This window comes from Lycium barbarum, chromosome 7, assembly GCF_019175385.1.
Source record: "Lycium barbarum isolate Lr01 chromosome 7, ASM1917538v2, whole genome shotgun sequence".
NCBI lineage: Eukaryota > Viridiplantae > Streptophyta > Magnoliopsida > Solanales > Solanaceae > Lycium > Lycium barbarum.
The window spans coordinates 130,520,796-130,734,508 of record NC_083343.1 but is presented as its reverse complement, the minus strand read 5'-3'; the positions used below and the strand labels follow the sequence as shown (position 1 = coordinate 130,734,508).

Here is a 213,713-nt window from a genome sequence, read left to right as displayed (position 1 = left end):
GGTTCCTCCTACTCTCTAGAAACAAAGAAGCATCTCCGATATCTAAATGAACTCTTAGGAGCAATATGACTTAACTAGAGAGTATGACCTTGCTGTTATATATGTGCTCTCAAAGTACTTTTTTTTTCCTATTCTGCCTTTGTGTTGCTGGTTACTTTTGCTTGTAATATACTTCTTTCTAAGATTCCCTAACGAGTTTTGGAAATATGCAGAAACGAGCCATTCACGCGGAGCAAGAAGCTAGTGAGGCATATAGACAGATTGAGAAATTGAAGAATAAACATGGGGAGATCAACAGTTTGAACCATTTACTGGAAGAACCCCGTCTACCTAAAGATAAAACAGAACCCATAAATGATAATCCCGAGACAGGTGATGAGCGTTGGAGAGAAGAATTCGCGCCATTCTACGGCACCAAAGAGGAGGACCAACCAAAATTTGGAGAACTGTCTTGGTTCTCTGGTTATGACAGGTCGAACGTATAGAATGTGGAAGCTTGTTATAGATTGTTGTTGTATGTATTCATAATAGTGTCATATATAATTTGAAAAGCTGTTGCATTTTCTTCAAATTCAACGATAGTTATTGTTTAAACCAATTGTGAAAATAACAACTTGAATCTAGCAAGCTGTCGTATCCAATTTCCCTCATTTCTTCAGATGTATGAAGTAAATGATGTTTTCTATTCTTTTCCCTCAGTCAAGCCTTCTGTCCATGGAATTGCAGATGCTCTTTGCTTTCAATTTTAAACAATTTGTTGAAATTGTATTTGGAGGATTCGTACTTTGTGTCCACACATGGTGTGTCAACTAAAGTGAACAGTTTGTATGCCTTATCTATAAAATCAAGAATAAAACAACTTTTCAGTGTTTCTTTTACATTAGATCAAAAAATGTTATGTAAATATTTTTGTTGAGGCCATAATTTGCACAAGGTTAAGAGCAATATGTTGATTTAGCTGGGGAAAGAAGATCCCATCTCTGATGATAATATTACTTTTTTTTTTTTTTTTTTTTTTTTTTAAATTTGACTGAATGCATTATTTGGATAGGGTGGGACATAATGCAGCAGAGACAAGAAATTGTGGAAAGATCCCAAGAATGAACATTGATGTTATACTATCTTAGATTATTCATTTGCTTGTTTTGGATGTCAAGTGGATTGGGGGCAATCTTCAAGTGGCTAAGACTGGTACATTTCTGGAAACAATGCTTATTCAGAGGCGGATCTAGGATTTAAGGTTATTGATTCCTACAATAATCTCGAGTTAATATACAATAATTATTGAGTTTACAGTCAAATATTTATAGATATTTAGTGAATTTTTTACTACATATACAAGGTTTGGGCAAAAGTTACTGGATCCTCGTGAACCCGTACGCTCTGAATCCACGACTGTGCTTACTTATATCTGCCGACAGTGTAATGAATTTTATACATTGTCAGTGCAATTTAACTTGCCGTAAAAGATTATATGCCTTGTTTTTCATGTTACTATTTCACGTATTATGGATAGTTATTGTAATTGTCTATTAGATGACTTGATCAACTGTCATCGTACACAAGTTAAGCTCGTTTATGTATTATGTGTAACTGTATTTATCTTGTATTAGTTGTATTAGTTTATTACTAGTGGCACTCTGGTAATTAGTGAGTCAAAATTTGTTAGATAGTCAAAGTTAGTTAAGTTGGTTGAGTCAAGGTAGTTGGATTAGTTGGTTACTCATCTTAGCTAGGAAGATATTTTCTAGATTGTGTGTATATATATCATTGTATTGGTAATTGCACATAGCTTTTGATTCTAAGGAATGAAATGTTCACATTTCACAAATTCTCATTTTCCATTACTGCATTCTTCTTTCTTCTTCTTAGTTTCGAGCTCCAAGTAGGTCCCAAGCAGAAACAGATCTAGAATTTGAAGGTGGCAGGTGCCACAATTTTTTTTCAATGTACATCTTGTTAGAAACGTTCATTTGGGTCGGGTCCATCTCTTTTGAGTTTATTCGGGTTAACTTAACAAGCCTTTTTTTATTGTCAAATTTGAAAATTACATCTCAAAAATCAAGAAACGAACATAATTAGCATCTTAAACAAGGAATCACACCCATTAACAGCAGAAGTAAAATTAACATTTTTGCCAAGGAATTTACATTTTTTATGTATATTAAAAAATGAACTTGCACAAGCAAAATAACATCTTCAATAAGGGAATTACACCAATAAAATAAGAAAAAAAAACTCTTAATAGGTAAATTACACCTCATAAGTAAATCTAGAATTAGATAACTACAAGTTCTCAAAAATAAATCAAAAAATTTCATGTTTTTTCTAAGCAATGCTTATGAAATTTTCCTCACAATTTAAGTAGTAAAGTGATTTAAATTGAATTTAACAATTATAGAAAAACACGAGTATTTATAATACACTCCCTCTGTCTATATTTATTTATCCACTACACTAAAATACATGTCTACTTTTACATGTAAGTTGTATAGTTTGATAATTTACCATTTTTATACCTATTTTACTCTTATTATTAAGTACTCAAATTCATATCTCATTTTATTTATTGCTTATTAAGAGTGTCCCAAGTCAAATATAGACAAGTAAACATGGACGGAGAGAGTAATCAGCAAAAGAAATTATAAAAAGATTGACTTTTGATCTCAATCCAAAATTCTCATTAAGACCCAAGTTTTTCGATTTAAATACTCACAGATTTGGGATTAAGAAAAATGCTTAATTTAAGGGATTTTGAAGTTTCTGTTTTGTGCGTTCTCGCTAGAGATCACAGATAAAATAATAGAATAGAGAAAAGATAATATAAATAATAAAAAGACAAATAGAAAATTGGGAGAGCCGAAAAGGGAGTCCGAAAAATGTTCAAAATAGATTCAACTGTGTCTACTAGCCATGACACCTTTGTCTAATTTGTGACTGGGGGTGGTAGGATTAAATATTTAATCTAGTTTAAGCAAATTGCAACATAGATATATAAAAAATTTATCAATTTAGAAAGTGTCATGCCACTCCCACCCTGAAGGGTGGATCCGCCCCTAATTTTAACTAATCAACTATTAACTTCCTTTCTTCATCTTAAGTAAGAATTTCAAGCTTTCAAAATAAAAAAAAACTACAATGTGTATATGAAAGAGATAATGGTGAAAAAAAACACCTGAAGTATCATTTCTTTGTGACTTTCTTACATGAATTATCAAGTGTTTGCATCTTCTATCTAAATTATCACCAACTATGTATCCAAACACAGCTCGATTAGTTACTGATAGTGCGTGGTGTACACTCTTTTTTTGTTTAAAAATGATGCCAAATGACATTCCACGTGGATAATTAAAGAAACTAATTGAATTTTCTTTTAGAAAATAAGAGATAATGGTCAAAAACACACCCGAAGTATTATTTTTTTGCGAGTTTCCAGCCCCACTAGATACTAGTCGAGGTGTATTTTGATAAATCATTGGTGATGATTCAGGTAGGAAACATAAACACCTGAAAGTTCAGATAGGAAACTCACAAAAAAGTGATGTTTCGAATGTGTTTTTGACCGTTATCTCTATATAAAAATTTAAAACGTTTATTTGCGCAAGAAAATAAAACAAAATTGAAAGACCAGACAGGCGAAGGCGGACGGGTTCTCTCCCCAATTTCCTGGAATTGCAAAGCTTTAAAGGAAAACCTTTCATTTCTTCCTTTTTACTTTACTTTTTCGATTCCACTCTTTAATTTCTCAAAAATGGTGGAGTAAGGTACGACATTATTGATAACAAGAAAGAAGATGATACGAAGTTGCCCATAAGTTGCATTGGCAATTGGCTAGCAATGCTGAAGACAAAAGGTTAAATTTTCACTCTTTATTACTGTATGTTTTAATAATACATCAATTTTGTTGAATTTTCTTCTTTTTCACACACTGTTCATTCACCCTTTCTTTTTTGTTTCACTCTTTATTACTTTACTCTTTAACTAGTGAATTTATCCGCGCTTCGGGCGGTTATAAAAGATCTCATTATATACATACATATATATATATATATATATATATATATATATATATATATATATAAAGTGATGTTTTTCTAAAATTCAAAAAGAAAAAGAACAAAAAATGTGTTCACCTTATTTTTATGTTCTTTCCGTTCTCTCAAACCATGTCTGTTTTCCAAAAAAAAAAAAAAAAAAAAGTAGAAAGATGAAGGAGAAAAATTCATTCAATGAATAACCTGGGAGCCCTCTACTTGTCCCAAATTGTCATCTTGGTGTTCCTACTTACAAGTTTGCCAACCAAATCCTTCTACCTGTAAAACACAGCATTTTAAATCTTTTTTTTGACCGGATCATGATGCGTGTAATACAACCACGTACACGTCATTTCCACGTCATTGTAAAATGCCACATACAAATTCCAAATAAAAATAAAAATGAAAAAAACCAAACCATCATCTTCCTCACCATTTTTGCTCAAGATTTTCCAACCAAACTTAATCAAATCTCCAGCAAAACACTTGAAGTTTTACTTATAACCTCCAGACAACTTTATCAATAAACCCCAATAACAATTTGGAGCTAACAACCAAAAATTCGACAAACCCATTTGTGACTTTTTCAAGATTTGTCTCAAGAACCGATTTGTTTTTCTTCTTTTTTGAGCAAAAGTCATGGGCTCAAGGCTGGCAGTAATGAAATTAATGCTAACAAATCCAAGATACCATTTATTCTCTTTAATCTGCAGTGAAATTTGTGAGTATTATTAATTTGTTTACATTCAAATCTCTTTGTAGATGTTGCTCATCGTTTTCATCTTGTTTACTGGAAACCTTGTCAGATCAGGAGCAAATTTGATGGTTCAGGGTTATTGATTGGTTTGAGTGAACATAGAAAGAAAATAAAGCATATGACCTCAATTCCATTTCTTCGACTTCTATTATCCCAAAAAAAATTATGACCCAAACTGTTTCTCTACCAACCAAAAAACTTCAAAGAATTAATCAACCAAGCCCTTTGAAGAAGAAGCAAGGCAGCAACTGAAAAATAAAATAATTAATGATGACTAAATTTGGACAGAAAAATCTGAGGAGAGAAAAGGAAAGTCAAGAAAAAATGAGGAAGAACATAAATGTCAAAATATGCCAAAAATTGACCATTGGTGCCTTCTCAGAAGGCTTCACGCTCCTTAAATGCGTGTGAGACACGCACTTGTGTAAAAAATGCCACATAGGATGATAAGGATTTAAAATGCTTAGTTTTGATACGTAAAGAGGTCCAGTTGATAAACATGTAACTACAAATACCGAGATGACCAAAAATGTCCCAGATTATTTCACCTTCTTTATATCCTCTGCATATGATATTCATAATTTAGTCTAGTAGTTGCTTTGACACAAGTACAACAATGAAGCTAATTAAGATACTTTCTCAGATATGTCTAAATTTCTTTATATTTGCAACTACATAAAAGACTGAATGGCAAATTCTTGCTTTAATTCTCTCCCCAATTCCTTTTAATTCCCTTTTCATTTGTTTTCTTCTATCTTTTCACACTTTAATTTCTAACAAATGATGGAAAAAGTTAGGGTACCATGTTGATGACAAAAAGGAAAATGATACAAAGTTTTCATTTATTCAAAGGTAAAATACTATGATTAATTTAATATGGAGTGGAACTTGTGGTGATAAGGGTAGGCAGGGGAGTTAAGTTGGGTAGGATGGCCAGGGGGTATGTTTGGTGGTGCGGGTAAGGATTTTTTTTTTTCTCTTTTTATTTATAAAAGTAAAATAAAGTATATGAAATACAAAATTAAGAGAAGAGGGGTGGGCTGGGGAAGGATAAGAATTTTTTAATATTTTTTATATATTATTTAATAAAAGTAAAATAAAATATTAGTATCATATATAAACAAGGATTGCAAAAATTTGTCCTCCTCACTGGGACTGTATAAGAATTTTTATTTCTTACACGTGGCTGTAATTAGGCTATTGACTGTGTTGCCCTCAATTCATTTTCGGAAGAGCCCTACCGCTCACCTTACAATTGGTATGTTGAGTCACTTTTTTAAGAGTCCTCTTTTTTTCCAGTGGGTCCCGTGATCCAATTCTACTTTTACACATTATTTATTACCATTGCTTTCCATCTAATAGCCTTGTATATTTTTGTAAATAAGGTCATCTTTACACGTCTTTCTATAAGAAGGCTTAACTGGCATTTTCCATTGTAAGAAATCACATGCTATCAGACGGATTGGTCTTTTAAGGCCCTTTTAACTGTAGAGGCTATCCAGCAATGCAAAAGGGTCAAAAATATCCCTCTAATTTGAAAAAAAAAATATTTTTCGAACTTATTTTAAAAAAAAAATATACTTTTCATCATTAAAGTTTTTTAAATATATCCCTGTCTTGATAGAAATTATCCTCAAAATAAAAACAAATCATTTTTAAACCCACTCTATCATTTAAACCCGATTCAACTAAATAGTAACCCATAAGATCCTTTTATTCTCCCACTTAAGGGTTATTATTCAGTTGGGTAGGATTTAAATGATGAAACGAGTTTAAAAAAAGAGTTCGGGTTATTTTGGGGGATAATTTTCGTCAAGACAGGGGTATATTTAAAAGTTTTAAGGATGAAAGGGGTATTTTTGACCCAAAATAAGTTCGGAGGATGTTTTTAGCCTTTTTTTCAAAGTAGAGGGGTATTTTTGACCCTTTTCCCTTAAATTTTTTATTCCTAAAGCATTCTTGATCTGAATATAGGAGTAACATACTTTGTAAACGACGATTTTAGAATATATCTGAAAGCTTAAAAGCGATTCTAATCCTTCAAAAATTTGCTACATTTTTATTTTTCATCTACTTCAGCATAAATTTACTTGGGAGTGTGTGCTATTTTTATTTTTTATATCTAATTCAAAATAAATAATTTTTCTATATAACTAAAAATATAGTAGTAGTTTTTCTTCTTCAAATTTATCCTTATTCAGGTAAGTGAATTTTTACATAATTAAGAACACATATTACATTGATATTATTTTATTAAGAATATTTTAGGGAAAACACTTCTTACATTTAGGGTGAGTGATTTCTTAAGGTATATGCCCAAGCTAAAAGCACCTATAATATCGACCGAAGGAGTACCTTTTACATTATGTTGTCTTTATACCTTAATTTAGATAACTTTTGGAGCAACATCTCTTTTTTAACTAAAGTATTTGTTAGGGCTTACTTTACATAAAAAAAACATGGCACATGTCATATGTTTCTCTCCATATTCTTCTCTATATTTGATTTAAACATCCAAAAGTTTGCTTCTTTACATTAAATTAAGGAAAAATAAGAAAAGAATTATCTGTTAACATGTAATTTTGGAAGGAAAAAGAAAACTTCGAATAAGAACAATTTAATTTCATTGACTTTTTAATATATTTTGTTGAGATTTAATTTAAAAAAATATCTACAAAAGTATCTCACAATACCAAGGCTCTTTATCTTTATTTATATGTGAACTTTTTTTATTTCATGATACAACAATTTGAATAGTGAAATATAAAAATAAGTTAGCTAATGTGGAGTCAATTCATAGAAACAAGCGAAAAGTTCAATTTGAATTATCGGAGACTATATTCTCAAAAAATAGAAATTAGGAGAGCTTTAATTTGTTTGACTCTTTTAAGTCTAATATATAAACTAAGAAAAGATTTCCCTTTAATTTTCAAATACATTTTTGTATTTTAAAATTTTAGAAATTTTAAAAAAATGTCGAACTGATGTTATAAAAACAGAGAAGTAAGGGCAGAAAAAATTTAAAAATATCTACAAATATAATTTCTAATGTTGATTTGGGCCCGGGCTAAGCACGGGCCAAACACGCTAGTTTGAAATAGAAAATTTGGGGGAAGTTGGGGGTGACATGGAGTGGGTATGTGGGGGTGGAATTGGGATGTGTTGATGTGTTTTTATTGAATTCGAAAACTATTTTTTATCTTATTTTTATGGAAAGTATTTTCCGTAGAAAAATATTTGTCAAGACATTTAATGCAACCAAACAAGAAATAATAGAAAACTTTTTCCATCATACCAAACACACCCTAGATTTCTCCCAAATTTCTTGGAATTGCGAAGTGGATTTCCCCTGGTTTTTTTTCCTTTAATAATAGAAATGAGTGAAAGGATAACGAAATATGATATTTTTCAGGGAGGGAAATTCTTTCAATCCTTCCTTTGTTTTAAAGCAAGGTCATTAGGTGTCATCCCACCTCATTAGGTGTCATCCCACTGACTATTATTTATTAATAAAGTGAAAAAAAGGTCTAATACCTAAAGTGAAACGCATACGAATAAAGAAAAAAGAAAAAGAATAGCCTAGAACTAGAAGCATTAAAATTGGGAAAGTGTACTCCTCTCTTCACGAATTTCATCTCCACTTCCGGGTAAATGTTGGCTAAGATTCCCCTGAAATTTCTTCGTCTTTTCCAACTTTAGCTTTTCCTCCTTTTTGACCAATGGCTTAATTTATGAAAATAATGGAAAAGGTAGCGTACATTGACTAGGAATAGTGAAAAAAGGTAAAGTTTTACTCTATTAAGCACCACAACAACCCAATTATCTCAGTTTTCTCACCATAGACAAAGCTAAGAATTTGGTTGTTAGTCTTTAACAATATTCTTCAACAATGTCTCATGATTCTTTTTTCAAAGTTTGCAAGTATGATGTCTTTTTGAGTTTTAGAGGTGAAGATACACGTAGAATTACTGTGAGTCATCTTTATAATGCTCTGGAACAAAGAGGAATTCACACTTTCAAAGATAATGAGCGGTTAGAAACGGGAAAATTAATTTCTAGTGAACTTTTAAAAGCCATAGAGGAGGCTAGATTTGCGGTCGTGATATTTTCCAATAAATATGCATCCTCCAGGTGTTGCTTAGAGGAGCTTGCACACATCATAAAGTGCAAAAATGAATTGGAGCAGATTGTGATTCCAGTCTTCTATGATGTTAGTCCATTAAAATCCCTCTTTCACTAAATCCTTTTTCAATGAATTGGAGCAGATTGTGATTCCAGTCTTCTATGATGTTAGTCCATCAAATGTGCGCCATCAAAATCCCTCTTTCACTAAATCCTTTTCCAAGCACGAGAAAAAGTACAAAAATGATTTGGAGAAGGTTCAAAGATGGAGGGATGCATTTGTGGAGGCAGGGAAAATATCAGGATATCATTTAAAAAAATTCAAGTAAGCGTTTTTTTTTCCCGAGTTTCTCGTTGTCAAAAGGAAAAAGGACCAAATTTTTAGCTACAACTCCACACATTCACTCCCTCTGTCTCAATTCACGTGATACACTTTCCTTTTTAGTTTGTACAAAAAAGAATGATACATTTCTATATTTAAAAATATTATAACTTAAAGCTTTCATTTTTTGTCCTTAATAAAGTAATTTACAGCCACACAAATAACTATAATTTGTTTTAAACCAAAAGTTTAAAAAATCTTCATTTCTTTCTTAAACTCCGTGTCTAGTCAAATTATATCACATAAATTGCGACGGAGGGAGCATCATCTATACTTTTACTAAAAAGGGAAACATAGACGTATAAAAAAGCGAAATAGAGACGTATATGGTAGTTAGTTAACTTATAATTGTAATTTACATCAATGGATAGATCTTAAGTATGTGCTTGTTTGATGATGTAATTAGATTTAAAAATGTAATTTTGTATAATTCATAATAGTTGATTTAAAAAAAAAAAAACTACCTTTGTGTCATTATTATGTGTTTGTTTTAGACATTAGATTGTGACAACTCTGCCTTTTATTTTCTGTTTAATTGACTCTAAGTTTCTTTTCACTGTACTTAGGGATGAGGCAGATTGCATCAAGAAGCTAGTTGATGACATATTTACTAAGTCAACAACAACAACAACAACAACCACCTAGTGAAATCCCACCACGTGGGGTCTGGGGAGGGTAGAGTGTACGCAGACCTTACTCCTACCAAGGTAGGACGGCTGTTTCCGAAAGACCCTCGGCTCAATAAAAAACATAAAAAGAGGTCAGATAAGGCTAAGAGATTCAAAGCGATATGGAGATGAAGTAACGCAAGCGACACAAATAACATAGAATGATCAAAGCATAGGAAATAACAAATAATAGCATAAATCAGAGCACAAGAAATTATACTACGATAATGTGACTACTAATAAGACATGATAATGAGACTATCTACTAGCTTTCTACCCTAATGTGGGTCCTCCAAACCCTCCTATCTAAGGTCATGTCCTCGGTAAGCTATAACTGCGCCATGTCGTGTCTAATTACCTCTCCCCAATACTTCTTTGGCCTACCCGTACCTCGTCTGAAACCATCCATGGCCAACCTCTCATACCTCCGTACTGCGGCATCCGTGTCTCTCCTCTTCACATGCCCAAACCATTTCAATCTTGATTCTCGCATCTTGTCTTCCACCGAGGCCACTCCCACCTTGTCCTAAATATCCTCATTCCTAATCCTGTCACTCTTGGTGTGGCCACACATCCATCTCAACATTCTCATCACAGCAACTTTTATCTTTTGAACGTGAGAAATCTTAACTGGCCAATACTTCGCCCCATACAACATAGTCGTTCTAACCACCACTTTGTAGAACTTGCCCTTAAGTTGTGGTGGAACCTTCTTGTCACATAGCACTCCGGAAGCAAGCCTTCATTTCATCCACCCTGCCCCAATACGATGTGTGACATCATTATCAATCTCCCCACTGCCTTGCATAATAGACCCAAGATACTTGAAACTACTTTTCTTCTGGATGGCTTAGGTACCAAGCCTCACTTCCAAGCCAGCCTCCTGAGGTGCTTCACTAAACTTACACTCTAAGTACTCTATCTTGGTCCTACTCAGCTTAAACCCTTGAGACTCCAGAGTTTGTCTCCAATCCTCCAGCTTAGCATTAACTCCGCTACGAGTCTCGTCGATCAGGACTATGTCATCCGCGAAAATCATACACCATGGCACCTCACCTTGAATTTGCCGCATCAATCCATCCATCACCGAGGCAAATAAAAACGGACTAAGAGCTGATCCTTGATGCAACCCCATCACAACTGGAAAGTGCTCTGAGTCTCCTCCTACTATCCTTACCCTGGTTTTGGCTCCCTCATACATGTCCTTGATCACCCTAATGTACGCCACAGGTACACCTTTAGCCTCCAAGCATCTCCATAGGATCTCTCTTGGAACTTTGTCGTAAGCCTTTTCTAGGTCGATGAATACCATGTGTAAGTCCCTCTTCCTCTCCCTATACTGCTTCACCAGTATCCTCACAAGATGGATGGCTTCTGTAGTTGAGCGTCCCGACATGAATCCGAACTGATTCTCTGAAATAGACACGCCTTTCCTCACCCTCATCTTCACCACCCTTTCCCACACTTTCATAGTATGACTTAGCAGCTTGATACCTCTATAGTTGTTGCAACTCTGGATATCTCCCTTGTTCTTGTATAGAGGGACCATTACACTCGACCTCCTTTCTTCAGGAATCATTGCCATCTTAAAGATGACATTAAACAACCTAGTCAGCCACTCCAAACCTGCCGAGCCCGTACTCTTCCAAAATTCCCCAGGCATCTCATCAAGTCCGGTCGCTCTTCCCCTACGCATCCTACGAACAACACCCTTAACCTCCTCAACCTTAATACTCCTGCAATACCCAAAATCGTGACGCCTTCCTGTATGTTCTAAATCTCCTAACACAATGTTTCTGTCCCCTTCTTTATTTAAGAGTTTGGAGAAGTATGACTGCCATCTCCGTCTAATGAGAGTCTCCTCTACCAATACTTTGCCATGCTCATCCTTGATGCACTTCACTTGAACCACATCACGTGCCTTTCTCTCCCTCGCCTTGGCTAGCTTGAACAATTTCTGATCCCCTCCTTTCTCTTCTAGTTCAGCATAAAGGCGTTCAAAAGCTGCCGTTTTTGCCGTCGAAACCGCCAACTTCGTCTCCTTCCTCGCCATCTTATAAAGTTCCCTATTCGTCCACTGCTCCACCTCATCCTTGCTTTCTATCAACTTCGCATACGCCACCTTCACTTGAACTTCTCCATTCCACCACCAGTCCCCTCGATGCTGGCCACGACTACCTGTCGAGACCCTCAACACTTCCCTTGCTACCGCCCTAATGCAACTAGTCGTCCTATACCACATAATTGTCGCATCCCCACTACTAACCCAAGCCCACATAACCTTCAATTTCTCTCCCATCTCCACGGCACTAGTCGTGGTCAAACTCCCCCATTTGATCCTAGGTCGGTCATCCACGCCCCTCTTCTTCCTCGTCATCTTGATCCCTAAATCCATCACCAAGAGCTTATGTCTGGTTGTAAGATAGTCGCTCGGAATGACCTTACAGTCTTTGCACAGACCTTTATCGTCCTTCCTAAGGAGTAAAAAGTCTATTTGGGTCTTAGCCACTGAACTACGGAAGGTTACCAAGTGCTCCTCTTCTTTGGGAAACTCGAATTGGATATCACCAACCCGGAAGCTCTTGCAAAATCCAAAAGTGAGACTCCTCCTCCATTCCTGTCCCCGAAGCCAAAGCCTCCATGCACATCATCATAACCTCTCGAAATAGGCCCGATGTGCCCATTGAAATCACTTCCCACGAATAACTTCTCAGTAAGCGGTATGCCTCCCACTAATTCGTCCAAATCCTCCCAAAAACGCCTCTTCTCCTCCTCGCCTAAGCTCGCTTGTGGCGCATATGCACTAATAATGTTCAAAGTGAGCCCTTCAACGACCACTTTAATCGACATCATCCTATCAGTAGATCTCCTAACCTCTACCACCTGGTCCTTTAAATCACTATCTACTAAAATGTCACCCCATTTCTATACTTCGACCTACCAGAGAACCACAGCTTATACCCGTCTACCTCTTTAGCTGTAGGTCCTACCCATTTAGTCTCTTGGACACAAGCTATATTAATATTTCTCTTCTTAAGAATCTTAACTAGCTCTATGGACTTCCCCGTTAACGTCCCAATGTTCCAAGACCCTACTCTCAACCTAAAGGCTCCTTTAACTCACTTACCCCTCCTAACCCTCGCCCCCGTCCCCGAACGAGAACATGACCCTAGTCTATCATCACTAACCAAAGCCACGAAAATAAGTATGAACTAATAAATTATTCAAAGGTCTAAAGTCAGCAAAATATAACTACAAGTGTATGGACAAATAATGGATATGGCAACCGGAGGTACCAACTCCAGTTGAACTGAACCTGGTTGTCGCCGGAGAACACTGTTCACGGTCAAGTTACTGTTCACTGCTGGAAAAATGTTCACAAATACCTGAAAGGGAGAAGAGAATGGGGGGAAAAAGAAGAAAAGAAAAATAAAAGAAAAAGGGAAAAAGGAGAGAGAAAGAGAGGGCTGGCCGGAAAAAGTCAACGGAAAAGTCGCCGACGATGGCGCAGCGGCGTACTGGCAGCGCCAGAAGCAGATTAAAAAAGGGAAAAAAAGGAGAAGAGAAGAAGAAGAGGAGAAGAAGAAAAGGAAAGAGAGAAGAAAAGTAAATCTAGCCGGAAAAGTGACCGGCGTTACCTGGTCGCCGGTATCACCTGAACAGTGGTGACATATGGTCGCCGGACGGAGTGGCGGGTGGGCAGATCTGGGAGAGAGCAGAGGAGAGATAAAGAGCAGAGGGGAGAGAAAGAGACTTCAAATTATTTCACATTTCCCCGAAAGCTTAGTGGGTATGAAATCTCAGGTTGAGAAAGTAACCTCATTATTAGATATGAAATCAAATGATGTTCGCTCTATCGGGATTTGGGGTATGGGCGACATAGGCAAGACAGAAATTGCAAGAGTTCTATATCAAAGATACCGTCATCGATTTGAAGCCGCTTGTTTTATTGGTGTTGGAACGTTGTATCAAACAAATGGACTAACATGGCTTGTACAAGTCGTCATTTGCAAGCTCTTGGGTAAAAATATGACTCTAAATAGCGATCACGAAGGGGTGATTATTTTAAAGAATATGCTTCGCAGGAAGAAAGTTCTGTTAATTCTCGATGATGTAAACCATCGAGAACAACTGGAATTTTTGGTTGGTGGGACAGAGTGGTTTGGTAGGGGTAGCAAAATTATTTTAACAGCAAGAGACAAGCAGTTGTTGATCAGTCATGTTGGGGATAACATGTATGAAGTCCAACTATTATCTGAGAATGAAGCTCTTGAATTGTTCAGTAGACATGCATTTAGAGAAAAATCACCATTGAAAGATTTTATGGAACTTTCCAAACAAGTGGTGGAATATGCTGGTGGACTCCCTTTAGCTCTTAAAATTTTAGGTTCTTCTGTTTACAAACGAGACAAAATGCAGTGGAGAGACATAATTAATCGTCTGAAGAGAATCCCTCACAATGATATTCTAGGAAAGCTGAGGCTTAATTTTGATGGTCTGGACAAAGATGGGAAGGAAATATTTCTAGATATTGCATTTCTAGATATTACGAGCATGGGTAAATATAATAATAAATCTTTTGTAGAAGAGTACTAAAGAGTCATGGTTTTCAACTGATAGGAATAGATTACCTTATCGAAAAATCTTTGTTATCAATCGACATATGTAATACAATCGTGATGCATAATTTGATAAGAGATATGGGTGAAAATATCATACGGGAGGAGTACAGTAACAACATAATATGGCTTCCTGAGGAGGTTCGTGACCTTTTAACGGAATGTTGGTAAGCAATATTTAACGTAATTATTAATTTCATAAGCTCTTAGTTCTGTAATTTTTTTTTTGTTTCATTTTTATTCCTTAGCAATTAAATATATTTTTCATTCTTTACAGCTAACAGAAAATGTGGAAAGCCTATGTATCCCAACAGTTTACAATTTTGAAAATGATCCTGTCAATTATAACAATATTTTTCAAGAGGATGGAAAGCTTACAAGTACTCGTAATTCGTAAAGGAACCTGTGATATCACGCATCTTCCTTCCAGCTTGCGGTTTATTGAGTGGGATGGTTATCCTTCAATTTCGTTGCTAAAGCTGTCTTGTCGAATTTTGGCCAATATCAAAGGTATACTTGTGCACTCTCTCTCTCTCTCCAATACAACAAAATTCTAGTTTTTTTTTCTTGTTTGCAAGTCTTAATTCACATGAATTAATCACTCCACGATCGAAATCCTACACAAAATAAGTGCTTTGATAAACACAATTAACATAAAAAAATTTAACTTAGTAATCACACCCTTGAAAAGTAAACGTATCATCTTTCCCTCTCTCCAGCAGCTCGTACTTCTTAAACGTATCATCTTTCCCTCTCTCCAGCAGCTCGTACTTCTTTCTTTTCCCAATTAAATCTTCAAAATATTAAGGTGTAATGGAAGTAATCACTCCATTTGTTTATTATGCAAGGTTATTGACATTTTTACCCTATCGAAATTGTAATCTCTCCCTTTCTCTCAATCAACTTTGTTTTCCCAATTAAATCTTCAAAATATGTAGGTGGAATCGAACTAAGTAGACATTCACAAACTAATATAAAGTACTTTATCACAGAGAATAGTAAAGAAATAGTTTTTATGTGAAATATTTTTAATTTTTGGATTTTAAATTTTGCAAAAAATTAGATATCAACTGAAATTTGTTGTGAAGTCCTATTACAAAATAATGAAGTAATAATTCCGAGCAAATTGTTAGTATAGTATAATTGTATAATTACTGCTTGCTATTATATCTACCTAATAAGAACTTGCAAGCCCTAGAGGGCTCCATCACAACATAAGCCCTATAAATATTTAATTTTTGGAAAAGGATAAAAAATGCTCCTAACCTATTGAATTTGGCTCAAGAACACACTCCTTCCACCTATTGGACCAATTGATACTATTTCAAATATTCGAAAAAAAGAGGTTTTATACTTTTGAATCCATTGTATTAATTCGATAACCTGCTCATATGCTCCTTTAATAGAACACTCGACATGATTTACTTTCTTTTTGTTAGCTTAACAGTAATGTAAACACGTTCATATAAAACACTAATGTAATACCCGCAGATAGTAAGCCTGTCGGGTGACATATATTAAATCATTTACATCTCATAATAAATAGTCAGTGTATCTACAGCACTGTGTTTAACATCTATCCAATGTTGGGTAAGAATAATTTTGAAGGTACTATTGGTTTACATCTATCTAATGAATGGACAGTGTTGCACTACAACACATGTCAACTAACAACGTGAATTTCTTTCTTCCGTTTCTACTATGTTTCAGACATTAGCTAAAAGACCAATATTATCCGAATTCATTACCGTAAACAAAAAACCCAAATCAGAAATAGGATTTTCTCGATGATTTTACAAGAAATTTAATTGAATAACAACTAATTACTGTAAGAATTAACAATAGATAAATTGTGGGTCGGAAATTGGATTTTCTTTGATAATTAATCAACCATTAGTTTTAGGTCTTTAAGCCAAAAAAATTATATTAAGGGCATTTTTATTTTCATTGTCAAATTAAAAGAGCAGAAATATATATTTAGATTTTAAGATAATTATGTCTTTCCAAAACAATAGCTACATCCAACGGTTCTGAAAACAAACTTTTCCGTCAATTCTGTTATAACCTTCTCTTATCTTCTCTTTAGTTTTTCCCCGCAAAATTGAATCGTATATTACTTGTATTCCGGAGAATCATTATGTTTTATGTTTTGTTCTTTGTATGAAAGCAGTATATGGGCAACTTGAAGCATTTGGACCTAAGCTACAACCATGGGTTAACAAAAAACCCTAATTTTGGTGGTATGCCAAACTTGGAGACACTATATTTACGGGCGTGTGAGAATTTGGAAGATGTCCATCCCTCTCTTGGACATTTCAGAATGCTAACGAAATTGAATTTGAGTGGTTGTTGCAAACTTAAGAAGCCTCCAGAATTGGTGGGTTTTTCTCATCTTTATTTTTTACCCACAAAATAGAATCGCATATTTCATAAAAACATTATGTTTCATATTTTGTATTTTTATGGAAACAGAGATTGGGCAATTTGAAGCTTTTGAATCTAATCTTGTGCAATGGGTTAACAGAAACCCCTAATTTTGGTGATATGCCAAACTTGGAGACACTAATTTTATGGATGTGTAGGAATTCGAAAAAGGTCCATCCCTCTCTTGGACATTGCAGAATGCTTACGGAATTGAATTTGAGTGGTTGTTGCACACTTAAGAAGCTTCCAGAATTGGTGGGTTGCTCTCATCTTTATTTTTTACCCACAAAACAGAATCGTATATTTCATAAAAACATTATGTTTCATATTTTGTATTTTTGTGGAAACAGAGATTGAGCAATTTGAAGCGTTTGGATCTAAGCTGGTGCAGTGGGTTAACAGAAACCCTTAATTTTGGTGATATGCCAAACTTGGAGACACTTATGGAAGTGTGACAATTTGGAAGAGGTCCATCCTTTTCTTGGATATTGCAGAATGCTTACGAAATTGAATTTGAGTGGTTGTTGCAAACTTAAGAAGCTTTCAGAATTGGTGGTTTCTCTCATCTTTATTTTTGAGCCACAAAATAGAATTGCATATTTCATAGAAACATTATGGTTTATATTTTGTATTTTTATGGATACAGAGATTGAGCAATTTGAAGCATTTGGGTCTAAGCGGGTGTGGTGGGTTAACAGAAACCCCTAATTTTTGTGATATGCCAAACTTGGAGACACTAATTTTATGGAAGTGTGAGTATTTGGAAGAGGTCCATCCTTCTCTTGTCATTGCAGAATGCTTATGAAATTGAATTTGAGTGGTTGTTACAAACTTAAGAAACTTCCAAAATTTGTGGGTTTCTCTCATCTTTATTTTTTACCCATAAAATAGAATCGCATATTTCATAAAAACATTATGTTTCATATTTTGTATTTTTATGGAAACAGAGATTGAGCAATTTGAAGCGTTTAGATTTAAGCTGGTGCAGTGGGTTAACAGAAACCCCTAATTTTGGTGATATGCCAAATTTGAAGACACTAATTTTATGGAAGTGTGAGAATTTGGAAGAGCCCCAGACCCCACGATGTGGGATTTCACTGGGTTGTTGTTGTGAGAATTTGGAAGAGGTCCATCCTACTCTTGGACATTACAGAATGCTTACGAAATTGAATTTTAGTGGTTGTTACAAACTTAAGAAGCTTCCAGAATTGGTGGGTTTCTCTCATCTTTATTTTTTACCCACAAAACAGAATCACATATTGCATAAAAACATTATGTTTCATATTTTGTATTTTTATGGAAACAGAGATTGAGCAATTTGAAGCGTTTGGATCTAAGTCGGTGCAGTGGGTTAACAGAAACCCCTAATGTTGGTGATATGCCAAACTTGGAGACACTAATTTTATAGTGGTGTGAGAATTTGGAAGAGGTCCATCCTTCTCTTGGACATTGCAGAATGCTTACGAAATTGAATTTGAGTGGTTGTTACAAACTTAAGAAGCTTCCAGAATTGGTGGATTTCTCTCATCTTTGTTTTTTACCCACAAAATAGAATTGTATATTTCATAAAAACATTATGTTTCATATTTTGTATTTTTATGGAAACAAAGATTGAGCAATTTGAAGCGTTTGGATCTAAGCTGGTGCAGTGGGTTAACAGAAACCCCTAATTTTGGTGATATGCCAAACTTGGATTTTAGAGGGGTGTGAGAATTTGGAAGAGGTCCATCCTTCTCTTGGACAGTGTAGAATGTTTCCGCAATTGCATTTGAGTGATTGTTGGAAACTTAAGAAGCCTCCAGAATTGGTGGGTTTCTCTCATCTTTATTTTTTACCCACAAAATAGAATCGCATATTTCATAAAAAAAATTATGTTTCATATTTTGTATTTTTATGGAAACAGAGATTGAGCAATTTGAAGATTTTGGATCTAAGCTGGTGCAGTGGGTTAACAGAAACCCCTAATTTTGGTGATATGCCAAACTTGGAGACACTAATTTTAGAAGGGTGTGAGAATTTGGAAGAGGTCCGTCCTTCTCTTGGACATTGTAGAATGCTTACAGAATTGAAACTGAGTGGTTGTTGCAAACTTAGGAAGCCTCCAGAATTGGTGGGTTTCTCTCATCTTTATTTTTTACCCAACAAATAGAATCGCATATTTCATAAAAACATTATGTTTCATATTTTGTATTTTTATGGAAACAAAGATTGAGCAATTTGAAGCATTTGTATCTAAGGGGGTGCGGTGAGTTAACAGAAACCCCCTAATTTTGGTGATATGCCAAACTTGGAGACACTAATTTTAGAGAGGTATGAGAATTTGGAAGAGGTCTTTCCTTCTCTTGGACATTGCAAAATGCTTACTTATGTGAATTTGTGTGATTGTCGCAAACTTAAGAAGCTTTCAGAATTGGTGGGTTTTCTTATCTTTATTTTCTACCCACAAAATAGGATTTCATATTTCATAGAAACATTATATTTCATATTTTGGATTTTTATGGAAACAGAGATTGAGCAATTTGAAGCGTTTGGATATAAGATGGTACAGTGGGTTAACAAAAACCCCTAATTTTGGTGATATGCCAAACTTGGAGACACTAAATTTATGGAGGTGTTCGAATTTGGAAGAGGTCCATCCCTCTCTTGGGCATTGCCGAATGCTTACAAAATTGAATTTGCGTGATTGTGGCAAACTTAAGAAGCTTCCAGAATTGGTGGATTTTCTTATCGTTATTTTTTACCCACAAAATAGAATTGCATATTTCGTAGAAACATTATATTTTATATTTTTATGGAAGCAGGGATTGAGCAATTTGAAGTTTTTGGATCTAAGTTGGTGCAGTGGGTTAACAGAAAATCCTAATTTTGGTGATATGCCAAACTTGGAGACACTAATTTTATGGAAGTGTGAGAATTTGGAAGAGGTCCATCCCTCTCTTGGACATTGCCGAATGCTTACAAAATTGAATTTGCGTGATTGTGGCAAACTTAAGAAGCTTCCAGAATTGGTGGGTTTTCTTATCTTTATTTTTGAGCCACAAAATAGAATTGCATATTTCATAGAAACATTATGGTTTATATTTTGTATTTTTATGAATACAAAGATTGAGCAATTTGAAGCATTTGGATGTAAGCGGGTGCGGTGGGTTAACATAAACCTCTAATTTTGGTGATATGCCAAACTTGGAGACACTAATTTAAAGTGGTCGAAGAATTTGGAAGAGGTCCATCCCTCTCTTTGACATTGCAGAATGCTTAGAGAATTAGATTTGTGTGATTGTCACAAACTTAAGAAGCTTCCAGAATTGGTGGGCTTCTCTTATCTTTGTTATTTATCCACAAAATAGGATTGCATATTTCATAGAAACATTATGTTTTATATTTTGTATTTTTATGGAAACAGAGATTGAGCAATTTGAAGCATTTGTATCTAAGCGGGTGCATGTGAGTTAACAGAAACCCCCTAATTTTGGTGATATGCCAAACTTGGATACACTAATTTTAGAGGGGTGTGAGAATTTGGAAGCGGTCCTTCCTTCTCTTGGACATTGCAGAATGCTTACTACTTTGAATTTGGATGATCGCCTAAAATTAGATACGTTTTTAAAATCCAATGAAGATATGCATAGCTTAAAGGGACTGACCATAAAATCTACTGGGATAAGAGAACTGCCTTCATCCATTGGGAATTTGAGCGGCCTCACTGAGCTCAATCTGAAAGGTTGTGAAGATCTCGTAAGTCTACCAAATAACCTCTGTAATTTGAAGAATCTTCATCGTGTTTTTCTTCGTGGCTGCAAAAAGCTAGCGAAGCTTCCAGAAAACATTGGTGATCTACAAGAGTTAAAGACACTTGATGCAAGAGAAACTGCAATCTCTCAATCACCTCCGTCCATCACCAAGCTTGGCAAACTTAGGTATCTCAATATTTTGAGTGGACTTCCTGAGGATTTAGGATCTTTACAATCTTTGAAAAGTTTGGATGTTAGTGGAAGCAATATTTCTTGTTTACCCCAAAGCATCAAAGAACTCTTAGGGCTTGAAACCTTGAACGTTCAATACTATCAGACTCTTAATGAGTTGCCAGAAGAGCTACCCGCAAATTTAGAGAAACTATGTGCAGATTATCATTTAGCCTTGAAAAGCATCAGAGATCTAGTAATTAAGTGTCTTAAGTTGCGTTTTCTCTCCATATTATGGTGTGGTCATGAAAAAACCGAATACAGATCTGTCTCAAGTGAACAAGTTAATGTGTGGAAGTTCTCACTGTTGACACACCCAATTTTGTCCCTCCTTTATTTAATTTTATTTACTCGGGCTTCTAAATTTATAGACGAAATAAATACTTTATTTTCACTATTTTATTTTTTATTGCTACTACTATTAGTATCGCTACTTTTATTTTCAACATTACGAGCATTATTTTATCACAAATTTTAAATGGTTCGTCATTGTTTCATTGTCGGGTTTGGACTCGTTAAATTAATTACAAGACAATACTTTCTAAAATCCTTATTTTTCTACATATTAATTATTAATTATCTTCACGTAGTATATTGTACTAGTTATTAAATTAGAAACCCAAAGATAATTAATATAGATGAGGAATTTTAACCAAATAAATCTCCCAAATTCATCAAGCCCATTATTTCACTTATCTGGTTAAAACCATCCCACTTTTAATTCGTCCAGCCCAACCTAAATTACCCGACCCGTCCCAATTGTTTTATTCCCTAAAAAAACCTAACCCCTTCTCCTTCATTCTTTTACCCTAATCCATACCCCTCTCTCCTATTTCTCACCCCCGCCGTCCCTCACCCTCTCTCTCCCTTTCTTCTACGCTCTCCTCCACTCACCACTGTCCCCCACACCTCTGTCTCCTCCATCCCTCTCTGTCCCCCCGCTCCTCTCTCTCCTCACTCTATAAAAGGAGAAGGACTCAACGTTTTTTAGGGGGACAACAGAATTTGTTACAATTATATGCTGGATTACATGATTGTTATGAAGATGCTGATGAGGATGATAGATAGTAGTTCCAGGAGAAGAAGCTAACTGAAGTGCCAGCTGGATTCGAGCTGTCCAGAAGTTAGTTATGATTTAAAAGTTAGTTAGCAGTTTCAAATGTTAGTTACAGTTGTTATAAATGTTAGTTACAGTTGTTATATTGTTTTGTGTAGCTAATGACAGCTGTAATCTTGTAGATTAGATGTTAATCACTCATATAAGTGATCTATAAATACTTGTAACAAGATACAACTCATCGGTCATGAATATACAAGATTAACTCTTTCTCTCTCTATATTTCTATCTTAGCTCTCTCTCGGATTATTCCCTGAATTGCTAGTTACAATTCGTCGACTAGAACCCTAGAATGCCTATCCCTGTTGTTGATATCCATTTATCAGTCCATAAACAATCGATATACACTGATATACAGTGAATATACATCAAATATACATCAGAATTACTCAACATTTTTAGACAAGTTTTACTTAGCATTTTTCAGGGAACGATTATTCAGCGTTTCCCAGAGCTTACTCTCACATTTCATACACTTTTGATCAATCATCATCTGTTCTTGAACATTTACTCGACATAAAATTTCTGGTCTCGTTTCGATCTAAGATTCGGATCTGTTCGTGGTTCGAGTGTAGATTCGAGGCCTCGACGCCCCCAGTTCACTACACTCGAAGAAGGTAAACGATCCTTCTTCAATTGGTTTAATGTTAGTCTAATAATTAACAAGTGTTTATGTGGTCATACATGCTTTGTTGCCTCAGTTGGTTAATTTTAGCTCAGTAGCCTAGCAGCATTATGTACATTCCTGTTTTCTAGTTAATTTAGTTTCGGTTAGTAGCTAAAATATTTAAAGGTTCATGTCTCATTTTGGCCTAGTTTCCAGTTTAGAAATTGACAGAATCTATCTGTTTACATCTTAATTTTAGTTTAGTTTAATTTCAATTTTTGTTAGTAAGACAGTATATTCTTCAATCAAACTCACATGATTCAATTCGCATAACTTGATATCTATGTATATGTGTGATCATTGCTTTGTGGTTTACCCAACTCTGTTTACTTCCCTGCCCTTCCAAGGTGCTTGAAACCTTTGGAATTTGTCGCGGCATTGGAAATAGGATGGTGGTGACCCCTTAGTTTTCTTCACTTTTGTTGTCATATTTTGCACTAAAACTGCTGTTTATTATATTTACTGCTGTATTTTGAGGATTAGTTGCTGTGTGTTCAAGGCTCAAGCTGTGTAGTTGCTATCTTGATCAGATCTATCGTGTTACTGCCTATTCCTTTTGTGATTCCTACATTGCAAGTGTACCATGTTTGGATTATGTATATATATCCCTACAAGTGTGATAACATGAACAATGAGATTCTCAACTTGTTTTTCAAACCAGTAGATGTTTACTTGTGGATTTTGGGATAAATTCAAGTCTGTTGATAAATAATTTAAAAGCAAAAACTTGTTTGAATATAGATGAGAAGATTATGTCCTACTCTTGTTTTGAATTAACTTGAAGAGATTAATGCGCTTAGTTCTTTTCTTCAATTGAATCCTACAGCAATTACTTTTAATTATGGAAATCTGATCAGCTGATATGTGTAATTTTACCATATATCCATTTGCCTTGCCGGATATTATCAATGGATATTTGATCTGTTATTTGCAATTTAGCTTTGCACTGATAGGAAGAAACAGATTATAAAAAAAAATAGAATTTCTAGGAGCCATTTCATATATGGATTTTGTTAACCCTGTTTGTATTCCCCATATCATGTTGTCTAAGTTGGAAATGACCTGTTGAGACCTCTTCCCTGTTTTAATCAGCTGCTGCTCGTAGGTTTTTAAAAAAAATAATTCTAAAGCCTATATCTCTTTAACTGCCATTGGATTGATTGGTGTAGAGGGTTTAACATTTATTCTCGTAGTTCTAGTGTTGTCCATGAAATTAGTTTGGGTTTAGCTGCTGTATTATTAGTAAATTGGGTTGTTAGTTTAGTAATTTCCTTTGATCTCAATACATTTTTATTATGCTTTCATTTTTATGCGTTTTCCGTTTAGGGTAAATTAGTCCAGTTAAAACTTTGTTTGAGATTAGAAAAAGCGATCATCAGCTGTATGTAAAATCTCTCTTTGGTTTGTTCAAAACTTGATAGAAATGTAATATATAATTAAGTTTCCTGAGTTGTGTGATGCTTGATTTTTCTTTAACTCAGTTTCATGGGTAAAGCACCTTTCTAAATAAGTATAAGTCCCTGTGTAGATGAATGTTTGGTTTGGTTATTGAGATACCAAGATAACTATGGTAAGAGGTTATCATTTGGGCTGTCTGCCATTATGTGTTCAATTGCCTTGTCATATGTATTTGATGTGGATTTTCATACTTAGTTGACATTCTAAAAAAACTATTACATGATAATTCGTTTGATTCATGCCTTGATGAGTGATCTACAAGATCTAGCAGTTGTGTTGATTGGTAGCATTTAAGTCTGCTTGCTAGTTGGATATATGTTCATCTCACCTTTCTTTGTTGCTAATCTGGAGAATGTTCTCATGAATATTGCTGAGTATATGCTGGACTTCTATGTGTGGTTATCGCACACACACAAGGCACTGGTTCTGGTACTTGTTTAATCCGAAATGAGACTGCGGAGTTTTTTTTTATCTTTACTGTGCAGCAGTTTATTAGATTATTGTGTTTGGTTTCTATTTGAGTACAATAAGACACTAGAGTTGATGATAAAATAGTTAACTTCTCTGCTGGGTTAGTTGATAATCTGTGCGCTAATGGATTCGAGCAGCTCTATAAAGCATGTTATATTTCTGCATCCATTCAACGTTATATGCTAAGTATAATTGTATCAATTATGTATGTGACTGGTATACTTTAGCCCACACATTTAAGGGGAGGTTAGATTGGTCATTATGGATTAAGCTTGAGCCCTCCCCGGTGTTAGCCATGTCTGGGATTCATGAAATCCCTTGGAACTTGTGCAACATCGGGAAGACGAGGGAGAAAGCTTTACAATATTTACCTTTTATACCTCTTTATGAATGCGTATACATGAGATATACTTGAATATACACATTATAATACATAATCTACTAATTTGTTGTGTGTATATTTTACGTGTTCAATCTTATTCATCGACTATATACTAATCCTTTTCTTTTCATTTTTTTTGCATGACATCTCGCATACGAGTCCAAGCGACTCGTCATCTTCTCCCGCATTTCGGCGTTGGGCCAAAAGCCCAACACAACTCCTCTCGAGTCAGCCCCATACAGTAGCAGCCAATCCGCAGCCAAACAGGAAAATAAAAAATCTGGGCCGAAGCCCAATAGGCGTAACAACAGCAGCAACACATATAAATTGTTACTGGGCCGAAGCCCAGTTGCAAACAGATCACAGCAGTCCAAATGGACCAAGCCCATTTACATTATTTCTACCCCTCTATTTTTATTTTTGTGTGTATTTAACGTGTATTGTATGACTAACATTTTTGTTTGCTAATTTAGATAAACCTCAGTGACATTAAGGGTTTTAGTTTAGTAATGGGTAGTTAATTCCACTAATTACATTCATTTCTATTTATATTCTAAACTATTTATAATATCTATAATATTTATTTGAGTAATTGATTTTCAAATAGTATGCCTACATATTTTTGGGTTAAAGGAATAACTTTTCATTCTTACCATCTTAGGAATTTTAAAACGTCACTAACACAAAATATGAATCCGATTATATTTTATAAACATTTTCAAGATTTACCCACCATATTCATCATATTTAAGAATATAAGTCTAGGCATTTCTACACCACCATATTCATATAACATCATTTTTATCTAAAGATCACATTTGTCAAATCATCTTTTAAAAGGCTATTATTCATAGGCAAATTACCTTATTTTCTACAAATCTTATTCTTGAATAACATTACTATATTTTTCATTTAAGGCCTAAGCAATATTTTTGAGTCTCATTTAACATTTAGAATCTTCTTTTACGCAAATTATTATGTTTTCTACAAGTATTATTTTAAACAACACTATTACACTTTCGTTTAAAACCTTAATAACATTTATAAGTCGTGTTTTCAAAATAACATTAGAAGTACTCTTTTATACAAATTATTATTTTCTACAAGTCCTATTTCAAATAACATTCTTACATGGCTATTTACCACTTTAGTTATATTTACAAAGCTATGTTCTTTTCTATAATACTATATTTACACTTAGCCTAACTAATCGTAAGTCCGGTCGGTTAACCATTGTTAATGGATCTTAAAGGGTGCCTAATATCTTCCCTTTAGACTAATTGAACCCTTACCTAGAATCTTAATCTTAAGTTTCGCAGACCTTAAACAGAGTTAACTTTAAACATAACTTTAATAAACTTTAGGTGTCCTAATTCACCATAAATAATTAGGTGGCGACTCCTTAAAATAAATAAAAAATAGGAATCATCAATATATTGTACTCTAATTTAACCTGATTAAAATGGAGTACGACACTCACAACATTTAAGTAGGATATGCATCCAGGTTTTTATCTCTCCCTCACATATATGAATGTTGAATATTCTTGTCAAATCTATTTCTATTAATAATGATTTATGTTGCAGTGTGACTATCACCAAAGGGATTATTTTCTCATTTGTTTTCCCGAAGTGAGAATTCCAGAATTGTTCAATTATCAGTTTATAAATCAAATTGTGATCTTAATTGATCTGAACCCATCTTGGTATACTGATAAATTCATGGGGTTTTCGATATGTTGTGGTCCTAATAGTGAGTATTGGAATTTAGTAGCTACATTGGTTTGCAAATCTGACCCTGAAAGAAAACTTTCCTTGAAGTATTGGATCCGAAATTATTGTACCGCGGATCCTGTCATGTGTTTCGTCTACATACCATTTGAAACATTGTGGCATGCTTCTGACAATAAAACCCAAATGATTATTACCTGTTTGAGGTATTTTCAGTGTACGGACAGGGAGCATATTGGGGAATTCGCCTGGAGTATGACAATAAAGATACTGCAGCGACAACTGAAATTGGCTGCTTTATGGTGCTTGAGCAACCAGACCCATCACTCAATTCTAGCTCGCGGGTGTATGCTGAGCATAACATTGCAACAGACAGGGGACTGCATTTGGGCAATGAGAACAAAGATGTAGAGGTGGATCAAACAGCAATGGTAGTTCAAAAGGAACATGAATCTCAGAATGTTGAGCTGACTAGAGTTTGTGATAGCCCATCAAGGAAAATGGGCGATGCTTCAAGAAAGAGAAAAAGAAAAAGAAAGAGAAAGAGAAAGAGAAATAGAAACAAACAGAAAGATAGCAGGGACAGATGAGACTACCTGCTCTTATTTCACCAACAAGCACACATGATTTTGATTGGATCTTGAAAAACCTCTTCCTTTGCTAGCAAAAACATGTCACTGAAAGGAGAAAATCGAGGTTAGCCTTGAAAATATCTGGAGAATTCTAGTGTTCATACGTATTTTTACCATTAATTTCATGTTTCTTTGATGTAGGAAGCATCTATCCAATCAGATATTCAAAACAAACAAGATTTAATGATCAAAGCCAAGTGTGTGGAGCTATGTAAGTAAGCATTTGTTGACAAGAGCGGAATGGAATCCTTTTGCCATTAAAAGTTTGGTTACTCCATTATTTTCATTTTCTTTTTACCATTTTGTCGAGAAAGGTGCCTGATTTTGCTATGGTCGTTATTCATTTTTTTTTGGGTCGCTTTAGGCCTCTCCAGTGTCTCTTTCAGTATAGCTAAACACAAGGTACCCGGTGATATCATTCTCAGGTAACGGGGCAGTTCTACTTGTTTTAATTTTTCCCCTTGGATGTTGTAGTAGTATGGACGCTGGAAATTGTTTTAAAATGATAGCCTATACTATTATAGACAAATATGTGGTTTTTATCTTTAGATTCGTGTTATGTGTCTCGAGTATACTTGATCGCATGAAATATTTTTTTGTTGCTGCAGATGGCTATTCCATTTATGGTCTAAGTACCATTGTTTGTCCTACTGCAAAGGTATCTTTAAGCAACTGGTTCCCCCATCAGAATTTCCAAAGTCAAAATGAAATTTATTCCTAGTAATTTGGAAATGAATTTTAACCTTTAAGTACAGCTGCTTATCCTGCTGCAAAGTCCCAAACTCTTTTCAGTTCCGCGCGAGGAGATGTAGTAACATACTGAAATTGGCTGCTCCACGGTATTTGAGCAACTAGAGCCATCATGCACTTCTAGTTCGCAGGTGTCTGCTGAGCATAATTGCAACATACAAGGACTACATTGGGGCTACGAGAATGAAGATTTAGAGGTGGATCAAGCAGCAATGGTTTTGTTTTGCATCAAGTATCAGGTTTGTCCTCCTTGATTGAATTTGATATTCGTAATTGCAATATATTGGATGGGCTTCCTGAGGAACTTGAATCTTGGCACTCCTTTCTATATGCATATTATCATTTAACCAAGCTGAAGTATGCCAGAGATGGATTTTTCATCGATTTGGCGATTAGATTAATGCACATGTCTCATAAATTTCCTATGCTAGCTTCAATATTGAGTTCTCTCTCTTTCACCTTTTAGCCGTCTGGGCTCCTGGAGGGAAAAAAAAAAGAGAAAGTGAATATTTTAGATGATAAAAGCAATGGTCTGGGGTGGCTGCTTGAAATAAACGGTTATTTTTGTGTCCTGATCCTAATATATACCATGTGAAGTGCGTGATTGCTCAGATATTTGATGCCTTAATTATCTGATATATATATATATATATATATATATATATATATATATATAATATCTTATCGATGTCACATCATTTGCCATTTTCCTTGACTTACACATCAGAGTGCCACATCTTTGTTGAAATAAATAAAGTTACTGTCATTATGTTGGATGCAAAATTAGTAGTGAACCACGTTAGTATAACAACTAATATCCAAATTTTATTGGTTCTAGATTATCCAAGAAGTTAGAATTGGTGCACCGGCACTATTGGTTCTATATTCTCTTTTTTGAGTCACAATCGTTATTGCTTAACTTTTGACTTGGTTGCGCTTTTTGTTGAGGTGCTGTTGTTGCCTATTGTTTTGGTCTACTGTTGGCTTGATTGCAGTTTTCCTTCGCGCTTGAGTTTTTTTTTTTTTTTTTTTGGTATTTCTTTCATCTTGCTTGAATTTGTATTTTCTCTGCTGATTTGGGATTTTTCAGTGTATTTGGTGTTTCTCTGTGTATCCTTTGTTATTTCATGCCTTTCACCCTAAAGAAAGTGATGAAATCAGTGGAGGAAAGTGATAATAAAATAGAAACATGTAAACAAATCCATAAACAAGTGAGAGTGTAACGAACATACTGGAAACTGGAAAGGGTATAGGATTAAATCGATATACTTACTTTATTTTCAAACCTAAAAGCTTATTACTCGGTCAATTATTAGTTGGAAAATGATATCCAACTACTTCATACATTCTTAGAAATTTTTAATATGAATTAAGCTCTTCAATTGTATAGCTAGCTTGTGTATCATTTGCCAGGTTTAGTACTCAAATAAATTTTACTCAAATAAATTTCTTTAGTTCTCATGTATTTTCCTTGTTTGATTAGTTGCTATATTTAATTTAACATGCCTGAAGAATATGACGAAGGAAAGAGATTAAGCTGTTAAATGACACGTTTATTAGATATGACTTCACATCTGGAAATTCTGAAGCCTGAAAGGAAAAAGCCATAGAAGCGTGCCAATGGGATATTCTGGATTCTACTTCTTAGCCTTTGATTGTATGTAGCAGATCATGTCTTCCAGGTTCTGAAATTGTTTTCCCTCCTTGTTGCAGCTTTCATTTTATATCTTTAATGTGATGGAATGAAGATAATTGGCACAACAAATATATATGACCCTTCAGTAGAGAAAGTGGTGCACTATGGTTAGCCGCTCCTTTTATCTCTATTTTTAAATACTAGAATTGAATCTTGTCTCAACAAGGAGACATCCTTATTATCTTTTTCATTTTGCCATTCAGACGGTCAATTCAGAAAATCTGCAATTGCTAAGTTTGTTCCTGCCTACAAGCTTCCTTTACTGACAGCTTTTACTAAAGAAGCACCAGATTACATAGTGTAATTTGTGGGATGATGCCTAGGGTATTCGAGTACGTGTTTTCAAGTACAGTTCAACTGAAAATTTGGCGGCTAGTCTTCAGCGGGGACTTGAAATTATTACTCATCGACAAAGTACATCTTTGAGGCGCTCCTCTGTCAGATTTTCTTGCAAGCAGGCTGATATTAGTGCAATTATACCAGTTGCTAAAGTTGATGTTGGAGTTCAAACTGTTACAAAAGATGATGAATCATTTGAAAGAGGTTCAATGTTTTTGTGCAGTAAATGTAAAGCCAGAAATTCGCTACAAAAGCTTAAAGACGCCGATGATGGTTCAAATTTGCAGTTGGTACCTGTAATGTGGATTACAGTAGGTATCTGAAACTGGATCACAGTCCTGTGAGAACTTACAGATTCAAGTACCTAAAGCATGTTTGAAGCTTTTTGAAATGGAGATTTTGGTTCTCTTAGTCTTGCATGATTCTTATGCGTGTAATAATCATCTTAACTCTTTACAGGCAGTAGAAAATGTCTTGGCTGGAGCTATACGGAGAGAGATGGCACTTGAAGATATATGTTCCAAGCAAACTTCTGAAATCACGCAACTCAACCGTTTGGTATGTATCAAATTGTTCAAAACCTGCCAATTTTCATTATTTCCTCATCTCTTTGACCTGCTTTGCAACCAATGGCAGATCCAGCAATACAAACATGAACGAGAATGCAATGCTATAATTAGCCAAACACGTGAAGATAAGATCATTCGCCTTGAGAGTTATATGGATGGAATTTTACCAAAGGAGGAGTTCATGGAGGATGAGTTTTTGGCACTGATTCATGAGCAGGAGGCATGCATTTGTCCTTAAATTTGTCTTCTGCAATATTTTTGTTTCCCCTAAACATGTTGCATTTGTCATTTGCTTGCAGCTTCTGAAGGCAAAGTATGAGAATCATCCTGAAGTTCTAAGTGACAGACTTGCACTAAGAATAGTTCAAGAGCAACTGGAGCGGTATCGTTACTTCTTTGACTTAGGTGAGAGGGATGTGTTGCTGGAGGAGATTCAGGATTTGAGGAGCGAGCTACATTTTTATCTGGACTCTTCACCAAAGTCATCCAGGAAAGGAAATTCTCTTCTACAATTAACATATCCATGTGAGCCCAGTGTGCCTCTAGCTTTATCCACAATTGAAGAGTCAAATGAGGAGAGTTCTGAACAAAGATTTGAAAGGGAGAGAATTCAGTGGACTGAAACATAGAGTAAGTGGATTTATCTCGTAGAAGAGTTGAGGTTAGACCTACAAAGTACCCGCACCTTGTCTGAAAAACGAAGACAAGAACTAGATTTGGAAAAGAAATGCTCGGAAGAGCTGAAAGAAGCAATGCAGAGGGCAATGCAGGGCCATGCACGAATGATTGAACAGTGTGCTGAACTTGAAGAAAGACATATTCAACTGCTTGCAAGGCACGGGAAGGTCCAAGTTGGTATAGAGGATGCTAAAAAAGCAGCCACAAAAGCAGGAGTAGGAGGTGCTGAATCTAAATTCATAAATGCTCTTGCTGCAGAAATTTCAGCTCTGAGAGTGGAGAGGGAAAAGGAAAGGCACTATTTTAGGGATGAAAACAAGGAGCTTCAGAACCAACTCAGGGATACTGCTGAAGCTGTACAAGCAGCTGGTGAATTACTTGCACGGCTTAAAGAAGCAGAAGAAGATATTGCAGCTGCAGAGGTGAGTTTTGAATCCATTGTTTTCTTTCTACTATTTATTCCATCAGTGCATATATTGTTGTTATTGCAGCAGTTGAATAGTCTTATAGTCAGCTAGACACAAGTAACTCTTCTTTGTGTCGGCGACCACTTCCTTTACATCTCTTCGCAGCAGCCCTCTTCTAAACCCACACGCTGTCTCTATCTCTCTCCGTTTTTAGTAATTTTTTCGTTGGTTTAACATGAGATTCTGAACAATGACTATTCAGCTATTCAGTGTTTAACTGACGGACTTGATACCCATATTCTGGTTCCTCATTAAATAAAAAAGAAGTTCGAGGAAATGCTTTAGTTGAAAAGTTACCGGGAAAATAGATGTAATACTGGTTGGTAGAGACGTGCGCGCTTGAATGATTAATATCTTTTACATGGTAAAATAAATTCCATTAATATTCTAAGGGAGACCATTGCATATAAACTGTAAGTTTACACATATAGATTAAGGTTCCTCCTACTCTCTAGAAACAAAGAAGCATCTCCGATATCTAAATGAACTCTTAGGAGCAATATGACTTAACTAGGAAGTATGACCTTGCTGTTATATATGTGCTCTCTCTTATTCTGTCTTTGTGTTGCTGGTTACTTTTGCTTGTAATAGACTTTGTATACGGCAAAAACCGGATATATGCAAGACCGGTGAGACCGGGGACCGGAGATAAGAAGAAACAGGCATGATCACCAAGTCTTCCCTTAGAACTGGTGATATTGCACCGGCTGCGGTTGACCTGAGAAAAGTGAAGCAAATCTGTTTGGTCCGGTGAAACTCCGCATCACAGCCAGTCCGGTTTCAGCATGACTGAGTTGATCGTGGCCGTTGGTCAGGTTTCAGCATGACCGAGTTGATCGTGACCGTTAGTCCGGTTAATCAGTTACAAAATCGCCACGCGTCAGCATCGTTCTGTCACATTGTATCGACGACCGTACGACCCAACCTTATCCTTTTAGGGTTTACTTTATTCTGAAAAAGGCTTTATGTTGTATGCAAGGTCCATAAGGCAAAACTATAAATATGAGGCATTTCCCTACTTTTAAGGGTTAGCTTTTAGAGATCTAGAACATTGTAATAAAAAATATCTATATTGAAGCTCTCTCATTTGGTTCGGAAAAGTGGTTTTGTGTGTTTGTTCATCCAATATAGTTGGCCTAACCAATAAGTACCTATGTCTTTGTTCAGATCATTAATACGTATATCCACATATCCTAAGCTATATTACGCAAATCCACAAATATTTCTTATAAATCCAAAATAGATTAAAGTTCTTCCACATATCTTATATCTCACTTATAAATTTAATTGATTACCTAAATTCGGGGTAAACAGTTTGGCGCCCACCGTGGGGCTAGGATAATAGTGGTCTCTTAATCTTGGCTTCTATCTCTTACCCGTTGAAATTAAAAAATCTTTTGTTCATCTCTATGAAAATGGACCAAATGGCAAGTAGTAGACAATCTGGTCACGTCAACAACAATGAGATTGTGGCCGAAAACGAGAACATGGGTTACGGGGCTTACCAACAGATCCCATCGACCCCACTTTCGTTGATTTGAGGGAGGGCCTCAACCGGCAGAACACCGTGAACCAGGAGAATGTCGCCCAACCGGCCACGGATCTCTTAAATACTCACAATTTAATTACTTTGTCCCAGGCGCAAGGCCGGAAGTACCGCAAACCTCGGATGAGATTAACTTACGTTTAATTTTGAAATGTTGCAGGAATAGAGAGCTGCAATTGCCGAACAAGGAGTCGCAATAGCCCAGTTGCAAAGCAAAAATGATGAAACGGCCCCAGAGAGGACGAAAAGTGTTGCCGAACCCATAAGGGACGAAATATAGATGGTCGAGAGTAATGGATCCGGAGCTGGTTCATCCACCGAAGTTATGAGAATGCTCGAAACTTTGGCGAAGCATGTAGACTCAACTAAGAAGAGAATGAAAATATATAACTCTCGGGTGGACCAGATCCCGGGGGCTCCGCCTATTCTGAAAGGACCAGATTTGAAGAGGTAAATCCAAAGGCCTTTTCCTCCGAGTGTGGCTCCGAAATTAATCCCGAAGAGGTTCAAAATGCTGGATATCCAGAAATATGATGGCACAACGGACCCGCAGGAACACGTGACTTCATACACCTGTGCCATAAAAGGCAATGACGTCGAAGAGGATGAAATTGAATTCGTGTTGTTGAAAAAGTTCGGGGAAACTCTGTCGAAGGGAGAATTGACTTGGTATGATCACCTGCCCGAGCATTCAATCACTTCTTTCGAAATGCTCGCGGATGCGTTCATAAAAGCTCATGCCGGTGCCAAAAAGGTGCAGGCCCGAAAGACGGATATTTTTTGCATTGCCCAAAGGGACGATGAATTACTACGAGAGTTTATCAACCAATTCCAAAGGGAACAGATGGAACTCCCTCCGGTTCCGGAGGAATGGGCTGCACAAACTTTCACCAAAGGGCTTAATCCTCGGAGCTCGACAACCTCGTTCAAACTAAAAGAAAACTTGCTGGCTTGCTGGAATACGAGGCTGTGACCTGGGTTGACGTTCATAACAGGTATGAATCAAAGATCCGGGTAGATGATGACCAGCTTAAGCTCCTCCCGGGACCTGTAAATATGAGCAAAAGCTCTGAGAGATCGAGAAAAAATTACGAGCCGGAGTCAAGGCCATCAAGGGAAAGGTACAGGTCGTACTCTCATTCAGAAAAGCCAAGCTGCAGGTTAAAAATATCGAGGGTTGGTCCCAGCTAATTCTCCGATCGGGATGTTAAACGGACCGAGCGGCCATCGAACAATCGAGGTATGTCATTTAGAAGTGATGTTGGGAGCTCGGCTACCAACAGAGACCTACCGAGGATATCGGAGTACAACTTTAACATTAATACCTCAGATCTCGTCTCGGTCATAGGCCGCATCGCAGAAGCAAGATGGCCGAGACCATTAAGATCAGATCCCGGTCAGCGGGACCCGAACGTAATATGTGAATACCAGAGAACCCATGGGCACATAACTAAAGACTGTCGCCAATTGAGAGAGGAGGTGGCCCGGTTACTGAAAAATGGTCACCTTCGAGAGTTCCTGAGTGAACGAGCTAAAAGCCATTACAAGGAACGGGAATCTCATAAACGGGCTGAACCAGTGGAACCTCAGCATATAATCAACATGATTATCGGGGATACTGATGCTCCTCAAGGGTCGGTGATGAAACGGACAAAGGTTTCCATTGTTCGTGAGAAGCGTATGCGGGATTATGTATCCGAGGGTTCCATCTATTTCAACAATGAGGATGCAGAAGGCATCATTCAACCGCACAATGATGCATTGGTAATCTCTATTTTTATTTTTAAATCGCAAGTTAAACATATTTTGATTGACCCAGGTAGCTCGGCCAACATCATCCGATGGAGAGTGATTGAACAGTTAAGGCTACTCGACTAGATCGTACCGGTAGCCCGCAGTGGGTTCAATATGGCAAGTGAAACCACGAAGGGAGAGATTTCTTTGCCGATCAACATTGACGGCACCATTTAGCAAACGGTGTTCTATGTAATCGAAGAGGATATGAAGTATAATGCATTACTGGGTAGACTGTGGATACATAGCATGAGGGTCGTGCCATCGACATTGCATTAGCTGCTGAAATTCCTGACCCCGGAAGAGATAAAAACCATCCGAGGAGAACAGCTCGCCGCAAGGGAGATGTTCGCGGTCGAAGACACATCACCCCTTCCCAAAAAATCGGACTCGGATGAACTAGTCGGTGGCAAGGACTCTAAATAGCAACTAAAGTACATGTGTTCGACAACGGAGCAGAATGGGTTGGACCCAGGGCATGAAGAGGATGATTTCCGTGTACCCAGATCGTTCGTCTTGCCGGATGACTCGGATGCAACCAAGTCTACAGTAGAGGAGTTGGAGCAAGTCATCTTGTTCGAATGTCTGCCGGATAGAAAGGTATACCTGGGCACGGGGTTAACCTCGGAGCTCAGGAACAAGTTAATTAAATTTCTTCAAGCTAATGTTGATTGTTTCGCATGGTCCCATATAGATATGACAGGTGTATCACTAGGAGTGACGACTCACAAGCTCAGCCTCGATGGGAGGTTTCCCCCGGTGAAGCAGAAGAGAAGGCCCATGGCAGAGGCAAAACATGCCTTCATGATGGATGAGGTAATAAAGCTTTTGAAAATAGGCTCAATCCGGGAGGTAAAGTACCTGGACTGTCTAGCTAACGTAGTAGTGGTGTCGAAAAAAGGTAATAAATTTCGAATGTGCGTTGATTATAAGGATCTAAACAAAGCATGCCCGAAGGATTCATTTCCTATGCCTCATATCAATAGAATGATCGATGCGACGGCCGGGCATGAGATGTTAAATTTTCTCGATGCTTACTCCGAATATAACCAAATCCAGATGAACCCGGAGGATCAAGAGAAAACATCCTTTATTACCCGGTATGGGACTTATTGTTACAATGTCATGCCCTTCGGGTTAAAAAATGCCGGTGAAACTTATCAACGCCTAGTTAATGGAATGTTCGAAGAACAAATAGGGAAAACAATAGAGGTTTATATTGACGACATGGTGGTCAAGTCCCTGGAAACAGAGGACCATTTAAAGCATTTTCAGGAAACCTTCGATGTATGAAAAATGAGCTTTCGATGTCCGGTCTGGCAAATTTTTGGGTTTCATGGTGTCAAACCGGGGGATTGAAATCAACCTGAACAAGATCAAAGCCATCTAGGATATTGAGGTGGTGAATAACGTTAAAGGAGTACAGAGGCTCACCGGAAGGATAACGGCGCAGAGTTTTTTCATATCAAGGTCTTCGGATAAAAGTCACTGTTTTTTCTCCTTACTAAGGAAGAAGAATGACTTCGTCTGGACACCGAAGTGCCAAAGAGTTTTGCAAGAATTGAAAAGGTACTTGTCCAGCCCGCCACTACTGCACACACCGAAAGCGGACGAGCAACTCTTTCTCTACCTTGTCGTATCCAAGGTAGCGGTAAGTGGTGTTTTGGTCTGAGAAGAATTAGGTACGTAATTCCCTATATATTATGTGAGTAGAACTTTAGGGGATGCGGAGACCCGTTATCCCCACCTAGAAAAGTTGGCACTGGCATTGGTAAGTGCTTCTAGAAAGCTCAAACCTTACTTTCAAAGCCATCTGATATGTGTAGTGACTACTTATCCTCTAAAGAACATTATACATAAACTGAAATTGTTGGGTAGACTGGCCAAATGGGCCGTAGAGATTAGCGGATATGACATCGAATATAAACCCCGGACGACCATTAAGTCCCGAATCTTAGCCGATCTTGTGGCATATTTTGCCCCGGCTATGGTCCCCGAGGTTGAGAAAGAACTTCTGCTAACCTCGGGAAAGGCTTCGGGTATTTGGTCGTTACATACGGATGGGGCCTCGAACCTCAAATGTTCCGGGATAGGAATCGTCCTTAAAACACCTGTCGGGGATACCATTCGACAGTCGATTAGAACTATTAAATTGACTAACAATGAAGCCGAGTATGAGGCTATGATTGTAGGTTTGGAATTAGCTCGGAGTATAGGGGCTGAAATAATCGAAGCAAAATGCGATTCTTTCTTGGTCGTTAACCAAGTAAATGGCGTCTTCGAGGTCAAGGATGAACGGATGCAAAGGTATCTGGAAAAAACCCAAGTGATACTACACCGGTTTAAAGAGTGGACCATGCAGCATATACCTCGGGAGCAGAACTGCGAAGCTGATGCATTGTCCAACTTGGGATCTTCGGTCGAAGGGGAAGCAATCAACCTCGTCACTATGGTGCACTTGATGAATTCGTTGATAGAAAACGGGCATGCTGAAATAAACACGATGGGTCTGACTTGGGATTGGCGCAACAAGTGCATCGACTAATTGCAAGATGGAAAGCTCCCGGGTGACGCAAAAGAATCACGGTCACTAAGGAAAAAAGCAGCGCGGTTCTGCTTAGTAGACGACCAATTGTATCGACGGTCTTTCTTCGAACCCCTGGCCAAGTGTTTGGGTTCCGGAGAAACCGAGTATGTGATGAGAGAAGTCCACGAGGAGACTTGCGGTAATCACTCCGATGCGGAAGCCTTAATCCAAACAATTATCAGAGCCGGTTATTACTGGAACCGGATGGAGAAAGATTCGAAGAATTTTGTCCGGAAATGTGATGGGTGTCAAAGACATGCCCCGATGATTCATCAGCCCGGAGAGTTGCTGCACTCGGTGATATCACCTTGGCCCTTCATGAAGTGAGGAATGGACATTGTTGGTCCATTGCCATGGGCACCAGGTAAGGCCCGTTTTATTTTGTTTATGACTGACTATTTCTCCAAATGGGTTGAAGCACAAGCCTCTGAAATGATTAGAGAAAAGAAGGTTATTAACTTCATATGGGACCACATTATTTGTCGTTTCGGCATCCCGGCCTAGATAACTTGTGATAACGGTCCTCAATTCATTAGCGACAAAGTCAATGATTTCCTCGAAGGGTTGAAGATCAAGAAAATCGTGTCAACTCCATATCACCCGAGTGTGAACGGACAGGCCGAATCCACGAATAAAGCAATAATTCAAAATTTAAGGAAAAGACTTGAAACATCAAAGCATCACTGGAGGGAAGTACTACCGGAGGTATTGTGGGCTTATAGAACCACATCGAAATCAAGCACGAGAGAAACACCTTTCTCGTTGGTCTACGAGGCTGAAACCCTCATCCCCGTAGAAGTTGGCGAACCGATTCTCCGATTTAGGTACACCATTGAGGAGTCAAATGAGGAGGCCATGGCCGTAAAACTCGATCTCATGGATGAACTTCGCGAAAACACGTTGGTCCATATTGCAGCTCAGAAGCAGAGAATGGAAAGGTACTACAACCGGAGGGCCAAATTTCGACATTTTCAAGTTGGAGACTTGGTGCTTCGGAAAGTTACCTTGAACACCAAGAATCCCAACGATGAAAAACTGGGTCCGAACTGGGAAGGGTCGTACAAGATAACCGAGGTAACAGGCAAAGGGTCGTATCAGCTGGAATCCATGGAGGGGAAATGGTTGCGTACTAATTGGAATGAGACTCATTTGAAGAGATACTACTGTTAAGGTATGGACACTTGTGTTTATTTTTAAACTTCTCTTTTTTGCAGAAAGTCGAGTATCGGATGGAGTTAGGTGCTAGGTTTGAAAACACATGTTGCACTCTTTTCCTTAGTGCGATTTTGTCCCAAAATGAGTTTTCCGATAAGGTTTTTAATGAGGCAACAAGTACAATATGTTACTTGATAAAAACGAGGACAAGCGCCCGGAAACTCGGAGCCGCACCCTACAAATGGGGACTTGATAGTACTGTTGACACCCAATTTTGTCCCGCCCCTCTTCCAAAATACCTATTGTCACACCCCTTTTTAACCCGGGAGTTAAAGTAGAAGTACGACATATTGGAGATTCCTATTTTTTGTCGGTTTGTTAAGGAGTCGCCACCTAATTATTTACGGTGAATTAGGACACCTAAAGTTTATTAAAGTTATATTTAAAGTTAGCTCTGTTTAGGTCTGCGAAACTTAAGATTCTAGGTAAGGGTTCAATTAGTCTAAAGGGAAGGTATTAGGCATCCTTTAAGACCCATTAACAATGGTTAACCGACCGGACTTATGATTAGCTAGGCTAAGTGTAAATATAGTATTATAGAAAAGGAAGTAGCTTTGTAAGTATGACTAAAGTTATAGATAAGCATGTAAACATGCTATTTATAAAAATAGAACTTATAAATAATAATTTGTATAAAAGAATACTCATTATGTTATTTTAAAAATACAACTTATAAATGTTGTTGAAATTTTAAATGAAAGTGTAATAGTATGATTTAAAATAATACTTGTAGAAAACACAATAACTTGTTTAAAGAGTGTAGTTAAAATAAACTAAAAGAAACAGAATATGTAATGATTATATGTATTCGACGAAAAGTGAGCTATGCCGACTCACAAATTCAAAGAGTTATCATAAGATTAATGTGGAATAAATATTAAAGGCTTCATATGAAGATTAGTATTTTAATATATATATATATATATATATATATATATATATATATATATACATATATATATATATATATATATTGTGCTAAAATTATCTCAAACAATTATGTATTTCAAGTGTTAGAAAGGAATTAAAGTGAGAAAGTTATCCGTTGAAACTAATTTGCCTTTATTTCTTAGAATAGGCTAACGTTAGTGCAAGATTTATGACGTTTTAGACTTCTAAAATAGTAAGCATAAATCAATCACTAGGTCATACTCCTTACATTCCTTTATCCACCAACACTAACCCACCACCTATAACTACTCCTCTAAACCCACCGTATCAACCCAACCAAGCTCCAACTTACCAAAATCGACCACATACTATACCTAGAGCCCGTCCAAACCCTGACACCAAAAACACCCGTAATTACACTCAGATCGCTGAACCCTTGGCTCAATTGTTCGAAAGAATGAAAGCAGCAGGCATAATACAACCGATTGAAGGAAAAATTCCCGAGCCTATCCCAAAATGGTTTGATGGTTCCAAAAGCTGCGCATACCACTCTGGAGTTGTTGGGCACGCCACTGCCGGGTTAAAAAGGGGTGTGACAGCTTGGCGACTCTCCATCGACAAAAATCATCCCACCCCGAGGGGTTGATATCCCTATCTGCTCTATTAACATTGCAGGGACAAAATGAAAAATGATAATATAACAAGAAGGCTGGAAAGGAAATGTCTATCATCAATTCGTATTTGAGAGAAAACTAGTGCATGTTTAGTTCTAAAAGAGGGTAAACTCAATTTTAACAAATGGCGGAGGACAGACAAATACCACTCATACAGATTTTAAAGAATCGAAAGAGGATATCTTGCAAAGTTCAAGTTAAGACCCCTCTTTCATTCTCTCTTAACACTGGATTTATACTTATTATTTTTTGTCTTTCCGGAACCAGTTTTATCTTTTGCGCGCAGAAGCTAAACAAACAGTTCAGCTTAATACTCCTACGTTTCGCACACATGTAACATAGATCTTATTCCTCAAATGAAGAACAACCAAAAAACATAGTCTCCCCACAAGGAAACAGAGTCAAACACAGGTATATTTCACAGATTTGAGTCACATATGAATATATTAGTACTGTCAGATATCCATATACATCTTACAGGATGTTTTTTTAGACTGCTGGTACCTAAAACAACATCTGATCATGCTGAATCAACTAGATCAAATTCTAGTTTCAGAAGCTAATATAATGCTGACAATACATAGGTCGAACTTTTGTATTTAAAACTACTTTTTGGCAATGTGAAATTTTAAGACTAGCTGAGGTAAGGATAAGAGCTTAACCAAACATACGATTTTGAGAAGACTTGCATTAATATTCTGTCAAATAAGCCATACCACAGCAAACCTCTTATTCAAACTGAAATAAAAAGGGTGACTGCTTCTTTGGTTTTTAGGCAAAAATGAAAAAAAAAGATCTATGATTCATGATTAGGGAGACATTACTACTGCAGATTGGAAACTGGTATGAAACTCGACTAGAACTCTATCAGCTCATGAAGGGAAAGCATCTAGCAAACAACATTTGTTATGGACTTAAAGAGGAGCATTCTTTGTAAAGTTAAGGAGTAAATTTGGTTAGCGACTGATTCACGATATCATTTGTGATAGCAGCCACATGATTAGATAACAACAACAAATAACAAAAACAACTCATGGAAAACAGCAGCTGTGTAAGTGGTCTGTGGGAGAGGAAATACTTAAACAAAGATAGCATCGATTTCTTTCAAAGGTAACAGGTGTAGCCAGACAAACAATTTGATTAACAACTGGATATATGGACAAACATAGAGAAAGCAATCCCCAGCTGCTCTAAGTGTAAGTATGTATCAGACCACACACCTTTTGTAGGTGCAGTGAAGTGGGTATCGATGTCTCGAATCTACACTCGAACGCGACGAATTCGAATCTAAACCCTATAAAGTAATTAGAATCTTAAAACGGAGGAAAGGGAAAGGCCAATAGAGTTATTGTTGGCTCCCTTTGTTGATTAAAATTGATGTTTTGTAGAGGATTTTTTGAGTTTCCAAAATCCTTTTCTGTCCATTTCCTCTCTTTTTCTTTTTTTTACTGATTTGAAGATGGCTATATATAAAACGAATTAGGGGGTTTTCGTGTCAAGAAGAGAGAGAGGGGCGTGGGGGACAGAAGAAGTGGAGTGACAGACGGGGTGGGGAACAAGACATGGTGGTGTCAGAGCAGTGGGGCGTGGGGTGATGGTGAAGTCAGAGGTATGGTGGAGATAACGTGACGAAGTGGGAGTGTCAGAGATGGCAGTGGGGATCACGTGGTGAAGTGGGGGTATGGGGTAGTGATGGAGGATAGAGGGTTGTTGGTGATGGAGGTGGGTGGCGACGGAGATGGGAGATGACGACGAGAGAAGGAGGCGGAGGAAGGTGGGGGGAGGTGAAGGTGTGAGGAGCGTGGAAGAAGAAGAAAGGGAAAGAAGGCGGCGGCGAAAGGGTTGAGAAGGGAAAGGTGGGGGTAGAGAGAGAAGGAGAGAGGGAGGAAGGAGGCGGAGAAGAGGGAAAAAAGGGAGAAGACGATGAAGGAGGCGGAAGTCGAAAGAAAGAAGGAGAAATGGGATTAGGGTAAAGAAAAGAGAATTGGACTGGGTCGGGTCGCGGGTAATGGGCTGGTCCGTTTGGGCTGGCCCATTAATTTAAACATGGTCTGAAAATGTGGGGTTTAAAATGTGGGTTGGGTATAAAAATGTAGGTTATTTATTTGGATAGGGAATAATATTGTATTGGTATTTTGGGCCATTAATTTGTTGGTCCTTCCTCCGCTATTTAATTATCTTCGGGCTTCTAATTTAGTAACTGGTAAAATATATATTATGTAAAGACAATAAATAATTAATATGTAAAAAATAAATATTTTGCAAAGTGTTGTCTTGTAATTAATTTAACGAATCGGAACCTGAAAACGAAACGATGACTAACTGTTTTTAAAATTTGTGATAAAGTAATGCTCATAATATTGAAAATAAAAGTAGTGATATTAATAGTAGTAGCAATAAAATATCGCGAAAAATAAAGTATTTAGCTCGTTAGTAAATTTAAAAACCCGGGTAAATTAAATAAAGGAGGGACAAAATTGGGTGTCAACACCTATTTACGCTTCTAATATTTTTAGAAAAATTAAAATATATATAGTTATTTTTTTATTTAATTATTAGCCTCTTATCAATACCGACACTTCATTATTCTATTACAGCTATTATTATTATTATTATTATTATTATTATTATTATTATTATTATTATTATTATTATTATTATTATTACTATTATCAGCTTACGCACACACATCATATTTATTTTTTGCATAATTAAATAATAATATTTATTTTATTGTGGATTTTCAAAAAAATATTATTGCATGACTATTATAGCATCATATAATTTCATTACCCGAGTCCTAATAATCACACATTTTTTATTAAGCACCCTCAGTATATCGTTAATCAAAAGGAGTCTCTTATTCAAATTTAGAAGCCAAACTAGTTCTTGCACTCGGTTCGTATTTTGACTTACCAGACCCCAAATCAAAGTCCGACTAACTCCTAAATATTTTTTGGACTAGACCGTATTTTGTCTCAAAATTTTAGACCAGTCATTGTCTTAATTCACTAGCCCATTCTTAAAATACCCTGTCTAAAAATCGACCCGGTCCACAAATGGACCGGGTCCGGCCCATTTTCCATTCAGAATAAGGGGAAACACTTACCTTCAGATTTTCTCTCCACCGCCGCTTCACCTCCCCTCCCCTTTCCTCCTCCATTTTTTCCTCTTCCACACCCGCCGCACCTCTCCATCCCTTCCCCCTTTTTCCCGTTTCCGCTCGTCTCTCCCTCCTCTCCAAAACCCTAGCGCCGCAACCCACGTTACCCCCACTTTTTTTCCCCATCTGCCGTCCCACTCTCCTCTGACACCACCCCCACTGCCACACCATCGATTCTCTCTCCCACGCCACTGCTACACCCATGCCTCTCCGACATCCCACTCAACCTTGTCCCCCCGCTCTTCTCTCTTTCCTCACTCATTTTTTTTCGTAGCAAACCCTAATTGTTCTTATAACTACTCGATTTTAGGTTCCATTTGGGGAGGCTGGGAGAGGCGAAACCCCCTAGGATCTGAGGTTCTTTTTTTGGTAAATCCCCAAGAATCGATTTTGGATCGATGAAAGCCCCAAAGAAACTGGAATATTTTTCGATCCCTCAAGAACTAGGTCTTCTTTTTCAGTTACAAAAATTCTCAAAATATTGAATTCTTCAGCTTCGAATACCTCTAAAATACCAGTCCCTAATCGTACGAGGTCCCCTGTAAAATATCAGTTTTTTTTCATTTTCTAGACATTGTCTCGAACATTAAATTCTCTTCTGTTTTGCTTTAATATTTGTTTGAATTCGAGCGCGCGCAAGTTCGGATTTAGTGGTGTTCGAGGATAAATCGAGACTCCGCGCCTCATTTCGCTGCACCTGAAGAAGGTCAGAAAACTCAATTCCTTTCATTTATTTTCAGTTCTTGCACATAATATGTTTGTGCGCTTTATGCTGTTTTAGTTTAATTGTCGTTAGGGTATGCTTAAAATGCCAATATGATGTGGTTTGTTGTTTTCATTTTTTTATTGTTTGGGGCTGGTTTGCCTTCATTATGCCCTAGTCTAGTTCAAGACATGTTTGTGAGTTAGCTGTTACCAAATTATATCAAATGTGATTAGAGTGTTTGTTTAAGATAAAAAAAAATGTGAATTAGCTGTTACCTGGCCGCTTAATAAATATGTACAAAAAATAGTAGCCTGTCCTCTATCCCATAATCCTTTTTCTCTTATACTTTATAGCATCTGCTGTTTGAGTTGCTTTTTCTGTTAATTATGTGATTAGCATGATGTTAATTATGTGACTAGTATGCATTTATCAGTTTGAGGGAAACTACATAATGCGATTATGCTTGGATTATGATTTTGCTAAGCAGCTTATCTTCTTCTTTTTAGCTTGATTATGTAAGTTAAGCATTGTTTAATGTACGTTAAGTATTTTGGTCCTGTTTTGGAGATTATATGCTCACTTTGTAAATCTGATAATGTTCAGAGGATTATTTAAAGCTATTTTTAATTCATGTTTTAATCAGTTTAACTTCGGTTTTAATAATGTTCATACGCTCACGTTTCAGTTTAGTTTTTCCAGTCTAGTAGTTAACAGTCTTACATGTTTATGTGTTAATGTGGTCTGCTTTGATTTCAGTTTATAAATGCTCATATGTTCATGCGTATCTGTCATTCCAGTCAAGTCGATTGTGTGTATTCTGTTGTTAATTAATCTAGTTTTAATTAGCAGCTTGATAGGATTCGCATATATTTTGTATTTAGCTAATAGTGGTTCAATGATCGATAACATAGTTGCTGCTAATATGATTCTCAAATCTTAATACATGTGTAGTTGGGATTCCACTTGCAGAATTCCTTTTGTTATGACGACTTCAAAACTAACTAACTTAAGCGATCGAAATTCATTTCTGTAATCAGCCTACTCTTTGTCCTTTCGGTTTAAGCCATAGTGTTGAATGAATCGATATGGCTAAGTTTATGATGTGATTGTCGATCTCTTATCCCACTCTGTCTCTTTCTTTGTGAAATACTGATTTTAGAAGTCTTGTTTTAAAGTTTTGGTTTGGGCTAGACGCTGATGTTCAGATTAGTGTAATGAATCCATAGTATTAACCTCTACAATTCTAAGTAGAGATGAGGCTATGTATTTCTTAAAATACTAGGAACCAAGTTTTCCATATTCGTCTAGATTATTCTGAAAATCATGTTTGCGACGTTGTTATGCGCACACAATGCATCATGTGTTTGCTGGTCCATTTCGCCTCTTATGTTAAAACTGTTCGGCTCATTGTAAAACATAATGCTCCTTTAGACGTTCAATAATATCCTAGAATTGTTGGTGCACACTAGTTACTTTGCCGCTGCCCTTTTGGTGTCGAAACTGCTGCTGCATGTTAATCACTTTGCTGCTTCGTTTTGAGCCAGGAAGTATTGCCTTTTAACTGTTTTTTTTTTTTTTGCTTTATTCACGGCCTCGAACTGCTGTAATCTTAGTCATTTTATTGTACACTTTGGGCCGTGAACTGCTGCACTTTTTTTTAAAATTTAATTTCTGCCGGGATTTGGAACCAAATTTCTACTTCATTCTGAGCCTAATTACTGTATTTGAGGCTGAGAACCCCTGCGTGATTCCTCTATTTCCAGCCCCCACCCTAATTGAATGTAATATCCTGCTTCGGTCGTTAGTATTTGTCTCGTGTCACGTATGCTTGTTTGGAACTGAACTTGTAGTCGAAGTAATTAGCTATCCAGGTCTTTTCTTTCTTTTAAGGTTGCTTTTCTTTAAATTTCCACCAATTTGAATGCTAATCCGGTTTATGATGTTATGGGTTCAATTTCAGTGTAATATTAGTGATAGTTGCCTAATTTTTATACTTCTTAGTCTGGACATTAGTCGTGTGCCCCCTGTGTTTTCTCTTTTACTTTTGAAGTCATATTAAGGATTCATTAGCTTATAACAGATCTGCCACGTAACAGTGCATATCTTTCTTTGTCTCTTTTTTTAGAGTTCGTTATTTGCATGCATTTCCTGGTCACTGATCTTCATTTTTTTTTACATGTACACATCGAGAAATGGAGTCCCAATTCGGGACTCGTCCTCCTTCACGTTTGATGTTGGGTTAAAAGCTCAACGCAATTTCTCTTCTTGAGTCAGCCAATCCGCAGCCAAACCAGGAAATAAAATTTGGGCTTAAGCCCAATAAATGTGAACAACAACAGTACCGCGACAACAAACATTATTATTGGGCTGAAGCCCAGTGCAAACGGATCACTGCAATCCAAATGGGCCAAGCCCATTTATCTTATACCTATTCTATTTTCTTATTTATTTCTACGTGCACTTAACTTATATTGTATGACTAACATTTGTGCTTGTTAATTAAGAGAAACTTTAGACATTAGGGGTTTTAGTCTAGTAATGGGTAGTTAATTTCACAAATCACATTCACTTCTATGTTTAAAACTATTCATTGTATCTATAATATTTATTTGAGTAATTGATTTTCGAAATAGCATGACTACATCTTTTGGCCAAAGGAACCACAATTTATGCTTACTATCACATACATTTCAAAACGTCACTAATACACATAATAAACTCAAGCATATTTTATGAATATTGCTTTCAAGGTTTGCCCAATTATATATTTTAACCAGGCATAATTAAATAATGTTTGAAAGAGAAAGAAAACTCACTTCCTTTTGCTTTTTCATTTAAAGAATAGTCTAGATTTTTCTACATATTCATATCACACTATCTTATTCAAAGTTTAAATTTGCGAAATCTTCTATTAAAACTATTACTCATATGCAAATTATCTTTTACAAGTTTTATTTTAAACGGTATTAGTATCTAAAATTATATCAACATTTTTTTTAAGTGTTACTTAACATTTCAAACCTTCTTTTGCCAAACGTCATTTGAAATTTCCTTCATCTATAAATTAACATATTTTCTATTCGTCTTATTCTAGCTAATATTTCTCATTTAAAACCTTAGTAATATCTATAAGCATTATTTTAAATAGCATTATTACATTTTATCTTCCTAAACATTAGCAATAACTTACCAAATTATTTTCTTAAATATTATATTTGCATCTTTAGCCCTAATTAATTAATCTAAGTTTGGTCGGATAACCGTAAGTTAACGGATTCTAAAGGATGCCTAACCCCTTCCCTTTAGGATAATATAGAGCCCTTACCTAGAATCACACTGGTTTAGCAGACTATTAATTGAGGTTTAGTTCTAACTTTGCCTTAGCTAATATCTAGGTGCCCTAATTCACCGTTAAATTAATTAGGTGGCGACTCCTTAAAACAAATAAACAGGAATCACCAATACGTCATACTCCCTAAATCAACCCGGTTAAAAAGGGGTGTGACAGCTTGGCGACTCCGCTGGGGACTTTAAGCTCTAACCATAACAACTTAGGTTAATAAATAATTTGTGGGACATTTTGTTTGTTTTGTTTTATTTTCCTTATATTGTTGCTTTATATGCTTTTAAATGTTTGTATTCCATTCCTTATGTGCATTTTTTCTATGTAATATGTATATTACTGCTTTCCTTAAATTGACATTCCGTTCATATTTCTTCCACTTCTGGAAACTCACACTATCAGACGTACACGCGAGGTGTGTTTTGCGCACCCGCAAATTTCTTTCGTAGAATCCAAATTTTAGGAGAGTTGGCGTATGCGCGGGGTGCCCGAGTAACGGGGACCGCGTAGCTTTCTCACTCGAGCAGTCCGCTCGGGAACCTTGTGTCTAGTAAACCCATTCTTAGTCTACTTAGGGTAGAGCGAAGCCAAAACCTTGTAAGAACATGCATCATTTTAAACCTAGGAGGCTTAATACCCTTGGTGTATTAAGTCCATTAGTCAACCTTACCAAATGTCCAAATGAGTCTATGACTCTAAGTGACGCTTTCACTATTTATGTGCATCATTTGAAGGACAAACATGTGGAATATGTGGACCTAGTACTCTATAGATAAACATTTCAAGAAAATTGACCTTTTGTTGCAGGTTATCATGGAGCATCCAAAATTTAATGCCGGAGATTGAAGGCAACCAAAGGAAATTAGTGGACTGGAAATATTAGATATCTTAGGTTGATTTTGAGATGTATTATTGATTGGCATATAATAATTTTTATTATTCTTATAAATTAATTTTAGGAGGAGTTGTGGAATGATACATAAAAGACATGTTTTGTCCTTCAAATATTCGTTAGGCCTACCTCTGGCATAAAGAGGTCCCTTGCATTATAAAACGCGATGTATTATGTGCAATAATGAGTTTATATGCAATAATATGTCATTCCCGTATACTGACTCTTTTCTCTTTTTTTTTCTTTTCTTTTGTTTTTTTCTTTTCTTTTCAAACTTATTTTCAAAACGAAGAAGGTTGACTTGTGCTAAAAGGGGAACTGGCGGAGCATTCATATTTCACACGGTCCAGAGCCAAGAAATCGGATTCCAATCCATCACTAATCACCTGGTTAACCAAAAGGACTCGTTCTAAAATGGAACAAAGTTTGATCAATGTAGCCACTTCGTCTGAGCCATCTCTTAGTTTACCAATCACAAGTGATCCCACATCCTCCAAAGAATCAGAAACACATTTGGAGACCATTGCCCGTCTGGAGCGACGAGTTGCCGAACTAAGTCATATGGTACTTCACAACCGGTCATTTTCTCAAACACCGCCACATATGACTCCGTCCCAGGGAGTTCGTCAGACTTTGCCTGTGCCACCTCCATTCCCAAATTTGGATGAATTTAACCAAGCAAATTATTTTACCACTTCTCAGCCAGTTCGCTCCGAACACCTCACTCAAAATGCTCCTTTTTTATTTACAGCCACCTCTTCAAAAGCTCAGTTCATACCGCCGGCACATGATGTTACCAATACATATCAAGCTCCGCCAGTATATACCTATACCACAACTCCACCCATGACACAAATTCAAGGGCAATGTCGCACAGATGTTGATCATTATGCCGAAGTTGAAAATGAAGCATGGTCAGTTAATGATGAAATGATAAATAGAAAGCTCAAAAGTTTGGAGGATGCTATGAGAAGTTTGCGTGGACTGGGTAGTAATCAAAGCGTAAGATATGAAGAATTATGTGCATTCCCTGAGGTAGAATTGCCTCCAGGTTACAAGATTCCGAAATTTGAGAAGTTTGATGGGTCGGGAAACCCTTTCTTTCATTTGAAAGTCTATTGTGAGAAGTTGATTGGCGTAGGAAAGAATGAAGGGATAAGAGTCAAATTATTCAATCAAAGTTTGAGTGGGAAAGCCTTATAATGGTATTCCATGCAAGATACAACCAAATGGCGTACTTGGGATGATTTGGCAAATGCTTTTGTGGATCATTATAAGTTTCATGTTGAGATTGCTCCTGACAGAATTTCGATTACAAAGTTGAAGAAGAAGTCGATCGAAACATTCCGAGAATATGCTATACGGTGGAGGGAAGAAGCGTCTAGGGTACACCCACCTATGGAGGAAACAGAAATGGTCACTTTCTTCATTCAAGCACTAGAACCAGAATACTATGAACGTTTGGTAACAATGGGCGGAAAAGCTTTTGCAGAGGTGATCAAAGCCGGGGACATGATCGAAGACGGCATTAAGACAGGGAGAATAACAAGTCTAGCGGCTTTACAGTCTACCAGTAGGGCTATACAAACTGGTACTCTCGGAAACGGAAAGAAAAAAGAGAAAGAAGCAGCATCGGTAATGGCTTTGGGAAACACATCATACCGCCATCAACAACCACCACGATACCATCCTAACGCTCACCACTCACAATATTTCCAATATTCTCCATATACATACGACCAAGCTTTGTCATCTTACCAACCTCAATCACCACAAACATCCTACCCTGTTTACCATACACAACCAGCACACCGAGCTCCATGACCACCAACATATCCAGCTCCACCATCACAACCTCATCATCAAAACAATGCACCCGCACCGCGCCCAAATAAACCGTTTCTCAATTTCACACCATTGGGAGAGCCACTGAGCGTTGTTTTTGAAAGGCTTCAAGCTTCAGGCTTAGTATATCCTGTGGAAGGTAGAATTCCGGATCCATTACCCAGAAGCTTTGATCCCACTAAAACATGTACATATCATTCGGGGGTAAAAGGCCATTCCACTGATCGTTGTTATGCATTGAAGCATAAGGTTGAGGATCTTATTGAAGCAAAACAGATCACGGTCAAACCACCAACACCAAATGTGGTTAACAATCCACTCCCGACCCATGATGGGGCCACGATAAATATGATTGGAATAGATGGAAATGTTGACGACCCAACCGAATTTATAGTGCCTGTGGATCGTGTGGAGGATCATGATCTTATAGCCGTTGCTTCTCCAGCTGTAGTGATAAGGGGTTGGGTACCGATTGAGATATTAGGAGCTTCATCAACACTTGTGGAAGTAGTTCGAGCACCAACTCAGCTACCAGTACTCGATACCAAAGCCGTACCATGGAATTATCAACAAGCTGTGATGGAGTGTCGAGGAAAGGAAACAATCACTGACAAGGTTAAGACATCAGGAATGACAAGGTCTGGAAGATGCTATTCTCCAGAAGAGCTAGTTAGATTGGGGCAAGTTAAGGAAACCAATGTACCTCCCAAAAGGGTCGTGACAGAAGCCGAAGCAGAAGAATTTTTTAGGAAGATCAAGGCTAGTGAGTACTCAGTTATGGATCAGTTGAAAAAGACCAATGCTCAAATTCCTATTCTCTCTTTGCTTTTGAGTTCGGATATGCACAGAAATGCACTATTGAAGATCTTGAATGAAGCATATGTCCCAAGCGAAACAACTAGTGAGGCGTTAGCTGGGATTATTGAGCGCGTGCTTGATAGTCATCGAATCAGCTTCGATAATGAGGAACTGCCGCTAGAAGGATGCATGCATAACAAAGCACTCCATATAACTGTCAAATGTCGTAACATGTTTGTGGCTAAAGTATTGATTGATGGGGGTTCTGGACTCAACATCTGTCCATTAACAAGTTTAAAAAAGATCGGATACAATGTTAGTGAGCTTAAGACAAGTGATTTGAATATTCGAGCATTTGATGGGGCTCAGAGGCGCCCCATTGGAGAAATAAAGTTGAAAGTGTTGATTGGCCCTGTTGAATTCATTATGGATTTTCAAGTACTCGATATTTCCATGACATACAACATGTTGTTAGGTAGGCCGTGGATCCATCTGGCTGGGGCCGTACCATCTACTTTGCACCAAACTGTCAAATTCGAGTGGGATCAGCAACAAATATGTATACACGGAGAAGGAGACACGTCTTTCTATCTAGAGCAATCCACCCCATTCGTCGAGGCAGAAGGAGAGTTCGACGGAGCAGCTTACCACGCTTGGGAGGTTGTGAATGTCACTAAGGAGAGTGAAGTATGTCAAACTCAAGAGTTCAAAAGATCATGTGCCGCAATTATGGTTGCAAAAGAAATGGTGAGAAATGGGTACCAACCTGGATTTGGGATAGGGAAAATACTAAATGAGCGGGTTGAGCCAGTCGTTCTCCCTACGCAACAGTTTATATTCAGTTTGGGATATGATCCAACTGAGGAAGAAGTGAAGAAAGCACGAAAGAATAAAAGGAAGAAGATTGCATTGCCAAAACCCATTCCCACCATTGATCAAACTTTCTCAAAACCTGCGGATTTGATTGTTGAAGTTGCCTATGATGACATCGTGGAGGGAGTCAAGAACCTGTTCGTGGAAGATGAAGATGATCATGCTGCGATAATCAAAGACTTTGCTGAAATATTGACTTTATAGGCTGCTGAGCCAGGATTTGAGTTGCAAAATTGGATTTCTATCTTAGCCCCGTTTCGCCGGGAGTTTCAGTATTTTATGTTTAAATTTCATTTTGTAGTAGGCCGGAGGCATCAACTAGAACATTTAGTTCCTTTTGTCATGTTGCCTTTATGTTTTGTTACGACTTTTTTTAAATTAAGATTCTGTCATTTTGTTTGTAACGAACTACGTTTGGCCTGACTTCCTATCGGATACGTAGGCAGCCCACATCGGGTTCGGCCACACTTTTCAAATCATTCCAGTATCTTTGTTGTGGTTGGAACTACGTTTGGCCTGACTTCCTGTTGGATACGTAGGCAGCCCACATCGGGTTCGGCCACTTTTTCAAAATATTTCAGCGTTTTTGTTGTATGGGTGGAACTACGTGTGGCCTGATTTCCTTTTGGATACGTAGGCAACCCGTATCGGGTTCGGCCCCCTTTTATTAAAAAAACAAAACTCAAAAGTCTTTATTTGTACCACGAACTACGTCTGGCCTGATTCCTTTGGTATACGTAGGCAACCCGAGGCGGGTTCGGCCCTTCTATTTTGAAATTTTTATCTTCGGTTTGTCCAAACATTTTTGGTTCCTATAAAATACATAAGGATTTTTATACAAGATTTTGGTCTTCCCACCATTTAAATTCATGTGTCTTAGTATCTTGAAACTGGGACAAAGTTTTGAAATCGGTCAAATCACTTTCAAAAATTTTTCATTACAACTTTCTCACTTTTCGATTGTTTAGAACTAAGTGTTTCCAGGACTTGAAACTGGGACAAATTTTGAAGTCGGTCAAATCACTTTCAAAACTTTCATTATAAGTTTTTACTTTTCAATTGTACAGAATCAAGCATCTCTAGGACTGAAACTGGGACAAATTTTTAGAAGTAGCATAAAAGTGGTCTTAAATAAAAGTCCATTCATATTTCTAAAAATGCGAATAAATTCAAAATTCGAGTCTTTCTAATCATTGTACAGATTAGAGTCACTAAGTACAGATTAGAGTCACAAATTTTTAGAAGTAGCATAAAAGATCGTCAACTTCTTGCTGAGCACGGATGAAGGCTTCATTGATGAGCACCACACTCTGTAAAAGAAACGAGAAGTTAAACTTGGATAAACGAGAAGCTAAAATTCACATTGAATTATGCAAGGATAGGATGATAAGCTTACTCGATTGCCCGCGTGCATGCCCTCGTTAATGAGACTCTGTCAGGGGACTCCAGTCATCTTCCGCTTATCCGAGTCCGAGACGAGGGGCCTCACATAGCTTGCTACTCCCACCGGACGAGACAAAAAGATGCAATCCTCAGGGACGGTGACCATGACCGATCTGGTCCTTCTAGGTTCCACACTCGGGGCCGTGAAGATACGCACCAGGCTATCTCTCGAACCAGTTTTGGTGGCCCGGCCGGCTGCCTTCGTGACTCGAGGGATAGGGAGATGTCTGAAACCGGCTGCTTCCCCGATTGCAGGAGGGGTATCCAAGAACATATCATCGAGGTTGTCCGACCTCGGAGTAGGAGTAGGAGTAGGAGTAGGAAAAGCCGGAACAGCTCCGGTAGCCTCGGTAGGAGCAGGTGCCTCGGGTGTTGTAGTTGGGTCCCCGACAGGTGTTGAATCGGTATCCAATGGAGCCTCGGTCTCGGAGACCGGCTTAGCCCTCTGTTCGGCCTCGGCAGTTGGTGCATACCTGGATCTTCTAGTCCTTTGCAGGGGGTTTCCTCGGATGAAGCATCACCTGAAATGTCAACATATTCAATTGCCCTGAGAGGAGTCAGGTAAAGAAATTTTTCCCCACCTGTGTGCAATGCCGGAGCTGACGGTCCTTCCCCGGCTGAAGGAAACGGCGGAATGGTTGTATCCTCCTCTAGTATAAAGTCAACGGAGGGAGTCACACCGACCCTCCGAACAAGGAAATCGGGTTCTGTTTCGTCTCTTAGAGTCCGAACGACGATTCTTGCCCTCTTTTTCAGTTTCTATCCTTTGTCCGAGGGATTTCTCCTCCTTTTGTTGGCAGCAACAATAATACGGGATGTACCCGCTGAATCAAATTCGGGTGTCGGCTCAGCAGGCTCTGTTGCTGGCTCCGGTATTAGCTCCACCGAGCTCTTGGGTAAACCTAAATACCGAAGATGTTATAAAAGGGAAAAGAAAAGATAGAAGATATAATGTGTTCCAAATCAAGCAGAATATTACCGTGGTTTTGGGTGACCCATCGGCCACGCGACAGGATTCCCCATGTCAGTTCTCCATGGGTGTGCTGATCGAGGAGAGCTCCAACCCATTTATTCATGTTTCGGACAGCCGGAGGTGTCCATGCCACGGATGATATAAAGAAGGGGAGAAATCATTTTAATACGAGGGGGCAAGTGTTTGACAAAACGTTCAACGGTAATTATTGAAGAAGGAACGGAAAAACTTATGATTATCATTCCACCTCTCCGGAAAGGGCATATAGTCGGTTGAAATAATGTCCGCGGTCCTCACCCGGACGTAGCGCTCTAGCCAACCTCAGTCTCTGTCTTCATCCATCTTCGAAAAGATCGGATTTTAGCTTCGCTTGGCGAGCTTGATCACACCCTCTCGGAACAACCTCGGAGAATATAAACGGATGAAGTGAGCCATCATAAACTCCGTTTTTACGTCGTTGGCCAACAACCGGAGGCAGGCCACAGTCCTCCAGACTATCGGGCCAATTTGGGCCAGGGTCACATTATATGTCCGACACATATCCAATATAACCGGGTCGATTGAGGGGTTGAGCTTGAGTGTAAAGAGATAGGTATAAACATACATGAAGCCCTCCCTATAATCGGTGATCGATTCGTCGGGCCCGGGGGCAAACAATTGCACCGGACGATTATCACATTCGCAGTCAGCCCGGACTTGGTCGAGTTTATCCTCAGTAATGGAAGATGGGTATCACCTTACATCGAACCCTCTATCCGCAATCGGAGAAGGCTTCTCATCTACAAACTCTTTGTTATAATTGGGTTTGGACGGTACTATGTCCAAAGCAGTGGGCTCAACGAGGGTCTTGCCCTTGGGTTGTGAAGTTGGCTCGGCCCCTTGAGAGGAAACCGAGGGAACATCCTGGGTGGTGGTTTCGGTGTTGGCAGACATTTGAATTAGATAATGAAAAAGGAGGTTCGGTGAACTCGAATGAGGGAGAAGGAACAAGTTACAAAAAATAATAAGAGTGAAGAAGCAGTTGAGAGAAAATTTCAAAATGGCAAAGTGAGAGGTGAAACACAACAACACTTTCGATCAAAGAACAACAATGGAGAAGTTGGCAAAATTGGTCTGTTTTAACAATCAAAATAAGTAGGAAAAGGAGATGATCGCGATTTAAACAAGTAAGAAAATGGAAGAGGAAGACGATTAGAGGTGGAGAAGTAAGAAGTTGAAGTGAAAGTGGTAAAATGAGAGGGTTAAAAGCCTTATATAAGCATGAGGGACTGAAACGGTTACAGAAGCCAGCCAATCGGGGGGTGCCACGTGTCCCACAATTAATGAGACATGAGTTGAAGAGACATGTGAGTGAAAGTGGTAAAATGAGAGGGTTAAAAGCCTTATATAGGCATGGGGGACTGAAACGATTACAGAAGCCAGCCAACCGGGGGTGCCACGTATTCCACAATTAATGAGAGATGAGTTGAAGAGACATGCGTTACGGAGGTTGCCAAAGTCGACCACTCGGGGTGAGACACATGGCTGACGGCTGAGGGACGTGACACAACTGTTCCCGCCAAAAATTTAAAGATAAGAACGGGCTTATGGCACCACTGTTTTGGTGACTCATCCACTTCCCGTTACTCCGGTAAAACTACGGTCCGGGAAGTGTGGGGAATATCTGTATACGGTAAAAATCGGATATATGCAAGACCAGTGAGACCGGGGACCGGAGATAAGAAGAAACAAGCATGATCACCAAGTCTTCCCTTAGAACTGGCGATATTGCACCGGCTGCGATTGACCTGAGAAAAGTGAAGTAAATCTGTTTGGTCCGGTATCACCGGACTAAACTCCGCATCACAGCCAGTCCGGTTTCAACATGACCGAGTTGATCGTGGCCATTGGTCCGGTTTCAGCATGACCGAGTTGATCGTGGCCGTTAGTCCGGTTAATCAGTTACAAAATCGCCACGCGTCAACATCGTTCTGTCACATTGTATCGACGACCGTACGGGTGTCAGACCGTACGGCCCAACCTTATCCTTTTAGGATTTATGCTGAAAAAGGCTTTACGTTGTATGCAAGGCCCATAAGGCAAAACTATAAATAGGAGACGTTTCTCTACTTTTAAGGGTTAGCTTTTAGAGATCTAGAACATTGTAATAAAAAATATCTATATTGAAGCTCTTTCATTTGGTCCGAAAAAGTGTTGTGTGTTTGTTCATCCAATATAGTTGGCCTAACCAATAAGTACCTTTATCTTTGTTCAGATCATTAATACGTATATCCACATATCCTAAGCTATATTACGCAAATCCACAAATATTTCTTATAAACCCAAAATAGATTAAAGTTCTTCCACATATCCTATACCTCACTTATAAATTTAATTGATTACCTAAATTCGAGGTAAACATACTTCTTTCTAAGATTCTCTAACTAGTTTTGGAAATATGCAGAAACGAGCCATTCACGCGGAGCATGAAGCTAGTGAGGCATATAGACAGATTGAGAAATTGATGAATAAACATGAGGAGATCAACAGTTTGAACCATTTACTGGAAGAACCCCGTCTACCTAAAGATAAAACAGAACCCATATATGATAATCCCGAGACAGGTGATGAGCGTTGGAGAGAAGAATTCGCGCCATTCTACAGTACCAAAGAGGACCAACGAAAATTTGGAGAACCGTCTTGGTTCTCTGGTTATGACAGGTGCAACGTATAGAATGTGGAAACTTGTCATAGATTGTTGTTGTATGTATTCATAATAGTGTCATATATAATTTGAAAAGCAGTTGCATTTTCTTCTAATTCAACGATAGTTATTGTTTAAACAAATTGTGCGAATAACAACTTGAATCTATCAAAGCTGTTGTATCCATTTACTCTCATTTCTTCAGAGGTATGAAGCAAATGATTTTTTCTATTCTTTTCCCTCAGTCAGGCCTTCTCTCGAGTGTCCGTGGAAATGCACATGCTCTTTGCTTTCAATTTCAAACAATTTGTTCACATTGTATTTGGAGGATTCGTACTTTGTGTCCACACATGGTGTGTCGACTAAAGTGAATAGTATGTATGCCTTATCTATAAAATCAAGAATAAAACAACTTTTCCGTGTTTCCTTTACATTAGATCACAAAATTTCCTGTAAATATTTTCGTGAAGATACCATCTGATGATAACGTTACTTTTTTGGGTTTTTATTAAAAATTTGACTGAATGCATTATTTGGATCGGGTGGGACATGGTGCAGTAGAGACAAGTAAGGAATTGTGGAAAGATCCCAAGAATGAACAAATATGTTTTGAACAAATATGTTATACTATCTTAGGTCATTTATTTGCTTGGTTTGGATAAGTGGATTGGGGACAATCTTCAAGTGGGTAAGACTAGTATATTTCTGGAAACAATGCTTATTTAAAGGCGGATCCAGGATTTAAGGTTATTGATTCCTACAATAATCTCGAGTTAATATATAATAATTATTGACTTTACAGTCAAATATTTATAGATATTTAGTGAATATTTTAATATATATACAAGGTTTGGGCGAAAGCTACTGGATCCTAGTGAACCCGTAAGTTACCCTCTGAATCCGCCACTGTGCTTACTTATATCTGCCGACAGTGTAATGAATTTATACATTGTCAGTGCAATCTAACTTGCCGTACAAGATTACATGCCTTATTTTTCATGTTACTATTTCACGTATTATGGATAGTTATTGTAATTGTCTATTAGATGACTTGATCAACTGTCATCGTACACTAGTTAAACTCATTTATGTATTCCAAGAATTGACAGTTAATATAGTAAAACCTGAACTTTTCCAAGCTTGCTGACATTTTAGTCATGTTATGGAGAGACCATAAGACAAGTAGCTTGTGGGATTGTCTTCTTTGACATCTAATTATTTTTTTGTGGACCATTTTGTTCTTTTCTGCAGAGGCACTTCTTTTTTACTCAATTATAAAGATAGAAAAGATGCCAAGAAGGTTCCAAGTACATTAGCCATCGAATTAATGTGGATACCATAAATTTTCTGTCTGTCTGTTCAGTTAGTCTTTTATGCAATAGTACATAAATAATTACCATCATTTGCTAACTTGTGGTTATTGGGATGGTCCAAAGGTGTTGGAATCTTAACATGTTATGGTCTTGCAAAGATTCAATTCTTTTTTTTTTTTTTTTTTTTTTTTTTTTATGAATTATCCGATATCGAAGTTCACTGATACGACTATTCCTAGTCCATGTCTAGTAGGGTTACTAAGAGAAATAAGGCGCTCTCTACCAACATGTTCTCCATTCCTAGCGGTCAAATCCGAAACATCTAATTTAAGTGGAGGAGGGATCTCCATAATCTCACGGCACCTCTCGAGTGTCAGTGTATCAATTATTATTGTATACTATTCAAGTTGTACTTGTATGATTAACAATAGAAACAGATTCAGAATTTGAAGTTAGTGAGTGCAGAGTACCGTTGCACTTACTCCTCTATAACTATAGTGAGTGTGTTTGCACTAGCCGCCAACAAGTTACATGCAGAATTACTCATGATGTTTGCTGTTTAATAGTCTCTTAAACCATATAAATTATAGGGTAAGACCATCTCAAGTTTTCCAAATTGTCCATAATTTCAATTCTCCTTTATTATTAGGAAGAACAAAAGAGGACAGCTCATTGAAAAGAAAAATTATTGGGTCAAATACACCGTTTTGCAATTGGCAAAGAGAACCAACTCTTCTGAAAATAACTCAACTTAAAAAAAGAGAGTATCTTTCTCTGCTGGCAAATTTTTTGGCATATTTCCATATTCCAATTAAAAATAAGAAAAATGTTTTATACACTTTGCTTCACGTATCAAAGTGGGGCCAATTAAAGTTCTCGAATCATCATTCTTTTAACTTCTATAGGAGGAGCCAGATAATTAAATAGATTAGTTTACAAAAATCAATCTCTATAAAGATATTGTTGAAACACTTTTTATACTGTCAGAGTAAGATATAATTTATAAAATTGTAGTAGTATGTTTATTAGCTTATATATTACTTTGACATTATGTAAACTACTCTAGAATTATCAAATTCCAACAAATCTTGAGATAGCCAAATCTTGAGATATTGCTTATTGTAAAAGATTGATGATGATATTAAAGCTTTAGAGAAAAGATATAGCTGGTGAAAGCAAAATGATTGACTTGCTATTTGTTGAAAAAAAAAAAATTGACTTGCTATTCAATCTCCAAAATTACAGCCTGTTTTTCCTCTCTTTTTCTTTTATTTTTTTAATTTTTTTTAAATAATCTTATATTCGAAATTTACCGATCCGACTAATGAGATTATACTACTAAAAACCTATACTCCTATAGGATAAAACGCTTCCTCTCAAGATGTTCTTTGTTCCTTGGTTCACACTCAGTAACATCTAATATGGGTGATAAATCTCAATCATCACACTGTATTTTTTGGTGTCTATTTTTTTTCTCAAGAAACGTTATACCAAACTAAATGAGAGAAATATGACAATGATCAAAGAATTTATTATAGTATCAATAATTGCTAATTGCTCTGACATGATGAAGGTGTTTAATAATAATATTTCTTTTTAATTTTAGTTTCAACAACAAAAATATGTCACCGATTTAGTAAATTGATCAATCCGTTCCGTTTAAAGAATCTATTCTTAGTTGCTTTCTTTGCATTGTTAGTGTAATTTAACTTGCGATAGCAGATTAATCATTATTTTTATCTGATTATTAATTATTTTTTTGCATAGATTTATAACATGTAATCACCTTATGAGTAGCTTAATTGTGTTTATATTTTTCATACAGTTAGTGCATAAATTTAAAATCTTGAATCTTAAGTAACTTATAATTTGTGGACCCAATTGTCTTCGTTATGTCCGGAGTTAATCACGGAATGCCATGATTAAAAGCATCTTTTCATGTACTCAAAATACATTATTCCATATGTTTTTTTCCCATGATTTTTACAGGTTTGACATAATCAAAATAATTCAAAAAAACCAATCTACAACTTTCTTTTAACCAATCTAGTTGACTTTATAGTTAAGGAAGATTCATGTCTATTCATTTATTTTTACCTTTTCCAGAATCATTTCGATTTTTTTTTTTCTTGAGAATCTTTTCGATTCCTTTCTACTTTTTTTTTTTAATTAGCAAAAATCGAGTCACGATTTTATTGCCACCTGTAGTACGTTATAGTTGAAGAAGGACGACTAGATTTTACCGATTAATTATTCTGCTTCATTTTATATGATACTGTTACTATATTTTGACTAGAACTCTTTCATATAATGTTTAGATATATTAAATCGTAAAAAGTTGTAATTTGCTCCAAATCTTGAGTTCTTCCAATTATCTTATATTTTTTAAATAATTGAAAAATCAATAGCCGAATTATTGAGACCCAAAATAAGAAGGTTATGACCTTGTACTCTGAACCCGTTCGTTCTTCTTGAAATAGAGAGTCATAAAATATGAGATAGACGTCATATATATCAGAGTTTAACAGATGACAAAGAATAAAAATTAGTTGTGAATTTTGATTCGTGAATTTTCAGGTAAGACTCGTGAAACTATAAGTGCAAGTGAGTAGTAATGTTATTTTATTTTATTTTCACCTTATGTGTATAGGAATTAAATGGACGTATGTGCCACAAAATAAAAAGGGAATACAATGTCATAAAGTCTCAATGAATTAGTAACAAAAATCAGAAAAGTTAGGAATATGTTGAACGGAAACTCAAGGTTGAAACAATAAGTAATTGCATTGAACTAATTACAAAATAATCTACAAGTGATCAATTTGAGTTCTAACACCCCATCTGGTGTATGGAATTGCCTACCAAATAAATAATAACAGTCCCATATCCGAAAAAGTTAATGATAATCATCACAATTATCCAAATTGATCATTGAATAAATCAAGAATTGGAAGAGACAAATCATCTCGGTCTTTTTTCCTTCTTTTGAATCAAAGAACTGTTTGGAAGAATTAAACTGACCAAATGGTCTTTTGGTCATACCTCATCCTTCATTTGTGCTGTGGGCATATTGCCTACATTAAAAAAGTCAAAGTATTAGATATACTCAATTACGTTATTTGTCATGTTATTACAAGTAAAGCTTTATGATAAGAAATTAAGCATTACTCCTAATGATAACCTGATAAAAATAATAATTAATCTACTATGACAGGTTAGCATAAATAACATTTACATTGTCGGTGTATATAAATGAAATTCATAAAGAGTATACTAACCAGGAAAGTTCTGTGCCTGAATTTGGCCAAAACCCATCTGGACAAAACTATGGAGATCATCTTCAAAGAATGTTGGAACCTAAAAGAAATAAATCAAATTATAATAATTGTTAATTTAAAACTACCAAAAAAAAAAAAAAACTTTAACATTGTAACAGTTCCTAAGAAACTCTCTTGATTACCTGAGGCAATTCCATACTTATATTTCGATTGAGAGGATTAATTGTAAAGGGAAATTCTGTTACTTTTGATAAGAAGCATTGCAAGTTTGGCCCTTGCTGAGATTGGGATCCACATGAAAATTCTTGTGTTGAGATTTCTGAGGAATGCATATTATGATGCAACGATTCGGGGGATTGAAATATCTGACAATGCTGCTATCAGGTCATGGATCGATAACGATAAGTAATGGTTCATAATAAGCAAGATTAACAACTTGAAAAAAAAGGCATGTGATTAACAACTTGAAAAAAAAGGCATATAACCTACTAAAACGACTTTAAAAGTGAATATAATCATAAGTTTAAATGACTTACATTCTTGGAGTGAAGAGATTCCATGTTGAAGTCCATTGTTGGATTCAGATTAGATAACTTCATTGAGAGAAACTACAGGAAAGTACACAAATATAGAATTCAACCATCTTGATAAAGTTCAATTCCCCATCATTTGGAATATTTATTGGAACTTATGACTAGTTTTTGAGATTTTGAAAGATTTTAAAACAAGCATTTTATTTTGAAAACTCTAACGCTGTTTTTGCAAAGTCATTTTGAAAACTAAGTAATTTACCTCAACTTGGCATTGGAGGGATTGCACATAGTTAATGATCTCATCAAGCATTACAGCTTTTCCGGTCACCTAATAAGAAAAATAATAATGAACTTACCATAATAGAATTCTACTTATTCTCTCTTAAAATTAATAAAGCTAGTAAAAGAAGTATAATTCTCTGAAGCAATTACTTTATTGCAGCCAGGTACAAGATCTTGTAAAAACTTCATTCTTTCACCAATTTTCTCTCTTCTGACCTATCCAATCAAAAGAATTAAGTCAAAAAACATCATAACTGTAAATAAATCAAAACAATATAAAATAATAAAAAAAGAAAATAATGTAACAGAAGATATTAACAAGAATTGATTTTTTTAAATACCCTTTCAGCAAGACTATGTGCATCAGTGGCCTGACCCCTTCTGGCTCTAACATGAATATAATCCTTTTGTGGCTCTTGAGGCTTTTGATTTTCTTCATTTTGTTCTTTATCACTTCCATTTTGTTCATCAGATTTGCTTCTTTTGGCACTTGATTCATTATTTTCTGTTGAAACCTGCATAGAATTAACTAACATCTATTTCAATTGTCTACTTATGGTAATCAAATGAGTTTATATCCTATCCAAGGATGGTCACATTCTGGTTACTAATAAAGTAATTACAAGTAAATAACTCTTTATGATAAGCATTAATCAATGACCAGAAAGAAACATTAACTAACACATATCACAACCTATATGATGCTCAGACTCTTGAGGAATCTCATCAGGCATGTCGGATCTTCCAAAAACCGTGCATTTTTAAAGGATCCGATATGGCGGCAACATTATTTTTTAGAGTCTGAGCAATACATATTTCATAAGTTAAACTTTAGTATACTGTAAGAATTTTTTAAGCTGTCAATGCATATAACCGAAATCCAATCAAAATCAAGAATTGCAAATCCATGAACTTAGAGATAAAAAGAGAGTTATTACATTGGCATTCTTGGCAGTGATTTCTTTAGCTTTCCTTTTTGGAACTGATTTCCCCTTTTTGGAATTGGCATCATTTGGACATTTGATGCCAATTTCCTCAAGGGGGATTTGTTCAGAAACTGAAGAATTCTCTCTTGAATCTCCAAATTCAGATTCTTTGCTTGAAATTCTTGAAAATTTGGAACTTTCCAAATTTTGGACATGTCTATTAGTAGGAACAAATTCTGATTCATTTGTGCCACCCAAATTGTTACTAGCAAAACAAGAGAACTTTGCAGCCCTGTCTACAAATCCAAGTTCAGCAGAAAAATGTGGCAAATTACCAGTACTACTATTAGTTGGAAAGTTTCCTTTAATTTGATGATCAAAATTGGAAAGATTAAGTCTTGGAGGAGAATTCAAAGGAGTAGCATAGCAAGAATTACTATTACTATCAACAAAAGAATTTGGTGAAATTTCACCAGAATTACAAATACTTCCTAATTTTCCAATCAACTCCCTTAGTACAAAATTGTCACCACCATTGCTACTATTACTAGACACAATATTAGAATCAAATGGCTCATTTTGATGATCCATTGAAGAATTCTCCCAATTGGGGTTGTACAAACTAGTGCAATTCAACTCATTCATTGTGTTGACATTGTTCAAGAACAAGTTTTTCTTGTCCATTTAACACATGTGAAGTACTTAGAATTAGTGACAAATCAAGAAAACAGAACCCCAGAAATAGTAATGAGAAAAATGAAGACTACAAGAAGAATTTAGTAGTAGTAGTAGTACTAAATTTGGAAGAAATGAGATAGGATGCAAGGAAGAAGGAAAAAAAAAGTGATTATGAATTTTGCATTTGATGCACTTAAATGAGAAAGAATTGAGACGGCTTATGATCAGGGGAAAGGAAAGGAAATGAAAAGAAAGCAGAGAGGAAAGTGTATGAAAGTGGGAAGCAACAAGAGAAGATAAAGAAAGGGAAATGTCTGTTTGACCTTTTAAAATTAGAATAAAAATGTTCTTGAATTTTTTTTTTTTTGTTTCATATTGGGACTCGACTAAATTCGCATGTCGGCCGACAAATTCCACATTGGAACTAAAGCTCTCCCTAATAAAGACGACTCTATATTATTGGCTTAAACTCGAGATTTCTAATTAAAGATAAAGGAGTACTTACGATTTCCTGACAACCCCCGTTGGTACTTGAATTTTACTTTATTTATGAGTTTAAGTTTGATAAATTGAGATATAAAACGTAGTTATAAAAATCAAGTGACTTATAAGGTGATTAAAGGCGATACTATGTGATAAACATTAATTGATAATCTGATGAAAATATTAACTGTCTTGTTGATAATATGTTAAATTAGACTAGTAATGTAAAACTTTTTTTATGGTGTTAGTCCTTGCAAAACTAAGGGTTCATCCGAATGGTCTTTTGTAATATATATATATATATATATATATATATATATATATATATATATATATATATATATAGTAGATGTTGAATCCTCATATCTTCTTCCTGTGTTTATTTTTTTTATATTTCCAATTATGTTAATAAATTCTGGCTCCGCTAGTATATGTAGTTAAATTCTTCTATTATTTATTGTGTTCACATATGTAATGTTATTTTATTTCGTTGTTTTGCAAGTGTGCATTTGTAATGTTCCAACATACTACCAAATCTCAGCCCAAAAAACTCCGAAAAAACCGCCGGCGGTGCGGGGGTGATGGGCGGCGGAGTTGTCTATTTGGACCTTTAGTGTCAAACTAGCTGATGTTTCGTTTGTTAGAAGCTGATGTAGAATAATTAAAAAAAAAGACGTATAAACTATACGTACATATTGGAATAATAAGAATAATCATGGGAAAATTACAGTCAAATATCATTCGGCAATCTAGTTTACAAAATATATACACGGTGTATAGATATTGTATACAGCATATTAAATATACATATACTATACATACTTGGGCCATGTTTGGTAAACTAGATGGCCGAAAGGTATATTTACGTAAGTTTCTCAATAATCATACTACTAGGCCATTTGTTCTTATTTATCTGGTATACAAAATTTCGCCTAATGAAATTCGTGTATGTAGGACCCATTAAAAGAAAAACGTTCCTTAATTTATATCAGCAAATTTTTCTATTTTGAGGTCCGTGCTCATTTTACCACAACCCTCGATGGTAGACCTCCTTTGATTCGCTACTAGAAAATCGCTAATTGCCGGCCGAATCCTTGAAATTTGGTTAGTTGATAATGGTTCAGACGAGCCAAATTCGGGCAGGACATCTCTCGAAAATTAGCTATTTTCGAATAGTGATTTTCATAGAGTTGTACTGAACCAAAGCAACAACAATTACGTCTTGTCCAAAATAAGTTGCAATTGACGTATGAATCCTCACTGATGATGTATAACCATTTAAACTCAATTCATGTTATCATCGTATCAAACAAAAATGAAAGTGAAAAATAAATCAAATATACGTATAATAATAGTAATAATACTAATATTGGAGTTGCTAGGAAATAGGATCGTGGTGGTTGGTATATACTGGCAAACAACCCTGTTACACTGGCACTTTTGTCTATGGTGGATATTACTATCAATTATTAATGACCAGTTAAAAAGGTTAAAGAAAATAGAGTAACTATTTTTCCATGGTTAATTCTCTTCAAAGGGATTAATTTTTAATTAATTAAAGAAAGCGGGGAGACAGATCAGGGCGCGGTTTAATTTAAATAATCAAATGTAACATGGAGAAAAGTGGAGACCACAAATAAATAAAAGATGCCTTTAGTAATTTTTCAATATATTTTGTTTGTTCTTTTGTTCTCAAGTAAGTAGTAGTATGGCCTTTTTTCGAATAACTAAAACTTATGTTAAATAATATTTTTTGTGAAATTTTATACCAAAAAATTCCTTAGAGATTAAAAACAATACCTTTTCCTCACCATTTTTGTAGTCCTTAATTATTCTTTGATCGCCAAAATGTATAATACGAGAAGAAAACGCATAAAAAAACTTTGATAATTCAGATTATTTTTTTTTTCAGTTGAGTTTTGGAACTCACTCTACACTCAATGAAATGATAGTGTCAGATAGTTGTTGACAATTATTTTGTTCAAAATTGGTTTGCCAAGTAAAAGAGAGTTGTGATACATTGAATAACATATTTCTTAGTTTGAAAAATTAGGTGTCTTTGGTTGAAAGAAAAATAAATTACTAGACAAGAATGTAGAATATGTGAGTCGAAGACAACAACAGAGTTGTTATGTCTCCTCAGTTTTTTTTTTTTTGTTAATTATTGCTCTATCTTTTGTAAAAAAAAAAAAAATGATTTTGAAATTGTACAGAGTGATGGCCACATGGCTCAAGTGTTCTTTTTAATTTAAGTTTCTTTCCATTTTCCCTTCTGTGAAAAAAGAAAATAAATAAAATAAATAAATATTCCTCCTTCCTCCACATGAGCGACGTATCGATACATGTATGAAAGTGTTTTATTTATTTCAGGTTTTGTTTCATAAAGTTCCACCTACTCTAATTTGATAATGAATTAATTGTGTGGCCACTTCATTTAAAAGTTTAAACAATTAAAAGAAAATACACTTTTATTTTATTCAATTTTATTCAGCATTGAAAATTGCATTAATCATCACTAATTTATTATAATATTACTATATGAAGATAAAGTATATATCACATTAAAACTATCAATTTATAAAAATATTCTAAGAGATAATTAGCTAGGATTAAATTTTGAAAATAATTCAATACAGAGCAAAGACATTATACAAAATTTCCACTAGACATCCAGGAAGTCTCCTTTAATCAAGCCTGGAAGGAATCATTTTGTATATGAGATTAATGATTAAGGAAAGATAGATTTGTTTATATGATTTACTTAATTCAAATTCAGACAGGAGTGTCAGATATCATTAGATTTTTTATTGCAATAACTTTAATTTAAGACATCTCATTTTAGTATTCAATTATTGGCGACTTCTTTAGCTTCAATGACAAGAGGGAAATAAACAAATGAATTAGAACCTTAAAGTCAAAATTAAAAAAATAAATATAAACAGTGGATTAAAAGAACAGATAGCACTTTACTTATAACGCAGTAAACTTAGTGTGCTTCGGAAAAACAACAAAACTTTCATGAGTTTCAATATTTTAATTAGAAAAAATAATATTACTTAAAGAAAATCTTAATTATGAAGTCAAGAGTCGCTTCCCTTAAACATAATGCTCAACGTACATGCATGGCAAGAGAAAAAAAAAATACCTTGACCTTTATTCATTTTTGGGTGGAGTGCTTATATGAAATGGCTAGGATCAAAAGAGAGGGGGGGGGGGGGGGGGGGGGGGCGGAAATAACACGCTAACAAATGATGATTACGCTTCAATTCCAAGTTAATAATGTGAAAAATTCATCTTAAATTGGTTAATTTTATACTATCGTCAATTTACTGACTATTACATGTCGGAAAATTTAAAAATAATTATAAATTCTTCAAAATTGAGGTGTGTCAAATACATTGTCCTTAAAGATATTTCATTCGTTTGATTAAAGATATTTCATTCGTTTGATTCCAAGGAAATGAATCTGGACATGTCAAAATGTCAATTTTTTTTTTCACGATTCAATAGGCTTCACGTATATCTCGCGCATATGACACAGTTGGGGCAAATCCAACATTTCACCTATAGAATTTCTCAATCCCTTTTACTAGCTAATTAGCTATATACAAGTAGAGGTAGAACTAAAATTTCTAACTTTATCGGTTCTGAATTTTAGTATAACGATTTCAAGTAGTAATAACCGCGTTCTAGATCTAATATTTGTACATATATAACCTATTTCTTAACACAAATACACATTTTGAGCACAAACTACTAAGTTCTACCGTACTTGTAGCTGGACTTCTAGCTCTGCCCTGTTTACAAGTCCAATAAAAAATACTACTCATTATAAAGTGACAAGAAAGTTCTTCAACTAATGAGGAGCCACTTTCATTTGAGATACTATTCATAACTTTTGTAACATGATGTACTTTTCATCCTTATAGGAATCCAGGACAGATAACATTAAGCAAATTTACATAGAAAATTATTTTAAAAAAATACACCTCCATACAGGGAATGTTCATGGTATTTCAAGCAAGTTGATATGAATACATGGAAGAACGTAGGTTAATAACAGGCAAATTTCCCAGTTTTTACGCCTCAAAAGATTCTTTGTAACCAAAACTAAAGTCAAATGCATGCATGTGTAGACAAAAGAAACTTGAAGCTTAGGATATGTGATGTATTATGAGTGGTACTCCTCTAGGTTCCCTTCTACCATATTTGATGTAACGAAGTTATATTATGGTCTATATAACAAATTAATTGAATTAGGTAATTTTACTAATGGTTACGTAACTTTTATTTTATTTCAATAAAGTTATTTGTAAAACCCCGTAACTTTGAGACTACGTCATACCTCATTTGACCCTTAGATAGGATAGGGCCCGGGTGGCAAGCATTGGAAGAAACACAAAAGAGTACTAAATCAGGGAAAGTCGTAGAACTAGGGCCAACCCGTTAGCACAGGATGCTGAGATGGACGTGCCTGGCGGTTGGCGCGGTTAATTGGTGGGTCGGTCTAGGAACAATATGAAAACCAATCAATTTGTTCAGTGTGACTTAAACTTGTCAGGTGTCAGTCATGATTCGTTCAAAAAATGGGTTGTGACATCAATAAACTATTTTTTCAATGAAAAATTCACTTAACTTTAACTAGGTACCACATAAAGTTAATGAACAACTTTTTTGTAACCAAAATGTTACCCAACTTTGCCTAAGTACCATAATAAATGTCTCATATATTTTTCCTCCTTGTGACTTTCTACGGTATTTGGGCAAAGTTGGGTGCTCTTTTGTTCATAAAAATAGTAGTTTAACATATTTCGTGATACTTAGCTAAAGTTTAGTGACTTCTTCATTAAATATATAGTTTAATAATTTTGGTAGAATAAAGTGAAATTAATTTATTCATATATTAATTAATTTTGAATGCTCTTTAATTACAATTGTCCTCTATTCGCTATCGTTTACTCCTCACTACTGCTCTTGCTACAAAAATAGCTAGTGGTATCCCTACTATAAAAGTACGAGATCTCTTTGACTAGAAATTGGAAAATTTATCCTTATATAGTTTTTACTGTAAATCCTATTTAGAGATGAATTAATAAACTGACTAATGTCAGGTAGGGAAGGAAAACTTAAGTTTAACTAGAAGAAGCAAGAAGTGCATAACCAGACCAAGAACAAGGATGAACTATCAATAACTCTCAAGTCTCAACCAAAGGTGAATAAGGATATAAAGAAGAAGAAACTGCACAGTTTGCCCTTCATATGGTCTGGTCTTTAATTTTTGCCTTTCAAATGGGTTGGCCTTTAATTTTGGGAAAAGGACATATATGGCAGCTCGGCCATAACTAATCACATCCTCTAGCCCAATTTTTCCCAAATTCAAAATGTAGCAATTAAACAAATTCCATCCATTAGCCAAAACTTAAATAAGACAATTTTCAAATAAAAACCCAAACACAAAAATGTTTGACATAATTGTTATACCCCATTTTAATCGGGTTAAATTAGAGTACAACATATTGGTGATACCTAAATTGCTTTGTTTTAAGGAGTCGCCACCTAATTGATTTAAGGTGAATTAGGGCACCTAATTATTAACTAAGGTAAAACTAACTAAACTTCCATTAATAGTCTGCTTAATCAGTGTGATTCTAGATAAGGGTTCTATATTATCCTAAAGGGAAGGGGTTAGGCATCCTTTAGAATCCGTTAACTACGGTTATCCGGCCAAACTTAGGTTAATTAATTAATGCTAAATAAGGTGCTTTGAATTTTAAGAAAAAGGGCTAAGAATGGTTGTTAAGGTTTTAAGGAAAATATAAGAATGTTGTTTAAAATAAAATTTAGAGAAAATATAATAATTTGCATAAAATAAGACTTTAAATAATTTTAACATAAGAACTGAAACATAGGGAATTAAGTATTGGTTTCCCCTTTAAATTTAACTACCCGTTACTACTAACATTATCCCCACTAATCCGCTAGGATTCATCTAATGTTAAGAAAACGAAACAAGGCAAATCGTTAGTCATTCAATACCAAAGCAAAAATGCACAACGGAGCATAAAATAGAGGAGGAAAGGAATTAAATGGATCGACCCATTTCAGGCCAATTGCTGTGCACTGTTGCTGCTGTTATGGGTCTCGGCCCAGAATCGTTTTACACAGCTGATGGGGGCTGACTCGATAGAATGTTTCGTTGGGCTTTGGCCCAACATCAAATGCGGAAGAAGACGAGTTCCTCGGACTCGCACGTGGTGGTCATGCATATAAAAAAAACGAAAGGAAAAAGATTAGTATGTAATCGATAAATATGGCTAAACATATAAGATACGGACTCAAAACAGAGTGATAAGTTAAATATATATATTGTGTATATTTAAGTATATATACACAATTCGGCCAACACAAACATTTCAAATACATGACAGAGTCAACATAAGACAATATCAAATCAACATATATCTCAATCCATGAAGCAGGGACTAATAAGAGAAATTTTCTGGTCAAATTGGGTTCAATGCCTATGTATCAAGGCTGCCAGGTGCTCAAGTATGTTTCAAAAGACATCTTTAGATTGTTTAACTCTAAAACAACATCTAATCTCCTTAAGATAATATAAACCACCCCAAGAACTGAAACTGATGTATGTTAATAGCTCCAAATAGCACATCCATTTTATCTTATGCTAATTTTAAACCAGATTTATTTATCTTATCCACATGCCATCATTCTTATCATAGTACAAACTGGATACGTTTTCTCTATGTCATTACTAAATTGCATTAAACAATCTTGTGTTATAATCAGGAGCAAACAGAAATCAATCACAGATTTAACTACTAGTTGTTGACACCCAATTTTGTCCCTCCTTTATTTAATTTTATTCACTCGGACGTCTAAATTTATTGACGAGCTAGATACTTTATTTTCACTGCTATTTATATTCGCTACTTTTATTTTAACATTACAAGTATTAATTTATCACAAATTTTAAATGTTCATCGTCATTTCACTTTCGGGTTTGGAATCGTTAAATTAATTACAAGACAGCACTTTGTAAATCCTTACTTTCTATATACTAATTACTATTTATCTTCACATAATAAATATTGTACTAGTTACTAAATTATTAGCCCGAAAATAATTAAAATAGCGGAGGAAGGACCAATATTTTTCAGCAAATTAATGGCTTAAAATACAAATACAATATTATTTCCTACCCAAACAAACAACCCACATTTCTATACCCAACCCACATTTTTCAACCCATATTTACATTTATGGGCCAGCCCAAACGGACCAGCCCAATTCTATTTTCACCCGACCCGGGTCCGGCCCAATTCCTTTCTCCTAACCCTACTTCTTTCCCTTCTTCTCTTTCTCTCTTCTTTCTTTCTCCGCCTCCCCTCATCTCTTTCTTTTTTTTTCTTTTTCCCTCATCGTCGCCGCTCCCCTTTTCCCTCGTCTCTCTCGCACCCCGCTCCTCTCCACTTACCCCTGTCCCCGCGCCTCTGTCACCCACTCATCTCTGTCCCCCCACGCTCTCTTCCTCCTTTTCTAAAACCCTGATCACAACCCTATAAAGAAGGGGGAATTGAGAGGAAAAAGGGGCAACTGAATCGACTGGGAAGAGAGGAGAGGAAAAAGGGGAACTGAATATTGTTTAGGACAAAGGGGACTGGGATTGGAGGAAAGAAACCAACAATCAAAATCGACGAAAGAAGATTTTGGAACCCAAAAAATCCCCTACAAAACATCAATTTTAATCCACAAAAAAAAAAAAACGACCAACAATCACTACATTTTGCCTTTCCTTTTTTTTCTGTTTCAGAACTGCAGTCACTTCAATCGGGTTTAAATTTGGGTTCTTCGTGTTTGAGCGTAGATTCGAGACGTCGACACCCACTTCACTGCACCCACAAAAGGTATTTTTTTCTTCCATGAAGTTATTCGATATTGTTAGTTCATCATTTGTTGTCCGTTGTTTGTGTTTAACTTAAGTTTGTGTCATTAGTTTGTTCTGTTGTTATTGGTAGCAGTTTAGAACATCTGTTTAGGTTCTGCCTGTTAGTTAAAAGAATATGTTCTAACATAGTCGTTAATATGATCTAGGGCTAGCTCAGATCAGTCTGGATTAATGTTGACATATAGACGTTTAATTCAAGTTTATTAAGGGAATTTCCCTGTTTGATAATGATCTCATCGATTGGGATATCTGCTGATTTGAAGTTGTATTTTGTGGACTTTGCCATGTACTTGATTTCTCTTTACTTAATTGTTCACGGTCTATTGAAAAGAAGCGGGAGTTCATATGCTAGTCTGAGCAATAAGAACAAATTATCGTCTCTGTGATATTTAGGACGCCTTAGGTCTCAGCATTGAATCGAAACAAGCATGAATTTGGCTATATACAGTCGCCTTAAGTGTTTATTGGTTCTATTTCTCCTTCATTATGTACAGTTTGAATTGGGTCTTATTGTCGAATGGAAACAAACTCCAAATCTACCCTGTTTCCTTCCTTATACTTTCAACTTTAGCAGAGAAGATTTAATTACTCTAACCTATATGTGTATTATTTGAGATATGAAAAGGAGATTGATTCTGCCTATTGTCAATATCATTCAAATCTTATCACTAATATGCTGCATAAAACCCTAGGAAAGACTGAAGCAAGTTTGTTCTCAATTCCAAACAGTATAGTTTGAACCCATATATTGCCCCCTGTTTACTCTGGGTATGTAGTGTATTATACATAATTTTAAAGGGGTCTATCTCTATCTGTCTTATTTTGTGTTGAGATTGGTTACGGCTATGAAAACTGATAGTTTGTTTATTGCATAAATAGGAAATATCATGTATACATTATGATGTATACATGAGAGTATACCTGATGTATATATGAGTTGTTTATTCTAGAAACTAAGACTGTTTTTTTTTTGCTTCTTCTATTATTTGGTCTTGCTGCCACCTCTTTGTTTTCAAAAGAAAATTGATGCTACACTCGTTTGAGTATTTTCACTCCCATGGACCATCTACATAGTTACTGCTTTGTCGTGAGTTATTATTGTTATTTGTTGCTGTTATCTGATCATACGGCTGCTGTCACAAACGATATCCTGAATAGATGTCAAACCAAATGAGGGACAAAATCCTGTGCTATTTTGTTGCGTTGCGTGCTGCACTGGTTGTTGCTATCGGTTGCTACTTATCCTTCCTGAATTGCTGTATATTTGCTAGAATGGTATTACATTTTTTATGCTGAAAATGTTACATTTTTATAGCATTCTTGGGCAGCCAGCTACTGGTTTTGGCTGTGTAGTTGTAAACTGAGGCTTGACTGTTTAATGTGAACCTACCTGGGAGTTTGTTTGCTGCCAAAACTTAAGTCTTGATAGGGTGTCCTTGTCTTGAACTTATCATAGCCGCAATTTCTGAGTTTGCTTCTTGTTTGTCACTTGTTTTTTTTTTGCTCCACTGTGGCCTGCTAAGTGTCTAAGTCCAAGCATGATATTCATGTCCTATTCCTATAGATAATACTGCTTGCTTGCTTGCTATTAATCCTGAGCTTACTTATTTCTTGAACTTGCCTACACTCTATGCAAAGATTAAATAACTGTCATACTATGTCAAAAAGAACACTGTCAGAATTTACTTCTTTTAATTTTTATAGCATATTTTCTCTAAGCTCTTTCCATCTAAATGGTTAGGCATAGTCACGTATATATGAACGTATATACATAAGATATACCAAAATATCCACAGTGTATACATAATCTACTGGTTTGTTTTCGAGTTATATTTTACATGTTTAATCTTATTTATTGATCGTATACTAATTGTTTTCTTTCGTTTTATGCATGACTATCGCATACGAGTCCGAGGGACTCATTTTCTTCCGCATTTGTTGTTGGGCTAAAAGCCCAACATGAAATCCTCCTCCTGTGTCAGCTCTGTCCACTGCCCAAGTAGAAAACAAAATCTGGGCCAAAGCCCAATAAACCAGGACAGCCCACAGCAGCAAATATGAAGGAATTTACTGGGCCTAAGCCCAATAACGGGAACAGTTCATCACATTTGGGCCTTAATAAGTGGGCCAGATCCATTTACTCTTTTCCTCTCTTCCTTATTTGTTTTTTGTTTTTTGTGTGGTGTATTTTTATTTGCTTTGTATGACTAACATCTTATTTTATTTTATTAATGTAGATAAAGTCTAGTATATTAAGGGTTGTAGTTTAATAATGGGTAGTTAATTTCACAAATTTATATTCATCTCTAGTTATGTTCTAAACTATTAATGGTATCTATAACATTTATTCGAGTAATTGATTTTTTTTAAAGAGCATGATTATATATTTCAAGTCAAAGGAATCATACTTTATTTTACTATCTCTAGAATTCTCAAAAACGTCGCTAATATGTAAATTATTAATCTGAGTATTCTTTATAAACATTATTTTTAAGACACATTCAACTATGCATATCTTTAGCCGAATTAGTTAAATAAGTTAGTAAGAAATAAAATTCACCTCCTTTGCATCCTATTAAGAACATAAGTCTAGGCATTTTTACACCACCATATTCACATAATATCATCTTTACCTAAATATCATATTGTCAAATCATATTTTAAAAGGTTATTATTCATAGGTAAATTATCTTATTTTCTGCAAATCATGTTTTTTTGAATAACATTATTATATTTTCATATAAGGTCTTAGCAATATCTTTAAGTCTCATTTAACATTTAGAATCTTCTTTTACGCAAATTATTGTGTTTTCTACAAGTATTATTTTAAACAAAATTATTATACTTTCGTTTAAAACTTTAACAACATTTATAAGTCGTATTTCAAAATAGCATTAAAAGTACTCTTTTATACAAATTATCATTTTCTAGAAGTTCTATTTTAAATAGTATTCTTACATGCCTATCTATAACTTTAGTCATACTTACAAAGTTACTTTCTTTTTCTATAATACTATATTTACACTTAGCCTAATTAATTATAAGTCCGGTCGGTTAATCATTGTTAATGGGTCTTAAAGGGTGCCTAATACCTTCCCTTTAGACTAATTGAACCCTTACTTAGAATCTTAAGTTTCGCAGACCTTAAACAGAGTCAACTTTAAACATAACTTTAATAAAATTTAGGTGTCCTAATTCACCGTAAATAATTGGGTGGCGACTCCTTAACAATAAACAAAAATAGGAATCTCCAATATGTCGTACTTCTAATTTGACTCCGGTTAAAATGGGGTGTGACACTAGTCATGCCTGACCTAACAACGAACACTTAAACAAGCTCAAACATCCTACTAACTAATTGTCTAGATTTATACGACGATGTGCAACTTAAAACAGCTAGCATGATTAACTCATACATCTGAATCGACCGAAGCCAATCTATCAACATAATATATGTAATTACGTAAGCAGAGCCCAACTCGATACTTAAATCATCACACAAGACTGATTAGGTCCGAATTAATATCAACACACAAATAGGCTTACCAAGCTAATCTTAACTAATCAGCATATTTCAAAACCTAACGACGATTAAGAAAAGCATAGATTAAGCAGAAAGTAAAAGGGAAAGGGGAAATTATCTTCTTCGGGTGCAGCGAAATGGGTGCGGGGTTTCCAATCTACACTCGAAAACTATCAAATCTGAGCTTGCGATGCTCGGATTCGCAGCAGCAACAAGGCGAATGAAAACAGAAAAAAATTGATTTGGGTCTTCTTGACTACTAAAAACTAATATTTTTAAGAAATTCAAGGCGGCTCAAACTTTAATTCTTGGGGAATTTCGTGGCTCAAGAAAATCCCAGGTTCTTGGGGGTGTTTCCGATAAAAAAAAAATTCCTCCCCAGACGATTCAACCCGCCACTATTTATAGGGTTTTGCTTTGTGTTGCGTTGAAATAAAATAGATACGCGTAGGGAACAGGGGGAATGGGGATGACAGTGAGCGTGGGGGGACAAAGGGAGGTGGAAGAGACAGAGGGAACAAGAGAGGATGGGGCGGGCGAGGGAGATGAAGGAGAGAAGAGACAAGGGAGCGGGGGGGAGGGGGGGGGGGGGGAGGGGGGGTGTGCGGCTGAAGAGGAGGTGAAGGAAAATGAAGGAAACCCTTAGAGTTTCCTTTGTTAAATGAAAAAAACGGGTCGGGTCGGGTCGGATAATTTTGTGGGCTGGGTTGTTTTAAATTGTTGGGCTGGGTATTAAAACGAATGGGCTGGTAATTATTCTAAGTGATAATGGGCTAATGCGAAAATAATGTTGTTGATTGGGCTTTGATTTGGATCAGATGAATTAAAAATATGGGCTGAGTGAAAGAAAATCCCCTATTTTAATTAATTGTATGCTAAGTGTGCTAAAATAATCCCCTAATATGAAAGTATGTATTTATTAGTATTCAGATGAAAATAAAATGATATGACGTCGTAATAGTTGTGCAATAATATTTTGAAAGTCAACGGTAAATAAATGTTGTTATTTAGCTGCGCAAAATAAATGCGATGCGTGTGCATAAGACGGTAAAAATGCTGAAATGATAATTATGATAATACTGGTAATAATAATAATAATAACAAAATAATATAATAATAATAATAATAATAATAATAATAATAGTAATAATAATAATGGTAGTAGTGACGGTAGTAAAAGATAATGACAGGATAATGAAATGCCGGTATTAATAAAGCTAATTATAGTAAAAAATGCAAATAATTATTTTTTAGAGTTGCCAAAATATTAGAAGCGAAAAATAGGTATTTCGGAGGAAAGGTGGGACAAAATTGGGTGTCAACAATAATATGTGTCATTTGTGTATAAAATATGTATCAGTATCTATTTGCAATGTATAAAAATTGTATAAAATATGAATCACTAAGGTATGTATCATTTTTGTATATAATAGGTATCATTTGTGTATATAATGTGTATCAGCACAGTGTAACTGCCCTGTATATAATAAAAAATTGTATCATTTTTGTATATAATATGTATCATTTTTGTATAGAAAGTGTATATATAATTCCAGCATGTGTATATAAACTGTGTCAATCTCGTGTAGAAAGTGTACCATACATATGAAAAATGTATTATTGAAACCGTATCATTGTGGTATATAATATGCATCACTATTGTATATGTTAAAAATAAATATCATATCATTATTGTATAATATGTATATAATAAATGTATAATTAACGTACAATTTATGTATAATAAAGGTATGATTAATTCCAGCATATGTATATAAACTGTATAATTCTTGTATATAAAGTGTATATATAATTCCAACATATGTATATATGCTGTAGCAGCCCTTTAGTGGCGACATTTTTTTGTGGCGACTTAGTCGCCACAAAAAGTCTTTTTTTTTTAAGCGCTTGGGCTGTTGGGCTGGCTAGCCTTGGCATTATTTTGGGACGACCGACCATTTTTTGGCATTAATTTGGGCTGACCGGACACCTAGTGGGATTAAGCCCAAACAGTGATTAAATACGGGATTAGTTTGGCTGAGTGAACACACAGTGTCCTTTTCCCTTTAATTTTTGCCCTTTAAATTTGAACTCATGCCTAGTGGGGGATAACTTGTGGGGCATTATTATGCTGAAATATTAACTTACGCCCCGCAAAAATGTTACATCCTCTGTCCCAATTTATGTAACTCCTTTTCCTTTTTAGTTTGTTCCAAAAAGAATGTCATCTTTCTATAATTAGGAATGAGTTAACTTTGACATTCCTCATTTACCTTTAACGAAATGATTTATAACCACACAAATGTCTACGATTTGTTTTAGACGATAAATTTAAAAAATCTTCCTTTCTTTCTTAAATTTTGTGCCAAGTTAAATGGTGCCACATAAATTGGGAGAGAGAAAGTACCTTTTATGAGGGGCAAAAATTAGCAGCACAAATTGGGGACAAAAGTGCAAATGACCCTATAAAGAATACACAGCAATGAAACAGTACTTCGTTTATTACAGAAATGTAGTACTAGTAGGTTTTTTTTCCTTTTGTAATAGCTACATGTGATTTTGAATCAATAATTTGCTAGGTAGTTAAACCATGAAAAGTAGTTTTCAACGAATGCAACAACTCAGGGACAATTTTACAGAATTTATCAAGTAAATCAAAGAAATGCATACTGATCTTCTAAACTGCTCCTGATACAACTTTAGTCTTCAAAATCTGTAAGAAAAAAAGTTCCAATGAGTTAATAGCTCAAAATGCTCCCTTGATAAATACTTATCCATGCCGGATGTTTACACCTAACTAAACAAAAACCTTAAGAATCAACAAATGAAAATGAAAATGCATATCATTTAGCCATGGTTAAGTATGTAAAAAAATGAACACGCAATACATTTGTCTTACCTTCACTGACATGGCGTAAACACCTTGTGTGAGTACATTTTTATCGTACTCCCTTCATCTCAATTTATATGAGGGTGTATGACTGGACATGGAGTTCATACAAAAAGAAAACTTTTGATATATAAGCTAAAGTTATACTTCCTCCGTCCCAATTTATGTGAAGGTGTTTGACAGGGCACAGAGTTTAAGGGAAAAGGAAGGAGTTTGAAACTTGTGGTCCAAAATAAGACATAGAAATTGTTGTGGCTACAAATCATTTGATTAAGGGTAAAAATGAAAAGTTTGAAGTTAGATCGTTACTAATATGAAAAGATGTCATTCTTTTTTAAGGTTCAAGAGTACTAGTATTCAATATATTTTACCAAAGGTGTTACTCTAAAAAGGCACGTTAGGAATTGATTTAGCAGAGTTTTAAATGAAACTTGATTTTCTCTTGTCTCTTCTCTATTCTTCCATGGTATTAATTTCCCATTCTTCGTTCCAATGTTGACTTACTGTGGACCAACAGAGTTTAGGATGTGATTGAATTGCATCTTCTAATCATTTAGATGCAATTTGTAGTAGTTCTCAATTCAGTTAATTGTAATTAACATTGAAGTTTGTAGAACAGTTTGATTCGAATTTCAATTGTAGGTGTGATTACTATTCTTATTAATTGAGTTATCTAGCTCATAACATAGGTGTGTGCAGTGTGATTTGATCGAAATTTTGATTTTACAGACTCAAAAGGAGAAACCGTCATCCCAGTCAATCCAATTGTGATGCCCTGAACCTAACATGTCACTTGGAAAGAGTAACATGAAAGAAACAATTTTTTTAGGTAGAGCTTTGTTTCTGGCATCATTTGTGAAGAAAGTATGTCTCTATGGATGTTGCTTGATTTTAAAATCAATCCGTTTTTCATGACACAACCAGAGTCAAAACGAAGAACTTGAGATGGGGTTCGTTACTATTATATGTTCTTGAGAAATTTACAATCATAACACGTGATTAATGTGTAAGATGAAATAGAAGAAGGGTTTCCCAAGTTGAGAAGATCTATTAGAATTTGGTAGGAAGAAACAAGGCATGCAGAGGAGCAAACTGTAACACTCCATAAATTCGGATTAGGTGCGAATGGGTTAAATGAGTGTTAACGTGATATTTAACCATATGAAGTCCCATTGGGATGTTTGGGTGGAAATAGTTGTTTTGGAATCAAGACGGATTGCGAGGTGCATAAGATTCGATAAAATCGACTAAGTTTTCAATAGGTCAGTCTTATTTTGTGAAAATCCGTTAGGAATTTGCGAAAACTTAACATGAAAGTTGTAGCCCTTTGAAATACCTTTCTAACGGTATATGGTGAGCCCAAATGGAGCTCTGTACAAAAAGTTATGCCCGTTTTACTGAAGGCAGTGCAGCGGCAACCTTGCGTTGCAAAGGTGGCACAAACAGAAGCAGTCTCGGACCAAAATTTTGCCTTGTGCGTAGTATTTTTTCAGGTTACGTATTTTACTATATATTTAAAGTCGGAGTTTATTTCCCCAACTTCCCCAAGTGCGAAAAACGACCTAGAAAGAGATATAACTCATCCTAAGCCTCAAGAACCCTTCAAGTTAAGTTTTAATGATGATTATAAGTTGATTTCAATTCCCTAATACTTTATTAACATGACTAAACCCTTCAAATCCATAGATAATCGATTGAGACTTGGTTTTGGATGGAAAAACCTTAGAATCCGAATTCAAGGTAATTGAACGTCAAAAAGGTAATAACTTCATGATTTAATCGATTATAGTTTTGTATTGATGATTATAGACTCTAAGTTCATGAGGTATGAGTTGATGGGTTTGATGGAAAAGCATGAACGATTATAGATTTGGGTTTTTGATTGTTGATTATTGATTAAGAGTATTGTTTATCTTATGGGTGATGAAGAATGATATTGATTATAGCAATATAAGATTGTAGAATCATCTACGAGCAAAAGAATGACTTGTTGGGTGTAGAAACACCATTGATGAGAGTTGTGGAGCTTTATGCCCACCAAGTGTTTGATAAAATGCCTAAATGGCCAAAACTTGGGTGTTGTTGCTAATGTTGATTCCATTGACATATATTTATATAAATTAACGTCAAAAGGAGGCGACAAAAGTTGTAGTAAGCTTCAAGGTAGGAATTAAGGCATGTAGGGCTTCTATCCATATGTGGGAACATCATTGTTCTTCCCCACGCCACGTTAATTCATGAAACACGTTTTCTCCTCAGAGTTAGATAATTATGTTTCAGTTCATGATAGACCCTAGATACATGTCAATAATTCTATATTATCTTGCTCAATCATGTTTCCGTTATTTGTATTCATGAATATTAATTCGATTACCATGAATCGGTCTGTAATCCACTATCACAGCCCAACCTTGATTTTCCAAGAATATTCTTATTCTCAAAAGCTAGAGATTCATGATTCATGGAGTTCTTATGATGCTAAAGATAAATGTGTTTTGTGATGACAATGATCGTATTTCTAGAAACTCACATGTTATAATTCTTTACATATGTTTCATAACCTCCTTACTTCCAAAAGTTAGAGTTCATGATTCAAAGGCATGACCTTTTTCTTGATTTTTATTCATTGTTGTTGATCTCGCCTTATAATAATAGTTTCTTCAAGGTGAGATATAGCGATGATGATTGCTTCATAACATAAATCGGAGGTTACTGACCTTACGTCACTTCGATAGAGTCGTAGCTTTTATTTGGCTCTCACGCATGCTTTATATATATGTATGTATTTTCTCACACCGCGCCGCGCTATAGTCGGCCGGGCATGGCACGTAGATGTGCACGCCACTGCAGTGGGCATGTTATGATATTGCCCCGGACGTGGGAGGCCCGGACGCGGGCTAATGATGATAACATCGAGCCTTAATGGCCGGCCATGATACTATATATATGACACCGAGCCTTAATGGCCGGGCATGATATTATATATATGACACCGAGCCTTAATGGCCGGGCATGATACTATATATATGACACCGAGCCTTAATGGACGGGCATGGTACTATGTATATGTATAAAAATATTTTTTTAAAGGCTAAGCATGCATGACATCCGCCTTATGAGGCATCCAGATGTACAAGTTATCTCTTTTATTCTATGTTATCTTTCATGTATATATTATGTTGTTATTCATGCCTTACATACTCAGTACATTATTCGTACTGACGTCCCTTCTTGTGGACACTGCGCTCATGCCCGCAAGTAGGTAGGAAGACGGACCAGACCCGTAGGTGTTCTATCAGCGGATTCTCAGGAGCACTCCACTTACTTCGGAGCTGCAGTCTATTTGGTATTGTCCTTATGATCATTTGTATTCTATGTAGAGGCTCGTAGATGTGTGTGTATAGTTAGATGTTTTATAGCTCCACCGGTTCATATTGTTGTATAATATATTGGTGGCCTTATCGGCCTTATTTTGAGCTCTTGATACTCTACTGTTAGCCTTGCCGGCTTTATGAAATACATTATGTTGTGGCGACCTTGTCGATCTGCATATGTACATATGTATTGGACCTTTTCTGCATGCACATATTCTTTGAGTTATGGTTTATAATGTTCAAAGTCACGGATGAGTCATGTGGTTCTCGGCCTACGGGTCGGAGCCCGTCATACTCATGGTAGGGGTGTGACAAGAGGACTATTATTGCTCCATGTGATGGGAATAGGGATGATTGTTAGTCTATGCCTAAAGATAAGGGACAAAGATGAGCTTTTCTCTCCTTTTTCCCAGTTATATGAGTTTGATATAAGAGGACAAAGATAGATTTTATTTATCCTTAAAAAAAACCCTATTATTGCTACCGGGACACATTATTGTGCCAACTTTCCTGAGTTCGTGTTACAAAAAATCTATGATCTGTAGCCACAGAAGAAATTAAATATTTGAAGATTGTCAAGTAAAATGACACTATCAAAATCAAAAGTATCAAAACATAGTAAAACTTACCCAAATGTAAAAGCAATGACCTTCCTTGGCAACACAAGAGGCAACAAAATCAAATTGTCGTGCACATGGTAAACCTAAGTAAAATAACCAGAGATTTCAACCAGCAACATGGACCCATGTACATTGATGAAAGAACTGCAAAATCCTATTCTGGCAAGAATGGCAAAGTAAGGGATTTAAGTTTGCTCAGTGACTTGAAGTCACTGACTTCATATATCTCTCCCACGTGTGATTCATCCTGACAACTATTGATTGAGTTTTAAAAGTCTCTAATTAGTCTCTAAAGTAGACGTACCAAAATATGGTAAAGGTGGAGGGGAGAAACTTCATCAGAATCTCTGCTTTGGCTCTTCCATTACAGACTCCAGGCAATAGAAGTGCACGTTCCGTAAGCTTCAAAGCGGCCAAGTAAACCAGTGCTTATAAATGGAGGATCCCAAACTCATGAGATCAAAAAATAATCGTGACTTTTCGGCCTTGGTATTTTAAGTAGCGGTGAGGGAAATTTAGGGAAAAGGCCAAAAAAAACAACAAAAAAGATAAATAGCTTTTAAGGCCTCAGAGAGCGCCACGTATGCGGGCTTATGTCTTGCTTTTATATATATACTAGTTAATTTGCCCGCACTTTGCGCCGTCATCATAGAAAAATTATAATATGATTAAAAGATAGAATAATGATCTGTGGTCATGGTCTAGAGATACATATGCAGCCAATAAAAAAAGCAACAACTTTTTTTCAACATTTAGAAATTGAATATCACATATAACTGTAATGTCGAAATATCAAACATAATTGATTAAAGAGAAAAAGCATGTAAGTTATAAAAAGTTTCAGCATTTTTTTTTAAAATTAAATACCACATATAACTGCAATCTCGAAACATGATGCAATTGATTAAATAGAAAATTCATTTCTAAAATAAAATTTAGTAGTAATTTTAGAGCTAGTAATTAACACTTTAACTTCCTGAACTTCATACACAGTTAAGCCACTAACAATTAGAAAAGCCTCATACCAAATAAACATTTCACATTCATGACTAAAGAATATAGGTCATAAAAAACTATTTACAGTACAAGTGTACACAATTTGATATTGGAGCATCATATAGCAAAAACTTTAAAAGGAAAAAACTAAATGGTAGATTTGTGCGTAATCAAAAGTGCCCTTCAAGAAATCAAATACTTTCAGCATGCCGTGACTAATAAGAAAAGAAAGCAAGAAACATAAATAAATAGATACTACTTGAATAGAAATATCTTTGCTATTAAAAAAGAACTCAAAAGCAAGTAATTGAAAAATGACCTAAAACTTTATACTACTCTGTGCGCATGATGACTACGAAATCGATAATGTACTGCTAGATACAATTAAAAACACCCATTTTTTCAAATTCATTGGTAAAGTACCAAAGATATTGTTTGATATTACTCATTGATTAGAACAAATCTTAAGTACTCTAGTTGCTTGAATTCACGTTTCATAATGCAGGACTCCTTGTGAAAAATTAAAGTATGGGGTACGATTTCAAAGATATGAGAAATATCCTAATCTCTAATACTCTTATTTATGTTTGAATCATTCAATGATTTAGCATTATCCACATGAAGTAAAAAGAAGCGTATGGTTCGTAACTACTCGCACCAATAATCTAATAATGATTTTTCTATTTCTTATTTGTCTTGTTTCTCTATTTTGAAGAAGCGTGATATCAAACTCAATTCAGAAATTAAATCTCCACATCTTTTTAATAAAAAAGAGAAGTAATATAAATATGATGTTGGGAAGAAGAGGAAGAGAAGGAAGAATAGCAGGGAGCGTGAGACTGAAATTCGAGAGGCGCAGAATGTTTTTATAAACGTTGCCGTAGATTGTGGGGGTGCAAGGGACGAAGAGGTGGCTGCAAGTTTGGACAGATTTTGATTTTAAGGCTGGGAAAAAGGTTTTTTACCCTAAAAAATCTGTAAAAAAAGATAAATAGTAACCCTGCATTTCTGCGATGCTATGTCAGCAGGCCTTTGGCCTGCTTTTATATATATATATATATATGATAAGATTATTTATGTACATCAAATCGAAGAGCATCCATTAAAAGGAGAAAACAAAAGTCTGGAGATATTAAAGATAGCTCTTAGAACTATAGTTCACTTGGAAGGAGCATAACAAAAAATTACAATATATCAGGAGCTAAGCAATTAGCAGTATGGGATCACTCAAAAAATGAAGCCGCCTCTTCCATGTCTGGAAGCATTAGTAACTTGATTACAGACAAACTATTTTAGTACTTCCAATGACAATAAGTAATCAACAATCAACCCAGTGCTACATTTTTCAAATCGTGGTACCAAATTACATCCAAACAAACCATTTTTCAAACATTTGGCTAGTGACGCTGCAGTGTTTCGTGAAAGCCTTATCCACAGACAATTGAGAAGCAGCTTCTTTAAAGACTTCCCACAGGTTTCAACATAGGCAGCTATAACTTCATAATTGAATGCATTGTGACAGAGTTTTAGCTTGTCAACTGCTCTACGACCAAGTATCAAGATGTCTCTGTCAATTAAAACAAGTTACTCAGGTCTAAATTGCGTAATCTAGGACCAGCTTCTTGTATTCTTCCTTAAAGAAAAGTTAGAACAATCTCTCTGACTCTAATGAGTGATAAAGAATTTATCACGTTGGGCTTTGCCCCATTAAGTAACAAAAAGAAAAGGGTGAAACCACTCACCCACGAGTCAAAATCTAATGGCTTGCACCTAAATATTTTGCGATTGAATCAATAATTTGCTAGGTACTTCAACTATGAAAAGTAGCTTACAATTGGACAATTTTACAGAATTTCTTTAGCAAATAATGAAATACGTACTGATCTTCTAAACTGAGATCTGGATACAGATTTAGTCTTTGTACTCTGCAAAAAAAATTCCAATGAGTTAATAGCTCAAAAAGTGGTACTGCAGCCTCCATGTGATTTTATATGAGGGTGTTTGACTAGAAATGAAGTTTGTGAAAAGAAAAGACTTGACACATAAGCTTTATATGACATATCAAAAGTATCTTTCGATTTTTCTGCTTCACGACATGCCATGCCATTTTTATAAGAACATGTCCTTATGGTAAAAAAAAAGAATGCTGAAATTAAGATATTTCAAATATAGAAAGATATCTTCTTGTTTGAAAGGACTAAAAGGAAAAGTTGTCATATAAAATAAAATGGATGAAGTAATTGTTTGCCCAGAATATTTAGAGCTAGAAAACATACATGCGTAAACGTATTGACAAAGTGATGGACTTTATCTTTTTGGCTTGAGAAATACATTTTTTTTTATAAACCATTTGCATCACCAATCATCTAGTATTTATAAGGAGGGACTTTACTAGTTAATCATTTACAATGATACAACTTATAGGCTTTCTTGCGTTTATCCATCTTTAATCTTATAGATAAAGCTCATATTTTTAATTGATAGTAGTTCTATTTCAAGAACACTTACCTTTAATAAATTGAATACTAAAGCTTAATCAAGGTGGCAAACAAAAGGAATAATTAGGCAATGACACGTTGGAAGAATTAAAGAATCGATTTAACAAGATTTTCAAAATGAGACTTGAATGTACGTAGTTGAATTTTCTCAGTAGTGTACCTGAATCTGGAGTGTAATTCTTTCTCTCGTTGATAAAGACCTCGAAGCCAGAATTCTAATAATCTTCAACTAGTGTTTTCCAGATATCCCTTGCTGACTTGTTGACAGGTTCTTTGCAATCCTTTACCTCAATGGATTTTAGAGAACACACGTCTCCGAAACAAGAAGGGATCTCCTTAAGAGATTTGCAATCATGCAAAACCAAGCATTCAAGATTAGGAAAGGCATCATCCCCGACAGTCCATTCTCTAAGGTAATCTATTTGCTGTACTTTCAAGACTTTGAGTTGAGGGAAGCCACCATTGCTCACTTCCCATTCCCCAAATTTAAATTTAATCCAATGCAGTATGAGTACTTAAAGTTTCTGAAGCGAAGCAATTTCTGATGAATGTTGAGGATGCAGGTAAAAGCCGTGAAGTGTCAAGATTTTGAGATTTGGTGCTGAAATGCAAAAGGGGAGGGTATCGAACATTGATATGACTAGTACTTGACGAATTTTCAACGTTCCTATCCCTGTGGGAAAATTCAATGCATTGATTCTTCAGATCATAAATTTTTTTTGGAGCAGATACTAGTAAAACATGGATACGAAAAGAGTTTTCAGATCATAAATTTTTTTGGAGCTCTCGAGTGATTCTTCTGAATTTTCTATAGCGAAGCTGCAATTGGTAATATGCAAATGTCTCAGTTTAACCATCTCCCAGAGTGTAATGGGTAGTGACATTTGTGCATGATAATTACTGCGTAATATCAGGGTTTCAAGGTTCCACCGATTCACAATGAATGATGAAATTGACAACACCCGAGTTCATGCAGCAAAATACCTTGAGTAAACTAGATCAGTTAGGAAAGAATCAATTCTAACAAACTCCAAGTCCAACACTTTTAGTAACTTGAAGGTGTGAAAATTGTGGGAGACAGTGCCAAATGCAAGGTGATCGTTTCGCAGAATTATAGAGCCAACATGTGACAAATACGAGCTCCATTCTCCAAAATAATACCCTTCATCGTAAATGAACATGCAATGAGCCGGTTGCTTGGTACAGTAATGGTTGGAAGAAGCATTTGCATCTTGATCCCTGCGAATTCAGAAATTAGTAAACTTACTCGACCACTTAATCAAATTCAACCGAAAGAGCACTACTAATTGGTGTATTACTGTTTTACCCACAAGATGAAATTATTTTCCTTTGCTTTCTCCTTGCAGAAATCATGCAAAGGTCATGAGTATGACATGCTTTGATCTTACCTCCAGAAATCGTCTTAGTTCCCATCACAAGATTTCTTTCAATAAGATTCTCCAAATAACCTTCTGCTATATCCTCCAAGCTCTTGTCTTCACAACTTTTTACAAATCCTTCGAAGATCCACAACCATGTTAACTTTGAAACATCATTACAGTGTCCTCTAAAAATGCTCCAAATTAAAGAAAGCAAGACCTGAGATGATAGGGTAAAACCTGGTAACTTTGTTCTATAATGGTCCTTGAGTCCTTATGAATGTGGGGACCCAAATAGTTGGCCAATTTTCCCAACATTCTTCTTCCTTCTCCATCTCAACCAGAATACCAGCCACCAAAACAACTGAAAGAGGCAACTGACCACACTTTTTTCGCTATTTGTTGCCCAATATTCTTTAGGAGAGGAGGGAAGCTTTCTTTGCCAAACACTTTTTCCTGTGTAACTCCCAAGTTTCATCATTGTTAAACATATGAAGCGGAAGGGGAGCACTTTGAAATCTGGCGTACTTGGCAATTTCATGATTTCGTGTTGTTAGAATAATTCTACTTCCATTATTGGCATCTCGGAAACATCCTATTAGATCATCCCACGCACTAATTTCCCACACATCATCAACAAGGATAAGATATCTTTTGGAAAATAAAATTTTACGAAGTTGATCAACCAATTCATCGGCTCAACTTTCTCTATACTCAAGAGTTCTCATTGATAGCATCACGTAAAATCTCCAGTAACAAGTCCTTATGTGAATATACTTGAGACACACAACACTGTGCACGAATGTCAAAGTGAAATGAGACTAACCTGTCAGAGTAGAGTCAGTAGGCCAAAGTCGCCTTGCCTAGACCTGGCATACCAACAATTGAGATAACATCTAGCCCTTTGGTGTCTTTTATTAGTTGGTCTCTTAAATTCTCTCTAACTTCCTCAAAACCTACAATTTCTTCATCCATCCTTGAAGAACTAGTAAAATTTGATGACATATGAGCTGTGACAGTGCACTGCACCGCCAACTATTTTCTTTTCATGAATATCTGCAACCCCACCTTTGATAGGAGTAATCTCCTTCATGATATCCAAGACCCAACGTTCGAGGCACCAGACAGGAGCTTCTTTGCTTAGACAAGCATCAACTAAGTATTCCACCTCATGTACTTTGCCAATCAATTGTGTAGCACAATGTTGAATTTTGTCAAGGTTATTGTGTCGCTCTTCTGCAATAGCCTCTAGAAAAGGTTGCAAGCTCTTAAGTTGCATCTGAATTATTTGAAGTTGGTTTGTGACAGAAGCTAGTGAATCTGAATGGCGGCTTTGAAACTCCTTCAAGTTGTTCAAAAGGAAATCAACATAACCTAGTCAATCATAGTAACATAGATCATTGTTTTTATACATTGAATGCTGCCCGTCAAATCAAGAACTAGTGAAGGGTTCACTTCTCCCAGTTCCTTGTCTTCCTTCTCCTCCATGTGTTCATATAATGAGTAAACGAGAAGTCCAACATCAATAACCATAGTGTCAATTTCTCGAAGAAGAAATTTGAGATCTTGTATCCGCACACAGATGATATTGGTTCTCAAGAAGTTGATCATCTCCCGAAGTACTTCCAAGTGATCCTTCAAAGCAACTATCTCACCGAAGTTACTATTAGTTGGTTGGTCAACCAAACTGTGTAGGATATTCGCCACAAAGCTGGCTTCACTGTCAACTACATGCTTACTTTGGAAGTTGGGATACCATCCCTATTGTATCGACGACTTTAAAGATTGCAAGACATCAACATAGATCTTGAAGATTCATGGTTGAATGGGCTTAAATTTCATTTGTAAAAACAGCAATACAATGATCTCACCTAGAGCCATGTCTTGATCTTCGTAGCCGGGGCCTGAAAAATACATCCAGGCAAGCATTGATGCGTAGCCGGCCACGGATAAAACATGAGTGAAGAAATTAACATGATCGACTCCGATTCTCTGTGAATCTCTCCGAAACAAAGAAACCAAAATTTTGCAGAAAGATCAATTCCCTGAGAACATGATCAAGAAGTGAATGGTGATCGCCAAGATTCACTAGATCATGAAGATTCTCCACCACAATGTCGATGAATTCTGTTACAAATTTGGTAATAGAAATACCATCCTTGTTGGCTGCAAGTGGTAACGATGATATTTCAGGAAAGGAGTATTTGGCTTTAATGTTAGGATTTGAATCCCAAATCCGACCTTTGTAAGCAGGTTCCCAGGAAAGATTGGAGGGTCACAGCTGGACCACTTAAATACCAACCTCCTTAGACAGAACCTACTTACGCCGTGATGTTAGCGAAGAATAAATAAATAACACACAGAGATTTATAGTGGTTCACCCTCAATGTGAGAGCTACGTCCACGTTGCTGCTGCAGATCTTATTAAAGAAGAAATATTACAAGTGTTTACAACACTCAACCTCACAACCCCAATCCCAATTTCACTCAAGAATTTTTTTACTAAATAATTCTCTCAAAAGCCTTCTCTTACTTAGGCCTTTCACTAAGAGTATTTCTCTTAGATTTTTTTCTCTCTTTGGGATGTGTTGTCTTCTTCAATTTTTGGTGGTATTTCCAAATGAAGCTTAGAGCTCTATTTATAGCCTTCAAATAACGCGTGAACAGTAACACGCGTTTTTATACGCGTGAACAGTACCACGCGTGAACAGTAAACCGCGTATTTATACGCGTGAACAGTACTCAACAATTCTCCCACTTGAAGGCTAATTTTAATTTGTCTTCACACTTTGATCGATGCAGCAACTCTTTCCTAGTTTCATACTTCGTGCAGGCCAACTGAAGCTGAACATTGCTTCAATTTGTCTGTCGTCACTGCCTTTGTCAGCATGTCTGCTGGATTCTGACTCCCTGCGATCTTCTCAAGCACTAACCCTCCATCTTCCAATGCTGATCTAATGAAATGATACCGGAGTTGTATGTGCTTCGTTCGAGCATGGTAGACTGGGTTCTTTGCCAAATGAATGGCACTTTGGCTATCACAGTATAGCACACTTCCCTCGTGGTCCTGATTCAATTCCCGCAGAAAAGATTGTAGCCACATCATTTCCTTTGTGGCCTCCGTCACAGCAACGTACTCAGCCTCACAACTAGAGAGAGCTACTATCTTTTGCAACTTGGAAACCCAAGAGATTGCAGTACCTCTGAAGGTGTAAACATACCCGGATGTGCTCTTTCTGCTATCAACATCACCACCGTTGTCAGCATCAACATACCCTTGCAATCCTGTTTCTGATTTTCGGAAATACAGAGCTGAACTCGAGATGCCTTTCAGATATCTGAATATCCATTTCACAGCCTCCCAGTGTCGCTTTCCTGGATTGCTCATAAATCGACTGACAACTCCCACTGCATGTGCAATGTCTGGCCTTGTACATATCATTGCATACATAAGACTACCGATTGCAGATGCATAAGATATCTTGTCCATCTGCTTCTTCTCATCCTCGGTTGTCGACGATTGATCCTTTGACAACCGAAAGTGTCCAGCCAAGGGAGTGTTGACTGGCTTGGCATCATGCATGTTAAACCGTTTGATAACTTTCCTCACATATTCTTCTTGTGAGAGTTTGATGCCCTCCGTTCTTCGGTTGATTCTCATCCCAAGGATTTGCTTTGCAGCTCCCAAATCCTTCATTGCAAACTCTTCCGATAACCCTTTTTTCAACCGATCAATCTCCTGTAGGTTTGCTCCTACGATTAGCATGTCGTCGACATAGAGTAGCAGTATCATGTACGAGTCTTCAAATTTCTTGAAGTAACAACAGTGATCTGCCTTGCACCTTGAAAAATCAGCTTTCTTCATAAAGCTGTCAAACTTTAAATACCACTGTCTTGGAGCCTGTTTTAGTCCGTACAGACTCTTTTGAAGTTTGCACACCAGATTCTCCTTTACTTTGACTTTGAATCCCTCCGGTTGTCGCATGTAGATTTCCTCGTCTAGATCACCGTGAAGAAATGCAGTTTTCACGTCCATCTGTTGCAGATGAAGATTTTCCTTTGCTACTAGTCCAAGAACAGTTCTGATAGTCACCATCTTGACTACGGGAGAGAAGATCTTTGTATAGTCGATGCCTTCTTTCTGTTGAAATCCCTTTGCAACCAGCCTTGCTTTATAACACTTGCTTCCATTGGGTTCTTCCTTTATCCGATAAACCCATTTGTTTTACAATGCCCTCTTATCCTTTGGCAACTCGGCTAACTCCCATGTATGATTTGCCGATAGTGCATCCATCTCATCTTTCATTGCCAGCTCCCACTTAGTCGATTCATCGACTTGCATTGCTTCTTCATAACATTCTGGCTCCCCTCTATCAGTGAGTAGAATGTAGTTGAGGGATGGAGACTACCTGTGAATCGGCTTCCTGATCCTGGATGATCTACGCAGTTCTTTGATTGGCGTCTGTTTATTTGTTTCAGAATCAGAACTTTCATCAGCTGCTTTTCGGATTGTTTGTTCCTCTGTCTCGGCTGTGCCTGGCTGCGGCTCAGGTGTCGGAAAGCCCCTCAAATCGACTATTTCCGATTCCTTGTCCTGACATTCTGAATTTTTTTGCAACTTTTCTTTGTACAGTACCTCTTCGTTGAAGACAACATTCCTGCTTCAGATGATCTTCCGATTTTGTTCATCCCAAAATCGGTAACCAAGTCGGTGTCACCATAGCCAATAAAGTAACACTTCTTTGATTTTGGATCAAGCTTGCTTCTAGCCGTATCATCATTATGAACATATGATAAGCAGCCGAACACTTTCAGAAATGAAAGATTTACCTTCTTGCAACTCTAGACTTCTTTTGGAATTCTGAAATCCAAGGGAACTGACGGTCCTCGGTTAATTAAGAAGGCCGCGGTATTGACTGCATCTGCCCAGAATGTCTTGGGCAGTCCAGAGTGTATTCTCATACTCCGAGCACGCTCGTTCAAAGTTCGGTTCATTCTTTCGGCTATTCCATTTTGTTGCGGCATTCCAGGAATAGTCTTCATCATCTTGATTCTATTATCGGCACAGTACCGTTTGAAATCACCATCGGTGTATTCTCCGCCGTTGTCGGACCTCAAACACTTCAACTTGAGGCTTGTTTCATTCTCGACCATGGCTTTCCATCTTTTGAATACACTAAACACATCAGATTTATTTTTCATAAAATAAACCCATACCTTCTTGGTTGAATCATCAATGAAGGTCACGTAGTAGTGTGATCCTCCAAGAGAGGGGACAGTGGTAGGTCCCCACACGTCTGTGTGCACCAATTCTAGCTTCTCGACCTTCAACTCCCTGCCTGCATTTGAGAAGCTTACTCGCTTTTGTTTTCCGAGAATGCAGCTCTCACACGTATGAAGGTCCACCGTCTTCAGCTCCGGAATTAAGCCATTTGTCACCAACAGCTTCATCCCCTTCTGGCTGATATGCCCCAGTCGACAATGCCACAAATTTGTCTTCTTTGTGTTGTCAACCACAACAACAGTATCACGACAGCTAGTCGTCATGTAGAGAGTGCCAATCTTCTTTCCTCGGCCAATTACCATAGCACCTTTCGCCACCTTCCAAGACCCCTTACCAAAGTTGAGATCATATCCCTCATCATCAAGCTGACCTACTGAGATCAGGTTTCGCATCAGCTTTGGAACATGCCTAACTTTTGTAATCTTCCACGAGGATCCATTTGACATCTTCAAATTAATGTCTCCCGTGCCAACAACGTCTAGCGGCTCTCCATCGACTAAATAAACTTTGCCGAGATTCCCAGCCACGTAGTTTGTCATTATATCATGATGTGGGGTGGTATGAAAGGACGCTCCTGAGTCAAGCACCCAAGAGTCTATCGGGCTGTCAACCGATAGCAACAACGCATCGCCAATGTCTTCCGTAGTAGCGTTGATTCCAGCCCCTTGTTGTCCTCCTTCTTTGGCGCCCTGCAGTTCTTCTTGAGGTGACCTGGTTTTCCACAGTTCCAACACTCAAGTGTTCGTCCTGGTCTGGATTGACCCCTGCCATTCCTTGACTTCAATCTGCCCCTATTTCGGTTGTGGTTTCTATCATAATTTCTGCTTCTGTTTTCAACATTAAAAGCAGAACTCGTCGATGCCTCTCCAGAATATGTCCTGCGCACCTCCTCAGAAAGGATATGATCCCTAACATCGTTGAACTTTAGTTTGTCACTGCCGACAGAATTACTAACCGCTGCTCTCATTGGCTCCTAGCTATTTGGTAGGGATGCCAACAAAATTAGAGCTTGTACTTCACCATCGAAATCAATTTTTACCGATGACAATTGATTTACAGTGGTATTGAATTCATTTATGTGTGCAGCAACATGAGCATTTTCCATCATCTTTAGATGAAATAGTTTCTTCATGAGAAATACCTTATTATTTGCCGAAGGTTTCTCATACATGTCAGACAATACCTTCATCATATCTGCGGTGGTCTTCTCCTTTGCCACGTTGTGAGCAACGTTCTTTGACAGCGTCAGCCGAATGACTCCCAGAACTTGTCTGTCGAGGAGATTCCAATCTGCTTGCTTCATCTCCTCTGGTTTCGGACTCAGAGGTTCATGAAGCTTTATGCCATATAAATAATCTTCAATTTGCATTCTCCAGAACGCAAAATCTGTACCATCGAATTTACCGATGCCGTGCGTCGTACCATCTTCGCCTCCCATTGTTTCTAAATCACAACACAACCTGTTGCTCTGATACCAGTTGTTAGGATTTGAATCCCAAATCCGACCTTTGTAAGCAGGTTTCCAGGAAAGATTGGAGGGTCATAGCTGGACCACTTAAATACCAACCTCCTTAGACAGAACCTACTTACGCCGTGATGTTAGCGAAGAATAAATAAATAACACACAGAGATTTATAGTGGTTCACCCTCAATGTGAGAGCTACGTCCACGTTGCTGCTGCAGATCTTATTAAAGAAGAAATATTACAAGTGTTTACAACACTCAACCTCACAACCCCAATCCCAATTTCACTCAAGAATTTTTTTACTAAAAAATTATCTCAAAAGTCTTCTCTTACTTAGGCCTTTCACTAAGAGTATTTCTCTTAGATTTTTCTCTCTCTTTGGGATGTGATGTCTTCTTCAATTTTTGGTGGTATTTTTAAATGAAGCTTAGAGCTCTATTTATAACCTTCGAATAACACGTGAACAGTAACACGTGTATTTATACGCGTGAACAGTACTCAACATTTAATTTCCATCTTAATCAACCAAATCTTGTTTTTTACCTTAAAGGTACAAAACTCAAAGTACTTGGCTAGGTGTGATTCAGAAAAGTCGACTAGAGTATCTTGAAACAGAGCTTGGACTTTCTGAGTGACATCTAGCATGTTGGTCATCTGCGAAGCCCTGCAAGCTGAGAAATATATCCAGGAATTTGAAGTCCAGCTTGACCAACTTGAATGTATCTCTCGAACTTTCTCGGAAGTATGAAGTATCGTCAAGTTGTTGCTGACACTCAAAAAGACGACTCTTTGACAGATATTGGTTAGAGGACATCTCTCTCCCGGTCCTCTTTTTCTCAGAAATGGTGACTAAAATAAACTGTGATGAACTTGAACTGCAAAGAGTAAGAAGGAGATCAAGCAACTGAGCTACAAAAAAGATGTTTGATATGTACTAAGCCTTTTCAAAACATCTTTCTATACTAGTGTCCCATGTACATCCTTTCTGGCTGCAAATAAAGCATCCAAGGATGTCCAACTTTTATTAATAAAGAATTTAACGTTTTAAACAATTTATAGCTCATTTTATTGATTTTAGAACACAGTAGTTGCTAAAGTCAAAAGCCACAGCCCTACATATATAGGCTTGTACGTAGTTAATTGAAATGGTAAGTGTTTTCTAGTCATTGGCATGTAGTTCTTTAATTAGTGCTACTTTGACAGATGCTTGTCTGATTAATAATATCTTAATATGTTACTCCATTATTGCTCACAATTACAAGATAAACAATTTATTTTTTATACACTAAAAACAACTTTGATGATATGATTAATTAGTTAAGCCTCTTTATTAACTGTTAGTGTCCCAAGTGAAAGCGTCCCCTCTCTCTCTCTGTCACACCCCAACCTTGGGGTGTGTGGCCGGCACCCGGCACCCGAAGGGCCGAGCGAACCAACTGTGATATCTGAACTCTGTAATGTGAATCATAGGCCGATAAGGCCGCTAAATAACAATTGTAAGAAGTATATCATAACAATCTGCAAGCAGAAAAGGCCCAACAACACATATATGCATAACCAGGGCCGACAAGGCCACAACTAAGAAAGACAACTAGTCAAAAGGCCGGCAAGGCCAAACACAATACCTGTACACTGACTGATAGTCTGTAACCTCTAAGAGCACTAATACGCATCAACTGGTCGGGACAGTGGCCCTGACGTACCCATAGCCATAGTCTATATATATATATATATATATATGTGTGTGTGTGTGTGTGTGTGTGTGTGTGTGTGTGCATTCATCCTATTTAATGACTCCGACCAGCAACTCCGGAGAATGGAGTGCGAACATCCCTGCTGAACTTAGGTATCCTACTGAGAAAGGTACACCAATCCGTCTACCGTACCTGTGGGCATGATCACAACGCACAAAATGCTTCAGTACGAAAAATGTACCGAGTATGTAAGGCGGTAAGCGTAAACATAACATAAGCATAAGAGATACGAATAATCATGGAAAGAGATCTAGAGACAACCTGAAACTCTGAACGAGGCCACTGAGGGCGACCATAATCATGACATAAATGTAAATGCATGCCCGTAAAATCATTCCTCACTGTGGAGGCATATATCATATCATATATCAATAGTAAATCCCTCTGTGGGGTGAGCTCATCATCATAACATCATCTCTGCCCAACTGATCAGTGGCACTGCACAGCTACGTGCCTACCCGGCCGCCTACAACACGGCTCGGTAAAGAAGGAAATACATCTAGGTGCACAGCTACGTGCCTACCCGACCGCCTACAACACGGCTCGGTAAAGAAAGAAACATGTCTAGGTGCACATATAAGTGCCTACCCGGCCGACTATAGCGCGACTCGGTAATGAAAATAAATACATATATATATAAGTGCAATGAAAGACTGACCTCAGAAGAAATATCATGGAAAAAGTCGGGGTGACCTATCGTCGTTATTCTCCGACTATCATTATTGTCGCTACGTTTATCATTATTTGATCATTAGGCCAAAGAAGTAAAAGTACACGGAAACATCTTGTTATGAATTATTCATGAAGCCAAAGTCTCTTATGAAATATGATCGACACAACTTTTATCGGAAAGAGTGTGCCATCGAGAGGTTCGTCACCTTGGAGCAATAGACAAGAAGATAAGGATTAACTCAATTAGAGGAAGTACAATCAACTCAACTTTGAGGTGAAGAGTACCATAACTAATATCATTCTTCATTCGATAAACAAGAGGGACACGAAATATGAAAGGTGCTTCAATACAAGCTATTCATGAGAAAAGGGTAAACTTAACCATTTTGGGACATAATCGACGCAAGTTGAACGGAAAGTCTTTTAATCGATAGCCAAAAGGAGATGTGGACCATAATTTGGTACAAGTCATAGATGAGTATGTATCAGCTCAATTATCATGGAACGCGATCGATCCAAGTTAGCGGAACAATTTTTCAATGAAAGGTCATTTGGATTCTAGTCATGCCACAAAGAGAATAGAAAGCCCTACATACCTCGTCGATGGAGTTATATATGTTTCCCGAGTCCTCAAACGCCTTACGAACGATCTCCTACATAATACGGACTATTCAAGATCAAAACCAAGGTCATAGCTTATAGAAATCTTCATTTAGACATTTAATCGAGCAACTCATGGGCATGAATTTATAGGCCCTTTTTGTAGCGAAATTTTCCCGTAAAACGCTACCAAATTCTACTTTTCTACCTCTCCTCTCCAATATGATCCCATCCATATCACCATAACTCCGAACAACACAACAATATCATATAAAACAGCCCAATAAATAAGCAAAGTTCATGAAAGTTTCATAAGAATATAGAAGAGCTTGTTCTATGGGGTTTTTCACTAATTTCTATGATCAATTACTTGTAGAAGTTCAAAGAGATCAAAAGGAAGTTAAGATATACCTTAGATCATGAAAATCACTTCAAATCCCAAGTTACTTCAAAGCAAAGTTTTCCTCCAAAAGGTGAAATAGTGAATAGATCATAATTTCAAAGTTGTCATGTTGTTCTTCATGATAAAGTTGATATATTTGCTCTTGGTTTGGATTGAGATTGATGGAAGATTAATTGGAGAGGGTTTTCCAAGTCGTGGATGGTGAAAAAATGAAGAAAATATTCGTGAAGACGGGTGTTTTATATAACTTAAATGAGCAGCCACCCACCTAGAGCACTGTTCCGCGACAGTTTATGTCCCTGCACGGAAATGCGAATTTCTCTCTACTCCGATGTCGTATCGACGAAAGGTAAAATTTTATGAAAACTAGACTCATAGACCTTCGATTTGGTAGGTGGATCACCCCGTAACTCCAAGTATATTGAGAGAAAATCTCCGAGACATCTGACCCAAATTTCAGTGAAATTTACAAACTTAACTTGCGACGCTCTTTGTCGAATTACGTATTACAACTCGTTTGACTTCCAAACTTAACAAGAGACCATTATAAAATTCAAATACTTCATATCATTACTTAATTAGCATGTGGAGCACTCCTAATCTCACCCAAAAGTACAAGTTATCGTATTCCCAACTTGCCGACTTTTGACGAAACTCGTGCTTCTTTGATTCATTCACCCTCCAAATTATCCGCTACTTACTAATATTATTTAGAGACTCTTGTAACCATTTTTATTAATAAAATCAATCCCTTTTATCCTCAACATAATTTCTTTTGAACTTGCGTCGACTAACTCATGATGCGACTTTAACGTGCAAAAAAAATCCGGGGTGTAACACTCTCTCTCTCTGAGGCTGCTAATAGAAAACCATATATCAGAGGATGACTCATCTTTATTATTAAGAAAAGACCTAGAAAGGGGCCCTAGTCTGAAAGTTAGACTCACTGTTTTATTAGTCATTATGTATGTACAAAAGAAGGAACTAAAATTTTAATATCTTGGAAGTGTTTCATGAACCAACTAAAGAGAGCTACTTTCAAAGAGTAAGCCATTTTGAATTATAGATGTAGATATTTTGAGTTATGTAAATTTCAAAGAGAAAAAATATAAAACCATTTTGAATTATAGATGTAGATATTTTGAGTTATGTAAATTTCAAAGAGAAAAAATATAAAACCATATAAGGATCTCTTTGTGTTGGAACAGAGTAATAAGGATATTAAGAGTAGTCATACAACGGATAGAGTGATTGTTTTCTCCAGAATACTTAGAGCTACAAAATATACATAAACAAATGACTTGACAAAGTAAAGAACTTTATTTTTGGTGAGATTTCTGTGCTTGAGGAATACATTTTTGTTATAAATCATTTGCATAACCAATCATCTGCAATGCTTTGACAAAAGAAAATTTATAAGAAGGGAAATTCCTAGTTAATCACTTATATTGACAGGACTTGTAGGATAATTTCCTACGTTTATTATCTTTAATTTATTGCTTAAGTTGATATTTTTAATTGATAGTATTGCTACTTCAAAAACTTTCACCATTAACAAATAAAATGCATAATGGTAAAGCTTTAACCAAGGTGTCAGAACAATTAGTAAAACACGTGTCAGACAAATTGGAGAATTGAATCAGCAAATGCTTAAAATGTGACTTGAATGCACGTAGTTGAATTTTTCTGCAGTGTACCTTAAATCTGGATCGTTACTTTCTTCTCTCGAGGCCGCAGATAAAGACCATGAAGTCAGAATTCTGATAATCTTCAATTTGTGTTTCCTGAATATCCCTTGCTGACTTGACCACATATTTGCTGCAATTTTCTATTTCTTCTAGTTTCAAGACTTTGAGTTGAGGGAACTCGCATTGCTCTTGGATATCATGAAGGAGATTACAGGACAGAAATGTAGATCTTGCAGATGCTTGGCTGAATAGGCTTAGATTTCATTTGCAAGAAAAGTAAAACATTGATTTCAGCTAGAGCCACATCTTGATTTCGTAGCCATGGCCTGAAAAATTACAACCAGACAATCATTTTGCATCGCCTGCCACAACTAAAACATGAGTGAAGAGATTAGCATGATGTGCAATAGTTTTGGCTTTGGTTATCTCCAATATTATGCAGTTTTTGGCTCTCCAACTATTTGCTTAAGTTGTAAACAGTAGCCTTTTATTGTCAAAAGAAAATAGAATAAACGGGAGTTTTGTTTCATTTCAATCACGCCTCTGTGAAATCAATGAATTTGCAGAACTTAAAAGTTTGGTTTATTTTGTGTGCTTCATTTTAAAGGATGATAGGCTAAGTTTTAATATCGTTAGATAAAACATAAATTAGCAAATATGCATTTTGTTTGCTAACACTAACCTGTTTTCATCCTTGGCTATCTATGTATATGCCCGCTATTCAGTACTTTTCAGCGCTTCCATAATTTAATTAACTAGTCTATGTGAAAGTGCATTGCACGTTTATCCCAAATACTTGTACAGAGTTTGTTCCGCAAATGATAAATTTTAAATGGTATACATATTTTCCAACTTTCTTTGAGCTATAAAGTAGAAATTAAACATACAAAAGAGCAACAACTTGTAGTTAGAAAATTCTGTAAATTTGATGCGACTTTCGTAACACATATAGTAAAATTTAAAGACGGGTATATAAGTACATGCATATGATAAACAAAAAATTACCTCTTACAAATTAACAATTATGCATGTAACATAATATTAAATGAATACATATTCTCAATCTCTTCATGGTAAATCCAATACTATCATTAGTCATATGAATCTTCCATTGACTCAAACACATGAATATTAAAAGGGAAAAAGAAAATAAGTAAAAGGAAAGGAAGATCGATGACTGTATAGTAATGATGACAGAGCATAAAAAGGGAAATGCAACATCGTGTATGATAAATATTAGTATTATGCTTCATTAAGTACCTACTACTGAAGGTGATGAAGAAGAATAAGTGAGGTAACAAAAGAACATGCTATGAAGATAATGTTGCGAAAATAGCATAACCCATAAGCACACAATTAGATCCTCAATAAAAATAAAAGCAATGAAGATTAAGCTGCAAATTATAATGCAAGCAAAAAAAAAACATGCGGAATATTATAGTACTAACATGTATGGATACTCCTGAGATTCTTTTTTCAGCATTATTTATAAGAACATGAAAGGTTTAAAGTAAGACTTTTCATTCGTCAACCTGGTTAAATTTTCATATACATTCAAATGATACCACATTCATTGTACATTAACCAAAAGAAAAAAAAAAACTGAAAACTCTAAATGTGAAATGAATCTAACGTTTTAATGTGATGAGCTCATTTAAAAGTTTTTGTGAATTAAATGCTGAAAAGTAACGCCCCACCCCTCTCTGAATTCATTGTTATAACTTATGAGTGTCTGAAGATTTAAAGTAAACACTTAAGTGAAAATGAGTTGACACCAATTGCATATTAAAAATACCCTTCTGAGAAAGATTACAATACTACATTCTCTACGCTTCTGATACAAATATCATTGATAGTTAATTAGCTACTAAATATACAAAATGAAAACAGTTTCAAGAAAATGAATAGACTATACTAATTAATGATTTGGTAGTAACTGCTTGGCAAATTCATGATCTTCACACTAATGTATCCCATTTATTGATTCATTTATCATTTATTATAATGTAATTTAATATTTAGTAGTACAAAAGTATTATAGAAGTACTTTAGATAAGGGGTAAAAATGTCCTTTAATTTTTAATGGGCATTTTCGTAATCCAACTTTAGGCTTGGAACATTCCCACTTCTAGTATAATATGATGTGATGTATGCTAAAGTAGCAAGATTTTGGGACAGTGACATAACATCATTTTGGTTAATTGGTGAAAAGCATAAGGGTATTAAACGAGAAAAGAAATGGGTGAAAATCATTCACCTCAGTAATCGAAATGTAAATAAGAACTTACAGCAAAACTTAATCAGTAGGAGATCCTCCTCCTCCTCCTCATCATATTCTTCTTCTTCTTCTTCATCATCATCATCATAATCAACAACAACAACAACATTATATTCATCATCATCATGGATATCTCAAGCAAGAAACCAGTTGTGTCAATAGCTATAGACTTAATTGTTAAATCTAATTAAAGTACAAGGCCTACATGAAGAAAATGTGTAGATAATGTTATGATCATTCTCAGTTTGGAGTACAATATTTTGCTTGAGTACATATTTTCCTCAACGAGGCCTTTGGCACAGTGACATAACAGCATTTTGGTGAATTGGTGAAAAGCATAAGGGTATTAAACTTAGAAAATAAATGGGTGAAATCATTCACCTCAATAGTCAAAATGTAATGAGTACTTACAGTATAACTTAATTAGTACTTGGAAAAAAACCTTGATTGCATCAGTATTTTGGCCCACTTTAAATTCAAAATTATACAACGCAATAATTGATTAATGGACAATTTTACATTATTTAGTTAAGAATACGTAAAGTTAGCAGATTGAAACGCTAAATCTAAACCATGGATGTTATCTTGATCCACAGAGGCTTAAGGTTTACAACAAGAAGAAAATAAAAACACATTAACTCATCCTCCTCTTCCTCTTCTTCCAACTCTTTCTATTCCTATTTACCCTTATTGTTCTTTCTATTTTTCCTCCTCGTCCTTGTTGTCACATCATCAACATCAATAGCACCATCACCATCATGTATAGGAAGAAGAAAAAAAAGAAATCAGTTAAGTCAATTGCTCTAGATTAAATTGTTAAAATATACCTAAAGTGAGAAACCTACATCAAGAAAATGTGCAGATAAAGTTATGGAATTCACCCTAGCTACTAGCGTGTGCTAGATTGTACCAAGTTGCAGTAGGTTCTCTATAATATTCTACATAACTCCCTGTCCCCGAGAATAAACTGGGCCTTATGAATCCCTTTTCAAGCAAATCTTTTAACTGTGTCTTTAGCTCTTTCAATTCTGCTAGAGCCATTCGATAAGGAGGAATAGAAATGGGCTCGGTGTCCAGCAATAAATCTACCCTTTGGAGATGCCGTATTACCCTTCCATTCAAGTACTGGGCTCGCCCGGAAATTGAAATCGAACCATCTTCCTCTGGCAATCAACATTAGCGTAGCACGAGGCCAACCAATCCATACCCATAATTACATCGAAATCAAGCATTTCCAGCTCAATCAAATCAGCTTTTGTCTGGCGATCACATATGACAACTACACAATTTTTATATACTTGCCTCGCTATTACGGGATCACCAACCGGAGTGAATACCTTGAAAGGTCTAATTGGCTCGGGTTTCACCCCAATACAATCAGCAACATACGGTGTAACATAAGAGAAAGTAGAACCCGGATCGATCAAAGCATATACGTCACGGGAAAATATAGTCAATGTACCTGTGATAACATCTGGGGAGGACTCAAGATCCTGTCGCCCAGCTAAAGCATATACGCGGGGCTGAACAGCACCTGAAGTAGATATTCCCCCTCTGCCTCTGCCTCTACCGCTGTAGTCTGAGAAGTCTGTGCTGTCGGGCGTACTGAAGAAGACCCAGCTGCTGATCCTGTAGGTTGAGTCCAAACTCTACTTCTCGCTGAAGGGCAATCTCTCATCATATAGCCAACTTGCCCGCAGGCATAGCAAGCATCCGAACCTTGACGATACTGTCCGGAATGCAGTCTACTGCACTGGCTGCACCGCAGTACCGGAGGTCTCCACTGACTAAAATCTCCCCTAAACTGAGAATCTGAGGCCCTCGAACTCTGGCCTTATCCTGACTGAAAAGAACGATCAAACCTCCTATCTGAGAGTCTGGGAGGCACACTGGTCGCTGACTGACCTGAGTGCCTAGAATGCATCTGTCTCGATCCTTCTCTATATTCATTGCTCGCTCCTATAGATCTAGCTCTCTTACCTTGCCTTCTGTCATTATCACGATCACTTCTTTGCGGTTGTTTTCGTTCCTCAAGATTTTTAGCATGGGACTGTACTCGGAAAATATCCATCCCATCTTGCAAAGAGGCCGTCAAACAATCTCTAAACAAATGTGGCCCCAGACCACTCACAAATCTATGGACCCGGTCTCCCATGTCAGCCACCATAGTTGGGGCATATCTAGCCAAAGAATTGAATTGTATACTATACTCTCGGGCACTCATGCTTTCTTGCTTTAGATTCAAGAACCTGTCCGCTCTAGCTCGGCGGACCTCGAGTGGCAAGTAATGACGAATAAAGGCATCCACAAATTCCTGCCAAACCGGAGGAGGTGCATTCTCTCCCCTTGATGCTACCCAATTGTTGTACCATAACACCGCCACATCGCGGAGTCTATAAGAGGCCAACTCCACGGATTCAGTCTCGGAGGCGTGAATAATTTTTAAGGTCCTCAACATTTCATCAATGAAGTTTTGCGGATCTTCATCTGACTTCAACCCAAAGAACTCCGGAGGATTTAGAGTCATAAAATCACGGGCTCTCGTACTAGTTGAACGATCACTCGGGCCCGCATTCTGTCGTTGTGCCTTGGTGGCGACCAACTGTGTCAATAACTGTATAGCCTCGGTCACTTGTTGACCCGAAGCACCCGGTGAGGGAATCAGAGCTGAAGCCCCTCCTTGCTCTTCTACATCGGGTGAGGCCTCATTTTGTGATTCGCCCTCTTCCACATTCATCAGAGGCTCTCTTTCTGCCCGTCTTTTCGTCGTAGCTTTGCCCTTCTGGGCGGCTGTAGCTTTTCTCTTTGGCGGCATTCTGAAATTACAACACACTTTTAGGAAGAATAAAACCTTATACATGGCTCTATCGCACGATCTCATAAGAAGAAAGATGGTCATTTTCCTAAATGCCCTGTAGCCTCTTGTATATTAGCGTGGCGCGCAACACACCATAAACAAGACTCTACTAGACACGGCTCGTAGACACTTCCTAGGACTGAACCGCTCTGATACCACTTCTGTCACGACCCAGCTAGGGGTCGCGACGGGTACCCGGGGATAACCACCGAGCACCACTCGTTCTGTTCCTCACCCTACTTATTTAATACCCTTTTTTATCACATTTATACTCAAAGCATGGGAAAATCATATTTCATATGGAAACATAAATACCTTTATATACATGTGCCTCTCGGCCATCAAAATGACATATACATATAATAGCATCTCGTGAGACCATCTGACCCACACTACGCATCTACGAGCCTCTACTGACATACTATACATATAGACGGAACAAGACTCCGTCGTGCCCAAAATATACATATGTACCAAAAGAATAATCATAAGCACCTCAGAACAATGGAGTGCTCTCAATCAGCTGACAACTACTAAGAATCTGGATCGAGTCCACCTCCCTGTCTACCTGTGGGCATGAACACAACATCCAAAGAAAACGGACGTCAGTACGAATGTTGTACTGAGTATGAGAGGCATAAACAATGAAATAAAACAACGATATAAAGGGAATATCAATATGAAGCATCTGGATCTGACTGACAATTATAAAAGAAGTAATGCATGTTGTCTTACTCATACTCATCATCATATCATATATGCATAACATATAACTGCCCGTCCGTATAGGATCGGTGTGATAGTAATAGCATTAGCCTGCGTCCAGGCCTCCCGCGTCCGGGGTATCATCTCATGCCGCCCACTAGTGGTGTCTGCCCATGCCATTTGGCCATGGTGTGTATAGCTGCCCGCCTTAGCGGTGTATGCCCGGCCAGATAGGCGCGATGTAATATCATCAACATAGCATGCTTATCTTATCACAATACATGCATAAGGCTCAGGATCTTCTATACTTTATCGGAGTGACGTAAGGTCGTGATCCCCTGATTTCATTATGGAGGAATCATTGACATTCTGCCTCACCTTGAAGGAATTAGTACATAAGGTGAGTGTAAGCAATAAATAATATCCCTATCACTATGGCATTATCATGTCATATCTCTTATCTTATATAGACATTTAATAATATAATGAGAACATCAATATGAAACATCTGGATCTGAATGACAATCATAAGAGAAGTAATGCATGTTGCCTTATCATATCATATATGCATAACATGTAAGCTGCCCGTCCATACCGGAAAGGTGTGATAATCAATAACATTAGCCCGCGTCCAGGCCTCTCACGTCCGGGGTACCATCTCATGCCGCCCACTAGTGGTGTCTGCCCATGCCAACTGGTCATGGTGTATCCATATAGCTGCCCGCCTTGGCGGTGACTGCCCAGCTAACTAGGCCCGGTGTGATGTAATCATGACATGCTCATCATAAAATACTTATAATAATATGCTTATCAAAATATACTTGTCATCATATATGCATAAAGACTCTAGAACAACTGCATTCTATCGAGGTGACGTAAGGTCGTGAACCCTCGATTCCATTATGGACATATATGAGCATTCTGCCTCACCTTGAAGGGATTAGTATATAAGGTGAGTATAAGCAATAAATAACATCCCTATCACTATGGCATTATCATGTCATATCTCTTATCTTATATAGACATTTATGGATACAAGCTTTTAGCCTTCCGGAATATAGGAACTCATGAAGAGAAAAGGAATTCATACTATAGGATTCATGCCATTAGAAGGAAAGGGCTAGATTCACATACCTTTGTCGTTTAGCTAAGCTATTGTTCATTTGCTCTCCTTTAATGTCACGTCGCTACCTTCACGAGAGAATTCACATTAGCGTTAGTTAATCGACTGAGGGAATGCGTCACTACTTCTAGAGAAAACTGGGTAGCACTTCCTTTATTTATACTACTTTTCCCATAATCTATATCAACTCCCAACGCTCATAACAACCTTCACAATATGGTAGGCAACAATCATCATTTATATACATTAACCACAATCCACCACTTTTCTCCATTTTCCCCACATTTATTCTTATAGCTTATTATTGCGTTTTTGCGCATATAATACTTATCTCATGATATAAACATCATTTATAATGTATTCATAATCACAACACATCAACATTCATGATTCAATCCAACTATCATTCAACCACTTGGACTATTCACCCATTTATGACCCATTTGCTATGCCTTTCTATAATTCAAGTATTTTAACCTTCCAATACCTTAAACAACATGAAATGGTCATGAAACTTACCTTAGATGATGGTTGAACAAGTCTTGAGTTGAAATGCTTCACTTGAACAAAACCCTAGTTCCACCTCCCATGGAATTTCTTGACTTAGATGACCCTTGATGTGTTTCTTACACTTGGTTTTGTGGATTAATAAAGTTGATCTTAAATTTTCACTTGGATTCTTGTATGGGAAGAGTTTGGAAGGTTCTAGAGAGATATTGGGTCGTGGAGAGAGAAGATGGAATAAATTAAATGAACTTGGGTCCTTATTTAAAAGTTGAAATCTGACCCGACATCATTATACGGTCCGTATAAATTTATACGGTCCATATAATCGACCGTAAAACTGCTCCAGTGACTACCCTTTTCTATGTCAACTTGACGGTACATTATGCAGGCCGTAAAATTTTATACGGTCCGTATAATCAACCGTGAAATCAACCTTTCCTGGACTTCATTCTGTGATGTATCTACGGTCCATTATACGGCCGTATAACATTATACGGTCCGTATAATCGACCGTATAATCCATCAGTTCACTGAGTCTTATTCTCGTCACTTCGTTTGACCTCCGATTCTTATGGAACCTTCTTAACACTTGTTTTCCTTAACAATTTTCTTCCCGTGCCTCATATGCCTTTGAGTTCTCGTTTAGGGTCCTCAAATACTCTTTCTTACTCGTCAAAACACCCTATACGCCCTACCCTTCTTGGCCTATTCACTGTACACTAACGGAGGAAATTTCCAAGGTGTAACATATGCTGACCAAGGTGGTAGAGAGACAAGTTCGAACTGCGCAAAGAACTTGTCGGCATGCACTCAAACTAGAAGCCAGTGTACCCTCCTTCAAGTAAATGGGACTGGAGGGGGATATTTGTGGGGTCCAACCCATATTTTGAGGAAGAAAACATCTTCCTTGTCCATGACAAAGTCAGAAATATGGGCAAGGATTTCAAAGGAAATCTTTATTATGGAAATTTGGCACCAGCCAAATTTAATGCCAAGAAGAAAATTGGCTCACTCCATCCCTATAAATAGAGAGCTCTCATTCAGTTTACATACACATCAAAAAAAATATCTCAGAAAATACATCTGAGTGATAGCAGAGTGAGGTATGTTATAGACTGTGTAAGAAAATAACATGTGAAGATAAATAGAGTGAGCGATATTTTAGTGAGGTGGGAAAATCAAAAGAGTGTTATTTCTTTTGAGGGTGTAGTGGTCCTAGGAGTATTTGTACTTATTACTACACAGTGTAAAATTCCTTGCTATAGCGATATCAGTTGCTCTTCTTGGCTATGTTTTTTCCCTTATTCAGAAGGGTTTCCACGTAAAATCTCGGTATCATTATTGTTTTATTTTATTCTTGCTGACTTAACCATAACTTAGTATTCTGCGCTTATCACTAATTCCGTGAATATTATTTTTGCGAGTCTATTTTATTCCCTACAGCCTGGACAAGTTCCCAAAGGCACAAGATGTAAGTTCAAAACTTTCGGGTATAAATTCATATTAAGCTCTATACTGATTCCTTTTTTTTAATCGTAGCTGGTATATATCTTCATAAAACATTTCTTGTTTTATTAGCTTTCATGATAAAGAAGAAACTGCAAAAGAGTGCAAGTGTATGTAAATGGAAGAGTTGAGAGAAGTGAATGATTTCGTGGGAAGTAAATGACGGATCTAGCTTAGAAATTGTGTTTCCATTACATTTCTATAAAAATGTGTTAGGATGTTAAGATAATTGCTCTGTATATTAAGATAATTTTTCTGTATCTAACTCTTTCGTTTTATTTTTTATGAAAAAAAAAAATGCAGGCAATAAGTTGGGAGAAGTAAATGGACATAGTTTAATAATTAAGAATTGGAAAGTCTCTGCAGTAGAAGTTTGCGACAGCAAATGCCAGTAAGCCACTGGAAATATGGGATCAAAGTGAAACTGCTTGGACGATAGATGCTTTTGAATTTTTTCTTTTTTTGGTGTTGTGGAGGTCGCACTCCCTTCTTTTTTGTCTTTTTTTTTTTTTCTTTTTTTGTGTGTGGGGGGAAATATGAGAGAATATATTCTAGTACTTAATAACTAGTAACTACTACGATTGCAATATGTTATTTTAATGTGCATTTTCATATTATGTTATGTGATCGAAGTTATGATATTAAAGAGAGAACTTGGTAATCATTTACTATTTGCAGATGTTATATATTGGGGAGAGGAAAATTAAAGTAAATGTTCAACCAAGAAGAACAAACACTAAGGTAGAAGTCCCCCCTTCTGTTTATGTTAAGGAAGCTTTCCTCTGGTGTAGATAACAGGAATTATACATTTCAATCTATCTATCTATATAAACTAGTTTCTCATCACGTGTGTTGCACGCATATGCTAAATTATCTCAGAGCTTTTGTGTACTAAAAAATCCAAATCTTTTTCTTAGAAAAATAAAGAACTTGATCAATGACTTTCCAATAGCGTATGCTTACCCAATCTAATTAATCCACAACTCTTTTATCATTCTTAGCTAACTCGATACTTTAATCAAACAGGATATTAACCTCCTTTATGTTTGATTGACTAAATTTGTTTAGTACTTTTCCATAATGATATTAACTCAATACATAAGCTTCACAAATAAATCTTGATAGCTAATACGATCTCAACCTTCCTAAAATATTTTCTTTAAAGGAAGACTCACCTATATATACGAAATTAGACCGATATTTACTAAACATAGCAAGAGAATTCCGTTTGTCAAACATAGCAGGAGCTTTTATTCAAAACATATACGACATATCGCTCAAGGCTTAGAAATTTCGCTCAAAATTTCATTATGTAAGAGTTGAATGCCGGAATTTTATCCACATTCTTTAACCTCCAAGCTCGAGGCATAATATTTTGATCTCTCTCTTGAGGTAATTTCTTCATATTTCATATACTTTATTTTAAGAAATCAGAAGCAGAGGCATGCTCCTTCATTTAGATCCATCTTTGAGATAGTTCAATGATATAACTTTCAGATAATAAGGTGTGTGCTGTACTATGAAATCCCATAACAGTAGAAGTTCCTTTTTTCAAAGGCTGAACACGTATGCGGCACTTTAAATTTGTCAGAATTTTCCATTTAGACACCTAAATTTAGCCTTGTTCCATTGAACGCCTTTAACTCAAAGACACGATGTGCTGATGTGGCGCGATGCGTAGATCTCAATCCTTAACAGAGCGTTGGATGCCTCCAAAATGACTAATTAATTTATTTTTGGTTTTGTTCCTTGTCCATTATAAAGGTTGAGGTAAGGTCTGCATACATCCTACCCTCCCCAGACCCGCTTGTGGAATTACACTGGATATGTTATTGTTGTTGTTCCTTGTCCATTGTTTACTCTTCCTAGCTAATTTTTTTTTCTCTACTATTCACAAGAGTGATGACAAAGTTGTTCTCGCCGCTTCTTGGTTTCACGCCTTTAAAAATTGGCCTTCCTCTTCATTTATATTAAGATGCGATAAATGTATTTTAGCTACTTGTTGATGAAGATGAGGGGAAAAAATCAATGGCGAGGAGGGTGAAACGGCAAAACAATTAACTGAATGGCTTCAAAAACGTAAGGACAACACAGATTTCCAGCTTAGCGGCATCTGACAACGTTAATGGCGTATGAAGTTAATGGAGTTCACGATGAGGATCATTTATAACATTTTACATGTTTTTGTGTGATAATATAGTATGATTTAGCTGAATTTTCATAAACTTGTATCGATGGATTTATTGCTGACATAGGTGATTTATTGCTAACAGATGAAAATGAAGAGGTCTTCAGATTTTGATTTTTTTTTTCTTTTGTTTAGCGAAGTGTTTTTTCTTATTGATCTTGTTTCTCAGGTTGGCAGCGAGTGATATACAGTCACCTTAGTTTGTTTGGAGATGCAAAATGTGTGTTCAATTGACACAGATTGTCTTCACTTCACTTCGAGTATTCAATAGGAATAAGGTTAAGGTTAAGTTTAAATGTCCAAATAATAAATCCGGACCAGTCCAAGCGCAGCATATGCGTTCAGCTCTTTCCAAATGTACAAAATACAGTTGTTACATTAATCATCATATAATTGAAGGGATATGCATGAAAACTGAAGGCCAAAAATGACATAGTTTTCTGCTGAATGTCACTGATTCCTAGACCTGTGTGATTATGCTGATTCCCAGGCACCAGCCATTCTCCTGTCTTTTCAAATTGGTCCCTTTGCATTTGGATTTACAATTGGCTCTAGTTTAAACTTCTATCATAGTTATTTATACACACGCAAACAAGTTTCTTCTCAAGAAAAAAGAATCGAAAATACACAACATTAATATTAGACATAATCATTCAAACTAAATAACCTACGTAATAGGCTCTTTATTTTATTTTATTTTATTTTATTTTATTTTATGTGTCTTCATTTAATTGATCAGGCAAGAAAGCTATTTTCTTTTAATTCTTTCTAAATTTATTATAATTCTAATTAACTAAAGGTGTGTATGAATGTCGATCTTATCGGGTCATCTCACAGGGGATGATAATTAGCCTGTTAACCCATTAACTAGTCCTTCTCCTAAAACTCTGATACCAACCACTATGAGTGTTGAAAAACAAGTCTTTTCACTAGGCTAGAGACCACAAGGAATTTACATACAAAAAGATATATCGCTGCATCTTAGGGACTTTTAGATTGTGAAAACAAGGGAGATCATCGGTCTTGTGAGTATTACCAACGATCCGTAATTTCAGCCGGCTTGCTGCACACGTTCCACTTTCGCTATGGAGAACCCCATAAGTCTTCTAACTAGTATTTACGAATTAAATTTTACAATACCTTATTTGAGGTCGAGATAAAAATAAAAAAATAAAACACATAAATTAAAATGGGGAGATAAGTCATTTTTGAAGTTGAGAAAATCTTTTCCTTAAAACTCCAAATAGTATCAAATGCCCTTTAACACTTATATATTATTCCTCCTCCTTCAAAATATTTGTCTCTCTTTGTTTCTTGTATTTAAATTATTTGAATTTTAATAATTAATATTTTAAAATATCTTTTTGCATAGATATGAGAAGAATTGTAATTTATAATACTTTTTATATAACTTTCAAACATCTATATAAATTATAATTTTAAAATAATAAATTGATCTGCTCTAATTTAACTTTGAAGATTCGAAATTAAATTCTCAAAAAAAGTGACATATATTTTAGGGGCGAGAGAGTCCTATGGTTTTGTTTTTGTCCCTTTAAATTAAATGTGATCTTACCTTCAAAAAGACAAAATAACATAGCATATATTGTACTTTCCTTTTTGATTGGTTTGACATTATCCTCATTTCAAGATTATCTAGTGTGACCTACTAACAAACAAACAAAGCATATTTAAACAGACTATTTCGTCTTCTTTCCACAATGTTATCAGAGAACGCGGCATCTCGTAGGTGTGTCCAGCATCCTCTTCATTTTATTACGTGCCGCTTCACCATTTTACAACACAATCGAGCATATGCAACCTAATTTAAAAAATGTATATCAGCTTGATTATTATAACCAATTTGTTAGAATATTGAAGTTTAGAGTTGTTTTTTTCCCCCTCATATCCAGTATTTGTTATTAGCAGTGGAGCCTCTGACTAATTCAGATTCATTTTTCCTATATTAAAGGCTCGAGTTAAGCCCTCTGAAAAAGAGTGAATGGATCATATTCATCCCATCAAATCTTTATTGGTGAAGTTTAAAATTGTGCTAGTTTAAAACTTTATATTTTATCCTAAATTGACATTTTCAATCAATATCAATTTATTGTGCGTCTAAATTTCTTTTCTGTATCTTAGAGCATAATATGTTTTCTCTTTTTCAATTCGTTTAGACTAACATATTTTTATATATCAACAATTTTTGACAATTTTCTCTTTAACGGGATGCTTTTATAGTTACATAAGATTTCGTGATATGTTTATGACCATATATTCTGAGTGTAAGTTTGGTATGTGATAAATTTTCGTTTTATCTTTCTTAAACACGACCACTTATAAATCGAAATAGAGAGAATGTATTTTCCTCTTTCTTTTTTAAACTCTATACTAATCTCAGACCACTTATAAATTGAAATAGAGAGAATACATTATCTAGAAAAATATTACTGTTCATTTTTGTATTAGTTTGTTATTATGCGTTCCACTCTGTTTGGCGGTATTTATTTATTAGTCCGATTAAAAGAACGACACATTTTGATATTTTCTTTATGAAATTTTTTTATGGACAAACAAATATTATGACGTGCTTTCAAAAAACATTTGCAGCTACAAAAAATATTATGACATGCATATTCAAAACTATAAATTTTAAAATTATTTTTCCTTAAACATTGTATCGAGCTAAACTATGTCAAATAAAACAAAGTTGAGGGGATCTCTCCACCACTAAAACCCTATATAAATTCTTCCACTCTTCACTTCATCTGCCAAAAACATTCCCATCAAATTTCAATCATCAAAAACATGACAAAATCCACAAAAATCATCTCCTTTCTCATCACCCTCTTCATAATAACATCATTTTGTTCAACCCCATCAAAAGTTCTTGGAAGAAAAGTTGGGGGAAGAAGTCCAATCAAGGATGTGAAAACAAACAAAAAAATTCAAGAATTGGGCAAGTATTGTGTGGAAGAGTACAACCAGAGTTTAAGGAAGTACAATCACATAATGCAGAAGGACAATGTTGAGTTTTTGAGCTTTGCTGAGGTTGTTGAGGCAGAAACACAAGTTGTTTCTGGGATCAAATATTACCTTAAAATCTCTGCATTTACCTCGGGAACTCCGAAAATATTTGATGCTGAATTGGTGATAAAATCCTGGGAGAAAAAGAAGGAATTAGTTCACTTTTCACCTTTTCCTACTAATGATGATAATTAATTATGACGGTATTAGTAAAATAATGTTTTGTAAACTTGCTGAGTTGCTGTGGACTTAATCTAATTACGCCCTATTCCGTTTGTTTTTCTTTAAATTCTTGTAACCTTTTATTTGAATGTAGTATGTGTGGTGTAGAAACCAACTAGAGTAGTGATATAGCGGTAAGTACTTCTTATCTCTTACCACAGAAGTTTTGAGTTTGAGTCATGAGTATGTACAAAGTCACTTTTATATTATGAAGGTATTTAGCCTCTAATGTGGCACTTTTTGCGCGAATTTAAAATTGATCGATGATAATGCAGGTATCGGATACTGAATATAAATGAAAGCAAAACTACTCGCGTGATTGAAATTTAGTTGATCTCGATCTCGATCACGAATGAAAAATAAAATAATAATGCAGTGTTAACAAGTATTCAATTCATTCACCAATCATATTGATATGTTAGGAAAAATAGACTCGTGAGGACATAAATACTATGATGTTCTTAAAGAATTTAAGCCTCGACTATTTAATTTACTGCATGACTTTGTCCTTGGAATTCTTTGAGAATTTTACAAAGCCTAATGACATCCAAATTTAGTAAGACGTGAATCTACAGAACTTGAATGACCCCAAGAATGATTTTGAGGGGAAGACCAGAAGTAAACTGTTAGGCAAATCTCATTAACTGTGACTTTTAGAAGATAACAAAAGGCAGGTAGTTATAAAACCTTTAGATAACTTGTTTGGTTCCATTCCTTAATCTTCATCCCTTTGCTGTTACCTCCAAGGACAAATAGATCTAGATATATAAAACCTTCACTTAGAATTGAATTGGATGTCTAAAAAGTCCTGGTATATTCAGTGTCGCAAACTTAACAACCCAAAGGTAACGCGGATTTTGTTCGCACACAATAATTTGTTCTTCAAACTAAATTTCACATGACTATCACTGCACGGACTTATTTAAAGATTAACTGTGCATCACCACATCAACCAAATATTATAGCCACCAAAAAGGTAAAAGTAATTAACTAGTCCGTAGAGGCCAAAGACGCTAATTCGAATCCCACATCATCACTCCATCATTTTCATTGCCGAACCATTGAATCTAATAGCAGTTATTGGTTTATAATTAACAAATCACAAATATTTTTAATATGGTATGATATTATTCGTTTGGGATAAAATTTGCATGATTTTTTTGGTAGGATCTCACACCATTAAAAGTATCACACCTTATATGTAATGTCTTTTTTTTTTTTCTTCAGCAACCAATATGAGCATACCCAATAAACTAATGGTAGAATGGTGGCCATGCGGTGGATTCGTGATGTTAGTATGAGGTGGATGTGTGGTGGAGCTGCGGTCGTCGCTGAAGTCCATGAAGGACTTGTTGCTGTACACGGCAATCAAACTCATGTAGAATTAATGGGATCTCTTATTTCGAATAGGAGAATAACGGGTAGCTTAACTTTAACTATGAAATCAAATTTTTAGTCCAAGTAAATTATTACTTTATCTAAACAGGAAAAATATTCTAAGGTAATTCCATGTAAACAGTGATGGAAAAGTTTCATAGAAAATTTTCAATATGAGAAAAACACTTTGTTGAAAGTGCGAGTACTACGCCAAACCAAGAGAGAAAAATCTCTAACAAGAGAATTGTTTTTTTGTTCCATTTATTGAATATCTCTGACAAGAGAATTGATTTGTTGTTCCATTTATCGTGAGTTGGAATCTTTTGAGAAAACAATTTCAGCACAATATTATTGATCCTATTTGTTCGTGAGTTCCGTTGATCAAAATGTTGATATAAAATTAAGATCGGCCTCGACGTGGATTTTCCGTAATATTGAGGAAATTTGGAGTTATGACTCGTGACACAAGGTTTGTCTTGAAACCCATTTTGAGGTATAAATAAATTTTAAACAAGTAGATTTATCATGATTATTTTTTGTCTTTTGCTCATGTTATGAACATTGTGCAATCCTATAAATAAAAGGAGTGGAAAACTAACTAAGAACTAGGGACTAGGGAGTGTTTGATAAGGAGGAAAATATTTTTTAGAAAATACTTTTTAATTCCTTCAAGTTTTTTCTCTAGGAAAACAAATTTCTTAAAATAAAAAAAATGACTTCACCAGTAAAAATAGAAAAAATAAGTTTCATAAATGGCATTTTAAGTCCATTGCTGAAAGTTTGTATTGAAGCTGCAGTAAATTGCTTTTACAACCAAAGAACTGATTTATTGTGATATACAACTATCATCACATCCTTGAGCACAAATGTCAAACAAACGACCATGAAACTGATAACTGAAGCACATAAACTTAGTTGCTTTCTTTTATATGAAGTAGGATTCAGAACGATAAAGTCACTTAATTATATTCTTAGTCTTACAAGTTAACACACAAAATTGGTCAATTAGCGTAGCACTTTTTCACAGACGTATAACCCTTACGACAATTCGTACACTTTCTCGGGCCTATTACATTTTTGCAATCTGCATTAGTCTTGCAACGGTCGAAACAACGCACATCTCGAAGTACAATCTGCTCAATTACTTGTACAGCTTCTTCTAATAAAGGTAGATCTCGCAAAGCCATCACTTGAGTGTTTGAGGACCAAAAAGAATCAACTGCATGACATGATTAATCAAATTATTAGTACATATAATACAGATACATAATTATATTTTACTAAGAATTACTTACCAGCCAGTGAAACAAGGAGAATGCAAAAGAAGAAAGAGAGCTTGTTAGCCATGTTAACAGAGTGCATTTTCTTGCTTGATGTAAGGTCACATATATATATGGCTTTCAAATTGTTTAAATATAAAAATATCTCTCATGAAACATATATTATTCACTGCTAGTGTCCCATATTATATGTTCACTCTCTCTCTCCTGGCTGCTAAAAATGCATACATATCCAAAGATGACTCACTTATATTACTGAGTAACCTAAATGTTTTATACGAATATAGTATTAGTAGCCCTTCTGTTGGCCCCAGTTGTTAGTTGAAATATTGAATCAGCAAAGTAGTGGAAAGAGCTTTGGCACTTGGTTATAAACAGACATAAAATTCATTATTTTAACGACGATTTATCTTTGATATGTTTTATTTTAATGACAGGCTGCAAATAGGATTGACTTTAAAGTTCATTATCATGAAATCTTGGGAGGATAAGGATAAAAATGACTTTAAAATTTTCAACTTCAGTTATATACACTGACATTGTAAAAAGTTTGTGATAATTTCAGAAACCTTTCCTCACGTTTAGCTTCATAAAATTAATTATCCTCATGATTGAAAAATATTACACTTACCTTCCTTGGTATTATTTGTAACAATACTTTTAAACATTTTATTACTATATAAGATTTATATTCTGGCTAATTTACTCTTTTTTTTATTGAATTAATTTAATAAACATCTTAGCAATGAACAATTGTTACAAGAACAGTTCTATTTTTGGTGAAAGCTATTGTCATCTTCCCTGTTTATTTATTTGTGTATCCATTGCCATTATGTATTCATCACTGAGACACAACCCTATCTATAAATCCCATTGATCATATATTTTTATTGCTGGTACACATGTACTTATGATTGGGATCGCAAAAGATCGAATTGGGCGGCGGATCTAAAAGTCTGGTTATGTGTTCACGTGAGACTCAATGATTTTTGCTTAAACTAAGTATATATATTATTTAAGAAATTTATTTTAAACATCTATAATTATTGGTTTGTAAACCTAATTATTATTATAATATTAACTTAAGATTGCTATAGGAACTCATAATCGAACTAATGGAATGAATTTCCAGTATTTTTATTTAATTGACTGAGAAATAGAACAACATTTAGAGAATTTCCAATCATCACCCGGTTTTATTCCAAGTATTCATAAAGATTACTCTTCATATTAATGTTGGAGTTAAAACATTTAGAAATTATACCTTCATTGCAGGCAACTGGAGATTTCAAGTGCTTTGCTCAAACAGATTAATTTGTCCAATACTCATGCCTAATTAAATTGTAGTGTTTTTATTTGATTCTAATTTGATGATGTTATGTGTTCTTGTTGAATAAAAGGCAGTTGATAACGGATAGGAGTAGTAAATTTACAACAGATTATTATGTTGAGAAGCTGCTAATTGATTTCTACCGATTTAGGTTTTTGCTTAATTTGAACCTCCTTGTTTATAAAATTAAAATTATATTAGAAAATGCAAATTGGTCAGATTATAAAACTGTATATTAATAATAAATAAGTTAAAAGTATTGCTAAAAAAAAATACGGGAGGTAAACGTTATATCATAAACCATAAGGGAGGTTAGAGTTATGAAGCTAAACCTGGAGGCTGGGAGATCTCTAAAATTATCTCAAAATTTTTTTATACTATCTGGGAATGTTAACCCGCGATAATATGTTAGTTATTATTTTTATCAAATTATCACTTAATGTTTATCAAAAGATTTACTTATCTGTAATTACTTAATAAGTGAGGTATTGATTGTATATAATATACACCATCACGAATTGGTTAAGTTATATAAATTGACATTGTTAATATATTTTACATATTCGTAAACATTTTACCTTCACGATTGCAGATTGGATCACTTCTTACTAGATTATCAATTAACGTTTCTTCTAAAAATTTACTTATAATTATCTTATAAATAACTTAATTATGTCAAAATATTTTTATACCATCGGCACGTAGAATTCAAACTCATTTGTGTACAATGTGATATGTGTATGAACGTATGAGTTGGAGCCTTGTATTCATGTGTTATAGGCCATCTATCTTCCTTTGCTCCAATTTCCCCTATTTTTTCTTATAAATTGGTGTATGATGATATAAATCGTATAAATTGATGAATTGGCTTGTTTTGTGATATTATTGAAAGTTCATTTTAATTGTTAGTATGTTCAATCGTGTAATTGCCTTTGCAATCAATGAATACCCTCAACTCGGAGAAATAAAATAAATGATATCAAAATAAAGCTAATGATACTGGCCGGTGACCATGATGATCTGGAAGCATAAACAATAAAGAATTATTTCGAGCTTTGTGACATCAGTAAGATAAATAATGAAAATTAAATAACATACTCAATGAGAAAATAACAACACCTTACACTATAACAGGCTTAGGAGTTTTAATATTACATATATTTATTCAGAACAAAAAAATGAGACCATAGAAAACACTTTTAATTATTATACGAGATTAAAATTAAATCCTTTGATAGCATCTCATTGTAATATCAAAATGATTATGAGCCGTTCGACATTGCCTACACTCTGAGCCTCTATCATTGCAATTTGCATCAGATGAACAAAGTTTGTAACATCCTTTTTTATTGGCAAGATTTGGGAGTACAATCTGCTCAATCGCTTGTACTTCTACAGGGATGCCTCGTAGAGCAATCACTTGAGTGTTTGAGGACCAAAATGGATCAACGGCATAACATAACATAAGATCAATCAAATTAATTTAATATAAGTAGAGATACATAATATAAATATAATGATAATGGAATTAATTTAACTAATCACCCATCCAATCCATTATATTAAGAGCAGATATATATAATATATGTATATTATGTGTATAATCGTGTATAGTCAGTATATAATCTATGTATAATATCGGTTAGGAAAAGTAAACAGTAAATTTAATCCGACTGGTTATTTATGTAACGATCCCTACATAAGAAATAGTAGTACTTTACAAAGAGACATACTATGTTGGCCAAGTTTCTGAGAAGTTAAAAGTGTGTATCAAAGTTTAGACAGATGATGTGTTTAGCCAAGCTAAGCTACGCGGACTAAATTATTCCGGGATAAAATAATCCCAAGGTTAGTGGGATAAGGTGGATATCCCATCGATTGTGCTTCATTTTATACTTTGTTCGGTAGAAGGTATAAATTTATCCCCGCTAAATTTATACCTTCTACCAAACATGATACAAAAAATTAGTGCTGGGATATCTTAGCTTATACCATGCACCAAACGACCCCTTAAGAAATAAAATAAGGACTCTTGAATAGTAGCATAAACTGATTTTAAAAGTTAAAAAGTTAGCTTCTGCTTTTAAAAATTTGACCAAACACCAATTGATGCTTTAATATTGATAAAAATGAATGAAATCACTTACCAGCCAAAGTCATAAGGAGAACACAAAAAACGAAAGAGAGCTTGTGCGATGCACACTTCTTTGCCATGTTAAGTTTGGAGTTGCTGATACTGTGAGTTCATATTCATAATTGATTGATGAAAGGCTACATATATAGGTTTTTAAAATCGTTTGAATACAAAAATATCTTCTTTAAATCTTTATTATCCATTGCTAGTGTCCCATTTGCATTCTCTCTCTGGCTGCTACTATATAAAGCATCCAAAAGATGACTCACTTTTATTAATGTTTGGTATAAATATATAGCACAATATTCTATTGATTATAGCACACTAGTTGCTCAAGTGAAGGACCGACTATAGTATAGCACAAGTTGTCAGCTCCATTAAAGCAGAGCCGGAGTACTCAAAATTGAAAATTTATGGATTCTGGATAACTCGTCTGAATTATTAAATTTATATTCAAGATATTTATATATATTTAATAAATTTTTTAATATAAATATAAAATTTAAATAAAAATTATTGAATTTGTCTGAACTCGTAGCTAATATTCTCCCTATGCCCCGTATCATAGTTGAATTGGAAGAGCTTCACTTAGGAACTTACGTACGTAGAGTCAGTCATAAAATACATTATTTTAACGGCGTCTTTTCTTTTCATCGACAAGTTCTATTTTTAGTGGCGGTTTATTGTGGAGGCACTTTTTCTTCCCCTCCTAATACGGATGCTTTTGTTTAATTAGAAAGAAGGGGGTGGATGAACCTAATTAAGAAGATTGACTTTAAGCTTAATGTGTTCAATATTTAGTATTGTTATCATTAAAAAAATATTAGTTCAAACGTGTTATTACTACTCTATCTTTTACTAAATATCTTTTACAATTTTAGTGCGTATATATATATATATATATATATATATATATATATATATCTTCTAGCGTAATACTCCACGTATTTCTATTTTTAATCACCAATCATAGTACTCATTCCATTGTGATTGCCGAATTCTCCATGTGAATACTGATTGTCCTATATATTTTACGTCTTGCTCTATTGATATTCAGCTGAAAGTACTACAATTCTCCTTTACAATATTTTTCTTCCAATGTGAAAACAAAGCAAAATGGATTCAGTTTTGGCGCTCTTTTACAATTTCTAACTTCTTTTAATTGATTGGCGTGAACTTGTTTTTTGTAGGTGCCCCAAAACGTCTCATGTTAAAATTTTGGAGTGATGACTATTAGTTATTTAACTGAGCAGATGACGTTGGAGTTATTCTCTTATTTGCCGTTGTTCTCCTTGTTTTAATTATGCAAAGTCAAAATATTTTCTTGTATTCATCCTTATCTTATGTGAAAGAGATTGCGGAAAGAACTTTCTTTCTCCTTATATTGAGGTGTGCATTATTCGGCTTGTAAACAGCTAGAAAAAAGAAGTGATTTCGCACACATGAAAAATATCAATTTGCCATCCTCTCTGCGCATGAGATATACGTGAGGTAGAACCCTTCATCCCCCAGAATTAGAAGTCGGTCAAAACTCATTACTCAAGATTAAACTAATGACAGCCTTTATTTTCGTTCATTATTAAAAATTAAAAGCTTAATGGCAATCTTTATTTTCCGAATGTTAATAGGCGATTCTGATTTTGTCTGTTAGTTGTTGTATACCTATATATACAGGTTCAGATGTCTCTTGTCAAATAACACACTAAAAATCCTCTCTTCTTCTTGGTTCCTCGAGTGTTCAATCGGCGCGGAGGGCTTTCTCATTCCCAAGGATAGCCCGCAGGGCATGGTCGGTCCATACGTCAAGCCTCCGGCCCTCGTTGGGCGCCCAACGCTGGCCTGTGGCTGAGCGCCGCCCATAGAGTTGCGTAACTCGTATGGGTACCTAGAACCCTTTGGGGATGCCTAGGCAGGCCTTTGAGGTTGGTCCTCAAGGTTGCTCACTTGGTGCTGCTTGATGGTGGCACGCACGGGGGAGGCTGGTTGAGCTGAGACACCTGTGCCCCCTTTATATATGCTTTAAAAAGAAAAGCCCAAGTTTAGCACTAGACATGATTCTGCCCGAGAATCACACTTGGCTTTTCTCAATGATTCGAACTCCAAATGAGGCGCCGTCTGTTCCTAACTCTTTCTCTCGACTTCCTTCACTATTGCATGAAGTTTCATCTCATCCCCATGCTCGTGAAACGAGATATGACCTTAGGGAGCTTTGACACTAGTTCTTCTTCTCCTATTCTGCCCACTTTAGGAGGTATCAAAGCTGAGTTTTCAATAAAAAAGACTTAGGCACTTTCACATTAAAGCAAATACAACCATTATATCATCATTCCAACTTTATAACATTGGGGCCATATATAACGACAAGGGTCATCACCAACTAGTTCTTTTATAAACGACACAAAGCTCAGAAGATGCAGGAAGAAAATAAAATACATATAGAAGACATTTTATGATATGAGATTGAATAAATGGATCACTTTGGCTTAAAGCATTTCCTTTCAGGGTCATAATGAGGTCTTGCCTGACACGGCTTAGCGCATTCTGCATGAGAATAGCAAGTGGAGAAACAACGCTTTCCTCCTCGGAGTTGTACAACCTGCTCAATCACTTGTACTTCTTCTGATAAAGGTAGGTCTCGCAGAGCCATCACTTGAGTGTTTGAGGACCAAAATAAATTAACTGCATAACATAACATAACATAACATAACATAACATGATCAATCAAATTATTACAAATTATATACTAAGTAGAGATATACATAATTACTCCTTCCATTTCAACTTGTGTATTTTATTAGTTTGGTCGGACACAGATTTTAAGAAAATAAAGAATTTTTTTGAATCATGCAATCTAAAATTAAATATGTGTACAATATATATATATATATATATATATATATATATATATATATATATATATATATATATATATATATATATATATATATATATATTGCTATCACATGCTAGGTGAGATTTTGACATTAAAAAGTTACTCCACTAAATATAAAATATTTTTAAAAATTAAAATAAAAAACATAAATTGAAATGAATGGAATATATTTTATGAAAAGACTAATGGATATTATAGAAGTCACAGACCAGTGAGTGTGATAAGGAGAACACAAAATAAGAACTCGTTGGCCATGTTTACAGAGTTTGAAGAACTAATTGTGTGAGTTCATTTTCTTGGTTGATGAAAGGCAACATATATAGGGCTTTTAAATTGTTTAAATATAAAAAAATATTCTTTTAAATCTTTTATATATATATCCACTGCTAGTGTCCCATGCACTCTCTCTCTGGCTGCTGCTATATAAACCATCCAAAGGATGGCTCACTTTTATTATTAAGAAATACTTCCTCCGTTCATTTTTACTTGTTCAGTATTTTCAAAATAGATTTTCACTTTTACTTGTCACTTTTATCATATCAAGATAAGACAATTTTTTTTTTTTTTTTACTCATAGTATTAACTACTCACTTCAAATCATTTTTTTAATTCGATAAAAATATGCACCAATTAATATGAGTATATTAGTAAATTATTTACTTCATTTATTATTTCTTAAATAAGATGAAAATTTTAAAGTGAACAAGTAAAAATGAACTAGTGATTAAGAATTAATGTTTGATTCAAAAGTATAGCACAATATTCTATTGATTAGTGTCATAACATACGTTACTTTATTGGCGGCTTTTATTTTTTCATCGCTGGGTTTTATTTTAATTGCGGCTTTACTCATGAGGAGGCACGTCCAAAGAAGAATTAATTTTAAATGTTATAAGTAACAAATAATGATATCTCGTAACTTGTAAGGATAAGGATGTGAAAATTTAACTTGTGCTGAAGCTGGTGATCATGATGATACCAGTGAGTGAAACGTGGCATGTGAAGTTCAGTATGAATTACTGGGGATTTTTTTTATTTTAATCACCAATAATTGTGTTAAAATTATATTTCTAAAAATTTTATAATCATGCATTGGGTACATATTTCTGCAATTTTGAGATGATCAAGTTCATAACGAAGGTATGAAAATATTTAGCAGCATGAGTCTGCAAATGTCTATTACCACGTACATAGGCCCCTTCTATATTAAGGTAATCGTATAATTAAGAACAGAATTCTTTACAATGATAAAATTGATCTTAATATACATATGTCCATCTTCATCGTCTGTCCTCATTCTTTTTTTTCGAGTCACTTTTTTTTTTTCATTCGATGTTCGGTATCCAGATTCGAGCTCGATTAATTCAGATTCGTGTCACTTAGGATTTATTAATTCGAGGGAAGCGCTTCCTAACAAGGATTTTTTCATACTCAGGGTTCGAAATCGAGACATCTAGTTAAGGAAGGAGCAGCCTCATTCGCTGCACCACAGCTTTTACTGGTAGCTAAGCTCGCCTTGCCTCTTTGCTGTACTCTATGTATTTATCAATACAAGGGAGACGCCATCTACGGCGGAAAATTTTTAAGAAAAAAAAAACAGCCTTTACTAGGCAAAACAGTTTTCACTATTTGACGTGAATCCAATCAAGAAACGAACAGAAATGTAAAACTAACTAAGAACTACTTCTTTATTCAATGAGAAACCAAAAAAGAAAGGAAATACAGATAAGATTATAGAAAACACTACTTTTTTCATACGACATTCAAATGGATCGGTCAATTTTTCCAAATTTGGCATGTGGTAAACTTGGATCGCTTGCCATATTTGAGCCGACATTGTGTACACGGTCCACCTTTGTAATTGCAATCTGCATGAGAATTGCAAGGTTTGTTACATCCTTTATAATATTTTAGAAGATCTGGGAGGACAACCTGCTTAATCACTTGTACAGCTTCTTCTAATAAAGGTAGATCTCGCAGAGCCATCACTTGAGTGTTTGAGGACCAAAATGAATCAACTGCATAACATGATTAATCAAATTATTAGTACATACAATACTGATACATAATTATATTTTACAAAGAGAAGTTACTAAGAATGACTTACCAGCCAGTGAAACAAGGAGAATGCAAAAGAAGAAAGAGAGCTTGTTAGCCATGTTAACAGAGTGTATTTTCTTGCTTGATGTAAGGTCACATATATATAGGCTTTCAAATTGTTTAAATATAAAAATATCTCTCATGAAACATATATTATTCACTGCTAGTGTCCCATATTATATGTTCACTCTCTCACTCTCCTGGCTGCTAAAAATGCATACATATCCAAAGATGACTCACTTATATTATTGAGTAACCTAAATGTTTTATACAAATATAGTATTAGTAGCCCTTGTTGTTGGCCCCAATTGTTAGTTGAATCAGCAAAGTAGTGGAAAGAGCTTTGGCACTTGGGTATAAACAGACATAAAATTCATTATTTTAACGGCGGTTTTTCTTTGATATATTTTATTTTAATGATTGACTTTAAAGTTCATTATCATGAAATCTTGGGAGGATAAGGATAAAAATGACTTTAAAATTTCCAACTTCAGTTATATATAATTTTCTCAAAACCAAAATATTATCAAGTGTTTGGCTTAGTGTAGAAAGTGAAATTCCTTACTTGCTTGATCGCCTAGTATATTGCTCCTTGTGGGATTCGACCCCGACTCATAGTTGGGTAATTATATTGCATACGACCGTGTACATTTTCTCTTTGAGGAGTGGATTTGGACATTATCAAGCATCCCTCAAGGAATTCAATTTAATACGTTTGAGAACAATTCATACGAAGGTAATGATGGATTACGTGGATTCCCAATTTCAAGAAGTTGTGGAAATAACTGGATACCAGATACAAACAACACAACAATTGTGTCGGCCGATGAAGAAAGAGATTCGACATTTCTAAGTGAGCACAGTTGGAAAGTGGTTCTTATGGGATATGGTTGTGGACTGTTTATTGGATTCTCCATAGCATATTTCATGCTTTCTTCTCGAAATCCAAATTGCCTTTCTTGGATAGTTGAAGAATTAGAATACAAAATCATTATGAGAAGGTGAAGAAGTTGAGAGGTCAAATGCATTACAGAAGAAGAAGAAATAATGATGCTTGTGTGGGTTCCAGCCCATATGTTGAGGAAGAAACCATCTTCCTTGTCCATGGCAAAGTCAGAAATGTGGGCAAGGATTTCAAATGAAATCGTTAGTGTGGAAATTTGGCACCAGCCAAATTTAATGCCAAGAAGAAAATTGGCTCACTCCATCCCTATAAATAGGGAGCTCTCATTCAGTTTACATACACACCAAAAAAATAATCTCAGACAATACATCTGAGTGATAGCAGAGTGAGGTATACCATAGACTGTGTATGAAAATAGTATGTGAAGAAAAACAGAGTGTGAGCGATATTTTAATGAGGTGGGAAAATCAAAAGAGTGTTGTTTCTTTTAAGGCTGTAGTGGTCCTAGGAGTATTTGTACTCGTTACTACATAGTGTAAAATTCCTTGCTATAGTGATATCAGTTGTTCTTCTTGGTTGTGGTTTTTCCCTTATTCAGATGGGTTTCCACGTAAAATCTTGGTGTCATTATTGCTTCATTTTATTCTTACTGACTTAACCATAACTTAGTGTTCCGCATTTATCACTAATACCATGAATATTATTTTTGCGGGTCTATTTTATTCTCAACAAGTGGTATCAGAGCCAAGGTTCTGTCTGAGTATGCTCTGTGGTTGCAGCATAATCTGAACTTCCACATCAGAAAAGAATTACTTTGGTCTCCTAATAAATAGTATTTATATTTGTGATAAACGATGGAAGACAACACTAGTAGAATGGTTACTTTGAGTGGCGTAAATTATGTCATTTGGAAGGGCAAAATGGAAGATTAGCTCTATGTCAAGAATTTTCATCAACCTGTCTTTTCCACTAAAAAGCCTGATAATAAATCAGATGAAGAGTGGAATTTGTTACACAGGCAGGTTTGCGACTTTATTAGACAGTGGATTGATGATAATATGTAGAACCATATTTCTGGGAAGACACATGCTCGGACCCTATGGGAGCATCTTGAAAGTTTTTATGCTCGGAAAACTTGAAACAACAAAATGTTTTTGATAAAGCAGCTGTTGGGTTTAAAATACCACGATGGTTCCAAAATGACAGATCATCTGAATATTTTTAAGGGGATTATGAATCAGTTATCTGCTATGGGCATTAATTTTGATGAAGAAAATCAAGGCTTGTTCCTACTTGGTTCCCTACCAGATTCTTGGGAAATTATTAGAACTTCATTATCAAATTATGCTCCGGATGGTGTGATCTCTATGGATCTTGCCAAAACCAGTTTTTTAAATGAAGAGATGAGAAGAAAATCTCAAGGTTACTCCTCATCAAATGTCTTGGTGACTAGCTTTAGAGAGAGAGACAAGAATCATGGTTTTCAAAATAGAGAACATAATCGAAGCAAATCCAGAAGAAGACTTAAAGATATTGAGTGCTATCATTGCGGGAAAAAAAGGCACACAAAGAAGTTCTGCCCTATTTTGAAAAAGGAGAATAGAGACAAGGAGGAAAAGAAAGAAATTGACAATCGTATGGCCACCGTCACTACAAAAGATCTTGTTACTGTCCTTGATGCGGACCTGATAAATATTGCTTGTGATGAGTCAAGCTGGGTTGTGGACAGTGGTGCTGCATCTCATGTGACATCAAGGAAGGAATTTTTCTCATCCTATACTCTGGGTGGCTTTGGAACTTTGAGTATGGGTAATGCGACTGTATCTAGGGTGGCTGGTGTTGGAACGATTTGTCTGGAAACTAGTATTGAAATTAAACTAGTTTTAAACAATGTAAAGCATGCACCCGATGTTCGTTTGCACGTGATCTTTGTTGGTGTTTTGGCTGATAAGGGATATGTCAGTACCAATGGTGCTGGAAATTGGAAGCTTACTAAAGGTTGCATGATTGTGGCTCGTGGCAAAAAACATCGTGGTGTATACTGAACTACGGCCTCTACCTGTGTTGATATGGTGAATGCAGTTGAGAGCAACTGTTGCACCTCATTTTTACCAGAGGCTAAACAAAGCACAACTTATGGAGTTCTGAAAATAATTAATTATGTACAGAGTCGCCACCTAGCATTTAAGGTATACTAGGGTACCTATAAACTATTAATATATGCAGCTTAACATGATCTACGAAAATAAGTGAGATTCTAGGTAAGGGTTCAAATTATTCCGAAGGGAAGGTGTTAGGCATCCTTCAGAATCCACAAATGTGGTTACCGGCTGGACCAATTTAACTATACGAGGAATGTGTAAAAAGACTTGATTATTATTTACAAAAAATTAATAGAATTTAGACTAAAGAATAACTAATATGACTATTCACATAAATAATCATGCAATACGTATTTTATACATATGTGATATAATAATTATTTAAAAAAAAAGGTTATGTGCAACTTAGAAGCTTGGGTATGTGAAAAGAGTATAAGGAATGAACATGAAATTATTCTGCACGCAAGGTGTGTTAACTAATTTAACTAGCTAAGTATGTACACCTAGTCAATTAATTATGAGAGTACATTTTAAAACCTAAATATTAAGGCAAATTACCCTATTTATTTACTTAAGTGTGCTAAGCTACTAAATTAAAACTCTAGCGAAACATGATAACTATAAGAATATTAACTACAAAAATAATAACTGTCTAATATTAATTTATCTAAAACACATAAAATTTAAATCACCTACACCCTAAAAAGTAAAGTTTCACTATATTTTATGCTTGCATAATTTAAGAATGTAAAAAAAAAAAATATAAACAAAGAATTTAAGAAGCTATTTGAACTTCTTTTGAGTGTCATCTTCCAAAAAATAACTTCAGATACCTGCATGAGACTTAATAAAAAATGTTAGTAAGAAAATAAATAATTATCGGATGAATTAAAAATAATGAATAAACTTAAAATAAAAATCCGTCTTTGTACGTGGAAGGCCTTGGAAATCGACGGAAATTTCTTCATCGGCCATGTATATATATATCTTAAGCTCTTAGCAATAATTATTATAAAAGACTTGAAAATTAATTACAAGTTAAAATATACAAATTGGACCTGGTTAGTATTACATTAGGTCTAAGGATGAGTCAACCAAGTGCATAGAAAGCAGGACTAAATTTCCACCATCACCTACAAAAGCTCAACATATTTACTATTGTTACACGTGAGAGAGATATCATTATTATTGTATTAAAGAAAAGATGTCTGCTATTTTGACTTGTAAGGATGTTTCCTGTACATGTTTAAAATAGGAAGAAAAGCATATGGAAATCCACCATTTGAGGGACTTGCTCGCCTTATGGGGTTTAAAAGTTTGTTACTTTCCGTTTACTCCGTGCATGTATTTTTTAACTCTTCTCTCGATATATATTACAGAATCCTATACATAGAATTAGTACAACATACAAATACCATATTTTAATGGTGTTAGAATCCTTGTTAGTCACCTGAAAAGCATAAAACATCAAAAAAAATAAAATAAAGAAACGAGTGGGGACAGTGTTCATTAGAGCAACAAAGGAGAAAAGGGGCTGGTCGTCGGCATTAATGGAGATCACCGGAGAAACTCCGGCATGTTCTGCGAAAGCGTCAAAAATAAGGAGAGGGGCAGGAAGCGGTCATCGATCCAACAACGACATTCGATGGCGTCGTTTCAACGGCAAAACGCCGGAAAAGTTAACTCCGGCCAGATCTGTAAAAAATACAAAATAACATCCAAGCAAAACAACAAGCCGCTGGCGATGGCATTAGAGAGAGGGAAGAGCAGCGCAAGCAGTGGTGGTGGCGTCTGTTGAGGTATGGTGAGGAAGATAAAGGAGTGGTGGCGCGGTGGTTGTGCGGTTTCTTCGTGGTGGAGCTCATCGGAGCTGTGGTGCGTCGGCGGTGGGCTGGCAGTGGTGAGAGAAGCAAAGGGCGGTGGTGTTGGTCTAGAGGGAGATCTGGTTTTTAAAAAAAAATGAAAGTGACAATGATAGAGATGGAGGTTTTGGGTGGTGGCGGCGTGAAGTGAGAGGAGTGAGGAGAGAGAGAGGAAAAAATGTTTTAGGTTTTAGAAGAGAGGAAAAAATCTGAGTGTTCAAGTGTGATGTGTGTGTCTCCAATAATTAAATTAACCCCACCCTTTTCTTATAACATAAACAAACACTTCTTTTTTTTTGTCCAAAAAATAATGAAGCCATACCCCTTTCTCCCCAACACATCACCTCAATCAACTTTTTTTTTTTAAAAAAAGTGATAAGACCTTTACTTGATCGAATTCTTGCTCCGCTTTTAAAAATTAATTGCTCCAATTTTCTCTACATTGTCGGACTGTATTAAAATAATAATTAATTAATACATGTATAAATAATAACGTAAGTATAAAATATAAATATTAATGTGCAAGATATGAAAATGTATTGCTATAAAATTAAGAAACAATTATTAATTGCACGAAAATGGTAGTATTGTGCTATACATGTGCAAAATAATGATTCTTGAAAAAATGACAATAAATTGATAAAATTCCCAAAATAATGATAATCATCAATAAATTGTTGAAAAAATATAAAAATGTGTAAAAAATGTATTTCGTGCTCTTTAACGAATCAGGGCCCCCCAAAACGTTAATTTTAAGCAAGTCGAGCCAAAATTAGGTGTCAACAGCAACAACTCTTCAACATTATGGCATAAGAGGCTTAGCCATATTAGCGAGAAAGGACTAAATGTTCTGGCCAAAAAGAAATTATTGTCAAATTTCGAAAGTGCTAAATTAGAAAAGTGTGAGCACTGCTTGACTGAAAAACAAAATAGAGTTTCTTTCAAGTCTCATCCTCCTTCAAGAAAGACAGAGTTGCTTGAGTTGGTGCATTAGATTTATGTGGTCCAATGAAGACAAGGACTTTGGTGATACACTTTACTTTGCTACTTTTATTGATGATTGCTCAAGGAAACTTTGGGTCTACGTCTTGAAGACTAAAGACTAAAGACCAAGTGTTGGATGAGCACAAGGATCAATGGATTGAAGCCATGCAAGATGAGATGAAATCTCTACATGAAAACCATACTTATGAGTTGGTGAAATTGCCTAAGGGCATGAGAGCTTTGAAGAACAAGTGGGTGTTCAAAGTTAAAGCCGAGGAACACAGCTTGAAGCCCAGATACAAAGTTAAATTGGCTGTTAAGGGATTTGGTCAAAGGAAAGGTATTGACTTTGACGAAATAGTTTCTCCTGTCGTGAAAATGTACTTCATTCGGACAATACTTCGTTTGACTGCTAGTCTTGATTTGGAGATTGAGCAGATGGATGTGAAAACTGCTTTTCTTCACGGTGACTTAGAAGAGGAGATTTATATGGAACAACCTGAGGGCTTCAAGGCAAAAGGCAAAGAAAATCTTATATGAAAACTTAAAAAGAGTCTATATAGATTGAAGTAAGCTCCCAGACAGTGGTATAAGAAGTTCGAATCTGTTATGGGGGAGCAAGGCTATAAGAAGACTTCTTCAGATCACTGTGTGTTTGCACAAAAATTTTCTGATGATGACTTTGTCATCCTCTTGCTATATGTGGATGATATGTTGATTGTAGGCAGGAATGCTTCCAAGATTGACGAGTTGAAGAAACAATTGAGTAAGTCTTTTGCAATGAAAGACTTGGGTCATGCTAAGCAGATTTTGGGCATGAGAATTACTCGTTCAAGAGATGAAAGGAAGCTTTATTTGTCACAGAAAAAGTACATAGAACGTGTATTGGAGCGCTTCAATATGAAGAGTGCTAAGTGGGTTAGCACACCTCTTCCTGGTCATCTGAAATTGAGCAAAGAGATGTGTCCTACAACAACGGAGGAAAAAAGAGAGAATGGCCAAGATTCCTTATTCCTCTGCCATTGGAAGTTTGATGTATGCAATCGTATGTACTCGACCAAATATTGCTCATGCAGTCGGTATTGTTAGTAGATTTCTCAAAAATCCAGGGAAAGAGCACTGGGAAGCTATGAAGTGGATTCTCAGGTATGTAAGAGGAAGCTCAGATGAATGCTTGTGTTTTGGAGGATCAAATCCAATATTGAAGGGCTATACAGATTCTGATATGGCAGATGACCTTGATAACAGAAAATCCACTATTGGATATTTGTTAACTTTTTTAGGGGGAGCTATGTCATGGCAGTCGAAGTTGCAGAAGTGTGTTGCACTGTCTACAACAGAAGCAGAGTATATTGCGGCTACTGAAGCTGGCAAAGAGATGATATGGCTCTAGAGATTCCTTAAAGAACTTGGATTGCAGCAAATGGAATATGTTGTCTATTGTGACAGTCAGAGTGCAATAGACTTGAGCAAGAACTCCATGTACCATGCGAGAAAAAAACACATCGACGTTAGATATCATTGGATTCGTGATCAGGTAGAGAACGAATTGTTCCAAGTCAAGAAGATTCACACGAGTGAAAATCCTACAAATATACTGACTAAGGTGGTAGAGATACAAGTTCGAACTGTACAAAGAACTTGTCGGCATGCACTCAAACTAGAAGCCAGTGTACCCTCCTTCAAGTGAATGAGACTGAAGGGGGAGATTTGTGGGGTCCAGCCCATATTTTGAGGAAGAAAACATCATCCTTGTCCATGGCAAAGTCAGAAATGTAGGCAAGGATTTCAAATGAAATCTTTAGTGTGGAAATTTGGCACCAGCCAAATTTAATGCCAAGAAGAAAATTGGCTCACTCCATCCCTATAAATAGAGAGCTCTCATTCAGTTTACATACACACCAAAAAAAAAATCTCAGACAATACATCTGAGTGATAGCAGAGTGAGGTATGCTATAGACTGTGTAAGAAAATAGTCTGTGAAGCTAAATAGAATGAGCGATATTTTAGTGAGTTAGGAAAATCAAAAGAGTGTTATTTCTTTTGAGGGTGTAGTGGTCCTAGGAGTATTTGTACTCATTACTACACAGCGTAAAATTCCTTGCTATAGTGATATCAATTGCTCTTCTTGGCTATGGTTTTTCCCTTATTCAGAAGGGTTTCCACGTAAAATCTCGGTGTCATTATTGCTTTATTTTATTCTTGCTGACTTAACCATAACTTAGTGTTCTGCGTTTATCACTAATTCCGTGAATATTATTTTTGCGGGTCTATTTTATTCCCAACAGCCTGGACAAGTTCCCAAAGGCACAAGATGTATGTTCAAAACTTTCGGGTATAAATTCATATTAAGCTCTATACTGATCCCTTTTTTTTAATCGTAGCTGGTATATATCTTCATAAAATATTTCTTGTTTTATTAGCTTTCATGATAAAGAAGAAACTGCAAAAGAGTGCAAGTGTATGTAAATGGAAGAGTTGAGAGAAGTGAATGATTTCGTGGGAAGTAAATGACGGATCTAGCTTGGAAATTGTGTTTCCATTACTTCATTTCTATAAAAATGTGTTAGGATATTAAGATAACTGCTCTGTATATTAAGATAATTGTTCTGTATCTAACTCTTTCGTTTTATTTTTTATGAAAAAAAAATGCAGGCAATAAGTTGGGAGAAGTAAATGGACATAGTTTAATAATTAAGAATTGGAAAGTGTCTGCAGTAGAAGTTTGCGACAGCAAATGCCAGTAAGCCACTGGAAATATGGGATCAAAGTGAAACTGCTTGGACGATAGATGCTTTTGAATTTTTTCTTTTTTTGGTGTTGTGGAGGTCGCACTCCCTTCTTTTTTGTCTTTTTTTTTTTTCTTTTTTTGTGTGTGTGGGGGAAATATGAGAGAATATATTCTAGTACCTAATAACTAGTAACTACTACGATTGCAGTATGTTATTTTAATGTGCATTTTCATATTGTGTTATGTGATCGAAGTTATGATATTAAAGAGAGAACTTGGTAATCATTTACTATTTGCAGATGTTATATATTGGGGAGAGGAAAATTAAAGTAAATGTTCAACCAAGAAGAACAAACACTAAGGTAGAAGTCCCCCCTTCTGTTTCTGTTAAGGAAGCTTTCCTCTGGTGTAGATAACAGGAATTATACATTTCAATCTATCTATCTATATAAACCAGTTTCTCATCACGTGTGTTGCACGTATATGCTAAATTATCTCAGAGCTTTTGTGTACTAAAAGATCCAAATCTTTTTCTTAGAAAAATAAAGAACTTGATCAATGACTTTCCAATAGCGTATGCTTACCCAATCTAATTAATCCACAACTCTTTCATCATTCTTAGCTAATTCGATACTTTAATCAAACAGGGTATTAGCCTCCTTTATGTTTGATTGACTAAATTTGTTTAGTACTTTTCCATAATGATATTAACTCAATACATAAGATTCACAAATAAATCTTGATAGCTAATACGATATCAACCTTCCTAAAATTTTTTCTTTAAAGGGAGAATCACCTATATATACGAAATTAGACCCATATTTACTAAACATAGCAAGAGAATTCCGTTTGCCAAACATAACAGGAGCTTTTATTCAAAACATATATGAAATTTCGCTCAAGGCTTAGAAATTTCGCTCAGAATTTCATTATGTAAGAGTTGAATGTTGGAATTTTATCCACATTCTTTAACCTCCAAGCCGAGGCACAACATTTTGATCTCTCTCTTGAGGTAATTTCTTCATATTTCATATACTTTATTTTAAGATATCAGAAGCAGAGGCATGCTCCTTCATTTAGATCCATCTTTGAGATAGTTCAATGATATAACTTTCAGATAATAAGGTATGTTATGTACTATGAAATCCCATAACAGTAGAAGTTCCTTTTTTCAAAGGCTGAATACGTATGCGGCACTTTAAATTTGTCAAGATTTTCCATTTAGACACCTAAATTTAGCCTTGTTCCCATTGAACACCTTTAACTCAAAGACACGATGTGCTGATGTGGCGCGATGCGTAGATCTCAATCCTTAATTAACAGCGTGTTGGATGCCTCCAAAATGACTAATTAATTTATTTTTGGTTTTGGTCCTTGTCTATTATAAAGGTAGAGGTAAGGTCTGTATACATCCTACCCTCCCCAGACCCGCTTGTGGAATTACACTTGATATGTTGTTGTTGTTGTTGTTCCTTGTCCATTGTTTACTCTTCCTAGCTAATTTTTATCTCTACTCTTCACAAGAGTGATGACAGAGGTGTTCTCGCCGCTTCTTGGTTTCACGCCTTTAAAAATTGGCCTTCCTCTTCATTTATATTAAAATGCGATAAATGTATTTTAGCTACTTGTTGATGAAGATGAGGGGAAAAAAATCAATGGCGAGGAGGGGGAAAACGGCAAAACAATTAACTGAATGGCTTCAAAAACGTAAGGACAACACTGATTTCCAGCTTAGCGGCATCTGGCAACGTTAATGGCGAATGAAGTTAATGGAGTTCACGATGAAGATCATTTATAACATTTTACATGTTTTTGTGTGATAATATAGTATGACTTAGCTGAATTTTCATAAACTTGTATCGATGGATTTATTGCTGACATAGGTGATTTATTGCTAACAGATGAAAATTAAAAGGTCTTCAGATTTTGATTTTTTTTTTTTTCTTTTGTTTAGCGATGTGTTTTTTTCTTATTGGTCTTGTTTTTCAGGTTGGCAGCGAGTGATATACAATCACCTTAGTTTGTTTGGAGATGCAAAATGTGTGTTCAATTGACACAGATTGTCTGCACTTCACTTCGAGTATTCATAAGGTTAAGTTTAAATGTCTAAATAATAAATCCGGACCAGTCCAAGCGCAGCATATGCGTTCAGCTCTTTCCCCTATTTTTTCTTATAAATTGGTATATGATGATATAAATCGTATAAATTGATGAATTGGCTTGTTTGTTGATATTATTGAAAGTTCATTTTAATTGTTAGTGAAGTGAATGTCTGGCGTTCAATCGTGTAATTGCCTTTGCAATAAATGAATACCCTCAACTTGGAGAAATAAAATAAATGATATCAAACTAACGCTAATGATACTGGTGAACCTGATGATCCAGAAGCATAAACAATAATGAATTATTTCGAGCTTTGTGACACCAGTAAAATAAATAATGAAAATCAAATAACATACTCAATGAGAAAATAACAACACCTTAGTACCTTACACTATAGCAGGCTTAGGAGTTTTAATATCCATTACATATATTTATTCAGAACAAAAAAATGAGACCATAGAAAACACTTTTAATTATTATATGAGATTAAAATTAAATCCTTTGCTAGCATCTCATTGTAATATCGTAATGATTATGAGCCGTTCGACATTGCCTACACTCTGAACCTCTATCATTGCAATATTTTGCATCAGATGAACAAAGTTTGTAACATCCTTTTTTATTGGTAAGATTTGGTAGTACAATCTGCTCAATCGCTTGTATTTCTACAGGGATGTCTCGTAGAGCAATCACTTGAGTGTTTGAGGACCAAAATGGATCAACTGCATAACATAACATAAAATAAGATCAATCAAATTAATCTAATATAAGTAGAGATACATAATATAAATGATAATGGAATTAATTTAACTAGTCACCCATCCAATCCATTATATTAAGAATAATTCACGGATATATATATATATATATATATATATAATATGTATATTATGTGTATAATCGTTTGTCAGTATATAATCTATGTATAATATTAGTTAGGAAAAGTAAGCGGTGTATCTAATCCGACTAGCTATTTATGTAAAGATCCCTACATAAGTAATAAATTGATCTGCTCTAATTTAACTTTGAAGATTCGAAATTAAATTCTCAAAAAAAGTGACATATATTTTAGGGGCGAGAGAGTCCTATGGTTTTGTTTTTGTCCCTTTAAATTAAATGTGATCTTACCTTCAAAAAGACAAAATAACATAGCATATATTGTAATTTCCTTTTTGATTGGTTTGACATTATCCTCATTTCAAGATTATCTAGTGTGACCTACTGACAAACAAACAAAGCATATTTAATCAGACTATTTCGTCTTCTTTCCACAGTGTTATCAGAGAACGCGGCATCTTGTAGGTGTGTCCACCATCCTCTTCATTTTATTACGTGTCGCTTCACCATTTTACAACACAATCGAGCATATGCAACCTAATAAAAAAAATGTATATCAGCTTGATTATTATAACCAATTTGTTAGAATATTGAAGTTTAGAGTTGTTGTTTTTTCCCCAGTATTTGTTATTAGCAGTGGAGCCTCGGCTAATTCAGATTCGAGTCGCGTAAGATTTTTTCTATATTCAAGGCTCGAATTAAGACCTCTGAAAAAGAGTGAAGGGATCATATTCATCCCATCATAATCTTTATTGGTGAAGTTTAAAATTGTGCTAGTTTAAAACTTTATATTTTATCCTAAATTGACATTTTCAATCAATATCAATTTATTGTGTGTCTAAATTAATTTTCTGTATCTTAGAGCATAATATGTTTTCTCTTTTTCAGTTCGTTTAAACTAACATATTTTTATATATCAACCATTTTTGACAATTTTCTCTTTAACGGGATGCTTTTATAATTACATAAGATTTCGTGATATGTTTATGACCACATATTCTGAGCGTAAGTTTGGTATGTGACAAATTTTCTTGTTATCTTTCTTAAACACGACCACTTATAAATCGAAATAGGGAGAATGTATTTTCCTTTTTCTTTTTTAAACTCTATACTAATCTAAGACCACTTATAAATTGAAATAGAGAGAATACATTATCTAGAAAAATATTTCTGTTCATTTTTGTACTAGTCTGTTATTATGCGTTCCACTCTGTTTGGCGGTATTTATTTATTAGTCCGATTAAAAGAACGACGCATTTCGATATTTTCTTTATGAAAAGTTTTTATTGACAAACAAATATTATGACGTGCTTTCAAAAAAAATTTGTAGCTACACAAAATATTATGACATGCATATTCAAAACTATAAATTTTAAAATTATTTTTCCATAAATTTGTATCGAGCTAAACTATGTCAAATAAAATAAAGTTGAGGGAGTCTCTCCACCACTAAAACCCTATATAAATCCTTCCACTCTTCACTTCATCTCCCAAAAACATTCCCATCAAATTTCAATCACCAAAAACATGACAAAATCCACAAAAATCATCTCCTTTCTCATCACCCTCTTCATAATAACATCATTTTGTTCAACCCCATCAAAAGTTCTTGGAAGAAAAGTTGGGGGAAGAAGTCCAATCAAGGATGTGAAAACAAACAAAAAAATTCAAGAATTGGGTAAGTATTGTGTGGAAGAGTACAACCAGAGTTTAAGGAAGTACAATCACATAATGCAGAAGGACAATGTTGAGTTTTTGATATTTGCTGAGGTTGTTGAGGCAGAAACACAAGTTGTTTCTGGGATCAAATATTACCTTAAAATGTCTGCATTTACCTCGGGAACTCCGAAAATATTTGATGCTGAATTGGTGATAAAATCCTGGGAGAAAAAGAAGGAATTAGTTCACTTTTCACCTTTTCCTACTAATGATGATAATTAGTTATGACGGTATTAGTAGAATAATGTTTTGTAAACTTGCTGAGTTGCTGTGGACTTAATCTAATTACGCCATATTCCGTTTGTTTTTCTTTAAATTCTTGTAACCTTTTATTTGAATGTAGTATGTATGGTGTAGAAACCAACCAGAGTAGTGATATAGCGGTAAGTACTTCTTATCTCTTACCACAGAAGTTTTGAGTTTGAGTCATGAGTATGTACAAAGTCACTTTTATATTATGAAGCTATTTAGCCTCTAATGTGGCACTTTTTGCGCGAATTCAGAATTGATCGATCATAATACAGGTACCGGACACTGAATATAAATGAAAGCAAGACTACTCACATGATTGAAATTTAGTTGATCTCGATCACGAATGAAAAAATAAAATAATAATGCAGTGTTAACAAGTATTCAATTCATTGACCAATCATATTGATATGTTAGGAAAAATAGACTCGTGGGGACATAAATACTTAGGCCTCATTTGTTTGCATTTATTGGAGGTCTGAATTTGAATGGTTCAGACCTTAAACCATTAAGTGCATTTGTTTATATTAAGATCTAAGCACTTATTGGGTCTGAATAGGTCTTAATCATTAAGATCTTGAACCAAGTGTTAATATCGTTCAGAGGTATTTTTGTATGGAACTTTTTATCACCAGCTCCAACCCAAACCCCAACCCTTCATCTCAACCTCACCCCCACCCGCTCTCCACTCCAACCCTACCCTACCTCCCACCTACCCTCCACTACAACCCACCACCAACCCTAACCCCACCCTACACCACCCAGCCCCACTACCCCCATTTCCCACCACCAACCCCACCCCCACCATCAATCCCTACCCCACACCACCCACCCCCACTCCCCACTGCCCTCATCTCCCACCACCAACCTCACCCCCACTCCATGCCAACCCTACCCCCACCCCCACTACCTCCCACCCTTCACCCCAACCACCCACTCACCCCTCCACCCCCACTCACCACCCACCACGACTACAAAACATCTCCACCTTTACTAGTGAGCATAAATGTTTCATTTTTTTTAATCAAATAATTTTTTTTAATTAAATTTGTATTTATTTTCTACTATTTAGTGTTACATCCCGGAAAAATTTTGCGTTACCAAAAACTGTAGACGACTTAGAATGGGCCAAAGGGCCAATACAGCGCGAACGCGCCCCCAACGTGGCGCGAACGCGCTGAACAAAAATCTGAAAATCAATTTCAGAATGAAGGTTGTGTTATAAGAAGGTAATAATGGCATATATATGACATTTGGAGACCATATGGTGTAAATTAGTTCATATGTTAATTGACGAAAAGCCCTCGCTGCTGCAAGCTAAGTGGGGCCCACATGTCAAAGTTTTATAAAGGATATATGAAGATACATACGAGTAGTATATGGAAAGTTGAGCAAGTACTAAGAAGGACCCATAAGCCAAAAATGGGCATAAGCCCTCCAAAAGGACGATTTAAGGAAACGTTTTCGGATGATCTGACTTGAAAGGGCAAAAACGGCATTATAAGTTTGGAATTTGGGAAAACCCCCAGAAATAAAAGTTTTAGATAATTGAATTAGCTTTCCAACCATAGGTCGTGGGGCCTCATACGATATCGGGATCAAGAGTTATGACCGTTTTACTGAACGAACATCCAGTCAGAAAATTTAACCCTGCGCGAACGCGCAGAAGGAATTTAAATAACCCTACGCGATCGCGCCAGAAGGCAGCGCGATCGCGCTGAGCATTTTTCCAGTCGTTTCTGGCAGCTTCTAAACATCATAAAAAGGGGGAAACCCCCCTCATTTTCAGATCAACCTACGAAAAACACACCCCAAAACTCTCCAAAAATCTGGAGAGTTCTCCCCAACTCCCCAAACCAAATTTTGCCCAAACCAGGTATAAAATTCCAAATTTCAGTCCGGGTAGCGTATAATTATTGGTGCAGAATCATATAACAGTGTGTGGTGGCCTAAATTTAGCATGGAAAAGTGGAGATTAAGAAATATTAAAGGGAGAAAGGTATGAATCTCTTTCTATTTGTGCTAATACTAGTTTATTTACGAAGAATACGCGATTAAATAATTGTATACTGAGTTAATTAGTTATGAAAGTTGAAAAACAGCGTGTGGGCTGTTTTATGAGATATTTTGGAGTTGGAAACATTATATTTGATGTTGGTATTGTTGTTGTTGTTGTTGTTGTTGTTGGCTGCTGAATTAAAAATTTGGGCTAGGTATATAAACAGGGGAGATGCTGCCCGATTTTCGGCAGAATATAAAATAATATAATTTGAATTATGGTACAAGTGTACGATGAAAAGGCTAACATTAGTGTGAATTATCTTAAATGTAGACTTACAAGCTCGGACACATAAGCGTAGCAAATAGGACGTGGAACAGGTATGTTAAGGCTCGTCCCTTTCTTTCAAAGGCATGATCCGATGTGGTGATTTTAAAATTGTTTCCATATCTTACTTGTTTTTCAAAGGCTATATGTTTACGATTCCAAGGCATGATTCTCTTTCCAATAACTCGTAAATGTTTTTCCAAAATGTCCGTATTTTTCAAAACAAAGGTTTATGGGATTGTAAGCTTTTATGACAAAAATGATGGATATGTATTACAATGACAACGCTGACGTCAAATATGAGAAAATGTCTATGACAGATATGTTGACGATATGTTCCTACCATGAATATGACAATATGAAAATGTTAAGTTATTTCTTGATTTCTCAACTCTATTATGGATATTCACTATTTTAAAGGTTCCAAGTATATGAAACGATCGATGCCTTATGATCCTGTTTTATGTTTTCTCATGATGACACTCTTCATTGGTAGTCTCGCCTTATAATACTAGTTCCTTCAAGGTGAGACACGACGTCCATGGCTATTCCATAATATAATCGGAGGTTACCGACCTTACGTCACTCCAATGGACACATGATTTTCTTTGGGCTCTCCTGCATCCTTATATGACATATGTATATGAGATATGTATATGTACATGGGGTGGGGGAAGGGATATATGGGGAAGGGGAAGGGACATATGTTGCATTGCCACCTGGTCAGCTGGCGTTATCATCCCGGACGCGGGATGCCCGGACGCGGGATATATGGGCGAGTCGACGTATTTCGGCGCTATGTGGGCGAGCCGACATTGTTCGGCGCTATGACATGACATGACATGATATGATACGACCAGACAAGCATGCATGGCATATGTTCTAAAAGGCACTCATATGTACAGGTTACTCTTTTATCTTATGACATGTTCTATGTTCCATACAGTTATTATTCATGCCTTACATACTTAGTACATTGCTCGTACTGACCCCCTCTTTCTTCGGGGGCTGCGTTTCATGCCGCGCAGGTACACCCAGATGAGTTGAAGCTAATATAGAAGATATTCCAGCAGAGTTGGCAAGCTCCACTTGATCCTGGAGTGCTACCGAGTCAGAGTACATGTGCTACGATGTCTGATAAATGTTAGAGACTTTGCAGACAGAGTCATGGGTATAGAGTGTCAGCTTTGTAGACGGCTTCGCCAGCCGATATGTTATTATGTTTCATGTCATGGGTCCCACATAATGATAGACTTTACTTATAAAAAAAAAAATTGGAGAGCTTACTATGTATTTTATTCTTAATTGATTCAAGAGTTTATATATGTAATAAGAGTCAGTGGGTTCGCTCGCCTCCGAATATGGGGTCGGGTGCCCATCACACCCCAGTAAGATCGGGGTGTGACATTTAGTTACTTTTTAATTTGAATTGTATTTTTATTATGTTTAAATAAATACATTATGCATATTCAGATATTGAAAAACAAACAGTCTTAATCATTTAGTATTCAGACCTAGAGACAACATCTTAATGATTCAGATGTGCATTCAGATTCAGACGTCTTAATCTTAATGAAAACAAATGAGGCCTTAATGATGTTCTTAAGGAATTTAAGCCTCGACTATTTAATTTACTGCATGACTTTGTCCTTGGAATTCTTTGAGAATTTTACAAAGCCTAATGGCATCCAAATTTAGTAAGACTTGAATCTACAGAACTTGAATGACCCCAAGAATGATTTTGAGGGGAAGACCAGAAGTAAACTGTTAGGCAAATCTCATTAACTTTGACTTTTAGAAGATAACAAAAGGCAGGTAGTTATAAAACCTTTAGATAACTTGTTTGGTTCCATTCCTTAATCTTCATCCCTTTGCTGTTACCTCCAAGGACAAATAGATCTAGATATATAAAACCTTCACTTAGAATTGAATTGGATGTCTAAAAGTCCTGGTATATTCAGTGTCGCAAGCGTAAAAACCCAAAGGTAACGGCTTAATATAATATAACAACGTGAATTTTGTTCGCACACAATAATTTATTCTTCGAACTAAATTTCACATGACTCATCATTGCACGGACTTATTTGAAGATTAACTGTGTATCACCACATCAACCAAGTATTATAGCCACCAAAAAGGTAAAAGTAATTAACTAATCCGTATAGGGCAAAGACGCTAATTCGAATCCCACATCATCACTCCATCATTTTCATCGCCGAACCATTGAATCTAATAGCAGTTATTGGTTTAAAATTAACAAATCACAAATATTTTTAATATGGTATGATATTATTCGTTTGGGATAAAATTTGCATGATTTTTTTGGTAGGATCTCACACCATTAAAAGTATCACACCTTATATGTAATGTCTTTTTTTGCTTCAGCAACCAATATGAGCATACCCAATAAACTAATGGTAGAATGGTGGCAAAGCGGTGGATTCGTGATGTTAGTATGAGGTGGATGTGTGGCGGAGCTGCGGTCGTCGCTGAAGTCCATGAAGGACTTGTTGCTGTACACGGCAATCAAACTCATGTAGAATTAATGGGATCTCTTATTTCGAATAGGAGAATAACGGGTAGCTTAACTTTAACTATGAAATCAAATTTTTAGGCCAAGTAAATTATTACTTTATCTAAACAGGAAAAATATTCTAAGGTAATTCCATGTAAAGGGTGATGGAAAAGTTTCATAGCAAATTTTGAATATGAGAAAAACACTTTGTTGAAAGTGCGAGTACTACACCAAACCGAGAGAGAAAAATCTCTAACAAGAGAATTGTTTTCTTGTTCCATTTATTGAAAATCTCTGACAAGAGAATTGATTTGTTGTTCCATTTATCGTGAGTTGGAATCTTTTGAGAAAAAAATTTCAGCACAATATTATTGATCCTATTTGTTCGTGAGTTCCGTTGATCAAGATGTTGATATAAAATTAAGATCGGTCTCGACGTGAATTTTCCGTAATATTGAGGAAATTTGGAGTTATGACTCTTGACACCAGGTTTGTCTTGAAACCCATTTTGAGGTATAAATAAATTTTAAACACAAGTAGATTTATCATGATTATTTTTTGTCTTTTGCTCATGTTATGAACATTGTGCAATCCTATAAATAAAAGGAGTGGAGAACTAACTAAGAACTAGGGAGTGTTTGTTACGGAGGAAAATATTTTTTAGAAAATACTTTTTAATTCCTTCATGTTTTTTCTTAGGAAAACAAATTTTTTAAAATAAAAAAAATGACTTCACCAGTAAAAATAGAAAAAACAAGTTTTATAAATAACATTTTAAGTTCATTGCTGAAAGTTTTTATTGAAGCTGCAGTAAATTGCTTTTACAACCAAAAGAACTGATTTATTATGATATACAACTATCATCACATCCTTGAGCACAAATGCCAAACAAACGACCATGAAACTGATAACTGAAGCACCTAAACTTAGTTGCTTTCTTTTATATGAAGTAGGATTCAGAACGATAAAGTCAATTATATTCTTAATCTTACAAGTTGACACACAAAATTGGTCAATTAGCGTAGCACTTTTTCACAGACGTATAACCCTTACGACAATTCGTACACTTTCTCGGGCCTATTACATTTTTGCAATCTGCATTCGTCTTGCAACGGTCGAAACAACGCACATCTCGAAGTACAATCTGCTCAATTACTTGTACAGCTTCTTCTAATAAAGGTAGATCTCGCAAAGCCATCACTTGAGTGTTTGAGGACCAAAAAGAATCAACTGCATGACATGATTAATCAAATTATTAGTACATATAATACAGATACATAATTATATTTTACTAAGAATTACTTACCAGCCAGTGAAACAAGGAGAATGCAAAAGAAGAAAGAGAGCTTGTTAGCCATGTTAACAGAGTGCATTTTCTTGCTTGATGTAAGGTCACACATATATATATATATGGCTTTCAAATTGTTTAAATATAAAAATATCTCTCATGAAACATATATTATTCACTGCTAGTGTCCCATATTATATGTTCACTCTCTCTCTCTCCTGGCTGCTAAAAATGCATACATATCCAAAGATGACTCACTTATATTATTGAGTAACCTAAATGTTTTATACAAATATAGTATTAGTAGCCCTTGTTGTTGGCCCCAATTGTTAGTTGAATCAGCAAAGTAGTGGAAAGAGCTTTGGCACTCGGGTATAAACAGACATAAAATTCATTATTTTAACGGCGGTTTTTCTTTGATATGTTTTATTTTAATGGCAGACTGCAAATAGGACTGACTTTAAAGTTCATTATCATGAAATCTTGAGAGGATAAGGATAAAAATGACTTTAAAATTTCCAACTTCAGTTATATACACTGACATTGTAAAGAGTTTGTGATAATTTCAGAAACCTTCACTCACGTTTAGCTTCATAAAATTAATTATATATCCTTATGATTGAAAAATATTACACTTACCTTCCTTGGTATTATTTGTAACAATACTTTTAAACATTTTATTACTATATAAGATTTATATTCTGGCTAATTTACACTTTTTTTTTATTGAATTAATTTAATAAACATCTTAGCAATGAACAATTGTTACAAGAACAGTTCTATTTTTGGTGAAAGCAATTGTCATCTTCCCTGTTTATTTATTTGTTTATCAATTGCCATTATGTATTCATCACTAGACACAACCCTAGCTATAAATCCCATTGATCATATATTTTTATTGCTGGTACACATGTACTTATGATTGGGATCGCAAAAGATCGAATTGGGCGGCGGATCTAGAAGTCTGGTTATGTGTTCACGTGAGACTCAATGATTTTTGTTTAGACTAAGTATATATATTATTTAAGAAGTTTAATTTAAACATCTATAATTATTTGTTTGTGAACCTAATTATTATTATAATATTAACTTAAGATTGCTATAGGAACTCATAAACTTCAAATTCTGGATCCGCCTCTGAATCGAACTAATGGAATGAATTTCCAGTATTTTTATTTAATTGACTGAGAAATAGAACAATAATTAGAGAATTTCCAATCATCACCCGGTTTTATTCCAACTATTCATAAAGATTACTCTTTTTTTTTTTTTTTGGTTGAAAAGATTACTCTTCATATTAGTGTTGGAGTTAATACATTTAGAAATTATACCTTCATTGCAGGCAACTGGAGATTTCAAGTGCTTTGCTCAAACAGATTAATTTGTCCAATACTCATGCCTAATTAAATTGTCGTGTTTTTATTTGATTCTAATTTGATGATGTTATGTGTTCTCGTTGAATAAAAGGCAGTTGATAACGGATAGGAGTAGTAAATTTACAACAGATTATTATGTTGAGAAGCTGCTAATTGATTTCTACCGATTTAGGTTTTTGTTTAATTTGAACCTCCTTGTTTATAAAATTAAAATTATATTAGAAAATGTAAATTGGTCAGATTATAAAACTGTATATTAATAATAAATAAGTTAAAAGTATTGCTAAAAAAATACGGGAGGTAAACGTTATATCATAAACCATAAGGGAGGTTAGTGTTATGAAGCTAAACCTGGAGGCTGGGAGATCTCTAAAATTATCTCAAAGATTTTTTATACTATCTGGGAATGTTAACCCGCGATAATATGTTAGTTATTATTTTTTATCATATTATCACTTAATGTTTATCAAAAGATTTACTTATCTGTAATTACTTATTTATCATATTATCACTTAATGTTTATCAAAAGATTTACTTATCTGTAATTACTTAATAAGTGAGGTATTGATTGTATATTATATACACCATCACGAATTGGTTAAGTTATATAATGGTTAAGTTATATAAATTGACATTGTTAATATATTTTACATATTCGTAAACATTTTACCTTCTCGATTCCAGATTGGGTTACTTCTTACTAGATTATCCGTTAACGTTTCTTCTAAAAATTTACTTATAATTATCTTATAAATAACTTAATTATGTCAAATTATTTTTATACCATCGGCACGTAGAATTCAAACTCTTTTGTGTACAATGTGATATGTGTATGAACGTATGAGTTGGAGCCTTGTATTCATGTGTTATAGGCCATCTATCTTCTTTTGCTCCAATTTCCCCTATTTTTTCTTATAAATTGGTGTATGATGATATAAATCGTATAAATTGATGAATTGGCTTGTTTTGTGATATTATTGAAAGCTCATTTTAATTGTTAGTATGTTCAATCGTGTAATTGTCTTTGCAATCGATGAATACCCTCAACTCGGAGAAATAAAATAAATGATATCAAAATAACGCTAATGATACTGGCCTGTGATCATGATAATCTGGAAGCATAAACAATAAAGAATTATTTCGAGTTTTGTGACAGAGAAAAGGACCAAAATCATCCATAATGTTTGGGTTTGGATCAAAATCATACATATTCTTTCACATGGTGCACTAATAGTACATTATGTTTGCATAAGTGGTGCACTTTTAGTCACAATCCCAAATAAATTTAACGGAAAAGAACAAAAATGCACCTGAACTTTTAGAAAAGGTATAAAAATACCCTTTATTCATCTATTTTGCTAAAACTACCCCTCAATTCAACTATTTGGCTCATTTATTCCCCTTGACTAACGGACAACACTAATTTTTTTTTTTTAAAAAAAATTAAATTGCACATGACATTTTATTACTGAAAAATTGATTTATTCTTTTAAAAAGAAATCTGAAACCTTGGAATTTTTTTAAATTTGGACAACTTTTTTTTAACGAGTAAAACCTTGACTAACGGACAACACTAATTTTTTTCTTTTCAAAATGTGAAAAATTGGATTTTTATAAAAATCTGAAAAAAAAAAAAAATTTTATGGAAAAACTGTGTTTAAAAAAAAAAACCAGAAAACTATCTTTTTTTAAATCTAGAAGAAAATTATGGAGTATTAGTTTTGCACATTTTACTTAAAAAAACAATCAGTTTTTCAGATTTAAAATTGAATTTTCTAAAAAAAAATGGGGTTTCCACCTGTTAATTTTTTTTTTCCAAACTTAAAATAATTCCACATGTTTTAATGAAAATCCAATTCTATTTTTTTTTTTTTATATATATATGTATATATAAAAGGCTTACTACATTTGTTTTTTTAAAGAAATGGATGTTGAAAAATTATTTTTCCTTATTCTACAAATAACAGTAAGCCTTATATATATATATATATATATATATATATATATATATATATATATATATATATAACAGAATTGGATTTTCATTAAAACATGTGGAATTTTTTTAAGTTTGGAAAAAAAAAAATTAACGGGTGGAAACCCCATTTTTTTTTTAGAAAATTCAATTTTTAAATCTGAAAAACTGATTGTTTTTTTAAGTAAAATGTGCAAAACTAATACTCCATAATTTTCTTCTAGATTTAAAAAAAGATAGTTTTCTGGTTTTTTTTTTAAACACAGTTTTTCCATAAAAAATTTAATTTTTTCAGATTTTTATAAAAATCCAATTTTTCACATTTTGAAAAGAAAAAAAATTAGTGTTGTCCGTTAGTCAAGGTTTTACTCGTTAAAAAAAAGTTGTCCAAATTTAAAAAAATTCCAAGGTTTCAGATTTCTTTTTAAAAGAATAAATCAATTTTTCAGTAATAAAATGTCACGTGCAATTTTTTTTTTTTTTTAAAAAAAGATTAGTGTTGTCCGTTAGTCAAGGGGAATAAATGAGCCAAAAAGTTGAATTGAGGGGTAGTTTTAGCAAAATAGATGAATAAAGGGTATTTTTATACCTTTTCTAAAAGTTCAGGTGCATTTTTGTTCTTTTCCGTTAAATTTATTTGGGATTGTGACTAAAAGTGCACCACTTATGCAAACATAATGTACTATTAGTGCACCATGTGAAAGAATATGTATGATTTTAATCCAAACCCAAACATTATGGATGATTTTGGTCCTTTTTTGTGACACCAGTAAGATAAATAATGAAAATCAAATAACATACTCAAAGAGAAAATAACAATACCTTACACTATAGCAGGCTTAGGAGTTTTAATATTACATATATTTATTCATAACAAAAAAAATGAGACCATAGAAAACACTTTTAATTATTATACGAGATTAAAATTAAATCCTTTGATAACATCTCATTGTAATATCATAATGATTATGAGCCGTTCGACATTGCCTACACTCTGAACCTCTATCATTGCAATTTGCATCAGATGAACAAAGTTTGTAACATCCTTTTTTATTTGCAAGATTTGGGAGTACAATTTGCTCAATCGCTTGTACTTCTACAGGGATGCCTCGTAGAGCAATCACTTGAGTGTTTGAGGACCAAAATGGATCAACTGCATAACATAACATAAGATCAATCAAATTAATTTAATATAAGTTGAAATACATAATATAAATATAATGATAATGGAATTAATTTAACTAATCACCCATCCAATCCATTATATTAAGAGCGGATATATATAATATATGTATATTATGTGTATAATCGTGTATAGTCAGTATATAATCTATGTATAATATCGGTTAGGAAAAGTAAACAGTAAATCTAATCCGACTGGTTATCTATGTAAAGATCCCTACATAAGAAATAGTAGTACTTTACAAAGAGACATACTATGTTGGCCAAGTTTCTAAGAAGTTAAAAGTGTGTATCAAAGTTTAGATAGATGATGTGTTTAGCCAAGCTAAGCTACGCGGACTAAATTATTCCGGGATAAAATAATCACAAGGTTAGTGGGATAAGGTGGATATTTCATCCTTAGGATTGTGCTTCATTTTATACTTTGTTCGGTAGAAAATATAAATTTATTCCCGGCTAAATTTATACCTTCTACCAAACATGATAAAAAAAATTAGTGCTGGGATATCCTAGCTTATACCATGCACCAAACGGCCCCTTAGGAAATAAAATAAGGACTCTTGAATAGTAGCATAAACTGATTTTAAAAGTTAAAAAGTTAGCTTCTTCTTTTGAAAGTTTGACCAAACACCAATTGATGCTTTAATATTGATAAAAATGAATGAAATCACTTACCAGCCAAAGTCATAAGGAGAACACAAAAAACGAAAGAGAGCTTGTGAGATGCACACTTCTTTGCCATGTTAAGTTTGGAGTTGCTGATACTGTGAGTTCCTATTCATAATTGATTGATGAAAGGCTACATATATAGGTTATTAAAATCGTTTGAATACAAAAATATCTTCTTTAAATCTTTATTCCATTGCTAGTGTCCCATTTGCATTCTCTCTCTGGCTGCTACTATATAAAGCATCCAAAAGATGACTCACTTTTATTAATGTTTGGTATAAATATATAGCACAATATTCTATTGATTAAAGCATAAGTTGCTCAAGTGAAGGACCGACTATAGTATAGCATAAGTTGTCAGCTCCATTAAAGCAGAGCCGGAGTACTCAAAATTGAAAATTTATGGATTCTGGATAACTTGTCTGAATTATTAAATTTATATTTAGATATCTATATATACTTAATAATTTTTTTAATATAAATATAAAATTTAAATAAAAATTATTTAATTTGTTTGAACTCGTAGCTAATATTCTCCCTTAGGAACTTACGTACGTAGAGTCAGTCATAAAATACATTATTTTAACGGCGTCTTTTCTTTTCATCGACAAGTTCTATTTTTAGTGGCGGTTTATTGTGGAGGCACTTTTTCTTCCCCTCCTAATACGGATGCTTTTGTTTAATTAGAAAGAAGGGGGTGGATGAACCTAATTAAGAAGATTGACTTTAAGCTTAATGTGTTCAATATTTAGTATTGTTATCATTAAAAAAATATTAGTTCAAACGTGTTATTACTACTCTATCTTTTACTAAATATCTTTTACAATTTTAGTGCGTATATATATATATATATATCTTCTAGCGTAATACTCCACGTATTTCTATTTTTAATCACCAATCATAGTACTCATTCCATTGTGATTGCCGAATTCTCCATGTGAATACTGATTGTCCTATATATTTTACGTCTTGCTCTATTGATATTCAGCTGGAAGTACAACAATTCTCCTTTACAATATTTTTCTTCCAATGTGAAAACAAAGCAAAATGGATTCAGTTTTGGCACTCTTTTACAATTTCTAACTTCTTTTAATTGATTGGCGTGAACTTGTTTTTTGTAGGTGCCCCAAAACGTCTCATGTTAAAATTTTGGAGTGGTGACTATTAGTTATTTAACTGAGCAGATGACGTTGGAGTTATTCTCTTATTTCCCGTTGTTCACCTTGTTTTAATTATGCAAAGTCAAAATATTTTCTTGTATTCATCCTTATCTTATGTGAAAGAGATTGGGGAAAGAACTTTCTTTCTCCTTATATTGAGTTGTGCATTATTCGGCTTGTAAACAGCTAGAAAAAAGAAGTGATTTCGCACACATGAAAAATATCGATTTTCCATCCTCTCTGCGCATGAGATATACGTGAGGTAGAACCCTTCATTCCCCAGAATTAAAAGTCGGTCAAAGCTCATTAGTCAAGATTAAACTAATGACAACCTTTATTTTCGTTCATTATTACTAATTAAAAGTTTAATGGAAATCTTTATTTTCCGAATATTAATAGGCGATTCTGATTTTGACCTTTAGTTGTTGTATATCTATATATACAGGTTCAGATGTCTCTTGTCAAATAACACACTAAAAATCTTCTCTTCTTCTTGGTTCCTGAGTGTTCAATCGGCGCGGAGGGCTTTCTCATTCCAAAGGATAGCCCGCAGGACATGGTCGGTCCATATGTCAAGCCTCCGGCTCTCGTTGGGCACCCAACGCTAGCCTGTGGCCGAGCGCCACCCATAGAGTTGCGTAACTCGTATGGGTACCTAGGACCCTTTGGGGATGCCTAGGCAGGCCCTTGAGGTTGGTCCTCAAGGTTGCTCACTTGGTGCGGCTTGATAGTGGCACGCACGGGGGAGGCTGGTTGAGCTGAGACACCTGTGCCTCCTTATATATGCTTTAAAAAGAAAAGCCCAAGTTTTAACCCTAGACATGATTCTGCCCGAGAATCACACTTGGCCTTTCTCAATGATTCGAACTCCAAATGAGGCGCCGTCTGTTCCTAACTCTTTCTCTTGACTTCCTTCACTCCTCCATGAAGTTTCATCTCATCCGCATGCTCGTGGAATGAGATATGGCCTTAGGGAGCTTTGACACTAGTTCCTCTTCTCCTATTCTGCCCACTTTAGGAGGTATCAAAGCTGAGTTTTCAATAAAAAAGATTTAGGCACTTTCACATTAAAGCAAATACAACCATTATACCATCATTCCAACTTTATAACATTGGGGCCATATATAACGACAAGGGTCATCACCAACTAGTTCTTTTATAAACGACACAAAGCTCAGAAGATGCAGGAAGAAAATAAAATACATATAGAAGACATTTTATGATATGAGATTGAATAAATGGATCACTTTGGCTTAAAGCATTTCCTTTCAGGGTCATAATGAGGTCTCGCCTGCCTGCATAGAGTACACGGCTTAGCGCATTCTGCATGAGAATAGCAAGTGGAGAAACAACGCTTTCCTCCTCGGAGTTGTACAACCTGCTCAATCACTTCTTCTGATAAAGATAGGTCTCGCAGAGCCATCACTTGAGTGTTTGAGGACCAAAATAAATTAACTGCATAACATAACATAACATAACATAACATAACATGATCAATCAAATTATTACAAATTATATACTAAGTAGAGATATACATAATTACTCCTCCCGTTTCAACTTGTGTATTTTATTAGCTTGGTCGGACACAGAGTTTAAGAAAATAAAGAATTTTTTTGAATCATGCAATCTAAAATTAAATATGTGTACAATATATATATGTATATCAAATTGCTATCACATGCTAGGTGAGATGTTGACATTAAAAAGTTACTCCACTAAATATAAAATATTTTAAAAAATTAAAATAAAAAACATAAATTGAAATGAATGGAATATATTTTATGAAAAGACTAATGGATATTATAGAAGTCACAGACCAGTGAGTGTGATAAGGAGAACACAAAATAAGAACTTGTTGGCCATGTTTACAGAGTTTGAAGAACTACTTGTGTGAGTTCATTTTCTTGGTTGATGAAAGGCAACATATATAGGGCTTTTAAATTGTTTAAATATAAAAAAATATTCTTTTAAATCTTTTATATATATATCCACTGCTAGTGTCCCATGCACTCTCTCTCTGGCTGCTGCTATATAAACCATCCAAAGGATGGCTCACTTTTATTATTAAGAAATACTTCCTCTGTTCATTTTTACTTGTTCAGTATTTTCAAAATAGATTTTCACTTTTACTTGTTACTTTTATCATATCAAGATAAGATAATTTATTTTTTTCTATTTTACTCATAGTATTAACTACTCACTTCAAATCATTTTTTTAATTCGATAAAAATATGCATCAATTAATATGAGTATATTAGTAAATTATGTACTTCATTTATTATTTCTTAAATAAGATGAAAAGTTTAAAGTCAACAAGTAAAAGTAAACGGAGAGATTAAAAATTAATGTTTGATTCAAAAGTGTAGCACAATATTCTATTGATTAGTGTCATAGCATACGTTACTTTATTGGCGGCTTTTATTTTTTCATCGCTGGGTTTTATTTTAATTGCGGCTTTACTCATGAGGAGGCACGTCCAAAGAAGAATTAATTTTAAATGTTATAAGTAACAAATAATGATATCTCGTAACTTGTAAGGGTAAGGATGTGAAAATTTAACTTGTGCTGAAGCTGGTGATCAGGATGAGACCAGTGAGTGAAACGTGGCATGTGAAGTTCAGTATTAATTACTGGGGATTTTTTTTATTTTAATCACCAATAATTGTGTTAAAATTATATTTCTAAAAATTTTATAATCATGCATTGGGTACATATTTCTGCAATTTTGAGATGATCAAGTTCATAACGAAGGTATGAAAATATTTAGCAGCATGAGTCTGCAAATGTCTATTACCACGTACATAGGCCCCTTCAATATTAAGGTAATCTTATAATTAAGAACGGAATTCTTTACAATGATAAAATTGATCTTAATATACATATGTCCATCTTCATCGTCTGTCCTCATTCTTTTTTTTCTAGTCACCTTTTTTTTTTTCATTGGATGTTCGATATCCAGATTCGAGCTCGATTAATTCAGATTCGTGTCACTTAGGATCTATTAATTCGAGAGAAGCGCTTCCTACCAAGAATTTTTTTATATTCAGGGCTCGAAATCGAGACATCTAGTTAAGGAAGAAGCAGCCTCATTCGCTGCACCCCAGCTTTTACTGGTAGCTAAGCTCCCCTTGCCTCTTTGTTGTACTCTATGTATTTATCAATACAAGGGAGACGACACTTACGGCGGAAAAATTAAAAAAAAAAAAAAAAAAAAAAACAGCCTTTACTAGGCAAAACAGTTTTCACTATTTGACGTGAATCCAATCAAGAAACGAACAGAAATGAAAAACTAACTAAGAACTACTTCTTTATTCAATGAGAAACCAAAAAAGAAAGGTAATACAGATAAGATCATAGAAAACACTACTTTTTTCATACGACATTCAAATGGATCGGTCAATTTTTCCAAATTTGGCATGTGGTAAACTTGGATCGCTTGCCATATTTGAGCCGACATTGTGTACACGGTCCACCTTTGTAATTGCAATCTGCATGAGAATCGCAAGGTTTGTTACATCCTTTATAATATTTTAGAGGATCTGGGAGGACAACCTGCTTAATCACTTGTACAGCTTCTTCTAATAAAGGTAGATCTCGCAGAGCCATCACTTGAGTGTTTGAGGACCAAAATGAATCAACTGCATAACATGATTAATCAAATTATTAGTACATACAATACTGATACATAATTATATTTTACAAAGAGAAGTTACTAAGAATGACTTACCAGCCAGTGAAACAAGGAGAATGCAAAAGAAGAAAGAGAGCTTGCTAGCCATGTTAACAGAGTGTATTTTCTTGCTTGATGTAAGGTCACATATATATAGGCTTTCAAATTGTTTAAATATAAAAATATCTCTCATGAAACATATATTATTCACTGCTAGTGTCCCATATTATATGTTCACTCTCTCACTCTCCTGGCTGCTAAAAATGCATACATATCCAAAGATGACTCACTTATATTATTGAGTAACCTAAATGTTTTATACAAATATAGTATTAGTAGCCCTTGTTGTTGGCCCCAATTGTTAGTCGAATCAGCAAAGTAGTGGAAAGAGCTTTGGCACTTGGGTATAAACAGACATAAAATTCATTATTTTAACGGCGATTTTTCTTTGATATGTTTTATTTTAATGGCAGGCTGCAAATAGGACTGACTTTAAAGTTCATTATCATGAAATCTTGGGAGGATAAGGATAAAAATGACTTTAAAATTTCCAACTTCAGTTATATACACTGACATTGTAAGAGTTTGTGATAATTTCAAAAACCTTTCCTTACGTTTAGCTTCATAAAATTAATTATGCTTATGATTGAAAAATATTACACTTACCTTCCTTGGTATTATTTGTAACAATACTTTTAAACATTTTATTACTATATAAGATTTATATTCTGGCTAATTTACTCTTTTTTTTATTGAATTAATTTAATAAACATCTTAGCAATGAACAATTGTTACAAGAACAGTTCTATTTTTGGTGAAAGCAATTGTCATCTTCCCTGTTTATTTATTTGTGTATCCATTGCCATTATGTATTCATCACTGAGACACAACCCTATCTATAAATCCCATTGATCATATATTTTTATTGCTGGTACACATGTACTTATGATTGGGATCGCAAAAGATCGAATTGGGCGGCGGATCTAGAAGTCTGGTTATGTGTTCACGTGAGACTCAATGATTTTTGCTTAGACTAAGTATATATAGAAGTTTATTTTAAACATCTATAATTATTTGTTTGTGAACCTAATTATTATTATAATATTAACTTAAGATTGCTATAGCAACTCATAAATTGCAAATTCTGGATTCGCCTCTAAATCAAACTAATGGAATGAATTTCCAGTATTTTTATTTAATTGACTGAGAAATAGAACAACAATTAGAGAATTTTCAATCATCACCCGGTTTTATTCCAACTATTCATAAAGATTACTCTTTTTTTTTTTATGGTTGAAAAGATTACTCTTCATATTAGTGTTGGAGTTAATACATTTAGAAATAATACCTTCATTGCAGGCAACTGGAGATTTCAAGTGATTTGCTCAAACAGATTAATTTGTCCAATACTCATGCCTAATTAAATTGTAGTATTTTTATTTGATTCTAATTTGATGATGTTATGTGTTCTTGTTGAATAAAAGGCAGTTGATAATGGATAGGAGTAGTAAATTTACAACAGATTATTATGTTGAGAAGCTGCTAATTGATTTCTAGCGATTTAGGTTTTTGCTTAATTTGAACCTCCTTGTTTATAAAATTAAAATTATATTAGAAAATGCAAATTGGTCAGATTATAAAACTGTATATTAACAATAAATAAGTTAAAAGTATTGCTAGAAAAAATACGGGAGGTAAACGTTATATCATAAACCATAAGGGAAGTTAGCGTTATGAAGCTAAACCTGGAGGCTGGGAGATCTCTAAAATTATCTCAATTTTTTTTTATACTATATGGGAATGTTAACCCGGGATAATATGTTGGTTATTATTTTTATCAAATTATCACTTAATGTTTATCAAAAGATTTACTTATCTGTAATTACTTAATAAGTGAGGTATTGATTGTATATAATATACACCATCACGAATTGGTTAAGTTATATAATGGTTAAGTTATATAAATTGACATTGTTAATATATTTTACATATTCGTAAACATTTTACCTTCACGATTGCAGATTGGATTACTTCTTACTACATTATCACTTAACGTTTCTTCTAAAAATTTACTTATAATTATCTTATAAATAACTTAATTATGTCAAAATATTTTTATACCATCGGCACGTAGAATTCAAACTCATTTGTGTACAATGTGATATGCGTATGAACGTATGAGTTGGAGCCTTGCATTCATGTGTTATAGGCCATCGATCTTCTTTTGCTCCAATTTCCCCTATTTTTTCTTATAAATTGGTGTATGATGATATAAATCGTATAAATTGATGAATGGCTTGTTTTGTGATATTATTGAAAGTTCATTTTAATTGTTAGTATGTTCAATCGTGTAATTGCCTTTGCAATCAATGAATACCCTCAACTCGGAGAAATAAAATAAATGATATCAAAATAAAGCTAATGATATTGGCCGGTGACCATGATGATCTGGAAGCATAAACAATAAAGAATTATTTTGAGCTTTGTGACACCAGTAAGATAAATAATGAAAATTAAATAACATACTCAATGAGAAAATAACAACACCTTACACTATAAGCAGGCTTAGGAGTTTTAATATTACATATATTTATTCAGAACAAAAAAAATGAGACCATAGAAAACACTTTTAATTATTATACGAGATTAAAATTAAATCCTTTGATAGCATCTCATTGTAATATCATAATGATTATGAGCCGTTCGACATTGCCTACACTCTGAGCCTATATCATTGCAATTTGCATCAGATGAACAAAGTTTGTAACATCCTTTTTTATTGGCAAGATTTGGGAGTACAATCTGCTAAATCGCTTGTACTTCTACAGGGATGCCTCGTAGAGCAATCACTGGAGTGTTTGAGGACCAAAATGGATCCAACTGCATCACATAACATAAGATCAATCAAATTAATTTAATATAAGTAGAGATACATAATATATATAATGGAATTAATTTAACTAATCACCCATCCAATCCATTATATTAAGAGCGGATATATATAATATATGTATATTATGTGTATAATCATGTATAGTCAGTATATAATCTATGTATAATATCGGTTAGGAAAAGTAAACAGTAAATCTAATCCGACTGGTTATTTATGTAAAGATCCCTACATAAGAAATAGTAGTACTTTACAAAGAGACATACTATGTTGGCCAAGTTTCTGAGAAGTTAAAAGTGTGTATCAAAGTTTAGACAGATGATGTGCTTAGCCAAGCTAACCTACGCGGACTAAATTATTCCGGGATAAAATAATCCCAAGGATAGTGGGATAAGGTGGATATCCCATCCTTAGGATTGTGCTTATTTTATACTTTGTTCGGTAAAAGGTATAAATTTATCCCCGGCTAAATTTATACCTTCTACCAAACATGATACAAACAAATTATTGTTGGGATATCCTAGCTTATACCATGCACCAAACGACCTCTTAGGAAATAAAATAAGGATTCTTGAATAGTAGCATAAACTGATTTTAAAAGTTGAAAAGTTAGCTTCTACTTTTGAAAATTTGACCAAACACCAATTGATGCTTTAATATTGATAAAAATGAATGAAATCACTTACCAGCCAAAGTCATAAGGAGAACACAAAATACGAAAGAGAGCTTGTGCGATGCACACTTCTTTGCCATGTTAAGTTTGGAGTTGCTGATACTGTGAGTTCATATTCATAATTGATTGATGAAAGGCTACATATATAGGTTTTTAAAATCGTTTGAATACAAAAATATCTTCTTTAAATCTTTATTATCCATTGCTAGTGTCCCATTTGCATTCTCTCTCTGGCTGCTACTATATAAAGCATCCAAAAGATGACTCACTTTTATTAATGTTTGGTATAAATATATAGCACAATATTCTATTGATTATTGCACAATAGTTGCTATAGCGCGCATGTGCACTCTGAATTGGTTATAGAACGCACTAGCACTAGAGAGAATCATAAAAACTCGCGCACTATTATACATGTTCTCTCGTAAAATCTATGTTCATCGTTGTTTATCTGTGTTCACGACCGGAATACTTAATAAGAATCTCTTCATCTTTTTTTCTCTACGTAGTATTTCAATCCGATTATTTATTTTACTGTATATCTTTATTACGTTATTTCTATAGCATTCACATTACAAAGATTAACTGAATTTGAATTAATCATGCACGACGTTACTTGTGACCTTCATCTTAATAATTTGATTTATTGACCTAATAAACTAATTTTAGGCAAAACAGTTTTCACTATTTGACGTGAATCCAATCAAGAAACGAACAGAAATGAAAAACTAACTAAGAACTACTTCTTTATTCAATGAGAAACCAAAAAAGAAAGGTAATACAGATAAGATCATAGAAAACACTACTTTTTTCATACGACATTCAAATGGATCGGTCAATTTTTCCAAATTTGGCATGTGGTAAACTTGGATCGCTTGCCATATTTGAGCCGACATTGTGTACACGGTCCACCTTTGTAATTGCAATCTGCATGAGAATTGCAAGGTTTGTCACATCCTTTATAATATTTTAGAAGATCTGGGAGGACAACCTGCTTAATCACTTGTGCTTCTAATGGTTAGTCTCTCAGAGCCATTGCTTGAGTATTTGAGGACCAAAATGAATCAACTGCATAACATAAGATCAATCAATTATTTCAAATAGCGATTATGGGTGTCGAATGAAGGGATCGGGCTGAATTTAGTGGGGTTAAAATGGACTGCATTAATAAATGAATAGGTCAATGTTGGTTACCTGCACTGGATCAAGATGAGCTAAATAATAATTCATTATCTAATCCGCGTAAATGTTGTTTGTTTTCTTATGAGTTATTTATGGCTATGTATGACATATCAAACAACAAAACACATATTTTTAAAAGTATTTTAACAAGGTTTCTCCTTGATCTATTTAGGTTTGCATAGTCCAAATCTTAGAAGGACAGAATTGGGCGTGTCAAAATAAACTAAATTAACAAAATGAATATTTCATATTTTTTATGATCTAGCTTTACCACCTCTAATACATAATAATATTTTATAAAGAGACTAAAAGATGATGAAGTTACTAATTACTTACTGGCCAGTGAAACAAGAAGAAGACCAAAAAAGAAAACAACCTTGTGAGACACGGACTTATTAGCCATGTTAACAGACTTTGGCTTAGCTGATTGTGAGAATTGAGCTAAATTGTGTGGGTGCATTTTCTTCTTTGATGAATGGCTACTTATATAGGCTTGTAAAATTGTTTAAATATCGGAAAATGTTTCCACTGTTATAAACTGCTTGTACATATTATCCGCTTTGGCGCACCTCACGGCTTTAAAACACGTATACAAGTAAAGGCTTCAGGCCCAGCTTATAAGCACGCACACAATCCCGTGTGCGAGCGATGTGGGAACTTCAAGTTCACAACACACCCCCTCATCGCGAGCATCGTGCTGATAACGTATTATGAAATAAAACTATGAAGTAAATACACAGAAGAAATATGTAGAGAGAATATGTAGAGAGATATCAGATTATATTACTTCTGCTCTTTCAACATTGCATCTGTGCATCCTATTTATAGGAACAACAGGACATGGGATATTTTGAGATGTTGTGAACTTGAAGTTCCCACATCGCTCGCACACGGGATTGTGTGCGTGCTTATAAGCTGGGCCTGAAGCCTTTACTTGTATACGCGTTTTAAAGCCGTGAGGTGCGCCAAAGCGGACAATATATACAAGCAGTTTATAACACGTTATCAGCACGATGCTCGCGATGAGGGGGTGTGTTGTGAACTTGAAGTTCCCACATCGCTCGCACACGGGATTGTGTGCGTGCTTATAAGCTGGGCCTGAAGCCTTTACTTGTATACGCGTTTTAAAGCCGTGAGGTGCGTCAAAGCGGACAATATGTACAAGCAGTTTATAACACGTTATCAGCACGATGCTCGCGATGAGGGGGTGTGTTGTGAACTTGAAGTTCCCACATCGCTCGCACACGGGATTGTGTGCGTGCTTATAAGCTGGGCCTGAAGCCTTTACTTGTATACGCGTTTTAAAGCCGTGAGGTGCGTCAAAACGGACAATATGTGCCAGCAGTTTATAACATCCACTACTATATTGTCCCATGTGCACTCTATCTCTGGCTGCTACTATTTAGCATCCAAGTATGACTTTTATTTATTAAAGAAAGCACTAGTTGCTCAAGTGAAGGGCCACGCCACGTAGGGCCTTTAAGGCTTTAAGTGCGATAAATGTTCATCCCTCTTATCCTGCACTATAGCGCCAAATGATCTTGTATCCCCGCATATATATAACCCTAGTTACACTTACATAGTCGAAGTCAGGATTTAAAGTTCAGATGTTCGAAATTTTATTCTATGTAAATTACTAAACTTTAAATTAATAATTCATATAATCTAATAAATTTCTTAAAATAATTAGAAGGTTTAATTAAAGTTATCAAATTATATAAAACCCGTAACCTATACTTTTAGCTCCGCCCCGGTATAGATACAATTATAAATTATATTATTTTAACGGTGGCGTTTTTTTGATCGATGCATTTTATCTTACTGGCGGCTTTATTCTAAAGGCACCTAAAGAAATTAGATCTAAAGTTTAATATGGTGATCGTGTAAGTGATAACTAACATGCTAATACAATTCAGAGGTCCTCCATGCATGTTTGATGGATCTCCGTAAATCTGCTCTATCATTTAAACTTGTCGAATCTCCGATGTATGTGTAAAAAAAAAAACTAGCAGAGACCAACTCTTTGTTACACGCATTTAATGGCGTATGCAGAATTTTTCGTAAGGGGTGTTGACATTTAAAGAAGTAAACAAGTAAATAAATCATGATAACAACATAATAATTTAGATAAACATAATTAAAGTATTACACTACAACGATCAGCTTTCATTTTTTTTTTACATGTATCCATAGTTGACTCACTTAAAATATTAATAAATACATCCTTTTATTAATTTACTTTACGGAAGGAGTCAAAGGATCAAAACTTGGTGTCTTCAACAATTATTTTTTTCTCTAAAATATTGAAAGTAAAATATTGAAAGTAATTGTGGGCAACTATTAGCTTCAATAGTTAAGTGGAATTTATGTGAATGATCGTAACAACTCTTCAAATCCAATTCAGTCCGATAGATATGTCACTGAAACAAAGTGGATCTATAAATGACAAAAGAAATGCCCTTCTCTGTCATTCCCATGCTATACATTGTGACAAGGGGTGTCAGTTTGAGCTATATGTTCCAATATTTCAGTTTGCAAATAATTAATACTCCCTCTGTTTCAATTTATTTGAACCTATTTCATTTTTAGTTCGTGTCAAAATGAATGACCTCTTTCCTAATTTGGAAACAAATTCACTTTATGAATGATTTACAGCCACACAAATTTTCAAGGCTTATTTTGAACCACAAATTTCAAAAGTCTTCCCTCTTTCTTAAATATTGTGTCAGTCAAATGGGTTCATACAAATTGAAACGGAGGAAGTATATGTATAAGTGAAAATATGTTTTGGCAGAGCAATGTTCGATGACTCCCCTTGCTCAATGTGTCTACGCCCCCGCACACATTCGTCTTAATTTAAGTGCTACTGTTTGACACACACACATATATATATATATGATGAACTTAGTAATTGTACTTTTGTTTTTGCGTGGATTGCCCTTCATTTGGGGTGGTCTTTAATCTTTGCCCTTCAAATTGGCGGTCTTTAAGTTTTGCCCCTCGCCTAACAACCTGAGGTTGTGGGTTCGAATCCCAGCTCAGTAAAAAAAAAATCGCAAGGCAGAATTTGCATGGACACATGCAGAATTTCTGCCCATGCAAATTTTTCCTTGAGGCAGAAATTCTGCCCGTGCCATGTAAATTCTGCCTGAAGGCAGAATTTCTGCCTAAAGGGCGAAATTTAAAGACCACCATTCTGAGGGGTAAAAATTAAAGACCACTCCCAGCGAAGGGTAATCTAGCAAATTGCCCGTAATTGTTTACGAGTCAGTGAAACGAGAAGGCCCAAAAAGAAAGCAAGCTTGTGAGATAGACATTTTAGGGAAAGTTACATAAATACAAGTAAATAAGTAAAATATTTCATAATCTACAACTATTGACTAAATTACATAATCTATAGTATATACTCTATATTTAGGGTATATGTATGATTTTATACCATAAATAAAAAATGTTTCTAGTATATTTTATATGTTATTGCAGAGTACAATGTCACGCCTCGAACCTGGGCCTGGACGTAACATGGCACCCGGTGCCTGACTTCCTGTGACCGAGCGAACCAACTGGCTGGCTGAATCAACATGTGATATTAAAAACATTACTGAATGTGGAAACAACTAAACACATGCTGATATACTAAAGGTCTGACTGAAATCATAATGCGGAAATACTTAGACAATCTGAAATATCTGAACGTAGCCAACATGGCTTAAACCAAAACAACTGAACAACTGCCAACAAGGCTAACGTAATAAATATCTGACTGTCTGACTGTGTCTATGAAGCCTCTAAGAGTACTAAATAATAGAGCTGTCTATAAACTGAAATAACTGGATAGTTGACAACGCCCCGAAGGAATTTGGGACTCACCAGTAGCTGATACGTGCACTCTTAAATAGCTGAGTCGTCAACCTGTATATCGTTTCCTGCATCGCGAGATGCAGGCCCCCAAGCAATAAAAAAGGGACATCAGCACATTTGAATTGTATTGGTATGTAAAGCAACTGAAGCAATAAAATACTAAAACTGAAACTGAAACTGATAATTGTAACTGTAATAGCAAGGAAGTAGAGATATGAATACTCCCTGCTTTGTATCTGAATCATCTATATTATTTGTGTTTGTATATGTGAGGCCTCGGCCCAATAATAAATGCACGCTATGGCCTCGGCCTAGTAGTGCGTCAGTCAATGGCCTCGGCCATGTATACGTATACACAAGACTGTGTTGTGCCCTCGGGCAAAATCACATATGTATAATTATGGTTAATTAATAAGGACTGAGACCATAACAACAATGAACAATGCTGAACTGAAATAGACATGCTGGACTGAATTGAAAAAACTGACTGTTTCTGAGCATACTGAATTTCTAGACTGAGACTCATGTGGTAACAATACATAAGTCTATAAAGATTACGTACTGAGTTCATGATATTCAAATTGACAACCATGAACGAATTCTGTAACTGCAACCCTAGAAGATAACAATTCTACAACATATCACGAACTAGGGCTAAACTGTATTCTGAGTCATATTACTGACAAGTATGAAGAATGAGGCATAGGGAGAATCATGAACATTCCCTAACGTAGATAGTTAGCCTCACATACCTTAATTCCAGCCTTTGAGCGTAATACAATGTTCGTCAACCCTTTCAACTTTGATCTATATCAATACAAGTCAAAGGGATTCTATATTAGCAATAATATTCATGCTTTGGTCATCTAAGCATTTTATCAAACACTTAGTGGGCATAAAGCTCCATGATAACGTCCAAATTCACTCCTCAAAGAGAACGTGTACACGGTCGTATGCAATATAATTTACCCAACTATGAGTCGGGGTCGATCCCACAGGGAACAATATACTAGGCGATTCGGAAAGTAAGGAGCTTTCACTTACTAAGCTAAGCCAAACGATAGATAATATTTTGGTTTTTGGAAAGAATTATAACTAATGCGGAAATGTAAACTAACCTAGAAAGCAAGTAAAACGATCAATGGCCACAAGAATGGATACAAAGGAAACTACGCTCAAGTAACGATCCAATGTGTTTCATGATTTACAACTAATAGTGAGTTTATATTACTTGGCCTCGGATAATGACTCTAAATTAGCTTCTTCCGAAGACTAACTAGACTACCTAATTGAATATCGCTAAAGCAATTAGGAGCATTAAGAACACCCGAATATGGCTACAAGTGGTGTCGCCTATCCCTAGGTCGATTTCCATTAGATGAGGGTTAACGCCCCAAATGCTTGTTAATTATTCTTTCCCAATCCCGAGTTTAAACCGAAATAAATGGGCGAGTCCTAGGATTATAAATTCCCTTAAGAAACATTAAAGAACAAGAATAATTAAAACAACATTAACTCACTTCTATTAATTATAAAATCATTCAACACATAAGCAAAACAAGAGATTCAATCCAAACTTAAACAATGTATACTTCCATAAACAAGGTTCAAGTATTGAAATTAAATACTACACACATAAATATTCAATAAATAGCAAGAGATGAAGAAATGGGTAAAGAATTTCTCATTGTGTGCCTCCAAATCTTCAAACCCTAGTGTAGTTTCTTGCTCTAAGCTTGGAAGATGGCCAAAGATGATAAATAATTTCACCAAGTCTTGTTTTTATAGTTGCCTAATTTTTCCAAGTCCAAAAAATGACAAAATATGCCCCAGATTTCAGTTTTTGCAGTTCTGCCCGTTTTTGCAAATCTGTCCCCTTTTTGCAAAACTGTCAAAACTGGACAGTTTTGCAAATCTGTCCAATTTGGCCTCTTTTTGACTTTATTTTCACTTGGTTTCTTCCGATTACTTCTAAATCATATAAAACATGTAAAATAGATGTAAACGATATTAAATGCACTATTTTCTTAATCAAACATAGCAAAAATATAAGATTAAAAAAGAGATAAGTTAGCAAAAATACCAACTTATCACTCCACAATCTCCATTAATGGTGTTTCTTCACCTAATTCCCATTCTATTACTTCTAGGTGATTCTACAATCTCAATTAGGTGTAATTAACATCATTCTCCATCACCCATATCATTATAAAAATCTCAAGTCAACAATCCAAAACCCTACTATAGTTCGTGTAATTCTCTTTACTAAACTCATTTACTATTCTCCCAAAAACTCATCAATTCACTATTATGAATGATTAGAGTGTAAAAGCATTACCTTTTTGACGTTCAATCCTCTTGAATTCGAGATCTAGGATTTCCACGCATAACAATAATGTTCCACTCACAACTCTATTGATTAGAAGGGTTTACTCAAGTTAAAAAGAGATTAAGGACTTGAATTCAATCTAGAATCATGATAAAACTTACCTTGTAGGGTTCTTGAGGCTTGGGACTTGTTCCCTTTGACTTTAGGGTGATTTTTCGTGACTAGGGCTGTTAGGGAAATAAACTCCAAGCTTAAATATAACTTAAAACGCGAAATCCCGACTTTTGACCCGAAACCCGACCTGTTACGCGACGAGTCCGCGATGCACGTGCATCGCGCGATATTCTGCAACTCTGTTTGGGCTTCACAATATACCGTTGGAAAGATATTTTAAAGGGCTACAACTTTTATGTTTTAAGTTTCCTCAAATTCCCAACGGATTTTCACGAAATTTGACTGGAAGGCAGACATATCGAAAACTTAGCCGATTCTATAGAATTTTAAGTGCCTTACTATTAGCCATATTTAGACGATCATATCTCCTTGTTCCGACCTCTGATTGGCCTGATCCTTATATTTTTAAAAAGGTATTTCTACGTACTACAACTTTCATTAAGGGTACTTTCCCAATTTCCCAACTAATCAAGGAGTTACGGCTGCCCGAAGTAGACCTATCAACCATTTTCGCAAAACGTTCAAACCTTCAGTTTTTCCACTAAAACTCTAATGATATGAGTCTAACCTTAGTTCTAAGATACGGAGTGTAACATTATCTCCCCCTTGGGATCATTCGTCCTCGAATGATGGTCTTGGTTATAATCGCGGTTAAATCTGAGACTCTATGGAAGTTTGGCGATGTTTATTCTGTAACTAAGATACCTAAAACTAACTGACTGAGCCACATGATCACTGAACTGACTGAATGAATACATGATTACTGAACTGTCTGAATACTGAAAATATGGAGATTATACTATAAGGATCTAAATGAAAAGGTTAGTTACCTTCAGCATTTTCTGCTTGCTCTCCAAAGAGATGGGGATATCTAGACTTCATGTACTCTTCGGCCTCCCACGTAGCCTCTTTAACTTTCTGATTTCTCCATAGTACTTTCACTGAAGCAATCTCTTTAGTTCTCAACTTGCGGATTTGACGATCAAGAATAGCCACTGGGATCTCTTCATAGGACAGGCTATCTTTAACCCCTAGGATTTCTGTAGGAACAACTAGAGATGGGTCTCCTATGAACTTCTTCAGCATAGATACATGAAATACTGGGTGTACAGCAGCAATTCTAACTCATAAGCCACTTGCCCAATCCTTTGCAGGATTCTATATGGCCCAATATAGCGGGGGCTAAGCTTCCCCTTCTTCCCAAATCTCATAATGCTTTTCATAGGCGAAACTTTTAGGAACACCCAATCATCAACTTGGAACTCCAAGTCTCTGCGCCGCATGTCCGAATAGGACTTTTGGCGACTCTGAGCCGTCTTCAAACGCTCTTGAATCAACTTGACTTTCTCCATAGCCTAATAGACCAAGTCTGGCCCTAGCAACTCTGCTTCACCAACCTCAAACCAACCAATTGGCGATCTACATCTCTGCTCAAACAGTGCCATATGGATACTAGAGTGGTAACTGTTATTATAAGAAAACTCAATGAGAGGCAAATGGCCATCCCAATTACCTTTGAAATCTAAGACACATGCTCTAAACATGTCCTCAAGAGTCTGAATAGTACGCTCTGCCTGTCCATCTGTCTAAGGATGAAAAGCTGTGCTGAGGTTCACCCTTGTGCCCAATCCTTTCTGAAAGGATTTCCAAAAGTTCGCAGTAAACTGAGCACCGCGGTCTGAAATTATGGACAAATGAGTCCCATGCAATCGGATGATTTCTTGAATGTATAACTTGGCATAATCTTCTGCCGAATCTGTAGTCTTCACTGGCAAGAAGTGAGTTGACTTGGTAAGTCGATCTACAATCACCCAAATCGAATCATGCTTTCGAAAAGAGCGAGGTAAACCTGTTATGAAATCCATGTTTATCATCTCCCATTTCCAAACGGGAATGTCTATGTTTTGAGCCAACCCACCTGGCCTTTGGTGTTCGGATTTCACTTGCTGGCAATTTAGACACTTAGCCACAAAATCTGTAACATTTTTCTTCATGTCATTCCACCAATAAATCTCCTTAAGATCATGATACATCTTTGTGGAACCTGGGTAAATGGAATACCTAGAATTATGGGCTTCAGGCATAATCCGATCTCTGAGCCCATCTATGTCTAGAACGCATAGTCTGCCTCTGTACCTCAAAGTACCATCATCTCCCCCTTGTTCAAAGGTCGTAGTCTTGTGTTTGTGAATTCCCTCCTTCAGCTGTAAAAGGCAGGGATCACTAAACTGTTTTTCTTTCACTTCTGCTACTAATGAGGATTCAGCCCTGTTCTGAACAACAACTCCACCATCTCCAGAGTCTAGAAGTCGAACTCCTAGGCTTGCTAAGCGGTGGACTTCCTTTGTCATAGTTCGCTTTTCTGCCTCGACATGAGCTAAACTTCCCATGGAACGCCGACTGAGAGCATCGGCTACAATATTCGCCTTCCCTGGATGATAGGGAATATCCACATCATAGTCCTTAAGTAATTCGATCCATCTTCTCTGCCTAAGATTCAACTCTCTTTGCTTGAAAATATATTGCAGGCTTTTATGATCGGTGAAAATATCCACATGTACTCCATACAAGTAGTGCCGCCATATCTTGAGTGCAAAACCCACAACTGTTAACTCTAAGTCATGGGTTGGATAATTCTTCTCATGAGTCTTAAGTTGTCTAGACGCATAAGCAACAACCTTACCATGCTGCATTAAAACAAATCCGAGATCAACTCCCGAAGCATCGCAATAAACAACGAATCCCTCGGTTCCCTCTGGTAGTGTCAAAACTAGAGCAAAAGTCAATCTCTTCTTCAACTCTTCGAAACTCTGCTCACATACATCTGACCATTGGAATTTGACTTTCTTCTGAGTCAACTTAGTCGACGGAGCTGAGATAGAGGAAAATCCCTCAACAAAACGTCTATAATAACCTGCCATACCCAAGAAACTTCTGATGTCTGATGCTGAGGTGGGTCTGGGCCAGTTCTTAACAACGTCAATTTTCTGAAGGTCCACCTTAACACCTTTACCTGAAATCACATGGCCTAGGAATGCCACTGACTTAAGCCAAAACTCGCACTTTGAGAATTTTTCATAAAGCTCACAATCCTTGAGTGTCTGCAACACTATTCTGAGATGCTCTGCATGATCTGTCTCACTACGGGAATACACCAATATGTCATCAATAAACACAATGACGAATAAATCGAGATAAGACTTGAAGACTCTGTTCATAAGATCCATGAAAGCTGCTTGTGTATTCGTCAACCCAAATGACATGACAAGGAATTCAAAATGACCATAACGGGTTCTGAAAGCAGTCTTCGGAATGTCAACTTCCTTAACCTTTAACTGATGGTAGCCTGATCTGAGGTCAATCTTGGAATAACACTGAGCACCCTGAAGTTGATCAAATAGGTCGTCTATTCTGGGAAGAGGATACTTATTTTTAATGGTGACCTTGTTCAACTGTGGTAGTCTATACACATACGCAAGGATCCATCCTTCTTTCGGACAAACAAGACCGGTGCGCCCCAAGGTAAGACACTTGGCCTTATAAATCCCTTATCAAGAAGATCCTTCAACTAAACTTTCAACTCCTTTAACTCTGTTGGGGCCATCCTATACAGCGGAATAGATATCGGCTTAGTGCCGAGAAATAAATCAATTCCAAAGTCAATTTCCCTATAGGGAGGGACTTCGGGTAGGTCATCTGGAAAGACTTCTGGAAATTCACTGACAACTGGTACTGACTGAAGAGCTGGAGTCTAGGCATCTGCATCCCTGACTCGAACTAAGTGGTAAATATACCCCTTGGATATCATCTTTCTGGATTTAAGGTAGGCAATAAATCTACCCCTAGGTGCTATTGAATTACCTTTTCATTCTATAAGTTCATCGGGAAAATAAAATGTCGCAGTTTTGGTTTTACAACCCACAGAGGCATAACAGGACTCTAACCAATCCATACCCATAATTACGTCAAAATCCACTATCTCTAATTCTATTAAGTCTGCTATGGTGCTGCGGTGGTAGATTAACATTATTTTAAAAGGTAGTGTCAGGACTCGCCCCGGGGCGAGCCTCGGGGCAGGGCAGTGGCAAAACGCCCTGGGGCTAACGTGCGGGGCTTAGTTCCTATGAGGCTTACGCCCTAAGCGCCCAACCGTACGCCCTAAACACGCCTAACGCCCAACGCCCAGGGCTCGCGTAACAGTTCTTACACAAATTATATTTTAAATTCCTTAATTAAAATCATTCACCCTCATAATTGTTTAACAAAATAATGATACTTAATAGTTTTTCATCTATAGAAATAGAAGATTGGGTGTAACTCATATAACAAGTCGTAGTATTGGATATTTACTATTTGAGAACGTCGTGAGGGTGAATATCACTTAATTTAAAAAAAAAAAAAACACATAGCGGAATTGTACATTTTCACTTGTCATTGGTCACAAGTCCTATGTATCAGAATTATCATATAATTTTAATTTTTGGTCATGAACAAGTTATGTTTTAATTGTAATAGTGATAAATTTTATTGATATTTTGCTTATAGGCAGATAAAATGAATAGTATGATAGTAATAGTGTTTTAAGAAACTGTGTTTTTTTCCGTGTTTGAAAGTTAAAATGTTACAATTGTTTTACATTTCATAATAGCTTTAATTTCATTGTATTGTTTATACTTGTAAAATTATGTTATATATAATTACAAGTTATAAGCGGTGTATAATGGATTGCTTTGATCATTTTTTTTGTGAGGATCAAGCGTGCGCACGCGCTCACACACACACACACACATATACATACATACATATATATATATATATATATATATATATATATATATATATATATATATATATATATATATATTTCATTTATTTACAGTTTTCTTTTATGTTTTTATGTAATTTTACCTATTTAAAAATATTTATTGTAATTATATTATTTTAAGAAATACTTAAAATTAAATACCCATGGGGCTTACGCCTCGTCGAGGCGTATGTAAAACGCCCCACCTTACGCCCCTGCCTTTTAAAACACTGTAGATTAACACTGGACAACGCCTATAGATACGCCTAGCTATAACTGATTCCCCAACCGGTGTGGATACTTCGAAAGTTTCATGCAACTTTTCGGGTTCTATCCCAAATTTCTTAGCAATATACGGGGTTACATAAGATAGAGTGGATCCTGGGTCCATAAGAGCAAATACATCGAAGGTGAAGACTGTTAGCATACCTGTGACAATATCTCCACGATCCTATGTATCCCGGCGACCTGACAGTGCATACAGACTGTTCTGACCACCACCCGTATTATCGGACTTTGTTGCTTCGCGCCCCTGCTGGGCTTGGGAATTTCGGGGAGCTGCTGAATTTGTAGACTGAGCTACATTACCCCCAGTATTTTGTCTTGCGGATGGACAATCCTTCAGATAGTGGCCCTGCTGACCGCACCCGAAACAACCATCCGTGCCCGAACGGCACACCCCTGGGTGTCTCCTTCCACACTTGCTGCAAGGAGGATATGTAGCTGCTCCAAAATTCTGACTCTTCTGGCTAAACTTGGACCTCTGAGATGGGACACTAACTGTAGACTGAGCGGGTCCTGATGACCTATTCTTGAAGAACTGGCGGTTTTCTCCTCCCTGAGTTCCTCCCCGACTGAAATTTCCTGTAGACTTAGCCTTCTTACTGAATTCCCTATTCTGTTTCTGCAGGGCTTCTTCTTCCTTTAGCCTAGTCTTGTTACCTTGCACGAATGCCAGTATCTTGGAAATAGTCATCTTGTCATTCTGAATAGCTGTATTGGCATCCCTGTGCAACTCGGGTTTAAGCCCAAGTACAAATCTTCTAACCATGGCTCTCATATCAGGGACCATGTGAGAAGCATGTCTGGACAATGACACAAACTTGAGTTAATAATCCTGAACAATCATGTCCTTCTGCCTTAGATTCTCAAACTCTGTAGCCTTGGCTTCCCTGACCTCAATTGGCATGAAGTGCTCAATGAAAGCGTCTGCAGATTCATCCCAAGTAGCATAAGGTGCATCCTCCCCTCGGGACTGTTCCCATGTCTCATACCAAATATGGGCCACATCTTGCAGCTGGAAAGCTCCGAGTTCTGCTGCCTCTGTATCCGTATCATGCATTATACGAAATATTTTCTGGAGTCCATCAATGAAATTCTGGGGGTCTTCCCCTTCTTTGACCCTGTGAACACTGGCGGCTTCATTCGCATAAACTCCTAAGTCCTAGAACTGTTTTACCCACTACTAGCACCTGAGCTAGGGGCCGTTTCCTGTCGCTGGGCCTGATTTGCCAAAATTTGAGTGAGTAGCTGAATAGCTCCTCTAACATCTGCATCCGAAGTATTGGGAGGCGTAGCAGCGGCATTAGCTGTGGCGGCTGCCTGGGCCTGAGTGCCCCCCTCTGTTGCTGCGTCAACGATAGCCCTCTGGCTAGTAGCCGTATTTTTCTTGTTATACTTCCTTTTTGGAGCCATTTCTGAAATACGTAATTCCCACGAGTTAGAAGAATTCCTAAAAGCATTGCTCTATCTGCACGAACTAGAGTATGAAAGAAGTGAAACAAATCCTGAATGTCTTGCTGGTCAGCTGTTTATATGTGTGGGGTCCTCACACATATAAAAGAGACCCCACTGGACACGGCTTCATAGACTCCCAAAGACACTTGAACCTAGGGCTCTGATACCAAGCTTTGTCACGCCCCGAACCTAGGCCAGGACGTAACACGGCACCCGGTGCCTGACTGCCTGTGATCGAGCGAACCAACTGGCTGGCTGAATCAACATGTGATATTAAAAACATAACTGAATGTGGAAACAACTAAACACATGCTGATATACTAAAGGTCTGACTGAAATCATAATGCGAAAATACTTAGACAATCTTAAATATGTGAACGTAGCCAACATGGCTTAAACCAAAACAACTGAACAACTACCAACAAGGCTAACGTAATAAATATCTGACTGTCTGAACTGTGTCTATGAAGCCTCTAAGAGTACTGAATAATAGAGCTGTTTATAAACTGAAATAACTGAATAGCTGATAACGCCCCGAAGGAATTTGGGGCTCACCAGTAGCTGATACGTGCACTCCTAAATAGTTGAGTCGTCAACCTGTATATCGTTGCCTGCATCGCGAGATGCAGGCCCCCAAGCAATAAAAAAGGGACATCAGCACATTTGAATTGTATTGGTATGTAAAGCAACTGAAGCAATAAAATACTGAAACTGATAACTGTAACTGTAATAGCAAGGAAGTAGAGATATAAATACTTCCTGCTCTGTATCTGAATCATCTGTATTATCTGTGTTTGTATATGTGGGGCCTCGGCCCAATAATAAATGCACGCTATGGCCTCGGCCTAGTAGTGCGTCAGTTAATGGCCTCGGCCATGTATACGTATACACAAGACTGTGTTGTGCCCTCCGGCAAAATCACATATGTATAATTCCAGCCTTTGAGCGTAATACAATGTTCGCCAACCCTTTCAACTTTGATCTATATCAATACAAGTCAAAGGGATTCTATAGTAGCAATAATATTCATGCTTTGGTCATCTAAGCATTTTATCAAACACTTAGTGGGCATAAAGCTCCACAATCTCCATTAATGGTGTTTCTTCACCTAATTCTCATTCTATTACTTCTAGGTGATTCTACAATCTCAATTAGGTGTAATTAACATCATTCTCCATCACCCATATCATTATAAAAATCTCAAGTCAACAATCCAAAACCCTACTATAGTTCGTGTAATTCTCTTTACTAAACCCATTTACTATTCTCCCAAAAACTCATCAATTCACTATTATGAATGATTAGAGTGTAAAAGCATTACCTTTTTGACGTTCAATCCTCTTGAATTCGAGATCTAGGATTTCCACGCATAACAATAATGTTCCACTCACAACTCTATTGATTAGAAGGGTTTACTCAAGTTAAAAAGAGATTAAGGACTTGAATTCAATCTAGAATCATGATAAAACTTACCTTGTAGGGTTCTTGAGGCTTGGGACTTGTTCCCTTTGACTTTAGGGTGATTTTTCGTGACTAGGGCTGTTAGGGAAATAAACTCCAAGCTTAAATATAACTTAAAACGCGAAATCCCGACTTTTGACCCGAAACCCGACCTGTTACGCGACGAGTCCGCGATGCACGTGCATCACGCGATATTCTGCAGCTCAATACTCAGAGTTACGCATCGGCCCGCGATGCAGGGCCATGGGACGCGCCCTCACGCGCTTCGAGAAGCGACGGGTGTCGGTTCCGCATAGTGTTCGGTAACATGGACATAACGTCTTGTACACAGCTCTGTTTGGGCTTCACAATATACCGTTGGAAAGCTATTTCAAAGGGCTACAACTTTATGTTTTAATTTTCCTCAAATTCCCAACGGATTTTCACGAAATTTCTTGGAAGGCAGACATATCGAAAACTTAGCCGATTCTATAGAATTTTAAGTGCCTTACTATTAGCCATATTTAGACGATCATATCTCCTTGCTCCGACCTCTGATTGGCCTGATCCTTATATCGTTAGAAGGGTATTTCTACGTACTAAAACTTTCATTAAAGGTACTTTCCCAATTTCCCAACTAATCAAGGAGTTACGGCTGCCCGAAGTAGACCTATCAACCATTTTTGCAAAACGTTCAAACCTTCAGTTTTTCCACTAAAACTCTAATGATATGAGTCTAACCTTAGTTATAAGATACGGGGTGTAACATTATCTCCCCCTTGGGATCATTCGTCCTCGAATGATGGTCTTGGTTATAATCGCGGTTAAATCTGAGACTCTATGGAAGTTTGGTGACGTTTATTCTGTAACTAAGATACCTAAAACTAACTGACTGAGCCAAAAAAAAATTAAAAAAAATGTATTTCGCCAGGTATGTAACGAAATATAATTTTTTTTTAACCCTGAAGCTAGGTGTAGTCCAAGAAATACAATTTTTTTTAACGAAATACAATTTTTTTTTTGTATTTCGCTAGTTTACTAGCGAAATGTAATTCATTTTGTTTCTTTTTTTTTTTTAAATCCACTTTTTCGTGTGTTTTTTTTTAAGGTTCCTAAAATAAAATTATGAAAATATAAATTTTTTAGGACACAAAAAATCCAATTTTGCATTTCTTTTCAAAAAGCAGGTTGAAAAAATGAGATTCATTTTTCCTGATTCTAAAAAAACCATTTTCCAGATTTAAAAAAAAAATTGCCAGTAATAAAATGCTATAATTTACATATTTTTTTAGTATTGACCGTTAGTAAAAGGGCATAAATGAGCCAAAAAGTTGAATTGAGGGGTATTCGTAGCAAAATAGATGAATGAAGGGTATTTTTAGACCTTTTCTAATAGTTCAGGAGCATTTTTGCCATTTTCTGTTAAATTTTTAACAAAATATTTGGGAGTTGACTAAAAGCACATCACTTATGCAAACATAATGCTCCATGTAAGAGAACGTATATAGTTTTAGGTCCAAACCTAAATGTAATATACTATTTTGATCATTTTCTCGAAAACTAAACTGTAACGGCGCGGTTAAGTCCAATAACACAGTAAAATACTATGTTAAAGATTATTTTTTGTATAAAGCAGTATTTTACTGCAGTAGTTTTGGACACTTTAGGTTTAAGTGTTATATTTTTGTAAGGTTATTTTAGAACTTTATATGTCGAGAAAATTAGTCAGCTTTATTTTCAAAAATTGAAACTACATAAGTGAAATCGATATTCACAGCTACATTACTCTGAAATTTTTATGCTGAAGTCTATTGCGCATCATCATATTATAAGTAAAGAAAATTGAAAATTTCCTGCCAATTTGGGGGGAAATTAAAATTGGAAGGGAAAAAGGAGGTTTTCTAGAGGGTGGTTTGCGCTGCTAGATCTCGGAAAAATATGCAAAATAAAAAAAAAATTGCATAAATCGGATATCCGAGCGCAAAGTTATGATTGTTTAAAGTTTCACCAATTTACAACTACTCTTTCACCAATTTGCAACTACTCTTTCTCCTATATTTTTTAACTATGTTTTATCTAATTGAATTAGATTTATATTCAAAATAAAGTTATGTCTTGAAATGAAAAATTGGATTTTTTTAATTAATTAAAATATTCGAAACAATAAATCAGGAAAATTGATTTTTTTGTGTCCTAAAAAATTTATATTTTCATAATTTTATTTTAGGAAACTTAAAAAAAAACACGAAAAAGTGGATTTAAAAAAAAAGGAAAAAAATGAATTACATTTCGCTAGTAACCTAACGAAATACAAAAAAAAAAATTAAAAAAATTGTATTTCGCCAGGTATGTTACGAAATACAATTTTTTTTTTTTTAACATTTGACGGAAATGTTAAATGGGGTTAACATTTCGTTGGATAACCAACGAAAAGCCCCTTTTGGTATAAAAAAAAAGAAGACATACCATTTTTGTCTTCAAAGTCCAAAAAAGTGTCATTTTGGCGCCGGACTCCCTCCCCCACCCCTACCCCTAGCTTGATGGATGATTGTTAAATGGTAGCGAAAATTAATATAGCAGCTTCGTCACATACTGGGGGACCCTCTTATATGATACAAAGTTACCAAGATGCAATTGCAATTTGTTAAACGGTTGGAAAATTATTAACTTCGCTTCGTGGCATATTGGGGACCTTGATACAAGATACAAAATTATTAAGATGCAATTGTAATTTGTAAGTAAGTTGGTATTTGGACTGTTCCTTATTTTCACTCGAGATTCCAGATTTTAACTGCATCCATTTATTTTCCTTTACTTTGTTTTCCATTTTCATTATATATTTAACCTGCTTTTACTACACTTTAGCTATTCAACTTTTCTTTAATTTGTTGAATTGTTGATAAGATTTTGATTTTTTGGAAGAATACAACGCGGATGTTTATTGAAATCAATTTATTTGTCTTTTTCTGTCCTCTTTTTTTTTTTTCCCTTTCCCTTATCTACATTATTTCCTCATTAGCCAGAGGACTAATGCTAAAATTTCAACGATGATCTGAAAGGTAAAAGTTATTGGAAGGCATTGCATGTGCTCGGTATTTTCCAATAAAGATTGTCATTAACTTAAGTTTTAGTCATAATTATTTCATGCTGCTTATTAACCGAGCTAGCTTATTTAAACTGATCATTAATCTTTATAGGTGATGATTTTTGGTAGCCTTCACATCATGAAGTTCTTGGGAATGAGAGTAGTGTGAGTCATGAAATTGAATTTTTTTTATACTTCTCGTGTATATCAATATTTGATTATTTCATGAAAGATTGTTCAAAATTGAGAAGCAATACAAATTGTTCAGAATGGAGAAGCAATACATTAAGGAACAAAAATGACAATTGAAAAATATGTAGTAAATAAAATTGATCAAAATGGAAAGAGTTATGTGATTTTAAAGAGGTTTATGAGATATGTGATAGTGTCAAATCTTCTAATTTTGTAGGAATTTTTTAATTTTTTTTAATAAGTTTACCTTTTTGTTATTGTAAATATCCTAATATTAGGAGAGAATTAATTGCAAATTTTATAACGCCATTTATGACCGCGCGAAGCGCGGGTAAATTACCTAGTTTCCATATACAATAGCATTTCATGTACTTTTCTTAATATTAATATATTCAAATAATTTCTTTTAGTCACAAAAATATAATTGAATCATCATCAAGTGAAATTAAAAAAAGAAGAATAAAAAGGAGAAAATGAAAGAAAAAAAAGTCTTTTTAAAACGGTAGATGGAATATGGGATTTGAAGTTGATTTTATTTTGTTTATTTGAAAAATTACATTCTAATGATTTTGAAAGAAAGAGAAAGTAAAAAGTAGATATGCATTAATGGCAGTAACTCCAAAAATTAAGTATTATTAATATTTTATGAATGTAAAAAGTTGTATTTTTGTAATTAAGAAGTTAAAATCTTGAATAAGTTGTATTTATGTAATATTTTGAAATTTGTTGTAATATTTTTTATTATCATTTGAAAAAGCTGTATTTGTGTGACTTTTCTGACATTTTAGCCATGTTAACAGAGTTGGTTAATTAGTACTTAGCTAATTGTTGAGAAGAAGAGCTAATTAATTGTGAGTGAGTTTTCTTTCTTGATGAAAGGCCACATAATGACATCTATATATAAAAACAGAGGCAAAAACATCACATTAAGCCAGGTAGCGGAAGCAGGTTGATACATGTGTATAGTTTGATTTGGAGTTTTGAAATATTAATTTTAAAAAAATCAGACTGTCGATTGATATATATCAAAAGGCCATTTGCACTGCTCAAGAAAAAGGTGCTAAAATTTAGGAATCCATACTTATCTTCTCTCTCTCTCTATATATATATATATATAGGTTTTAGTCCCTATTGTCTCTATTATGTTCTATATTTAAAAAAAAAAAATTGTAACTCTTTTTATGACGTAGCAGTTATGGCGTAAACTTCCTTTTTTCTTGCCTAGAATTTATGCAGAAACTTAAAGATATACACCACATACGGTTATACCTACCCCCTCCTCCCATGATCCCAAATCCCACTTGCACGTATATATTCCCTATTCCCACATTTCCCCGATTTAGACTGACAGAAATATTATGATAAAATCTTCATCTGCATTATAAATACGTGCCCATCTCTGATTATTTATTGAATATGCCTGCTTCCGTTCAACACATTCATCAAGTCTTGAATGCATTGCGAAGGGCTGAGAATATGCGATCCAAGGTTTCGTTTTGATCATGGCTTTACTTATTGAATATTTGTCATGTACATGTTTGCTTAATTCTAATGGAATTGCTTTATTTAAAGTTGGAGTTATTTATGAGTTTGTTCATTGTGCTTGGGTGAGTTTTAGTGCTGATATGTTCTATGACTTACATATTATTTTTCCATCAAAATCTTATGTAGCTTTTCTCTATTATTCATTAAGTATGATGTTGGGAATTTTTTAGATTTTATTAGTATTGCGTTAAAAGGGCTGTCAAATATTGATTTTTGTTCTACTTATATCGAGATAAAGGGTGTTGACAACAAAGGATTTGACTGATGAATCATTAAAAAAAATCTCTATGTTATGCATTTCAATTTGTAGATCCTTTCTTCTCATTATTGTACATTCTTTAACCATGGTGAAAAAGTTTGTATAATCTTACATGGTGAAAGTGTAATGTATACTTTCATATATTTCAGGAGGCCGAAATTGTGTATGTAAACAACAAGCTTTTTGTCCTTTTATTGCAGTAAGTTCTTGAAAAATAATTATTTGAATTTAGATGAGACTGAATCTTATACCGAAAGGTAGGTAAAACTATTTGATTTGAAACATATGGGTTTTAAATTTAAAAGATATAAGGTCTTGAATTTGAATGGGAAGATAAAAATCTTTTAACTTAAGTTGAAACATAAATACGTTTTTGAATTTGAAAGGATTAGACTTAGTAGGTTTTTGGCCGTAGAAATCAAATATTTTTTATTTTATTTGAAATTTTTGAAGTCGGAGATAAAGATGGAGTCGTGTTTGGTTATAGTTTTTCCAAAAAAAAAAAATTAGTTGTTTGAATATATTGAAAGTGAAAACAGAGTTTTTGATGTTTTTCAAATTCCAAATACAACTTAGACTTTTTGTATTTAAAATTATTGTATTTGGATTTTTTATAACCAAACAGTGATTTTCAAATAAATTGAAAAAGAATTTTAGAAAAAAGTTAATAATTCTTTTAGCCAAAAGGGTATAATAAAATGAGATGTAGTAATCTCTACAGACTCCAGCTAAATAATTCCAATTAAATGGACATTTACAGTTTCTGTAGCCTATCCTGTCGAGTTATTTACTGATACATGGAATCCAACATTAAAAAATAAATTTTGAATCTATAAAAGAAAAATCTGTACAAGAAAAACAGTAGAGTATCTCTATATTTTTGAAGGAAAATGTTTTTGAATTTGAATTGAAATATAACTTTTCTTATCTTGATATAGTAAATTTGAATTTGAAATTGAATTAAAAAGATACATTTGATTTGAGATGAAACTTTTTATATTTGAATCGATATTTGATTGTGGTGTGACTTTTAAATTATTAATTAGAAAGTTAATCGTTTCTTCCAATTTGGCATGCAGGTCTCTACTTGATTTTCATAGAACTAATAGTTTAGTTGGTATTGGGACTCATTTGTCAGCTAGGTGGGAGAGAAATTGTGAAACAAGATTACGTTGAAAAGAGTTGTTTTGTAGTTTCTGAGTAGCAATAGATGATTCTCATTCAAGCATTTTAGTTCAATGTCAATTTTGCCTTAGCAGTTAATTATGTGATTGGGTACATTGCATCGAGCATAATAGTATATTTAAGAAACAAGACAAGTGTTAGACTTTTGTTAAATCAATATGAACTAACGTGATCAAATAAGTAACGTCATAATTTGATATGATTAACACTCCCACTTTTGAAATGAACAGTCACTTTAACTCAAAATAGTTATTCCAAAATAATTATCACTTTAGGAATTTAAAATTAAAGTTGACAATTATTTTTCATCCCATTTGTAAGTTGCTATTTTCATGTAGAAGGAGCACTATTCTAACAACTTTTAATTTATTTTTCATGTATAGGAAGAGCATTAGAAATTGACTTATAAAGAGAACATAAATAGTTGCAGTAGAAATGTCAATTTGGTTTGAAGCAATTAGATTTGATGCCTCCGCTTAAAGTGCCAAATTAACTATAGTGAAAATGTGATTACTACTATTTTTTGCTACGGCCGCTCATCGCGCGGGAATTAAAACTAGTAATATATAATTGTCCAAATATACAAAAATACCTCTCCTACAACATATATTATCCATTTCTATAGTGTCCACGTGCACTCGGAATTGGTTATAGAACGCACTAGCACTATGTAGATTGTGGAGAGTCCTAAAAATACATTATTTTAACGGCGACTTTTCTTCGATCCATAAGTTTTATCTTAATTAATGGTGGCTTTACTGTACAAGCACTTAACAAAATTGTCTTAAAGTTCAACTGACTTCGTAAATTGTAATTAATATATATATATATATATATCATGTGCTGCTATATTTAATATTTTACTTTTATTACCTCCTTCTTGAAGAATAATGGGTTCTTCAAACCATTAGGAAAAAGAATGCCTATGGAAGAACCCATTATTCTTCAAGAATGAGGTAATAAAGGTAAAATATTAAATATAGCAGCACATGATCCGCAAAGATGGAATTGAGTGATAGATCTTTGGAAAGGAATAGTATTAGCAGACTATATAAAAACATATAGTGAAACAGACGCAGAAACAATGTATAAATATTTAGAAACATTTTTAGGAGAATCAACCAAAGCTTTATGGGAAGCTTATAAAGAAAATTTTCCAATGGAATTTCAGCACCTAGTATCCATGGGAGCAAACCCATATAATTTTACTAATAAAATACATACTTTGATTACAGGGGAAGATCCAAATAGTGGATTATTAGTACTACAAAGAAATGCGGTAATAAAATTAGAACAACTAAGCATAAGTAGTTGGTTTCATATTAAGAATTTTTTAAACGATTATTTTTACTACTGTACTATTAGTGGAAATGCATTTGATCAAGAATTAGGTAAAAAATTATTTAATAAACTACCAGAAGCCTTAGGAAGAGAAATAGAAGATAGATGAAATAAGAGAGACGGAGTAATGCAGAATCCCAATTTAACGTGGTCCATAGGACATAGAATACAACATATAATGGATATACTACAAGAAAAATGTACTCATATACAAATACAAAAACAGTTAAAACAAAATGAAATGAACTTCTGTAAAAGCGTAGTTTACACTACTCAAAGTTATGATAAAGACAATTATAAAAAGAAAAATCATAAAATATACAGAACGCAGTATAATAGAAATTATCCTCAATATAATAGAAAGAAATATTATCTTAGAAAATCAGCAGCTAGAAAACCTTATTTAGACAGAAATAGGCACGTAAGAAAATATCGAACAGAAAGAAATTATAGAAATAAATTAGAATGCTTCACTTGTGAAAGTGTAGAACACTTAGCAAATATATGTCCAAAAAGAATAAATAATAAGACAAGAAATTCCCAGCTAATTGAAGATTTTCAAGAAACATTAATAAATGTAGACGAATATATGTCAGATACAGAAAACATATATTCTATAGTAAGTGTAGACACTGAAAAAAAAAAATCAAAACAGACTCATCAAACTCAGCAGCAGACGAATTAATTAATGAAATAGGATTAGAAAATCTACACTTAGAAAGAATGAATAATTTAGCAAATATAGCCGAAAGACTGTAACCATGAGTTTGAACGAAATAAAGGATTGGATAGTAATGCATGTTTCTTTTGTAAATGGTATCCTAGTAGAGACAAAAAAGCTAAATGTAAAAATTGTTATATATATAGAAGGATGTACAATGTGTATAGACAAGAATTTAAAACAAAAATAAATAAAGAAACAATCATCAAACTTCATCAACGAAGTTCCTAACACTTCTCTCACAAGCCAACCACTCCATATTCCTCTTCCCTTTCACAAATGCTCCAACTCCTTTTCCCAGCAAAATCCTTTGTAATATAACTTCCCTGTAAAATAGTTTTAAACTTTCCAGTAATTTTCTTTTAGTGTGAAGTAGTTTTTCGGGTTCCCCGAAAGGGAAACCTCTCTCCATCTTTCAGTCATGTAAGTTTTATCTATGTTTTCTGTACTAATCTCCCTACTATGTAAATTATTTTATGTTCAACTAAAATATTATGTTGATAATGTTTGAATAATTATTTACCTGTTGTTATGAATCTATTACTCTTAGTATATGGTTATTCTCTTAATTTCTTGATATACTCGATGGATTAACCTGTAAATTCCTAGGTGTTTGAAAGGCCGTTTTAATGTCCAAACGATAAGGGACGATGTTGGCCATGGTAACCAGGGTGTGGTTAAAGAAGACGAATATTAAGAACCAAGATTAAGAGAAAGAGATGAACAGTGTAATAAAGATTCATAACTAAACAGATTTAAAAAAAAAAAAGCGAAAATTATAAAAATTGGGAGAATAGGCAGAAAATAAAAAATACACCTACATGATAAGAAGATTCAAGGAGTGAGGGAGTACCGAGTAGGATTGTTTAACATATAAGTAAAAAACCACATAATATTGCTATCTTTCTTTCTATCAAAATAATATATCTATTGAAACTTATAAACTTATATACCTATTGAAATACTTATATATCTATTGAAACAAAAAATAACCCCCCCTAAACAAAAAATAACCCCCCTATCACCCTTTTTGTTTTCCTTTTTCTAGGTTACATAATCTAGTTTCTAATTCATTTATTCTTGTTTCTAATGTTATTATTCTTAGATTAATAGTAGGGTCTTCAATTTTCTTATGAGTTGTCTCTTTATTTATATATATAGTGTCCTGTTTGATGGACTTGTAAATCTTCTTAGGAACATGTTTACTGAATTACTAATGTTGTCACCTGTGTTGCTTAGACCTTTAGAAATATTGCCTCATTCAAATCGGATCCTTTAAAAGTGAAGATTTAACACACATCTGTTTATATTTTTGTAGAGTCCGAGTAACATAGATCATCACATATTCATTCAGAAAAATAGATAGTCACTTAGGTTATATATCTTAGGTTATATATCTTAACACTCGAACAACGATAAACGTTCAGATGCGAGTTCAGCCGAATTAAGTAACTCTTACTCAAATATATATATATATATATATATGTTTTAAAAATTCATTAAATATGCATCATATATTAAATTTAGGACTCAATTATTAACACTTTAAACTATCGCTCTAAAATTCAAAACACATTAAATTTAAATCCCCGCCTTTGATCTTACAAGGGACACAAAGCTCAGAATTAGGAGTTGCTAAAACTAAAAAGATTAATAAAAACACATTTTATCATATGAAATATATTATAATGTGTCAACGTGGAGTCAAACATCTCTTAATTGGTGACCTAGAACTCGGCTTTTGACAAAAAAAAAATAGTAAGATAGTTGAAATTTATAATCTAATAAAGTCTTAGCATTAAACCTGAAATATTTTTTTAATATAAAAATGTAATATTTATTTTGAGATAAACTAAAAAGGATGATGAAGAAGTTACTAACCAGTGAGTGTCACAAGGAGAATTCCACAAAAGAAAGAGGGCTTGTGAGATAGGCACTTCTTAGCCATGTTTAGTGAGTTTGGACACTGCTGATTGTGATGGCAAGAAGAGCTAATTAATTGAGTGTGAGTGCATTTTCTTGCTTGATGAAAGGCCACATATATATATAGGCTTTAAAATTGCTTAAATATAAAAATGTTTCTCTTAAAATATATATGTATAATATGCACTGCTAGTGTCCCCGTATATATTTTTCTCTCTCTCTCCGGCTAGTAAAGCATCCGAGAATGACTGACTTTTTTTAATTATAGAAAGCACTAGTTGCCACGAATGACTTAAGCCAAGAATAAAAGAATACTTATCATTTCATTATAATTCTTATTGGTTCGCCTGCCATTTGCTCAAGTGAAAGGCAGTCTATAAGAAGAGGTTTCAGGAGCAGTGTTTAAGATATGGGTTCAATCCAACTCAGTAATTTTGATAAATTCTTATATTTACCTTAAGAATTTATTCAAGGTAAAAGCTTTCTCAAGGAGGGTACTCTTTGCCCAATGAGACAATTACCAGATGAGGATTTGGTCCATCCACTTCCAATATTCAGCTATTTGATGCAAATCTTTAAATATGAACATTATTGAGACTAGGGGAGTGTTATGGGCCATAGTTAAAAGCTTTTACTCAAGAGAGTGCTCTTGGCCCAACGAATATAGCTTATTCTGGTATTTATCAAGGAAAACTTACATAAACAATTATCTTTTATAAGCTTCTAACAATATATAGCTACAAGTTTGTAATTTACAAATCGTAGCTACTTTTTATGTGGTTTTGGCTGTATTTCCGTTTTTTAAATACAACGAAATACATGTATCATAAAAACAGAGTGGAGTAAATCCTTTAAATACACGAAGGAGTTGTGCATTTTATTGTATTTATATACTGATAATCCTTTTATTTTCGTTGTATTTAACTGTATTTCAATGTTTATTTATCATTTTATTTTGGCTGTATTCGAATGTATTTGACTATATTTAAATGTATTTACACTAAAAAAATGAGGAATTAAAGAATACAGTTAAATCAGGCCAAATCTCCGGCGAAAATATAAAATACACTATATTTAAAAAGGGAGAATACAATCAAAACCGGTCGAATTTCTGGCGAAACACACTGAAATAAACTCAGATCTGAGATACAAAGAAAAAAATACACTCAAATTTGAGATACAAGAATTAATATATACTATAAGAAAGTTAGGATACGACGACATTATATAAATGTCATATTACACTACTTAAATGTCACAAATTCGTTTCCCAACATTTAATTTACATTTGTGTCGAATGTCGTATATTTCAGTGTCGGGAATTTTTCGACATTTAGGCAAATGTCAGTAAGAAATTTACGACATTTATTTATGACATTTTTGAAACGTCACTTAAAATATCCGACAATTAAACTAATGTTGGTAAAACATTCGTGACATTTATTTACAACCTTTATTAAATGTCGCATTCTTATTTTTGACATTTTTGTTAAATGTCAATAAAAAATTTACGACATTTATTTACAACCCTTATTAAATGTCACTTTGCTATTTTTGACATTTTTGTGAAATGTCAATAAACATTTTACGACATTTATTTACAATCTTTGATAAATGTCGCTTTGCTATTTTTAAAATTTCCGACATTTAGATTAATGTCGGTACTGAATATTCTGAAGTATTAATACTAATTCACTGTTCAGTTTTCATCATAACACAAATATTTATATTAAACAATCATAAATATCAACTTTTATACACAATGTAACAAATATGAAATAATAAACGTGTTTAGATTGTATTTCAAAGGACACAGCATAAGTCTCCTTGCAAGTTATATGCTATCAAATCAAATGACTGGTTGTTCTATCTCAAATAAAACAAATTCTAACTAATAAAAGCTAAAGTAATTTCAACATGAAACTACATCAAACTCTTTCCTCTGCATCTGAATTAATTTGCTAAACTTCTAGAATAAATTCTGCAACAAGGCTAATGGAATTCATCTTTCCACAATTCGAGCATCACTTGCCAATTACACTTTTCAAAAGTGCTGCAAAATAATTAGACATAAAACTAGAATTAAAAGTATGTACAACAACAACAACAACAACAACCCAGTGAAATCCCACAACGTGGGGTCTGGGGAGGGTAGAGTGTACGCAGACCTTACTCCTACCAAGGTAGGATGGCTGTTTCCGAGAGACCCTCGGCTCAATAAAAACATAAAAAGAGGTCAGATAAGGCTAAGATATTCAAAGCGATATGGAAATGAAGTAACGCAAGCGAAACAGATAACATAGAATAATCAAAGCACAGGAAATAACAGATAATAGCATAAATCAGAGCACAAGAAATTATACTACGATAATGCGACTACTAATAAGATAAGATAATGAGACTTAAAAGTATGTAGTAAACGGAATTAAAAGTATGTAGTAAACGGAAAAAAATTAAAATTGATTTACATGTTTTTCCAAACTAACCCACTTCTTTTTTTGCATGTCAACTCCATTATTTGCGATGTTGTTGATTAAGTCAACCTAAGAAGAAATATTCTCTCTCAAATCAAAAAGTTACCATCTAATAACAGACCCATCAATTCTTAAAATGCTAAAAAACAAGTGAACATCACCTTTTATTAAAACATAACGAGAATTAACCATACTTCAACCAAACAATGACAAAACTTTCCTCAAATCAAACCAAAACCAACCGACTCCCAATTATGCTCAAGTGAAACAGAGTACTATATCCTCTAGATGTATACAACCAGGTGCGAAGAATCGGGCTTTATCAAGTACAGAAAATATGTTGAGAACTAAATGATACAGAAAGGGACATGGAAGAAGAATCTATAAAAGATGATGAGAGCACAAAAGAATTACTCAAATTTATAATATTATAGAAGCCTTTTAAGTATTGCGATGATCAGAGACACCAGACAAGTATGTTTTCAATAATTGAATAGTTGGTAGATCTTGATAGAGGGAAAATCCAGTAGAATATGAAGGCAATAGCAAAAAGGAAGCTTGACAAAGATATGGATGGCAGGAATTACAGTATAGTATCATCATGTTAAGCTAAAGAAAAACAATCACCAAAGGCTCAAGTTTGCTGTTGTATGCAATTAGCAAATGAAGCTCCGTTAAGGGTGAGACAAAAGGAAAAGTTACGATAAAAAACCTATGAGTCCATTTATTCTTAGACTAGCAAAGCAAGCTCGTGCATCAAATTGTCTTCTAGTTTAGCGAAGTATTTTGGTAAAGTAAGTTGTGTACAAAGACTATCTGTCATGTTTAATGTATAGCAACATCTACAAAACTATGGATGTATCATGACTTTAGTTATGATAATAGAACATTTAGTGTTAGGAAACTAATCACGTCTTCTAGCACTGATGCAAGCTTGTTTTTAATCTAGTCGAAACTATCTCCCATTTGTAATCTCAAATACATGTGAGTTGTGATGATGAAAGCTTTTGAAGGTGAAAATACTTCAAATTTCTCTTTGGACAAAGTCTCTCATATTCACCCGCCAAGCATAGATAGTCAGCACTTTTACAACCAGTTAGAAGGGCAGGGGAGAAAAGATTGTATCACTCCTTGTAACATTACACATTTTCTCTCAACTCTTCACTAACTTAGATGACATTAAGTGATTTCAGCAAAAACACATCCATTCTGCTCAAAAACTAATACATAGACGGAAATGTAGAGAATCGAGTAGAAAGCAAAGGGAAGTAATTAAGTTTCTGATACCTTCATTTCCTAATTCAATTGATATTCAAGTCCAAAAGGGGCATTCAAGATTGGTTTCCTTTTAGCGGTCATTCAAGCAAGTAGAGAAAGACAAACACTTATCTGGGGTGGTTACTGAAATTGAAAATACAAAAAGGAAACCTACATTTCTATGCTGGATACAAGTAACACATATCATGCTTTAAACATGAGATAACAACACTTGAAAATCACATTCGAAACTTCAATGTTAACTAATTACAATATGTACGAACTCACCTTTTTTGTTCGAACAACTGAAACCGGTGATAATGATTGTTAGCGGTCTTCACATGAGTTATCGAAAAGCTATCACAAAGAGGAAGATTGTTATAATTAAAAGAAAAATAAATGGCACGGCTAACTTAAGAGGAAAAAATGTGAACCAAGCAAAAAATTAGTTACCTCTTCGTTAATGACTGACTTACTTTTCGAGCCATTCGTAAAACCTATACTCTATACATATGCTTGGATCTCTGCCTTCCCTCTTTCCTTCACTTTTTCATCCACCTTTTCATCCACCGTTTCATCCATTTTTGCTTCCATAGCTTGTTTTGCTTAAGCCAATTTTTTCTCCATATCAATTTGGAGTGCTACGGTAGCTTTTTGAACTTCTATCTCAACCCTTGCATCAAAATCTCGTTGCTCCACCTGCGATCGTTTATATACCGAGCCATAAACTAAACTTGGAGCTGCTCCTTTTCCTAGAGTTCAAACAATCCCATGAGTGTCTGGTCCCATTACTTGTGAATATATATCATTGCGAGCACTTCCAGGGACATTTAACTCAGGATACACTGCAATAAGATCATCCATTTGTTTCTTTTTGAAACAAAGGTAAATTGACGGAAAGTTAACAGAATTTTATAACGGAGTTAAAAGTACCTTAATATTTATAAAGAATAAGAATTTACCATAACTTCACCAGCTATCTCATTTACTGGTTGTTTATTCTCTCTCGTGTGGGTTTTTCTCCACCCCTCAATACGAGTTGGCTTTACACCATTATTCTCTTTTGTCATCTGTTGAATAGTAAGAGATTGTTGTAAAATATTCAAGGAATCAAGAATTAATATATAAATTGCAGAAAATAGATAGTGATTATGTCATACATCATCTATAATTTGAGAAAGACTTTTTCTTCCTAATGTGTGTGGCATAGTCAACTTTTTTCTACTTTCTTTGCTTCTCTCGCTCTTTTCCTACAAATGATAAACATAATAATATATTAGAAAATAATCAAGGAATAGCAGAAGATGATTCTTGATATTAATGGAAGACCTTTGCTTCTGTTGAGCTCCAATAATGAACTAATGAATGCCACTGATCTTCTTCAACCCTCTTTGGACGATGAGCTAAGCGCTCAATATCAGTACTATACGGGTCATAGCCACTACTTTTTGCTTTATGCTTCCACTCTTTCCATTTAGATCCAACTGACATCATCAAAATGCGTCTTATATCATCAGTTGCATCAGTATTTTCCTACATATATATATTTATCACACAACTCATTTATACAAGAAAAATATATAAAAATAAAAACTTCTTAGCATGTATGTTTTGCTTATACTACGCACCTTAATATCACTCCATATTATATTCTTGTACATAACAGGAACAAGCCTCCAATCTTTATGATTCAATGGCGCTAATATGCCATTTCATGCTATCACACCAAGTTTTGAATGTAATCTAGCTGCTTCTGTCCCAATAAGCTATCCACGATCATTCACTTCAACATGTAAATTGCCACCCTCTTTTCCCCATCCCGAGTGCATCATAGTGGGACCCCTAGGTCGCTTAGATTGTTCTTCACTCTCACTAGAATATGCAAATAATCAAATATAAAAAGAAGTGAAAATTACTTTTTACAAAAATCAGTAATCTAACAACTTTATAATACTAGAGGAAGAAAAGATTATCACAAAAACTTAATACCTGGAATATTTTCTATATCATGTGAATCATTTATAGACAAGTTACTAGATCGGACAGCTTGCCTTTCATTTCGTGGCCAGTTTTGTGGTGGTTGAGGCATTGCCCCACTTTCCACTTGTTGTCCTTGTTGCTTTCAAGAATTAGATAAAATCCCATCTTGAATAGAATTTCTATGTTTTTTCCTTGCCATTTCAACGAAGTTTCTCAAAAACGGTAAGATCAAAATCAAATACAATTCATCTAACAAGAAATAGTAATTATGAAGAATATAAAACTTAGCTGACCATGATTCAGTAGAATGATGCAGATAAGAGAGAAATGTATAATCAAATTTGCACCAACACAGAGTCCAAAGGATGTTTCTGTGACTAGATCACATCACAAACAATATTTGTCCACTAAATCTCATAGAAGTACAATAGCTTTGGCTCAAACCCCGTATTTATTTAATACGTATAAATAACTTATCAAAAACCAAGTAAGCTGCAATTTTTTGAACTAGAACTCATAAACTCAAAATCCTAACTCCACCTCTAGTTGTATAGTAATATGCCAAAAATCAAACCTTTAAAGTGTACACACTAAACTCCTCCTCAATTTTTTAAAAATGAAAAAGAAATACCACAACCCTTAATCAAACACCATAACATGCAAACCACAAGCACCATGTTAGTCCATATTATCTTCTCCTTTTCTTTTTTCTTGTACTCCTATTAACTTTCATAATTCACTTTACCATAAAATTTCAGTTTGTCTTTCATTTTCATCCTCACAGCAATTTCCACATATGAGACGACTCAATTTCAAATTTCAAATTTTTAGCAACCACAATGACTGATTCAGTTCTGAAGAGCAACAATTGCTTATATAAGATACCAACATCCACATAAACGCCAAAAAAATTACATCATCGCCAAGGTAGTAAATTCATTAAAGAAGGTAAAAAGCTCTATATGGCTCGAAGCTACCCCTAACGGCTACTAGTACATGAGCTTCATATATCCCAAATACCCATGTTCCCTAAAATCTGGATGATTGGGCACATATACCATCTAGTTACAAATATGAAAAGTCGATAGGAAAGAACAAACTTTCAAAACACAAAAATACTATTATTTTAAATACTACAATAACAAAGAATTAGATCTCCATATGATTAAACAAAACAGAAGGTATATAAGAACCTGCAAAAGCCTCAAAAGAGTCCTGAACACTGTATGAATGTTCTTCCAGTAGTGTTCGCTCTTTCCCCGTCTTCTTCAAACTGCAAATCAATGGAAAACTGTTACTGATACAATAAATAGAATGTGCAAAGGAGATTCATATGAAATTACACGATGTGTGAACGCAATATAAGTACTTCAACAACTCTAGATTTAGTTCCAACGCACAAGTCTCTGTAATCTCTATATAATTGGTTCAAATTATTTTAAAATTAGTAAAGATCTAAATAGACTCGCCTCAAACACAAGCTTTGAAAAAATAACAAGTATTAAAACTGAAATATTTGGAATTGAAAGGAGGGAAATCCTAAAATTTTCTTTGCCTGCCAAAAAGGAATTGAAAGGAGGAAGCCCTAAAATCTTTGAAGCAAAAAAAAACTAAAAGGACGGAAGCCCAAAAATCTTACCGCCAATTTGTTTTTTCGGTAGCACAATGTATTAGGGGGCGAACTCGACCAATTTTAACTAAAATGGGACTGAGTTAGAGAAAACACTGAGCCGAATTAGGAAGACCCAGCATCTTAGAGCCTGTTTGGATGGGCTTATGCCATAAGCAAAAAAAAAAATAAGTTGGGTAGTCTAACTTATTATTTTTTTTGGCTTATAAGCTGTTTTCAGCTTATAAGCTTCTTTAGATAAGCTAAGAGCCTGTTTGGATGGGCTTATGTCTATAAGTTGTTTGCAGCTTATAAGCTAAAAAAAAAATAAGTTGACGTAGTCTAACTTATTTTTTTTGGCTTATAAGCTATTTTCAGCTTATAAGCTGCTTTAGATAAGCTAAGTCAAATGGGCCCAATTATTTTTTTGAACTTATTTTAAGCACAAAGTGACTTTAAGCTGGCTAGCCAAACACTCAAAAAAGCTGAAAACAGCTTATAAGCAACTTATAAGCCAATCCAAACGGGCTCTAAGTCAAATGGACCCAATTATTTTTTTGAGCTTATTTTAAGCACAAAATGACTTTAAGTTGGCCAGCCAAACACTCAAAAAAGCTGAAAACAACTTATAAGCAACTTATAAGCCAATCCAAACGGGCTCTTAGTCTACCATGGTAATCAGAAGTTTAGTTCTTTGAAATGGGTCTTTGGATGACACGATATGTTTGCTAATTAGGAATATGATGTGGCACTTTCACATCCTAAGTTTAATTCTTTATTTTTTTATTACTTTTACAAGACTTATTGGATGACTTACATATATATTTATCTTAAATAGATTATTTTAATCACATATTTTAGTTCCAACTCTTTGTTGAATATACAACTAATATAATGTATTCACTAATTTTGATTTCTAGTGTTAATTAAATAAGAATGGTTTAACAATTAAAGAAATGTATAGAAAATTCCAATATTAGTCGTAAATAGGGGTTGGTAGATACCGGTTACCATACAGAAATCGAAAAAATTTATACCGCGATTTCAGTATTATGGTATTTGGTACGGTATTTGATATGCATTTAAATTTTTTTGGCATTCGGTACGGTATTTGAAATCTATAAAAAAAATACCGAAATACCAAATACCATACCGAAGTATAATTACATATACAATTCATACAAATTAGTATTATTTTACTAACAAATATATACAATAGTATTATTACAAAACTAATTGTTTAAACGATGAAACTTTGACTACTCTATCTCGATTAAAATATCTTTTTTGTGTAATTGGTTTACTTATGAAGGGGATTTCTTTTACTTTCTTTTGAATATTTTTATATGTGTGAGGTGTTAGTACAATATAATTGAAACGTTTCTTGAATAGCCGAAGTCATAAATCTCTACAATATGAATATGTAAGTTGAAGTCGTTCAAACTATGATTACTGATACTAAACCGCAAAATTCCTAAATAGAATTTAAAAATACCGAATTAGTTTGGTATATATGGTAATGTATAGTATTTTTAGAAACCAAAAATCAAAATTACTGTACCGAAGCTTCAAATGCCATAACATGTGTCACGACCCAATCCCATGGGCCGTGACTAGTGCCCGAACTGGACACCCGTATACATTTCTGCTAAGTATAGTCAGACTGAAACTAAGGACAATATGAAGACTTATTAAAGCAACCAAAAGATTCATAACACTATATATCATAAACCTGCTTCCTGAGGAGTCACAGCTGATCAAAGCATAATACGATACGCAAGCCGACAAGGCTGCCACTACATATAAATACAATACGCAAGCCGACAAGGCTGCCTCTACATATCAATACCATACGCGAGCCGACAAGGCTGCCACAACAGGCGGGAATATCCATAGCAAACCGTATTGACACAGCTGATCATAACCCATATACAACCCACATATGTCTATAGACCTCTAAGAGTATCATAGTGAAATATTACGGGACAGAGCCCTGACGTACCCCTGGATATACATAAGCCCATACCAAAAGATCTGTATCAAAATGACTTAGGCTCCGGAACAATGGAGCTCTCCAAACAGCTGAGCAGAAGTCTTAGGCTGGAGGGTCACCAAATCAAGTATCTGTACCTGCGGGCATGAAACGCAACCCCCCCCCCCCCCGAAGAAAGGGGGTCAGTACGAGATATGTACTGAGTATATAAAGCATGAGCTACAATAAAGATGATCATGACTGAATAAAAATTACAGGTGCCATATGAAATAAAAATCATGCATATCAATATCATATACCATACCCGGCCCATTATGGGACTCGGTGAATTCATCATATTCGGCCCTTCATGGGGATCGGCGCCATTATCACATAATCATCATCATATATATATATATATATATATATATATATATATATATATATATATATATATATATATATATATATACCGTATCCCGGCCCTCTATTGAGGGACTCGGTGAACAATGCAATGAAACTGTGCACGAAATCGTACCTTGGCCCGGGACTCAGTGAAAGATATATTGAGGCATGCACAAGCAGAGTAATGAGCAACCATATGCAAACTAAATCATATTTGAGACTCGATAGAATAATCAAAATGAACCATCATTTGAAAATCAAGTCAATAGTCATATCAAGTACCCTTTGAATGTCACTATAGTCAAAATGAACCATCATTTGAAAATCAAGGCAATAGTCATATCAAGTACCCTTTGAATGTCACTATAATCAAAATGAACCATCGTTTGAAAATCAAGACAATAGTCATATCAAGTACCCTTTGAATGTCACTATGGATTATATCAAAATAGGACGGCTGGAATTATAGACACGTATCAAGACATAATAGAATAGCTTATGGAAATCAAGAACATTAGCCATTCTCGTGTCTCTAAGAATAGGAGCTTCTTTGGAGTTATACATTTGTCGTCTGTTTGTTTCATATGGATCAGGCCAAAAAGAAAGAAGGGTTAGCTTTACATACCTTGAACTCTATCTAAATGTCCAACGTCTACTTCTCGAGCTCGTAGGTCTAAAATTAAGATAACATAAGCCACAGTTAGATCATCCACATCACTTACTAACCAATCCAAGTACGAATGAAACTTAATGAAATTCGGGCAGCATTTCCCTTAAAAACTTAACAATCCTCGCGATTTCAATTTAGCCAAACATCAATCAAAATACCAACAACAACAACACCAACAATTTCATATCAAACTAGAATTAAATCCATTCTTAAATCACTTCCAAAACAGCCTAATATACATTCGTATACCAATGCTTGTATCCACTTCTTTATTTTCGTATATCCATAGTATAACAACAAACACAACAGCAATAACAACTACAGCCAATCCCACGATATTCCAGCTCACAAAACAGTTCATAACAACCACCAAATAGTCCCAAAATATCATCGCAAAACAGCCACAAATATCCTACCAAACAGCCCCAAAATATCGTCACAAAACAGCCACGAAAATCATATAAAACAGCCCCAAAATATTGTCACAAAACAGCCACGAAAATCATATAAAACAGCCCCAAAATATCGTCACAAAACAGCCCGGTATACGCTTTGTATACAATATCTTCATACACTTTGTTCTCCCAAATTCAAGAACAACAACTTATCAACAACATCAACAACAATATCAACAATTATTATACATCATAACTCAGCTAATTCCATCCATTTAATCCAACTAAAACAGCCCCCAATCCATAAATCTCAACAAAGCAACAAACGAGTTTATAACACTATTTTCTCCGTTCTAATCCGTTAAAACTCTAAATAAACTTGTTAACAATGAAAAAGGGACCTTAATCTTACCTTAAGTATGCAGCAACCACGTCAACACTTCTTCTTGGCTGATTTTTAGCTCAAATTGAAGGCAATGCGACGTATAACACTTTTCTCTTCATAAGCTTCGGGATTCGGGCTCAGATTTTGATCAAACTTGGTTTTTCTCTCTAAGGTTCTCCTCCCTCTCTCTCTCTCTAGAATTTTCTGGGTGTTTTTGGTCTGAAAATGAGGAGGATAAGTTGAAAATATCCCTTAAATGGCATGCGAAATGGGCCTGACCCAACTTGGAATCGGGTTGGGCCGAACCCACTGCCTAGCTCGACCTTTCTTCCTTAAAACGTCCATATATCCTTATCCCGATGTCACATGCAGGCCCATGACCTATAGTTGGAAAGGTATTTCAATTATCTACAACTTTAATTTGGGTAGTATTCCCAAATTCCCAAAGACTGATGGGGTTATGGCCTCCATAAGTCAGATCACCCAAAAACGTAACTTAAAAACATTTTTTTTGGAGGACTTCCACATTGATTTGGCTCAAGGGTCCTTCTTGAGTTGTGTTTAACTTCACATATATTATCCATATGACTTGTCATATGTCTTTTAAAATAATCTCGACATGTGGACCCCACCTCAGCTTACGAATAATCCAACGTACAAAAATACGGGATATAACATCCTTCCCCCCTTTGGAACATTCGTCCTCGAATGTTGTACCTTGCGAGCTTATGATGCTTTTATTAGTTTCTTGAAATGGTTGTCCCCTTTAGTTCCTGATTTCCATGCTATTATACTATGGGCTCCTTAATAATTTTCTAGTATTAGACAAATTTCCTTGTTCAGATATGACACTCTTCCTTGCTTGCTTCTTGGTGCTATTTTGGATCATTCCTTTTTGTACTCGTCGACTTTTTTTTTCAACTAGTCTAGGAACCTTTCGTCCTTATCGTTACTCCTTCCCACAATCTTAATCGCATAGTCATTACCTCTGTACCCACATTATTAAGTCAACCACGTGAATCATCTGTTACATACTGATACCATGTCATCTCTTAACCTTTCGCGATTACTTAATAATCAGGAACCTTCTTCTTATCTTTAGAGTCCTCTTCGGTTGTCTCTTCTCGCTTAACTTACATCTGAATAAAGGTTAAAATACATGATGATCGTAAGGGGTTTTAAATCTCATGTTAGTCATGTCCCATAATGAATCTCTTAAGAGCTCTCTTTCTGAGGTAAATACTCGTCTCACATTGTGAGTGAACACTTGTATAGGTAGTTTTCCCTATAGCACCCCTATCCTTACATTGATGTAGTACCTCTCTTCTATAAGTTACTCCCGTAAGAGGTATCGTTCACTGCATCTTACCTCTTAATATTTACATAAGATTCTATAATGCGCTGTCCGTCGTCGATTTATTAGACTTTACAGTCTTTGGAGTATTTCATGCCTCTAGTAATCTGTAGACCCTTCGAAGACCCTACGAATAAAACTAAATTTTCCAAGGTGTAACATTATTTTACTTCAATAACCTTGCATTGTTCTGCTATTACCGTCCATATTCTGGGATTTTCAGCATCATGTATCACTTCTCGACTTTTTTTTTTTAAAAAGAAATTAACTGTCACTTTGCTTTTAGCTCTTAATCTCGATCTTTAGAGTTGGCTATCAAGTAGCGCTGGAGTTGCCTCATATAATAACTTTACATAACTGCTCTGTGCTCTGTCTATCATTAACTGGTATAATTCTGAAATAATTTTTTTATTTGACATATAAATTCACTGTCATCCAGTAACCAGCTTGTTCTGATCGTCTCGCTTAAACCATTTCACAATTTCCCTTAATTCTACTTGTAATAATTTGGGCATATTATCTCGTGTCGTTTCTTCACCTTTAATTCAAACTCTTCTACTGCCTCTTCACTCAGATTTTTGCTCTTAGTTTTTCTGTCACACATTGTGTTGCAATCTTTACAAGAATATGCGAAGGTGCTCAAATTAGTCCGAGAAATACCTTAGCGTCGTTCCACTAGTCTTTATGCTTTACCTTTCATCCTCCTCTTGTATCTTTCAATTGGTATCGGGGCTCAACTATGGCCATGTCCTATTTGCCCTCAGTACTAATTCTATCTCGGTAATTTGACTCAAATCATCTTACACCTTTTCTTAATGTATCCAAAATACACAACCGCATTGCTATTGTTGAGTCCTTACTCTTCTTATCAAGTACTCACTTGGTCTCATTCCCAGCATACAAATATTCGAAGGTTGCATAATTATTCCTGTACAACTCGTATCAAATATATCCAAACTTAGTTATAGTCTTTCCTTCTCCTGGTTCATTATGCTTTACATAACTCATCCGTATTAAAACTCGCTCATAGTCTATCTTGTCATACTCCTTTCCCTTCTTTTATTCACCCCTTTGACTTTCTCACATCCTGCTATAGGAGATTTTCTATCCCTTCACTTTGTTACTTATAAGTCGCAATATCATTAGCGCACAACCCTATTGCCAAATCTTAACCTCTAATCTAGTATAGCATTGTTGTCCTTTATAATACCTCTTAAGTTACTCGTTACCATTCTCTTGTCGTACTCTTTTTTTTTATAAGCACCCACTTTTTAATGTCATATCATTCAAGATCTTTACAAATAATTCTCAGCACTGTCTCCAATACCATCCTGACTTCTATCCGTTTATTGCTGGCTTTCAGATCTTACTAACTTGTTTCAGCAAGGGATCTCACTTGAAGTCTAAGTATCATATCAAATATATTGCAGTTTCAATTGTTTCCATCTTACACTTGCATTTCTCTCATCTACTTCCCCCCTTAAGGGTGTACTTATACCATTATATATTTATATTCTGCTCTATGTCCCTATTTCCAATCTCAAATTCATCTGATCCTTTTTTTTTTCAACTCACTTGGTATACTGTACCATATCCATGTCTTTTCTTTATAATTTATAACTTTGATTATCCACGTACGAAACCTTAACAAAATCATGAAGCGACGAGAACCTTCCTATAGATAGTACACAATCTCATCTAACCATCTGTACTCGAGTAGTGCAACCCATGTAGCAACTCATCCAAGGCCACATTCCACTTACTCCAATCAATAATCAATTAGTACTTGTAGTCGTTCCAAATTCCCAATTAGGTATCACTTATATTCTGATGATAAGTGTCCAAAGCTCTCTTGTAGCATTATCTTTATCCCAACCTGTATCATATGTTTCCTCTAATAGATTTACAATACATCGTTTGTTCTTCAAACCTACAGCCCTTGTCTTTTAAGGATTTCACTGTTTTCGAGGTGAAGTCATACACACGCAGTACTCTTTTATGCCTTATGCTCTTTTACCCTTATTGTGTACCTAGCACCGACTTCTAACTTACTCAAAATCATATCAAGTTCATCTTAATGACAGTCTTATCTTTTCACCTTGTCATTGTACTGCACCTTTAAATTCGTAGCTATTCATTTCCCTTTCGTTCTATACTCGTACTCAATTAATTACGTCTATCTTGGGTGCTTCCTTTAGTATTCCCTTACCATTTATCCAGTCATTTTCTAGCACTCATTCCACCTCGTTGCTCATCTTTCCATAGTTTGGTCTCTCACAGTTCCGTCACTTATATTACCCGTGTTCTCGGCTATACATGTCATAACCTATTACTGCACTGTTATCTCGCTTTCTTCTTATTTCCTTCTTCCAATTAACTCCTTCTTCTTTTGTGCTCGCTATCATTTCCGTTATCACATAATCTTTATTCTGAACTGTCCCTATATAAGAACTTTATAAATCTTTCTTATTCGTTCTATAGCTCGCCTTTATACTTTAGTCACATAGATCACGTCATACCTTTTAGTCACTTCCTCGCTAGGCTTCACTCATTTTCATAACAATCCTTATTATATTCACATTATATCCTGTTCTTAATCAATCTTATGGTGTAACACTTCTTGAACGTGTAAAGCACCCTTGGGACTTAATAATTTTTTTTTTTGTAAGAAGGTGAACTGCCATGGCCGTATTGTGCACTTTGTTTCTCATATGAAATGGTATATACTCAAATGAAATCTCACGTTTTTAGCTTGCTGCACATATGAAATGATATATTTTGCTTGTACTTAATGGGTTTTGGGGCCCATATAGTCATTATCTAATTAAGAAAGGCTTGGATGTGGAGAATACACCAATGCATACACATGCCATATATAAGGAGTCATCTGTTGCTTTTTGTAGCAACCCCCACGTGGAATCCACAATGATTCGCCATTAGGCAACTTGTCCCTACTAACATTGATAATTAATTCCTTATTCCCATTTAAAAAAAATATACATCCCTTTATCCAGCACTTTCTTTTTGTCCAATGAAAATGACTATATACATTATAATAATACACTTCAAACAAATCTCCTCTCAATAGTTATGTAGTAATGTTTATCTTGCTGCCACCTGGACCTTGTTGTTCACGTTGGAGTGTCCCCCAAAAGTCATCCAATAATCCCAATTATTTACACATTTCCACCGCACTTCCTCCACCTTTATTTGCTTATTAATTTATTCAATTCTTTTATCTCCGCTTATAATCAAATATTTGATCAATTACATACATAATTTCCGTCCATAACAATATTTACATTAACCCACAAAACAGTCCAACAAACAGCCCATGAGCCAACAACAACATCAAACACAATTTACAGTATAATTTTAATATTTCTCGTCCCACGATTTAGCTATGACTTCAATGAATTTAAATATACTTAGAAGAGAATAATTCTTACCTTATATACCAAGAAATGATCTTCTTCCACTTTACTTCCCTTCGAAGAAAACCCGAATTCAACAACGAGATAAAATGGAACAATGAGCTCGAAATATTGGGCAAACCCTGAATATCGTCCTTTAGAAGGACCATACGTTTATTCCTTAAAAAAAATTGACTTCACCTAGCTGAATAAATATATCACGTTGCTGTCCAGAAATAGCTTGCTATTTCGTTACTGCCCTTATTCCTTTACAGGGAATTGCCTTTATTTCTATGAGATTTTCAAAGAACCCCACCTTAAATAAAATATGGGTCCGCTATGCACATTAATAATGATTACAAGAAAACCACCACTACACCTGTACGCATATTTATATTAGTCAGCTCCTCCATTCCATATCAAATTTCCACGTGTAAAGGAACTCCCATAAGACTTATCCACCTGAATTACAATTAACACCCTAATCCTCCACTATATCCATGTGTCACTTATTAGAACCCTTTTTATTTATCATCAAATATTATTTGATACGTGTGACTTCCATGTAGCCCCACACTATTATTTCCTTTTCATTACTGTTGACATGACCTTTCAAGACTATTTACAAGCCTATATCTCATTCTCTTTTTATTTCTAGAAAACCTTCGGCAGAGTTTCCTCTGTATTTCTTACTATCCCAAAACCTGCACGCAGGAAATACCAACAATGCCTCAAAGGGCCAACATATATACATATATATAGCATATCTTAGCCACACAGGGCTCCCAATATCAACAACTGTATAGAAATGATGAACTTACCTCGTATGTCCAATTCAAATTGTACCTGTTATACTTTTCTGTTTACTTTCCATTTTAAATCTTTAGCGTCATTTCAATCATACCTGCAACATTCGCACCATATCTAACATATACCCTGCTTACTTATCTTTTTACTAATTCCTTCAGCTTCTTCTGTTCACACTTTATAACTGAACTTATCATCAATGTATATACATTCAATCCATTTTCTTACTATATTCACAATTACTAACCTTGATGATGACCAGTCGCCATTCTGTATATACAATTTCTGATAACGTAACCTTAATGAAATATTAGCCTCTGTAACTTCCAGTAGCATTATTTACCTTCTCTTGTCGACACCACTCTCCTGACTCTTGGCTCTATCGCACGATACTAAGATATGAAGGAAAAGTGACATCCTAAATGTCCTGTAGCTTCCTGTTTATAAATGTGGCGCGCAACACACCATAAACAAGACCCTACTAGACACGGTCTGTAGACACTCCGAGGATGAACTGCTCTGATACCACTTCTGTCACGACCCAATCCCATGGGCCGTGATAAGTGCCCGAACTGGACACCCGTATACATTTCTGCTAAGTATAGTCAGACTGAAACTAAGGACAATATGGAGACTTATAAAAGAAACCGAAAGATTCATAACATCATATATCATAAACCTGCATCCTGAGGAGTCACAGCTGATCAAAGCATAATACGATACGCAAGCCGATAAGGCTGCCACTACATATAAATACAATACACAAGCCGACAAGGCTGCCTCTACATATCAATATCATACGCGAGCCGACAAGGCTGCCACAACAGGCGGGAATATCCATAGCAAACCGTATTGACACAGCTGATCATAACCCATATACAACCCACATATGTCTACAGATCTCTAAGAGTATCATAGTGAAATATGACGGGACAGGGCCCCGTCGTACCCCTGGATATACATAATCCCATACCAAAAGAACTGTATCAAAATGACTTAGGCTCCGAAAAAAGGAGCTCTCCAAACAGCTGAGCAGGAGTCTTAGGCTGGAGGGTCACCAAATCAAGTATCTGTACCTGCGGGCATGAAACGCAACCCCCCCCCCCCCCCCCGAAGAAAGGGGGGTTAGTACGAGATATGTACTGAGTATATAAAGCATGAGGTACAATAAAGATGATCATGACTAAATAAAAATTACATGTGCCTTATGAAATAAAATCATGTATATCAATATCATATACCATACCCGGCCCATTATGGGACTCGGTGAATTCATCATATTCGGCCCTTCATGGGGCTCGGCGCCATCATCATCATCATCATATCATATATATATATATATATATATATATATGTATGTATATATACCGTATCCCGGCCGTCTAGTGAGCGACTCGGTGAACAATGCAGTAAAACTGTGCACGAAAACGTACCCTGGCCCGGGACTCAGTGAAAGATATATTGAGGCATGCACGAGCAGAGTAGTGAGCAACCATATGCAAACTAAATCATATCTGAGACTCGATAGAATAATCAAAATGAACCATCATTTGAAAATCAAGACAATAGTCATATCAAGCACCCTTTGAATGTCACTATAGTCAAAATGAACCATCATTTGAAAATCAAGGCAATAGTCATATCAAGTACCCTTTGAATGTCACTATAATCAAAATGAACCATCGTTTGAAAATCAAGACAATAGTCATATCAAGTACCCTTTGAATGTCACTATGGATTATATCAAAATAGGACGGTTGGAATTATAGACACGTATCAAGACATAATAGAATAGCTTATGGAAATCAAGAACATTAGCCATCCTCGTGTCTCTAAGAATAGGAGCTTCTTTGGAGTTATACATTTATCGTCTGTTTGTTTCATATGTTTCATATGATTTTATTCTTCACACCCCATTCACGAAAACTCACCCTAAATTCAGAGAGAATAAGTTCCAAACCTCAAGACCTTCCAAGGTAAGTTTTTATCATGAATCTAGATTGAATCCAAGTCCCTAATCCCTTTCTAACTTGAGTAAACCCTTCTAATCCATAGAGTTGTGATTGGAACATTATTGTTGGATGTGGAAACCCTAGTACCCGAATTCAAGAGGATTGGACTTCAAAAAGGTAATGTTTCTACTCTCTAAACATTTATAGTTGTGAATTGATGAGTTCTTGGGAGAATAGCAAATGGGTTTGATAAAGAGAATTATATGAACTATGCTAGAGTTTTTGGATTGTTGAATTGGGATTGTTGTATTCATGTGGTGATGAAGAATGATGTTAATTACATCTAATTGAGATTGTATAACCAGCTAAAAGTAATAGAATGGGGATTGAGTGAAGAAAACACCATTAATGAAGGTTGTGGAGCTTCATGCCCACCAAGTGTTTGATAAAATACTTAGATGATCAAAGCATGGATATTGTTGCTAACATAGAATCCCTATGACCTGTATTACTATAGATTAAAGTTGAAGGGATTGAAGGACATTGTGATACGCTCAAAAGCAGGAAGTCAAGGTATGTAGAACTTCCATCCACATGTGGGAATCTCTACGTTCTTCCTCATGCTCCGTTTCTTGATATTCATGAAGTTCAAATCCTAGGGCATTAAACCCAACATATTGGTAGCCCGTATTTATATATTTATGTACAGGAATTTTGTATCTATATTCGTTGTTGTATTCCTAATCTTCCATTATGGTTATTAGGAACCCTAGCTTAATCCATGAATCATGAATTCTTCCTAATGTGTTCTCATCATGCTCATATGAAACTTTATGATTTTATTTTGCAAGTTACAAGCATGTTTTCAAGTCAATTACAAATATATGATTATGAACTATTGTTATTACTCATAAATCAAGAACATGTTTACAAGCTATTTCATGAAACCATGTTTACAAGTTATTTCGTGAAATCATGATTACAAGACAAGTATAAGTTAATTCACGAAATTCATGGGCTTCTTAGCCAACTATATTATGTTCATGTTTTTGGGTGTTGCACGAATTACCGAGAAGGCTCATATAGCCTGAAACTATGTAGCCACCATAGGACAAGGATCACTCCGCCCAGTTAGGACGATACCTTAATTTTACACTGAATGGATCCATCAGGCACGTTACCACCTTATACCCTGGCAAGGTATAGGGGCTCTGCTGGTCCGGCGAGGTACCAGACTCCACGTATCCACGTGGTGATATCACTTGTCGGTTTATGAAATGCTCTCCCTACTTATCATGTTTTTACTTATGTTATATATACCTATGTACTCATGCTCATGTTCATGTCCAGGTTGTCAGTTTCAGTTTTTATCATGTTATTCCATGTCCCATGTTGTTTCTTTCGGTTGCTTTACATATCAGTACATTCAATGTGCTGACGTCCCCTTTTATTGCCCGGGGGCCTGCATTTCACGATGCAGGTACGAATTTACAGGACGACGCTTCTGCTCATTAGGATTTGCACGTACCAGCTTATTGGTGAGCCCCATCTCATTCGGGGTTTAGACATTGTCTTTCTTTATTTAGTTTTGCATCTAAAGGTATGCTGGGGGCCTTGTCCCAGTAAGTATGTTTTCCAGTCAGACTCATGATAGAGGTTTCATAGACTAGACAAGTCAGTTATGTTATGTCAGACATTCGGAGTCGTATAGCCATTTTGTCTCATTCATGTTATTTCCGCACTTATCTTTAAACAAGTATTTTTATTAAGTATTATGACTTACTACGTGTTATAAAGGCTCATCATGCATTCACGTTACATTCCGCTCATGTTATGCCTCATGATGATTCAGCAAGCCATGTGGTTCGCTCGGTCACATACAGCAAGGCACCGAGTGCCGTGTTTCGCCCAGGCTATGGTTCGGGGCGTGACAGATATTCCAGCCCACAAAACAGTTCATAACAACCACCAAACATTCCCAAAATATCATCGCAAAACAGCCACAAATATCCTACCAAACAGCCCCAAAGTATCATCACAAAACAGCCACGAAAATCATATAAAACAGCCCCAAAATATTGTCACAAAACAGCCACGAAAATCATATAAAACAGCCCCAAAATATCGTCACAAAACAGCCCGGTATACGTTTTGTATACAATATCTTCATACACTTTGTTCTCCCAAATTCAAGAACAACAACTTATCAACAACATCAACAACAATATCAACAATTATTATACATCATAACTCAGCTAATTCCATCCATTTAATCCAACTAAAACAGCCCCCAATCCATAAATCTCAACAAAGCAACAAACGAGTTTATAACGCTATTTTCTCTGTTCTAATCCGTTAAAACTCTAAATAAACTTGTTAACAATGAAAAAGGGACCTTAATATTACCTTAAGTATGCAACAACCACGTCAACACTCTTCTTCTTGGCTGATTTTAGCTCAAATTGAAGGCAACGCGACGTACAACACTTTTCTCTTCATGAACTTCGGGATTCGGGGCTCAGATTTTGATCAAACTTAGTTTTTCTCTCTAAGGTTCTCCTCCCTCTCTCTCTCTAGAATTTTTTGGGTGTTTTTGGTCTGAAAACGAGGAGGAGAAGCTGAAAATATCCCTTAAATGGCATGAGAAATGGGCCTGACCGACTTGGAATCGGGTTGGGCCGAACTCACTACCCAGCACCTTTCTGCCTTAAAACGTCCATATCTCCTTATCCCGATGTCACATGCAGGCCCATGACCTATGGTTGGAAAGGTATTCAATTATCTACAACTTTCATTTTGGGAGTTTTCCCAAATACTGATGGGGTTATGGCCTCCTGAATTCAGATCACCCAAAAACGTAACTTAAAAACATTTTTTTTGGAGGACTTCCACTTTGATTTGGCTCAAGGGTCCTTCTTGAGTTGTGTTTAACTTCACATATATTATCCATATAACTTGTCATATGTCTTTTAAAAAAATCTCCACTTGTGGACCCCACCTCAGCTTACGAATAATCCAACGTACAAAAATACGGGATATAACAACATGCCCACACCTACTTGTATATTTCGGTTGTCTATAGCTATTTTCAAAAGGATGTTCAAATGATAGTCATCCTCGCGATATTCTCAATTAGTAATTATGCAATAATAATATAGGTTCTTTTTTTGAGTTACTATCGATCTTCATATTTCTATAGATGAATTAAACTTTTATGCTTGCCAGAAATTTAGATTATTTGTAATTCAAGGGGGGCCAAATACCTTCAATCTCTAACGTAGGTGCCAAAGAGGAATGAGAATTAGAAGCCCAAAAAAGAACATAACCTTCGATGCCATAAATAGAATAAAACCATGCATATTGAGGGTCCTAATTGTATGACTTTGGTACGATGTCCTTCGAACGTGGATTCACGTAGAACATCGCGCCACCATACGAAGATGGTATATAGGACACAAACCCGGATCATTCACAGAGTTTAAAGGTAAATCATTTTGCTTCTCTCCTACCTATAAGCAAATAATATTTGACTATTGTTTTAACTATATGATTTCCTACAAATTGACATAGCAATTCATTCCAAATTTGGTTTGGAGAAATCAAGTAATGTACGTAGAAAATAATTAAAAATCATAATTGAGTGAGGATATATTAAAGAAAAAAATAGTTCACACGTTTAATTAATTAAATTGATGTACTCTAATATGTATTTGTCCTCTTTGAAAGATTATTCACAATATTAGTGACTTTTTAATTATCATCTTCCTTTGGATTTAAATAAACTGTTTAGGGTGTATGGTTTAAATGAATTTATCGTTGAACTTTGCAAATGATCCGTATTGGTCCTTGAACTTTATGAATGGCCAACATATCAATGTATGTATGATGTTGTGCTAGCCCATAGGGGCAGATATGAGTCATTTCGACAATAGCGAGGGTGAAAATGAGATACTTTTTAACATAAGATAAATTTTCTCTAAATGACATAGTCCGGGGGGGGGGGGGGGGGGGGGGGATTTTGGACCTTTGTCCTATAAAAAGTGATGAATAATTTAAAAAAATTTAGGTTTCCAACATTAGTTGTAAATGTCGATAATTAGCGACTAATAATATGACATTTAAAACAATTGTCATAATGTATTCGACATTTATATCAAATGTCATTTTTTAACGACATATTCGGCAAATGTCACTAAAAACAACGACATTTTGCAACAAATGTCATAATAATATTCGACATTTGTATAAAATGTCATTGTTTTAATGACATTTTCGCTAAATGTCGTTAAAAATAATGACATTTTTTAACAAATGTCGTTATTTTAGCGACACTTGGTAATAAATGTCGGTGTTTTAATGACATTTTGCACCAAATGACGTTCTTCTTATGACATTTGGCATCAAATGTCGTTCTTTTTACTACATTTGTTCATAAATGTCAAGAAATTCCTTATTTCTTGACATTTATTTGAAATGTCACCAAATAAATGTCGTCGTATCTCTATTTTCTTGTAATGCAAATCTTAAATACACCGCCGGAGATTTTTTCATCGCCGGCAACGGTGCAGGCGTAGTCGACCATTTCTCACCACTGCCGTCAACGGCAAAATCCGGCACCACCGCAATTTACGACAGTGACGCTGAAGCAATTGAACGGAGCATATGGTCCCTGGCTGCTTCAATTTGACACGTGAATTGGCTGGATCAATTTCCCAACAACAAATTGTTTGCTCTTGTTTTTAATGATTGCCACGTAGACAAAATTAAAAAGGACTTACCATTCAGCTGCTTGCTCCATTCCATTCTTCTAATTTGTACACTATATTTAAAAAAGGAGAATACACTATATCAAATCTCCGGCGAAAAAAATAATGACGCTGGAGCAATGGAATGAAGCAGATGGTCAGGAACGGAGATTGTATATGCTCAGATATGAGAAAATTGGTTTCAGATCTGGCCGACATGGTCACCGGAAGTTATATATGCTACCGGCAACATGTTTCTTTTCCGATGGGAACTCTGTTTCCGGTGGCGGAGATTGTACTGGATTCATGTCAGCGGCGATGAATGAGATAGAGAGGGGTGGGGGGTGGGGGTGGGAGAATGAGGGAGAAGAGATTTGTGATAGAGAGGGAACGGAGAGAGAGAACAAGAGGGATGAGAGAGAATATAAAATTGGTAGGTGAGAGAAAATCAATTTAAAAGGGAAACTTGTGAAATATAGAACACTAATTATGATGTGTAATTTAAAAAAATATTTTAGATAGGAAAAATAAATAAAATAAAAGATAGTTATTATTTATAAATAGGTCTTAGAGATAGCTATGACAAGTAAATTTTCCATTTATCAATGATGGTATACAATCGGTTCTCACACTAATGAAAATCTTTGATGGTTTTATTTACAAACGCACTAGCAAAACTTACGAGCAAGTGTCTGAGGAAGCCTTGGAAGATACTCTTGAACCAAGACTCCAAGAGTTGCTCTATTTGAAGTGAAAAACAGAATCCATGCAAGAAATAATTAACTAACCAAGAAATAGAGTTCAATGAAAGATAAAGGAAAGGAAATACAGAACATACTCATCCATTAAAACACATAATACATAATACATAATACATAATACATGTGATGTGATGGATCATGAAAGATCGATACTAACCTTAGTAGGAGATCTAGATGATATCCGTTACATTTATTTATTCAGAACGATAGATATATAGTACGGTACGAGTAGTCACTTATTCTTTATCTTAAAATTGTGACACAAATATTATACACATATATATGAGGCCTTCAAGTGGATGCGCGTGGCAGGATGCAAGCCAATCTTCCCCTCACACTCCAGCGACAACTTGAACAAACTCGAAGTGGTTTGCAGTCCTCATCAGTATTACAAACAGAGCCACAACTTTTTATGGTAAGATCTGGGAGTAGAATCTGCTCAAACACTTCAAATTCAAATGGTAGGTCTCGCACAGCCATCGCTCCGGTGTTTGAAGACAAAAATGTATTAACTGAAAGGGCAACACCGGTGCACAAAGCATCACAGTTAACATAATAATCAGTCAAATTATTGAAAAACTATAATATAAGCTATAAAAAATTACTGCTAATTAGAAACAGGCTAAGGATGGATAAATTTTGTAGCTAAACAACAAAATACGTCGCCTATCTTATATAGCGATATACTAGTGACATATTATCAAAAGTGTTGTTAGCTATGAGCACTTTAGCGACATATTAATTAGAGACGAAATTCGTAGCTAATTACATTTTTTGTTTTTGTTTTTTGTAGTGAATAAAGATGCACTATTATATGACTAAATTAAGGACAACACTGGTGCACGAATCATCAACAAGGTCAGGGCCACATAACATGATCATCAGTCATTATTGAAAACATAATATAAGCAATATGAAAATCATTACCAAAAAAACAAAAATTAGCGGAGACAAATTCTATAGCTAAATAGCAAAAATTTGTCTCTAATTCTATTTAGCAACGGATTAGCGAGAGATTACAAAAAAATTATTAATTGTGAGCTATTTAGCGACAGATTGGCGACGAAATTCGAAACTAATTCCAATTTTGTTTTGTAGTAAACAAAATGCACTCACTATTATATAAGTAAATTAGGGATGAACTTAAAAGTAGACTGTTGTTAAAGAGAAGTATTACAATCTTTCTAGGTTGGAGCTTAACTTTTGCTACATGGTTAACATCGTGTCACCTATTGTATTGGAGGCTAAGGTCTATGTCCTCCTCCATGTACTTATGCTTTATGGAATACATAGGTAGGGGTTCAGGCCTAACCCCACACCAGAATGGTGAACTTGTGCAAAAAAAAAAAAGGGGGGGGGGGGGGGGGGGATGATGTAAATTAGGGATGATGAGGCTACTGACCAGCCAGTACTGCTACTAGGAGAATGCCAAAAAGGTTAGCTAGCTTGTGAGATTGACACTTCCTAGCCATGATAACACAATTTGGACTTTTTGATTATATTGTTGAGAAGAAGAGCTAATTGTGTGTGAGTACATTTTCTTGCTTGATGAAAGGCCATATATATAGGCTTTTAGGCAATAGCGTGTTTCATGTGAGTAGCAATTTCCTAATATAATATGCTATTATCTTACTTCATAATTTAGGCATCTCTAGAGACTTCTGCCTATTTAGGCTTAAGGCAGAATTCTCTAAAACAATACAAACAAACTTTGTACGTTTCCTTGCAAATTGTATTCTTTTCATTCTCCTCTTTTATATACAAAATGTATAATATGTCTAAAATGGTACGAAAAGTATTTATGGAATTTTACAGAAAATTAGGATGACAAATAACAGGAATTGCCTGGGTAACTAAAACAGAATTGACGGGAGGGAATAAGGAAAAGAGCAAACGGAAATGGAAAAAGAATATAGATGGAAGCACTAATTCACGGAAATAAAAAATAAAAAAATAAAAAAAGAGAGAGAAAGAAGAAGACCAAAGAAAGTATACGAAGTAGGAGTAAGATAGAAGATACAAAATCAATTTCGTCATTGACGGGTTCTGGTATTTAGAAGTCAAAATTTTCTTCCCTTTAATTTTGGTTTCCTTTCAATTTTACTTCCTTTTCTTTTCTTTCAATAATGTATATATATGGAAAACAAAATCTTAAAACTTACCATTCTCTTGCCATCTAATATTTCTAAGCTAATTTATTTTTCTTTGTTTAAAAGACAGGATATATTTTTATGTTAATTACTTAGTAATTAGTACTATATTCTTGAAATATAAAAATCTATTCTGTAGTATTAATTTTTTATTTTATTGTTTAAATGCTTTACAAGTGAGATAATTTCTTAAGCTAAGCTGAAAAAATAAATTACACTTAAGAAAGGAAAAAAATAAATGGAAGGGAAAAAAAGGTAAATATTAGAAATTAAGGGATTTGATTCCATCAAAGACGGAACACATATATTATCTTTTACCTTTTTTATTTCATTTCTTTTTCTTTTTTGTCCTTTTTCCTTTTCTTATAATTTTATTTGACAGAATGTGACATTTACGCCCAATTTGATCAAATTCTTGGAAAATTGAATACATGGATTGATGTTTCCTTTTCCTGGAAATGTAACAAGAAGAACATGGCAATCATCACTCAAAGTTTCCATTTTTGTTAGGTAAAGAATTGGTTGAGGTTGTAGATATTTTTTCTTGGTGTTAAATGATATAAACTAGGCAGAGTTGTCTGATGGAGCATGTGGATGATCAGTGAGTGGACACTGTAGCAAATTGACGTTGTGAAGAGAACATCCATTCACATTCAATTATTGTGTAGTTAAATATCTTTCTATGTACAAATGTAGCCACAAATTCATAGCTACTCGCACTACATGTTGTCTAGTTCTTTTTCTTAACCATTCACATTCAATTATTGTGTAGTTAAATATCTTTCTATGTACAAATGTAGCCACAAATTCATAGCTACTCGCACTACATGTTGTCTAGTTCTTTTTCTTAACCATGACTCGCTGGTCCGACTAATTAAGATTCATATCGTCATAATGTCTATTAAAAGCGAAAGCGGTCTCTACCAAGGCTTTACCAAAGGGGTTTTTCATTCTCAAGACTCGAATTCGGGATCGATAATTAAGAATGGAGGGGTTACATCCATTTCATCACTTCTTTCACAGAGGTATCTGGAACCCACTGGTCCAACTAATCGAAATTTGCGCCATGTAAGGTCCATTAAAGGCGAAAGCGTTCTCTAGGGTTTATCAAGATTTCTCCATTACTCGGGTTTGAACTTGAGATATCTGATTGTTAGCTTGAGATGATAATATGAGAATAATTACAGTTGAAAAGGTGAATACGTGGCTGCCAGCCTGTCACTGATATATAGAATCCAAAAGTTTGTGATTGATGAAGCATTTCACAAGAAACAAGATCTCAGTTACTGCACATATAAACTGGTCCCCATCAGTAGAAAAAGGATGCATGACATTGTTCAAAAATATTTATATTTTCGATTTTCTTGTACAAAGTAATAGTGCTTTAATCAAGCAACTAAAGTAAAACACGCGAATTTACTGAGGAAATGATCTTTGACAAAGATTTCTTGTGTTTTATTTACTGATCTGATCATGTGAAAAGGATCATTTAACAAAAATAACATTTGCAATGGATTACAAAACCAAATCTCCCGTTCGAAACTCAAAAACATGACTATAACTTGTCATGATCTTTTTATACTTTCTCAACTTGGATTTTATTAAGTAAAACTTAAAAGGCACAAACTAAGTAGAATCTTGAACTTGAAATATATAGAAATACCAAGACCATAAGTTGTCCTATGTTGCTCGAACTTTTCATAAATGTTGCCGCACCCGTGTTGGATCCTCCAAAAATTCGCTACCTTTGATGATCCAACACTCACCCGTCGACGTTTTCTAAAAGACTGAACAACATAGAAGCTATTTTCATTTTATTCTTAACAAATAATTAGCAAAGGATACAAAAAGAGAAAAACAAAATGCCGTATAGATTAAAGACTAAGTCGTAAAACATATCAATAACCTTTAGCGACTTCATCAATAAAATCCTTTAAATTCTGTCACACCCCTTTTTGCGCCCCCTCTCTATAAACGCGCAGGTTGTTATTATTAGAGGGTTTTTTTCATTTTGAGTGACGGTTTTGAAAAGGGATTATTCTATTTACAGAGTCGCCACTTGGAATTGAGTTTTGGTGTTTCAAGTCATCTTATGAATCCCTAATCAAAAGGAGAAAGTAAGGAATTCTGTTGACCAGGGAGAAGGTGTTAGGCATTCCCCGAGTCCCGTGGTTCTAGCACGGTCGCTTTATCGACTTATACTTAGCTTAAATCATTTTTGGATATATTGCGTTACAAGCCTTGATTTGCTCGTACATTTATTGTTGATCTTTTTATTGGTTTTAACTCGAATGTGTAACCGCATTCCAGATCTTTTAAGCGTCTCAAAATAAGATACATAACTGCATTTTTACTCGAAACAAGATTAATTATTAAAACGAGTTTAGCCAAGGTGCGTAACCGCATCCTTGAGTTATTAAAAAAGGGTCTCGAAATAAGATACGTAACCGCATTCTTAATCAAAACAAACGTCTTGAAACGTGCCTAAAACTCATCTAGCGTTAAAGGCAATTATTTGTCTCTAAAATCCGAGACTTATTATTATTTGGTTATTATTTTTTTAGTCCTTTTTCGCTCTTTGACAACGGTTTTTGAATAAATTTGCAATCCATCTCGCTCCCTTACAATTGGTTTTTCCGCTCTTTTCTTTTATTCTTGACAACGGGGTTTGAAATAATTCGTGCCCCATCTCGCTCATTTCACAATTAATTAATTAATTATTGGGCCTTGATGTTAATCTAGGCCTGATTCATTTTTCTTACTTACGAAACAAACCTCGCAACTGATTAAATTTGCAAAGGCAATCACTGGCCAATTCAGACCCAAATTCCAATCCTTAATTCACGCGGTCCATATTCCTTTAGAATCACTAAGACGCAATAGATTAACAAAATGCCAGGAGAGAAACA

The 213,713-nt window shown here is 35.2% G+C and overlaps 9 protein-coding genes, 3 long non-coding RNA genes and 3 pseudogenes across 14 annotated transcripts; 6 read left to right on the top strand and 9 right to left on the bottom strand.

Moving 5' to 3' along the window:
• The first annotated feature begins 13,635 nt into the window (after positions 1 to 13,635).
• Positions 13,636 to 15,086, top strand: LOC132604427 (disease resistance protein Roq1-like). Its single transcript, XM_060317925.1, has 2 exons — positions 13,636 to 14,749; positions 14,860 to 15,086. The coding sequence occupies exon 1, from the start codon at positions 13,636 to 13,638 to the stop codon at positions 14,557 to 14,559; it is 924 nt and encodes a 307-aa protein (XP_060173908.1). The 3' UTR covers positions 14,560 to 14,749; positions 14,860 to 15,086.
• On the top strand, positions 14,664 to 17,461 carry LOC132601962 (disease resistance protein RPV1-like). Its single transcript, XM_060315006.1, has 5 exons — positions 14,664 to 14,723; positions 14,860 to 14,919; positions 16,753 to 16,959; positions 17,055 to 17,261; positions 17,357 to 17,461. The coding sequence occupies exons 1-5, from the start codon at positions 14,664 to 14,666 to the stop codon at positions 17,459 to 17,461; spliced, it is 639 nt and encodes a 212-aa protein (XP_060170989.1).
• A 12-nt stretch (positions 17,462 to 17,473) lies between these two features.
• LOC132604428 (uncharacterized) lies at positions 17,474 to 19,404 on the top strand. The gene is made up of 3 exons (XR_009568734.1): positions 17,474 to 17,758; positions 17,954 to 18,217; positions 18,313 to 19,404. It is a non-coding gene; the product is annotated as an uncharacterized LOC132604428 (long non-coding RNA).
• A 7,175-nt stretch (positions 19,405 to 26,579) lies between these two features.
• On the top strand, positions 26,580 to 57,592 carry LOC132604430 (kinesin-like protein KIN-12B; annotated as a pseudogene).
• A 3,836-nt stretch (positions 57,593 to 61,428) lies between these two features.
• On the bottom strand, positions 61,429 to 64,818 carry LOC132604426 (transcription factor bHLH62-like). Of its 3 annotated transcripts, none has more exons than XM_060317922.1 (8): positions 63,695 to 64,818; positions 63,098 to 63,271; positions 62,907 to 62,972; positions 62,734 to 62,802; positions 62,478 to 62,549; positions 62,124 to 62,318; positions 61,942 to 62,020; positions 61,429 to 61,737 (listed from the first exon to the last, which is right to left on the bottom strand). In XM_060317922.1, exons 1-8 carry the CDS (start codon positions 64,364 to 64,366, stop codon positions 61,700 to 61,702), a joined length of 1,365 nt encoding a protein of 454 aa, XP_060173905.1. In that variant the 5' UTR covers positions 64,367 to 64,818; the 3' UTR covers positions 61,429 to 61,699. The 3 variants fall into 3 exon arrangements, with proteins under 3 accessions (XP_060173905.1, XP_060173906.1, XP_060173907.1); XM_060317923.1 differs by having other exon boundaries at positions 62,124 to 62,315; positions 63,695 to 64,815; XM_060317924.1 differs by having other exon boundaries at positions 62,124 to 62,306; positions 63,695 to 64,809.
• A 20,591-nt stretch (positions 64,819 to 85,409) lies between these two features.
• Positions 85,410 to 87,891, bottom strand: LOC132604425 (putative late blight resistance protein homolog R1B-16; annotated as a pseudogene).
• LOC132604424 (putative late blight resistance protein homolog R1B-23) lies at positions 85,410 to 90,018 on the bottom strand (annotated as a pseudogene).
• A 23,909-nt stretch (positions 90,019 to 113,927) lies between these two features.
• LOC132601961 (cysteine proteinase inhibitor B-like) lies at positions 113,928 to 114,341 on the top strand. The gene has a single exon (XM_060315005.1). The coding sequence runs from the start codon at positions 113,928 to 113,930 to the stop codon at positions 114,339 to 114,341; it is 414 nt and encodes a 137-aa protein (XP_060170988.1).
• Positions 114,342 to 116,642: 2,301 nt separating this feature from the next.
• Positions 116,643 to 117,194, bottom strand: LOC132602665 (fruit-specific protein-like). Its single transcript, XM_060315462.1, has 2 exons — positions 117,041 to 117,194; positions 116,643 to 116,964 (listed from the first exon to the last, which is right to left on the bottom strand). The coding sequence occupies exons 1-2, from the start codon at positions 117,105 to 117,107 to the stop codon at positions 116,747 to 116,749; spliced, it is 285 nt and encodes a 94-aa protein (XP_060171445.1). The 5' UTR covers positions 117,108 to 117,194; the 3' UTR covers positions 116,643 to 116,746.
• A 7,645-nt stretch (positions 117,195 to 124,839) lies between these two features.
• On the bottom strand, positions 124,840 to 125,670 carry LOC132602664 (uncharacterized). The gene is made up of 2 exons (XR_009567859.1): positions 125,490 to 125,670; positions 124,840 to 125,400 (listed from the first exon to the last, which is right to left on the bottom strand). It is a non-coding gene; the product is annotated as an uncharacterized LOC132602664 (long non-coding RNA).
• Positions 125,671 to 138,532: 12,862 nt separating this feature from the next.
• On the top strand, positions 138,533 to 138,946 carry LOC132601960 (cysteine proteinase inhibitor B-like). The gene has a single exon (XM_060315004.1). It carries the CDS (start codon positions 138,533 to 138,535, stop codon positions 138,944 to 138,946), a length of 414 nt encoding a protein of 137 aa, XP_060170987.1.
• Positions 138,947 to 144,583: 5,637 nt separating this feature from the next.
• LOC132602663 (fruit-specific protein-like) lies at positions 144,584 to 145,276 on the bottom strand. Its single transcript, XM_060315461.1, has 2 exons — positions 145,121 to 145,276; positions 144,584 to 145,044 (listed from the first exon to the last, which is right to left on the bottom strand). Exons 1-2 carry the CDS (start codon positions 145,212 to 145,214, stop codon positions 144,827 to 144,829), a joined length of 312 nt encoding a protein of 103 aa, XP_060171444.1. The 5' UTR covers positions 145,215 to 145,276; the 3' UTR covers positions 144,584 to 144,826.
• Positions 145,277 to 154,686: 9,410 nt separating this feature from the next.
• Positions 154,687 to 155,372, bottom strand: LOC132602662 (uncharacterized). Its single transcript, XM_060315460.1, has 3 exons — positions 155,192 to 155,372; positions 155,017 to 155,102; positions 154,687 to 154,952 (listed from the first exon to the last, which is right to left on the bottom strand). The coding sequence occupies exons 1-3, from the start codon at positions 155,325 to 155,327 to the stop codon at positions 154,848 to 154,850; spliced, it is 327 nt and encodes a 108-aa protein (XP_060171443.1). The 5' UTR covers positions 155,328 to 155,372; the 3' UTR covers positions 154,687 to 154,847.
• Positions 155,373 to 159,418: 4,046 nt separating this feature from the next.
• LOC132602661 (uncharacterized) lies at positions 159,419 to 160,348 on the bottom strand. The gene is made up of 2 exons (XR_009567858.1): positions 160,216 to 160,348; positions 159,419 to 159,765 (listed from the first exon to the last, which is right to left on the bottom strand). It is a non-coding gene; the product is annotated as an uncharacterized LOC132602661 (long non-coding RNA).
• A 48,371-nt stretch (positions 160,349 to 208,719) lies between these two features.
• On the bottom strand, positions 208,720 to 210,215 carry LOC132604422 (fruit-specific protein-like). The gene is made up of 2 exons (XM_060317920.1): positions 210,057 to 210,215; positions 208,720 to 209,166 (listed from the first exon to the last, which is right to left on the bottom strand). Exons 1-2 carry the CDS (start codon positions 210,124 to 210,126, stop codon positions 208,946 to 208,948), a joined length of 291 nt encoding a protein of 96 aa, XP_060173903.1. The 5' UTR covers positions 210,127 to 210,215; the 3' UTR covers positions 208,720 to 208,945.
• Positions 210,216 to 213,713: the final 3,498 nt, after the last annotated feature.

What these genes read in the sequence shown, in the direction of transcription:
- LOC132602663 (XM_060315461.1), bottom strand. Translation starts at nt 145,214, where the DNA reads ATGTGTGACCTTACATCAAGCAAGAAAATGCACTCTGTTAACATGGCT. An exon ending in TCTCCTTGTTTCACTGGCTG is followed by an intron (nt 145,045 to 145,120) that starts GTAAGTAATTCT and finishes CATGTCATGCAG; the next exon opens with TTGATTCTTTTTGGTCCTCA.
- LOC132602662 (XM_060315460.1), bottom strand. Translation starts at nt 155,327, where the DNA reads ATGAGAGATATTTTTATATTTAAACAATTTGAAAGCCTATATATATGT. An exon ending in TCTCCTTGTTTCACTGGCTG is followed by an intron (nt 155,103 to 155,191) that starts GTAAGTCATTCT and finishes CATGTTATGCAG; the next exon opens with TTGATTCATTTTGGTCCTCA. An exon ending in CTGTACAAGTGATTAAGCAG is followed by an intron (nt 154,953 to 155,016) that starts GTTGTCCTCCCA and finishes ATTCTCATGCAG; the next exon opens with ATTGCAATTACAAAGGTGGA.
- LOC132601961 (XM_060315005.1), top strand. Translation starts at nt 113,928, where the DNA reads ATGACAAAATCCACAAAAATCATCTCCTTTCTCATCACCCTCTTCATA.
- LOC132601962 (XM_060315006.1), top strand. Translation starts at nt 14,664, where the DNA reads ATGGGTGAAAATATCATACGGGAGGAGTACAGTAACAACATAATATGG. An exon ending in ACAATTTTGAAAATGATCCT is followed by an intron (nt 14,920 to 16,752) that starts GTCAATTATAAC and finishes GTATGAAAGCAG; the next exon opens with TATATGGGCAACTTGAAGCA. An exon ending in TTAAGAAGCCTCCAGAATTG is followed by an intron (nt 16,960 to 17,054) that starts GTGGGTTTTTCT and finishes TTATGGAAACAG; the next exon opens with AGATTGGGCAATTTGAAGCT.
- LOC132604427 (XM_060317925.1), top strand. Translation starts at nt 13,636, where the DNA reads ATGGTCGCCGGACGGAGTGGCGGGTGGGCAGATCTGGGAGAGAGCAGA.
- LOC132601960 (XM_060315004.1), top strand. Translation starts at nt 138,533, where the DNA reads ATGACAAAATCCACAAAAATCATCTCCTTTCTCATCACCCTCTTCATA.
- LOC132604426 (XM_060317922.1), bottom strand. Translation starts at nt 64,366, where the DNA reads ATGGACAAGAAAAACTTGTTCTTGAACAATGTCAACACAATGAATGAG. An exon ending in CACATAGTCTTGCTGAAAGG is followed by an intron (nt 62,973 to 63,097) that starts GTATTTAAAAAA and finishes TTGATTGGATAG; the next exon opens with GTCAGAAGAGAGAAAATTGG. An exon ending in TCAGGCACAGAACTTTCCTG is followed by an intron (nt 61,738 to 61,941) that starts GTTAGTATACTC and finishes TTTTTAATGTAG; the next exon opens with GCAATATGCCCACAGCACAA.
- LOC132602665 (XM_060315462.1), bottom strand. Translation starts at nt 117,107, where the DNA reads ATGCACTCTGTTAACATGGCTAACAAGCTCTCTTTCTTCTTTTGCATT. An exon ending in TCTCCTTGTTTCACTGGCTG is followed by an intron (nt 116,965 to 117,040) that starts GTAAGTAATTCT and finishes CATGTCATGCAG; the next exon opens with TTGATTCTTTTTGGTCCTCA.
- LOC132604422 (XM_060317920.1), bottom strand. Translation starts at nt 210,126, where the DNA reads ATGGCTAGGAAGTGTCAATCTCACAAGCTAGCTAACCTTTTTGGCATT. An exon ending in CCTAGTAGCAGTACTGGCTG is followed by an intron (nt 209,167 to 210,056) that starts GTCAGTAGCCTC and finishes TTGCCCTTTCAG; the next exon opens with TTAATACATTTTTGTCTTCA.